Raw genomic sequence first — 240,430 nt, forward strand, 5'->3', positions numbered from 1 at the left:
GATTAAATTTCGATTTTAATAGTTTTTTTATTAATTTACGATTTTTAATATTTTATTTAATTACGATTTTTAATAATTTTTTAATTAATTTACAATTTTTAATAATTTTGTTATTAAAATTAATTAAAAAATATAAAAAGGGGTAAAGGGTAATTAGCCACCCTAAAATTGAATGAGAGAGCTTTAACTCAAAATTTTACTTTGCTTATAATATATATGATATGTCATAATTTGGAAAAAAGAAATTTGTCGTGCCATAATATAATCTGAGTGTCATAAATTACATGAAAATCCCATTTTACCCTTAATGAATTGATTTTGTGGCATATGTGATTTTATCAAAAATAAATTTTAAATAATTTTTAAATTAATATATTTAAATTAAAACAAAAATTAATTAAAAAATAAAAATTTTGTTTTTTTTTTCTTCCCAAATTCATCCCTTCGTCTTCAACCTCAAACCTGCTAAATCTCATCCTTCGCCTCTTCCTATTTTCCTCTTTCTTTGGAGATTTTTATTTGGAGATTTAGGGATTTCACAATTTAGGGATTGGATCTACAAAAATTGAGTGTTCAGTATGCAAATTAGATTGATAACCCAGTTTTATGTGACGATTAGGTCTTTGCATAGATAATTTATCGAATATAGTTAGTTGAATCGTAGTGATTTTTAGGTAGATTGAAATTAAAACCCGAGTTCATCACCAAATCTCCAGAGGAGGACAACTGGTACGAATGGTACAACTAAGAGATAAGAGGACAACTAGTACAACTGGTACAACTATGAGATAAAGGACAACTGGTACAATTAGGTATAACTAAGTTTAGTTTAAATAATTGCTGATTGAAAATTCTTTTATTGTAATTGCAAATCGAGTTATTAACCCAATTTTATATGACGATTATGTATTTGCATGAATAATTTCTTAAATATAGTCGTTGAATCGTAGTGATTCTTATTATAATTATACATGAATTCATCACCAAATATGTAGAGGACAATTGGTACAAATTGTATAATTAAGAGATAAGAGGACAACTAGTACAGGTGGTACAACTGGATACTCAATCTAATCTAGAAGATTTGATTTTTGGCCGAGAATGCTTTCCGTATGGAAATAAACAAGGTACAACTAGATACATATGTACAACTATATGCAATTCTTTCATTAGAAAATAATAATGATAAAACTATAAATATAAAAAGCAAACATTCACTTAAAAAATAAAAAAAGTCGTAAACTATAAAGAATAAAATTAAAAAGATGGATAACATGAAATTATTGTTTTCCCAATACATATTATTGGTTTCACATCCAACACTTTTTATGATACAATCAAGACTTTGATAATGTTAACTATCTTATGATAGAAAAAAACCAAAATTATGATTTTGCATAAATTGTAGTATGAAAATGTTGTAAATGGACTACAATAGTCGGAAATCATGTGGACAACTACAAAGTAATAATTTATATCAATGGACAACTGGAAAAAATGCTAAAATCGCCAAAGGACAACTGTGAAGAATTTTGGACAACTAGACAACTGGATACAACTATGTACAACATTGACGGTGCATGTGGTACTTTGACTGCGCACATGTCTCTTTTTGTCGGCGCACGTGCGTCTACAACTGACAACATAGTTGTACCTAGTTGTCCAGTTGTCCAAAATTTGTAATAGTTGTCTTTTGATCGATTTTGTAGTTTTTTCAGTTGTCCTTCCACATAAATTATTATGTTCTAGTTGTCCACAAGAATTTCAAACATTATATAGCAGCCCCAAGTGTTTTGCGTTATTATTTTTCTATTTCCTATATTTTTGCATAGACGCTTGTATAAGATGGATAATATTTCCAAAGACTTCCTTATAACATAAGGGCTATTTCAAGTGAAACCAAAAATATTTGGTTCTTTGAACAAAACAAAGTTTTATTTTCTTCCTTCTAGTATAGACGTGAAAAAATACAGTTTTTAGGGTATGAGTTGTATTAGTTTTTAAGTAAATAATTTTAGAATTTTTTAAAACACTACAATTAAAATATAGTTGTCCCAAGTTGCACCTAGTTGTCGTGAAGAAATTCATAGCGTAACTGTACCTAGTTGCACCTAATTGCCCTGGAGAAATTCATTAGTAATTGCATCGAGTTTCATCTAGTTGCCCTGGAGAAATTGAAAATAGTAATGCTAGAAATCAAAGAAATCCAAGAAATTCAAAATACAAATAACTCCAAAATAAATAGTAATACAATAAATCAAAGAAATCCAAAAAATACAAAATACAAATAACTCCAAAATAAATAATAATGCAAGAAATCAAAGAAAACCAAGAAATCCAAAATACACATGTACACTCTAGGGCTGAAATAAGTTGAATCTTTCATTCAGCTGTACCTTTTTTTTAAAATTAAGGAGTTACATATAATTGTATATACGTGTCTAACTGTACCTTGTTTATCCCCATTTGGGAAAGATTTTCTGTGCTAAAATGAATAATGTGGCTATCCAGAATGAAAATTCTTCTGCTTAAATGTAATTTCTTTAGCTAAAATAAAATCTTTTCGGATAAAATAAAACCGAAAATATACACAAATTAAGTCTCCATGCTACTTTTGCTGTGAGACCACTTATATAATTTATTATCTGTTTTTCGTCTTTCGGCGATTTTTTTGGAGAATATAAACCACTTTTTCTATTTTTTGTTTTTGTCTAATTCGGCACTAAGACAAACAATTTTTGTATATCATCAGAAATACTCCACTTAGTTTCATTTATATGTGAAATTCATTCTCTACATAAATTATCTACTCCAAAGCTGTTTAGTTTCATATATCGCAATTTTCTTATATACAATATCTTATCTACTAATACCAAATAAGTTATCTGCTCCAAATATGAAGTATTAAATGATATAAAATCTATTGAATTGCTTGTGTGGTTGATGCTCATTATCTCTTGAAAATATAATAAAAAAAATCTCAATTAACAATTATTCAAATTGTCTTAGGTATATCCATTTGTACTAGTTGTCTTCTATCTCGTAGTTGTTCTAGTTGTACCAGTTGTACTAGTTGTCCTCTTATCTCTTAGTTGTACCTTTCGTACCAGTTGTCCTCTGCAGATTTGGTGATGAACTCAGGTATAATTATAATTTACCTAAGAATCACTACGATTCAATGACTATATTTGAGAAATTATTCATGCAAAGACCTAATCGTCATATAAAACTGGATTACCAACCCGATTTGCAATTATAATAAAGGAATTATCAATCAGCAATTATTTAAGTTGTCTTGGTTATACCTATTTGTACCAGTTGTCCTCTATCTCATAGTTGCACCAGTTGTACTAGTTGTCCTCTTATCTCTTAGTTGTACCATTCGTACCAGTTGTCCTCTTCTACAGATTTGGTGATAAACTCGGATTTTCTACCTAAGAATCACTACGATTGAACAACTATATTTGATAAATTATCTATGCAAAGACCTAATCATCACATAAATTGGGTTATCAACCCGATTTAAACCCGATTTATATATGAAACAAGCAATTTTGACAAATTCAATCCCTAAATTGTAAAATTTCCAAATTTTCAAACAAAAACCTAATTAGGTTTTGAATCTTCAACAATGGTGATGGGGAGAGGAGATAAAGACAGAAACTGATTGCAGAGGATGAGTAAGCAATGGTTTGATGATGAAGATGAGATTTTGGTGGTTTTCAAAATCTGTCCATGTTTTAACGACAAAGGAAAATAAGAAAAAAAGAAATATTAAGAAAATTAAAGAAAATTAATTAAAAGAATTAAAAAAAATTTCTGGAGAAGAGAAAAAAAATTTAGGTAATTAATAAATGAAAAATAAAATGGATTATCGGTGGGTTGAATTCAGGTGGATATTACCCTGGTTTTTTTTAATATCTTGACATATGAGGAGAATGAAAAAATTTCTACGGTTAACATCATTAAAAAAATCGAAAAGAAATTAATTATTAGAGTGATGACATATTAAAAAAATCGAAAAGAAATTAATTATTAGAGTGATGACATTTTAGCTTGTTTTTTAGCGATATATGGCTTTTCAGCCGAGCGCTCGGAACAAGTGGCATGGACCTTTGTTTTGTTTGTGGAAGTGGAATGTCAAATTCCAAAGTTAAGTTACAGGTCAAAGCGATCATGACGATATGGTTTAGCTGATCAAAAATCATCAAACCGGAAGTCAATGTAATTATTCGTATTCCTGCTGGAAGTTACAGGGATATTTATTATAACAAAAAATCTTTGACCAAAGATTGGAGTTTAAACGAACTCTTCTCCTTCAAGAGAAGCCAAGCAAAGGAAACTAATTTTGTAGCCCTTCGGAGTTTAAACGAACTCTTCGCCTTCAAGATGGATAGATATCAAAGCCAAATCAAAGCAAATAAGGAAGCAACAAAGACTTGTTTATTTAGCGGCTTCAAGTGCAGAAGCTCCAGAGATAATTTCGATAAGCTCTGTTGTGATAGAAGCTTGACGAGTCCTGTTGTAAGTGAGGGTGAGACGGTCAAGCATTTCTCCTGCATTCCTGCTTGAGCTGTCCATGGCAGACATTCTTGCTCCCATCTCACTACACGCGTTCTCTAGCACCGCATTGAACATCACCTAAAAGTAGAGTTTATGAATACAACCAAAATTAATCCTTATGTTTCTTTCTATGTTTAAACACCACAAATCAAGCTTGTATGTTCTTGGTTACTTACACAAGAGAATTGGAACTCGGCCAGATTCTGCAGAATTTCTCCCTTTGTTTCACCACCTTCAATCTCGTATGAGTCAAGCTCACCGAGTTTTCCTCCAACTTCAGATTCCTTTTCAATAATCTTTCAATGCAAAAACACGAATAAAAATATATAAGCTTATAGTTGAAGCAAAATGTGAAATACTAAGCACAAATCGTGGTCCTGAGGAGACATTTGACAATTGTGACATACCTCTGGTGACAAAACAGTGGCCACAGTCGGTAAAAATGCAACAACCGAATGGAATTTGTTGTAGACAATGCGCAAAGCATCAAACTCAACGTTTTTTAGGATGTCATCAGCTAGAACTGAGACCTGATGCAGCAAGTAAACATAAGAAACATTATAGACAACAATACGTAGCTCGAGAACGACTGAATCGAGGAGAGCAAAGTAAAGCTCCTGACTATTAGCAATTACGACCTACCTGAGCATAATTGAGTGGATTCTTGTTCAGCTCTGTTACAGAAAGGGAGATGTCGTTCTTTGAGTCACGAAACATTATAGCCTTAGCTTTCTCTCCAACAATAACAAACTTAACATCCTTCTCAGGACCTGCAATGGTATAAGAATTAATATTAGGTATGGTAATTTGGTAAAACAAAACAATGACACCATTGATAGTGCTTTCAATACATACCAGAATTCAATTTGTACAGAGCCCTGCTCACTTTAACAACAGTGGAATTGATTCCACCACAAAGACCCTTGTCAGAAGAGAGAGTGACCACAACACTCTTCTTTACGTCAATGCCTGATTTTGTCATTGTGAAAACGCTACAAATCATGAATACACCAAAAGAACAATACATAGATAGCAAGAGGATGGATATCTAAGAAGAGAGTAGTAAGAGCAAATGATTGTTCGTCATCATCAATTGAATGCAGGTCATGAGATGATCAGCAAGACTAGCATGAAATGACTATAAAAAACTACTCATTATTGCCAACCATACTGGGATTATCTCCTAGAAGTGCAGTAAATGGCTGCCAAAGTCCACGGGAGTTCTCAGCTCTCCCTTGAACTGCTCTTAGCTTGGAAGCAGCAACCATCTTCATGGCCTTTGTGATCTTTTGGATGTTCTTTACACTCTTCATGCGGTTACGCACTGCACAGAGAATACACGTAAAGAAATTCACGGAGATTAGAACATTTTAGACTCTACAGAACCCTAAGTAGCCAAAAAGAGTATCCAATTATCAGCTGAGACTCACCCACTTGAGTTGAGATAGACCGAACTCCAAGAAGTCCCTCCTCCCTACAAATCAAGAGCAGGTTAATCCTCATCATCCAGTATTTCATTTAATCAGCACATAATGACACCCGAAACAAAATTAAATTGGATTTTGGCAAATCAATCGTCAAAAATGAACAGAGCGAGGTTGAATTTATCTCGCGATAGGAAAACGAGATTCAAAAGAACGAGCTTTACTCAGACATTGGAGTTTAGAGAACATCACAAAAATCTCAATTGTTAGCAGCTCCAGAGTGAAAGTAACAAATTCGATCAATTCCAGACAATTTGATATTCAACGATATGACACCTACCCAGAGTAGAAATGCTAACCCTAACGATCATACATCAAAATATGCAAAACATCAAAAGACTCAATCAAACCAAGCGATTTCGGATTCAGAAAAGTATCGAGAAAGAACTTCGAAATGTTGAGCTTATACGAAAGAATAAGAAAGAAGGAGCAAGAGATCTCACTGGTCAGAAGAGAGAGGAGATCGGATGGCAGCGATTGGGCGAGCGGCGATTGAAGGGAGGAGACGCCTCCCTTCGCGACGGAAAACAGCCATTGCCATTGATCAAAGATTGATGATAAACGAGAACCTAGCTCCGGCGATTTTCTCAGATCGGTACTCTTCTTCTCGACTCGGATGTGATAGATTCGAGAGAAATGACTGCTATGGCGATATCAAGGGCTTTGTTTGTCAGACAGAATACACTCTCCACGACGTCGTTTTTGGATGATGAATACCAAAATTTCTCCTGAATTTAATTTGGGCTCAACGGAGGCTAATACTAATACTTTGTCGAGCCGTTCTGTATGTATTATAATATAAGGCCCAACTATTTTTTTTGGTAAAAATGTTAAAATACGGCCCAACTTTTGTCTCACATCTCACCACTTTTTTTTTTGGTTTTTCTCCTTTGAAATTTGGAGTTTTGACCGCAAACAATTTAATGCGAGTTGTTAAGAAACGCAACACTCATAAATTCCAAGATAAGATTAAGTTTCACCAAACTATAAATTATTGGAGGCCCACTTATCTGTTTTTGGCATGTTATATTATTGTATTCGGAATCCAAAAATCAACTACTAGACGAGATATCAAACAAAATTGTCATTATCAAATTAATTACCGAGTGATTATTAATTAATAATGGACCCATGTTCATTATGCTACATACTGTATGTTGATTCTCTTGTTGCTAAATAATTTAGTGTGAACGTACTTATATAAATCAAACTGATTTAAAAAGTCAATGGTTAGCTGATCAGACAATTCTATGTCTAGACATAAGCTGCGTGATACGTAGACATTGGCATTTAGACCCCACAGATTTATTAATACTGACGATTTTATATTAGTTAGTTTAGATCTGAGTACAGACAGATTATCATTAACACAGTGGCGGCTTGAATAACCCCATAAATAGCAAATCTTTTAGACGTTCTTATAGTTAAAGGCTTTTCCTCATAATAATTTCAATCACAAACAATGTCGCTGTCGCGTCTGCGTTTGCGTTTTCTCTCTATACTCTTACTCTTCGCTTCAAGCTTCTTGATGATCAATGCTCTTCCTTGTCGTCCCGACCAGATCCAAGCTCTAATGCAATTCAAGAATGAGTTTGAATCCAACGGTTGCAACCGCAGTTACTATCTCGAGGGAGTCCGGTGCGATAACAAGACTGGTGCGGTCACAAAGCTACAGCTCCCAAGTGGCTGCTTCACTGGAACTCTCAAACCAAACAGTAGCCTCTTTGGATTTCATCATCTTCGTTACCTTAATCTCTCTCACAACAACTTCACATCATCTTCACTTCCTTCTGAATTCAGCAATCTCAACAGATTAGAGGTTTTGTCTCTTGCCTCTAATAGCTTCGTTGGTCAAGTTCCTTCCTCATTTAGTAACCTTATTTTACTTACACATTTAAACCTTTCACACAACGAGCTCATTGGTAGTTTCCCACCTTTAAGAAATCTCACCAAGCTCTCTTTTTTAGACCTTTCTTATAATCAATTCTCAGGAACCATACCTTCTGATTTACTACTCACTATGCCCTTCTTGTCTTTTCTTGATCTGAAAAAGAATATTCTCACTGGCACAATTCAAGTTCGCAACTCTTCTTCTTCTTCATCTAGGCTAGTGTATTTATCCCTTGGGCAAAACCAATTCGAAGGGCAAATCCTTAAGCCTATTTCAAAGCTCATCAACCTAAACCATCTTGACGTTTCTTCCCTAAACACAAGCTACCCTATTGACTTAAACATCTTCTCTCCTCTCAAATCTTTGTTGGTGCTTTATCTTTCTAAAAATAGGTTATTACCAGCCAGTCTAAATTCTTCAGACATCCCATTGAGCTTAGAAAGCCTGGTTATGGCACGATGTAACATTACTGAGTTCCCAAACATCTTAAAGACTCTTCAAAACTTGCAGCATATAGACATTTCCAGCAATAGAATCAAAGGGAAAATCCCTGAGTGGCTCTGGAAACTTCCTCGTCTTTACCTAGTGAATCTTGTTAACAATTTTTTCACCGGTTTCGAAGGTTCTTCAGAAGTTCTACTTAACTCATCAGTGCAGTTACTCGACTTTGCCTATAACTCCATGACAGGAGCATTTCCTCTTCCACCACCTAACATCATCTACTTGTCTGCTTGGAACAATAGTTTCACAGGGAACATACCTCCATCAGTTTGCAACCGAAGCTCTCTCATTGTTCTTGATCTATCCTACAATAACTTCACCGGTCCAATTCCTAAATGTTTGAGTAACTTAAAGATAGTGAATCTCAGGAAGAACAGCTTGGAAGGAAGTATCCCTGACGAGTTCTATAGCGGCGCTTTGACACAGACGCTTGACGTTGGCTACAATCAGCTAACCGGGAAGCTTCCAAGATCGCTTTTAAACTGCTCCTTTCTGAAGTTTCTAAGTGTTGATCACAACAGAATTGATGACACATTTCCTTTCTGGCTCAAGGCTCTACCCAATCTGCAAGTCTTTACTCTCCGTTCAAACAGATTCTTTGGCCATCTCTCTCCACCTGATCAAGGTCCTCTTGCGTTTCCTGAGCTGCGGATACTTGAACTGTCGAATAACAGCTTCACCGGAAGCTTGCCTCCAAGTTACTTTGTGAACTGGCAAGCATCATCATTCAAGATAGATGAAGATGGGCGTATTTATATGGGAGACTACAAGCATGCTTATTATGTCTATGAAGACACCATAGACTTGCAATACAAAGGTCTATTCATGGAGCAAGGAAAGGTCCTTACTTCTTACAGCACCATTGATTTCTCTGGTAACAAACTTCAAGGACAGATTCCTGAGTCCATTGGTCTCTTGAAGGCATTGATTGCGCTCAACTTATCGAACAACGCCTTCACAGGCCAGATTCCTCTGTCTTTGGCAAATGTTACGGAGCTCGAGTCACTAGACCTGTCAAGAAACCAACTATCAGGGAATATTCCAAGAGAACTCGGGAGTCTCTCGTTTTTGGCGTACATAAGTGTAGCTCATAACCAGCTCAAAGGAGAAATACCACAAGGACCACAGTTTAGTGGGCAAGCTGAATCATCGTTTGAAGGGAATGCAGGTCTTTGTGGTCTCCCTCTACAAGAAAGTTGCTTTGCACCACCAACACAACAGCTTAAGGAAGAAGACGAAGAAGAGGAAGGAGTGCTAAACTGGAAAGCAGTGGTTATAGGCTATGGGCCTGGACTGTTGTTTGGATTGGTTATAGCGCACGTTATTGCTGCATACAAGCCAAAGTGGTTCGTCAAGATTGTTGGTCCAGATAAGAGCAAGGAGGTAAATCCAGTTAGATTGTTTTTGTCTATGGATTCAAGATGTGACAGTTTTAATAACACGAATAACGTAGAACCAGAAAGTGATATGTAAAATTAGTATATGGATATGTTGTTTACCTGATGTAAGTAAGAAAAGGTTTTTACTTTTACTGTGACTTTTGGTTCCCTTGATGCAGATCTCTCTTTTGGCTGATGAATGTCCTGAATAATGTCTTGATAGATTGTTAAGAGCGAGACTTATAAACTGCTTTGGTTCTTATCTGATTCTTGAATTACTTTGGGCTGAAGTTTTGCACGATGTTGTCTTTCTTATTCCTGTTTAGACAAACTGGATCAAGTGAACATAAGAGAGTCAGAGACTATAAGATTATACAGGTCTCAAGAATTCAATCTAAGACCAGGTAGTCATGAGATCTTTCTTTCGAGTCCTAATGGTACCACCCAGCACTGATACAAATCAATTTTGATGTGAATAAACAAACTTGTATCATAAGAGGACTTGGCAAATATAACAATCTGCTTCATAATTTTCTCAGATAACAATAAAACAAAAATATGCACAGGTAAACTCTCTCAACTATTGTCTCTAAACTATATGTGACGTGACACTAATGCTTACAGAGTTACAGATCAAACTCCAAATTTTGTCTCATATGCGTTCTTCTCTCCTCAGTTTGTCACGTCACCACGTTTTGAAAATTTGAGTTTTGACAATGTCTTCTCCAATCCACAAACAAATTAATGCGAGTTGTCATGTATAAACGTAACTAGCTCATAAATGTGATACTGGGAAATTCCAAGATAAGATAAAATTTTCACCTTGTAGACCCGTTGATAAAAATTGTAAATTGTGTTTTAATGTGTGAACAAAAGAACTATATGTTGATTTCTCTGTGTTGCTGACTTAGTGTGAACGTACTTGTAACTTGAATTTCAATGAAAATGTCAAATGTTGGTCATAGGTGAACAGTCAATTTTTTGCCCACAGAGTCAAAGACTCAAAGAGAGACCCACGTGGAATTATTCATGAACTGTATGACTCGTAGACATTCCACGTGGCATGTAGACTCCACATATTGGTAAGCATCTACACTAGCTCAGCCATTAGAGTTTAACTATCTTGCAACTAACATATAGAAATATCTATTTTAGTAGCTTTTGGTTTAATAATTTCATCAACTTTTTACCAATAACAAACATCATGTCGCTGTCGCAACCGCGTCTGCGTTTGCGTTTTCTCTCTATACTCTTACTAAACTGTATCGTCTTCGCTTCAAACTTCTTGATAAACAATGCTCTTCCTTGTCGTCCCGACCAGATCCAAGCTCTAATGCAATTCAAGAACGAATTTGAATCCAACGGTTGCAACCGCAGCGACTTTCTCAGCGGAGTCCGGTGCGATAACGCCACTGGTGCAGTCACGAAGCTACAGCTCCCAAGTGGCTGCTTCACTGGAACTCTCAAACCAAACAGTAGCCTCTTTGGATTTCATCATCTTCGTTACCTTAATCTCTCTCACAACAACTTTACGTCTTCTTCTCTTCCTTCTGAATTCAGCAATCTCAACAGATTAGAGGTTTTGTCTCTTGCCTCTAATAGCTTCGTTGGTCAAGTTCCTTCATCATTTAGTAACCTGGTTATGCTTACCCATTTAAACCTTTCACACAACGAGCTCACTGGTAGTTTCCCACAAGTAAGAAATCTCACCAAGCTCTCCTTTTTAGACCTTTCTTATAATCAGTTCTCAGGAACCATACCTTCTGATTTACTACTCACTATGCCTTTCTTGTCTCATCTTAATTTGAAAGAGAATCATCTCACTGGTCCTATTGAGGTTCCCAACTCTTCTTCTAGGCTAGTGTATTTGTCCCTTGGGAATAACCAATTTGAAGGACAAATCCTTGAGCCAATCTCAAAGCTCATCAACCTTGAATACCTCGAGCTTTCTTCCCTAAACATAAGTTACCCAATCGACTTAAGCATCTTCTCCTCTCTCAAAGCTTTGTTGATCCTTGAAATTTCTAAAAATAGGTTATTACCAGCCAGTTTAAGTTCAGATTCAGGCATCCCATTGAGCTTAGAAGGCTTAATTATGTCTCAATGTGACATTATTGAGTTCCCAAACATCTTTAAGACCCTCCAAAACTTGCAACATGTAGTCATATCCAACAATAGAATTAAAGGGAAAGTCCCTGAGTGGTTCTGGAAGCTACCTCGTCTTAGCATAGTGGGTCTTGTCAACAATTCTTTTACCGGTTTCGAAGGTTCTTCGGAGGTTTTGCTTAATTCGTCGGTGCAGATACTAGATTTTGCCTATAACTCTATGACAGGAGCATTTCCTCTTCCACCACCTAATATTATCTACTTGTCTGCGTGGAACAATAGTTTCACAGGGAACATACCTCTCTCCATTTGTAACCGAAGCTCTCTCGTTGTTTTTGATCTATCCTACAACAACTTCACCGGTCCAATTCCTCGATGCTTGAGTAACTTAAAGATAGTGAATCTCAGGAAGAACAGTTTGGAAGGAAGTATACCTGACGAGTTCTATAGCGGCGCTTCGACACAAACGCTTGATGTTGGCTACAATCGACTAACCGGGAAGCTTCCAAGATCGCTTTTAAATTGCTCCTTTCTCAAGTTTCTAAGTGTTGACAACAACAGAATCGAAGACACGTTTCCTTTCTGGCTCAAGGCTGTACCCAATTTGCAGGTCTTTACTCTCCGTTCAAACAGATTCTTTGGCCATCTCTCTCCTCCTGATCAAGGCCCTCTGGCCTTTCCCGAGCTGCGAATACTTGAATTATCGGATAACAGCTTTACCGGAAGCTTGCCACCAAGTTACTTTGTTAACTGGCAAGCATCATCAGTCAAGATAAATGAAGATGGGCGTATATATATGGGAGACTACAAGAATGCTTATTATATCTATGAGGATACTATGGATTTGCAATACAAAGGTCTATTTATGGAGCAGGGGAAAGTGCTTACTTCCTACACTACCATTGACTTCTCTGGAAACAAACTTGAAGGTGAAATTCCTGAGTCCATTGGTCTCTTGAAGGGATTGATTGCACTCAACTTATCAAACAACGCCTTCTCAGGCCAAATTCCTCTGTCTTTAGCAAATGTCACGGAGCTGGAGTCACTAGATCTGTCAAGAAACCAACTATCAGGGAATATTCCAAGAGAACTCGGGAGCCTCTCGTTTTTGGCGTACATAAGCGTGGCTCATAACCAACTCAAAGGTAAAATACCACAAGGACCACAGATTACTGGGCAACCTAAATCATCATTTGAAGGGAATGTAGGTCTGTGTGGTCTTCCTCTACAAGGAAGTTGCTTTGCGCCACCAACGCAACAGCCTGAGGAAGAAGACGAAGAGGAAGAGGAACAAGTGTTAAACTGGAAAGCAGTGGTTATAGGGTATTTGCCAGGATTATTATTTGGGTTCGTAATAGCACACGTTATTGCTTCATACAGGCCGAAGTGGTTTGTTAAGTTAGTTGGTCCGGATAAGCAAAAGAAAGCAGATAATTCAGTTAGTTTGTTTATGTCTATGGATTCGAGATGGGAGAGTTTTAATAGTAAGAACAGTGTAGAAAGTGAGATGTAAATATAGTATGTTGATATTTTTAAACTGATGTAAGAAAAGAGGTCTTACTAGTTACTAGTTTCTGTAACCTTTGTTCTCTTAAATGGGACCTCTCTTTTGGCTGATGATGTCCAGCAATAAAAACCTTTCTTTTGGCTCTTGTCTGATTCAGCTTCCTGTTAAGACAGAGTTGGATCAAGTGAAAATAAGAGAATCAGTGCTATAAGCTTACACAGGTCTCTAGAATTCAGTCTCAGACTAGACATTCACGAGATCCCTTTTTCTAAGTATAAAACCTACTACACACCACTGATAAAAATCAGTTTAATGTGAATAAACAAAATCATATCATATGAGGACTTACCAAATATAGCAACATGCTTCACAATTTGAACTAATAATATTCTCAGATAACAATAGAATAAAGTATGGACATGAAAACTCTCTCTCAAGGAGTATTGTCTCTCGATTATGACTGAAACTAATCCTTACATATCAAACTCCGGTCTCATGGATTTTCATAAATTAGCTAAAGGGAAAATACTAAGAGAGAGATATATATTTCAGATGAAAGATTCTGAAAATTCTTATACATTCACACATTCCTTAGATATAGATTCAGATGAAAGATATAATCTGACAATTTCTTCTCCAATCCACAAATTAAATCAATGCCAGTTCTTCACTGTAACGAACTAACATCTTCAAAAGTTGACCAAGTCTTCTCCAATCCAGAAACAAATTAATGTAAATGCCAGTTATTTGTAAATCTACACATTCAATGACAAGAAATAATATCAACAAACTAAGAAAGACGAATTATTATCTTGTAATCAAAGCTTGACCAAATCGGCGTTTGAATCAAACAAAAGAAAACCAGCAAACCAGCAAACCAAAATCAGATATATAGCAAATTTACTGATGAATTCGATAACTCTTGCTTGGAAAAGGAAATCACCTGAAGCTCCTTAGATTATTTCGGAAGCCGCCACTCAACCAAAACGTCGGCGAGAGTGACGGTGACTGTAATCGCTTCGCCGTTGTCGCGTGATTAAATCTTCCTTAAGCGACTTATGTCTTAAACCAAATCTCGCAAATCTGGTTCATTAAATTGTATATAACCGGTTTCGTATAAACCGAAATGTAATTTTTGGTCTAAATTGGTTTACATAATGCTGCTGGGTGATTATTTTTTGTTTCGCATTTTTTTTTTTCCTACTGGTTCAGCCTTTTGAGTCGTCTATTAATCATATACTAGGCTGGCCAATCCACAAACAAATCAATACTACCTGATACAGTTTATATGGCATTAAAAGTTACCTACACTTGTAAAACTTGACAAAGTCTCTCCAATCCAACCACCAAAATTAATGTCATTTCATTGTAAGGCCATAAGTTCTTCAATTTAATATCTCAAGAAAATTCAAAGAGAAAATAAAGTTTCAACAAACTATTTAATTAGTTATGCCTCCTCAATTATTTATTTGAATTGATATGTATTCTTGACTTTGAAGTTACCAAATATCAATGATTGTTGGCTCTCTGATGGAGACAAAGATTTTCACTTAGAGGTTGTTCCAAGTCAAGCCAAGTTGCGTAGGGAAATATTCTTCAATGCATGGCCACGTATCTTTATATATATACCAGTCTTTTCCATTTTCTCGCTTAAAAGAAATATTATTCTTCGTAAAAGTTTTCATGACGACCACAATGTCGGGATTACATCTGCTTTTGCGGTTTCTCTCGGTACTCTTACTCTTTCTAATCTTTACTTCAAGCTTCACTTTGGTTGTTGCACTTGCCGGTTGTCGTCACGACCAGATCCAAGCTCTTCTGCAGTTCAAGAACGAGTTTGAATCCCGCGCTTGCAACCAAACTGACTACTTTTAATGGTGTCCGGTGCGACCGTGCGATAACACGACTGGTGTCGTCACGAAGCTACAGCTCCCAAGTGGCTGCCTCACTGGAATTCTCAAAGCAAACAGTAGCCTCTTTGAGCTTCACCATCGTCATTACCTTAATCTCTCTCACAACAACTTCACTTCCTCTTCACTCCCTTCTGGACTCAGCAATCTCAACAGATTACAGGTTTTGTCTCTTTCCTCTAATGGCTTCATTGGTCAAGTTCCTTCCTCATTTAGTAGCCTAACATGCTTAGCCAAGTTAGATCTCTCACATAACGAGCTCACTGGTGGTTTCCAACTTGTCCAGAATCTCACCAAGCTTTCCATTTTAGACGTTTCCTATAATCACTTCTCTGGATCCATCCCTTCTACACTACTCATGATGCCTTTCTTGTCAAGTCTTGATCTTCGTGGAAACCATCTCACCGGTCCTATTGAAGTTTCAAACTCCTCTTCATCTAGGCTCGAGCATCTGCTCCTTGGGCACAACCAATTTCAAGGGCAGATTCTAGAGACTCTCTCAAATCTCGTCACCCTCAAAGAACTCGACCTTTCTTTCCAAAACATAAGCTACCCAATCGACTTAATTAGCCTCTTCTCCTCTCTCAAATCTTTGTTGATCCTACATCTTTCCGGTAATAGTATATCACCAGCTAGTTTAAGTTCAGATTCAGACGTCCCAATGAACATAGAGAGATTGGCTTTGTCGGGGTGCAACATCAGAGAGTTTCCAAACTTCTTAAAGAGCCTTCATAGCCTGAAGTTTATAGACATTTCCAACAATAATATCATAGGAAAAGTTCCTGAGTGGTTGTGGAACCTTCCTCGTTTGAGCATAGTGTCTCTTGTTAATAACTCTTTCACAGGTTTTGAAGGTTCGGCAGAAGTCTTAGAAAATTCATCAGTGAGGATACTAGATTTGGCTTATAATCATTTTAAAGGACCATTTCCTAATCCACCACGCTCTCTCATCGTCTTATCTGCATGTAACAATAGTTTCACAGGGAGTATACCTCTTGAAATCTGCAACCAAAGCTTTCTTAGCCTTCTTGATCTCTCCTACAACAACTTCACTGGTTCGATTCCTCGATGCCTGAGTAATTTTCAAAGCTCTCTCATTGTTGTGAATCTCCGTAAGAACAACTTGGAGGGAAGTCTTCCAGACATGTGCCATGATGGTGCCTTGCTTCGCACACTTGATGTTGGTTACAACCGTATAACCGGGAAGCTCCCGAGGTCTCTTCTGAATTGCTCCTCTCTAAAGTTTCGAAGTGTTGACAACAACAGAATCGAAGACACATTTCCTTTCTGGCTCAAGGCTTTGCCTAATTTGCAAGCTCTTACCCTTCGTTCAAACAAATTCTATGGTCCCATATCTCCTTCAGATCAAGGTCCTCTTGCGTGTCCAGAGCTGCGCATACTTGAAATATCTGATAACAAATTTACAGGAAGCTTGCCCCGAAATTACTTTGTGAACTGGAAAGCAACATCACTCCAGATGAATGAAGATGGGAGTATATATATGGGAGACTACAACGACATTCCCGGCTAGCATTACAAAGGTCTATTCATGGAGCAAGAAAAGGTCCTTACTTCCTACGCAACCATTGATTTTTCAGGGAACAGACTTGAGGGACAGCTTCCTGAATCCATTGGTCTCTTGAAGAAACTGATTGCCCTCAACTAATCAAACAACGCCTTCACAGGCCCAATTCCTCTGTCTTTAGCAAATCTTACGGAGCTCGAGTCCCTAGACCTGTCAAACAACCAACTCTCAGGGACTATTCCTAAAGGACTGGAGAGACTCTTGTTTTTGGCGTACATAAGTTGGCTCATAACCAACTCAAAGGTGAAATACCCCAAGGAACACAGATCACTGGGCAACCTAAATCCTCTTTTGAAGGGAATGTAGGTCTGTGTGGTCTTCCTCTACAAGGAAGTTGCTTTGCGCCACCAACACAACAGCCTGAGGAAGAAGACGAAGAAGAAGAGGAACAAGTGTTAAACTGGAAAGCAGTGGTTATAGGGTATGGACCAGACTTATTGTTTGGATTGGTAATTGCACACGTTCTTGCTTCATACAGGCCGAAGTGGTTTGTTAAGATAGTTGGTCCGGATAAGCAAAAGAAAGCAGATGATCCAGTTAGATTGTTTATGTCTATGGATTCGAGATAGGACAGTTTTAATAATAAGAATAGTGTAGAAAGTGAGATGTAGATATAGTATGTTGATATTTTGAAACTGATGTAAAGAAAGTGGTCGTACTAGTTTTTGTAACCTTTGTTCTCGTAAATGGAACCTTTCTTTTGCTGATGATGCCCTGAAAAGGCAGTATTGTATACTGCTTTGGCTCTTCTATGATTCTTAAATTAACTCGAGCTTAAGTTTCTTAACACACGGCGTTAATTTTTAGCTTCCTGTTAAAAAAATCTGGAACAAGTGAACATAAGAGAGTCATAGACTACAAGATTATACAGGTCTCAAGAATTCACAAAATATAAGATTATACTAGGTGTGTTTACATAATGGATCAAGTGATTGACTAGTCGAAATATAACGTGGTGACTACACAATCTCTAATTTACCAAATAGAATAAACAACCGACAGTTGTTTTCAAGTCACAATGAGCCTATACTAGTTAGTGTTTTGCAGATTTTCTGGTGACATTAGTATCCATGAGTTCTACGTGCATCTTTGAGTTGTTGATCTCTGATGCTCTGCCTCCAATGCTGAAGAAGTGCTGATGCAGAATTGCAGATTTTGCGGTCTTTGTGCTTTGTGAGACATGCAAGCCTCTCCATGATCCGCCTTGTTTCAGGTGCTGTTGAGCTGATGGGGAAACCGATGAGCAAAGAGAGAGTATCTACACAGATTGATGTCTCTGCTTTAGCCGCGAGAAGTCCCTTTGCGTTGGCCACATCTGCTGATTTCTTAGCTATTTCAAATAGCTCCAACATCTCTGTTTCGTTCCTCTTCACGGCTGGACAATATTTAGGGTTTCCAGAAACTTTCAGAGGCGGCTGCTTCTTCATCGGGAGAGGCCTTGATGTTGTTGAAACAGACTTGCAAGCGTCAGGCTTCTTCAAATTTTTCTTAATCTCTTCTGCTTCATGAGCCCCAGATTTAGGGTTTTTAGAAAGTTTCACCGGTAGAGCCGATTGCTTCTTCACCTTGCGAACATCATCTGCCTTTTTCAAATTTTGTTTAGCCTCTTTGGTCTCATGATATCTCTGATCTTCTGTCTTCTGCAATTTTGAGTGAACAGAGCCAAGTTTCTTTTGCGTTACACGAACCTTGCTTTGAATCGATATGCAAGTATTGTCCCTTACGGTCTTCAAGGATGGACAAGAAGTTTCTTTCTGTGTCTGAAAAGTACTTTCTCCGGTTTCAAGAGCCTGAGATATCGATCTCTCATCTTTATTCTTCTTCAACCTCAAAAACACAGTCTTTGGTTTCTTCAGACTCAAGGGAACATCTTTGCTGCAAGTAGAAGGAGGAGGATCTCTTCCACTCCAATAAAGAGTTTTAAACCAGGACTTGAACAAGACGTCAACACCCATTCGAAGCTTAGGGTTTTCATGCTTTCTCAGACTCTCCAAAAGAATTATCTCTTTGGAGTTGCAAAGATCTTTGACAGAGAGATTCAAGCTCTTCAGGTAACGGAGAATATCGAAGCATCTCTCAACGCCATCGATGCTGTTTGCATTAGCTGCCTTAAGTGCAGCACACACAGAACGGTCAAGATCAGAGCTAGATCTCTCAGCTGCAATCGCAACATTCTTCATCATCTTGATGTTTCGTTGATTTTCGTAGAGAAAGAATTTGGAAAGAGGCAACTAGCTTAGGGTTTTACTCGGAAGTTTTGGAGAATCAGAATATGAAAAGCGAGTGAGAGAGAAAGTTTATCACAGATATTATATAGTGGATAGAGAGTATAGCCCCTAGAAAAAGGAAATTATAGGAAGTTTCCTTTTATCCCAAGGCTCATCGAACAAAGTAGTCCGAGATAGACTTGAAACGACGACGTGAGGTTCGTTGTCGAGACAGTATTTCCTTTTCTTCGCCCGAGGGTAAATAAGTCAGATCATTGTTCAAACGTAAAACGATTTTACAGATAGTATTTACTTTATCATGAGGGGTTATGCTGACTTTTTATATACTTCCAGAGGAAATTTAAAATTTATTATAAATACATGGGTATCATCCGAAAAAAAATGATTACGAAGCTTGCTTGTGTTTGTGGCATTTCGACTTCTTCCTAGATTATGAGAAAGGAAAACTCTGTGGACTTTGATGAGCTTTACTTCAATGGCCGAGTCAACACGAATTTCTTCGCTTCAATGGCGGATACTGCCACAAATTTACCGTCGTTGTGGTCTAATCACAAGCCTATACTAGTTTATCTTTTGACACTAGTATCCATGAGTTCTACGTGCATCTTTGAGTTGTTGACACTATCATCTTGTAATCAAGCTTAACCAAATCGGCGTTTGAATCAAACAAAGAAAACCAGCGAACCAAAATCAGATATATAACAAATATACTGGAGAATTGGATAACTCTTGCTTGGAAAAGGAATTTACCTGAAGCTCCTTAGATTATATCACCAGTTAGTTTAAGTTCAGATTCAGACATCCCAATGAACCTAGAGAGATTGGCTTTGTCGGGGTGCGACATGAGAGAGTTTCCAATCTTCTTAGTGACCCTTCATAGCCTAGAGTTTATAGACATTTCCAACAATAAAATCAAAGGGAAAGTTCCTGAGTGGTTCTGGAACCTTCCTCGATTGTTCAGAGTGACTTTTGTTAATAACTCTTTCACAGGTTTTGAAGGTTCTGCAAAAGTCTTAGAAAATTCATCGGTGAGGATATTAGATTTGGCTTATAACCATTTTCATGGACCAATTCCTAATCCACCACTCTCTATCAACCTCATTTCTGTATGGAACAATAGTTTGACAGGAAACATACCTCTTTCAGTTTTCAACCGGAGCTCTCTCGTTGTTCTTGATCTATCCTACAACAACTTAACCGGTCCAATTCCTCCATGTTTGAGTAACTCTGTCACTGTGGTTAATCTCCGGAAGAACAACTTGGAAGGAAGTCTTCCGGATATGTTCTACGATAGTGCATTCCTGCGGACACTTGACGTTGGCTATAATCAATTAACCGGGAAGCTTCCAAGATCTCTTCTGAATTGCTCCTCGCTAAGGTTTATAAGTCTGGATCACAACAGAATGAAAGACAAGTTTCCTTTCTGGCTCAAGGCTTTGCCTGATTTACAAGGCCTTACCCTCCGTTCAAACAAGTTTTATGGCCCTATATCTCCTCCTGATCAAGATCATCTTGCGTTTCCCAAGCTGCGCATACTTGAAATATCAGATAACAATTTCACAGGAAGTTTACCACCAAATTACTTCGTGAAATGGAAAGCATCATCACTCCAGATGATTGAAGATGGGAGAATCTATATGGGAGACTACAGCAACGCTTACTATCTCTATGAAGATACCATAGATTTGCAATACAAAGGTCTATTCATGGAGCAAGGAAAGGTCCTTACTTCCTACGCCACCATTGATTTTTCAGGGAACAGACTTGAAGGACAGATTCCTGAATCCATTGGTCTTTTGAAGGCATTGATTGCACTCAACTTATCAAATAACGCATTCACAGGCCATATTCCTTTGTCTTTGGAAAATGTTACTGAGCTCGAGTCACTTGATTTGTCAAACAACCAACTCTCAGGGACTATTCCTAAAGGACTAGGAAGCCTCTCTTTTTTGGCGTACATAAGTGTGGCTCATAACCAACTCAAAGGCGAAATACCCCAAGGAACACAGATCACTGGGCAACCTAAATCCTCCTTTGAAGGGAATGCAGGGCTTTGTGGACTTCCTCTCCAAGGAAGTTGCTTTGCGCCACCAACGCAACAGCCTCAGGAAGAAGACGAAGAAGAAGAGGAACAAGTGTTAAACTGGAAAGCTGTGGTTATAGGGTACGGACCAGGCTTATTGTTTGGATTGGTAATAGCACACTTTATCTTGCTTCATACAGGCCGAAGTGGTATGTCAAGATAGTTGGTCCGGATAAGCAAAAGAAAGCAGTAGATCCAGTTAGATTGTTTATGTCTATGGATTTGAGATGGGAGAGTTTTACTAATAAAAATAGTGTAGAAAATGAGATGTAAATATAGTATGGTTAATTATATTTTCTTACTGATGTAAGAAAGAGATCTTACTAGTTTCTGTAACCTTTGTTCTATTGTAAGGAACCTCTCTTTTGGCTGATGATGTCCTGAAAAAAGGCTTCTTGTATACTGCTTTGGCTCTTATCTGACTCTTAAGTTAACCCGAGCTGAAGTTTCTTGACACACGGCATCGTCTTTCAGCTTCCTGTTTAAAAAGAACTGAATCATGTGAACATAAGAGAGTCAGAGCTATAGGATTATACAGGTCTCAGAATTCAGTATCAGACTAGAAATTCACGAGATCTCTTTTTTTTTTTCAAGTGTAAATGCTACTAACTGGAATGTGAACAAACTAACTCATAAGAAGACTTACTAACTGTAACAATCCGGTTCACAGTTTAACCTAATATTCTTAGTTAACAGTGAAAAAAAGTATACACCCTAAAAAGTTTCTCAAGTGTTGTCTCTCAATTATAACTGGAATTGATATTTACAAATAAAACTCCAGTCTCATGGATTCTCATAAAATGGTTAATAGGGTTTAAACAAACATACCAAGAGAGATGTATTTTCAGGTTGAAAGATTGTGGAAATCCTTTTTTATTCACAACTCAAACAATCGTTACAGAGAATTTCTTTAGTAGTGGAAAAGATTAAAGTGGTGAATACTCAAGACTCTGTCAAGAATAAACAAGATCTTTAAATGTTATCGCTTTATACAAGCCACAGTGGCTCACCAAAATATTTTCTTTATTATTCTAATGGATTTGATCTTTAATGTTGTATAAGTAGTTCATGTTTTTGTAATCAAGCATTATATGAATAAAAGACATCTTCTTCACCAGCTTTTCCTTATATCAGTGTTTAAAGACTCAGATCGACATTAACAGAATACTCAAACTCAGGCAGACCTAACAGAATACTCAAACTCAGGCAGGCCTTTGGTTTTGATTGGTAATTTTGCGGAATGGCAAAATGGCAGAAAAAAATATTGCAGAATAGATTAATTTATTTATAAAATTGTTTTTTTTTATTTTGTAATTTTTTTAAGCGAAAACAGTTTAATTTTTTGTATGTATTTTTTTATTTCGTAATTTTTTTTGTTGATTGACAAAAAACTTGCGGAATTATATATGTTTAAAAACCCCTAAAACCTAAATCCAATTCAATTGATTTCTTTTCATGACTGTTTATAAACAAAATTGAGATTGAGTTGGTGTCCTTCATATTTATATTTCTTTTTAACAACAACAATTTTTTTTTTCTATGCAACCTTACTTGTCAACGTTACCGATGAGTTATCAAAACTCAATAAATCTCAAAAGCATTTAAGGGTAAAGCTGAGCAAACAATATGACTAAGGGACAACGAATACGCAAAATAACAAATATGTTAGAGATTTCAAAACATTTCGAGGCTTATAAGAAACATAATTAAACTCTCAAATATACAATACTATATCCAAATCTACAGTGTACTTTTCTTTAAAAAAAAAAAACATAAACTCCAACAAATAATGAAACAATCAGTTCAATAAAATACTATAACCTAAAATTTCATATCGTTTGCTTCCGATTGGTGCCATTTCTCCCACGGTTACGCTACTGAGCGTGAACGTGTGTTAAGTTATACGTTAGAAAATTTCACTTCTATGATCTGGTTGGCTCTTAGATTATGTGAGATTGTTCAAAACTGATGTGAATCTAACAGAAATTACACGTTAGAGACTTATTAGAGATATCAACATCAACGTGGATTTCACTTCTTTATCTGACTGGCTCTTGGTCTTCGCTGAACAAGGATATATATAGACTCATCTTCTCTTACTCTTTTTCATACAAACTAATTATTTTTTCTAAAAAAAGGTTTCATGATGACAACCATGTCATGTCTCCGTTTTCATTTTCTCTTGGTACTCTTACTTTGTTGTGTCTTTGCTTCAAGCTTCTTGATGATAAATGCTCGTGTTGCTGGACTTGCTGCTTGTCGTCCCCACCAGATCCAAGCTCTCCTGCATTTCAAGAACGAGTTTGAATCCGGCGGTTGCAACCGCAGCGAGTACTTTCACGGTGTCCAGTGTGATAACGCGACTGGTGCGGTCACAGAGCTACAGCTCCCAAGTGGCTGCTTCACTGGAACTCTCAAACCCAACAGTAGCCTCTTCGAGTTGCATCATCTTCGTCTCCTCGATCTCTCTGACAACAACTTAGGTTTTTCCTCAATTCCTTCCGAGTTTGGCAACTTCAACAAATTAGAGGTTTTGTCTCTTTCCTCTAATAGCTTCCAAGGTCAAGTTCCTTCCTCATTTAGTAACCTAACATGGTTAACCAAGTTGGATCTCTCAGATAACGAGCTCACTGGTAGTTTCCCACTTGTCCAGAATCTCACCAAGCTCTCCTTTTTAGACCTTTCTTACAATCACTTCTCTGGAACCATCCCTTCTTCTCTACTCATGATGCCTTTCTTGTCAGGAAGAGCAGATTGCTTCTTCGCTGCAGAATCAGTCTTGTTCAAACTTGATCTAACCCCGCATAATTCAGGAGCCTTAGATCTCTGGTCTTCTCTCTTATTCAGCCCCAAAATCTTAGTCTTTTTCTTAGTCTGCTGCGATATCATGAGTCGTAACAGATATCTTAACTTTTTTCATCATCTTCGTCAGGTGTTTGTTGAAGGCAAACAGCTAGGGTTTCACTCTCGTTTTTGGAAAGCAAAATATGGAAAAGCAAGAGAGAAGAGTCCCAGATATTAAATATATAGAGCGTAGAGAGTAGAGACGCAAAAGAACAAAAACAAAAAAGGAAAGAAAAGGAAGTTTCCATTTTATTTAACAAACTAACAAATGTCGACAGATTCTATTTTCCATTTTTCCTGTCAAGTTCCACGAGGGGTAAATCTGTGATCGACTATTTCAACTGATATCATAAGGGTAGTTTCGTCAATAGAATTTCAACGAAACAAGCCAACCACCCAACACAAACATTTTTTAAAAAAGACCTCTTCCAGTTCTGTTTCTCTCTCATAATCTGTTCCTCTGTTTCTTTACAAAACAGAGGATATATAACAGAGAGAAAACAGAGCCACGGATGTTTGTTTCAGTTCTCTAGTAACACAAACTAAAAGCAGAATTGGTCCTTTTCAACATAAAAATTTACATAAAACCAAATTTACTTTTACAAAAAAAAATAAATAGATTCCAAAACCTCAGTATTACAATCTGATCCAATTTACACAGAGATTCCTCCGCCACCTGTAAATTCATCAGGAGGACTGATGGTGATCCAGAGAAGCGACACAGTAATCGACACAAGCCCCGACCAAACATAAACAATCGTTGGAACTTTTCCTCTTCGACCCATCAATCCTTTAGCAAACGGATACATATGCGTCAAAACCCACAAGCTAAAGAATGTCCCTCCAAGCAACTTGCCCCACTGAGGAATCACACTGTATATAGTCCTCGAAGCTCCGATCACAATCGCTACAAGGTTCACTACAATGATTGTAAGCGGCATGATGAACAGCCCCGTCCATTTCACGATGTAAAGATCCGCAAAGATGTCATCTTCGTCTTCTCCTGCTGATTTCGACGTCAAGGTGAATGAGATCTCGATTCCGGCGATGACTTTGAGCAATCCTTGGACAACTGCTGCGAGATGAGCGCTCGTGCCTCCGATGAGCCAAAACTGTTCGTTTCTCCACCATTCTTCGAGTCCGATCCCTGACCATTTGACCTCGAGGAGGGAGATTAGGGTTAGGGTTATGGTGATGCAGAGGAGGTAAGAGAGGAAATGTACGTCGAGGCTCTGGACGATGAACTTCCCAGAGAAGAGACAGAGAGCCGGGAGGAAGCAATAAACGACCAAGAAGATGGAAGTGAAAGGGTAGATTCCAACGTTTAGGTAAGCGACTCGCTGAAGAAACTTGAGCCTTCTTGTAGCGAACATAGCGTTGTTCTTGGAGAAGAAGATCTCTACAGAGCCAGTAGCCCAACGAAGGACTTGGTGGAGACGATCAGTGAGATTGATCGGAGCTGTGCCTCGAAAAGCATCACGTTTTGTGATGCAGTAAATAGACCTCCAACCACGGTTATGCATACGGTATCCTGTAACCACGTCTTCAGTGACCGACCCGTAAATCCATCCTATTCTATCTCCCCATTCTGTATTGTCTTCATACCTGAAAAAGCCAAAAATGTTTTTAACTACATAACCGTTTTATACTACAGAGTCAGAGCATATCCTCTGTTTCGAAACCTTTACCAGCAAGAAATGACAGCGATGGCTTCAGCTACGGTTGGAGCATCAAGAGGAGGTCGTGGCAAGAGCAAAGCACCAGGTGGTCTTCCGTTTTTAACTGACATGTGATCTGCTAAAGGTCGTCCTTGGTACTCTGCAACTGGAATAGTGTCTGTGAACATGGTCGAGTTACCAAACTTTTTGGGTAGACCAAGATCTGGATCATCGGTAAGAGGCTGTGTATCGGACTCTAAATCTGATGCTTGTGATGTTTGGGACACTTGGGACTGAGTCCGTACATGCATAGCCGGAGCCTTTTCCTGACCAAAAACGCCTGAGTACTCGTTGGCTCGAGGTGGGTTGAATCCATAAAGAGCATACCTTCGGAACATACACCCTGTTCCGACATAGACCGGACCTTGTAACCCATCTAATGCTCTCATGTTACCTGTTTCAAAACCCCAAAAAAAAATTTTTTAAGCTGTGGTGGCTTGTGACACAAGCATTAAATTGAAACTCAAAATCAACAACTCACCGTCGAAGAAGACGGTATTGTGATTTGCATATCGATCAGATGGGTCAATTCCTTCGAACCTTTGTGGAAACTGAATGTAACAGATTCGATCACCACCTCGGTCCATCATGAAACACATTCCTTCTTTGATAGCTTTGGAGTTGTATATGTAGTGATCACAATCTAGATTGAGAATAAAGGCGCCATTGGATAGAATCGCTGAAGCTCTGACCATACCGTTCATAGCACCTGCTTTCTTGTTATGGTCAAAACCTGGACGTTTCTCACGTGATACGTATGCAAACATAGGTACTCTGATATCAATCCCTGTGAAATCCAGCCCGCCTTCATTTGGTCCACCCATCACCGGTTCGAGCTCAGGCACTTTGCTCATGATCTATAATTTTGGATTCAAGTTTGATAGGTTTCTTGGTTTTATTCAAATTTTATAATAAGTTGATGGCTGGTACCTGTAGGATCCCAGCATGGTCACCTTTTGAATGATCAGCTTTTGGTTCAAACCAAGTTCCTGGCCAATGTGTACCATCGGCCATCCAAGTTGCTTTTGCCACCTGAACTCCATCTGGCGGCAACACACCGCCATTTTTCTCTCGAGCAATCCGTTTTTCCTTGAGCTCTTCTCTCAAGTTGAATTGCTCAGCTCTTTTCTTGATTTGTTCTGGAAGACCATTGATCCTGACCTTGAATTCATCATACTCACGCTTGATCCAACGACGATCTTTGACAAAATCTTGCCTTTTCTTGTTTTTTGTAGGGTCTTTTTTCAGGTTAAAGTAACTGTCCGGGTTCCTCGGCTCTATGTCATGTTTTCTGCAAAATGGTACCCAATACTGCAAACAAAAATGCAAAATAGCCATATCAAATTTATGCCATCATCTATTATAGACTAGCCAAGACAAAGAGGGAGATAAAACGAAAAAATGAAACCTCAGCAAAGCGAACAGCTTCAGCCATGGCTTCAAAGGTGAGAATTGCACCACCATCGTCTGAAATGTAAGCAGAAAGCTTCTCGATTGGATAATCCACAGCGAGGATAGAGAGAATAGTATTTGCGGTGACTAATGGCGGCTCTTTATCAGGGTCAGCCGTGGAAACGAACACATCAACACCAGGAAGATCAGAGCGACCAGTAGGGTTTGATGGAGAAGGCTGCTCAAACTTGTCATGCAAGGCAGCAAGATCCGTGGCTCTGTTTATAGGGTTTAGCTTTGGAAGAATATCAAGAATCCAAGAGAAAGCAAACCAAATCTCGCACACTATCGATAGTCCCCATAGCCACATTGCATCCTCGTTAGGATTCGTAACACGCCACCAGAGGAAGAAGAAGAGTATCACAAGACGGAGCGCGATTAGTAACCTGAAACAGAGGAGGGTGATAAATTGTAAGAAACAAGAAAATTTTGAAAGAGGTTAAAAATATGAAAACAAACATATCACCTGTAGGGACTAAGAACTTTGGCTGGGACCTTAACTTTCCTGGTGAGAGGTTTCCATGGTTTGTCTAAGAAATCCGACATACTAACGCCACCATCATATGTATCTTCTTCTTCTGACCAAAACGCATTACCGATTCCGTATTTGCCTTTAGATTCAAACAACCACCTGTTATGATCGAAATCTCCCGTCTGGCTCCTCAATAACATTGATTTGTTATTTGATTTCATCACAGATAATCTCCTCTCCAGCTTATTCCCCATCTTAGGCCCGTCTCCTCCTCCACCACCACCACCACCACGGTTTGCATCGGATTTAGACTCGGAGGTGGAGCCGGAGGAGCCAGCGGGTTGGTTGTCCGGTGTAGGAGGCATGAGGACGGTGTAGTTGATGTAGTCGCTTTGGCCGGAGAAATCGCCGGAGACGTCCATGTCATCGTCGCGGGAGAGGCTAACAATGCGGCCACTGGACGTCCGGCGACCAAACTTGACGGCTTGTGGTGGTCGGCTTAAGGAAGATGATTGTGAATTTAAGGTCTTTTTGGTTGGACTTGAAGCCATTTACAATTATGGAGTTTTCTGTTTTGGGTCGTTTGGTTTCTTCAGCGAGAAACTGTACCCATTTCTTTGACAAACCTGATTTAGGAGAAAATAGAAATTTTTTAAAACAGGGGATTGTGTAAAAAGGTTAAGAGGGAAAAAAAAAGAAAACGACAATGTATAGACTTTAGAATTTTCTATGGTTGATAGATCCTTTTCTATTATAAGAAAAAACTCAATCTGAAAATCTATGAGTCCTGAAATCTCCTTTATTTGTGGGTTGCCTCTCTATTTCTATAATTCTCTTCGTTATTTGAATGAAGATGCTAATAAAGATACAAACACGAGATAAACAAAATCCACTCTCTAAGAACAATGCCAGAGTCTAGAATTAAGCGTCTAGTTTCATCACTTTTTTTTTTTTAATTTAGCCAAACAAACAACCACTAAGTTACAAATTGGAGAATTTAGCCAAACAAACAATAAAAGTTACAAACTTTATCATCAATTTTTATTTTTATTTTTATTTTTATTTCCTTTTTAGAAACTTATATCCAATCTTTGAGCAAAATGTATCAAGAACCCTAAATCTCTAACCCAGCAAACGAACGATTTCACAAAGTTCATGAAAGAAGATTCCCATAGTACGATACAAAACACACACACAAAACATGATTTTGAAATACATATTTTAGTTAAAATTTTATGACAAAATTTGTAGACTTGTTTGGGCATCCAATGTAGAAGTCAAATTTTAGTTAAATCTTTTTATTAAAGGATATATGTGAACAAAGTTTGTACTTTTTTAATAAGATATTGGTATTTATATGTTTTTTTAATAATGTGCATAGACTCTTTACAAAAAAAAGTATTAGTTAAATGTATTTTAATTATTAAAGAAAATTTTAAAATTTTTGTTGAAATGATTTTTTAAAATTAAAACTGATAATTAATTATCTGCAATCTATTATGTCATAAAAGCCATTGAACGAGTTTGTTTATCAGTTGAAAAACTCGACAATATAAAAAGAAAAATGCAAAAAATTCCATATTTTAGGTTTTTTTTTCTTTTGAATAAACTGTTTTTTTTTTGGCTAACCTGTATGGTAGAACTATGATTTGAATTTTCTTATTTTTTGGTTTTGAAAAAAAAAATGAAAAAAAAATGAAAAGAACAAAAATTTTAAAAATTGGCATATGACATCCAAAATAGATTAGACTGATATATGTATATATGTATGGCCTATACAAAACCAATTTCAAGAAGTAAAATCTAAGCAGAAACATAGCATGAGAATTTAGAAACCACAAAAGACAAAAAAAAAAAAAAAGCACAACGAACAGAGTGAAGATGTTCACGGAAATCTTGGAAGCTTCCAACCCGGGAAGAAATGTTCCAGACTTATTTGCCACAGTTGAATCCCCCGCAAACTGAGAGGACGATGATGAGAATCAAGGCAATGATGATTGCAAGAACAATGAGTTTTATCTTCATGTTCTGAAACCACATCTTTCTTCTCATCTGAGTTCCTTGTGTTCTGAAATCTTGCGCCTGTACACAGTTTCCATATTCAATTCAAAGTTCGAAACCCGAGAAAAAACAGTGAGAGAGAGAGAGAGCTGCAACTCAAAGAATGTCTGTGTGTATGGACTATGGACGTGGAACCCTTTTCGTAAAAGAGCTAACCTGTGAGCGAAGGTTTTCGGTTTTGTCCACCAAAAGTTCTATTTTCTCACCACGGTCAAGAACCTGCAAATGAATGAATACCACTATGTATTAGAGGGTTTAACAGCAGAATTTGTCTTTACAACCGCAAATTGGACATTCCCTTCTACATGTAATGATTTAGGAACCAAAAGATCCTGGTATTCAAAGTCATACTAGCTATAACTCTATTGGAAATAGGTTAGGATATTATATCGGCCAAGAAAAGGGGTCAGAAACGAACCTTCTCAATGTTTTCCATCATGACACCTTTAACTTCAGACACTTGAGCTTTCACCTTAGCAAGCTTGCTAATCTCATCAGGATGATCCATGCAATACTGCATGTGCTCTTTCAGTTTCGACCTTTAGAGCAGCCAAAAAAACAAAAAAGGGTCAATGACTATGCTCGTGACTAATAGAGAACTCTTTAATAGCAATCAAAGAAATCAAATAAGTACCCAAATTCTTTGTTCAAGCTGTTTGCTTGAGCAGTTGCAGCCTTTCCACCACCATATCTCTTGTTGAAATCCTCCTTAACTCGTTCCAAGAAGGCCATAGGAATCTGCCTCCCAGCAGAATCGACTGCAACAACACAATAGGCTGCACAACAAGAACAAAACGGTTAAAAAATTTAAGAAGATATTAGAGATATCGCACTCCGAGGTACAGAAAATATCAAGCTTGTAAGAAAGTTGACACTGTAATAAGAGTACATATCCATCAACACCACACGAAACCAATCAGGCGTAGTCAAATAGAGCTCAAGCGTTATATCCCCAACCTTCCCAAACAACTCTCACAACGATTAGAACAATACTTGATGACAAGCAGAACCAGCCAAAAAACCATGAAATTGGGAAAAAAAATAAGCCAAGCAAATCAGGCAACAAGTAAAGAAACAAGAACACAGATCCAGAACAGGTCTTGCTCTTGCATTTAAGATTCACCAAACACATCACGGATTAGATCTAACATCAATTAAAGACATACATACCAAACATAAGAACTTGATTTCAGGTAACTCATGGGGATATTCAAATGCTCAATTAGGTGAAAAATCTACGCCAAAACGAGTGATAAATCGCGCTTAGCTTACGCAAGGATAACTAGTCATAAATCGAGATCGAAAAAGCTATGCGCATCATCAATACACCAAATCAAAACAGCATAGATCGAACATATTCGTGACTTACTGAATCCATTTTCAACGAGGTAATTGAACGTATGACCGTCGCAGTTGTAGGTAAACTTGTTGTTTGACGAAGGGAGCTTTTGAAGGCACTGTGCAGCGATGGATGTGAAATTGCCTTTGAAATCGGTGAACTCGACGAGAATCACCGTGCCTCGAGCGATGAAACTGTAGATCAACGATTGTTGCGCCATTTTTTCCCTCAAAAACGACGCTGTTCGATGGATTTACCGACCGAGCAGAGACTTTATATCGGCGTGCACGAAGCTAGAGATCTAGAAGACTAACGCTGAAACGCGTAGAGAATCGAGGACTAAGTGGGAGAGAGAGAGAGAGAGAGAAGACGGTGAAAAGAAGAGCGTAGGAGAAATCTAACGTAATTGAACAAGAAAAAATCAAAAATCAAACCCTTGAATTGAAGGACTAGACTAGCGAATTCAGAAAACTAAGGTCAACTTATGAGATTATAGAGCTTGAAATGGAGGACTAAATAGCAAATTCGAAATTTTTATTCAACTTGTGCTTCATAAAAGTTGGTGATATTGGTATTGATTGATAGTTTCAACTTTCAACGTATATCCCTGCAACATTTGTATTGGATAATTAAGTTTGAACTTTGAATAATGGATAGGGTAATGGTCGTTCCGATATGTAAGAAAATATGTTTTCCAATACAAGAATATACAATAAATTTTCCTTCTATATTACCAAAATTTTACCACTGGGTTGTGTAATAAGTTTTCATAAGAAAACATGTTTTCCAATACTTTTACCAAAACAAAAATGTTTTCCAATACAAGTATTTACAATAATATTTCCTTCTATATTACCAAAAATTTACCACTGGGTTGTGTAATAAGTTTTCATAAGAAAACATGTTTTCCAATACTTTTACCAAAACAAAAATGTTTTCCAATACAAGTATTTACAATAATTTTTCCTTCTATATTACCAAAAATTTACCACTGGGATGTGTAATAAGTTTTGATATTGTAAGTTTGTGTTTTTATAGTATTTTCGAGTAATTGAAATATGATAAAAATAATAATAATAATAATTTCTTTCAAGGTTTATGAGAAGTTTAAAATGTTTTAGTCACCCCTACTAACCTACATGCACCCATGTCTCCTCCTATTTCTTGATTTTTACATATATAAAGTTCTTTATTATAAAACCGAACAAAATTAGTTATTTATTATGCTTTCGTCAACATATCTATAAGTTATTTGAATACCTAATTTTTTGGCATGCGGATCCACATCCTAGACTTCTAATTTTTGCATTTCCCGAAAAAAAAAAGAGCCATGTTGATTGCGTTGGATATAGATTGGATGGTCTGAGAATTAAACAATTCTTTTCCCTCAAAGAATTAAACAATAAAAATGAATGGGGCGAGAGAGGCTCGAACTCTCGACCTCAGGATCACTCAGTAGCTATGAGACCTACGCGCTAGCCAACTGCGCCACCGCCCCAATTGTTGTTTCATTGATGTTATTTTTATTTATTGTAACTATTAAATACCATCAAAGCCAGGTCTTAGATTTATATGAAAGTTTGACATCTCGATTGAAATCTAAAAAAGTTGCTGCCAGCTGACAATTCTAAATTTTCCAGAAACAACTGAAATTCGAGAAGAACAACATTTTAAATTTTAATACAAATAAGCTTCAAAGATTATCCCCCTTCACGTTTAAAAAATATACTAAAAAACACATGACCTGGTCAAGAAGAGCAACAAGACTCAGGCAAACATTGGTTGTGCTTTATTCAAAACTATAATAACAGGATATAAAGAAAAGGACCAGATTCTCTCCAAGGAGAACAGAGTGTGCTGAGATCATATATTTGGGAGAGTGAAAGGGTTTTGTTGGGTTGTACACAATCATCTTCTCTAACGAGCATCCTTGGACAAAAGGCCATGCGCTTCAACTTTCCTGGCGTTGCGAAGCTCATCAACTCCATCTCCTCTCTCAAATACAGCCGCTGCACCCATTCCCGTCCCTGCCAAAATTTCCCCAGTCAACAACAAAACCCTCCAAAAACATTTTCAGACACCAAATTTTCAGCTAGTAGGAGTGAGACTAAAGAGTACGAGATAGAAAGCATACCAATGCACATTGACACTACCCCAAAACGGCAGTCTTTTCCACGGCGTTTCATCTCGTGCAACAAAGTAGCAACACAACGTGCTCCTGCGAGTGATTAGTGATTTAACAAGCATTAGCTAATGTTCACTAGGAACACGAGCGAGGACATATTGATAAGCTTTAAAGAAGTTCAGCAGTTCAACTCTTAGCTATAGGTCTATTGTATCAACCCTAGGACTGCATGTAGCAGATTAGAGCAGCTGTGAGTTGGTTAGAGCGCAGTTAGTGAAAGCACACTTATAAGGATTTTGGGTGTGGATTTTCAAGGGTTTGGTTAAGAGTTTAGAGTCGCTCATTAACTAGTCTCTTTGGTTTAGTGAATTGAAATAAGAATAGTAATTTCAAAGTTCTTATACCTGTAGCGCCCAAAGGATGTCCTATGGCCATTGCGCCTCCATTGACATTGATTTTCTCTGCGTCAAGTCCCAATTTGTTACGGCAATACACAAACTGAGATGCAAATGCCTGAACACACAAGGATTCAAACCGTGGGTTATCATCAGAATGTTCGGAACAAGATAAAAGGTAAGAAGATCATGGAAATGTTTGCTATGTACCTCGTTGATCTCAAACAAGTCGATGTCATCCAGCTCTAAGCCAGCCGCCTTAACTGCAGCAGGAATGGCAACTGCTGGACCGATACCCATGATTGCTGGGTCAACACCAACTGCAGCAAATGTCCTGCAATTCGTCCAATAGTGTGCTAATTATTAATAGCCAGAAACGTCAGGAAAGACACAAAGAACCATGGGCGTTCTACAGCTTTCAGTTTTGAGACTTCTACAGTTCACCAACCTGAATACACCAAGAACGGGAAGTCCTTTTTGCATTGCAACACTTCTCTTCATGAGGAGAACAGCTCCTGCACCATCACTTACTTGGCTGGAATTTCCTGTTTGAGGCAGAACAAACGAAGCAGTGGATTCAAAATTGTGATAAAAAGAACTGTGTTCTCCGTAACCAAAAAACTAATTCGGGAAAAGTACCAGCAGTTGTGGTTCCATCCTTCTTAAACACGGGCTTCAGCTTCCCAAGGGTAGCAAGAGTTGTACTCGGTCGGATCCCATCATCAACAGAAACTGTAATGGGTGTCTCATCACCTGTCTTTGGGTCAACAAGCTGAAATAGAAAACACAAGTTATTGACTATCATAAGAGCACGAATTAAATTCAGTAACTTATTGCACCCGGAGAAGTCTTAAATGTTACCATTGTTGTATGGAGGATCTGGAAAATACCTTGGTTTTAACAGGAATAATTTCATCCTTGAATTTACCAGCAGCCGTAGCAGCAGCTGCCTTTCTGTGAGAGTCAACCTAGCAATATGACTAGATAGTTTAGCATCAGGAGATCAAAGTCATGTGTAATCTAAAGTACAACCATACTAAAAAGTTCAGTTGCCTTACAGCAGCTTGATCTTGCTCCTGCCTTGAGACACCAAAACGCTGTGCTACATTCTCTGAAGTAACACCCATAGGAAGAAGACAATTCTGGGCTTGTGCAAACTTCTTCACCTGCAGTGACATAATATGTTTTATAGTGGGCTAGAAAAACTCAACAGAGCCAGTTAAGAATCCAGGAGAGAGAAATTAGAGACAGTACCGCTGGATTGACCGACCCTTCCCATGCCATTGGATTGGTAGTCATGGACTCCAATCCAGCCCCAATACCTGCATCCGATATTATCGTCAGCTAAGTTCTTCACGAAAACAAAGACATCAATGAAATCAAAGACGGTTATTCTCTTACCAATATCATAAAATCCAGCTTTTATGGCAGCAGCTACGTCTGCAACAGCCTGAAGCCCAGATGAGCATTGTCTATTCACGGTTCTTACGGCCACGGTTTCTGCCAAAGGACATAACAGCATGAGCAAACAGCAAACAGAAACAAAAAAAAAGAATAAACAGGGATCTGTACATAGAAGAAACATACCAGGGAAACCAGCATAGAAAGCAGACATCCTGCATTCGCTGGCTCTCTGAGATCCCGGTGCCAAAACAGTACCCACAACAATGTCACCAACTTCACTTGGGTTTAGATTTGTCTTCTCTATCAATGCCTGCACCAAGAGGATTATACCATATATAACTAGAAGTAGGATGAAAAGAAAAACCAAAACCAGAATTGAAGAGACAGCGACAGACCCTCAAAACAGGTGCAAGAAGATCATCCGGATATGTATCCTTGAAGTTGCCACGTTTCGACTTGCATAGTGCAGTCCTATGTGCCCTGCAATGGATCAAAATGCGTGAGTTTATCACAAGAATCTTAGAAAGAGACAAGAAGTCTTCATAAGTTCATGAAAACATAAGAGATGGACTTACGCGACAATCACTACATCATCTCCATAAAGAGAAGTCCTCTGATATGCAGCACTGTCCCCAGCCAAGCAAGCAGACGCCTGGTGAGTTTAAATGAACGCGTTAAAGAGATGATACATAGTAGTCGAATTAAGCTTTGACTTCTAAGAGATCAATGAAAATGGTGAAAATAAGCACATCATCAGAATTCATTTGCACACTTTCTGCAGAACACTGATGACTCAGCACGATCGAACAAGAATCAAACAACCAAAACGAAGATGTCCATCTCAATCCAGTCAATCAAAGAAAACAAAAATAGAATCAAGAGCTAAACTCGATCTCAATCGAGCTGAAACCATACAAAAATTCAGCTCACAGGCATGCATACGAATCAAATTATAATTGAGTATGAACAAAATTTCAAATTCCATACAAGAAATCCAGATCGGGAACAATCCGGAACCCCGAAGCGTAGAGATCGTGATAGATCGAGAGAGAGAGGGGTAGAGAAAAAGCTTACAGATAGAGAGCCCTCAAAGCTGTGTGAGGAAGAAGAAGAAGGTCGGAGATGTTCAAGAAGAACTCGTTGTCTCTCGATCGCTTTCTCCATTTTTTCTATGCCGATTAAGATAAATTCGATCTGTTTTCTTCGAAAGGATTTGATTCTACACGAAAGTATACAGTCCTCGGGTTTGATCCATTTATAAGGAAGATAGCTCCACCGCTTTTGGCCGTAATATAATCCGAATTAAGCAAATGATATTTTGTAATTTTCTTTGCTTATTTGGACACGAGTTCTTTTATCTTACAGTACATTTTTTCAAATCAAAACAGTATTAGCCTTGACCTTCAACTTTATCCATCACTAACCTTAAACTTTTTTCACATTTATCAGAAATTTATGCATTTATGACCTTTTTGATAACAAAAATTGGTTTGGTTGGTTAATATGTCAAATAAAATAAAAACTGAGAATTGAGCCAAGAAGATAAGATTAGGCGTGACGTTTGCCCCCGCCCATTTTGGGCTTTGAAGTGCGTGCCGTGTTTCCATTTTCATCTTCTGGATCTTAACCATCTTAAATTTAAACGATGACCCCCAACTTTTTTCGCTGACTTTGTTTACGCCTCAAATTTATTATTAAGCATAAAAGAACCCTCTTGCAATACATTTTTTTTATGGTCAATAGCAATACATTTTCTTCGAATTGTAACTAACGATTAGAAAACAAGAAAAACACTTCATACATATATAGATTACTAACAGAATAATATATGACTATTTGAATTTTGGAAGCAAACTTTTATAGTTCTGTTTTTTGCACCACATGCCTTAACGTTTATGAATTATTATGGGTATAACAACTTTACTCCAACCATAAGCTGCCGCGTGTGTGTTTTGAATACTTACAAATTTACAAGTTGTTACAAAATGCACCATTCAATCTTAAACCTTTACAAAACGATTCATCCTCTTTCTATCTCATCTGACGGCTTAGGTTCGTCGCTTGACTTGCAAGGCAACGGACATTGACAGGAGCCGATAAATAATCTCTGTGAACGATGGCCGTTTCGCCAGATCAAACGACCAGCATTTTTCCATCTACATTTTCCATAGATGATCTTGGGTAAGTCACTCACTTGCAGCTTTTTTCCTCGTCGGTTGACATATGAAGACAAAAAAGTTTGCATACATATGGGAAAAGAGTAAGACATGTGTAAAATCAAATGTGTTAATAAATAACTCCAATCTTCTAGTGATTATGCCCTTTCTCTAAAATCATGTTGATCTACCCATTTATGAAAAAAGAATAAAGGTATTTGATATCATAGACCAAATGAGTATCATCATCACAAAAGCTGGTCTTTGTTCTTCATTTCTCGTTTATTATCAGTAAGCACATCTCAATGTTGAAGTTCCATGTATAAAGAAGAGACAAACTTACCCATAACAAATGAATAACTTTTTATTGATACTCTCACATCATCGCTCGGAATAGCATTTTGATTAACAATGAAGTATTTTTGATGCATTTTTCAGCTTCTTCTTTGTTAAGTCACCGTCTTAATGCTCTTCTTTATCAACTAAGCTTGGCTTTTCCGTGCATTAATTTAAAAGAAAATTTCAAGTCAGAACAACAATACATGTCATTATAGCACAAACATCAAAAACAACCATTATGGTGTATATGAGTGATGGTGACATGTTTTGATCGGTTAGGCTTTGAACACTAAGGTAAGAGCAGATGGTGTATATGAGTGATGGTGTATATACGATTCCACCTCTTCTCACATGTGTAAAATTTGATTGATATGTAGAACTAAAATATTTGATTGGTGAGAACTAAAAATGTCAAATTTGATTGACACATATGGAGAGATTCATATGTAAGAGCATTTCCTCAACTATTAGAGATACCCAAAAATTCTTATTTTGTTTTTTTACCCAAAAATGGAGAGATTCTTACTTTTTTTTTTCTCGAACGTGAAAAACTAATATGAAAGATTCTTAATGGAAATAATATTATTGATTTACCAAAAATTACTCATTGTAATAAGGAATTTTATCATTATTACGGCAAATCATATACTCATATATATCTATGGTTTTAGGAAATAAAAAGGTTCGCTCAAAATTTGACATTTTTAATAACTCCGTATATTCTTTCTGTAGATCTCTAATTTTTTCCAACTCAAATTATATTGGATTTTTTTTTTTTTTTTAAAGTCGATCATAAGAAATGCATCACATACTAGTATTGGACAGATACAACACCCATTTTTAGGGTAAACAAATACTCCCTTATCTTAATGTGACATTTAAATTGAATAATACATACAATAATCTTGTTAAAGTTAAAAAAAATGTTATATATGTCGACACGTATAAGCTTTATACACAGATTTAATACAAAAAAAATAATTAATAATAACAATCCTACGTGTAACTATAAATATAATGTAAATGTGTTATATTGCACAATATACAGTCATTATGACCATCATATTATTCATATTCCAACTTGGAAGTTTTACATTCAAGTGGAAATAAATAAATAAATAAAAACAGAAAATGCAAAATCCTACATTTATTGGTTACTTACTACTATTCACACAAAAATAATCTTATTCCATCTTGATAAGATTCTTGCTTAATCTTTTGGTAGTTAATTACCATATGTATGGTAGTAAACAGATTGCGTTTCCCATATTTCACCTAGAACGTCATATTCTTATCTTGTTACCCTATAAATAAGAAGCTTAAACGCTTCACTTTGCACAAGGTTAAACTTAAGAAAAAGAAGTAGTGAGATCGATAATGGCGGCTAGGTTTTTGATGTTGTGCGCCTCTTCTCTCCTCTTCTTCCTCGCCGCCGTCTCATCAAGTTCTCCGACGAACGAATATCATTCCGACGAAAAGAAGGTCTTCGACGTCAGAAACTACCGTGCTCGCGGCGACGGCAGATGGGACAACGCTTATGCGTTTACGCAAGCTTGGAACGAAGCTTGTCAATGGAGTGGTGGAAAATCAACGGTCTATATTCCTCTCGGAACATTCTATCTCAGTCAAGTAACGTTCTCTGGTCCTTGCAAAAGTTCTATTACTTTTATAATCAAAGGAACTTTATCGGCTCCTCGAGATCCTAACGTCATCAAACAAGAAGAGTGGATCATCTTCAAATACGTTGATTACCTCACCGTTACCGGAGGAGGATTACTTGACGGTCAAGGTTCTTACTCTTGGCCTCTCAATGATTGTAACAAAAACCCTAATTGTCGTGCACTAGCTATGAATATGGGGTTTGCGTTCGTTAGATCTTCGAGGATCAACGGTCTAAGATCGATCAACAGCAAGATGGGTCATTTCAACTTGTACTCAGTCGAGGATTTCAACATCACCGGAGTCACTGTCACTGCTCCCGGAGACAGCCCTAATACCGACGGAATCAAGATTGGTAGATCTAAGGATATGCATATTTTCAACGTTACTATCGGAACCGGTGACGATTGCATCGCAATTCTTGATGGAAATACCAATTTGGATATCTCTAATGTCAGGTAATTTTTTCCGCCTCAATTATAGCTTAAACTCTAATTTGACTAGCGGAAAACTAGCAAACCTCTTTAGAAATTCAAAATACGCAAATTTCGCTAACCATAAGATATATGATGATATTCTCGAGTTTTTTTTTACCTTAACCATATGATATGATAAAATGCTCTTTATTGAATGTATTGATGTTTTGAAATGTCTCTAACACTAGGTGCGGACCAGGGCATGGAATTAGTGTCGGGAGCCTTGGGAGATACAAAGACGAGAAGAACGTTGAGGGCTTAACCGTTAGAGACTCGGTTTTCAACGGTACAACCGATGGTTTAAGGATCAAGACATGGGCTAAGTCGATTTCACAGATCTCGGTTTCGAATTTCTTGTACGATAATATCCAGATGATCAATGTTGGAAACCCTATTGTCATTGATCAGCAGTATTGTCCTCACGGACAATGTGATAGTTCTGGAGAGTATAATTCTCATGTTCAGATCAAAGACGTGAAGTATAGTAGGATTTGGGGAAATTCGACGAGCAAAGAAGCTTTAAAGATGCAATGTAGTAAAACGTTTCCTTGTCAAGACGTTGAGCTCTCGAATATCAACTTATCTTACAGTGGACTCGACGGTTTAGCCACGGCTTTGTGTGAGAACGTTGGTGGTTCGGTTCGTGGCAAGATTGTTCCTGATGATTGCCGGATTTGATGACCTTTTAAGTAGTCATTTTTTTTTTGGTTTTTTTAGGTTTTATCGATATCTTTATAGGACTATAGTTTTAATAGGTTGTCTAAACATCCAAAAAAATTACAAATTTGGGATGTGACGGTGTTTGCGGTAGCTGCATCAGTTTAGTAAAATAAAAAATGAGCTGGTCTTATTAGGATCTTGACCGGCCTTTTTTTTCATCTAAATGTAGAATTTTTATATTTTCCGTTTGCCAGGAAAAAGTATTGTAATTTATTCACCTATCTATACTATTATTTTTTAAAAAAGATTATGACTATTGTAATTTTTTTTTTATCTTATATATTTTTCATCGATGGATTACATTACAACAACTATGCATTAAAATATATAAAAATGTATTTCTGACAATATACATTCAGATTTTCTTCCCACAATCCATTTATTCTACTGGATCAAAATAGAGGAAAGAAAATTGTATTATTTCCATTTGATTATTTACTATGATTTCCCCAAATTTTTCCTACTCAATTTCAGATATTTTTCTATTTCTTATTGATTTTCCATATTAATATATTGATTATGATATCTACACAATTTTGAATTCAAAATTTAAATGTCTGAATAGCATAAGAGTTTGAAACTATAATATCAAGAGTGGTTTATGGTGGGATTTCCCATGGTATTAAGTCTGAGTGTCTGACTAATGGAATGCTAACGAGTTAATTTTCAAATTTTATTTCGGGATTACCTATTGCATGAATGAATGCGCACGAATTATCTTGAAATCTCTCTCTTTTTTTTATTTTTGTTTTCTAACGAACAAAAATTTCTAACTTTATTTCAATCAACCAGCTTACGACGAATGATTTTACATGTATGCACTTTTCTTTCATCAGATGAATTATTTCCTCTATGGCGACTATACAAATCATATTAATCTATACAGAAACCAATTTTGCCGCCCAAAAAAAAAGGTTAGTTAAAAGACCTTTCTTTCACGGTGGCACCGGCGGAGGTAAATCGCCGCACGTGGTGGACACAATCACTTTCCCGGCGCGTTCACCGGACTCAATCAACATCAAAACTACTTCTCTCATCGTCGGTCGATCCGACGGCGAAGATTTCGTACAGAGGACCGCAACTTTCGTCACCGTGATCATGTGAGCGAGAATCACATCGTCTTCTACCTTGGTTAAATAAGGATCAAGAATTTCAGACGTCAACGAATGATCTCTGATATGGTTTCTAGTCCACGTGGCTAAATCTCCGCCTTGGTCCAGCGGCTGAACCGGAGCCTTCCCGGTTAACAATTCGAGAAGAACAACTCCGAAGCTATAGATATCGCATTTCTCCGTCACTTTCATCGTGTATGCATACTCTGTATCGAAAAAAAAAAAAAAAACCGGTAAGATTAAGAATCTTAGCTCGAGATTTAATCGGTTTATTTTTCCGAACCGTACCGGGAGCGATGTAACCGTATGATCCAGCGACGGCTGAGACGGATTTCGACTGTGGCATGTCGATGACCTTAGCCAAACCGAAATCTCCGACATGAGCTTCGAAATTCTCGTCAAGGAGGATGTTATTAGACTTGATGTCTCGATGTATGATCCTCGGTTTACAATCATGATGCAAGTAAGCAAGACCTTCCGCTGCACCGAGAGCGATCGCAAACCGGGTCGGCCAATCAAGGCTATGAGATTTACCTCCGTGTAGCAGCTCTCCTAAGCTTCCACGAGACATGTACTCGTAAAGCAACAGGTTCGAGTTCGATCCCTGGTGGTAACAGAAACTGTATAGCCTGACTATGTTCCTGTGACGGATTTTGCCTAGTGTAAGAATCTCAGCTCGGAAACTGTTGTCTGTGTTGTTGTTGTTGTTGGCTCCTTCTCTGTTGGATTCGAGCTTCTTAACCGCTATGGTTTTCCCCGACGGCATAACCGCTTTGTAAACCGTTCCGCAAGCGCCTTTACCGACGATGTAGCTTTCGTGGAAGCCTTTTGTTGCTTCCAAGATGTCTTTGACGGTGAATCTTTCTTTAGGGACAAAGTAAATGTCGGATTCTTGGAAAAACGGTTCTTTGTCGTGGAGGACGTAAGGAGGTTTTGTCTCCACGGGGTTTCTCAGGAAATGAACGACGATAGCTATGAGGAAAAGAGATATACCGCCGATGACTGAAGACACGATGATGATGATTCTCCCACGACGAGCAGAACCTGATTTTAAAGATGAGAGGTTGGACAAAGAAGACAGGTTAGAGTCACAGCTTCTCAAATGTCCGCCGCAGAGTCCTCTGTTTCCGAGAAAGCTTGTTAGCGTCATGTTTTGAAAGAGCTGTGTTTGTGGTAGTGGTCCGGTTAGGTTGTTGTAGGAAAAGTTGCAGCCGAGTAAACTTGATAAGTTCTCGAACGTGGTTGGGATCTCGCCGCTTAAATGGTTGTTGTTGAGAGAAAGGTACATTAACAGATAAAGATTCCCAAGCTCTGATGGTATCTCGCCGCTGAATTCGTTGTAGCTCAAGTTCATTGCGATTTGGAGACTCGAGAGTAAACCGAGCTGAGGCGGTATACTTCCTGAAAACAAGTTTCCTCCCATCTGTAACTCGGTTAGATGCGTGAGGTTTCCAACGGTAAACGGTATGTTGCCAGAGAATCTATTGTCCGAGAGTCGGAGTATCTCTAGCTGATGAAGACTTCCAAGCTCGCTAGGTAAAGAGCCAATGAAACTGTTCCGGCTCAGGTCAAGTCGTTGAAGCATCTTACAGTTGGCTATCTCGGAAGGGATTGGTCCGGTGAGAGAGTTTGATGAAATGTTGAAAGTTACTAGGTTGGAGAGTTTACTGATCTCTTTTGGTAGGTTTGAGGAAAACCGGTTAGCTGCAAGGTGAAGCCTTTGCAGTTTCTGACAAGCGCCTATCTCAGGAGGCAATGGTCCACTAAACCGGTTTTGATCTAGCTCTATAGCTGAAAGATTGACAAGCTTGCATAACTCGGTCGGGAACTGACCCGTGAGTCGGTTTCCAACTACACGAAGCTGTAAGAGCGATTTGCAGCTCAACACACCTGGTGGGATGTTTCCAAATATCCGGTTAGACCCGAGATTCAACAAGATGAGATTAGATTGGTTACAGATAGAAGGCGGTATTTTCCCTGAGAGTTGGTTCTCTGAGAAATCAACAACCCATAAAGGACTGTACAAGCCGAGGCCCTGAGGGATTACTCCGCTGAGTGAGTTGTGGAAGAGCTGAAGTTGACGCATTGAAGTAAGATTCTGGAAACCTGATGGAATAGGACCGGTTAAGGAATTGATGGAGAGGTCGAGTTTCGCCAGATTCTTCAACATACTGAGTTCATTCGGTATGATTCCGGTTAGCTTGTTCTGAAACAAATACAGTAGCTTCAACTCACTGATCTTGCTCAGCTCAACTGGAATCTCACCAGCCAACAAATTCTCAGAGAAATCGATTTCCATTACTCTGGAGAGATTCCCTAGCTCCCTTGGGATTGTCCCATTCAACTGGTTTTGGTACAGGTAAAGCTTCTTCAAAGACTTCATGTTGCCAATCTCTGATGGTATCTGTCCAGCAAAGGAGTTATCGTATAAAGCCAGAATCTCAAGCCTTGTTAGATTCCCAATCTCTTTAGGAATTGACCCTGAAAACTTGTTCTGCCATAGAATCACTTCCTGAAGTTTAACAAGCATCCCAATCTCCTTTGGAAGCTCTCCAGAAATGAGATTCTGCGCAAGACCAAGCAGCTTCAAGTTTAAACATCTACCGATTTCAGTAGGGAGACTCCCAGAGAACTCGTTTTGCCCCGCACGAAACGTCGTCAACTTGTTGAGATTTCCTATAGAACGAGGCAATGGACCGGTCAAGTTGTTAGTATAAGCCACAAGCTCTTCCAAATCGTATAAATCACCAATCTCTTCAGGCAAAGGACCCGAAAGCTTGTTATTGCAAATGTTTAAGCTTCTCAAATGAGACAGCTTCCCAAACTCGGTCGGAATAGAACCACCAAACTGGTTGTTGTTCAAAAACATAACCTCCAGCTTTGAACAGTTTCCAATCTCCAGAGGGATATCTCCAGTTAACCCGTTATACGCGAGGTTAAGATAAACCAAGTTAACTAAACCGCCAATGCTCGGGCTTAATACGCCAGAGAGATTCATAGAAGCCAAATCAAGAGATGTCACCATCAGGTTATTACTAGTATCGCCATTTGAGCTGCAATTCACACCTATCCAATTACAAGGTGTCTCGTCCATGTTGTTCCAGTTGTGCAAACGGTTCAACGAATCTTGAAATCCTCTTTTCTTCAGCTCCAAGAGGATCTGACCATCGCTGTTCAAACTTTCTGATGTCCAAACCAGAAGTGTCAAGAGAAACAAAACTCCACCAAACATTGATTTTGATTCTGTCTTGAACTCAGAGACCCAACTCATTGATCCTCTCAACTTCATCCTTGGCAAAAAGGAACAATTTTAAAACTTCAACACCTGCAATTACAGAGATTCACATTTCTTTCAGACCAGAGGGATTTCTTCATTTGAAATAAAAACTATTTTTTTTTTAATTTAATAGAGACGCTAAAATGCGAAACTCAGAGCTTCGAGCAGAAAGGACCAACCCTAACCTAAGATCTATGATTAGTTATGTACATAGAGAGGAGATAAATTTAGGATTTAGTACTGAGATGTTTGGATCTGAAGAAAGTGCTGAATGTTTCAGTATTCAAATTCTGAACAGCAAAACCATATTGTCAGTTATGTTGACAATACATTGATGTAATTTAAAGAACGAACACGAGGAAACATACCAATGTGAAGCCATCGACGAAGCCGCCAAGCAGGAGCCAAAACTGATAAATATTTCTCGGCAAATCAAAACTGAAAAAAAAAGGAATCTTCACGAAATGAACAAATAATTTTTTTTAAAAAAAATTAGCAAATGAAAGAAGTTTTATTAGTTTAACTTACTTATTATTCGCTTGGGGACAAACTAGAAAATCGCTCAACTTTCTCTTTCGATTCCTCAAATAGATTCAGTGATTCGAGATAAAACCCGGAGAAATCCCATTTACTGTTCTGGAATAAAAAGAGATCATAGTTTGATCTGGGAATCAAGCAGAATCAGAAACCCAAAAGGTGAAATAAAGGGACTTTAAATCCAAAAACTTTTTCAGCTCCACAATCCCAAGAATTAAAAGAGAAACTAGCAAAAAGAAAAAAAGGTGAGAGCGAGAGAGAGATAGAGATGAGAATCGATTAGTGTATATTCCAATAAGGATTATTATGGGAAGGATAAGCAAGTTTTGCTTTGGCTTGAAGCTCTAATGGCCGACAAGCATGCCTTCTCTCTCTACTGTATTTTGTAAAAACAGTTCCTTCTCTCTCCCTCTCTCTCTTATAGAGTAGTAGTAGTAGAAAGCTTGTGCCTTGTGGGCTTTTCAGCTTTTCTTTTTTTGGCCATTTTCTTCAGTGCCAAGAACATCAATTTTCTAATTGAAAAGGAAGTCGTGGAAAAAAAAAGAGTAGAAAGTGGCAAACTTTTCTAGGCCAATGAAAGTGAGAGGGAACCTTTTTTATGTTATTTCTCCGCAAAATCTTTTTCCCAGGGAAAAACTTTTTTAGATTTACCGATTAGGACAGTTTAGGTTCTGATTATTTAGACCCATATGCATTATTTTTTCAAAATTAAGGTAATCATAAATTTACTAGGAAATTTTCAGCTCATATAATTATTTAACATCTATCTCACAATGTGAGATGTACACTAGAAGATATTGAAAATTTGAAATTTCAAAGAAACACGTCAAAGTCACACATTGACTGATCTATAAAATTGTACTAGTAGTAAGGATAATTTATCTTTCATTTAATTTCCCAAGAAACGAATTGATCGTGTAATATTTCTGTCCTCTAAAATTAATTTAATAAAATTTATTAGAATGCTGATTAGTCTAATTCGATATAAATATGGTTTTTTTTTGTCGAACATTGCTTTGAGTTAAAGTAATTTAGCTATTAATGAAAATTATGAATTGACCAAATAGATTTGCTTTAAATTCTAAAAGTCTTCATGATTTATTGTACGATACGGTGCCGTTTTAAGGACACTGTGATGTGACTGGGGAATATGGGCCCCATGTAGCGATCGTGATTAAACTGTTCAAATGAAAGGCGCTGGATCGTCAGATATCACCGTCCGATGTGGAATTACCAGTGTTTTTTAAAGTGGTTTAGACAATCGTTTACGGGTCTAAGCACTAAACGTTTATAAAACTATATATTAACAATTTTTTAAGCGTTGATGCTAGACGGTTTTGTTATTAAGCATAACAAAACAGAGGCGGCTTTAAATGGATCTAACTAGCTCTAAGCGGTCTTATGAAATTGTTAATTAATTATCATTTAACTATTTTGTAATTTTTTTAATATTTCACTATATACAATTTAATCTATTAGCTTGAAGTTCATAAAAATATTACTAAATACTTACTAAAGAAGTTTATATGTTTGTTTGAAATGAATTTCATGAATGTTTGGTTTAATTCTCAATTATGGTGTAACATTCATGAAAAAGGGTGTAATATTCATGTTTTGATATGTAAAATTTATTATATATATATATATATATATATATATTTCCAACCACAGTATTTCATATGTTATGTTATATATAGCCCAGCTATACATCGATTAAGTGTTTAGCTGCTAAATGCTTCATGCTTGATTGCCACCACTTAACATCTAAGTTTCTAACACTTAAACATTGAGAATTACTGCATATATAGAACAAAAAAAAAAACACATGTACATCTTATTTGAAATTTGGTTATAAATTATAAACCCTGTAAGATTCATCACGATTATGAGAAAGAAACATAAACAAAACTTCAGATGAATTTATTTTAAGATTTTTTTATTTATTATAGCGTTAAAATGTGATAAACACTAAAAACTTTAAAAACTTGGTTATAAATAATTATAAACATTAGGATGATTTCTTTTGTTGGTAAAGACACATTGGGGGGGTTCATGTTGCTTGACACGCAACGATTAAATTATAAACACAGAAAGGGCCTTTATATTCGAACGGGGACCCCAGTAATATTTGTCGACAACATTTCTTTTTTTTTTGAAAAAAACAGAGTTTAAGAAAAATAATATTTGACACTATAATTGTTAGATTTACCCCACTGGTTAAAACAAAATTAATTAAGGCGGCAAACTGTATTGAAATAAATATGAAACATCAATAAAATTAAAAACCAAGTGGTTACTTTCTTACATGTGCATGATACTTTGGATAATTGGATGTGTCGGAAAATAGTTTAGAATTCGGATGAATCTCCCCCATTAGTATCTTTTCTTCTTCACCCCAATAAGTATCTATGTTATAGTTAATAGTTTTATATTGTACTCTAATAATCAAAGACTTCAGTACTATTCAAAGACTTTCCCTAATGGATATTGGCAAATCTAACTCATCATTGATTTGAAGTCTAAATTGAAACTTCTGGGAACAGATCATTTGCATATACATTAAAATGAAACCAGATGTATTATGGTTGTAAAATCCAATATGAAGAATGATTATCAACAACGCCAATAGCCAATTGAATTTACATTTGTGTACTTGATGGTTTGCACTTTGCATATTGAACTTTTCTTTTGTAAAACTTTTATTGGATACACGACATTTACTTTGTGAGTAGGTCTATAGCCACTATAAATACATGTATATCCAATAAAGTTTTCAAATAAAATTAGGTGATATTTGACATTATTTAAATTGTTTGGCCAAGATGCGAAGAGATATGCACTAGGAGTCTACTTGCTACATTGGTCACGCTTTTCTTAAGGAGGCTAGTTACTCTTCTCCTTCTCGGTTTCTCTTTATATATATCTAATTTTTAAAACTATTCTGTTTCTTTTGAATTGGATTGGCCACTTCAACAAGTTAGCAATGGAATATATATTGATGTAAAATCGTTTTCCTTACAAAACCTTAGTACCTAACTTTAGTATTATTATATATCAGTTGTGATATGAGATAACTATGAAAATCAATCATTTTTTTATTTATATAAATGTTTAATAAGACTCATCTATTCTACTATTCTTGTCACCATCGTTTTATAGTAAAGGAAACTCATGGCAATTGATCATACAAAATCACATCTAGTCCACCATCTTTTATACTACAACAAAAATGATCCTTATAGTTTTAAAAACTATTTGAATAAACAGATAAACGATTGAAGTTTGGTGGCTAGCATTGGAAACTCACCTCGAAACCTTTGGTCAACGTTTTGTAACTTTTTCTTCGGCTCTCAATCTAACTTTGACAAGAATCGAATCCAAAATGCTTTTAAATTACAAAAATTAATAATGTTTCTAGCAAAAGAAGAGAATACAAGAATGCATACAAGAACTAACGAATCCAGACTTTTGGAATGATAATCCTAATCTCCGTCAGACGTCTTTCCTACAAATCTACTAGATTACTATACGGGGAAAAAGGAACGATGCTTTGTTCTTGTTATGCGGTTCCAACATAAAAACAGTTTGGTTAATTATCTATTAGACTTTACTTTTAATCGATATTAAACCAAGATTACAATTGACTTAAACTAGACCAACTGCAATCCATAATTAACTCTCTTTTTTTATGTCGTAGCTCCTTTTTCTTAATCAAACCAACAATGATTTTGAATCACACAAAAAATATATTATATATAGATACTTCAAATAATTAAGCTGACGCAGATGGAGTCAAGTTCATGATCTCCTGAAAACACAAAAAGGATTACGGGTCGTAACTTCCCGAGATCGAATAATATTAGATGTATATATATAGGTGGTTAAGTCTCCTTTATACATCTAATAAATAAATTCAAGCTCTTTTATAATTAGATTGAAGTTGATTTGCATGTCTAAAATAATTTCTTAGACCCGATGACTTGTAGTTGTAATGTAGGCGCATACGTATAAGTATTAAAATAATCTCACATATGCATCAATCCCAAGATAACACTTTAAATGTTATCAAATCTCAAGCAATAAAAGTCATTAAACAAAACTTGTTTTCACTACAAGAGTCCAACGAATATAGTTGAAGATATGATAATAATAACAATATAGTTGAAATTACATTAGTTGTTGAAGAACGAGATTCGAGTTTTTCAATAATAATTTTAACCATTGTCGGTCACTGAAACGTGGTTTTAGTATGGAAATTTCACATTTTCATAGATTTTAGAGATTAATTTAGACTTCGACCTATTATTTTTTGGTTAACAAAATAATAATAATAATAACAATAGAAATCTTATTTGTTTATTCATGCATGATGTATCAACCATAACTTGTGCGTTTGGTTTATAGAGTAATATGTGCTATATATATAGCATAGTATTCAAAATTCTGCTGATAAAAACATTCAACGTTGTGTTTAACTTCAAATCCAGAACCCGTAATTGGCTCGATTCTTTATGTGCAAAACCATTCACGTTCTCATTCCCAAAAACTAATGATATCCTACACGATATACATACATGTATCTGTAATGTGTCTATATACTATACATATACATACACTTACTATTCACTAATATACACGTATACGCAATCGTACGTACGTCTCCCTGTAGGATCCACACAAGCGTGTGAACGAGAGAGATGGTGGATAATGGAAGGCCCACACATGTCCATGTCACCTCATTTCCCTTTTTTTCCACTTTGCCATTGTAAGCTTGCAACCATATAACTTGTCAAAGTCACCATCATTCAAAAATAAGTACACTATTTATCTACAGATTTTATCTTTTCCTTATGGGCACACTACAACATTAGAGTCATAAATAAAAAAAATTAGGTGATTAATTCATGAATTTGGTCTAATTATTCTCTTGCTTTCATTACGTCGATACCCATTTGTATGTTGGTTAATAATCCTAACATTATCTAAAAATCATTGAATTTAATCTTATTAGAATTGAGAACAGTGACTTTCAAACTTTTTTTTAATTGTTCTATGGATGATATACATATGTTTGTTACTTGTGACTTGAGAGAGAACAGAAATGGCAAACGTTGATAGTCGTATGACATGATGGGCTTTTTAAGCAACTGGATTTAGGCCCATACAATTTTGTAATTGTTAAGCCCATCAAGCTGATCAGTATCGAAGTAAAAACGAACGGTTAAGGTTTTTGCCACGTCACCATCATCATTATCAGAAGATTCAGAACGCATTAAGTCCTTACCAATTAGACGAAATATGCGGTACTGAGCGGCCATGGAAGTGGTGGCGTTTCCGTATCACCACCGTACGGCTCCGCCGAGTTTACAACCAAATCAGACCGGAAATTCATTAGTAAACCGGAATGGACTTACTCTACGATTCAGCAACGTTAGAATGAGAAAATTGACGTACGACGGAACGACCTTAGCGGAGAAATCAAGAGCAAGAACACTAACGACGGTAGAAGCAGTTTCCGGCGGCGGAGTTTCGCTTCCGCCCCTAGATTTGACGGAGGATAATATCCGTCTGGTCCTATCCGAAGCTCGCATCGAGGTAAGTTTTTCTTTAACCTTATCGTCTGCCTAATTCTAGATTGGTATGAAAGAGATTTACAACCGGTTCACGATACCGGAATTTTATTCAACCGAACCGGCTTTTAAGGATATTAGATTCTGTATGAATAGTAAAAAACAGAGTAATCGTTGCTTGTAGAGGAAATAATCTTATTTCGTTTTTTTGTTTATAACAGAACTAAGACTAAGATTCTTCTTCTAAAACAAGGTTTCGAATTTGTGAATTTTTGATAAGAAACAAATCATGTTTTGGTTTTGTAATACAGCTCGCACAGCTCTTCGATTTATCGGTTGGGATAACAGGACAAGTAGAGTTAGTGGAACTAGACGGACCGTTCGTTAAGATAAGTCTAAGAGGCAAGTTTTGGCACACACGTGCAATGATTCTAGCTCGAATTGGAAACTACTTGAAACAGAGAATCCCTGAGATTCTTGAAGTTGAGATCGAAGATGAGAAGCAACTCGATGATAGTCCTGCAAATTTCTAAACTTTTTTTACTTGAAATTAGTATCGATCTTTCTTGCCTAATGTGTAACAGATGTTTATAGAGTTGTTGAAGCTTGGTGACAAATCTAAATATCGATTTGTATTTGTAGCAAAGAATATCATTTCTAGAAGCCCAAAGATTACCAATAAATCTATTTATTATTACCAATAAATCTATTTATTTTTTTATAAAATCAATAATATACATGGATAATTACGACATATTGAAACATAGTTTGATTATGAATAGATACTTTCAAATAAAACTAAAACGTTTTTCCTTTGACCCAAAAAACAAGGAAAAACTAAAACGTTTCTATCTCTCTTTGAAGAAGGAAATTTAGAAACCATTATAAAACCAAGAAATTTACAACTCGTCTAGGCAAATCTCAATGTCGAACTACAGAATATGGTCGGAGCTTAACTCCGATGTTCTGAAATTGATCCTGGAACGTTTGGACATCATCAGTAACCTCAGAGCTCGATGCGTTTGCAAGAACTGGTACAGAGTTTGCAAACAAATATCTTCCGTGCAGGACACGTTTCCATGGGTGATTATTTTCCCTCCAAAAAGACCAAAGAGCAATTCTTGTCACTTGTTCAATCCCCAAGAAAATAAATTTTACAAACTGAGCAATCTCGGTAAAGACTTCTCTGCTAACCGATGTATCGCGACTTCGGGAAGCTGGCTTTTAATGTTAGACATTCGATCGAGTTTATACGTCTTGAATCTTTTCACACGCGAGACAATCGATCTTCCGCCATTAGAGTCACACCAAGGGAGGCTACGTGTTATGAGATTCGAAGACAATACATTCAGCTTCTTGATCAATCAATCGTACTCGTACATAGACGCAACAAAAGCTCTAAGCCAGACAAAAGCGGTTTTATGGGTCGATGAAAAAACCAAAGATTACATTGTCGTCTGGTCGATAGGTCTCTTCTATATAATGTTCACTAGACGTGGAAACGATTCATGGAGAGAGATACCTACAAGAGAAGGTCCTGAGAGTCTCCATGGATGTCAAGATCTTGTCTACAAGGAAAACAAGCTTTACGTTTTAACTTGTCAAAACCAGATCAGAATCTTGAATTTCTCTCAAGAACTCCCTAGAGCGATACCGGAAAACGTTCATCATGATCCGTTTAAGTATGAAAGTCAATGGCGTAGTAAGATCGGGGTTACTGTCTCTGGAGATGTTTTGCTTGTTTGGAATCGGTTGAATCAGATTTTCAAAATTCTTAAGTTGAATGTAGAAGAAGGGACATGGGATAAAGTGGATTCATTAGGGGGTGAATCTTGGATTACTGATCTTGGTGTGACTGTACCAGCAATTGAAGAGACCAAACCAAACTCGATTTATTACACTTGTAGTGGAAATAAGTTTGTTTATTGTGGCGATGTTTCGACTCAATCGTTGGAGAGGTTTCCAAATTTTAACACAAATTTTAACTTTGGTTACGCGAGGTGGTTTATTCCTTGTCTTCGTGAGCTATGATTGGTTTCAAACTTACTTGTTGTTCCGTGTTGTTTTTAGTTACACAATTCTTAGTTTGAGAAACAATCACATAATTCTCTTTTCTATTTTATCATCAGTCTTTGATTTTGGGTTTATCAAAATTTTGATTATAACATGCTTTATTTTAGCTTTTATCATCTTCTCAAAAAAATTTAGCTGATTATCCAGTGAAAGTTGTGAAGTTAATGTTATGTTGAACACTTACCTTTTACATAATCTTAACAGAGATCAAGACCATGTCTCTAACAAACCCTCATAGAAGTCTCATCTCAGACAAGTTTCCTAACTCTGCTTAGTTGTTTTATATGTGCTTTCTAGTCCTGGGCTAACAGGCCCAGCCCATTAAGTTTTTCTTCCATACAAAACCTAAACCCTAACTTTTCTTACACACTTACATCAATTGGGAATATTTTCTTACACTTGCAACAACTGAGAACGATTTGAAGAGAAGACAATGTCGAGAATTCGGTATGATTGGTCCAAGCTTTGTCCCGATCTTTTGGTATCGATCCTCGAAGGCTTAGGCACTAATGATTTTCATCGAGCGAGAACGGTTTGCTCAGACTGGTACTCCGTTTCCAGAACATGTATGCGACCTCTGTATCCATGGCTGATCCTATTCAGTAAGCATTCTACTTTGTTTCTCGATCCCGGAAAAGACGAGATTCACGAAATAGAACATCCTGGAGTCGACTTTTTAAGTAGCTATGTTATGGCTAGTTGCAGCAACTGGCTCCTGATTGCTGATTCTCGTCAAGATTTGTATCTCTTGAATGTGTTTACTCGCGAGAGGATCGATCTCCCATCGATGGATTCAGCGCTTCTTGGTCACTCTAGATTCCAACGAAAAGAAGAGTGGAAACATTTTATTAACCTAACCCCTTCAAATATATCGGCTTGTCTTTGGATGAACGAGAGAACAGGGGAATATGTAGTAGCCTGGAGTTTCAAGAAACATTACTTGTTTTCATACAAGAGAGGAGATGACTCCTGGTGTGATATTCAAGGCACATCGTGTGAATCTATGGCGTATAAGAACAAAAAGCTCTACGTGTATACATCTGATGGTTACATCAAGATTCTTGATATTTCTGGAGATTCCCCACATGAGATCTTGGAAGGTAACCCGTATCTTTGTAGTCGTTTTTGCTTTGTTTCGCAACCTGTGTGGAGGAGGAGAGTAGCAATTACGAACTCTGGAGAGGTTTTGATAGCTCTAAGCTTAAAAGGTTTAAAAGAAGAGAAAGGTTTGTTTTACATCTTCAAGATGAATGTTAGAAATGGAAAATGGGAAAGAGTAGATTCTCTTGGTGGTGAAATGTTGATATTTGGTCATGGGCTCACAATAAGAGCCCCGGTCAAAGTGATAGATGGTGAGGGAATCAAGAGTGATTCAGTCTGTTTCATGGGTGATGATCTTTGGCCAGGTCAAGATTATTTTAATACCAACAGACGAACTAAATGCGGTGTATTCGATCTTGCGAAAAGTAGCATCACATGGCCTAAAACATTAGATGATTCGTTCTTGAAGAGTTCCTGGTTTGTTCCTGGACATGCTTAGTCTTTGATCAGGAGAGTGGTTTCTCCTTAGGCCCAGTCTTAAAAGACTCAGCAGCTGAAGCAAAGCTAAGTTGTTTATTTGCTACTTGACTTTAATTTTCTGTTAACAACTTTGTTCAAGTATGATCTGATTATTGGAGGATTTTATTGTTTATCTTTATTTTTGGGGATTTAGCATATGATTTTCCAAGGTTTTGCAAGAATAAGTAACTCTCAATCCCAATATACAGACCTTACTACTGATCCTCTAAAATTCGTTTGTTAAACACTCATTCTTACACACAAAAAACAAAAATAGAAAAAAACTCCGACAATTCCAACGTCATCTACTTTCATCAAACGAAAATTCTTGTTCACATACAAGAAAGGAGATGAAATGTGGCGAAGGAATCTTCAAGCCACCAAGTGTTAAGATATGGCGTTTAAGGATAACAAGCCTTTAGCATGATTTATCCTTTGGAAATTCGTAATTTCATGGTTGATTAAGTTTATGGTTTTAAGAGAAAGTTTTGCAAGGGTTAACTTAACCCATTCCCAACATTTAGATCCTCTAAACTTGGTTTATTAAGAAAAAAGCTCACAGACCATATACTTAGAGAAATCAAGACAATACTCATAGGTTCTAAATCAAGACAAAGCTTTAAGCTAATAGGTTCTAGCTACTAAGCAAAATAATAAATTGTAAACATGTTTCATAAACAGAAATCGAAAGAAAACATATGCTTCTTATAACCCATTTTGGTGTCTATTCGAACACCAAAAAAAGAAGAGGTAACACAGCTAGCTCATAAGATGAAAGTAAGAACTTAATAGTAGTATGAACATTAATCTTTAATCCAACTATACATAAGCTTCTCCGGCTTACCCGTTATTGATAAGTAAATAGCATCATCTCGTGCGTTCCATGCGTACAATGCCCCACATGTCTTATATTTATCTGCATGATATGCTGTAAAGTTCTTATGATATTCCAGATTAGCACCTTTCCACAAGATACATCTGAATATTGTATACTGAATGAAATGATCATGAAAACTAAAATTGTATGCAACGTCTTGAAATCTCAGAAAATGGTCGCCTAGATCGTCATCTCTGGATTTGCAATGGACTTTGAGAATACTACGGCTAAGAGTAAGGTTGTTTTGAATTGCTACGGTGTTTTTATGGCACCCAGCTTCATTCGACTCAAAATGAAGAGCAATTATAAGAGACAGAAGAATAACTACAAGGTTCATTGCTTTTGATAAAATCTCTGACTTGTCTTAAAACTTGGGAGGGTCATGAAATACTTATTTGTGTATTTCTTTACATATATATAGACTTCATAGGTTTCTCTGAGCAAGTGTCAAACAATGGTTGCTTCTTTAACTCTCGTTTGATGTTTGTACTCCATTTGGCACATTTCCATAGACTTCATTGGTGTCTCGGATCTTGCGGAATCAAACTTGGGTTAAATTGTCCATAACTCAAGCTGGATCCTACTTCAAATAAATCTACCTTTTTACTCTTTTTTTTTTTCCTTTCAACAAATTAATTGGAATGTTGTTTAAGAGAAATCCAAATTTTAATGTTTTTTAAGAGAAATCTAATTAAATTTACTCATTGTATATCTGGTTCATTATTTGTAACCTAAGTTTTACCAGGTTTCTAAAAACTATATTGATTCCGGTCGTGACAGTTCATTTGTTTTAAAAATAAAATATAATCTGAAACAAAATTAATACTATGATGTAAATATTTGTGTATCTATCTTTAGGATAAGATATAGGAGGGATATTATGGGAAGGAAAATATTATGTTTCATGACGGTCATCTAGTTTTCTAATTAATCCTTTATTTCTAATTTCTATATGGAGTAGGAGCTAAGGAACACGGAAACCCTAAGAAGAGCAGAGATGACCAAGAGAGAAGAAGAGATGAAATCTACAGAGCTTCACTGGTCAGAGATCTGCACCGATGCATTGCAACTGATCTTCGAAAGCTTGAACTTTCTAGATTTCCACCGAGCGAGAACAGTTTGTTCGACCTGGTACTCTGCACTGAAATCACGCATCGCAGCATCTGGAAACAGGTATCCATGGCTGATTACTTTCCCGGAAAAATTCTCCATCTCGGAATCGTGTAGCCTCTTCGATCCTGTAGAAGACAAGACCTACGAGACGAACGATCTCGGCGACGAGCTATCAGAGAGCCGTTGCGTCGCGAGCTACGGCAATTGGCTGCTGTTGCTTAGCCCTCGTCTCGATTTCTCCGTCGTGAACGTGTTCACCGCCGAAAGATTCGACCTTCCGTCTCTCTCGCTATCGCCCAAAATCGGTGTATCGAGATTCCGAAGAAAGTACGATGGAGATCTAATCCTCGAACACTCTCGCAGGAATCGTGAAGCTATCATCAACAGGTATATCAATACGGCTGTTTTGTGGGTTGATGGAAAAACCAAAGCTTTTTCGGTTTTTTGGATTTACAACGATCTCTACTTGTTCTCTTACAAGAAAGGAGATGACTTTTGGTGGCATCTTCAAGGTATCAAGTGTTTAGCTATGGCTTACAAGGACCAAAAGCTTTTTGTTTATACCATGATCATTACATCATGGTTCTTGATTACTCTGGTGATTTACCTAATGAGATCGTTGAAGCAAACCCGTATCTGAATCATCCGTTTGAGTATGTTCCGCAACTTTGGGAATACATTTGGAAGAGGAGATTAGCGATCACGGTTTCAGGAGATGTTCTAATCATTGTGAGCTTAAAAGGATTCCCTGAGAACCAAGAGAAACGTTTGTTCTACATCTTTAAGATGAATCTTCAAGGCCACGAGTGGGAACGAGTAGATTCTCTGGGCGATGAGATGTTGGTTTTTGGTGATGGGTTGACAATAGTAGCTAAAGATGATATTGGTGGTGGAGGAATCAGCAAGAGGGATTCAATCTGTTTCGTTGCTGATGATGTTTGGCCTCCAAAGTTATGTACAGAGTTTCAAAGTTGTGCCGGTGTTTTTGATCTTGCCACAACCGAAATAAGCTGGTCTCTATCTCCTTTTGGCTGCTCCAACACTCGCTGGTTTGTTCCAGGATCTGATAAACAATGATCAACCATGCATGGTTCCTTTTTTTCGTTTTTTTTTTGTTTCATTACTCTTTGATATGACTTTTGCATAGACACTCTTCAAGAATCGTTTCTTTTTATTCACCCAAGGTTGTACATTGGATTATGTTCTTTATGGGATCACATTAAGGTTAAAAATGAATGAACTTGGTAAGAAAAGCTTTACAAAGATGGAGATGCAAGTATGGCCTCAATGATGATGGATCTTGTTTCTGTATTAACTTCAAAAACAATTGAGCAATGTCAGGGAAAATTCACTTCATCTATCTGTCGGCTGACTTGTGTTGTTGTTGGCTGAGGTTGTTCATGAACTCTAGGCTGTCTCACAATAGGAGCAATCAACTTCCATACTGTATTCAAACTCAAAATCAATAAACAAAAAAAAAATGGTATTAACTGACTAAATTAGTATAATTTTAAATTTGATTACAAAACTAACTCTCTCACTTAGAGCTTCTGTAAGATCAAGAACTGAAATACGATATTGAAACCATTTTATGTTTTAACTTACGGTATATCGCTGCGGCAAACCACTCATTCACTATCTTCACCCATGTGCTTGTCCACCCAACATCAATGCTCCATCTATGTTACATTTATATAATACAGTTTCATATTCATGACGTTAAGTTTATTGACAAAAACCTGGAGATGGAATATAGAATATTTCTTACTTCTGAGCTGAATGTTCGAGGTTCCAGCTGACGAACAACATAGCAAAGTACATTGCTCCTAAGGAAAACACAAGATGGAAGAATCCATAGCTATACGGTATATCATCCTCGTCTTTAGCTTCGTCTTTACGGAACTGGAACTGTAGATTAGATCCATTGCCTGCGTCAGGAAAAATCTTGATTTCCAAGCTGAGATTGAATGTTTAACTTACCCTGAAGGATTCTGAATCGATCCCGGTTGAGAATGTTGCCATCACAATGGCGCCTATAGCTATAAGGAAACTCTGAACAAAGGAAATATAAAAAGGACAAATATCAAAAAGTGAGATTGACATTGACTCTAAGTAAGCAAAAAAACTGAGGCTTTTAGCTCTTACCAGAATTGTAATCCAATCTGCATGACCGTTTTGAGTATGCGCATTGCATTTCGTATTAGAAGGTTCACTGGTACATAACTTGTACTTTAGTAATGTTATGAGGAACCAACCAAACAAAAGTCAGATTTTTGGGTTTTGTCTTTACCTTCTGATCGCAGACCAACATAAGAAAACAATGTAGGAAGCCATAATCCCAGATGACAAAAGTCCTCTGTTCACCTTTAATGAAAAAGCAACATAAAACCGTCAGAACTGGACATAGAGATTGATCCTTGTGTAACCACCTAGAAAAACTCAGGAAATGTACCTTTGAATGCAAGGACATAACCATCATAATGACTAGAAGAAGAACTGTCAATGAGATGAAGAATATATTGAGGGTACAAGCAGTGGAAGCTGCATAGAAGTAGTACATCACTGCAATCCCACAAACAGAACCGATGTAGAAAACTGTTGACATGACCAAACCAAAAGAGCAGCTGCAGAAAACACAGTAGAAACCAACAGGTGATCAAATCACATAGAACCTAACACTTTTGTAATGAGTAAATATTTACTTACCTTTGCTTGCTTTGGTTATTAGGCATCCAGTAGTTATTCCACCAAGTGATGAATTCGATAACACTTACAAGCTGAAGACCAAGAAATATCCTGAAACCATAGAAAATGGTATGAGAAACATGTGTTTCTTTTACATAATTGTTATATAAAGAGAGTAACTTGAGAGGTGAAGTTACCCAGCACCAACACGGGCGATTTCTCCTGTAAAGCAAAACATCATTGTCTTGAAACCAATCAATGTCAAATGGAAAAAGATTATAGATCTATAGTGAGACAGGAACATACCATAAATTTGGATGTAAAGCTGAGGTATGAAGAAAGATGCTACCATGGCTGAAACAAGCAGGAAAAACTTGAAGGTCCAATAATCCGAGTGCCAATAGTTTTGAGCTTGGTGGAGTTTCATTGTGTTCCATGTTGAGAGGAACATAACAAGGAAAAATATCTTTCATTGCTAAGGATAAACAAACTTAAAAGTACCAAAACATTAGTGATTATATCAGCAAAAGTTTCATTATCAGGATACGAAACATCCAAGACTCACTCGGAGTACTCCAAGCGTATGGAAACAATGACTTCCTTCTGGTCCACAGCTACTGACATCTGCATTGACAATCTCAACACAAAGTTTCATATCAGTGTACATCTTTAGATTCTACATTATCATTAGATACATCTCTAAAGATTATGACTTTTACATGGGAGCAAGGCCAGAGCCTTTTGTGCGTAGTCACGGATGAACCAAGCGCATAGATTTATAATCAAGAAGATTGTTCCGTAGACATAACGAGCTCTCAAAGACTTGTTTTTCTCTTTGTAGTAAAAGAGACTCTTGTGTTCTATTTCCCTTATGAGTTCATCAAGCTGAGCAGCCTCTAAATCGTCAGGAGTGATTTGGAACGATCTCACCCGTGGATCACTCATTGCCTAAACCTACAAGAAACTGAAAATATCCATAACAGACTAAACAATATACTGGATTTTAACGACTACATCCTTCTCTCGCTTAAATCAAAATCTGTTTTTTTTTTTCCCTTCAAAAATGTGAGCGATGTGAAATACAACAAACTTTAAAAGGGTCTACAGTTTAGCTGAAAATGTATATAAAAATTTAAGAGAATTTTCATCTGTCATAAGACTCAACAACAGAGCTACCCTAAAACAGTCCATATCAGTATATCACACGACCAATAAATCAGACAATTGAAAGCATCAAAACATTCGTCAATTTTTTTTTCTCTCATTTTGGCTTATTTTTAACGTTTGTATTCAAGAGTTTTATCATCATCCTTATAAAAGATGCAATTTTTCAGAAATAAATGGCAATGATATACCATAAAACAACACAATTCCGCCTGGTTATTAATCAAAGCCCTAGAATCTAAATTTTACATCTCAATTGGGAAAAAGCAGAGAATCATACATCGTAACTGAGCATTTACAAAACTCGATCAACAGTTAAGAAAAATAAAAACTTAGATTTCTTGTAAAAGAAAAATCTGACCTTTTTTGGTTTTGACAAGAATTCAGCCTTGAAGAAATAATAGACGCAGAAGCCAAAAGAATTGAGAAGAATGCAAAGGAGGAAGAAGAAGATGATGAAGACGAAGCTCGAGAGTTGAAGTGTGAGTCCAGTGTTCTCACACGACAATCTCGCAGAGAGAGTAAAGAAGACGCGGTTCGAAAGTCGATTTAAAAAAAAAAAAGCTTTGGTGTGTGATTCTATATTCCGATTTCATTGTAACCATTGATGCACCTCTGTTTATAACCGTAAGATTAATAAATGAACGATATCTTCATTTGCTTTGACCATTATCTCAGAATCTCCTTTTAATTTTGGGCGTTTCTTTTCATCCAAAAGCAATTATGGTAATTTTTTAAATTTTTTAGTTTTTATAAAAAGTGAGTTCCGAATGAATTGTATCAAACACACATGTTGAATGATTTTAATCAAATCAAATGAAACTTGTTCACTGAGAAGTGAGAACTTTGAACATTGCGAATTAAAAAAAGAAGAAACATTCCCTGAGAAAAAGTTAAAATGGACAGCCACGTTTCAGTAGAGGATAAATAAACAAATAAATAACGTGGAACTTCTGAAATTAAATCCATGATAACTTGTAGTTTAACTATAAGTTTTGGAAGTGTGTATTCAAAAGTGACATTAAATTTCCTGCCTAAACAGATTTTGTTTTCTCGTTAAGCTAATTCATCATCAAGCTCCAATTAGTCATTTTCCTCATTCATTATTCTCCTTACTTTACTACTTTAGTGGATTTTATTTATAATACCATTCTTTTTCTTTCACGAAAGTTCGAATTTCGAACACATGTGTTGTGTGGTGATAATGATGTGGAGCGTTTGACAAATTGGCCAAATCAAATCAACTCGCTTCTTTCTGTTTATATCCAAGCTGTAAATCAATCGTTTATATCAATGTAATTACAATTACGGAATCATAGACTATAGTTTACTGCTATAACTAAGGCGGGAGATTATGGTACGGACAAAGAAATGATGACAAAAAAGACTTGACCAAGACTCTAGTTGAAGTTGATGTTGGTTTTGTGCCTCAAGTTTCAATGTTCGGTTTAGTGAGAGATTGAAGATGGTCAGTTTGGTTTGTTGAAGACCTGAGACAGAGTTTAAATCAAAACGGTGTGCTTTGGCTACACCCTAAAGACTAAAGACTCTGTGCGACTTGGAGAGTTCTCTTCTGCAAATCTATATAAGGATCAAACCCTTCTATCTCTTGTTGTCGTCGCATTTTTACTCTGTCTTTCTGCTTCTTGTTTAAGGCTGTAGTGTCTTGAAAAAACAGTGTAAAACACTTTCTCTCTGGTAATATATTGCCTGGACTGATCCGGCTCCAGACGTAGACTTCATCATACCGATGAGTTGAACTGGGTTAACAAACCGTGTGTTCTTGCTTTTCTTTCTTATCTCTTTGTTTCCGTACAACACACTTAATCGGTAAACAAACGAGTAAAGCGAGTGTAGAGAGAGAGTTAAACGAAGCTTAAGGTGATTTAAGGTGGTTAAATCCACAACAAGTGGTATCAGAGCCAGGTCCTTGAAGAAAGCTCGAACCTTTTGAAGAGGAAGAAGAAAGGTGACAGCTTTTTCGAAGGAAACCTTCAAGCTTTGGAGTTTGTGAAGAAAGGTGAGACCTTTAGTGAAGATCCATCAAGTTCCGCGTTAAAGTCTCAAGCTTTTCTTCAAGTTCAGTTTTCGTAGCTCAAAGGTACCATCTTTGTGCTAAAAACCAAAACTTTAGTGCAAAGACTCGACCTTTATACCAAAAGGAGGTGTCTTGGAGCTAGATTCGTGATGGCTAAGGAGTTGTTAGCTAGTGCACGAGTGGACGTCGACAGGTTTGATGGAGAAGGAGATTTCTCACTATGGAAGACTCGGATGATGGCAAGCTTTCGTATTTTGGGCCTCAAGGACGTTGTCTTGGACCCAAACATGGAGAAAGAGGTTCCTCTCACCAGAAGTGAAGAGAAACAACCTGTAGAAGGAGATGAGACACCCTCATCGTTGCCATTGGTCAAGAAAGTTCCAGATCCAGCAAAGATTGAGAAGTCTGAAAAGGCTATGGGACTAATCATAGCGAGTGTGGGGAACCATGTTCTCAGGAAGATAGAGCATTGTGTTACAGCTGCAGAGATGTGGTCATTGCTTGACAAGCTCTACATGGAGAGCACCCTGCCGAACAGGATCCATCTACAGCTTAAGTTCTACACGTTCAAGTCAGATGAAAGAAGAAGTATAGACGAGAACGTTGATGACTTTCTGAAAATCATTGCAGAAATGAGTAGTTTGGACATCAAGGTCACAAATGAAGTTCAAGCTATTCTGTTCTGACCTCTTTGCCCCAAAACTATGATTCACTGAAGCATACTTTAAAGTATGGGAGAGAGTCGCTGACATTAGAGGAGGTTGTCTCAGCCACAAGGTCAAGAGAAAGAGAGATTACTGCAGAAGTTTCAAAGGAAAACAGAAGCCCTGCAGCAAGTTTGTACACGAAAGAAAGAGGAAGATCAGTGTCCAAAAATGCAAACTCGAGTGATAGAGGAAGGAGTAGGTCAAACTCCAAGTCGAGGGTAACCTGTTGGTTCTGTAAGAAACAAGGGCATTTAAAGAAAGATTGTTATGCCAGAAAGAAGAAGTATGGTAATGACAATCAAGGAGAAGCAGGGGTTGTTATTGAGAAGCTGGTAGTCTCAGAGTCACTAAGCATGGACGAACAAGATGCTAAAGACGTGTGGGTTTTAGATTCAGGCTGCACCTTTCACATGACATCGAGAAGAGACTGGTTCGTGGATCTGCAGGACAACGGTGGTACAACAATACTGTTGGGGGACGATCATTCAGTGCAGTCACGAGGCCAGGGAACTATCATGATAAACACTCATGGTGGATCAATTAAGATGTTAAAGAATGTCAGATATGTACCAGAACTAAGGAGAAATCTGATTTCTACAGGGACTTTAGACAAGTTGGGGTACAGACATGAAGGTGGAGAAGGTAAAGTCAGATATTTCAAGAATGATAAGACCGCATTAAGAGGGATCCTGCTAAATGGTCTATACTATCTTGATGGAAATACTGTGTTACCTGAAACCTGCAACACGGAAAAGAAGAAGGTGAATAAAACTGAGCTATGGCACAGCAGACTTGGGCATCTAAGTATCAACAGTCTCAAGATTCTAACCGGGAAAGGTCTTCTGGATAAAAAGGACATTAAGGAGTTGGAGTTTTGTGAGCACTGTGTAATGGGAAAGGCAAAGAAGCTGATTTTCAATGTAGGTCGACATGATACAGAGGATATTCTTGGGTATGTACATGCCGATCTATGGGGGTCTCCAAGTGTCACTCCCTCATTATCAGGAAAGCAATACTTCTTATCCGTCATTGACGACAAGACAAGAAAAGTGTGGCTTATGTTTCTAAGGACCAAAGATGAAACCTTTGATCGGTTCTGTGAGTGGAAGAACTTAGTTGAAAAGCAGGTAAACAAGCAAGTCAAAGTTCTTCGTACTGATAATGGAATGGAGTTTTGCAATATAAAGTTTGATGAATACTGCAACTCACATGGAATTGAGAGGCATCGGACCTGCACCTACACACCACAACAAAATGGTGTTGTAGAGAGGATGAATCGGACAATAATGGAGAAGGTGAGATGTATGTTACATGAATCAGGCCTTGGAGAAGAATTTTGGGCAGAAGCGGCTGCCACAGCATCGTACTTGATCAATAGATCACCATGTTCTGCTATTGATCACAATGTACCTGAGGAGCTATGGCTGAATAGAAAGCCTGGTTACAAGCATCTCAGAAAGTTTGGATCAGTAGTGTTCGTTCATCAAGACCAAGGGAAGTTGAAGCCTAGAGCTGTGAAAGGAATCTTCCTCGGATATCCACCAGGTACAAAAGGCTACAAGGTTTGGTTGTTAGAATCTCAGAAAAGTGTGGTGAGCAGAAATATCATATTTCAAGAAGAGAAGGTGTTCAAAGACCTGAAACCAGATGATCTACATGATTCTGATGAGACTGAAAGGAATGATGGAGCAAGTGGAAGAAGCAACATTGATTTTGTTACAGGCGTTGTAACCGAACAGCAACATCAGGACACTGTACAAGCAAGTCCAGTTTCAGGTGGAGCAGCTGACTTTCAGTCAAGTGATTCAGATGATGAGTATGTTGATGCTAGTGAGGAACAAGCTGGCATTGATTTAGCCGGGTATCAGTTAGCAAGAGACAGGTCTCGATGAACAACAGTTCAGCCAAGAAAATACCAAGATTTCACTATGGTTGCATTCACACTTATGGCAGCAGAAGAATTAGAGGTTCAAGAACCTCAATGCTATCATGAAGCCAAATTATCAAAGGAATGGGAGAGTTGGGATGCATCTATGGAAGAGGAAATGGGTTATTTGGCAAAGACAAACACCTGGGATATTGTCGACAGGCCTAAAGACAAGAGAGTTATTGGCTGCAGGTGGTTGTACAAGAAATTCCAGGCGTAGAACCAGAAAGATTCAAATCAAAGTTGGTGGCGAGGGGTTTTACACAAAAGGCAGGAATTGATTACCAAGAAATCTTTGCACCAGTCGTAAAACACGTTCCAATACGAGTTCTGATGTCTGTGGTGGTAAATGAAGACCTGGAGCTAGAACAAATGGATGTCAAAACAGCCTTCCTTCATGGAAAACTTGATCAAGAACTTTACATGGAGCAACCTGAAGGTTTTGAGGTAAACAAGGGAAAGGACCAAGTTTGTCTTCTCAAAAGGACTCTCTATGGTTTGAAACAGTCTCCAAAACTTCGGAATCAGAGGTTTCACCAGTTCATGGAAGCGCAAAAATTCACAAGAAGTGACTTCGATTCCTGTGTTTACACGAAGAAGGTTGGATCAAATTGGTTTTATCTGTTGCTTTACGTCGACGATATCCTCCTGGCAACAAAGGAGATGTCAGAGATTGTTGAAATGAAGAAGGTGTTAAGTTCAGAGTTTGAAATGAAGGATATGGGTCCAGCAAGCAGGATTTTGGGTATTGACATCAAGAGAGATCGAAAGGAGGGCATTCTATATATGTCCCAGTCGGATTATTTGCACAAGGTTGTTAAGAAGTTCAACATGGCTGAAGCTAAGATCGTCAATACGCCAATTGGAGGTCATTTCAAGCTATCAGCAGTTAAGGAGGACTCAGAATGTATTGACACAAATCGATTCCCATATGCAAATGCAGTTGGAAGCTTAATATATGCTCTTGTGGGAACAAGACCTGATATGGCGTATGCAGTGGGATTAATCAGTAGATTCATGAGCAAACCGGGGAAGATGCATTGGGAAGCTGTAAAATGGCTGCTCAGATACGTTAAGGGTTCTGCTGAGTTGAATCTAGTCTTCAAAAGGGGATCAGATCTTAAAGTTCAAGGTTACTGCGATTCTGATTTTGCTGGTGATTTGGATAAGAGGAGATCTATCAGTGGGTATGTATTCACAGTGGGAGGAAACACAGTGAGCTGGAAATCTAATCTTCAACAGGTCGTGGCATTGTCTACTACTGAGGCTGAATACGTGTCATTGACAGAGGCAGTAAAAGAGGCTTTATGGATAAAAGGTTTGTTGTCAGATATGGGTTTTGAGCAAGACAGAGCTGTAGTGTGGTGTGATTCGCAGTCTGCAATATGTTTGTCTAAAAATAACACATTTCATGAAAGGACAAAGCATATTGCAGTCAAATATCATTTCATCAGGGACATCATTGAAGCAAATGAAGTTGAAGTGATGAAGATACACACGTCTAGGAACCCAGCTGATATCCTGACCAAAACGGTTCCTGTTAACAAGTTCAGTGTAGCTTTAGATTTCCTAAAGCTCACTAACTGAAGAATGGTAGCATTCGCGCCGGAGGTAAGGTCCTAAGTTTGTGTAATATATGCCAGAGGAAACTTGATGCAAGGTGGAGTATGTTGAAGTTGATGCCGGTTTTGTGCCTCAAGTTTCAATGTTCGGTTCAGTGAGAGATTGAAGATGGTCAGTTTGGTTTGTTGAAGACCTGAGACAGAGTTTAAATCAAAACGGTGTGTTTTGGCTACACCCTAAAAACTAAAGACTCTGTGCGACTTGGAGGGTTCTCTTCTGCAAATCTATATAAGGATCAAACCCTTCTATCTCTTGTTGTCGTCGCATTTTTACTCTGTCTTTCTGCTTCTTGTTTAAGGCTATAGTGTCTTGAGATAGCAGTGTAAAACACTTTCTCTTTGGTAATATATTGCCTGGACTGATCCAGCCCCAGACATAGACTTCATCATACCGATGAGTTGAACTGGGTTAACAAACCGTGTGTTCTTGCTTTTCTTTCTTATCTCTTTGTTTCCGTACAACACACTTAATCGATAAACAAACGAATAAAGCGAGTGTAGAGAGAGAGTTAAACGAAGCTTAAGGTGATTTAAGGTGGTTAAATCCACAACAACTCTTAATCATAATCTTCTTCACCAAGCGATTTTGGACCAAATTAAGTAGATTCAAAACACTAATTTATTTATCATTTGTAAGGTGCTGCTGCTTCTTGATAAATCTTAATCGAATTTCAATTTTATATTTGTAAATAAAGTCTGTCATTTGAACAAAATACAACTAGCTAAATATCGTGTTAATAAGAGATTAGAATTTGGTGATAGTTGGCAAGAACTAGCATCTATCTCCATGCGAAAATTTCCATGAACTTTCCCTGAATTCTCTAATCTGAACATTATTGTAACTATTTGTAAGGTAACACAAACGAATTTTATTTTTCTAGATACTTTTTTTTTAATAAATCGAATGTGAACTGGAAATCCATAAATCATGGAAAAATCTGAAAGTGGCTCTCTTCCAATCATAATAGAAAACCTAGCATCTCACAACAGTTTCCAAAGTAACCTAGCTAGGGTTTATGGTTGTCCTCAGAAACCCATGCCTCCCATTCCACCGCCCATGCCTCCCATGCCACCACCGCCCATAGCCGGAGACGCTTCTTCTTTCGTTGGAATCTCAGTCACAACTGCTTCCGTCGTTGTCAACAAAGACGAGACACTAACCAATAGAATAAACCAAGAACAAATATTAGCAAAACAAACATTTCAATAGACTGCAAAATTGACGACAAATTTCCAAACTTTGTGTACCTTGCAGCATCAACCAATGCGGTTCTGATCACTTTCACAGGGTCGATAATACCAGACTTTACCATATCGACGTATTCTCCTGAAAGTAACAGAAGTTAGTTTAATTACATAGTGAAATAACAAGGTGGACCAAGAGCGATATGAAAGCAAATTTCTCTAATGCATATAAAAGTGTAACCTTTAGCAGCATCATAACCGAGGTCGGGATTATCTTGCTCCAATAGCTTGCCTACGATAACTGCACCCTCGACTCCGGCATTGGAAGCAATCGTGTGAACAGGTGTCTGCATCAAAGCAAGATTTGTGTGTGAAATTTTACAAGAGATTTTTGTTTGGATGATAGAAAATCTGATGAGAGAAAAACCTTGAGAGCGTTTTGGATGATTTGGACACCGATTTTCTGATCAAAGTTAGCTGTGGAAAGCTTCTCAAGTTCTTTTGACGCGTACAAGAGAGCAACACCACCACCTGTAAATTTACACAAAGTAATGTAATTTATTTGTCCAAGGACTTTTATAAGTCTGTCTTAGGGAATTCAGAAAGTTTTTTACCTGGAACAATACCCTCTTCTACAGCTGCTTTGGTAGCATTTAGAGCGTCGGTTACTCTATCTTTCTTTTCGCCAACTTCTGACTCACTTGCTCCTCCAATCTAGAAGCCCATATGAAAATATGAGTGCCCCAACATTAGTTATGCATCAATAAATTTTCGATCCATTGCTCCAACAGAGATGTTAAGGGAGCAGTTCATTACCTTTAGTACAGCAACACCACCAGAAAGCTTTGCTAACCTTTCTTGTAACTTCTCCTTGTCATAGTCAGACTCGCTCGCTTCAACCATGGATCGTATCTGTGTGATTTATTTGAATTTAAAAATATATTTAACATCCTTACAAATTAGAAAATGAAGTCAAGGTAGATATCCGACTCCCCTAGATGACAATCAATGAGAAGTATAAACCGACCTGTTCACATCGTTCCCCAATTGATTTCTTGTCACCAGCCCCATCAAGAAAAACAGTGTCGTCTTTGGATACAGTTATCTGTTCACAAATAAAAATCATGTGATACGAAATTATCTAAAGGTAAATGGGAAAAGGAGAATATGCCAAAGGGATTTGGCCAGCCAAACAAACCTTTTTGCAGTTTCCAAACATACTGAGGTCGACTTTCTCAAGATTCATACCTAACTCTTCTGTTATTACCTGTAAATTGAAATTATCAAATGAACATTATAGCTCATGCAATTAGTGTGAGTGTGATTGTGGCAGATAGTAAAATAGGAAATGGGCTTGCCTGGCCTCCGGTGAGGACAGCTAGATCGTGTAAATTGGCCTTTCGGTTTTCTCCAAAGCCAGGGGCCTTCACAGCACAGACCTATAATATGATGGCATTCACATCAATGCAACCAACTAGTGTAATAAGAAAAAGTTAAAAAAAAAAGGCATAAAACAAAAGGCTGAAAAAAAAACCTTGATTCCAGCACGAAGTTTGTTCAGAACAAGCACGGCAAGCGCATCGCTCTCCAAATCCTCTGCAACGATAAGAAGAGGCCTTTGCGTCTGAAAAGGGGCAGATAAATAAATCAAGATCGTCAGATACAAGGTAACATATAATATTTCAGCAGACATTACTGTTGACATTCAAGAAATCACCAAATTGTTTATACCTTGAGGGCCAATTCTAAGACTTTGACCATAGAATTTAAATTGGAAATTTTCTTCTCGTGGATTAGAATGAGAGGATCTTCTAGTTCCTGCAAACCATATCCATGCAGAAGATATCAAATGCGACGTTCCTCGAAACTGATAAAGTAACAAGGTGGGAATCCTTACACATTTTTGATTTTTCTGGTTTGTTATGAAGTATGGGGAGATATATCCCCTATCAATCTTCATACCCTCAACAATTTCCAGCTCATTAAACAAGGTCTTGCCATCCTGTATGAAGAGATGATAGCATAAGTCACCATAAGAGATAAGCAAAATAGTCTAAACATTTAGGGATCAGATTAAACTCACTTGAATTGTGATCACTCCCTCTTTGCCGACACTCTCCATGGCCTTTGCAATCAGTTCACCAATTTCTCTATCTCCATTAGCTGATATTGTTCCAACTTGGGCAATTTCTTCAGAAGTGCTAATCATGCGTGCTCGGCTCTTCAAGTTCGTCACAACAGTATCAACTGCCAACTTGATACCACGTCGTAGGTCCATTGCATTCATTCCGGCAGCAACTGATTTACAACCTTCCGTGAAGATAGCTCGAGTAAGGACTGTAGCACACGTTGTTCCTGTAAAGCATACCAATACAAAAACGGTAATTCATATAAGTAGATAGGAGACTAACAACACACAAGAAAAATACGTTCAAATACGATGAAAGGGAACCCTTACCATCACCAGCTACATCATTTGTGGCGTTAGCAACCTGTTTGACAAGACTGGCACCAACGTTCTTGACTCTGTCCTTGAACTCAATGCTCTTGGCAACAGTAACACCATCCTTTGTCACCTTTGGTGCACCCCAGCTTTGTTCGATGATGACATTACGACCCTTAAAGGATAAAGAAGTTTAGAAATGGTTTCAGACTGTTGTATCAGCCACTGTGGGGGATAATAAATAGACAATTGATGATAACTATCACTAGGGCTTCACATTTTCCTTTGGTTAATGACAGAAACTATCTGAAGCATAAGTTAATACCTTGGGTCCCATAGTGACTTTAACTGCATCAGCAAGCTCCTCGACACCTCTAAGCATTGAAGCCCTAGCCTCAACACCGAACCTTATGTCTTTTGCTGCATAATTCCTAGTAGAATTGAGCCTGCTTCCAACCTAACAGTACAAAATCTACATCTCAATACAAACCCAAAAACAGCTAAAATAGTATAACCATATTAAAAAACGAAGAAAAAATGAACCTGGCTTGTGCAGTTTCTGGCAATCCTGTTGAAAACAAAGAAGATAAATCCCATCAATAAATGACATCAACTTTGAGATACATAGAAAAGGAAGAAGCTTCTGTCATCGATGTAATTAAAGCAATGAAGAAGATTTTCTGAGGGCAGAGAAAAATTCAATTGAATGCGATTTCTGCAAACAAGTTGATCAAAAATCGGAAAATCAGAACTAAACTCAGACATATCTTTATTGATTCACATCAGTTTCTCGTAAATTTTAATCTCCGAGAAATCTATCAGAAAGAAAATCACAAAAAAACACCATTCAAATCGCATCCACACAAAAAAAAAAAAAAGATAAGCTGGATAAATCTACCTGGCTTTTGAGGCAATGTTGGTGAGAAGGCGATACATAGTGATAGATTCTCACTCGACCCGAGAAGATTAAAATTGCTTCAGAACAGATCGAACTAACGAAGCAGAAAACTTGACAATTTGTAGAGAAGTAGAGAAATGAAGCAGAGCGAAGATTCCAGAACTAGCTAAGGGTTTAGGGTTTTACGTTTTCTCCAAGGTCATTGCTTAATTGAGTTTTAGCATTCGATTTGGATCTGGCTCGAGTTTTATGGGCCCTATAAGGCCCAGTTCATATTACAGTGAACAAAGAAAAAAAATTCCTTCCAGTACACATGTTTCTGATTGTCTTGCAAGTATAAACAAGGTATGAGAAACATGTGTTTTAGGCTTTTACATTCATTTCACTTTAAGTTCATTCATATTTTGCTCATTTTTTGTAACATAATCATGCATAAGTATCTCATTTAGCTTTATGATTGCATTCTAGTGTTTTAGGGTTCAAGACTCTGATCAGAATCCTCTTCACCACGCGATTTTAAAACCAAAATAAGTAGTTCACAACAGTAATTTATTTAATGATATTTGCATTCACTTATCTGCTATCATCTTTTATATCGTTCCTTTTTTTTTGGTAGTGTCTTTTATATCGTTCCTTCACAAATGTGCTATTTTTCTTGTTTGAAAGTAGTCTGCATCTGAACAGCTAAATACCGTGTTAACAAGAGATTAGAGATTGGGGATAGTTGGCAAGAACTAGAATCTCCATGCGAAACCTGCCTTTAACATTCCTTGAATTCTAAACTGAACAAGCTATGTTTATAAGGAAACACAAACGACTTGTATGGAAAAAATTCCCCGAGTTTTGTTTCCTAAATTTTTATTTATTAAATCAATTGAGGATTGAAAATCCCGAGATCATGGAAAAATCTGAGTCTCTCTTCTTCCAATAATGATATAGAAAAAAGAAAAAAAAAAGCATCAATTAGTGCCTTGTGGATGAATTAACCATAACATAGCACAACAGTTTCCAAAGTAACCTAGCTAGGGTTTATGATTCTCATTAGAAACCCATTCCTCCCATACCGCCCATGCCGCCGTCCATGCCACCGCCCATAGCCGGAGATGCTTCCTCTTTCGCTGGAATCTCAGTCACAACTGCTTCCGTCGTTGTCAACAAAGACGAGACACTAACCAATAGAATAAACCAAGAACAAATATTAGGAAACCAAACATTGCAATAGACTACAAAATTGACGACAAATTTTAAAATCTTAGTGTACCTTGCAGCATCAACCAATGCGGTTCTGATCACTTTCAGAGGGTCGATGATACCAGCCTTTACCATATCGACGTATTCTCCTGAAAGTAAATGCCGACAGAAGTTAGTTAAGTACAAAGTGAAATAACAAGGTGGACCAAGAGCGATATGAAAGCAAATTTCTCTATTGCATAATAAAAGTGTAACCTTTAGCAGCATCATAACCGAGGTCAGGATTATCTTGCTCCAAAAGCTTGCCTACGATAACTGCACCCTCGACTCCAGCGTTGGAAGCAATCGTGTGAACAGGTGTCTGCATGAAAGAAAGATTTGTGTATAAAATTTTACACGCGGTTTTTTGTTTATACGATGAAAAATCTGATGAGAGAAAAACCTTGAGGGCGTTTTGGATGATTTGGACACCAATTTTCTGATCAAAGTTAGCAGTGGAAAGCTTCTCAAGTTCTTTTGACGCATACAAAAGAGCAACACCACCACCTGTGTGAATTTCACACAAAGTAATGTAATTTATTCGTCGCAGGAACTTATACCAAAGTCTGTCTTAGGGAATTCAGATAGTTTTTTACCTGGAACAATACCCTCTTCTACAGCTGCTTTGGTAGCATTTAGAGCATCGGTTACTCTGTCTTTCTTTTCGCCAACTTCAGCCTCACTTGATCCTCCAATCTAAAAGTCCATATGAATATCCCATCATTGGCTATGCATCAATAAATTTTCTGTCCATCAAAGTGCTCCAACAGAGATGTTCATTACCTTTAGTACAGCAACACCACCAGAAAGTTTCGCCAATCTTTCTTGTAACTTCTCCTTGTCATAGTCAGACTCGCTTGCTTCAACCATGGATCGTATCTGTGTGATTTATTTAGATTTCATAAATATTAAACAATTAACATCCTTAACGATTGGCAAAAAGAGTCAAGAAACATAATGATTGAGAGGTACAAAACCAACCTGTTCACATCGTTCCCCAATTGATTTCTTGTCACCAGCCCCATCAAGAAAAACAGTGTCGTCTTTGGATACAGTTATCTGTTCACAAAAGAAAACATGTGATATAGAATGTAACTACAGGTAAATGGGAAAATGAGAATATGCCAATAGGAATTGGTCCAGCCAAACGAACCTTTTTGCAGTTTCCAAACATACTGAGGTCGACTTTCTCAAGATTCAAACCCAACTCTTCTGTTATTACCTATAAATTGAATTCAACAAAAGAACATTATAGCTCATGCAATTAGTGTGAGTGTGATTGTCTTGGCAGCTAGTAAAATAGGAATTTGGGCTTGCCTGGGCTCCGGTGAGGATAGCTAGATCATGTAAATTGGCTTTTCGGTTTTCTCCAAAGCCAGGGGCCTTCACAGCACAGACCTATAATATGATAGCATTTACATCAATCCAAGCAAATTCCAGATCTAATAGGAATTAGTAAAAAAAAAGCATATAACAAGATGATGAAAAAAAAAACCTTGATTCCAGCACGAAGTTTGTTCAGAATTAGCACGGCAAGAGCATCGCTCTCCAAATCCTCCGCAACGATCAGCAGCGGCCTTTGCTTCTGAAAAAGGGCAGATAGAAGTCTCGATCTTCAGATACAAAGTAACTTATTAAATATCAGCAGACATTTCAAGAAATCACCAAATTGTTTGTACCTTGAGGGCCAGTTCTAAGACTTTCACCATAGCATTTAAATTGGAAATTTTCTTCTCGTGGATTAGAATGAGAGGATCATCTAGTTCCTGAAAACCATATCAATGCAGAAGATATCAAATGCGAAGTTCCTCTAAACTGATAAAGCAACAATTTGGGAATCCGTACACATTTTTGGTTTTTCTGGTTAGTTATGAAGTATGGGGAGATGTATCCCCTATCGATCTTCATACCCTCAACAACTTCTAGCTCATTATACAAGGTCTTGCCATCCTGTTTCAAGAGATGATAGCATAATTCGTCATAAGAAATAAGCAAAATAGTCTAAACATTTAGGGATCAAATTAAACTCACTTGAATTGTGATTACTCCCTCTTTGCCGACGCTTTCCATGGCCTTTGCAATCAATTCACCAATTTCTCTGTCTCCATTAGCTGATATTGTTCCAACTTGGGCAATTTCTTCAGAAGTGCTAATCATGCGTGCTCGGCTCTTCAAGTTCGTCACAACAGTATCAACTGCCAACTTGATACCACGTCTTAGGTCCATTGCATTCATTCCGGCAGCAACTGATTTACAACCTTCCGTGAAGATAGCTCGCGTGAGGACTGTAGCACACGTTGTTCCTGTAAAGCATACCAAGACAAAAACAGTTATTAATCTGAGTATATAGGATACTAATAACACATAAAAAAAAAACGTTCAAATACGATGAAAGGGAACCCTTACCATCACCAGCTACATCATTTGTGGCGTTAGCAACCTGTTTGACAAGACTGGCACCAACGTTCTTGACTCTGTCCTTGAACTCAATGCTCTTGGCAACAGTAACACCATCCTTTGTCACCTTTGGTGCACCCCAGCTTTGTTCGATGATAACATTACGACCCTTAACGGACAAGGAAATGTAGATAATGGTTTTAGACTGTTGTATCGGATAATAAAACAGACAACTGATGATAGCTATCACTAGGGCTGTTAACTAAGATTAACTTGCAATACTAATATCTTGAACAGAAACTATCTGAAACATAAGTTTATACCTTGGGTCCCATAGTGACTTTAACTGCATCAGCAAGCTCCTCGACACCTCTAAGCATTGAAGCCCTAGCCTCAACACCGAACCTTATGTCTTTTGCTGCATAATTCCTAGTAGAATTGAGCCTGCTTCCAACCTAACAATACAAAGAATACACATCAATACATACCCAAAACCAGCAAAACTAAAATAACCATATAAAGAACGAAGGAAAAATGAACCTGGCTTGTACAATTTCTGGCAATCCTGTTGAAACATAAAAAAAGGAATAAGCTTTAGTCATCGATGTAATTAAAGCAATGAAGAAGACTTTCCGAGGGCACATAAAAAAAATTCAACTTAATGCGATTTTTGTTAACAAGTTGAACAAAAATCGGAAAATAAGAACTAAACTCAGACATAACTTTACTGATTCCCATCATTTTCTCGTATATTTTTATCTCCGAGAAATCAATCAGAAAGAAAACAAAAAATCAGCAGCATTCAAATCGCATCCACACAAAAAAAAAAGCCGATAAGCCGGATAGATCTACCTGGCTTTTGAAGCAATGTTGGAGACAAGGCGATACATGGTGATAGATTCTCACTCAACAAGAGAAGATTACAATTGCTTCAGAACAGATCGAACTAAATAAGCGAACTTGACAATTCGCAGAGAAGAAGAGAAATGAAGCAGAGCGATGATTCTAGAAGCACCTAGGGTTTAGGGTTTTACGTTTTCTCCAAGCTCATTGATTTATTTAAGTTTTAGCATCGGAATTGGATCCGGCTCGAGTTTTATGGGCCTGATATCAGGCCCAGTTCATTATTACTGAGAAAGAAAAAAAAAATTCCCTTTCAGTACACATTTCTCTGATCGTCTTCCTCAGAAATCCCTAGAACACTCGATTAACGAATCAAAAACCGATTTTGGGGGATCAAACAGTAATCATCAAACAGTAATCGATCGAGGTTGAAGATGACGGAGGCGATGATAAGGAAGAAGCCAGGAATGGCGAGTGTGAAGGATATGCCATTGCTTCAGGATGGTCCACCACCGGGTGGGTTTGCACCGGTCCGATATGCTCGTCGAATCTCTAACACGGGTCCAAGCGCCATGGCCATCTTCCTTACCGTTTCGGGTGCCTTTGCTTGGGGAATGTACCAAGTTGGTCAGGGCAACAAAATCCGCAGGTAAGATATGTAAATGGCTTTTCGGTCTCATCATTTCACAATTTTCTCTATCGGAAAATGAAATTCTAGGTTGACTTGGATGTGTTCTCTGTTGTGAAATTATGCGAGTGGCTAAGGACTTGTGAGTAATCTGGGATTGAACTTTGCAATTTTTTTGATACAATTTGTGTTATTACTTATTAGTCTTGAATTGGTTATAGATAAAGCTTTTGTTTTTGTTTAACCCTATTTGATAGCTAAGTAACGATCCTTTGAGCTGTGACGAAGAAAGCAATCTGATTTCAACTTGATGATACTAGTTACTTGGATTTTGCTTTTTAGGTAGTCACTTCGTGAGTTATTAGCTTGATTAGTGTATTTTGTGTGGCTTACAACTAGTAAGACAGACCAACACAGTGTTGTCTTTCTTGGTGTATGTATACATCCTCTGCCTCTCCATTGGTTAGAAATTCCATTTTTCAATGATGACTAAAATGTCAAAATGAGCACAATGTATATACACCAAAGTTCTAATTAAGATTGCTGTGATGATAGAGCGTTGAAGGAAGAGAAATACGCTGCCCGCAGAGCAATTCTTCCCATTCTTCAAGCAGAAGAAGATGAAAGGTATAATAAAAAAATTTCTCTCTGTTCCACAAACTCATTAATATTCTCAACTACGAAATCAAAACAAAGCCTTGCGGTACAAAGTTCAGTTCATTGAATCCCATGTGTGCATTACAAATAGGTTTGTGTCAGAGTGGAAGAAGTATCTAGACTACGAGGCTGATGTTATGAAGGATGTTCCCGGATGGAAAGTTGGTGAAAACGTGTATAACTCTGGTCGTTGGATGCCTCCAGCTACAGGAGAGCTTCGTCCTGATGTCTGGTAATATCAAATGGCTCCTTCTGATGATGATGAATCTTGATGTGTCTCTTCTTTTCTCTCTCTTTCTTCTCATCGTATAATAAGATAAATGATATACATACACAGTTCATGTATCAGTCTTGAGGAACATATTTTTGTTGTTATTTTTATTCACACCTTTCTGCCTCTTTGTCAATGGCAAAAATGAATCTTGTTCATTTCTTTTATCTTAATCAAGTTATTAACTTTCTAGACCAGTTCTTTCAAACAGTAGATGCTTTTCACATAACAACTAATCAAAGACATTATCAACGAAAAGATAAGCTAAAATGTGAAAGATTACATTAAATATATTGAAAAGCCACATCTTCCTTACAACAAAAGGAACTCCAAATTGTTTTTTTTTTCAAGGGGAGTTTTCTTCCATGGAGTGGGCTTATATCTTCGATTTTCACATCAGAAAACTTTAATCAATCCTCTCTATTTTTTTCAGTTTTTACCTCAACTCGTATACGTTTATATATATTATAATAATAGCGAAAGTCAAAAGTGTGAGATACAACGACGGTGACGAGCAGCAATGGTTTTAATCTGTTGCTTAGTTTCTTCTTTCCAGCGATTAGCAATATCATGAGCCACACTCATGGCATCAAGCGACGCACCTGAGAGTCCTCTTCTCGTGAATCCCACCGCATACAATCCAGCCTCCCCTTTGCACCCTTTTGGAAACGGGCTTTTCTCTATCCCAATCTCCGCCAAGTCGTTCTCCTGCATATACGATACACCAACCGCCAAACAACATTTTAGTGTTGAACATCTTCCTATCAAATTTCCCTTATCTATCGTTCTAAAGATTTAATCTTTTGTGACAAAACCAGAAAAAGATGATGTTTTTTTTCTTGTCTACCTTAAGCCACGAAGGGACATTGCTTCGGTAACCAGTGGCAAGAACGACGGAATCGATCTCTAGAACTCGGCCATCCACGAGTTCCACCTTTCCCGGGCCAAACTTGACGATTCCCGGGAAGATTTTGATCTTTCCCGATTTGATTTTAGAAAAGGCTCCTATGTCTAAGACGGGAGTTTTACCGGCGGTATTCTTCAGCTCTAACGGTCCCATTTCCGGCCTCTTAAGCCCAAGCTTATCGGTATTCCCCAGGATCAACCTCGTGAGAAGGAGCAGAGTCTTATCCACTAGCCAAACTGGCATCCATTTCATCATTGTTACACCTATTTCGAATGTCGACTTCCCAAGAATCTCTCTCGGCAACACATGAACCTGATAGATTAAAAACAAAGCACGACTATCAGATGCTCTGTTTTTAGAATACAGGAAGTGAGTGCTCTGTTTTTTTTCTTGACCAAAAACAAGGATTCGAATGCCATGTTTCTAAAACAGAGAAACTACTGAGAATCAGATCCTAACTGTTTTTTACTTACAGAGCTACGAACGACCATTGATGGACTTGCATTGTGGTTGCAGAGATCGAGAGAGACTTCCATGCCGGAGTTTCCACATCCAACTACAAGAACTCGTTTTCCACGGTACCTCTCGCCGGATTTATAATCGCCAGCGTGAAGAACATCGCCACCAAACTCTTCTAAACCCTCAAACTCCGGCACCACTTTCTCAGCATTCTCTCCCGTCGCCACCACGAGCCACCTGCAAATATACTCGAACTCACAAGAGCCAAGCATGCCGCTTCTCGAAACAGTTTTGACACGCCACAGCCCAAACCTCTCGTCATATTTAGCTGACTGAACAGTCTCGTTGAACTTGGGATTGATACCAAAGTGGCTTGCGTAGGACTCAAGGTACTCGATGAACTGATACTTGGTTGGATACTCCGGGAAATCTTCTGGGAAGGGTAGATTGGGCAATTGGCAGAATTGTTTAGGGAGATGAAGCTTGAGACGATCATATGTTCTGTTTTGCCACAGAGAAGCTATGCAGTTAGCTCGCTCTAGGATTATAAATGGAACTTCTTGGCGTTTCAGGCAGGTGGCAACAGCTAGGCCCGATGGTCCGGCCCCGACGATGACCGGGCCGTTAACCCATATGCAACGCCGGATGAAAATGTCGTCCTCCTTGGGAATGGAGTTCTGAAGCATACTTGAGATGTTGACACAGTTTGTCTTATTCATTTGCTTTGGGAGCTTTTTAGTGTTTATATATACTTTTGTCTGGTTTGGAAGAACTTTTAGGGCAAGAAAAGATGTAATGATGAGTGATGGGGATTTGGTTTGTGTCTTGTTAGGTTGAGGAGAAAGAGCTTAAATAGAGAATAGTTTCAACCAATTTGGAATTTTGTATTTGTAAAATCATTGATCTCTAAATATTATAAATGTTCAAATGATAAGCTTTGCAGCGGCATTTATTAACTAATTTAACCTATATATATATATATATTTATATAATCACTTGATCATCGCGTATATACATGTATTAACATATACCGGAATATAAGAATGAAATTTGCATTTAAATTTGTGGTCTTCCATGTCTTGTTTCATCCTTTGAATGCCTTTCGACGTAGACTTCAACTTGTTTGATTTTCTTTTCTTTGCACTGAAATCCAATTATCGTAGTTAATTACGACATCTTGCCTTGTTCAGTTGTTCCGGGGGAGATTTCTCTAGTGTAGATATGCAACTAAAACTTTTAGAGATTAAAAATATATTTAGTTGAATGGAGATGAAAAATTTTGGTGGTTCTTGGAAATATATAATTAACAGTTTTTTTTAACAGTTAAAATATTAAAAACATTACAATAGTAAAAGATGAAATCATTTTCTTTTGTTATGAAAAAAATATTGATGCGTGAATTTATGATGTGCTTAAGAGAGAGAGAGAACACTCACAAAAAATGAGCCATTTTATTATCTTTTATATGATTTGTGACGGTTGCACAAAAAATAAGCCATGTTTTTTTTTCAACATACGTCAATAATTCGACATCAATTAAAAAACATCTTTATAACCGGTTGAGCTACCACTAAAATTTAACAAATACTTTCACTTGACAATATTTGCATCTAAGAAACTCTCTATTCAAGTCTCTGATACAAAAAAGACAACAGACACATTCTAAAGATAAAATCATCTAAAGAACAAAAAAAAAAAAAAAAAAAAGATCTTAACTAAAAGGGTCCATTTGGGTTATATGCCTGGCAACAAACCTATACCGAGCGTTTTAATCCGGTCATTAGACGCAAAGTTTTTGGTCGGAAGACGTCATAGTAACGTTATTACAATTTTTGTGTGATTAAATTATAACAATCTTACAAATTTGGAATGTCTTAAGAAATCTACATCGATCAATGCATAAATCATATCTAGGGTTAGATACGCATGAGGCTGAAAGGGAAAGATGAGAGTAATACATGTGATGGGGCGTTAAGCTTGGGTCTTCGTGTTTATTTTATATGGTCAATTCCTCTTTTAATGCTGCGATGAAATGTCAGTGCATATTGATACAATAAGTAAGTCTACATAATGATTTGAAGAAGCTTGCTTTCTATTTTTGTTTCCATCGTGGATCAATGTTTAGCACTTTCGATATCTATTTTAGATCATCCAAACAATATCCATCTTTGTTTGTAGATCAAATTTGCATTAGAATCCACCATAGAAAGCGACATTCTCCTCAAGATCAGTGAAGCTCAATAAAACTGGTTATAATGTATCTATATATGAAATTTTGCAGTAGATAACTCTATCTCACTTCACTATTCGATATTATTGTCTCGTGTTAATTAATGTGGGCTTGATCTTAGATTTAAGTGAGTGGGTTTGAAGATATTACATTGTTATCAACACCTTAGATCATGAATTGATCTTAGATTTAAGTGAGTTTGAAGATGTCATAACCAAGGTCCAAATCCTATGATATGTACGATGAAACAAATACAGTTTAAGTCATTTCTAATAATACTACATAGCTTTTGATGAAGAAAAAATGATTTCCTTCTCGATATTGGTTACTGTTAACTTTATGGTGGAAACAACCAGATTCTGATAGAATTGTTGATTTCACATATTACGATTTAGATTCAGTTCGGCTATTGTAAACTTTCTCCAATCCACATTAATATAAATGAGTTTTTGAAATCTATTATAACTGATTCACATCGATATTATGGAATCGTGTAGCGTAAGAAACTAATCATCATGATTTCGGAAAATAGATTTATTCAGGAAACCTCGATCAAGTGATAATGCATTAATGTGATATATATAGTGGAGTTGAATCGGGCAAAGATTATTCTCACGAAAATCTAGAATTCCTTTATAAATTTATGAAAAAGATGTATAGATGCATGCATATGACGTTGATAAATTATGAATTGTGCACACACACACAAAAAGTTAATGAATTATGAAATTTACATGGCTCCTGGGATAACGAGATATTTATTCTCTCGATGAGTTGTTCGACTTTTATTTTTTGAAGTAATAAAATGAAAAGAGTTTCACACATGCTGTTTATTGCACCTAGAAACCCCACTATAACATCGACTTGAAAATGCCACCAACAATCGCATACTTCTTTCTCAAAAAACAAAAATCAATCGCATACTTCATCATTATGAGATTTTCCTTATTAGAGATTTGTCATATAGGTACTATTTGACCATTCATACATAAGACGTTTTAAGGAGAAGTTAATCTCAAGTTTTGATTATTGCAATTTGCTTTGAATGTGACCAAGATAAAAGAAAATAGTAAAACTAATATAGTAGGTGCCAAAAGGACCAATTATTGCCAATAAGGAATTTCCAAAATATTTTTGTACATACCATTATTTTTAATGTTCTGACTCCGACATAATCAGATTCTGCCATAGTCAGCTTTTTCTTGATTAATCTAGCTAATTGAAAGACCCAAACCCATGTTACTAATCTTCAATTTAGCTCATTAGTAGCAACCTGATTTTATGCACCATCGGAATAAAGTTTTTCTTTCTCTACTGATTTTATGCTTTGAATATCAAATGGGTAACATGAAAATATTCTAAAACTAGCATTTCTCCTTATTTCTCTATATGTGGATGACGGCTTGTTTGACCAACATATTATTGAATGGTTTAAAATTAGTTAGCATTCGAAATCATATTCTATGGTATCCATATGTATAATTAAAAAGGCTCAGATACTCAAGATCTACCCTAATTGATCAGACAAATCCACGGAACTGGTGACCTTGCAATCAAACTAAATGGTAGTATAATTGTTACAGTTAACAGTTTCCTTAATATTGGAGCGCATTCTTATTTTTCCGTTTAGACGTTGTGGAATGATCATTAAAATAGGTGAAAGTCTATATATGGCTGCATATAAATGTAAATTGTTGAAGAGAGGAACTCAGAAGGAGCATATGATAAGATAATATAGTTTCTTTACCTGCTGTTTCATTTGTGACGTTGCCTTAATTCTTGAAAAAAAAAACAAAATTAAAAGAAAAGCACTTGGTTCACAATATTTGTTAGGAAAACAATCATTCACATAAGCTATGCATATACATTAGAGAATGGAGAGAAGGGACAGAAGAAAGAGAGGATGATAAATGCAAATTAACTCCATAACTGTAATAACTGAAAAGGTATGGCAACTCCATGTGATCAGATTCTCATGTTTGTCCGATTTTATTGAGACGCTCTCGTTCTCAGTCGTCTCAGGTGGTTTCACCGGTGGCTGGTTAATTAACCCTTTCCTATTTATTAAGGCAATGATTGATTGTGAGTTTTTTTTTTTGGGCTTTTGGTTTTTGGTTTGTGGATAGGGAAATTGCACTCAATAACAATCAAACAAACTATAATTCATAAACTAACCAAAAAAATATCTGAAAATAATATTCTTTATATATTTTATATTAATACTCTTTTACCCTTTTTTTCTTATTTTTTCTTTTTCCCTTCTTTCTCTCTCTTTTACCACATTCTCTCTTTCCCTTGTTATCTCACACAGGGCTCCACATATTCTTATGCACCTACATTATCGTCATTATCAACAAGCCAAAAAATCACAAAATAAATTTCAGTTTCCACGAAATTATATATTTCTCTCCCTTGATTCTCCTTCTCTCCTCCCAAGATATTCTCCACATGTCTCCTCTGATAATCCCTAACTCGTTCACGCCTCGTTCGTTCTCTCCTGATTCCTTCCATGACGAAGACGTTAACCCTCTTATGGAATCTTTGTTATGCAATTGGTTATACTTAAACTACAAAGTTTCAGTGAAAATTAATTGGATGTGGGTTACAATATTCAGGTTTCCGATGATGAGATTGAGATTGGATTGCCACCATTTCCACCGGTTTTTCCTGACATGTTATTTATCCCTCTCTTCTAACAGATTCTCTATCCCTCTCTTCTGAAAGAGAAAAATTTATTTGTATGAAACATCTATTTATGTAGAACATTTTATCTATATAGAACGTCTAATAGTGTAGAACATTTCTTTGTATAGAACGATTATTTTTTCAGATGCTAATTTATAAATGTATATCATAATCCACTGTGGTTTTAATGTTTATTACTCTGTTACCAGACACGCAAAAACTTAGAATATTCAGTTATATTCTGTTTTTTTTTAATTCAAAACTTGGTAGATTGAAAAAAATAGACTTGTCATGTTATTGATAAAAATATACTTGTTATGTTGTTGTGACACTATTCATATCTAAAAAATTAAGGTCACGTTAGTTTTTAAAAATTCAAATCATGTTGGATGTGAAAATTTTTTTGTAGATATACAAAATTATATCAATTAATAAAACGTACATAAAAGAATAAACAAAATCTATGGAGTAACAATGTTTATAGTAAATAGACTATCTATATTTGTGTGCTGAAAAGGGCAAAAACGTCTGAAAAGCATATCAATTGTTACTTGCTTAATTTCTATAAAACAAAGGCTATATTTTTCATAGATTATTGAAATTTGGTTATTCACTTAATTATCCTTTGTGGATACCGTTGATTTTTTTTTTCCTTTTTTAAAACGACATTTATAGACAATTTTTAGCGAAAAATCCAAATAATAGGGTAGGTAAATTTGTAAGAAAACTAGTTATCCCAACATAAGTTATAACTAAAAATTTTCAGAAGTATCACATTTTTTTAATAAGTACCGCAAAATATTTAAAAACCTTCCTAAACCAAAGTGTGTGATGTCAATTCTCCAACAACAAAAGTTTACGAAACTGTGATTTCAAAGTTTGTTGTACATAGAGTAGTTTCTTGCCTTACAAGTAAAGTATGGGCTGTCTTTAACCTAACCACCCTGAAGAGAATCAAATCAAAAGAAGAGAGAGAGAGCCCTACACCTGAGCTTAATTAAGACGCCCTCTGAAAACCCTATGCGACGAAACCTATCGAGATTAATTCTACATACCGTAAAACTGTGCTAGTGACTCTACTATACAAATTTGTTTCGTTGCCATAAATTGTCGAATCGGTTAGATGAACGGACCAAACAGGTCTCAGTCCTTTAGAAAGTGGAAGTTAGGGTTATCAGCGAGTTCGATCGCTGGCTTTACATTGGCAAAGTCTTTTTCTTGCATACAGTTGGAGATTTCGTCGGCTGCAAAGGGGATGCTGAATTTCACAAAGACAGTTTTCATGAGGTTCTGCATTGGTGACTGATGTCTGAATAATCTGGAGAAATTTACGAAGTCGCTTTTAAAAATTTTGATACCTGGAATCATTGTCTAACAAGAACGAACGGCTATCTTCGTCTTCATCAGTCATTAGAAGTTTCAAGTTGGAAATTACCTACATCGATAGAAACATAGAGAAGATAATGAAATGATATGGAGATTTGGAAAATGTATTTTGGTTTATATGAGAGGTGTTAATTTAGAGGAAACATACGTCTGGAGATACATTCTGACCCTCGTGGTCATCAGATTTGCAGAGGGTACATATTCTATACAATTGCTGAGTACTAAGAGCCTGAGAGATTAAAGAAAGAGAGCGTGCTAAGAAAAGGGTGAATATAAGAATTTTTTCTTAAAAAAAAACCTTTAAAGGAGTGTTTTAGATCAGAGAAGCAGAGAGAGTAGGTACCGGGCAGATGTTAGTTGTAAGATCATCATACGTAATAGTGGACTTGTGTTTTGTAACCTAGAAGAGGAATCCACTGATATATTCAGGAAAAAGAAAGAAGAGAGAGTGTTGTAATGTTAATGTAAGTTGTTGTAATTTGGTTCATAAAAGACAGACCAGGAGCAGCACGGCTTGTCTTGTGTGTTTGAGTTCATCCCACGAAGATCCTACAAACTGCATCCAGCAGAATTTACTTGACAAGTGAAATCGAGAGACTGAAATGTTTTGGTTACTAAGATCATTTCAGAAAAATGAACTTACCTCTTCAGTTGCCTGGCTACACCATGACTCTAGTTCATTTAACCAAGCATCCACCTTTTTGCCCACGTAGAATGTGCAGAATTCTCGTTGCAGAAGGCTGCATCAGTTATATTACGGCTTTAAGTTTTGATGGCTGATGGTGGGATATTTGATTAAATATCATACCTGTTAAAGACTTGAACATTGATGCCTTGGAATGTTTGGATGAAAATCTTCTGAGCAAGAAACACAGGAACCTGAAAGAAGTTTTTCAGAGAGGATATTGAGGACTAGACAGAATCAAACACAACCTTTTTTCCATGAATACAGAAAATTTTCTTACGTAATTTTTCTTCAATGTGCCGAGAAGCCGATTCAAAAGATCAATGATGTCTTGCCAAGTTTTCGCTGGTGAATTCACTGCAGATGGTGTTCCCTGTGGATTCTCTTCAGATAGATTTAACTGCGGAATATCTTCAGCTGGTTTTGCTGGTGAATTATCTTCAGACATCTTCTCCGGTGGGATCTCTTCAGATGGCTTTTCTGGTGAATTCGGTTCGGATGACTCAGCTGGTAAACTCTCTGCAGAGGACTCAGCTGGTAAACTCTCTGCAGAGGACTCATGTGATGAATCATCTTTCAGCCCCTGAGCCATTAGTTGAGGACTAATAAGTGAGATGAAGCTATCTTGCAGAGATCATGATCTTCAAAAATTTTGATTTATTTTGAAGGAAACCATAGATAGGTCTTACCTTAATGCAAGACGAAAGCACAGGCTCTAGTTCTCTCCTTACATTCTCTTGAACTATTCCATATATCGTTTCAACGTAGGCTGTAAGCTGCTGCTTGAAAAGTAAAGCAGGATATCGAGCATCTACTTGTTGCACTACATCACCTGAAAGGCTGGCCGAAGAGGGTGACCGGAAACCCTGAAACATATATAGCCACTCATGTTAGACGAAGTCCCACAAGATACAGAAACTCTAAGTTAAGGCTAATCCTAGAGTCAATGAATAGGATCTTGTTACCTGTGTCATCCTCCCAAAAAATGAAGTCGGCTGAGGAGGTTTCCTTGGACTTGCACTGGTTGTGCTATGCGTTTTTAAGCTTCTTTGAAGCAAGAACAGTAGCGTAGATGTGTTCGTTAGCCAATAGGTCAACTGATCATCATCTTCCGGATTCTGGAAAAAGCAGAGCATGATGTTACGATGTCAACTATTTTTTTTTTTCCCTCAATGTTACGATGTCAACTTCAGTTAAAGATTTTCATGTTTCCCATTGTTAGAATTGTATGAGAAGTATTTGTCAAGAGACACATATTGTCCATTGATTCTTTCACCTTAAGGAGTGATATGTCAAACGTCAGGTTACCTCTATAGCGGAACCAAAAAGAGGAACAATACGATCAAAGATACTGGTTTTCTCTGCTTCGAAGAGCTTCCAGTGTATGAGACATTTGTATATTGTAAATGCTGCAACAGGTTTTCCATGGCTGAAACCGACATTTTTTGAAACAAATTTGAGAAGGACGTCAACATATTCCTGCATCATAAAAACATGACTTATCTTATCAACCAATTAAAAGAAGAATCACAATACTATATGCCTGATTTTTTTTGTTAGGTACATACATGGGGTTGTCGTTCAATTCGAGATCGTCTAAAAGACATTGTCCCGAACCTTCTTGATGGTATAGGAGCAAATGGTTCCTGTAAGAAAGAGATTTCTATTAGAAACCTCTGGGTAACAAAGACCTGCAAAGATGATTAAGTGTATACAAGAACAGTTCATCTACATCTCCACTAGGACCACTTACATGATGTCCGTTCTCCATTGGCTGCAAGAGTTACGTGAAAAGGAAGGAAGAGGTCAAGGCTTTTCTTGAAAAAAATTCTATACAAGAAAATGAGAGAAATTGCATAGAGGAATTTTACCGGGGGTCCTGTAAATGACATCTGAGGAGACATTTTCCGGGAAGCTGAATTCAACAGTGCTTGCTGCCGAAGAATTTTGTCTTCTGTTTCCATGTCAGAGACCTTTTCCTCGAGCCTAAAGGAAAGAGTAAATAAGTCATGCATATGTTGCGAATGGGAAAATATAGCAAAGTAAAGATAGAAGATTGAAACTTTGGACAACGTGAGAAAAAATGCTAATAGATAACCTTTGCATTGATGTTTTTAACTCTATCAGTTTTGTCTCTGTGTCTATAACCTGCTTAAGCCTCTCTTCACAAAGTCTACTTGCTTCCTCATACTTCTTCTCTGTGTCGTCTATTTTCTTTTCCAACAAATCTACCAGATTCTGCAATTTCAATACATTTAAGAGAACCATAACCCACAAACTTGTGTTGGAGAAGCATTCATTTTCTGAAAAAACTTACATATAAATCTTTGTTTTCAGCAGCAAGCTTGTTGGTCATTTCATTATCATCAGATGCATCCTCTGTTAATCTCTCTTCTTTCAGCATGCGTGTCCCTTCCTTTTGCTCGTTTGATGAATCATTCCCATCGTTTTCATTTTTTTCTTTCTCTAACGAACTCAGCAGTGCCTGAGAAATGTCATACATTAGATCAATGATAAACAAACCTGAAAGCACTAAAAGGAGAATGAGTCGAGCTACATCCCTACAGATTTACCTTGAGACGTTCATTCTCAGCTGCAAGATTACTCACAATCTCATAATCAGATGTATCCTTCAACTGCTCTGCAATGTTTGAGCTTGTTTCGTCGTGTTTTCGGTCTAATGCATTGATTTTCTTCTCCAGTGAGCTGACCAACGCCTAAGAGATGTTGTGCTTGATGAGATATAAATTATCGAGAGGAAACATTGAAATCTCAAAAGTCTGGATTTTATTTCCAAACCAATACCAATATCAAGGAATCCTACCTTCAATTGTTGATTTTCAGCTTCGAGTTTGATTATTACATCTTGTTCAATGACGGGAACCTCCTGTTTTATCCTCTCTTCACCTACCTTACCTGTTTCTTCATATTTGGTCTCGGATTCATCAATTTTCCTTTGTAATGAGCTCACCAACTCCTTAAGGAAACATAATCAAACAGAGGAACCACAATCATATTTTTAAAATGCCAAAATTCTGTAACCTTCAACCACAATCTAAAATCTTCATGACCTTACCTTGAGATGTTCATTTTCTGCAGCAAGATCATTCGTCATCTCCAGCTCCTTAGCAAGTTCTTCGAATTCCAATTGCATGTCTTGTAAAGCAGACTGCAACTTCGAGATCTCCTCACTTTTGGTTTCTTGAGTTTCGCCGAGCTGAAGTTGCATATCATTTAAAGCTGCTTGCAACTCTTCCACTTCTTGAGATTTGGCTTCCTCAAGCTCCATCTGCATAAGTAGAGAGATCAGATGCCTCACACAGACAGAGAAACAGCAACACGATCTACTATTATGGTTTAAGAAAATAACATATTCAGCGTGAAAAGTCATGTGTGATATGTACCCTCATCTGTTTCTCAAGCTCTAAGCATGAAGTGAGGTCTTCCAATTCCTTTTCTAACTTAGTCTTCGCATCTTGGAGAGCTCCTGTTTCCTTAGCAGCCTGTAAGACAAAGAAATCTTAGGAAACCTCTGCATACATAAGATCTAGTGTCATGTTAGTAAAGAAAGAATGTCACCATTTTAAGCTTCCGCAATTCTCGGCGCGCAACTTTCACTCTCCAGCCACATTGAGTGGTGATGGCTGCTTTCTTCATTCTTGAAAACCGCCGACTACACAAGCATCTTTTGATTTGACTCTGTGGAATCAGTAACTTACATGTTATTGATACTCAACACAAATTTTATCATTTGACAGATATAAGATATGAAAAAAGGAGATCATTGTCATCGATATGAGGTAATAAACTTGCTTGAATAATGATTGCTGCTTTTCTCTTCTTCCTGTATTGAAGTTCAACTCGTGCAGCCATTGTACGCAACCCAGTCTGAACATAAATAGCTGAAATACACAGCTTTTTATAGGTTGTCTGGCATATATATGTCCGCGCATGCTTCTGAATTATCTTAGAAGCAGCTTCTCTTCTCATGGCCTCAAAATGAAGGCGTGCAACATGTCCTGCAATTAGGAGAAGGAGAAGCCTAATGTGTTATGAAACTAAATTTTGAAGCCAATATGTCCTCCAATTGCATACAACATGTATTACCTCTACAAAAGGCTTGGATTTCAGTTGAAGCGGACTGCAACAACATATATTTTTTACGAGACTGATAAGTAAGGACTTTCCTCTGTATGATCCTTGCTGAATGGCCAAGAACTTCAGCTCGGTGAGCATCCAGTTCTGCCATCTGACCTGCCCTAAGAAACACCTTTGTCTTCCCTATCTGTGATTTTAAAAAATAAACGTAATAAAACAGAATTCATCAAATTTCTCATGGCACAAATTTCTCAAAGCAAATGAACAAGAAGAAAAGCTCAGATAGGGTCTTGTGCATTGTGACCATGAAAAATATCGGAAAGTGGAAATATCATTATCCTTTATTTGTGAGATAAGAATGAAAACACACCTGAAAACCTTTTAGGTCCACTTTCGCTAGTAGCTTTTTGCAAGCATCGACTTCGTCAAAGCTTTAAACATCAAAGCGAGAGGCAATAGAGGTTTTTATATGAGTCTAAAACCTTAAAAAAATTGAAAACTCAATTGCAAAAGCTACTAGTGGTGAATCTACCTTCTTTCTGTAGCCTCCGGGCCCAAAATTCGGAACCTAGTTAAAAATTCATTGAAAGGCTTTCTAGTTGGATATCCAGCACAACTAATCCTAATGGCTTCCATGACTCCCTGAGGCAAGAAAAAGATGTTTCAAAACATCAAGTAAAGGCTGAAAAACTGTTGCAGTTGCAGAAATGAAAGCATAAGGTTTTATGAAACATTAAGCTTACCCCACACCTAAGTTGATGCAGAACGTTAACGTTCTCAAAAATTTCTGGCTTAAGAACGTTATTTGGTTTAACACAGCGTATGTAGTGCGGCTCTGTGGTGTTCAACGTCTCAAGCAAAGATTGTAGTTGTTGCTGTATTTTATTACATGGTGAGAATCACGGTAGATGTATATAAGCAGAATTTGTTGAATTTAATATTATTTTCAGACCTTGAATTGAGAGCCTATTGATGAGAACTTTGATGTTTTGGAGGATTCTTCCCGCAATTTTGGAAACAAAGATGAGACGAAGGAGCAATCTGAAGAATTCATGAGAGATTGATGTTCTCCAACAACATAATCTTTGTTCTTGTCCAAAAATTGTTCAGTCTGATAAGTGACCTGAAATTGGAAATAGCTACAGTCATCACACCAAGTTAACTTCAAGACAAACATTTCAACCACACGCTTTAATTTAATTTACGATCACTAACATCACCAGCATAATGGCAGATGGTAAAGTCTGTACGAGCCAATTTTGGTTTGGTAAAACGCTTGTGGCTATTAAATGTCTGGTATAGCTTTTGCGCAAGTGTATCATGCGTCGATCTTGGAAACATACTGCAGAGGCAAATACAAACACATGCACTTGTTACAGAAAACAAAAAATAAATAAATGAAGAAAGAAAGTAGATGATGTTTTGATACATTACCAAGCCTCATCGATAAGGGCAATAATACCACCAGGTTTCTGACATGAAATAATTTAATATTAGGTACTGGAAAAACAATTTATATGTCTGAAAATTGGATCTATTAGGATATGGATCATGCATAGGTTCCAACAGTACTCATAGCGATACTACTGACCTTTTCTATAAGATCAAGGACATCCTGATTATCAATGAACTCTATGTAACTCCAGTCAATCTCTTCCTTAGTATACTCTTCTTGCTCCATTTTGAACACATGCTGTAGAAGAAAGGAACACATGCATGAATATGGATCAACATAAAATAAGATCAACCAAGAATCAATACTCTGAGAAGAAAATCAGTCTCCAACCTGGTTGAAATGTTGTTGCAGCTTCTCGTTTGTCAGGTTTATACAAAACTGTTCAAAACTACAAAATATTTGTGCCAGAGAAAGTCAACGTTGGAACATGTAACAAATGCATTGTTACTGCAATCAATTGAACCACAGAAACGCGAGGAACAATCTATAATGGAATATTAATATTGTTCGAAACCACAAATATAGCTCTAGCTAAGTAACTAAAAGCTATGGTATATAATGAGAAAGCATATATGCAGGAAACAACATAGCTATTTTGAAATCGAATCGCAAAAGGAAACTTAACATTTGGTGAATATAAGAGCGTACCGGTTAAGCACCTGTTTGTCTTGAAACTCTCGAATCCATAGATATCCAGGACTCCAATAATGTATTTTGAACTTGGGTCTTGACCAATGGAATTATTGATCTTAGTCACAAGCCTGAGAGCAATATATGTGTAACCTTTTAACAATCAAAGTCCAGAGAATGGTATTAAGCCCTTTGGAAAGTGGAAAGAGTTTATTATCATTAACCTACCAATCAAACAATTTAGAATAGACAATCTTGGCAAGAGCATCTCTGCTTAGAGCTGCACTACCAGGATCAAGCGACTTTGTAATGCTTTCACCACGAGTCACCATCACTCTTTTGCACAAGGAGTCCTCTAGAGCTTTTTCATCACACCTACCAAGAAAGAGCAATCAGGGTTCTAACTCCACTCGACAAGAAATCTGTTATTCAAGAACATCAGAATATTGAAGCATATACATGAAAAGTTCTGCAGCCACGTTTAGATGGAACCGGGACTTATCATCCTTAGGTTCTGCAGCATCTGATTCTTCCCCCTTTGCAAACTCGATGTTTCCTAGATGAAGGATAGCAGCAACTATCCGGAAGATTGCATCCTACAAAAGCAAAATGTAAGAAGATTTGTCCTCAAAACTGATAATGTAAATGACTAACCAGAAAGTACCTGCTCTTCGGAACTAATCCCAACAACGTCCATAGCTTTTCTCGTAGCTAGGTACTCCTTGGAATCATCAAGTGCACTCAATTCATAGCAATTAGATTGATTTAGGTAATGAAATGTGCTTGGTTTCCCTAACTTATACCGCTCAATTTCCTGAAATCTCATTACAGAAGCTAGTTTTTTCAGTACAGAACTTTCATAAGTTCGACCTGATGTACCCATAGAAGGGACCATTTTTACCTGTTCTGGCGCAGCGCAGAGCATGTAAAAGCAATGATAGTTTCTTTCAGGATCAGAGACTTGGCAAACTCGTGACCTTTCAAGCAAATATGTTCTAATAGCAGCTCCTGAGATTCTCCCCATATGATTGAACTGAATCTCCACAAATTTACCAAAACGACTGCAATATGAGATATACCCATATGTCAAGTTGTGGCTTCAACAAATTACATAAACAGGGAAATGTTAAAGACGTTTCACCTTGAATTATTGTTTCTGACGGTTTTTGCATTACCAAAAGCTTCCAAAACTGGATTTGACTGCAGATCAGAAGAAAGAGTAAGAAGACATCTCCAGATAATTCTATCTTTAGTAAGAATGTAGATAGCCTATCTACCTCCAAAACTTGCTGTTCTACAGATCGTCCTTCACTCTCAGCTTTGCCACCCATGTATGCAAGATATTGCATGAGCATCTTTGTGCTCTCTGTCTTCCCAGCACCGCTTTCTCCACTCACCAAGATCGCCTGGCTTACTCCCTCGTTGATCATTTTTCTAAATTTATATTCTTGAAGATTGTGAGTCCCAGAAAAAAAATTGGTAGTAAAGTTTCATCTACGGAAACAGAGGATTACCTGTATGCAGAATCAGCAACTGCAAAAGGATGTGGACTTAAGTCGCCAAAATCTGAGCCTTTATATTGTTCCATTATCTCATTTCCATATAGGTGGGGTAATCTCTTAAAGGGATTCACAGCTATCAGTATATTCCCTGTGTATGTCTGTAAACCATTCAAGAACAAATTAGCTTGCTACAGACACTTCAGAAAGAAAACATCTGATGATATAGCTATAAGCCTAAAACTGTGCAGTATAATCTGAAGAACAAAGGAATGGTGGTGAATAAGGGTAACATGCAAAAGCTTACATATATTTCGTTTGCATTGTAACGGGATTTGAGATTGAGAAGAACCCCTGGTTCATGCAAATAAGCAAGCTTTGTCATGTCGTCCACGCCATGCTCAGGAAACTCAGGATCCTTGGGGTAGACGGCATTTACCTTTGCCACAACCTAGAAACAAAAATGCTTCACAGTTATAACCCACCTTCATTTGTCTAATAGTATGATTGATTTTCAGAGAAAAATGGCTAACCGTTTTGGTTTGGCAGTTTACTTTGACTTCTTCATCGTTAGCTTCGACTACTTCTCCATCTATCCAGGCTTCATCTGTATCTTCTACCCAGACTTGCGACCCCAAAGCTATCTTTACTGAATTAGCCTGATCAAAGTAGAGCATAATATGGTAAACAAAAACAGAAAATAAGCTGTGTCAAGCTCCATTAGAATGTGTACAAACGCTCATTAAGTAAATACTATAAACATTTCAATTAAATTAAAGTTAATGGTGGTGAAACGCAACAATAATTTTAAAAAGGCTAAGAATGAACAACATGGAGAAATGGCAATGCAGATTAGAGAAGAGAGACTCATACCATTATCACGGCGAAATCTGATCAGATTTCCCTAGAAACAATCCCGACCGAAGATTTCCAACGGGAGAAACATTACCAAAAATCCCTGGGAACCAAATAAGAAGGTATTTTCTGGGAAATTTTCCCACCATGGATCCAAACGATGAATCAGACTCAAATATTTCACCAACGTTTTCTCTCTCCAAGCTTCAATCGACGTACAAGAAAAGCGGAAGATTAAGGCTACATTCACGTTTGCGGACGCAGATATGAGAGACCTTAAAACCCCTTCAGTTATTCCCTTTCCAGTACCTAAAAACAAAGATGCCCAGGCAAAACTGTAGATTTCCCGCAAAAACTAAGAAATTTTCTCGCGTTTTCCCTCGGATTTTCTCTCCTGCTTGTTTTTTTTTTTGTTTGATGCTTCGTCTCTCTCTCCCTACGATTGCTGGAAAGAGAGAGCAGAGAATCCACGTAGGCGTGTCAGGTGAGACATTTAGCTTTGTGATTCCGAAATTACCCTTATACTAAACCGGGATTTTAACTCGAACATTCTCCTTGACCAATCCCGGTTAGTGGTATTCGATTTCAATGGAGGAGATGATGACAACGTGGCGCAAGCTAAGTGTACATACATGGAGCAGAATATTTTTCTTCACTTTGCTCTCTCCCTTCGCCAGACATTAATGGCGGATAGAGGAGCTCTTCCGCTTCTTCATCCCTTGTTGCCGCGACCCTCTATTTTCCTCAGCTTCTCAAACCTCCATGTGTGGCGATTCCGATACCCCAATTCCTCCTCCTCTGGTTCTCATCTCCTCTATTTCTCTTCCTCGCGCTCAATAATAGTAATTCCGCTGAATCGCCGGAGATTAAGCTATAGAATCGGCGCCGTCGCGGAGGAAGGCGGCAGAAATGGAAGGACGGAAAGGGGGAAAAGAGGGAGGAAGCGACGGCAGCTCTGGGAAGAACTCATGGAGGATAATGTTGAAGAAGACGATGATGATAGTGGTGGTGATGCTAGTGGTAATCTTGATCTGTGGAAGATCTTAGACGAAATTGTAGATAATGTCTGGATTTTAAAGGTATTCCCTTTTAGTTTCCATAACTTTCAATGCCTCTTAAAAATCTTAACTTTGAAATTGGCCTGACTAAAGAAACCACCTCTGTTGCGTTTAGTTGGGAATCTACTACTGTTAACTTAAAATGTGAGATGTTGTGGTATCAAAATTGGTCACTGGGAGACCATAGAAGATTAGTTAAGTTAGTAAGTTTTGAACATTTATTGTTGTACAGTGAATTGGTTTCAAATGAGACGGATGCTTGAGAATGTTCATACTTTTGGGTGGTACTGGTTACATGTAAATAAACATTAGTTAGTATCTTTCTGCTCAAAGCTAAAGAAATTTGTCATGTTGATCTGTAGATGCATATTTGCAACACCAGATTCTGCTCTCTTTTTTTGTTGATGTGGGATCTTTATTGGGTTTTGTTCACTTTGTAGGCATTCAAGTCGTACGGATATCTCCTCCCGTTCATCATCTTCTCGCTTTTTCTCAGCACCGGACCCAAAGCTTTCCTCATATCACTAGCCGTAGCCATCGTGCCATCATTGCTGTTTCTAGCGTTCCAGAAGTTGATTGGTTGGGATAAACGAAGAAGAACATCAATGGCAAATCAGTTTGTGATAGAGGAGGAAGAAGAAGAGATGGAAAGAAGGAGCAGAGTTCGATACAACCCATCATCGCAGGCTAGAAGCAATGTCAATGGCCGTGGAATTAACCGTGGTTCAGCGGAAATGGCTTCTAGGTTTGGTGGGTGGGACGAGTTAGACAGGCTCGGGACCATTTCCGAGCAGCCGAGAAACGAAACGAGTAAGAAACCGATGAAGACGAGGAAGACAATAAGAAGAGAAAAAGCAGCAGAACCATTGTTGTTGAGATTGTTGGTGTCTTTGTTTCCATTCTTGAGCTCTTACACAAACATGCTTAAGTGAACCAAAGAACATTTCCCTTAACCTAATAAACGAACCAATTCTTGATATCAATTAAACCGAACCGGATTGGTTAAAAATAGCTAAAGGAAAAAAAAAAAAAAAGAGAGAGAGAGATTAATAAGAACCAATTAAAAACGTATGTGCCTCAATTTCAGTTTTGCTGTTTCCATGACTTTCCTCTTATCAAGAACATTTCTTTCTCTCACACTCAGACCTTCTTGTTCGATTTCCATGGCGAATTTAACGACGAACGCGAAAGCTTGCCTGAGAGGCGTTGTATTCGATATGGACGGAACCCTTACGATTCCGGTCATCGATTTCGCCGCAATGTACAGGTCTGTCCTCGGTGAAGATGAGTACAAGCGAATCAAAGCGGAGAGTCCTACTGGAATCGATATTCTGCACCATATCGAGTCGTGGAGCCCCGATAAACAGCAGAAGGCGTATGAAATCATCGCCGACTATGAGAAACAAGGAATAGATCAGCTCCAAATCATGCCCGGTACTGATTTTTGAGATTTTGAGTTTGTATTTGTGCAGAAAAAATTTATAATCGACTGTGAATTATAAAAAAAAACTGAGAATGGGTGGGTAAAGACTGAGAATTTGAACTTCGTATAGTTACAATTGAGAAAGATTGCAATTTCAAGGCTGGAAAAGAAAGAGAACAAAAATTGAACATTTTGTTTCAAAGTGGATCTTGTAATGTGTTGTTACAAGACTTTCTGGTCTATGGAGGTTTGACTTTCATCGTTTTACTATTTTGTCTTTTGGTATCTTTCCTTATGAAGTAGTTTTCTGTTTTGTTTATCTTTTGTGTTTCTTTAGGTGGTTACAAGTTTAATTTTCTTCTAATATGCGACACAAATTTATGCTGCAGGTGCTGCAGAACTATGTGGCTTTCTTGATTCTAGGAAGATAAAGTCAGTTTTCAGATTTTTCTATCTATAAATTTGTGTTTCCTTATCCAGATAACCATACTCAGTGTTTAGAAAGCAATATTCAATGTTAAGAAGATAACCAACTGTTGTTACATTTTGTATAGGAGGGGGTTAATTACACGCAATGTTAAGAAGGCAATCGACATCTTCCACCAACGTTTTGAGGCAAGCATTTTAAGCTCTAAGCCAAATATCAACAAATCTACTTAACCAGCTTTCTGATCGGTTTTGCTGGGTCATTCCGGTTACTTATTCCTCAACAAATTGTTTTTTTTTCATTGTATAGGTTATTTTTACTCCAGCACTAGGCAGAGAGTTTCGTCCATATAAACCAAACCCAGACCCGCTGTTGCATATATGTTCTGCATGGGACATCCAACCTAATGAAGTCATGATGGTTGGTGACAGCTTAAAAGATGATGTGAGTGGCAGATATGATGACAAGTCTTAGGTCAAACCTCTCTGCTAGCAAAATCATTAAGCAATGCCAAAAGAGAGGAAGCTTAAAGACGGACCTTCTTATGCCATTGCTTAAAGATTTGCTAAGCGGAAGTGATGCAGACCAACTCTAAGGCTATTTATTTACATTTTGAGTGATCTTTGTTCACTTAATTCTGCAGATAGCATGTGGGAAACGGGCTGGAGCCTTCACTTGCTTGCTAGATGAAACCGGAAGGTATGGACCAGATGATTTCTCTGTCTCCGGACTGCAGCCTGATTTTAAGATTGAATCTTTGTCCGAAATTCAGAACATATTGGAGACCAACTTCCACCTGAACCCATAGTTTTTTTTTTCCAAGTTCCTCATCTTGTAAACTCAGTGGCCAGAATGGTTTCCTACTCAACAAAGGCTGTAGTTTGCAGCAGAATCACTATTGTAAGAGAGATGATGTCATTACACGGTATCTGTTCAGAATACTCATAAATATCAAACTACAGAGTTCTATTCACTGGCCATCTTATGTTGCAAACATAACTGTCTACTTAATTTAAGATTTCAATTCTTTGGTATCATCTCAAGTCTCTAAATTTGATTTTATTTTTCTTTTGAAAAAAAGACTTGTCCACCGCTTTTAGTGTGTCTACAAGTAACCAAAGAACGCATATTTATTTTTGAAAGTCCCAATTGGGTCATTTTGCTTCCCTAGCGTCTGGTTAGCACAGTTAGATAATGGTACATTTCTGTTTGATGGCTATCTAATGCCATATTCCCAGAATAATGGCAATTACGAATAAGATCAACAAGGTAAAGTTGCCTCCGGGAAGAATCCATGACCTGCAAAATCAGAAGCTTTTGGTTTCATATCATTTCTGCAAAGATAGTTCACATGAAGAATCGAAACAGAGGACTAAAGAGAATGTTGTATTGTTGGGTGAAGATACCTGAGCTTCTTTCTGGACTGTTGAATATAAGCCATAGCAGGAGGGAGGACACCAAAGAGGAAGCAGTTTGCATAAACACCTGCGAAATCCAGAGCTCTCACAAACGTTGATGGAAAGAATGTTGCAATTAGAGCTGGAACTCCAAGCACAAACAGCATTACTACTGCTTCAAATCCATCACGAGCTCTTGTTGGTTCACTGTATGAAACTCTCCCATCAGTTCTCTTATTACCCTTCTTCGATGAGAAACTTACAGACCCAATTCTTCCATTTCCATTTCCATCTGATTGCTTAGACACAAGCTTCCATGTATCGAGGAGTTGTTTCGGGAAGCTAACAGCGTATCCAATTGAACTGGTAGCTAAGGCTGAGAAAGCAAAGCCTTGAACAGCAGATAAAGCAGAAGGGTTCACAGATAGAAGAAGAGAAATCGGGTCAATGGATGAAGAATGTACAGGGACATTGATTCTTGCAAGCCCCAAAACAATGAGATTCCATGACAACACCATAGCCAATGGCACAACACCACCTACAAGAATAGCTCTCCGAGCATCTGAGACCGAGTCCCCTGCGAGATGGCATATGAAAGGAGTGATGACATGGAACCCTAGTGTCAGTACCATAACAGGAACTGCGGGTAAAACCGCTGAGACTGTCCAACACGAATGACCAAATGAGGCCAACACATTGGACCTAGCCACAGATAAACCAATGGCCACAAGTGACGTTATAGAGAAGAGCATGAGAAAGCAGAGACACCTGTTGGTGACGTCAATGGCATCGAAAGGGAAAAAACCAATCAAGATTCCTGAAACTAGAGGGAATAAAGCATTGGCCAAGAATGGATTCATGAAAGGAAACCATTGAGACACGATGGAGCCGATACCAGAGACGCAAGCAACCATCAAAGAGAAACTCAGTGAAGCATAGACAAGAGCTACAAAAACTCCAAATTTGTTCCCGAATGATTTCGTTGCAAGCCCTGTGAAGCTAACCTCTGATGCATTGTCTTCTTCCATAGCTGCAAAGCTGAGCTCAGCCACGAGAAGAATGGAAGAGATGACGTAAACCCAAGAACAAAGCAAAGCGATGGTCGATGGGATCGAACCAGATCTGATAGTTGCGGCTGGGAGACCGAGCATTCCGGGACCAACGGCGGTTCCGATGATCAAACTAACTGCAGCCCAGAAACTCTTACCCTTCTTGGTTTCGTGGGTTATCTCCAAATCCTCGACTTTCTGTAAATATTCAGTCTTTTCATCATCGGCGAGCTCAGAAGAAACAAGAGTTGACCGAGTCTCATCATGGTCTCTGCATCCGACAACTAAACGTGAGTAGCGAGAACCATTCTGACTGATGGGTTTTTGATATTCTGGGGTAAATTGCTTAGGAGGCGAACTTCGAATGTGACGACAGTTGTGAAACTTGGGAATAATCCGGCGAGAAGAAAGTGTATGAGGAAGGGCATTTTGGGGAAAAAGAATGGATTTTGAAAGTGGAGGAGATGAAGAAACGGGGATTGGGCAATGTTGGCGAAGAGGAAGAGCCATTGATGTGATGTGCGAGATTCTCCGTCAAGTGGACCTGATTTAATTTGGTTGGGAATGAAATTTTGGAATCTCAAGTCTATGTGTGAAGATACCTTTTTTTGTTTTTTTGTTAATGTAAATAAGACACCACTTTAGTCGACTCTTTCCGGCTCTGTCTAATAGACCAGACACGAGGATTTGGTCTAACCAAACGTATTGTTTCTCTCAAGTAGTAAGGTCACAGGAGTTTATTTATTTATTTTGGGGATGTGACATGTTTCTTGTGGAACAAGGCAATTCTTTTTCAGAGTAAAACTCATGGCGACAGATTCGTTCATCAAGTTAAATCCAATCTCCATTAATCGTACCCGCTACAACCTCCGAGAAATTTCCGGTGTAAACCCTAAAAGTGTCTCTTCTCTGTGCTGCATTAGCCCAAGATTGATATCTCGCAGCAACTTCAACCTAAGGACATTGATCTCCGGCCAAAATGATAACATATTGCTTCCCAAGAAAAATAAACCGGCGATAATCCGATGTCAGGTTAAGTCAGTTTAGTTATTTGAAAAATTAATCTTCCTTTGATGATCAGAGATTCAGAGTATAGTTTTCTTGAATTTATTCAGACAAGTCTTGGGATTGGAAGGAACCAAAAATGGTGGGAGAAGGAACTGAAACCGAACATGAAGTCGGTGACATCAGCAGATTTCTTTACTTAACGCCGGCGATAAACTAGTCGTCGTAGATTTCTTCTCTCCCGGTTGTGGTGGCTGCAAAGCTCTTCATGACTTCATCCCAAGGTAAACCGGTCTCGATCATCTGGAAATAATTAAACCGGAAAAAACAATTTAAACGGAAAACAAACAAAGAAAGACCTTTAAGAAAACACTTTACCGGATTAAGCAAACAAAGAAAGACCATTCGAATTAGGGAGTAATCCGAATAAACCAAATCAAAATATCAACTCAAGTTATGTAGGGATGGTGGGTTATTTAAATATAAGAAAAGTTCAGATTTGGTATATAAATTCATCAAAAATGTGACTTGGATTTATGATATATTCCAGATATGTAAAATTGCAGAGAATAATCCAGAGGTTGAGTTTCTACAAGTGAATTAGGAAGAACAAAGAAGTCTATGTCAAAGTCTTAACGTTCATGTTCTTCCCTTCTTCCGATTCTACCGTGGCTCCTCAGGCCGCGTTTGCAGCTTCAGTTGTACTGATGCTACGGTACATTCCATTTTATTCAAAACAAAATTCTTTCCATAAACAACATGGAACTTCATTGTTTTGTTTGTGTTTCCATTAATTTGCATTATATGTGTATTGTCTTTGTTCAAGTAAACGGACTTAGCATTTAAAAAAATAAATAACTTTGTTAATTGGTAAACATAAACGCTAAACGCAAATGGAACGAGGGTTCTTCATTTTACGTTTGGCTTTTCTTATGAATTTGACAAAATTTAATGAAGAAAAACGATTATTCCGAAAATAAAAAGCTCATTTAAATGATGCAAAATATAAAAACAGTGCATCTGAAACAATTAAAACAAAACTTATTACATAATCGAATTGCACATTTTTGTTTTGGCAGATAAAGAAATTCAACGAGGCATTCGAGAAGCATGGGAGGGAACAATGTAGCATTGGAAAGGCAAAGGGGCTCGAAGAGAAAAAATTAGTCGCCATGGCTTCAAACAAAGACCTATGGTTCGATCATAAACACAAAACTAAATGAAGATATACTTCTCGCAAGATCTCCAAGCTCAAAAGAAAAAGATATACTTCTCCCAAGATCTCCAAGCTCAAAAGAACAAAATGAAGTATGTTATATAATCACCCCTGTAGGAATTGTCTAGCATTTGTTTTTATTTATTTATTTCGATTGCTGTTATTTGGGGGTCATAATATTAGAATTGTTGTTTTCTATAGAACTGTTACTTTTTATTTTGTCAACATAAAGAATTGTTATTTTTATATATCCGAGAGTATTCAACTGTACCACAACGGGCCAGCAAAATAGCTCAACCTCCACATAGTCGAGCTTCACGCGGGTGAGATGGAGCAGAGGTTTGACAATCACCCGCCAACTTGCTCTTCTCGAGTATTCATGTACATGTCTATAAATAATGTAGGTCAATTTGGAATAATAAAGTGTTATAAATTTGATGTACAATTCCCTATGCTTTATACGCTCTGGAATATAATGATGTATTCTCATTATCAAAGTTTTTATCTTTAGGAGGCGTTTGAAGTGGAGCTTTGATTTTGTACAACATTGTATCATTTCCAAAGTTTGGGGGACAAAGAAAAGATCCCACAAATAAAATCAGTTGCTCAACCATTGTCATTCTAGCTTGCAAAATGTAATAGAGGGTAAAAAATCTATGGTGCAAAAAGAAAAAGAAAAAATTCATTTTGGTATCATAATTAATATTATAAAATTTTCTCAAACTTCACGAAAATATCACCAAATAACCATTGTTATATATTTTCATAATTGTAAATTATCTTCATATCGTTTAACTTTCACCTAATACCATTACAAAACTCCACAAATATATAATTTTAATTACGTATTTTATGTCATTAATTTGATAAAATAAGTCTTAGATTAAGGAAATGTATATCATTGACCAAAAAGGATATACATTTTTCTATTTAAAGTAGTAAAATTTAAAAATAATAATTAATAGGAGAGATATTTCTTTTCTTAAATATTTCTTACTACTAATTTTTTATTTAAGAAAATGTATCTTTGAAAATATATATTTTTATTTAGAGTGGGTCAAAGATACGTTTTCTTATATGAAAATATATATTTCTATGTAGAGTGGGTCAAAGATACATTTCTTTATATATGAAAAATATATGTTTCTATTTAGAGTGGGTCAAAGACACATTTCCTTATATGAAAATATATATTTCCATTTAGAGTGGATCAAAAATACATTTCTTTATATGAAAATATCTGTTTCTTTTTGTGGATCAAATATACCTTTCCTTATATGAAAAATTAGTAGTAAAAAATATTTTTAAAAAGAAATATATCGTCTCTCAATTATTATTTTTAAAATATTATTTTATATGTAAATATATATTTAAAATATTTTTACATTGACCAAAAAAACGAAATTTTTTTTTTGATAATGAAGTATGATATATATATAAATATATGTACGTTTTCATAGCAACAAAAAAATGAAAATTAAATACAAATTTATTTGAGAACAAATAAGTATTTTTGTTTAATAGAAAGTTTTTTACATGAATTTTAAAATTAGAAATTATCACTATTAAAAACTAAATGAATTCACAAATTTAAGGTTGAACACCTCATTCCCTGAAGATGGCAAACTTTCGATCTTAATAAAACTTATTTTTTATGTTCTTAAGTTTTGGATGATTTAATACTAAAGAAATGTAAAGTAGGTATTTATAGGCATGAATAGGATTTGTGGTACATTTATCTGGATTTAGATATGTGGCTCTTAGATATTTAAAATTTTGGATTTCCATCCAAAAACCAGGTGTTCTTTGCCAAAAAGGTATAACAAAAAATTTACTAAAAATGTTTCGAATAAGATTTTCTTTATATAAATTCAATTATACATTATATTTTTCTTTAAATAAATCTTATATCAAAAAAATAATTATACATATATTATATCTAGAAATAATTTAGTATGGTGTAGATCCACATATCCAGTCCTTAAATATTTAATATCTGAATGAAATTCTAGTTTAAAAATAGTGGATTTGAAATTTTACTATCTAAACTTGGTACCATCGGTTTGGATGATCCGACCATTCTAGGTGCTTAAGCTATCGACCAAAAAAAAAAAAATTACTATCTAGATTCAGATTTATCTTAAATATTTCATTTTGAGCTTATGAAACTTATTTACTATGCTTTTAATAAATTAAAATTAAAAGCAACTTATTTTAATAGATTTGAAATTTTAATATCTAGATTCAGATCTATCTAGCTGAAAACCATTAATTTACATTTTCTCTTATAGTTGAAAACCACTAACTTACACACAAAAAAAAACATCTTTACACATTTTATTGCATTTTAAACCCATTTTTATATTTTAAATCCATATTATCAAAGACATTATAAGAATATTCCTATTTTGAACAAAAAATAATAGATTTGAAATAACTATTGTATAACTCATTAGATAGATCTAAATCTATATAGTAAATTTTTAAATCTCTAATAATAAGTTATACAATAGTTTTTTCAAATCTATTAACTTTTTGTTAGTTGTTTTAGGTTCAGAATAGAGGCATTATTACAATATATTTGATAATATGGATTTAAAATACAAAAAAATGGTTTAAAATACACAAAAAAAAAGTGTAAAGATATTTTTGTAAATTAGTAGTTTTCGGCTATAAGAAAAAATGTAAATTTCTCAAAACAAATTACAGTTTTGCCCTAAATTATTTGGAAAATAAATAAATAATACAAATTAAACTAAGCGCATCCATAAAATTCTTTCCACATATCACCTACCATACTAAGATGTAATTTAGAAGATTTTAAAGCCACATAGATGTAATCTGAAAAGATAACAAATACTTCTCATGGGTATAAATACAAGAGTTTTCGGTATTAAATCATCATCTCGAATACATTAAAATCTAGTTTGATAAATATCAAAATTTGTCTTCTCTTCAAGAAATGAAGTATTCTACTGATCTTTATTTCTTAATTTATTTAATTTTAGATCATGATTTCTAGTTTTAAAGTTGACGAGAGTGTGAATTAAGATTTCTCAACTACACAAAGAACATTGTTTTTTTTTACAGACAATATAACTACAAATTATTTGATATTATGAGTTTATACAGTTAAATAAATTATCAAAAACCAGAAGAACCAAGTGTAAAATTAGTGGCGCTGTAAATTAAGATTTCTTAACTATACGAGAAAATATGAAATTTTTATTCAAATTTATAAACCATTACTTAACTAACAATCTAACAATAAATTGCATATTGGGTTAGGTTTCTCCAATATTCAAAATTGCGCTAGGCGTTAGTCGGGCGATCAAGTTCCGGCTAATGCCTAGCCCAAAAATATGATTTCTCAAATCTATTAACTTTTTGTTAGTTGTTTTAAGTTCAAAATAGAGATATTATTACAAGATTTTTGATAATATGGATTTAAAATACAAAAAATGGTTTAAAATGCAAAAAAAAAAGTGTAAAGATGTTTTTGTAAATTAGTAGTTTTCAGCTATAAGAAGAAATGTAAATTTCTCAAAACAAATTACGGTTATGCCTTAAATTATTTAGAAAATAAATAAATAATACAAATTAGACTAAGCGCATCCATACAATTCTTTCCACGTTTCACATACCATACTAAGATGTAATTTAGAAAATTTTAAAGCCACATAGATGTAATCCGAAGAGATAACAAATACTTCTCATTGGAATAAATACAAGAGCTTTCAGCATCAAATCATCATCTCGAATACATTAAAATCTAGTTTGATAAAGATCAAAATTTGTCTACTCTTCAAGAAATGAGGTATTCTACTGATCTATATTTCTTAATTTATTTAATTTTAGATCATGATTTCTAGTTTTAAAATTGATGAGAGTGTAAATTAAGGTTTCTCAACTATACGAAGAATTATTTTTTTTGAAAGAAAATATAACTACAATTTTTTTGATATAATGAGTTTATACAGTTAAACAAATTATCAAAAACCAGAAGAACCAAATTTAGTGTAAAATTGGTGGCGCTGTAATTAAGGTTTCTCAACTATACGAGAAAATATGAAATTTTTATTCAAACTTTAAACCATTGCTTAACTGACAATCTAACAATAAATTTCATATTGGGTTAGGTCTCTCGAATATTCAAAATTGCGCTAGGCGTTAGTCGGAGTTCCATCTAATGCCTAGCCCAAAAATCAGTGATTAAGAAGTGATTAATCTAATTAATATTTTTTATATTTTTATTATTAAATTTTTTATGAGTTGATTTTTAAAACAATTATGAAAAGTTCATTCTAGAAAGATATAAGAAATTAATAAATTTATATGATTAAAGATAAATAAAAATGCGTCATTTAATTGGAAAAAAAGTTGATCTGGATTTTTTTCAAATAAATCATGATTTCTCAAATCTATTAACTTTTAGTTAGTTTTTTTACATTCAAAATAGAGTCATTATTACAAAATCTTTGATAATATGGATTTAAAATACAAAAAATAGTTTAAAACGCAAAAAAAAAGTGTAAAGATGTTTTTGTAAATTAGTAGTTTTCAGCTATAAGAAGAAATGTAAATTTCTCAAAACAAATGACAGTTATGCCCTAAATTATTTGGAAAATAAATAAATAATACAAATTAGACTAAACGCATCCATACAATTCTTTCCACGTTTCACCTACCATATTAAGATGTAATTTAGAAGATTTTAAAGCCACATAAATGTAATCCAAAGAGATAACAAATACTTATTATGGGTATAAATACAAGAGTTTTCGGCATCAAATCATCATCTCGAATACATTAAAATCTAGTTTGATAAATATCAAAATTTGTCTTCTCTTCAAGAAATGAGGTATTCTACTAGTCTATATTTCTTAATTTATTTATTTTTAGATCATGATTTCTAGTTTTATAGTTGATCAGAGTCTGAATAAAGGTTTCTCAACTATACGAATAATTTTTTTTTTTTTTGAAAGAGAATATAACTACAAATTTTTTTATATTATGGGTTTATACAATTAAAAAAATTATCAAAAACCAGAATAACCAATATTAGTGTAAAATTGGTGGCGCTGTAAATTAAGGTTTCTCAACTATACGAGAAAATATGAAATTTTTATTCAAATTTTAAACCATTGCCTAACTAACAATCTAACAATAAATTGCATCTTGGGTCACGTCTTTCCAATATTCAAAATTGTGCTAGGCGTTAGTCGGAGTTTCATCTAATGCCTAGCCCAAAAATCAGTGATTAATAAGTGATTAATCTATTTAATATTTTTTTATTTTTATTATTAAATTTGTTATAAATAGATTTTTAAAACAATTATGAAAAAATTCATTCTTGAAAGATATAAGAAAATTATTAAATTTATATGATTAAAGATAAATAAAAATGCGTCATTTAATTGAAAAAAAAAAGTTGATCCCGATTTTTTTCAAATAAATCATGATTTCTCAAATCTATTAACTTTTTGTTAGTTGTTTTAAATTCAAAATAGAGCTATTATTACAGAATCTTTAATAATATAGATTTAAAATACGAAAAATGGTTTAAAACGCAAGTGTAAAGATGTTTTTGTAAATTAGTACTTTTCAGCTATAAGAAGAAATGTAAATTTCTCAAAATAAATGACAGTTATGCCCTAAATTATTTGGAAAATAAATAAATAATACAAATTAGACTAAGCGCATCCAAGCCCAGCCCATGGTATAGGCCAAGTAGGCAATGGACTAGGATCCAAATTTTTTTTAGCATAATTTTGTCATTAGAATTTTTTTTTCTTTTAATTCTTAAGAAATAGGGCACATTTTTAAAAAATAAACTATGACCTTGCATGGGCTTGGGCCGGCACTGAGCGCATCCATACAATTCTTTCCACATTTCACCTACCATATTAAGATGTAATTTAGAAGATTTTAAAACCATATAAACGTAATCCAAAGAGATAACAAATACTTCTCATGGGTATAAATACAAGAGTTTTCGGCATCAAATCATCATCTCGAATACATTAAAATCTAGTTTGATAAAGATCAAAAGTTGTCTTCTCTTCAAGAAATGAGGTATTCTACTAATCTATATTTCTTAATTTATTTATGTTTAGATCATGATTTCTAGTTTTAAAGTTGATGAGAGTGTGAATAAAGGTTTCTAAACTATACGAAATTTTTTTTTTTGAAAGAGAATATAACTACAAATTTTTTGATATTATGGGTTTATACAGTTAAACAAATTATCAAAAACCAGAATAACCAAAATTAGTGTAAAATTGGTGGCGCTGTAAATTAAGGTTTTTCAACTATAAGAGAAAATATGAAATTTTTATTCAAATTTATAAACCATTTCTTAACTGAAAATCTAACAATAAATTGTATATTGGGTTAGGTTTCTCCAATATTCAAAATTGCGCTAGGACGTTAGTCGGAACTCCGACTAACGCCTAGCCCAAAAATCAGTGATTAATAAGTGATTAATCTATTTAATATTTAATTATTTTAAATATTTAATTATTATATTTCTTATAAATAGATTTTTTAAACAATTATGAAAAATTTCATTCTAGAAAGATATGAGAAAATTATTTTAATGAAAATTAATAAATTTCTATGATTAAAGATAAATAGAAAATGCGTCATTTAGTTGCAAAAAAGTTGATCCGGATTTTTTTCAAATAAATCATGATTTCTCTTAAAATTTGGTCTATATTAGATATAAATTGTATAACTGCTTAATTTACCGCATAGTCATAAATCAGGTTGGTTAATGCCTAAGCAGTTCTTAGGTGGCTAGACAGTTTATTTTTTGAATAGGCAGCCAATTTTGTGAATATGGGTCCATCAATACAATATTTTTTTCTCACATTTTACCTACCATTTTTGTGAATTAAACATCTTTTTTTAATAGTATGCATGAATGCAAAAACTGATTCTGAGTGATGACGTAAAAACATTACTAATCCAAAACATCTATAAAAAACTTTTTTTTTTATTATTTCCCTAATTAAAAAAAATAACAATAAAAAGTTAGATATTGTTGACAAAAAAAAAGTTAGATTTTTTGCCATTAATATGTAAAAACAATGACTAAAATAAAAAGTGAGGAAAAAAAGTGGTACAGCGCTCGATTTATATAGCAAAATTAATTAACTATAGGAGTACATAACAAAAAAAAATTGTAAGCCTTTACCTTCATCTTAAATGAAAAAAAAAAACAAACCAAAAAAACAAGATTAGATCTAGATACATTCATATGATGCTTTAAAGCATTCTGCTAGATTGCCACCTAATATTTTCTTCTTTTTCTTTGTTACACTTCGTATTATTTTCACTGTTTTGAAAATGGTAATATGATTGTTGGTCATTGAGTTTATACCAAACGTATTTACAAAAATTTAAATATTGAAATATATTGAAATCGCGAATATAATTATATATTAAAAATTAGTTATATGTTTCAAATTGTCTCTGCGCAATAATAGTTTTTTAATTGTCTTTCATTTCATTGGTAATTTTGCGACTTGCGTAGTGTAGGAATATATTTTAACTTTTACACACTAACGTAGTGTAACGTTTAACCAATTTCAATTTTTTTTTTCCAACAAACAGGAACAACAACAACAACAACGACAAGTTCTCGGAGAAGCTGAAAGCATCTCGGAATCATGGAAAATCCCTGAGGACGGATCCGGGTCTTAGCCCGAATTCGTTTCGGACTCGAAGCCCAGGTGTTTCACTCTTCCCTTCGTTGGGGAGAATGACTACTCTCGTGCCGTTCCCGGACCTGAATCTCTTGCCGGAGTCCGCATCCTCCTCCGCCGCCGGAGTTTCTGGAGTTGCCGGACGGTCATCGGTTCAGAATCAAGGGTTCAAGGCAGAACCAATTGTTAATTGGGATGCCCAAAACCCAAATGGAGTTTCATCTGATTCCGATCATACCACTCCTCCGCCATCTTCACTTTCCTCCCCCGACATGACCGATGTTTCCACCGAGTTTGATCGCTTCGCTGAGCGTTTCATTTCTGGATTTGGGAGTCAGCAGCCCGAGGGATACGGCGAGTCCTCTGCAACCGGTTCGAAATCCGGCGAAAAACAGCCTTTGGTGACGCTTGCACCACCACCGGGATTTGAGGGTTATCGCGTTTCAAACCACGTTGCTTCGCCTCTTCCTCCACTGGAACTCCGGAGACCGCAAGAGCTCGCGAGGTTCACTATGGTAGGGGATGAAGATCAGAAACGCCACCGAGAAATCTTTAAACAAAACCGAATGATCTACGACTCTCTCCGGATTCATCTCGTGAAGGAGGATTCCGTTGCTGGTGAACGGCGCAAAACCAGAGGCGATATAAAGGCTTCGGCTTTGATGAAAAAACGTGGCTTGTGGCTGAATCAGGGGAAATACTTTGTGGGTTCAATCCCTGGGATTGAGATCGGCGACGTCTTCTTCTACCGTCACGAACTGTGCTCGGTGGGCTTACACAGCCAGCTACAAGCCGGAATTGACTTTTTAACGGCTCAACGTAGCTCCAAAGGTGAACCGATAGCCACCAGCATCATCGTCTCAGGCAATTATGAGGATGATGAAGACACAGGAGAGGTTCTGGTTTATACTGGTCACGGTGGTCAGGATAAGCTCCACAGGCAGATTCAAGATCAGAAGCTAGAAAGTGGGAATCTAGCAATGGACAGGAGTATGTTTCATGATGTTGAGGTACGGGTGATTAGAGGGTTTAAGTATGAGAACAAAGTTAGCTCTAAAGTGTTTTTCTACGATGGTTTATACAAGATTTCAGATTGCTGGCCTGATATGGGGAAGTCTGGTTTCGTAGTGTATAAGTTTAGGCTAGTCAGGATCAATGGGCAACCCGAGATGGGCAGTGCAAGAATGAGATTTGCGGAAACACTCAAAAGTACGCCGTGGATAGTTAGGCCTAGTGGGTACATAAGCTTTGACATTTCTTCCAATAAGGAGAATGTCCCTGTGTATCTATATAATGACATAGATGATGATCGGGAACCCTTAGACTATGAGTACATCTCGAAATCTGTCTTCCCTATGATTTACGCTCAAGAAGAGATCAACAGGGCTGGCTGCGACTGTAGTTTCTCCTGCAGTGAAGATTGTCTTTGTGCAAGGAAAAACGGTGGTGAGCTTGCTTATGACGATAAAGGGAATCTACTGAGAGGAAAGTCTGTAGTATTTGAATGTGGGGCATCTTGCAAGTGCGGTCCGAGCTGTAAGAACCGTGTGACGCAGAAGGGATTGAGGAACAGGCTGGAGGTTTTCAGGTCCAAGGAGACCGGTTGGGGTGTCAGGACACTGGATTTAATTCATGCCGGTGCTTTTATTTGTGAATATGCAGGTGTTGTTCTCAAAAGAGACCAAGCTAATGCTGTGTCGATGAATGGGGATACTTTGGTCCATCCGGGCCAGTTCAGAAAGAATTGGAGGAACTGGGGTGACTTATCTAAAGTACTCCCGAATCTTGTTCGGCCGGATTATCCATCTCTCCCTCCGTTAGATTTCGCATTGGAGGTGTCAAAGATGAGAAACGTGGCTTCTTACATTAGTCCCAGCAAGGAACCAAATGTGATGGCACAGTTTGTACTGTATGACCATAATAACTTGATGTTCCCTCGACTCATGCTTTTTGCACTGGAGAACATCACTCCGTTATCCGAGCTAAGCTTGGACTATGGGTCGGCCGATGAGCTAAACGGGAAGCTCGCCATCTATAACTGAGGAGTTTCCGTAGCTTGTTTCTGGATGCTTTAGCTTGAGGTAGTTTCTCAAATCAATGTTATTTCTACATCTCTTATCATAGGAGTCTCATTGTCTGTACCATTTGCTTGTTCACAACTTCACATGCCAAAGTCTTACCGTTTTGGAGTTTTCCTTGCGCAATTTTTTTCTATTCTCTCTCTGTTTTGTATTAATCTGTTGCAACAATGATGCAGATGGAGAATATTTTGACAAAACCTAAACCTTTCTCCGCTCGTTCGCTGTTCTGTCTTTCCTTCTCTCTGCGATATCTGCAAGGCAAGAACCTTCTCTTTTGTCGATGTGTATCTTATTAAGTTATTAGTGTACTAAAATGTGTATGTCTCTGTCGGTCATATGATATGATGGAGCTTTAGCTGATTTGAAAGAAAAAAAAAATGTAACAGCAAAGCAACAAAACATTCTGTAAAGAAATTTTTGTATAAAAGGCTTTTGAATTTGTTTCTTCCTTTATCTTTTGTCTTTAATTCTGCACGTTGATCAGTCTCATCATGATTTGTAAAGCAGCCCTTTTATCTCATCTGTCTGATCTTTTGAGAGTGTTGTCATTTTATGAGCCGGTCGGAGACGGACTAAAGAATATGATTTCAGGACCAAAGCATTCATTGGACATTGTGTCCTCACATAAGTCAACTTTAGAGAAATATTAGACTTTGATTTAAACATTGATGATTGCTTGATTCGAGTAAACCAGCCTCCAATACACACTATGGTTGATAGACTGGCTGCTTAACACTCTTATCAGAGAATTGTATAAGCTTGATAAATCTCCTTGGAAATCTCCTCCTTAGGCTAAGTCTCAGAGTCAAGCTTGCTCTGCTTTATTCTCATTTCCTCTGATTCTTGTCTTCAAAACAGAGACATTGTAACGACCATCTTAGACATCTCTCTGCGTTTATGCTCTCTCTCTTTAACGGCTCATTGGCTAAACCAGAGGCATCTCTCTGGAGGCATAGTATCACAAATCAACAATACGTATTTAGTGTAGTATTGTATGTCCTGCTTCCTCCTGCCCAAGAAGCTAATTACGCAGATAACAAGTGTAATGAGAAAGTTCTGGTGGTCAGCTATAATAGAAAAGAATAAAATTCCGTGGAGGAAGATCACAGATACAAAGCAACTAGGATGTCTGAGGAAAATGAAACACGAAAAGATGGTGAAGAGAATGTCTTGGATACATATAAGGCTTGAGTACAAATAAATAAAATTACTTGGAAGAGATCCAAAGATCAAACACAAGAACGAAACAGCAACCCTACCGGTTTCTGCCCCTATCAGGACGACCAATTATCTTGAAGAGCCACTCCGGCTTGTATAAAGCAACAATATGTCCTATTGGCAATCCAAACAACACCCCAGGCCAATACCCTATTGCTACTCCTTTCCAGTTCATCACCTCCTTTTCCTCTTGGTCATCTTCTTGCTTTTGCCGTTGTGTTGGGGGAGCACTAGTGTCAGAGCAAGTTTCATGGAGAGGAAGACCACAAAGCCCTGCATTCCCTTCAAAGGAGGATTTAGGTTGCCCACTAATCTGTGTCCCTTTTGGTATTTCACCCATGAGTTGGTTGTGAGAGACATTTATGTACGCCAAAAACGAGAGGCTCCCGAGTTCTTGTGGAATATATCCTGATAGTTTGTTACAGGACAGGTCTAGTGACTCGAGTTGGGTAACATTGGCAAAAGACATGGGAATTTGGCCGGTGAAGGAGTTGTTGGATAGGTTGAGCGCAATGAGTGTCGTCAAGAGACCAATAGATTCTGGGATCTGTCCACTAAGTCTGTTTGCAGAGAAATCAATGGCGACATAGAAAGTATTTACCTTTTCATACTCCAAAAGTAGACCTTTGTATTTCAAGTCTAAAGCATAAAAATAGCTATAGAGGGTATCTGTATAGTCTCCCATATACATCTTCCCGTCTCCATACATCTTGTTTGATGATACACTCCAATTTACAAAGTAATCTGGTGACAATCTCCCTGTAAAGTTGTTTTCTGATATGTCAAGTATCCGCAGCTCTGGAAATCCCAAAGGTCCTTGAGGAGGAGATACAGGGACCATAAAATGTGTTTGAATGGAGGGTAAGGACTTGCAAATCCGGCAAAACCTTAAGCCAAAAAGGAAACACATCCTTTATGTTGTTGTGCTCCACACTCAGAAACCTTAGAAAGGAACAGTTCACAAGAGACCTCGGAAGCTTCCCGCTTATTTGATTGTACCCAACATCAAGTGTTTGTAGCAGAGAATTGCTGTAAAACGTGTCGGGGATACTTCCCTGCAAGTTATTCCTCCGGAGATTGACTATCTTTAACTTGCTAAGGCATTGAGGAATTGAGCCGCTCAAGTTGTTGTAGGATAGATCAAGAGCTTCGAGAGAGCTTCGTTTGCAAGTTGAAAGAGGTATGTCTCCTGTGAAACTATTGCTCGATGCCAAGAAGAGTCTGATAGAGAGTGGTGGAGCATGAAGAGGTCCTGTGAAGGCGTTTAAACTAAAATCTAGCATTGTAACTGATGAGTTCCCAAGAACTTGTGCAGAACCATCAAAACCGTTGAAAGAATTGTTTGAAAGACTCACTATGCTCAATCGGGGAAGACTCCATAGCCACTCTGGAACTTTCCCTTTGATTCTATTGTTGGAAAGTTCTAAACGCTCTAGATTCTGTAAGGTCTTGAGAAACTTTGGGAACTCGCTGATGTTGCAGTTCTTCATCATTAACCGGTTCAGTTTTGGTGGAACGTCAGGATCTGAGCTTATACTTGTCGCCGATATTATATTACCGGAAAGCTCAAGGTTCAGCAAAGATTTGAGAGAGGAAAAGAGTTTTAAGTCAATGGGGTCGCTTACGTTTATGAAAGACAAGACGAGATCTTTGAGAGTTGTTAACTTTGAGATAGGCTCTAGTATTTTTCCATCGAAATGGTTATGTCCAAGGAACAAGTGCTCAAGCCTAGATGAAGAGGTATTTGAAACTTCGATAGGACCAGTGAGATGGTTTCCACGAAGATCAAGACTTGACAAGAAAGGCATCATGAGTAGTGTAGAAGGGATGGATCCTGAGAATTGGTTGTATGAAAGGTCTAAAATGGAAAGCTTGGTGAGATTCTGGACAAGTTGGAAACCACCAGTGAGCTCGTTATGTGAGAGATCCAACTTGGCTAACTTGGTTAGGATGCTAAATGAGGAAGGAACTTGACCAATGAAGCCATTAGAGGAAAGAGACAAAACCTGTAATCTGTTGAGATTGCTGAGTCCAGAAGGGAGTGAAGAGGAAGTGAAGTTGTTGTGAGAGAGATTGAGGTAACCAAGATGGTGAAATCCGAAGAGGATACTGTTTGGTTTGAGAGTTCCAGTGAAGCAGCTACTTGGGAGCTGCAGCTTCGTGACCGCACCAGTCGCGTTATCGCACCGGACACCATTGAAGTAGTCAGTTTGGTTGCAAGCGCGAGATTCAAACTCGTTCTTGAACTGCAGAAGAGCTTGGATCTGGTCGGGACGACAATCAGCATGTCCAACAACAAGAGCTTTTATCATCAAGAAGCTTGAAGCAAAGACACAACAGAGTACCAAGAGAAAACGAAAACGCAGACATGACATGGTCATGATGAGAACCCTTTTTTAGAAAAATAATTAGTTTGTATGAAAAAAAAGAGTCAGAGAAGATGAGTCTATCTATATATCCTTTGTTCAGTTCAGCAAAGACCAAGAACCAATCAGATAAGGAAGTGAAATCCATGTTGACGTTGATATCCCCAAGTCTCACATTAGTTCAACAATCTCACATATGTTCACACTCACTGGCGTAACAAATAGGGAAATGGCATTAGTCTGTTAATTGATTGGAGAAGACTTGGTCAAATTTGATTTGATTGAGTTTGATACTCTCAGACTCCCAATTAGATACAAACAAAACAGATGATAATAGGTCTACAAAAGACTCATGGGATTAAAACAAGGGCTAAAGCAAGGGTATAGACGGAAACTTGCATAAAAAATCCGATTGGAGTATTGAGTAAATCTTCTTTGGAAACGTTTGTTGACAGCTTAGTGTACTCCACTATCAGAAGTTAAACTGTTAAGGAATGTTTTAAATTGTACATACATCATGATTTTTCATCATCTATTTGTTGTTTCTTATGTTTCTGAAAACGCATTTCATGTGTCATGTGATATAGAGACAGTTTCTTGGATCAATCAGAGCGAATTCACAAACAAAACCCTTAAAACACGATATTAGATAAGCTTCAAATATTTACAGTGTTGTAAAAGAAATAAAGAGCATTCTCTTCCATAGTATATGGTGAAATCGCAACCGAAAAATAAAATAAAAGACAGGCCAAAAAAAAACCCTAAAGAAAAAAACCAGGACAAACCATTAGAAGAACCAAGAAACATACACATACTGGATAAGATCAATCTAGCTTCTGTTTCTTCCTTATGCTTGCTTCAGAAGTATCTTAGACTTGCAAAAACCCAAAAAAAAAAGAAAAACCTGTAACAACGTAGTGTCGAAAAGATAGCTAAACCGGTTGGTTTCTTTGTCTCTCGTTCGGTTCTTGATGTCTTGCAGCTGCATATATAAAAGATGTTTTAGTCCAAGATTTTTATTCCATGTTTTATCAAACAATAAGAGAAATCAAGACGAGATAATCTACATACCGAGTCCATTAGCTTCAGAGGTTTTCATCACTCGAAGCCTTTTCACCGACGTTATGAACATTCTAAGATATAATCAAATAACTTAGATCATTAGATTAAACATTCATCAGACATTCAGAGATGATCAACTCATGGGTTTTTAGATATGTTACCTCCATGGAACATCACCAACAAGCATCCAATCTCCTTCCTTGTCTTCATAAGTAAGTACAAACTCAGACGATCCATCTAAAAGCCTCAACGGTTTAGTGAACTGACCCGTTAACCCGATAGTACCCGGATTATTTCGAAAGAACATATCTTCCAGTGTCTGCGCCAAATTCTCATAGGAAGAATGAGCATTCAAGTCCACTTTCCTTCCTATCGCAACTCCATCCATGTTCACCTTAATAAACCCAACTTGCACTTTCCCATTCGCTTTCTTCGTGACATCTTTAGTCTCATCATCTTTCACTTTCTTCTTACCAGCTTCTTCTTCTTCCCTCGCCGACTTTGCAGCTTGGTTATTAACCAAACTGTTCATCCTGTGAGATCCAATAGGTGGCCATCCCACAACTTGACTGCTACACACAAAGCAAACATCACTCAGGACTTGTGAATATCAAAATGAATCAAGAGCTATAACCAAGAACAGATTCAACTTTTTGTAGACTTAATTCCAAGAAACAGAGCCTTTCTTCCTACAAAAGTTGATTGGTTATGTCTGAATAACTGAGCTAGCTCTTAAAAAAGCCAAACAATAAGAATCTTTAACTTCTAGACAAATTATTGTACACAGTGAGCTAGCTTTAGCAACGCTAAACACTTAAGAATCGTTAACTACTCCTAGACAAACTCTGTTCTCAGAATAGCAATTTCACATCACGCATAGAGAATAAACACTTAAAAGATCTTTATTTAAAATTGTTCATCCCTTGAAACCGAAAAAGCTAATAAAGTATTAAGCTTTTTTTTCTTGACTAAAAGACGAACCTTGAACGAGGAGGAGATGCACCTGCATGAGAAGCAGAATCAGCAGCTCGTTTAGAGCCAACAGAAGGGAAATCCTTTGCAGTCAAAAGCCTTCCACGCTCTCCCCACGCGCCGCTGCCGCCGACACCGCCTGATTTACCAATCTTGGACGCCGTTCCACCGCCAAGACTGAGCCCTAGACCCAGTTCTAGCTCACTCTCAGCTTTCCCCATCTCAAGCTCAGTAATCATTTAGAGAGCAAAAACAACAACAAAAACACGCACTATTAAGAAAGAGCCCTTAAGAATCCAAAACAAAACCCGAAAGAGAGAGTCTTTTTGGAAGTCAAGAGCAAAAACCTGGGAGTGCAAAATGGAAAGGAGACAAAAAAGAGGAGAGAAGGAAACAAGAAAACAAACAAACAGAAAGAGACAGAGAGAGGATTTTAAGGGTTTCTTGAAATCTGGAGAGGAGAGTTTTCAGAATTGAAGGAGAAGAAAGAAAGAAAGGATTAGGTGGTGGAGAGAGTGATGAGAATTGGGTCCCATATGTCTGGTAGTGGCCATACCAACAACAATGCCATTCTTCTTCTTTTTATTTATTTTTATTATATTTCTTTTAATTAAAAATTTTAACTTTTCTTCCCGACATTATCAAACTTGTCGTGCTCCCGTTGCGTTATTGTTTTCTCTTTTGTTTATTAATGAAAAACGGAACAAAATTTGTATACTATCTATATAAAAAAAAGTTGTTTGTGTGTTATATAATTTGTGGAATACTCTGTTTAAACATCACTCTTTCTTTTTCTATTTTTGCAAGAATTTGTATTCGTTTTGATGATCGCCATATGGAGTTTATTGTTTGTATTCATCCAATCTTACCAATTAAGTAGTTATGCTTTATCATGTTCGTAGAACACAAAACTACTAAAATATATAGCTAACCAGATGTGAAAAGTTGAATTCGGATCAATATTGCAATATATGAAGATAGTGGAGATACAACTGTTAAAATCTTAATGGAAAGACTAAATCATGTTTTTTTTTTCAAAATTGAAATCAAACTTAGAATATGTTGTCATCACTCATCAGTTATGTTATTATCGTTTGAACTTAAACATTGTTATGCTTATGCATATTAATATCTGTATCTAATGAGTTTTTTTTTTGGATTTTGATATATAGAAAAATTCCACTATAGTCAAATTTCAGCTGATATATATGATATGTTTACTTCATTAATCAAATCCGTTTCAATTTAATATCCATGTACTTTATAATAGAAATTAGTTTGTCGTTAAATAATGTATATTGCCCGCCCTTTCTTTTTTCGGGAGGATTATGCTTGATGTCAAATAAAGTGAGAAAACAAATGGGTACATAATAAGAATTATTAAATTAATAGTGGTGATGAAATTAGACATCATCATGTCTCTTGATATGCTATGATGATTCTTTGAAAACTTTTTCAATCGCTACTGATGTGTGGAAATTCCTCTTTCGATCGAAATCATGACTAATGGCATTATGAGAACATATATTTCACACTCTATTGATGGATTTGTTAGAAAAACGAACTCAGTTTTCTTTAATATTTTTACAATCTGAAAACAGAGTTAATAAATTCGATGGTATAACCATTACAGTCACAGAAAACAATTAGGAACAGCTGAACAAGTGGTTTGGAAATGAAAAAAAAATGAGTGGCAAATTTAATATTTCTTGTCGTAAGTCTTTTAATCAAAATTTATTAGAATTTTACATCGGAAGTTTAAAGAGAATAACACTTTTCACTTATCGCTAATTGGTTTTAACTGAAAGCTTAGAAAACTTAACAAAAATAAGTTTTATATATGGATATATATTGTTTGGGTAAATTTTTACCAATTCATATGTGTATACATAATTTTCTACTAAACCGTAAATTCTCATCTCACATTTTTGAATGAGCGACACTATGTCACTATCCTTTTAAACCGTTAAAACAACTTTTATCATCACTCTAGTGGCATTTTAAGCAGTAATCGGAAGCTAACTGCAATTTAGGTTTGTTGTAAACGAGAACTAGGAATCATAAAATGTTAACGTTTCAAAAATTTGACACAATTTTTACAATTACATATTTAGAAAAAGAAATTTACACATGTTGTTTTTTATTTCTTTGGAAATATAGACACCTAAACCTTTTTTTTCTTGCTAACATTTTAGGACACCTGAAGTAAACCTCTTCAAAGCGACGTACGTATTCTCTCTCCAAGAACCATCAGTTAGTCAATATCAAATATTTGATTCTATGTTTTTCAAGATATATCATTATATACGTTTCTTCTAGAATTGCGTGTAATTTTAATATCGGCGACTTTTTCTTCTTCATATTTTTTGCAATTTTATTCACTTCTCCTTGGGCTATCTGTGTCGTTCCTTTATAGGACAAAAGGCACGAACATTGCTTTAACTATAAAGTCGAAACCCAAGTGGGCTGTGGGGTTGGCTAAAAAGGTAAATTAAGAAAATAGATTGAAAGGTCGAAAAAAAAAAAAAAAAAAAAAAAAAGAAAATAGATTGAAAGAAACATTTTATTCATAAACCGCATGGGCATGATATTCTATATATTTTTTTGAGAAATTAGAAGGAAAATTGATGTCTTGGGTTATAAACTCCTAAAACTACCATACCATTAGTGATTAGTGCATCGTAATATGGATGTATCATTTGATTTGTTGAGTCCACAAAGAATAGTATGATGCATGCTAGACAATACTAGAAACGTATTAATTCAACAATAACAGCAGATTATATACTTAAAAAGCATATATATATACAACAATAACAGAAAATTATAAAAACATGTAACAAAAAAACCTGTAAAACCATCTCAAAGAGTTGAAATTGTGAAGAAAAAAAACGGTACGAAAATACTACTATAAACTTTGCACTTTGAAACCCAAACTAATCCTCTGAAATACCTTTCAACGTATTCTTTTTTCTATTTTCAAGTGTTTACCCCTTTTTTGCATAATCTACCAAAAAAAGCAGATGAATCTTTATTGGAGGATTGTAAATTTTATTTTTCGCCATATATACTACGTGTTGTAATTTTATGAAGTGCTGGTGAAAAGGAAAAAGCGTGAAGCCCTCCTCTTGATAACCCGATGAGTTTTAGTTTAGAACAATATTTTGTAAAGCTTTTACACAACATCCTAGATTTTAGAACAAGTTTTAGTTCTTGCTTTCTCTTGTAATAAGTTGCCTCGCCAACATGTACAGTGTAAATCCCGAAAATGGTAATATATTTAACATCTTACCAAAAAAAAAAAAATCTATCTAGTATTCGTGTATATTTTAACTAATCAAAGTTCTATATGCCACGAATAATAAAATCGATCTAATGTACCGTGAATTGTGATTGTATCTTGAGAGCATGCATGCAGCAACTTGAGAGTCAATATCATATGGAATCATAAGGAAAAGACAAAACGAGATTCATCATATATAATTTGTAATCAAATGTTCAGGATAAATGATGGAGATGGCTTCACGCTTGTATATATATTGGTAAAGTATAAACATTCGAATTGTAACATATATGACATTCCAGATGATATGTGTATATGTAGATTAGTAGATTTGTTTGATTTGATTGATCTTATAAACATTCGGAATACTGTAATTCCAATTGTAAGCTTGTAACCTATACTATTCTAAGAAAAACTATATCATAATTTGTCCCAAAAAACTATATGATACAGATTAGTTTGTAAAAGGATAGTAGAATACTGTAAAGTAAGATTAAGCACTAGTCATGATTTTAGAAAGTGGTAATTTGTTAACAATTTTATATGAAACCATTTGTAGAATAAAATCAATATGCAGAAAAGTTAGTGTTTTTCTTTTATCAAAAACAAAAGTTAGCGTTTTGCTTAGGATCATATAGCATCCGATGGAATATCATATGATATTGAAGAAGTTTTCAGTCACGATTCAAAGATTAAAGCATATAGTTTCTACTAAAAAGGGAATTGTGTCTGTAATATATAAGACGACCAAAATAATAATTCAGAGACATGTAAAACGAACTTAATCTGATTTAGGGTGATTTGCAAGAATAATACCTTAGACATAATCAATTAAGAGAATAGCAAAAAAAAGTGGTCAATTAGTAATATGACAGAAGTCAACTCTCCAGAGAGTGGGGAAAATACGAAACACCCCCTTTATCCCAAACACTGCTTTATTCTGACATGGAAAGGACGTTAATTTTTGGAAAAGTTTCGGACGTTACCACCTAGTTAGGAACCATAACAGTCTACTTTTTAACATCGATTAACGTGTATGCGCCTAGGTTTATTTCGTTAACTGTGTAGCGGACTAGGTTAATAAGAGGTCCCATACCTTCTTAAAAGCCCTCTCTAAACTCATCAAGCCTTATCGCCTCTTAAGAAGTTCGAAAAGGTAATAGACGACTATTCCGGAATAAATTTGTTGGCTATTTTTCTGTTTCTAAAGTAGTTATCTGTTTCTAACTTTGAAAAATCTCGTACAGATGGTTGGAAAACAAGTCGTTCTGCTAGTGAAGGGTAGATGGTTTGAAGATACACCGGGTGTTTGGACTTTCTTGACGGACAAAACCGGTCACAGCCAAGGTGCTTTCTTGACCTCGAGGATGACGTATAAGGACGTTGTGAAAGTTGTGAGGGAGAAGTTCCAGTTAAGAGAAGAAGTAGGAGTCAGTCTGACATTCCAGTGGCCGTCTTACATGCTCATGGATGATGGCAAAGATGCACCGCCAGTAGCTGTTCGTTGTGACGACGATATCTCTTTGTTCGTTTAAATGCGCTCAGAGATCGAGCAACTCAACCTATGTGTGACGGTTCACGACGACGATAACGACTGTTTCCCACAAACAAGCTTCAGTGGAATCAGGAAACTCCGGGAAAGACGACTCTGGAAACACGTATTTCTCGGGTAAGTCCATTATGCATATAATGTAGTTGACTACCAATATGAGTTTATTTTTTGGTTTTGTGTTGTCTACCAATATGTCTTTATTTCATTAAGTAGAAGACTATGCAGACCTGACTATTTTAAATGTTGACGATTCTGTGTAATTGAATATGTAGATCTGTTAAAATGCCTGTATATATAAGGGTTTTGGAGAAATAACCTACTAAAATCGTTATGGTAGTCGAGTATTCATTTATTACATAGTAGACTACGTAGATCTGATTATTGAGACGTTTATTAGGTAACATGGATGTATTAATTTTGGTGAGTGGATATGTGTATGCGATTACATGTATCGGTCTACCTCCCTAGTCATAGTTAAAGTATATGACTATAAAATATGTGAAATGCTGATATGCGTGCGTTCCTGATTTGCGTGTAGGAGGATGTGAAAAGATGGACGAATTAGCCGCAATTAGTCTTGCTGGTGAAGAGCCTGTTGGTTTGGTGGCGGGAGTGATGAGAATCTCATGCGGCTAACGACAAAGAACTGCATAACTTTGTCGTTGATGATTCTGCAGAGGGAAACAGTGCGGTGGTCAGAAAGAAGCGTAACGGAAAGGCCGTACTCGAGACAGGGGAAGAAGGCCTTACTCAGAGAGAAAAAGGTGAAAGCAGCCGGTCAGCAAGTAGGTTCAGCTGCGCGCAGGAAACGATTAATGGTGTCTTCTCTGACCCAGGAGAAATGCCGGCGATGTTTGGAAGAGATGCTCCTCCGGTTGTGGACGAAATTGATGATGATGGTAAATACTAGACAATGTTTAGACATAGATAATTGTTGTGTAAGTAGTAGACTATAATATAGTTTTCTATGTGTTAAGGTATAGACAGTGCCTTGAAAGACGTCCGCTACGAGGGTGATGGAGTTTTTGTCGGCCGAATATTCAGGAACAAGGTGGAATGCAAAATAAAGATGGCTATATATGCAATCAACAGAAAATTTCACTTTAGGACTCCTCGCTCTACACCACACTTCATGGAATTCATCTGTGTTAGCTCAAATTGCCGTTGGCGCGTGTACGCTTCGCTGATGGACCAAACCGAAAACTTCCAGATTAAAAAAGCTCAGCTGAAGCACACCTGCCCAATTGAAGACCGCAGACAATACCACAAGCAAGCAACAACACAGGTCGTAGGGGAATTAATACAAACAAGGTATTCAACTATATATAATAGACTATATCTCTGTTTACAGTTAGCAAGTAATCGCTTACTTGTAGTACCCTACCTTGTTTGTAGGTTTGTTGCAGGCCAGAGAGGACCGGGTCCTATAGAGATTCAGCGAATCATGCTACAGGAGTTCCAGGTAAACATCTCCTACTGGAAAGCATGGCGATGCCGGGAAGTTGCTGTAGAGAAGGCTTTTGGGTCTGTGTCCGGGAGTTATTCGTTACTCCCATCTTATCTTGAAAACCTGCGGTCCTCAAACCCGGGCTCTGTTTGCAAAACAGAGTTCCAGCTTGATAAAAATGGATCCAAGCGGTTCAAGTATATGTTTATCTCATTTGCTGCCTCCATAGCCGGACTGCCGTATTTAAGGCCTGTCGTTATTCTTGACGGCACACACCTCGTTGGGCGTTTTGGTGGATGTCTAATTTGTGCGAGTAGGCAAGATGGGAACTTCCAAATCTTCCCTATTGCTTATGCCGTCGTTGACAGCGAGAATGATGCAGCCTACGAATGGTTCTTCAGGTGTCTGCAGACGATCATAAAGGATGATAGAGGATTGATGTTCATCTCCGATAGACACTCGTCAATCTACTCGGGACTGAGAAAGGTAACTACTTATATGTAGTTGGCTACTTATATTTATTTATTGCTTCTCCGTTTGCATTTCGGATCTGTATTCGATATGCCGTCATTTCGGATCTGTATTCGATATAAAGTTTGACTACTTATAATTGCCTACAACATTGGTACCGTGTTTACTTAAGGTGTACCCGTCCGCTGGGCATGGTGCGTGTTTAGTACATCTAGCGAGGAACGTGACAAACCGATTTAAAGAGGGTAGATTACCTGCATTAATGGTCCTAGCAGCAAAGGCTTATACAGTGTTTGAGTTCGGACAACTATTTGACGAGCTGCGGAGCGTTAACCCGGCATGTGCCGAGTACTTAACGGAGTTGGGGCTTCCTCACTAGACGAGAGCATACTCTGTCGGACAACGGTACAATGTCATGACAACCAATGTCGCCGAGTCGCTGAACAAGGTTCTGAAAGAATGTAGGGAATTTCCCCTAATTTCCATGCTTGAAGCGATACGGATGAGCCTCATGGGCTGGTTTGTAAAGAGAAGGGCTAAACACGCTGCTGAGATCAATCCCCTAACAAGTAAAGTGCGAGACATCATGGACGAAATCTTTTTAGAATGCACCAAAATGAAGGTAATAGTCGTGAGTAGTAGTCGTCTATTGTTATATGACTACAATTAGGTAATTATAAGGCATATATTGGGCTACATATCTGCTTACTAATAGTAGACTATTTGTAATTTTCAGGTGATTGTGGTAAACCAGAATGAGTTTGAAGTTTACGACTCCAGTGGAGTTAGGTTTGAAGTGAATCTGCAATCCAAAATATGCAGCTGCAGAGAGTTCCAAATGCTACTTATACCTTGTTGCCACACAATGGCTGCCAGCTCGTACGGTCAGATTGATAACAATACCCTTGTCGGAGAAGTATACACAACAGGTTTTATGAGATCGCTGTATGAGGGGGTTTTCCATCCAGTACCAACACCTGTAAGTACTGGTGAGTCTGAACTGCTTCCTCCAATAATGAGCCGACCACCTGGACGCCCAAGAAAAACCAGGATCCCATCTCGTGGCGAATTCAAGGTTCGAAATCAGTTACCTAAGTTTGTTTATGTTAATAAATAGTTGTCTACCATATAGTCGAATAATTTTTGCCTTTTTCTTTTGTGAGTCAGAGACGTTCGAAAAAGAAAGCGGTCAGACTTTGCACAAGGTGTCTAGGTCGTGGTCACAACAGGGCATCCTGCAAACTTCCGGTGAAGGATAAATGAAAAGTTAATCACCGAGGGTGTACTTAGCTACTTAGGGAGAGTAGCTGTCTGTTAAATTCGGAAGAAATGGTCCTTATTTTGGTTAACACAGGTGGACCTTGATTGTGTTTTGTTTTTATTTTCAGACATTTGTTGTGGCGGCAGTACTTTTGGGATTGATGTTTTGATTTGGAACTACTTTAAGTCGTTTAAAAGACTCCCTTATCTATCGTGTGTTATGTGGTTTGATGGTAAAGTTTCTTAAAATTCGAAATTGAAGAAGTATAATTTGATTAGTTTAAGGTAAGGTAAAGACGTAATCTGGATATATTTGAGTAGTTGTCTATAAAATAGATATCTATATAAATGTGTGAGTCGAAGTATTTGATGAGTTGTTGTTGTCTTAGTAGATCACCTTTTGGTCATCAAATGGACCTTATTTTGGTAGTTAGCTATTGATAATCAGTTATTTGTTATGGACTTAGCATATCAGACTTCTACAAAGAAAATAATATTAATCTAAACATCTACTGATAGTCAGCTATTTGCATTACAGATGACATCAACACACATGAAAAAAAGATGACTAAAAAAAGATGACTAAAACAGTTTACCCATAACGAAACTTTGCAAGTATGTTAAGTACCATAAGCTTGTTGAAGAACTAAGGGGAGAATTGTTTTTAAAACATAAGTAATACAAGGGGCTAATACAAGGAACATCTGCCAGATGATGTTGAAGGCAGATTCAGGAATCAGTCGGCGGGGTTGATGAAATTGGTTTCTCGACTTTACATAGTAGGTCGAAAGCGTAGGTTAGAGCTGCATCACGGACCAAGTTGTCTTCAATGACAGTGTCGACCGGCATGTTCTCTGAGTGGAGCTGAAGTAGCATGAGTGTAAGTACGGCGCTGTGACCTGGTACAAATGAAACTCGTTATTAAGAATACAAACAACTTCACAAAATTAAATAGTTGTCTACATATAGTTAAGTACCTTAATTTGGTGATTGGAAAACAGGCTTAGCAATTGAAATGTTGAATGCGTCTAGGGTGTCGTTCTTCATCTCTGAGTTGTACGCTACTTTCCTGATGAAGTGTGGAAGAGATTCGGCAAGTGGTACTATCAGGGTCTTAAGCTTCATCTCCTTAATTGTTGGGTTGCAATTAAAAACAGCTATATCGTGTGCCTCCAAATCGATGCAAAGACCAATCCAAAGCCTACCATCAATCTGGAAGGGACAGTAGAGACGACCGACTACAGTGTACCAAGGAAATCTGTTTTTGACGTAGGATATGGTGCCTTTGGGCAGGGTTATCTTGCCCTTCTTCGAGTTTGATAGAAATTGGTCATGAAGCCTGACAATTTCGACGATTAATCCGAACTCAACAAAATCGTAATTGATGGGATGAGCTTCTCTCGTAGCCCACAGCTCATCACGAATTGAGGCAACTATGGCATTCATGCACTATTCAAAAAAAATGCAACTATTAGTAGACAGCTAAACTCTGAATATGTAAGAGAGTAAACATATACAGTAGTGACTTAGCTCACCAATGGGCTGACTGGCTTGTTACAAGACATGATCTGATTAAAGATGTTCGAAGGAAGGCGAATGCCATACTAGGAAGGGAAAAGGCTAACAAAAACAAAGTAAACAAATATCAACCAACTTGTTCAGATATAAACTCGCATTGGTGATAATGATTAAAGAACATCAATACTAAACACTGACCTGGTTTCTTTAATTTTGGCTTCAAAGAAGGAAACTTGTTCAGAGGTCGGTCTATGAAAGAAAGAAGACAACTCTGCAGATTTGTCGGTCTTTTTCTGCCGTTTTTGAGGGTAAACAAAGTCTGCAGATGTAGCTGCAGCTCTGGCGCGCACGCTTTTACGTGTTGGAGGAGGACATTTGGAAGAATCTCCAACATCCGTTTTTCTCTTATCCTCTTGTTCTCTTAGACGAGATTCCTCGCGGTTTTTCTCTTCCTGCGTTAGACCTAGAGAAAAAGCTGGAGGATCATCTACTATTGGCTTCAATAGTACCTAATAATATTCGTACACAATCTAGTCAGAAGTAAACTTGAATGATAAGTAGTTATAAGTAGTTGGCTACATACCGGTTCTTTATCCGCAACAAAAATGGAAACGCTTGTGTCGTCATGGTCACCGGTAACCTGAAACATCACCAACTTTGTAAATAGGCAAAGAGTTTGACAATAGATGACTACTAGTAGACGAATAGTAACCTTTGGGGGCTCCGGAATCGGATCTTGGACAGCTGCAATGTCCTCTGTCTCTTGTGAACAAAAGGAATTAGAGTATGTCAAATAATTGACTACCGACTAAAAAACTATACATAGACGCAAATCGTTTATACACAAATCGATTCTCTATGTAAATTATTGTTATAGAGTAGATAACTATTAGTAGGTGAATAGAAACCTTTGTGTTTGCAGGCTCGGAAATTGGATCTTGGACGTCTGCATTGTCCTCGGATATTGGATGTTCGACGTCTGCATTGTCCTATGGGTCCTGTAAAGCAATAGTAAGTGACAAGGGATATGTCAAATAACTGACTACCGACAATATATCTATACATAGAGGGGGTCTTTGTATACAAAAAAAATTAACGAGATATAAGGTGTTTTGATTAAGTAGATGACTAGTGGTAGACGAATAGAAACCTTTGTATTTGCGGGCTCGGATATTGGATGTTCGACGTCTGCATTGTCCTCTGTCTCTTGTAAAGCAATAGTAAGTGACAAGGGATAAGTCAAATAACTGACTACCGAGAATATATCTATAGATAGACGGGGTCTTTGTATACAAAATAAATTAAGGAGATGTAAGGTGTTTTGATAAAGTAGATGACTAGTGGTAGATGAATAGAAACCTTTGTATTTGCAGGCTCGACGAGTGGATCTTGGACGACTGCATTGTACTCTGTCTCCTGTGAAGCGATTGTAATTACAACATGTGACAAAGCTGACTACTAACTAGATATCTATTTATTCAGTTACCATTTACTCACTGCTATTGCGTACCTGTATATTTGGATCTGATACAGAAATGGAAGAAACTGGAAGATTGATACTTTCATTTACCCCCAGATCGCAGGAATTTAAATCTTGAAGTACCTCATCAATCGTATTAGTCGCCTGGGTAGCCTCATCGGTAAAAGTAAATTCCTTTTTAACTTCAACTTGAGAACCGTGAACACCATGACCAGTTTTCGGTTCATTCACTTGATTCTTCCCTTCCTGGTCATCATGGTCACCGGTAACCTGAGTCATCACCAAATTTGTAAATAAGCAAAGTTTGTAACAATAGATGACTACTAGTAGACGAATTGTAACCTTTCGGGTCTCGGGAATTGGATCTTGGACAGCTGCAATGTCCTCTGTCTCTGTTCCTTGGTTAACTTTTTGTTGTTCTTTTCTTTGAACTTTCTTTGAGGTTGAAGCAGGCAAGGTGTCAGTAGAACGATTCGTCTTTTTGAATTTAGTGAACTTGGTGCGTAAAGCAGCTAACTCAGTGACTGCCGATTTGACATCACGTCGAATCTTTCCTAAATCAGTTGAAAGTGTGTTTACCGCATTCAAAATGCTGGAATTTCCAGCAAGTAATTTCTCTAAAAATGCAGATACACCGGAATCGTCATCACCATCGGATGAGGATTTTCGTGATGTTGAGGATGATGGATGCTTTGGAAGCTTACTATGTTCGGATGCCTTTACTCCGCCAACGAAGGACTTGTTGGTGAATGCAGTTCCATCTTCAATGGCACTCAGCAACTCTTCCACCTTGGAGTCCTCCTCGTCGTCGTCCATAATCTTGTCGTCTAAGACTGAGTCCTCATCATCGAGGATGTGTTTTACAACGACCTAGTAATAGTAGTCAATTAGTACTAGTGTACTATTTTATAATACTATAATTGATATGTGCATGAATTAATTGACTATATAGTAGTTGTGTACCTTTGCGTCTTTGTCAACCATTTTGATATGATTCATCTGAAGTGTAATTGGTTTCTGGGCACCGGGGCGTATTAATGGGAGATCATCGTCGTCCTCATCATCATCAGCTAAGATTGGTTTCTTCCCCTTAACATCTTTAGACAACAAGTTGGGGACGCAAGCTAAAACCACCATTTGAAGGGCGTGTAAGAAGCCTTGAATCGCACAGGTCGGCTGACAGAGATTGGACAGAGTAGCAGTTCTCGTTTTGATGCTTTCAATGGTGATGTCAAACGATTTGCGACCCCAAGGATATGAGAGAAAGTCATCAACATCTCTAACCATCAAGATATGATCCCCATTAATTTTGGTATTCTTAGAGGTGGGGCACACTATCCCGTCAACAAGTAGTAGACAAGCAAGCTTGAATCTGGTATCTTTGTCCTTGTACGGCCTGCCCAAAAGAGTATTGGCTATCCAAAGTGGAGTTGCATTTTTCCCAGGCCCAAACAATTCTTTAGTGTAACTCTTGATCTCATCATCATCACCTTCAGATGTCGAAGGTAGAGACGAGCAATCCAAACCAACTGCAATAGCGAACTCCCTCATCGAGAAACGAATTGGCTGACCAGAGAAAAGACACCATATCTCTTTCTTCTTACTGGTAACGAGTTGCCTAGACAGCAGATAGTGGAGAAACCTAACGGAAGATGCGATCTTGTTGCCAGCTTGAAAAAGTTTCCCAAATTGGGAGTCCATAAGCTTTGCGATGTGGTCATCTTCAAGTGCGAAGGTAATAGCATCGAGGTAGTTCAGCTGGAAGTACGTGTTTACCTTCTTGTTTTGAGGTTCGTAGCCGAACTTGAAGAACCTCTCCGGGAATGGACTCATCGAGTTATGACTGCAAAACAAATTAACGACTATTAAAAGCTTTCTACATATTTTCGGAAAAAGAATAAGTAGCTAATTGTAGTTGACTACAAATAGTCTAAAAGTAGATCTGAAGTGGTCCACTATTAGTAAATGGCTATGGTATACAGATGCGTATAAGTACGCTATTACGTAACATATAGATCTGACAAATTATATAAAATTGAAGTAGATAGTCACAGACATGCAAGTCAGACAACACGAAAATTAGCATCACCTTCGAACAGGATAAAAAAAAAAATTTAAGTGCAGAGAGGACTTCGAATGGAAAATAGAGTGTGCAGACTCTTTCGAACTCGACGACAGATAAGGACTTACGCTGGTAACAGGAGAAGATGATGATGTGTTCACGGCGCAGTGTAGATGAAGTGCAGACTTGGTTCTAATTAGGTTTTGGAAATTCTGGGAGAGTAACTATTGAATTAGATGAAAGAGGAAGGGGAAATTGAATCGAAAAGAAAGACGACGAAACGGTTGTGGGTTCGTCTGCAAAAATAAAGGAGAGGAACTGTTTTGCAGACTTGAAATGATGGTTGGAATAAGTTATTGGTTTAAATTCAATTTTTAGCGGTTCCCAAAGCAAAAAGCAGTTGTCACGCTCAAAAGAAAAAACCGCTATGTTAGTGTTACTCAAAGACTCTATGGTGAACAGAAAATAGGGGTATTTTTGACTTTCGATAATAGTACTCAAGATATTTCCCTGATTCCGTCCGAATAGTTAACGAATCACAGAGGACTATTAAAACAAAAAAGTAATCGACTACAAGTAGGTACATATAATACTATCATATATGAGGTACAAATGAAATACACTAGACCAACTTCACAAACAAATGAAGTACACTCGACCAACTAGAACATATAACGTACTTACTGAGAACACATTACATAGTCAAATATTAGTAGGTGGTACAATACAAAAGTCAACTATAAAGAAGTACATATAAAGCAACAAACCATAAGGAATCAAGACTAATCTAACAACTTGGATCGAACACGAATCTGGCAGTATGGTACTGGGTGAACAAGTAGCACAACTCGCAGCAAATGAGGTGGTGTTTCCAACCGCATCTGGGAAAATCAGTCAAGACCTGAGGCAACTTGCATCGGTCATCAACTACCATTAATTTTGCTGTGTCCATCACCTCATCACCAATCTGAATCATGTGGCCCATGCGGTTTCTCCACCGATCTATACGGTCTAACATCTCTAATCCAAAATGGTAGTGACCACATGCAGTGGCACATATTGCAGCCATTAGAGTCGCCGCGTCAACACCCCCCTTAGATGCCTGATTGAAGAAAGTAAGAGAACCTAAAACATCGAAATCAACAATGACCCGGGACATACCTCGGAGATACAATGCAATAGGGTTCCCGGATTTTATAGCTGACTCGAAGAATAGAGGGTATCGATTCATTAAAGTGGGATCTTTAACGAACGAGGCGATGTTGATGACCTTCACGACAGCAGGATTTTTCAGGATTCGATTTAAGGTACGACATGAACAACCGAAAGACACAGCGTCCTTCTGAGCTTTTTTAGCTACTTGTAGCAAAAAATCGAGCAGAACATCCTGAATCTGGAGAAGAACATCATTCACGGAGGTTGTAGTTTTGTGTACTGGAATGTTGGCCATGCTGTAAAATCGGAAACCAGATATTGTTAGTTGACTATTTAAAGGTGTGGGAACACCTACACAGAACTGAATCAGAATGTAGATCTGGCCGTGAACTAGTATATGAGCTTCTAAGAATCATCAAAATGGTAGATCTAAAATTACGAAGATGAAATTTAGTGGAAAAACGACCTTACCCAGAAAAATATGGAGGATAATGAATTCCAGTACACAGATGTGGGGAAATCGATTTGGTGAGTTTTACAGTCGACGAGGCTTCGAAGGAGAAAAAAGAGAGTAAATATGGAGGGTATCGAGAGGGGTTCCCTATCGAGAGCTGTTGATTTCTTGTTTTTGAATTTGAAATTCAAATACAAGAAAGAGAAAGATGTGTATTTGTAGACGGAAATTCAGTAAATAAGAAAGAGAACATTCTGTTTAAAAAGTTTTAAGTTGTCAGAAAACAAAAGTTTGTAGTGTTAGAGGAAAGAATAGACTATTACTGTTAAAAGGAGAGGGTGGGGTCCTGAGTAATTTCTCACCCATTAAACATAATAAAATAATAGTGCCAATTTGGACACTGAAATATGATATCCCACCTAATTTCCCTCTGATTTATCCTAATAGAACTAGATATTTCATACACGGAGAAAAATAAAAACACTAAAAACGGAGAATTAAGCACAACAATTTCGAATTATTTTACATATAACCTTTTATCAATATCTTAAATGTATTCTGTAATAAAAAAATATCTAAAATGTATTATAGGAGTTGGCTTTCCAGCTGCCAATCTGACTTCAACACGTAAACAAAGTTTGATCGAAAATCAGGTGCTTAGCCGCTTAGGTTAAGTGTTAATGAGTAAGACATAAAAGAAACTTAAGAGTTTGAGTAGTAAGTAATATTAGGAAACGATGGATTGTGGAAAATAAAATACATGAAATAGGATAGTTTCAGAATCATGAAAAAAACAAAAACAATACTATTTAACTGCAAAACAGTAGAACGACAATTCTCTTTGTTATTAAACTGAAGAAGTGACAAAACAATTAACGGGTATTTTCCAAAATTTTATAATTGATTGAAGACTGTATATTCATTTTCAGTTTTCCACAGTTGTAAAATTTACCGTTGTCGTCATGAGAGAAATCCTGGATCCATAAATATGCTGACATGAGAGAAATGTTGTGGACGATTAACGGAAAGTAAAAAATATTGGCCGTGAAAGACGAAAAAGAGTGTCGTTTTAGGGAGACAAAACGACAACAGAGCGTGTATCAAACTAAAGCTTTTATTATTAAAAACGACACGTTGTTCAATGGTCTTTCGCGGACGACCCGGATGGTTTACCCGTTTCCGCAAGATACAAATTCCCTTTTTCGCGCTCTCTGCATTTTTTAGTCTCACGCGCCTCTTTCCCACGATCTCGTACGCGCGCTTTTTTTTTGAAAATTTTTGTCCGGCTGACCATTGATCATGTTGTTATAGAGCTTCATATCTCAGATGATAGTTGAATAATAAAATAGACAAATCATCAATAATGAAAATATTTTAGCTAACGCTATGAAACGCTAAAATGTTGGTTTTGATAGATTAATAATGTTTCAGTCTTTCTTATTATATTTTTGACACACTCATAGTACATAACACACTTAAGAAATAATTCAAAAATCTGATGAATTATATTCTACTTTCTTCTCATATTCTTTCGTTCAATATTTGTTGGTATTTGTATTTGGCTTTTGATATCATGTTTTAAAAAAGCATATATAAAGAAAAGAGATTATTCACAAATATTTTTCTCCTTCACAAACCCAAAAAAAAAAGAATATTGGTCGGTCTAAAAATTGTAAAAAAATATTCACAAATAACTCAAATCATCGGCGGAGCCCAAACGGGGCAGACGCTTAGACCCACCTTTCTTTTTTGACCCGTCAGGATCCGACCCGCCTCCACATACGAAAGTGCATTCCACGCCGCAGATATTACTAAAACACGAGAAAAGACCGTTTCCTCCTTCTGTGTGACGGCGATTATGCTTCTTCTTCCCGGTCACCGGAGTTTTTCGTCTCGAGCTTTTTCCTCCGCCTCCGTTTGCCGGAACAATCGCGCCGCTCCCTACATCGCTGCTTTGGTGACTTGATCCGAGATCGTATAGCGGCGGAAGCTCCGTCCGCCACCGCTCGAGTTTCGAACGGAGACCTTCGATGTTGCTATCGTCGTCGAGGCTCCACTCGCTGAGGATCGAGCTCTCGGTGTCGTTGGCTTGCGATCTCTCTTTCGCCATCTTATTCGCTACTTCCGAAGGCGACGGACCTAACTCAGATTCGGTTAAAATCGGTCGTCCTGCCAAGTTAGATCTCATCGGAGTACCAAATTGCAGAGGCGATTTCATCGGCGTTGCCATGTAATTAGATCGAATCGGAGTAGATCCGACGATGTTGGATCGTAATGGAGTCGACGCGAGGATGTTAGATCTCCTTGGAGTCGATCCAACGCCGATGGATCGCATTGGGCTAGATGCAACCATGTTAGATCTGATCGGAGTAGACGCGACGATGTTCGATCTCAACGGCGTCCCGTGCCTCGACAAGTAAGGGGAAGCGCGGCTGCTCCGGTCGTAGTCTCTCGGCGGCCTCGGTTTCTCGATCATCGGCGTCGATCTTCTCGGAGTTTTGCGTGAATGATCGTACGAACGATAAGGTGACTCATCGTATCTCTCACTTCTCGGCTGAATCACATTGTGATTATCTCTTGGCGTTTGATCTACAAAATCAGGCTCGAATGAATCGTATCTCTGCCTCGTGATATTGGGGGTTTTGTAAGGAGCCTCGTAATCGATGGACTTCGTCTCGTCGGAATCCGTCGTCGTAGTATGGTGTCCCGACGTCGTAGGGATAGATTCCGAATCGCTGCTGGCTACTGCGCTCACAGGCTTCCGATTAGCCAAACGGCTACGCTCAGCTCTGCTCAGGAGATCGGAAACTACCATCGAGCTCGTATCGCTCTTTGTACGGCGGATCATCGGTGGTCTCGAGACTACGGATTGGTACTGTTTCGAAGATGGAGATTGAGGGTTCTTCGAGCTTCCTTTGAAGCTATTAAGATGCAAACTCTCCAAATGTGGATCTTCTTCACCGAGCAAATCTCTGTATCCAACTGCAGACGAGTCCATATTCGTGTAAAGCGGCATACTTCGCATTGATCCGTCGAGGATTCCCACACCGATGTTCAAAATCCCCTGTGGACGACCAGACGGTCGGCGAACTTGAAGCGCGACGAATCGCATTCCGGGAGGCGGAGTACGGCGATACTCGTCATTACTTCGGTATCCAGGCCGGCGATTTGGAGGGATGAGGTTGCTGATGAGGACACGGATTGTGCCGACGTGAACATCACGGAACCAATGCAATGCGTAGATTTCGACCACGACGGCTGAAGTATCGGCGTAGAGGAAATCCTCGCTGACTCGGAAGACGAACTTGTCGTTCCAAGTTGGGTTTGCGCCGCCGGTGTAGTCGACGCGGGTGGTGAGTTTGCGCTCGGAGTGAACCCAAGCCACCGCGTAGGTTTTCATTTTACGTGAGACAGGAGCTAGATCCTGTGCGGAGATTATGTTGAGCTCTAGTAATTGGAAAGATGGAAACATCGACATTGTTTGTGGAGACAATATCAATGTGAGTTTTTGAAATGGAATATCAAACTCTTGATTAACCCCCTGAGGAATGGATGATTCTCCATTAGATGGGCCATTAAAGCTTTACGTTTGGTGAAGAATCTCCGAATGGTATGGATAAGGTATTGACCGTTGCTTCTTATCTTTTTTTCTTTCTTCTCAATGTTTTTAACCTTTGAAGCAGAGAGATGAGAGAGGAGAGAAGGAATCAATCGTAGGTTCCATTTTTGGGTTTTGCTGTATAGATATTGTGAGAGAGAAAGATTATAATAGGGGTCATTGGTGATATTCTTTAGTAAAAATTGTAGAAATTTGCTATATTAGGAGGAGCCATGGGTTAATTAAGATCGAGTTGTTGATTCTCAGAGATATTTTTAATACTCTTTTAATACGATAGACACCAGAGGCTAATGTTTTGTGGCAAAGTGATTTACTGAGATTTAACGGTCTCCGGGAAATAGTATATCTCTCCTTACACATGATGATCTATAAAAATTATTTTGGTGCTTATTTCTTCCTTATGAGTTTTGATTCTAGAGATGGGAAAAAATGAACCGAATTTTATGTTTTTTGTGAGAATTTTAAAATCTAAAATCGGAACAACCAAATACCCCATTGTAGTTACTTCGATCACAATTTACCCATTGTTAGGAGCTGGATTTATGCGTTTTGAGGTTATTTACGGTGAGCCTGTGTTACGAATGGGCTTTCTAATTTGTATCCCAAATCGAGCCAGTCATGGGCCAAATCCAACGTCATTTTAATGTCCTTACGTCTCATATCTGGTTAGAGTCGAGTTTAAAGTCGCTCTCTCCCTCTCTCTCACTCTCTTGTGATCGTGGTGTGAGTCTTTGTTCTGCTTTTCTTGGTGATGGCATGTTTCCTAAATTCGTAATATTCTTGTTGTACATAACATTAATTCTCATATTGAAAGTAACAAATGGACCACCCTATCTCCATCTTATGATATGCAATTAAATGCCAAGACAATTACTACAAGTCAGCAGAAGTCATCAAAACCTGTGCAGAGGCTATAGATGTTTGATCCAGAAAGGCCAATCGAGTATTCAATTTTATTATACACTTAACAATTAACTATAGGGTTTCACACGTCTCAATGAAATCGCATAATCAATTTATTGTTAAAATTTAACTCGAGACCACATGATATTACGACTATAAACAAACACACATTCATAACTCGTGAAGTCAACGTTCGCATTTCCAATATTTAAAGCACATGAATATGTTATGAAAGAAAAAGAAAAAAACTATATTGAAAACAAGATTGTAATAACGCAAATTGCTACAATAATAATACAAATTGCGGTGGAGTCCTACTCAATTACAATAAAATAAAAGAATGTTTCCTACGTCATATTATAAAGTTTCTTATCGAACGAAGTTTGAGAAAAGCACCAAACACAACTTGGCAGAAAAAACAAGTTTGACAGGAACACAAAAAGCAACTTAACAGTCTAGGAAACAAAATTATATTAAATCATTCGAAAAGAAGATGTATATAGTGTAATTTGATGAAAAAGATGAAACATGCGATGGAGAAAATGTTACAATGCTGCAATATAACGTAAAATCAACTATATTATATATTGACAGGTGATGTTAAAAAGAAATTCTAAGTTTTCTGTTTCACTTGTTTTGATCATTATTCATTTGTATTGTGCATATTATGTTTTTATGGTTGAATTGTTGTTAGGTAATTAAGGTTGATAAAAATGGTATTTATTTTCAGGAAAGATACTAAAAATGAAATACTTTCTTAATTTCTGTAAGAAAATATCATTTATAATACAATTACAATGAATAGAGAGAGTATAAGTTTAATTTATATACGAGGTTTAACCAATTCTTTTAACTAGATATATGTTCCTGATTTCCAATAGACATGCTTCGCAGAACTTAGAAAAGCTATGAAATTAAGACTTAAGCAACTTCAGATAATCAAATTCATTTACAATTTTTACTTCAGAATTTGAAAACAAATTGAAGTACTTGAGCCCCCTTTCTAACATAATTTAATGGCCCCATATCTCCGACCATCCACCACATTTGTTCACCTCTCAAATGTCAATAGCAATTTTAAGAAATCAAAAATCGGGAATTAATTGCATGCACATCGGAGTTCACATTAGCTTTTGCCTCTATTTCGGGTTTGGACTCATTTCGTTGTCTTCATCCTATTCATTTTCAATAATCTGCCAAAACAAATTAAATATTAGACTCAAATCAGTTTTGCCTTTATTCGTCTTCTCCACATGTGCATGAATATGCATGCCTATGTACATATGCTATCACTTTCACATCCACTTTTTTCTGTATAAAAAATAATGTGAGCGAATATATGGAATATCAGATAGAATCTTACAACCAAATCTTTGAAACCACTTTGCTCAAATTAGAAGTAGAATATCTCTATATTCATATATACAACTGACTAATCTTTATTTTGGCAATGAAATAGCATCAGTGACAAAATGTCATATTAATGCGTATGAGTTAGTGAGTTACGTTACGTATGCATGTGCTTATATGCGTTTATACGTGCATGTATATATTTATACATGTATATGAGAATTTAATTAAGAAGAGAAAAAATGTACCGTCATATTTCTTCTTCATCAAGTTTTTGACGAAAAGCAAGCAAATGACAAGAAATCCAACACCAGCTGTTCCTCCTACTATTATTGCCACCGTTTTGCCTGTTGTTCCTGTTTCTTTCATTAAACCATTTTTAGCAAAAAAAATATAGTATCTATACTTTAAATTCAATTCATAAAGTTTACACTCTACTTTTTTTTCTGTTCCTAGTAAGTGAAAACTTGGAAGAGTAATTGTTACGAAATGATAACAAAGTAGAATGTTGAAAAGAAAAAGGAAAAGTAATTTTTGGAATTAAAAAAAAAAAAACAAATCTCAATTGGATTGGAGCCTGAAAACGAAAGAACATATCTCACACTGAAGCCTTTGAATTAAAGTTGAAGATTTTTTTTTATCAAATAAAAAAAAATATTAAATTCGGATTGACTTTAAACAAACAAAAGATCAACACTTTTCCGAGATTTTCCAGCAAAGTTTAGAGCTTTGATTTCGAAATTCGCCGACCCATAAACCCAGATTCCGACAACCGTCGAAAAAAACCAAATGAAGAAACAGAGAGAATCGGATTTTCACCTGAAGAAGAAGAAGAACCCGAAGAGCCAGAGCTATGGTAAGAAGAAGAGCTTCTGGGAACACCATTTGGATAATAACTATAAGCGATGAAACACTTGTGAAGATAAATCTGAGCAGAAATTGAGCTTCCACATTCGACTTGAGCTTTCTCTAACGCATTTTTGATACAGCCGCTACAATCCGAATCGCCGACATCGCCTTCGCATTGTCCTAAAACGGAAACTGATTCGTATGTCGTCGCGTAGAAACCGTGGCCTGAAACGACTCCGTTTTGCATTACCCCAAACGCAGTGTCTCTCCTCTCTTCGAATCCTGTTCCGGCGATGTTGTTCTTCCCACATGTCTTGAACAACATCTCCATCCCTGAAAAATGTTTTAACCGGATGAAAATTCGTATTCAGTCTCGGTTCGGTTTAATGTGAACCAAATCAATCCTCTATTCTCTGGTTTTGTTTTAATTTCAATTTTGATTTTGAAATATTGAAAAGAGCTTACAATTTAATTTTGAGAACTCATTGTTTGAACTTTCTGGTTTAAAGTTTAGGATATTTCATTATTTTCTTAGTTTTTAAAAATGTTGAATGCTTTTCAGCTATCAAATTCAAATGAAGCCCCTTTCTAACAAAAAGATTAAACAAAACCAACTTTTTGGTTCGACCAAAACCGGCTATCCAATCTCTGGTTCAACGAAACGGAGGAGCCTAGAAAAAAAAACATTATTTTCATAGTTGAACCGGTGAAATCTGATGCTTACTCCGGTTATGAGAATCCGGTTCAACATAACCAAAATATTAAGCAAGAAGAAAAAATGGAGCTGAAACAGAAGACTGGGTATACCTGAAATTTGGGCAAAGCCAGCGACTTCATAGAGAAGATAACAGCCGGAGAGCTGAACCCTAGCGGCAATGGTTTTGCCACAGAGCTTACCAGAGAGAACAGGAAGACGACTAACACAGTTGTAACAGTCGTTGTTGCTCAAGTCTCCTCTGCATTGGAAAAGACCAGTAATGGTGGTTTGGCTAGTTGTTCCGGTTGTGGTTTTGTAGAACCTGGTTTTCGTTGATTGAGAGACCAATGAGCCAAACATTGCAGAGAGTGACTGTGAGTATAAACCAGATGGATCTGAGAATTGCTGTCTCGCACACCCTTTGTAGATTAAGTTTGTGTAGTCTGGTGATGAAGATTTTGCTAGCTCGAGATCTGAGAACAGAGCCATGGAGAGTATGATGATGATGCAAAGAGACGATAGCTTCAGTGAAAAGCCCATTTTTCTTTTTCTTTTTTTTTGTTATGTGGAAGAAGCTTTGGTCAAAATCAAATCATTTTATCTTTGTTGTATGAGTGTAGTGGGGGAAAGAGATTTTGAGGCTGTTTCTATGTTTTTATGGGAGATGAGTAATGAGAAATGAATGTGAAAGATTGAATCTTTGTGGGGTTTCTTGGATTTTCAACTCTTTTTGGTTTTTGGAATTTTGGGTTTTTTGTAAAATTCTGTGACTGGTAGTGTTGTTTGGTGGCTCAGTAAAAGCTCTTTATTTTCTTCTTCTGGGTTTCTGGTTTTGATTTTTATGGTGAAAGAGAGAGAAATTTTTAGGCTTTGGATGACCACTCTTTTCTCTCTCTAGAGATGTGGAAAACAAGATTAGGATAAAGATAGTGAAAGAGCGCAATTTGAAATCTTTATTTTTGTTTTTTTTTTGTTTTATTAAATAAACAGACAATCAATCAAGACTCTTCTCAGCCACCGGTCTAGAGACAGTAGACTGTGTTTGGTGAATTGCAGGCTTTCAGTAAATCCGAATACCATTATTGAATGGTTATCAAGTTTTCACTTAAGACTGTTAAAGAGTTAGAGTTATCCCCTAACCCCATTTTTATTACCTAATTAAAAGGAAATTCGTGCCAACTAATTTAAAACCTTTAAAAGTAAGTACTCTTTTATTTCATTTCAGTTGATATTTAGAAATGAAACTAAAGAGCAATTACTTTATTATGTTCAGACGTTATTACATTGAGAAATCTACATCAACTGAAAGTGGTAAATTAGAAACTTCAACCTCTTTTTTATGTTGTTAAATGTTAACTTAGAGATTTAAATCTCAAAATAGACGAATAAAATATATTGCATTGCTAAAATACATGAACACGAATTTTTGAACCTGGTCACAATAAATAAAGGGTATAGTTTGCAGATCTTGATATCAGAATCTTTTTATTGAAATTAACTAGTTAGGAAAATGATATTCGTGGGAGAATGTAAATGTTGTGTAATGTGTGCTTTTTGACCCAAGTACAGTCAACGGCATTCTTTTACATTTTCTTCTTTCAACGGCCTTTTAACATTTTTGATTGACATTTATATTCTCTATTCTTTTTTTTATCACATTTGGTCTCTCATTCCTTTGTCATAATTATCACACTTTCTACTAATTCGACTTTTAAGAGTCATCGTTATCATGTTTTCTAAGCGGGATGATGAGATATTACCCTAACCAAGCACATACCACTGCTGGAATAAGGGAGAATGGCAGCAAATAAGCAAACGACCTTGGTATAGAACAGAGAGCTCTAAGTAGTACCAAATCCGATCTAACCCGATCGGTTTAGACTCTACACTGAAAAACGTCTTAACTTCATCTTAGTTTCGATGAGTGGCAACGGAAAGAACAAATTTGGTACAGATTTTTAGGGTACAAAAGACAGATATTAGAAAGAGCCTATCAGATGGAGAAATAGAGTAAGAAAACTCAAGTGTGTGCGAGTGTGATCGTTTGAATTCAACGATTCACAACTACCAAATTTTCCCCATAGCTGTGAAAACTGTAAGACACAACAGAAGTTGAGATTCGAGGGAGATGTAACCGGAGATGAACATTTCTGACTAAGTTTTTTATCGGATTCTTCACGAGTCTTGTGCAGAGTCATCTTCGGCGTCGGCTTTCTCGTCCCCAGGAAGACCAAATATCCGTAGGTTACGGTCCATTGAACCAACAGCAACGTATTGTGCATCTGGACCAAACTTCACACACGTAGCTTTACCTGCGAGTTTAAGGGTTTTGGATTTAGGAACATAATCGCAAATGTGGCCATTGAAACAGTTAATGGAATGGATTTTACCAGTGCCGGAGAGATCTGGGAGTGTCTTGATAAGGTTCCATTCAGCTTTCACACTCGCCGTCTGGTATAGTCTGCAGCCGTTACAAACATTTTGTTAAGAGTATATAAACGCAATTGCAGGTTATTGAATTGCACAAGACTCTTCTGAATATTTCTTTAGCTGAGCTTGGCCTCTTCGACCAATACAATTCCAAATGCGCACTCACCTGATATCTGATGCAGCAATACCAAGATACGATCCGCTAGGATCAAACTCCACTGCACAAGAAAGAAAGTATTATCATTCAGTTATCTTATGCATGGAGATTTCTCTATCAACAAAACGACAGAACGCAAAGGCCAGGAACGGGATACAGTAGTTGCATACCAGAGTTTGCATCTGCAGATAAGAATGACTTGAAGTTCCTTAACTTGCGCAGGTCCCACAGCCTAACACCATCCTCGGCAGCAGTCTGTACATTTGTAAAGAACAGAAAAAAAAAAGGAAGCATTCATGTAAACAGCATCGTATTTGCACTTTCACTTCTTGAAGATTGTTCAAAGTACTCACCGCAAGGAAATAACCATTTTCAGAGAAAGATATTGAGGTAATTTCCCCTGTGTGTCCATCAAACTTCGCCACATTTGCCTATTATAAAAATTTAAATTAAATGAATACTAGTTGACATAACTAATGATTTGCAGAAGCAACATAATCCGGCACACCAGAGTTTTTACCTGACTTTTCACATCCCAAATTTTGACAACAGCTTGAGAAGTACCGGTTCCGAGAATGAGACCATCAGGATGAAAAGCAGCTGCCGTGTAATCTACTTTCTCTGAATCATCCGATACCTAGCATAAACAAAAGAAATATGAAATGGCTTATATTAGGAAAAGAGCTCGTAGTATCATCATATATCAACCTTAGGAAGAGGCTGATATGAAAATGCTTAAGAAGAAAGTACAATCCAAACTGAATATATAGAATAATTTCAGTGATATAGCATAATGTAGACAAAGGTAAAAAGGACGATGTGTATTAGTTGGTTCTTTGATGAAAAAGTTTAAGGACCTTTGCAAGGCATATGCCAGAGGAAAGATCGTAGAAGCACCATGTACTGTCAAGAGATGCCGACACAAAGTATTTATTTGTGGCATGTACAGTTACAGCTCGCACCTGAAAAAAAAACATCATCACATTTTATGTTGAACAAGAAGTATATGAATAAAAGAATCGAAAGCAGACTATAAGAGTTCTTCAAATTCATCCTTACCTCTGCAGAGTGATCATTCAATGTATACCCACAAGCATAGTTCCCAGCCCCAGAATCCCGCCAGATACGGACTGTCTGCAAGTATGTCACACTAATTTAGTAGTAAAAAAAGATAGCTATCAAACAAATGGTGATGTATATTCTCTGAGAAATTGAACAGAGTATCCAGCAAATCGCAGAGATTTCTGGTTTCATAACTCTACGCAGCGAACCAAAGTTTTTCTAAGATAGCATCATGACATATACAGATTAAGATTTCATAGCTAGTAGTAATCTTTTCACACTTAAAAGTAAACAAATGCATCTGCTTTTCAGAACAATGGCAATACACAACGCGGGATTACAAAATTCCTAGAAATAGTTACCACGCACTATTCATAAAAGTTTGAAACTATGGATATTTAATCTGTAAATGTATCTTGAGTTACCTTGTCAGCCGAAGCAGTCAAAACAAGATCAGTGTCTCCTACAAATTTTACACTTGTAACCTACAAAAGGGGATCAACATATATTAATCACATAGCAGCGTATAAAAGTAAAACAGAGATCTGAGGCAAAAAGTTTTAAGACCTTTTTCGAGTGGCCAGTCAGTGTAGACAAGATTTGCCCTGAAGGGCGATCAAAGATAACAGCAGTTGAATCAACCCCTCCAGTAGCAATGACATCCTGATTACCGAATTAAGAAGATATAATACTGAAGTAAGCTTTTGCATACCAGAAATAGCGTAGTGGATATCAAAAGAAATGCGAAGGATGGTCATAATACAAACTATCACACGCAGTAAGAGGCATACTAAAAATATTATGCCAAAAAGACAGAACAATAGAATAAATTGCCCAATCACCAGATAGCTATCACATGCTATGCAAAGAGTTCCAGAAACAGAAGAAACTAAGTACGAAGTGATGTAATAAGATAAACTTCCAACGAGAAACCTTAGAATGTAGAATGTCCATTGAACAGATGCCCGGTTTGTTGGTCTTGTGAAGTGGGTGGCTTGATAGCTGAGTGAACCTCTCCAAAGCATCAATTGAAGCCAATGTTTGAGAAATCTACAGAAAAAAATGTTGAAATTATCAAGAAAGCAGGAAACCACGCAAGAAGAAAATTCAAAACCAAAAACTCCAAACTACAGCTGCCAATTGACTGAAACCGGTGAAGAAACATGCAAAGAGAAGCAGGAAGAAGCAACATTTTCCTTTTAAGCTTAAAGCATATTAGGATCTAAATAGATACATTGAGTAACATAAGCCTCCACTACTACATCTGACTGTTCAAAACAAGAAAAGCTCCATAAAAATTGCAAGTAATCTGGTCTTGCCATCTAATTTTTAAATGCATGATCAAAGAAAGATGGGAACAGTATGCACTACCTGTCGCTTTTTGCGCTTCTGGGAAAGAGCAGCATTACAATCTGTCAATTCCGTGATAATTTCAGCTGAAATGCCAGGACACAATTTCTTCGCGCCAGGACCCATTTCTTCAGCACCGGCAGCTATTATACAAGAAAAGAGCTAGAAACATGTTACAAAGGAGAAAACTAATTAGCCAACATATTTTAAGTAAAAAAACATACCTCGTTTACCATTACTCATAGCAGCACTAGTTATCACAGCTTCTGGGACTGCAGGTATATGTCTTTCAACCTCTGCAAGCAATTGGCGTGCTTCATCTCTTTCTTTTTTAAGTCTAGCAATCACACGACAAGCAGAATCATGCTGCAAACAGAAGGCAAAATTTATCCCATAAATAGATCAAACACATTTAAAACTGAGGCTGTGGAAAATAAAACTAGGTACATAACAAAAATTCATTAATCATGTCACTTCATGCCACAACACACAACCGGAATTACCTGATACAAGGCATGACTTAGCTCTTGCCTAGCAGTATGTAGTTGTTGCTCCAGTGCAAAATTTGATAGCATTAAACCGTCCCATTCCTAAAAGTGCAAAAAAAGATAAACTTTGTTTCATTCAACCTAATTAATGTACAAATTCACTTGATTAGCAGTCAGAGAACGAGCAGAGATCAGCGGAATACTGTGCTAAGAGTAGATGCCAATATGCCCAATTAACCGAATCCTGACTAATTCTAATAACCAACACTGGAAACATATTCTAAGTCGATCAACAAGCTCTACATGACCAATAACGGAAACAGGGGGAATCATAGAGGTACTCGCGTTAAAACCAAAAAAAAAAAAGCACAAAGCCAAGAGAAAAGGTACGAACAAAGATACAAAACAATTAAAAGCTTACATTCTGGAACGTTCCGAGTAATCCAGGGATGCTAGCTGTATGCAATGGTTTTGGCTTTATGATCTGCACAATGGCCAAAGAAATTGAAACAAATTAAATAAATTTCTTTAACATCTTCCCACATTAGATAATTAAAGAAATTATACTACCTTCCCAGTTTTGATGGGAACAATGTCATCAATGCTAAGAGGTTCTCCAGTAACCGGGCACTTCCCATAATCCTACAGAGCAAAAGAATTTTGAAGAAATCATTACCAGGTGCAATGATAGACTAAAAGGACTCCATTGGAGATATAATATCCAGAGAACTGAAGCTATAGAATCAACGACTGAAAATTTACGGATTCTTCTAGCAAATTCTAATCTCCCTAGTCCCAAAAAGTGCAAAATCACCGAATTTCTCAGAATTTTCACACAGATACGAGAGCTATCATCCAAGGTAAACCAACCCACATCACTCAAACGACTATAAATCTTCGTTTGCAAAGAAAAAATGACGCAATATTTGCAAATTAGAGAACGCAAATAAGGTCCGAATCAGAAGGGAGAGCTCCAAAGCTTACCGATATATGCCTTTCTATTAATCGCCTCTCGAAGAGCAAACCTGACTTCGTAGAAACAACTGGCTCCTCGGGAATTTCTCCGGAAACTGTATGGAATAAAAGGAGATAGTAGGCCATCAACATTTAACCAAAAGAAAACCCTAAATCAGCTTATTGAGAAGAAAGAGAGAGAGGGACTTTACTTGTACAGTTCATCGTGTAGAGAACGACTATACGAAGCAGCAGAAGCAGTTGGTGTAAACTGGAACTCCCTGTGAGTGGCGGAGCTAGGGTTTTATCTTCTCCGGTCCGGCGCTACAAAGCAAAATCGCGGAAGCCGGGAAATTGCTGAAGAAAGAGAGGAAGATTCACTCAGTGGAAATTAGGGGTATAATTTTGCGGGAACTTGGGCCTTCAATGACCGCTAATTATATTTGGGCTTTATCTCACGTCTTTGAAGTTCCAGCGAATTCTATCCAGATAGAATCCTGAAACGAATGTATTTTTTTTTGTGCGGAATTATATATTTTTAACACTAGGTAAGTATCCGCGCGTATGCGCGGATTTATTTTATATTAATAAATAATTAAATCATTGTAAACTTAATACACATTTTTATGGAATAAGTAGAATTTGTTGAAAATAATTTCTTTGTTGGGGACTGAAGCTTTTATATATTTCAAATTAGTTTTTGATTTTGTTGGACATTTTTTAAAAGAAATGACAGTTTACAAGTCAACTACCGATATTAATATGTATATGATTCATATTTTTCCATAGATCAAAATTTTGTTTAATCTTTAATTCACATAATCTCGAATAACAAATTTTGATCGATAACATTCCAAAATTTGAAATAATTTATCAGTAAACAATAAATATAAACAGATAGCAAGTAATACATATATTTGGCAAGAAAATGCAGAGGTTCATGTTTATTCTCCAGTTATCCACTTAAACAGAATAGGAAGATATGATAAGAAGTGGTTTCTGAAAGCTTCTAATTTGAACCATTTTTCCTTGTTTCCGATGACCTTTTTTCTTTAACAGAAAACATAATTCTACAACAACATAGAAGCTGTTTTTAAAATTCTCTTACAATTTATAAAAGTATTAGGAGAAATTACCCAAACATATGAGGAAAAGAATTAGTGTGAGGATCAACAAAACCTTCGTCCAATAACTCTGTTTCTTCCTCTTTTTACTAAAACAAAAAAAAAAACTATGTTTCTTCCTCTTTTGCATTCCCCAGATTTTTCTTTACAATCTGTATCCTGCATCTTCAAAAACTCAAATACAATCACCCAATCTTAGTAAATTCTCTTCTTTAATCCAAATCCGACAAACCCATAAAAAGGATATCAAAAATCTAAAACCACAGTTCATGAGGGGAATAATATGTAAATGTATAACCAGATCATTAGAAAACGCTGACCAAATACTAATCCTTTTGAATTTACATTCTCATCTACGTAATTTAAAAACCCACCCAAAGATATGAAAATAATCATGAACATGTTTAAGAAGAAGGATCCAAACACTGACCTCAGCTTCGTTGTGTTTCTCAATGATAAAAAGTGTCACCTCACGAATCAATTCGGCATTGCTGCGTGTCTGGCTAACAGGAGGTGCGTCTTCTTAAAAACAACTATATAGCAGGTAATCAAATTGCTCCCAATTAATCGTGAAACCCTAATTAAGCATACATTTATAACAAATTCATATCAGGTCCCGAATCGAACCCAAACTTTGAAGTACAGAGGAATCTGGAGATTGATAGATTCATTGGTGCTAAACCTTCTCCGGATGCTAGAGCTTCCTCGCTGGAATCTCGTATTCGAAGGTGTAAAATTAGACGGGTCTTGCTCTATCCCCACAAGCTGCTCTCCTTCCCTGCAAATGGTGAAAGCCAAGGAGATGTCAGATATGAAGCTGGCAAATAGCTCATCACCATTGGATTACAGTGCGAGTACCCCAAAAAAAATGAAAAAAAATTAACTCATAATTCACAAATGAGACTGAGCCAAAATCAGAAACTGGGACATTTTTTAAGCATTCGAATCAGTGTCGAACTCAAACTTGGACACAAACCCCATATCAGAACACAAAACTCACACAATCGCATGTCGATAATCCGAAATTGAATGTATCCGCTACCAAATTTGTCAACAGTGAATTTGAAACAACAATATTTGATTAATTAACATAGGCATCGGGTCACTAATAGTTAACCCATGATGGAAAGATAGAAAATTTCAAACGGAAACAGAAGAAATTACACTTTCGATTGAACCAATGCAGCAGTGAGCTTGAAAATTGCAGCAAAGAGAGAGTTTGCATAAGATTAGGGTTTTTAAAGAAAGGAACCATTTTAAAGGCGATAGTTAAGCTCCGTCAGAACAAAGTCCGCCATGATGGGAAGCTTAAAAGACCTTCTAGGGGAGACTCGCAATGAATGGGAAGAGTATGGGAAGAGAACAGACGTTATAAGAATTTTCGGGAATATTTTTTTTTTTAATTAAAAGTTCAAAGAGACACGTGTCGCTCTCTCCAGTATTGACGTGTTAGTCAGCTGGAGAGAGTTCAGCATCTTTTATAGTATAGATATTGCCAGCCAATATACATATGAAGGGTCATATGGAAAATAGTTAAATTTTACTATTGAATACTTAACATTTTATTAGTTTGGGGGCACATAAAATTTAATTTGTTTCCTAGGCAAATAAAATATTCATTTTTCAAAGTTTACATTTAAATCAAAAGAATTTATCAATTTAAAAAAAAACTCAGTATAAAGCAATACTGTATTTAATTTGAAACGAAAATATTATATTTATATGATGATTAATGTCATATGGATCACTCGTATAAATTACTAGTTGCATCATTCATGAAAAAAGATACATAAAGAAGAGAGACCAAAACATACCAAAATTTTGTTGAATTACCTTTTAAAGCTTTACAAATTATAATTTTGGAATAAATATAGAAGATATACAAAAATTCATTGATAAGGAAGAAAAGCATTACCAACACATTAAGATGTGCTAGAACAGTTCCGAGTGCGGTGGAGAAATCACTATCTAGAACCAAAGTTGGAAGTTTTATTGGAAAAGAACATATGCAAAGCCTATCACAAGTATTTGAGTGACAATTGTATAATACAAAGATGTGGACCAACATATAGCCACAATTATTACCCGATATTAATGACCATAAGTTGTTTTTCAATAACTTTTTATCTTCATTTGCATGCCCAAATTTCCAATAAATCATTCATCCTAAAATGACTGTGGATTAAACATATGGCAAGAGATGTGTAATTAGCAAACAAACATTAAGACTGGGGCTTAACAAAGATTTTTCACAACCAAACCTATAGTGTGAAAAAAAACTGTGCTCATACCGTTAAAGATCATATAAGTCATATTGAGTTATATGATACATACGTTGACAAGTCTTTCTAGTTCTTAGATCAAACCAGTGTATAAAATCCACAAACTAATATAATAGATTTAGATATTTGGAATCTATAAACAGATATAACTAGAGCGTTGTGGGAATAAATCACTATTATCATTTTAGTCATAATATATCATAGAGCAGATATTAGACAGCGATACGCAGAATACTAGATAGGCTTTTATCTGCATACATTATAAATATCTAACATTTTTGTACGTACATTATAAATAGCTAACATATGCATGCGTATACATTAATTCGTTTACAGGAAGAGAGATATATATGGTCGATAATCGATTGATCGGTTGCTATATTGGTATGTAACTGTGCATTCACGTTGCAAGTGCGACCTCCATGAATTGAACAAAAAAGGTAAAGCAATATATTAGTAAAGATATACCCAACGCAAAATGAAAAGTATTAATCTAATCTTAGTGATCTAGGACGATGAGGGTACCATCTGCACGATGGGTGGGTGTCCTTTCTATTTGCATAAAAGTTATATTCTTATTAGGATCCAAAGATGAAAGCGAACTATCATACAAATACAAACACCCGTTAACACCAAAAACTGAATCGGTATCGCCGGTTAGCATCTCTACCTTTTTTCTTCTTCTTCTCTATATAGCTTTCATCTTTGATGATCTTTCTTTTACTTTGCAAAAGAAAACTGAACTTTTTCTTCTTTGTACCAAAAAAAAAAAAACTAAAACAAAAAATGAAGACGAAGTATTTGACATACTCAAACCCTGATGAAATCAAAATTATTCATTTTTTTATTATCCATAATCACATATAAACTGAAGAAACAATTATCCATATAAATTAAATAATAATGGCTCGTAAATATTTAAAGATACATCTTTCTAAAAAAAAAACTAAAGGTACATTCCACATTTTTCTTTTATTACTTTTGAGTTTTGATAGATAAATAATACGGACGTACTACGTTGGAGATGATATAGTTAACATTGAATTAGTAAACTCTAGATAAATATAGTTAATGACTGATCTTACCTACTTAATTAATCAATGATTAAACATGATTTAATTAGGAAGAAAATGTCGAATATATGATATAACTATGTGATAAAGGTATTGCGCAATGGTTAAATTTGATTCAACTTGGAAGGAAAAAACGCAATTAAATTTACATGACATAAATATGTGATAAATGTATTACATACATACATATATTGTTCACTATATTACTATTTTCTCTTCTTTGTAGGTGTTGGTTTTATAAGTGGTGGTCGCTTTCTATTTAGATAAAGCGTGTGCATATATTACATTCAAACTTCAGATCATGAAGATGGTCATATCTCCAAAGTATCAATTCGTCAAATCAGCTTTGGTCTTAAGCAGTTCTGAGCTCCCTTTTTATTTTTCACTCCATTTCTTGTTTTTTTAAACAACTGAATTATTACAATTCTCTTAATACCAAATTATTATTTGTATGCCCAGATACTCATAAAATTATCTTAATCGTTCCTATATATACATGTAGTTAGTGTAAATTGACCCTGCTCTAAAACATATACACGTCACATGTATGACGATATTGATTTGTGGAGACGACTTGAGAGTGAAATTAATTTTTATTCTTTGGAAACGTTGAGGGAGAAGATAACTATATTCGCATGGCAGTGATTTTCAAATGCTTGATAGACATTTGTGACCAAAATTAAGATACTGACAGGCGATATTGATGTCTCATGATAAGAACAAATAACAAAATGTGATTATATTTTTTTTATTCTAATAACGTTTACTTATCAGTGGAAAGCAATATATACATAGTTTAGGATAGTATCTGTTTCCTGATTACTATAATTACAAGTACAACACTTTGAAAGACATAATAAAATAATAATTTATATTAGTTGACGATAGTTTCAACTGTAAATAAACTCGTGGAGTCGTGCGACTAACAAATTTGAAGACTAGATGATTAATAAAATCTCGTAGTTTATAGTTCTGAATGATCATAACACAATTCGTACTTTAGGTCATTCTGTTCGTACCGATAATGAGACTAAAAATGTGGTCTTATCTTCACATACTTTATTTTGGCTATGACAATTAGTAGAATAATTAATAGTAAAAGTGTATGAAAGTGGAATATAAATATTGAAGGATGAAATGGCTTATATATATAGTGGTAAGATATCCCTATGCTCAAAATGTCGCACTCACAGCATTTTTGTTGAAATCATTTTCATATGAAAAAACTAAATTTCAAAGTTGGTTAAACATTGTCCTCGAATTTTATCTGATTTTTCTAAATAAATTTTCTTACGGCAAATAAATGCTTGTTCTCCAAGTACAGTTGGCACATAACTATATGATATAATAAAACCATGGTTGCGTGAAACAAAATTTTAAACTATTTTTTCCTGCATTTTCACTGACTTGGTCGAATTCTTTTCCACTCCTTTGCGCAAAATCACGAGCCAATTCAGTATAAATAGCAAATGAAATACAAGATAGAAAAATCTATTTTCTTATAAGAAAAATAGGAAACTAATTCCATGAATATAGGGCTTAAATTAGGATAAGTTTCAGTCAAAATTAAAAACGTCAAAATCCACGCAACCAGGATTGGGTCAAACTCATTGACTGGTCAAAACAATTTCCTTCTACGTGAGGACCCTTATCCCACGTCAACACCATAATACCCACGTGGCACTGACACGTCATGGGAAGAGGAGAATCGAGGCAAGCGCTTTCAACGTTAAGTGCCACGCTGGCTTATATTAGGCCTTATTACATGAAATAATATTAGTCTACGTATGATACAGACATGCATCAATGTAGATATATACAAATATATACATATACATAAACCGAAACTATATATATGTATAATGGTTACGTGAAACTCCCATAACCTCTTTTTTTTTTCAAGAAAACTGTAAGAATTCTCATTTCTTCTCTGTCCAAACAGAAGAACCTTTGTTCTGTTTTAATTTAATCATCACTTTGTTTTTCAGTTTTTTTTCGGGTTGTTTTCTCTCCAATATTTGAATTTCTTCGATGGATTTTCTTGTACATACATCACTCATTCAAACATTATTCCACAAAGCATCCGTGAAGCCCTGTTCTCTAATCTCCTTCTTATAATTCAAATTTTCTGGGGAATTTTCTCTCAATTTTCCCAGAATATCTTCGCATTAACATTGGAGACAAAGAACACAAACATGTTGCAAGACGTGATCTCGTCACACGACCAGCTTTCCATCGTAATTCTCTTCTCTTCAATTACCATTCTTTTCATTTATATTATCATGGGTTAAATATTAGTATTGTTTGGTCTTTCAATTTTGTTTCAAGCATTGAATTGAACATTTCAGTTCTCTATTTCTTTATAGATCCCATGCACATTAGAGATCATATAAAGCTCAACTTTGATCTTATTTTTTGTTTTGTAGTCTCTTATAGGGCAACCCTATAATTTTATCGAATTAGTTTTTTTTTTTTCGTGTAACGTCATTTTCTTCTCCTTATATTCCATTTTATCTATTTTCTAATTTCTTCATTCATTGAACTTTCTTTTCTTTCTTTGTTATTCTCTACACACTTCAATTTATCTTCCAAAATTATTAAGATACGGTTTTGAACATTATTATTATCATTCTTATTCGCATGCGTGCGATTGTTACTTCCAAGCCAATTGAAAATCGTCACATGATATAGAACAATGTTCTACAAACAACAGTCTATATATTCCAACTATTTATATCATATTCGGTTTATTTTTAAAAAGTAAAATGCTATTTTACTTTCTCACCTTCAAATTTATAAAGTTCGGTGAATTTCACTAGGAGTACGTATTTTGATGTATGATCATCGTTAAAGTGAAGGTTTCTTATTCTGATGTATGATCATGGTTATAATGAATGTTTCTTACATGATCTTATATCTTATGAAGTGCCATTTACTTTTTTTCTGTGGGGGAAAAATCTAAATGTTGGTTCATACTAGGCAATGTTAGATTATTTTCTCAATACTCAAAACAAATACCAGAATCAGAAAATTTCCTTTTATAGAAACTCCACCCTTCTTTTACTTTTCCTTTTGGCTATTGGAAGTTGGAACACTTCCTTAACATGTCACATGAAAGAACAGATGCATGTAATCACTCTTTACCAACATTTGTCTTGTTATAAACTGATATTGCTAACAAAACAAAACAAAAAAGGTTGGATTTGATCAAGACACAAAAATCTTGGAGTGTCTCGATGTCGAAAAATAGAATAAATACATATCTTATAGATTCTCTCTAGAAAAATTAAGCACAATAGAACAGTTTTACTCGAGTATAAATCTATCTGAAGAACTAATCTTGTAATTTCTCAAAGATCTCACAGAGTTATTGTTTTCTTGTGACTCAAGCCAAAACCTCTGTTCTCTTCTTTTGATGCTTGGCTTTAACGTAATTTCTTTCTTGATCATTTACTTTGTCTGCTCGATCTAATCTTTATATCTAATATTTGGTTGTGTTATTTCACCAGGATGATACCACGAGCCCTCTTAGTGCTCAAATCTTCGATTTCTCTGATCCACAACTGTTTCAAGAAAGCTTTAATCAATCCTCTGAAGTCACCTCTTCTTCAAACATTCTCGAAAAATCTGGAAGCTTTCAAGACAATCACAGTGGTAATTCAAACACTAACACGACCACAACCACTGATAACAGTAACACCAACCAGAACAACCAATTTCAAGATGATGAAGACGACAACAACAACGTAGACCTGTCCATAATCTTCGATTCACAAGAAGATTTCGAAAACGACATAGCCGCTTCAATAGATTTCTCATCATCTTCTTTGCAGTATCCAGTTATAGACCAGCTCCTTACAACAACGAATCAAGACCAATTTGATTTCTCATCAGGAGTCCAAATTGTTCATCGGCTTCCTAACATTCCTGACTCTGGAGACCCTCTGGCTCTACCAGCGGTTTCCTCTGTTGCTCCTCCTCCTTTACCATTAGGGGTTTTCGAAGAAGATTGCCTTTCTTCTGTCCCAAGTTACAATCTTGGCTTTAACCCTACTTCACCTTCTTCCTTACAGTTCCGTACATCCGGTTTACCGACGTATATGATGAATATGAGCACCGGCTTGCTATCTTCCGGAAGTAATTCCGGTTTATTTCCTGAAAATATTCATTTGGGATCTGAATTCAACAAACCACATGATCAATGGATGGATTTTCAAGCTGATAATGGTGGATTGTTATGTCCAAATTCCATCAAACATATCTTTAATCCAGGAGATCTCCAGGTAAATGGAGTACCAATGTTAACATTTTTTTGCAGCAAATATCTAGTTTACGCTTGGTTATCTTCACAAAATTATGGTATAGAGCTGAGATTTCTAGTTTTGTTTATAAAAAACATGTGTTTTGGTAATTCCTACCAAATGCTAACAGATTTATCAAAGGAACCGGTTTGGTGCAGCTATATTTTCAGCTTTTTAAATTAACATGACCGGTTAAGTATTGCTAACCGGATTATTGTTTTTGTTAAGAAGGCACTTAGTGGAGTCGAGAATCAGAGCCACTTGGTGTTACCTCAGACTCATCCAACATTAGGACCGGTCGAGATAAATGGTTTAGAAGATTCAACGTTAAACAAAGTTGTGAAACTCTCCCCAGAGCAAAGGAAAGAGAAGATCCATAGGTACATGAAGAAGAGGAATGAAAGGAATTTCAGCAAGAAAATAAAGGTGCGGTTTTTACTAAATCAAACCGGAATAAACCGTTGATTATTGTTATTCTAATTAGTTTCTTGTTTTTTCTTATAGTATGCGTGTAGGAAAACATTGGCAGATAGTCGTCCGAGAGTTAGAGGACGATTTGCAAAGAATGATGAGTTTGGTGAACTAACTAAACATGGTTCTTCAAGCCATCATGATGATGAAGACGAAGACGATGTAAGAAACCCGGTTTACTATAACTCGATTTATATGAGTTTGTGATTAAACAGAGTGTTTATTTTAACTAAATCTAATTAAACTGGTTCGGTTTACAGATGAGAGTGAAGGATGAGGAACAATTGGTAGATTCTAATTCAGACATTTTTGCACACATTAGTGGACCGAATTCCTTCAAGTGCAACAACCCAATTCAATCTTGGATTTGAGTTTCAAGTTCCACGCCACAAAATTAAAGACTCATGTTTATAACATGAATCTTATATAGTCTTATATAATTAATATCGCTATAGAGTTGTTACTTGTTAGTATTAGTATATTTATTTTTGCAATGCCCAGGCCCTGTCAACAAAAATAAAAATAATAGTAATAACCTAAAAAGATAATGAATAATGGTTTTAGGCAGGTTTGGTGTTTAGATAAATAAAACAGCGGTGAAGAATGTTTTATTATGTTACATAGAAAATTGAAAATTTTGTAGATGTTACATAGTATGATATTATATGATATATGGTGATGTCTTTATTTAATATGAAGTTGTATTTTTCACCTGAATACTATATGTCTATATCTAATCAATCATTTATTTTGTTTTGATCCTTTTACGTTCTACTTATGCAAACATAAAAATCAGTCAGATGTCCTACACATACGGTACTGTACGTATTTTTGCCTAAAAAGAAGAATATATGTATTTTTTCACCTACGCATGTTTTAAGATAAAAAGAAAAAAACAAAGAATAGTCCGGTCCGATTGTATCTATAAGACCCGGTAAGAAGATTTAATTAAATTACGTAGATGGTAAATATTTTTAAATAGAGATACAATTACTGGGCTTTTATTTTCTCGAAGTGTTGGATTGGGCCAACAAAGTGCTAAAGATCAATTGTTTAATTAGTGCCTCCCTTATAGCTACAATTTAATAAAGCTCAAACTAACAAGACAACGACTTTGATACATAGTCGGAAAAAAAAAACTCTGTAGTGAACCAACTTTTATATATTTTCTTGATTATTTTCATTTTTCCGTTGCTGAAATTGAAACCCCATATGCGAAAATTGACCTTTAAACGAAATTTGTTAAAACAGAATTCACCGCTTAGTCAATGATTTCGAACCAAATGTCTAAAAGGCAGAGATTAAACGAAAGTGATATTGACTTTAGGTGAATTATGATAATGACCCTTTCATGAAATCTCTATAGATTTTTATTTTGTTGTAAAAATATTCGAGAATTTAACTATGTGATTTGACCTATAAACACGATATATATATACAGGTTTCTAAACTTAGAAAAACGGGAAAGTATTTTTCTGTACGTATGAGAAAACAAAGTGGGTTCATTTCTGTTTTTATCGTTCCATAGTTTATCTTTAACCGAGGTTTTAAAGCCAACACCTAAACTCATCCTAAAATCCCAATGAAGTGTCAAAAAATCACGATGCTATTGAAAATTAATATCCGATCTGGAGCTATATATAGAAAATAGACTCACACAACTGGATCATGACACAATCTTATCAACTTCGAATCTATTTTCTAACTTATTTTCCAGGAAATCTACACGTGTAATAAAAATATATATTTTAGACCAAACAAACTAACGAACTACAAAAACTAAAAAGCCGACTAAATCACATCACATGCATGGAAAAAATATGAACTCTGGTTAATGCTGTTAGTGCAAACATATGGACCGGATTTGGTGGAGAAGAATCTTAAATTATACAATCAGAGCATCGATTTTATAATACGGTAGGTGGTTTCAATTAACACGAATATTCAATGTCATATAGATGTATATTACTAAATTATAATCTTCTAGATGAATAATTGAGCTGACATTTGCGACCTTCAAGAAGAATAAAACGCATAAATAATGGAGCTAAATTTTCACTATATTATTATTTGGAGGTTTACGTGTTTAAAATTTGAAATTTAAATAAAATGCGTTTTAAAAGGGAAATATTTTCCTTCATCCCCTCTCTTGGAATGCCGGAAGTCTCCTTGCTCTGCCTCCCATGGATGAAGAGGCATTCTGGTGGGCCTTGATGTTCTTTGTAGAGGTTTGGGTTACTCGATCGGTGATGGTTCCAAAGCTAGAGTGTGGCAGGATCCCTGGCTATCTATGGACGCTCCCCTGAAACCAATGGGGCCTCCTCCTTTGGACTGCACTGAGCTACGTGTTAAAGACCTTATCTGCCCCTCAACTTTTAGTTGGAACCTGGAGAAGATCCGACTGTTGCTCCCTGCATATGAGCCATTGATCCGGAAAATTTATCTTTGCTCTTCTCCGCTTGCAGACAGCTGGACTTGGCTCCCTGAAGTCTCTGGGATTTATACGACTAGATCAGGATACGCTCTCGCAAGAATTGCGATGGAAGAGTCTAGTGACAGTGATGACTCCTTCTCTTGGAAGAAGTGCATCTGGAACACCATGACCTCCCCAAAACTCCGAAACTTCCTGTGGAAGTCTGTTTCAGGAGCCCTCTCTGTTAGTGCAAATCTTGCAAAACGTGGTCTTATCATTTCAGGATGCAAACGTTGTGGGGAAAGCGAGGATGAGACCCACCTATTTTTGAAGTGCCCCTTCGCGGCCCAAGTTTGGGATCTGACACCTTGCGTGTTCACCCATGATCCATCCTCAGCAACATCGATGAAGCAATTCCTCCAAGGAGTTATTTCCTCCTGCAACTTACCCCCAACTGGTCTCACCATGGCTCCCTTGTTTCCCTGGATCGTGTGGAACCTGTGGAAAGCCCGTAATGGACTCCTCTTTGACGACTGGGAATTCTCAGCAAAAGATTTGGTCTCGAAAGCCATTCGTGAAGCTAAAGAGTGGTCCTCCGTTCAACAAACTAAGCCTAAGTCTTCTGAAGTGTGATTGCTCTCTGCTCCACCCGTCGTGGCTCCCAAACCATCCTGCTTCGTGGATGCTGCCTGGTGCGTGAAATCGGAAAATTGTGGTATTGGAGTTTCTTTTTCAGGTCAGGGAAGTGAAGATTTTGAGGACCTATCTACCTCGTTCTGTTTCGTCCCGTCAGCCCTTATGGCTGAAGCTCTCGCAGTCAAGAAGGCTCTATCCACAGCGTTGGAACTCGGCCTTCCTCAACTGGAAATCTCATCGGACTGCCAAACTCTTGTCACACTCCTGAGGACCAACAGCTCTTACAAGACTATCAAATCCATTCTTCATGACATTTTCCACCTCTCAAAGAGCTTTGAATCTATTTCTTTCAAGTTTATTTCCCGTCGCTTTAATGGCTTAGCTGACTCTTTGGCTAAATCAGCCCTTGTTGCTCTTTCGAACTCTATCTCCATTCATGGAATGTAACTCTATTTCCGGATGAATGATATTATGATGGTTTGAACAAAAAAAAAAAATGCGTAAAATGCAATTGAAGAAGCAACAAAATGGTCGAGACAATCATGTGCCGCAAGCTCACGGTCCGGAATGAGACAAGATAGTTTTGTCAAGTTGTTGGTTGGTCCATGGATTCTCAATTTTTTTTATGTGAAAATCTTAGTAAACAATATCAATAGGGCATATGTTCTAAAGCCTCCAAATCTCAAATAATCCAACCACGTATATTAAAAAAGGCAAAATATGTATTGTAGGGTTTGTTTTAAAATTTCACACAATATGATAGTTTAATTATTCCCATTATTCATACCAAAAAATAATACATTCTTATTATTGTACACGGCAAACTACATTGGAAGTCCATTTTCTAATATTTCACTATACAGCAACCTAATTGAAAACCTACCGTTTTGTAGCATTTATACATAGAAACTTTTAATTTCTTGATGATTTACCTGATTAGTACCTATTGTTAAAATTTAAACAATAACAAAATGACAAAACAAAGTAGAGAATTAGAAATTTTTCTGAAATCCATATACTACATGCATAATATATTATAAGTTTCCTCTTTATACGCGTAAGCTAAACGTTAGGATGATTAGTACCAGTCATATCTTTTTTTACCTCATTAATCTAGAAAATGAAATATAACTAAACTACCAAATAGATAAATCAATAAATAATTGATTAACTCGACTCAGTCTTGATGAATACCGTGGGCGTGGTCATGTAAGTCGGTCTTAATTTTTCTTAGACATTGGCTATATGAGTTTTTCCAAAAGTTTCTACTAATTTCATGAGCATATATCTCTTTGAAATTCTGCTTAAAGATAAAAAAAATATATAGTGTGCGCACAGACCTAAGTATATGGATGATCGGACCAAGCACTATCAAATTTTTGTGCCGATTTGTTATAATCCACCATTTTCCACATGATTAGCATAAACGGAAAACAAAAAAGTTCATAACTTGAACAAAAAAAGGTTAATAATTAGTTTAGCACCAAAAGAAAGTAAATAATTGTGAAAGAAAAAAAAAAGGTGGACAGAAGAAAATGGGAATTAATGTGGACACTGACTATAACTTCTATTCCCTCCTTTTTAGCCAACGAGTAGCCATCACACCACCACCTTCCTTTAGATTCTTCTCTCTCTATCTCTCTCTCTCTCGATCGTGCCCACCAGCTCACTCACTTGCTTCTCTCTAATCCCACAATCTCCACTCAATTGCTTCTAATAAAACCCCTAATTTCGAGTTTTGACGCAAACGCAAAAGAAAAAAAGAACACACAAAGAGGTGGGTCCCGAATTGTAAGAACCCCCTCTTCCTTTGTAGTGGCCATAGTCTAAGTCACCCAAAAAAGACGTTCCTTTTCTCTGTCTCCATTGGTTCTAGTCAGACATTAACGTGGCTTAGTGAAACACCCATTTTTCTCTCTCTCTCTCTAGAAACCCAGAAAGAAAAAAAAACTCTTGCTTCTAAGCTTTACCCACTTTCTTCTTCCCACTCACATTATTTGGAGAAATTGCTTCGTTTCTTCTTATATACAATTATGGAGACGCATAAGAAAGAAGATCGCAACAATCAAGAATTGACAAAGGAGATTGCTGCTGTTTTTCCTTGAATTCTCTTCGATCCCTAGTCCATCTCTTCACACAGGTACAAGGAAATTAATGAACAAGATGAAAGATTCGTTTTTTTTTTCCTTTTTTTTAAGCTGTTCCGTCTATTATTGTAGAATTAATTAGCTTCTGAGTTCTTTTTTTTGTTTGTTTGTTTCATTCCCAATTGAGCATAAGCAGTTCCATATTTCATAGTCATTGACTCTGAATTGGCTTTGATAGAGAGTGATTCAGAGAGTATTTTTAGCTTCTAGGTCAATATTGAGTAAATTTCCGCTCCTTGTACTTTTCTCCTTTGACTTGAGTAAGGTGCAAAATCCTCAAATGTTTCTCTTGAGCTTGAAAACTCCATCAAAGTTTAGTCTTTTTTCCGATTCAGTAAATGGGCACAGCTAAAAATGGAAGCTTTCCTTTGATTGTCAATTTGTGTAGGGTTCTTCGTTTTTAGCTTTTTAATTGCTTTTAGGTAAGGGATTAGGTATTATTTAAAAACCTTGACTTTCCAGCAAATTAGCTTTGTAGCCTTAGAGGGTATCGAATCCGGCTTTTGTTTGGAACAGTGGATTCGTACCACATTTTGATTCTGCATAATTTTTTGACTTTGTCAATATTACTTTATACAATGGTTTTGAAGTTGTCTTCTGTCCTTAAGAGTTGCTAACTTAGCTAAAACTTCTTTTGTTTATTCTGAGCTAAAAATTATTTTGTTTATTCTGTTCAATTTTTTGTCTTTCAGATCTTTGGAAGTGTAAAAATAGGATGAAAGATTGAATTTTGATCGGCTTTTATTTTAAGTTAGCGAGCAAACAATGGAAGGTGTAACTCCTGATGTTCAGAGGGATGATCCTGAGCTTGAAGATTCAGTGAACATTGATGAGAATCTACCGAGGGAAAATGGTTTATTGAAGTCAGGGAACTTGTTGAGCCAGAAAAGACAGCAATGCAGTTTAGTTTCAAACAGCGGAAAGTGGTTACAGATTGTTAAAAACGGTCCCAAAGGTCCATTTTCTCGTGCCACTAGTTTCTTCGATAACAAGATCCCACGGCATTTGGTGTCATTGGACGAAAAGTATCTACGTCGATGCCTCGACCTGATTAATATCAGTGCGTTTAAGTCAGCCAGTTGCAGCCTTTCTATGAATCTTGTAGGATCAACGATGAGTTTTTCGTCATATCACTTCGATGCACCTGTGATCCCCAAAGAAAATGTTGCTCGCCTTGTGTTTGATCTTCCGTTGGTAGATGATGAAGGCAATATAGTGATTAGCCCCGCAATCACAGGTTGCAAGAGGGTTACACATATGCCTTTGTTACAGAATCTCAAAGCATTGGATGGTGAAGATATGAATAGCAAGACGAGACGAGACGATAATGGTGAAAACGGGTTTGTTTCATGTGATGTTGTGAGGATGATAGAGGAAAAATACACTCCGGATCCGCAGTTTCAGAGCTATGAATCTGGAAACATGTCCAAAAAGACGGTCTCTTTATCGAGCACATACTCAATGAGTCTTTCTTCTTCGTCATCATCTGAGCAATCATCTTCCTGTTGGTCTCCGTCTTCATCAATCTCTCAAGGGACACTTCAATTCACTATGAAAGACAACAAGACGCCTCATTTTGTTTTCTCATTGGATGATCAGAAAGAGACATATGTAGCTAGCTTAAGCACTAGCTTCGACCGTAGTTCTCTAGACTATTCGTATTTGATCCATTTGAAGAAAGGCCGCGGATCTGAACCGCAGCATCTGGTTGGTAAGCTAAAGGTATCAACTTCGTTTTCTTTCTCGTCCACGAATGGAAAAATCGTAGAGAGACATTTTGTTCTGTTCAGTAGTGGTGGGAATCCGCAGTTATCAAGCCACAACGATATCAGGAAAAGCAGAGGATTGCCTAAGAAAGTCGTTGATGCGCTCAAAGCTACCACACGCGCTTCAAGGCAAAGAAGTATCTCAAGATTCAGTAGAAGTAGCTCCGTAGCAGATTTTTGTTCGTGGGAGCCATTTCAAGAACCAGACCACGATCTTGAACCCGTAAGTTTACTAGATAACGACCTTCCACCAAATCTTCAAACATCAGCTGTTGTTGTAAGAGAACACTTTCCAGAGGAAGAAAATGAGGAAGAAAAAGTTGGAGGATGGGGCATGAAGTTTCTCAAGAAAACGCCCTTGGCTCGTACCAAGCATGCTTCTGAGAATTCCAAGCACTCAACGAGCATAGATGTTGTGATTCCTTCAGGGATTCACGGAGGTCCGAGAAACAGAAACGGTGGTCCGTCGAGCTTGATTCAGAGATGGAAATCTGGAGGAAGCTGTGATTGCTCCGGATGGGACTTGGGTTGTCCCTTAACCGTCTTTAAAGGCCAAGCTCGAGAAGACCAAAACGAAAGCCAATGCAATCTTTTTGAGCTCTTCACAGAGGTAACATTCAAGATCCATTTTACCATTTCCTCAATCATACGCCATAGTTTTTTTTAAAAAAACGGGAATGTTCATGCCAGACGAATGTTCAATCGATGAAAGATACAATCTTGATCATGTTTGACCCCGAAATTTGATTGGTTTGTGTTTTTTCAGGGATCGAAGCAGGGGATTCCTGGACTGAGGGTTATGAGTATACGAGACGGTCTCTACTTCGTCCACTTTCAAGCAAAGATATCTGTTTTGCAATCTTTTTCAATCGCTTTGGGATACATTCATAGCAAGACCCAGAGACTTCGGCCATGGTCGTCAGGAAAGTGTATAGAGAAGCTACACTAGCTAAACAGAGGATTGCACAAAGTAAGATGGGCAAAACTCAGCCTTCGTAGTTTTAGCAGGTTCTTGAGTCAATATTCTTATTTTTTTCAGTTTATTGGTTTTCTACTCGATATTTTTTTTATAGAAAGCAAGTAATATCAAGGTCTTTACTGAAATCATATGTAAGTTTGGTATTGAGTTATGTGGTTTTGTTTTTAAAGGGTGGTGTGAAATGTAAATTTTGACTTTCGATTTTGAGATATCCTGGCTTTATATAGACTTTGTTTTGTCAATTAACTTCAGTTTCATGCAACAAAGTCAACTCTTTAAAACTTCAACCCCATTGTAATCAATGTAGACTGAGCTTTCTTTAACTTACATCAAAAGATGAAGCGTTTCATGTAAACCAGAAACATGAAAAAACTAACAGAATCTCTTACAAACCATGTCTAAAAGCACACAAAAGATTCTCGTCTCTCTACTTCAAAACAACCAAAACATAAAGATTCGTTTTCAAAATACGTTGAGTTTTGTTGAAGAAGATAACCAGCAAAGTGATTAGACGATGGCGTTAGCAGCACTTGCAATCCTTGGCCAGAGGTCCGCACACTCTTTCCCAATCGGTCCAGTAATCGCAGAACCTAAAGCCACAATACAAACCACATCCATGTGTCTCTCAGAAAAGAAATCTCTGTGACCCAAAACGTGTTTAAAAAGTTTTGTAAGAGATATAGTTGAACACAATACCTTTCATTTCTCCCTTAGGATTCACAATCACTCCCGCATTATCTACAATCGACAAAGCAAGCCTCGATATAAATCTCATTTACCACACAACACATCTATACAAAGCCATAAACTCATGTTAAACTCAAGGAAACTGTAATTAACATACCTTCAAAGTACATGAAAACACCGTCCTTTCGGCGCCAAGGCTTGCGCTGCCTAACAATCACAGCAGGAAGAACCTTTTTCCTAAGATCTGGTTTACCTTTCTTGACTGTGGCCATAACCATATCACCAACGCAAGCAGAAGGTAACCGATTGAGACGACCTTTGATTCCTTTAACCGAAATGATGTAAAGGTTCTTAGCTCCTGTGTTGTCTGCACAGTTCACTGTTGCTGCTACGGGAAGACCAAGTGACATCCTGAATTTGTTACCAGACGTACCTCCACGTCCTAAACCAAAAACCACAAAAACACAATATCCAATTAGAGCCAAAGCTTAGAAATATTTTAACTGTTCTGTTTCAAGAAAATGAAAATTTGTAGTATCTTCACAAGAAAATACTTTTTGATATCAAAAGTTCTTAACGAGCTGTGTAGATGAAAAAAATCATATCCCATGAGTAATGATGGAACAGAGTCATAGATTTCGTATGATCCAAAACCAGAAGTAGTAGATCGATTTCAATTATCTAACAGCCATGGAAGCTTTAATTAAAGATTGTTATAGAAATTATGGTAAAATACAACAAATGCGAAAGAGGATAGCTAGAATCGAAAGACAGACCTCGTTTCGACATTTTGGCCGGCTCTAAAGGAGAGCTCTAGGGTTTCTGATTATGTTAATTCAACTTAGCTGTGTCGAAGGAGACGAAGTGATTAGGGTTTAAACCTATGGACAAGTGAATAAAAGCCTTTTATGGCCCATAAAAGCCCAAGAGCGTTTCAGTCTGTGAACCGTTGTAAAATTGATAAACTGGAAGTTTACCATTACCGTTATGGCCAGGAACTATAATTTAAATACATGTAAATTTAACGATCCATTTTATATAGAGTAGATACAAGGAATCAGTAAATTGGAAACAACCAAGCTAGATGTCTTGTCCTACCAGGATGAAAATTCTAAGTCTTAGTTTAACAAATTTCACACAACATTTTCTTCACATATATATATTTGTTTGTCTTATTTAATCAAGAGCATAATAGTAATACAAGGATCCAAATACAGTAATACACATACTTATACAAACATAATAAGGTAAAGTGGTAAACTCATTCTTCTTAATCTTGTTTCCGAGAATTGGCCTTCGCTTTATTCTTTTTAGCACAGTATTCAAATAAACTTCCATCAAAGCAACCTCTCACAGCTTCTTTAGACAAGAACCCTTCTTCATCCTTTGCAAGAATATAGAGTAGAATCCATTCAACTTTGTTTGAAAGCCTACCATAACCAACACAACAAAAACCGGCCTGATTAGATAGGTTCAATTACCGGTTCATTACCAATAAGAGACGTATGCATATATATATATATATATATATATATATATATATTTATATAAATCAACTAAGAACCAAGAATATGTTTTGGTACTAACCATCCAAAAGGATCGATTGCCATTCGGTTTCCCTCGGTTACGTTCCAAACCTCCTTCCATGATAACTTATCCGAAACCGTAAGCGCGTATTTGCTAAATATGTTCTCGAGATTAACCGGAACGTACCTACAATCACGATTTTACAAATTCAGTATCATGAAAATTCTATTTGAAATTATTAGGTATTTTATATACATATATATATATATATATATATATGTTTGAGTAAATGTTACCTTCCTTCGGTATCATAGGTGCTTGAATCACTTCCATGCTTAGCTTTGTGTATGTTGTCGATATAAACAGGCAATAATGGTGATGGCACCCAACTCTGTTTAAAATATTCACCATTCACAACATAATAATATGTCAATCATATAAATGATATTAATATAAATGAATTTGAAGGGTCTTGATTAAGATTAGTTTCCCATACCGGAAGAGTAACGTAGCTAAACGCTAAGTTAATGAGTAAGCTCCAAAAGATAGAGGAGATTGGGTTGAAACCGAGGTCACGGAATCCTGCAAATAGTTTTTATAAAACATTTTGTAATTATAAATGGATATGTAGCAAAAGAGTTAGAATTTTCTATATTAGATTTCTTATATTTCTGAATTTTGTAAAACCATTATAATAGATAATTTACCTGCATAAGTCTCCCAAGGATAGACGATTCCGTCGCCGTTTTGGTCGAAGAAAGCAACATGTTGTTGCATAACACTCATGCCTTTGCTGTCATGACCTTCTGTTCCATTCGGATGCTCTGTATCTGGTGCTGCTAATGCTCTTGCCAAATCTGATTTTCATTTTGCAAATGAAGACTTGGTCAAAAAATTATGACATTAAACCAAAAGAAAAACAAAAATTCTTATGACAACTAGTAAATTACTTCACAGAAAAACTTTAAACATTTAAACAAATGACTTCAAACTTGTAATCTAGTGGTTTTTACTTTGTAAAATAGGGATTGTCGTCTTCATACATTCGTGTGTGAGGTGTAGATCTTTTAACATATTGTTTTTTAACATATAGCCAAAGTATTATAAAACTCTATATATATTACAACGGTTTCAAGGTACTTGACAATACATCTTTTAACATATTGCTTATTCTTATCTTTTCATCATTAAAATTTTTCTATCGAACAAAGAATTCGACAAATAAACATAAATAGATTTTATATTATTATTTAATTAACATACACTTACTATTTCGCTTGTTACACAATAAACCCTTAAAATTGGAGAAGCATACTTACAAGGTTTTGGTAATGTTTCCTCCAAATCATTTCGTACTTTTCGCTCACCGGTCACCGGAGCTAACGGCGCCGACGTGGCAAAAGCCTCTGACTCATCTGCCATTATCTCTCTGATTCTTTAGCTGTTCTCTCTCTTCTCTTGTGTAAGTGTTAATAATTGAAGATGCTCTTCGTTTCTTCTTTTGCAAAAGATGGACACTGTGATATTTTGGTTTCTTTGGTCCTTTATATGTAAAACGATATAACGAGGATGATGTGAAAAAACCTAAGAAAGAAGGGACAGGTGTCGTGACTTTGTGGTGTATCAAGTTAAGAGATAGCAAAGAACAAGCAAACATGATCACATCTAATATGGTCCATTCACGTGGCAATTCTCTGTTGGCTGAAATAAATCCACATTTTAATCACGAGTAGGTCGGTGAGAAAAAAACATCGTGTTTGTTTTATGAATTAAGGAAGACATATTGGAGGAAATATCATATTACTTCAATTATTGTACGAAAACAAATGATCTCAGACAATATTTTTATTGCCTCTAAGAGCATCATTATCCCTGAAACTTCTAATGAGTTTCTTAAGTGTTTTTTATTATTAAACATAGATTAAAAAATCTGCTTAAGAAATCTATTGTTTTTACTTGTACATTGGTAAAATCCTTAATAAATTTCTTAAGAATTGTTTTTTTCTTAATAAAGATGAAAGAAAGAAGAAAGCTAAGATGAAGAAACAGATGTGTAGAGAAGGAGCAGAAACAAAGAAAAGAAGCAGAAAGAAGGAGAAGAGCCAACGTTTAGAAGTAGAAGAAGCAGAGTAGACGAAATGGTGTGATCGGATGGTAAGAAAGAAGAGAAGAAGAAGCAGATGAGAATCAGAAAGAAGAAGAAGCAGAAACGAAGAAGAAGAAGCAGATGAGAAGCAGAAAGAAGAAGACGCAAATCAAAAGCAGAAACGAAGAAGAAGAAGAGAAACACTGGCTTTAATTAGTGTGAAAATGGGTTTGTCCAAAGAAATCTGGTTGAAGAGAAGAAAGAGAAGATTTTATTTCCTCTATTTTTTTTAACCAATGCGAACATGACACGTAACAACAAGAAACGGTTCTTCTTGATCCCAAATAAAAACCGATTTTTCTACTATTCATTATTTTTGATTTTTTTTTAATTAATTGGGTAGGAAACTACAGTAAGAAACTGCGATAATATGCTCTAATGTTTACCTGAATGATATCATCAACTGACATTAATCATATAGACTATTTGTAGCTTTATATATACTTTCGAATAATATTGGGAGAGTAGAATACTGTAATAATAAGCAAACAATTTGACCCAAAAAAAGAATAATATAATATTGTAAGATGTTCGAGAAAATAAAAATAAAACATTAACAAGATTGAAACACTCCCATCCCAACTTATTTCTTTTAGCAGAATATTCAAAATGGGCTTCCATATTTCATCAAAGCAATCTTTAATAGCTTCTTTGGAAAAAAACTATATCCTCGTCCTTCGCAAGAATTTTACATTAAGAAACACGGTTGATTGATTAATGTATAAATATGGTCCTTGTACTTGTACGTAGCTCTTACGTAACATGCATGCATTGAATCCCAACTCTTCATCGTTTTTTTATTTTTGGGAACCAAAATCAAATACGTTAACACGTCAAATCATCAAAGCACTATTATTCGTAATTTTAATTGGTGAAGTTAGGTGATTCATCTAGAAGTATACCTGTATATATAATATATGTATGCGTATCGTAGCATATGCCAATACAATAGGACCAATCTCTTATCTCTCACATGTACGTATCACGTATGTGTATATGAGCATAACTGTCCATGATTCCACATGTGTATATGTATATTAAAGAGACTTTCGAAGTTGAGAGATTACTTAGTCCAATTTTGTGTATGATTTATTCAAGGGTTTCGAAGAGAATTTGGGGAGAGATATCCACCGTTGATTGAATCGAAATCGAGCGCAGCCGTTTATTTTAATCCGGAATTTACTTATCTTCACTCTCCTTGTTATTTCCTTGCATCTCTGTTTCATCATTAATTTGCCTGTAGGTACCTTCACGCGCTCCTTTACGTATTTCCATCTTCCATCTTTTATAAATTAGAGATAAGAAAAATAAACTATCAAAAATATGTATCTAATACGAAACTCAGAAACCTAATGGAAGAGTCATAAAGAAAAGGATACCCTTTTGATGAGCTTCTTCGTCTAGGCTTGTGTTAATTAGCAGCTGCTCATATAATTAGAATTTACAAAATTATTTGTGTTTATCAAATGTCTATTAGTTATTCAAATTGTTCGTGTGCATAATATGATTTTAAATTTAAATACCTTAACCAAGCTGTCCATTCTTTTTCTCATCCTTCTCTGTATGTACCCTCTCGAACACTATTTTACCAATAAGGGTTAGAGAATTTCATTTACAAGAATGTAACTATATCTGTTTTTTTTCCTTCTGAAAAAGTCATCACTAGTTAAAAAAAAAAAAGAATAAAAAGTCATCAGTAGTACCTTAATATGGTATTTAACGTATGCGTAGAAATTTAGTAAGTTCCAAACCGTTTTGTCTAGGCTCTTTCCTTCAATGTGCCGTGAGGTAATATCTGCAATACGAAAAAGAGTGAAAGTCATGTTATAATACTAATTAAAGCGGTTGAAACTAATAAACAAAATAAAGGAAATAAAATGTACCAAAAGAGACAAAACCAGAACTGGTGGTCAAGTCTTGGACCGGTTCTCCTCTAAGTTGGAAAGGAGGAATTGGTGACCAATTACATCGAGGTGCCTTTTCCATTTCCTTTCGGTTACCCACTTCCACTAGTTCCTTTTTTCATTGGACCCAATATCCCCAACAAAAAAAAAATTGACAAAGAATAGTATATTGATAATCATTTAAATTTGGAACAATCTATTTCGTTTTAGTACAAATGCAAACCTTCTTGGATATTTGATTTAAATAGTCAAAACCAAAATTTGAATATTGGATCGTATTTGATGCGTATATGATTATGTTTCAAGTATATTATGAATTAAGTAGTCGTAAATGAGATCATTTGCTTCACATTTTAAAATCAAAACTTTCTTTATCTACTGTTAGCATATAGCCAATTGTTCGTGTCTTCATTTGCTCCATTTTTTTTTACTTTCTATTCAAAACGACTTTTTAGTCACTCTTTTTACTAACATAAGTGTGGTTGATCAAACAGTTACATTGAAAACTGTTTACAGTTTCGAGCTTTTAAAATAACATTTTAATTAATTGGTAACTCATTTCATTTATATTAGCAGTTTACATTCTAATCCCAGTGATTATCGTGTAACTACACTTTCTCGATGCTCAAACTATAGTGAACCATGTAATTGTACCTGGAAGAACGAGGTGGCAATGACCATATCCGAATTGTCTGTAAAATTCATCGGAAACACCGCCGTTAATTTCTCTGGCTGAAGAAAAAAAAAACTTCCAAGACTTATCCTTATAGTCATAACATATTGAACATCTTGATTCGATAAAAGTTAGATGTAACTCCAATAAATAAAATGCGCTAAATATAAACTACTAAACCTGTTTAAAGACGTAGAAAGGTTCACTTGGGTGATAAACAATCCTGATGGGCCTATTGTTGTTCATCGCTTGTGAATCATCTTGAAAATTCATTACTTTCAGCATCTCTTTTAATTGGCTACTTAATATTAAAGCTTGTATTTCAGAAATCCTTGTAATGACTTTAATCGCTTCTGCAGTTGAAAGATTAAATGAAGAGACCCTATACTTATGTAGCACAGGCAAAATACATTTAAGCATAAGGAGCTACATTACACAAATTAAAGTTGATATATTACGAAAATAAGGAATATATATATATATATATATAGTATAAGCTTATTACCTTTGCCACGTGGAATATTATCAAGGTGAAGCTTAAGGGTCAATTGAAACCCTAATCGTGGTGGATCAACAATATCTATCACACCAACTGCAATTTTCTTAATCACCTCATAAGTGTGACTTAAAATCTCCTTGAACGTCACTGTTCCCTGTGTCTCGAGCAGCGTCGACGTCGATACATACACAATGTTTGAATCCGAAGTCGAGCACTGCATGCATGCTCAAATATTATATTTTTATATTTTGTAATACTGGCCTAATTAAATAATCAGAAGAAAATAATTCAAAAATTAACAAGGTCCCCGATAAAAATATACCTTGATGTGATATTGAATTGAACCAAACTCGTAGAAATGTTGATCGATCTCAATAGGTTTTTCAGCACTAGCATGATTTGAGGACAATGAAACATTATATTACTTTTAGTAGGACCTTACCAGGAGACTCAAATAATATCAACTGAAGCTATAACCGGAAAAGATGGGTAGGTACGGAGATAAGTAAACCGGAAATGAAATCGAACCTGGTTACTAAGTAAAGATCTAGAGAGATAGTGGCTTACCGGTATATCTTGTGTAGTGTTTCTTTCAATGTTGGAGATGATCTTTCCAGATATGCCATTCTTGAAAGAGCTCGGAAGAAACTTGAGGGCAGAAGAATTACAATTTAAAGGCTTTTGTTTGTCACCTGTTTAATGATATATATGTGGTCATATTCTTATATGATGTATGTATGTGTGAGTCTCTAAGTGCGTTTTTGTTTGCTTGTATGTCTGTGCGTTGGTGAATTATTGGAGATTGAGTAAAATGTAAGTTCTATCTTTTAAATTTGCAATCATTTTTATCTTGTTTTTAAGCAAACATAAGCTAATACGAGTGATTTGAGAAAGCAATTAAACTAGACCCATAAAAGGGTTTATGTTGTAACTTGTAATACTATTAGTAGTGACTTATCTCTCAGCCGTTAGATTAAAGCTGTGGAATCCGATAGACAGCGATTCGCAAGGTCACATATAATAATAAAATAAAGAAGGAACCTGATGGTTTTTCTTGGGATTACTCGATTAGAAAACAGAATTCAAACAAAGAGTTCTAATCCAAAAGGTTAGATTCTATTACATTGGGTAAATAGAGTACATCTTCAGTAAGTAAACCAGCGAAAATATGGTAACTAGATTTTGATTACTTGAGCTAAATTATATGACCTCAAAAGTCAATACCCCCTACTGTTAAAGAATTAATGATTTTTTTCTTTTTTTCGGTTCCTCTGTGGACCTTACCAGTATAAAGCAATACTTGAAATGTAATCCAAGTTAATCTCCAATATAAAATAAATGATTAGATAATGTATATATGGTTAAGCGTCGGTTTCAAACTAACTTCAAGCTTTTGACTTCACACACACACAGAGTATATATACTAGTACTAGTTCCCCACTCTCCTTTGTCCTCAATATTGGTTTGCTTAATGTAAATGAACGCCATTATCAGTGACGAATCTAGAAATTTTTTTTGAGTGGAACATATAAAAGAAATTGTTTTTGAAGGGATTTGAACCATGATCCACTAGATGCAGATATATATTTTGAGCCAACTAAACTGTGAAATCTTCAATAAACTGTATATAAATAATCGTATTTGTATATTTTATTGGGGGCAGCTGCCCCCACCCTACATAACCTAGATCCACCCCTGGTCATTGTAGTCTGTACTCTGTAGAGCCATATATATATGTATATATATATATATATATTTATATATATATATCTCTTATTATTATTTTTAGTAAATAGTAAAATGTATCCACCCTCTTTATGTTGACTATTAAATTTAAAATTCATTTTGATAGTACAACTCGTATCTCGTAAGAAACCAACCCGTTGAACTTTTTGTTTTTGATAATTTAAATACAAATAGTGTTTGGCACAATAATATGATCCATATGCTAATTAGATAGTAAGACGTTACCAAATTGTTTAATTATATGTTTACAAGCTCAATGTTGAATTTGTCAGCTTTTCTGAAAAATTCAAAGCCTATTAAATTATATATATAGTTCGGCAAGTTGTAACGTATATATAAGGTAATGTCAATTAAAATATTGCAAGTTTGCTAATTAAAAATGTTTAGTCAACGGGGGCAGTATATGAACTCATAACGAGATTACCTACCGTGCGCCAAACAAAGCTTAATCCGATCTCACGTTAAATCTTGGCCATTGATTCCTTTTTAACGATTTTCTTTTCTTTCACTTTCTCCGCATCCAATCAGAACTCAGCGAAGAGAAACGCGTCTCTCAGATTCCAAACCTCCACTTTCCCTTTTGATTTTTTTTTTTTTTCTCGTTGTCGGATCATAATATCTGGGAATTCGAGGTTTCTCGATTGGTGGATTCTTGTTGGATACGATCCGGGGATTTTCTGTTTATGCTAATCGTTTGTCGAATTTTTTAATTTTCCCGAGAAAATTTGAGAGTTTTTTTCCCTTCGTCAAAGAAAACGCTGCCACTTAGCTACGTAAGTAATGCGTTTTCTTTTTCAGTTTCTGATTTCATATTCGGATCTCGATCTCCATTGTAGATCCGGGTTTTGATTTCGAGCATTGACTTTTGCTACCTTTGGAATTCGAGACTTTGGTGGTGATTATTAGGGTTTGTTAGATTCATTAGTTACCTTTTTTGTTGTACCAGGATCAAACTCAAACCCTGAAAATCAATCACTAGGATCCATAAATTATCAGTGGTCAGGGTTTTATGGTTGATCAGGTGGATTGAATTCGACATGAATTAAGATCTCTATCTTGTCCAGATTCATTTCGGATTTGGGTCTACGTTCCATTGATAAATATCTCGTTGTGTTTGAGATTTGCTTTCATCTGATTATGGATACGGCTCGTGGAGAGGTTAAGGAAGCTAATGGGAGTGAAAGTAAGGCTATTGTTAGTCTAAATAGCACTGAAATTGAAGATCGAATTTCCGAGGAAGAAGAGAGCGAGTCACAGTGTTTATTGCCTCCAAGGAAAGGAGGGATGTCGAGAAGTAACGACAAGATTAAGAGGACTGTGCAGTGGAATGACAACAAAGGAGACAATCTTGCTGAGGTTTTAGTATATGAACCAAGGTAATATCATCTTAAGGAGCATAATCTCTGAACATTGTTTTGTTTCCTTCCACCTTTTTTTCACTTAATTTTTGTGATTCTCTAGATGTTAATGATCTCAGAAATGCATGATCCATATCATAAATCTTAGGTTTTTCGTGTTGTTGGTATCAACTTGGTTGATACCATGGTTTTGGAGTGGTCTTTCTTGATCTTTGAGTGAAGACCTTTTGTTTAGGAATGGTTTCGACAGAGAAATTCTTTTGGTTGCTCATGTTTTATCAGCATTGATCCGGAACTCATTTAGATTAGTGATTGTGTTGATGAGTTTATGGGAAACACTCTGGCTTGATTTTGTAATCTACCTCACTGATTAGTTTTGCTAGCATTCAAAAGAAATAGCTGATTGAAATTTTCTATAGCGTTTGTGGTATCTGTGGCAAGTGTGGCAACTGGTTTAGGAAAGAACCAAACTTGTAGGCCTGTTTCTCACTTCTGTGTAGGGATTGTGAATCTAGGAAAGAACCCTGAAGATCAGTGTACTAACTATCACTTTTTCATTCGAACGACCTACAAAATATGACGGAAAACCATTGGGAAAGCTTGTAGAAGTTAAGATTACTGGTGACCTTTTCTTTGATGTTTTATATTGGTATTACTCTGCTATTGGTCCAATAGAATAGTTATCTTCTGTTCAAGAACTTACTCTCTCTTACATTCTTATTTGTTCCCTTGAAAATTACTATATATCTTACTTCTCTCTCCATTTTTATGCTTTCAGCGAAGTAAGCGATACAGAGGACGATGATTCAGATTCCTGCATCTGCACAATTATGTAGTCCTCAAACCCGCAATCAACGGACATTAACATGGAGTTAACAATGAGCTCGTCCTTGTATCTTGTTTCTTTACAGCAATCAGTTTTTGTTGAGTACAGAGGAACCAACTTAAGCGATTGGACATCACAGTCACGTAACTGTCTGATATTGTGCTCAGAAATTCTGACAAAAAGCCAGTCCAAACGAGGGATGTAGACTCATACGATATATAAGATGGTGACAGGAGTGAGAGAGTATATAGATTTATAGATTAATGCTGTACTGTTCAATGGAGATCTTCAAATCGAAGATCTTTGAGTGCTGTTTGATTTGACAGATTTTGATGGTAAACTATATATGTCTTGTTGCAACAATACACACTTTTTAAATTGTATATGCAGCAAATTAATCATTTTTCCTTCTTCTTGGAATAGTTGTTCTCCTTACCAAATCATAATCAGACGCAAAAACGTTGAAAGATCACAACTTTATCAAGAATTTGTTGCAGAAACAACCAGTGGGATAAATAAACCGATCCTTACACACACAAAGAATGAGAAATGCTACAAAAAACAAACAACAAAACACACTGTTTTTTTTTTTGTCTCCCCTTCTTCTTCACTATTGTGAATCACTGTGAAACCTTTTACCTGTTCTCCATGTTAGTGATATCCACAATTGGGAATCTCATCGACGAACCATTCCCATGAAAACTCATAATCAGACGCAAAAACGTTGAAAGATCACAACTTTATCAAGAATTTGTTGCAGAAACAACCAGTGGGATAAATAAACCGATCCTTACACACACAAAGAATGAGAAATGCTACAAAAAACAAACAACAAAACACACTGTTTTTTTTTTTGTCTCCCCTTCTTCTTCACTATTGTGAATCACTGTGAAACCTTTTACCTGTTCTCCATGTTAGTGATATCCACAATTGGGAATCTCATCGACGAACCATTCCCATGAAAACTCTTTGGTGAGGCCACCCAACTGGAAAGGCTAGTATTGACGATTATCTCCTTGAGTAGGGGTTTTGCTTGATCATCAGTGTCCACTTCAACATTCTCCTTCATTAGCTTTTTAACTTTCACTGGCTTTGCTTTAACCGCTTTCCACTGCACAATATTCTCCACTGGATTCAAAAGGGGAGTCACGTCCTGGTCCTCATCTTCTTCTTCATCTTCATCATCAGCATCATCTTCATAGTCGTTTTCATCATCTGTGTAATAGTCTTCGTCCTCCAAATCACTCTCTCCATAACCCAATTCATCTTCATCTTCGAAACTATCCATGCAGTTGTGGTATCTATAGTTTGAAGGATACACAGATCTACTGCTCAGATCCTCTGGTTTCTTAACGATAACTGAAGATTCTTTGCTTATTTCTCCTTTTCCCTCTTCTTCTTCACTGCAATAGTTCTCATATCTTGATGGTAGAGTTGGTTCATAGGTTTGTACATTCAAGTTAAATCTGACTCTCTTCCTCGTCTTCTTTGTCCCTTTCTTCTCCTCCTCCTCCTCTACCTTACACCTGACACAGTACCAGAAAAAAAAACAGCCATTGTTAAATGATCATATCTGCACATGTTTCTACAAGGGATTCGTAGAAGACTTCAATCCAACTCATGAACTGCTAAATCCGGATTTCGGCCTGGTTTTCATAACCAGTTATCAAATAGATAATCTCAGAGCAAAAAGTATCATTTTTTTCGATAATCTCAGCGCAAAAAGTATCATCTTTTGAGTAAATCTGTATCCCTGTAGCATAGTAAACTGAAGAAACACTGACCTGAGGTTCGAATTCGAGATCCTTTCAGGGTGATCTACAATAGTACTGAGATCTGCCGGATCTGAAGAAAGTAGAGGCTCATAGCTACAGTTTCTCTGCAAGTAAAAAATGTTGGTGATCTAAGAGAGAGAGAGACAAATAAGAAAGTGTACTCTTTGATTACTGGGGGAAAATAAGAAAAAAGCTTACTTGATCTCGAGGCAGGATTTTTCTGGTGGAATTTCTGCGTTTTTTGTTGGATGAGAGACCGAAACAGCCCATAAAACATCCCATTGCTGGTGATGTTTCTTCTGTTTCGGTTTTGATTCTTGAGAGGAAGAAGAAGACGAAGAGAAATGATTTTGTTTATATTTATGTTTTGCCTCGTTGATGTGTTTGAATAGAGAAAATAGGAACGTTGGGATTTCAAAAGAAAAAAAGGATGAAAGTGACGGTGGCCTCACGGAGTTTATGCCGTCGTTTATTTTTTTTTTTATTCTTTTTTTTAAGAAGAAGAGACAAAAATAATTATGGCAACCATTATTCATTTTTTTTTTTTGTCTTTTCTATTCAGGTTGTGCACTTGTGCTGAGATGTGTGCCAAATAAAAGGCATCTATCTGTTTTCTATGCATAGCTAAATATCATAGTGAAATTATTTACATATAGAACCAATTTTTTTTAAAAAAGCTAAAATTTTATAATTGTTTTCCGGCGATTTTGTGAAGGTTAAGTGGTTTAGAAAGACTGTAGTGCTGTGCGTATAAATCGTAAAACTTGATTTTATAGCTTTTCTGTAATCCAGATTCAATAGTTTTGTCTTGTCAAATGTGGACCTTGTGTGGCCCATTTTAAGTAATAATTTTGGAAAAAGTGATGATTATTATGCTTCAGAGTTCCGTTAAATACAAATTTTGGTATACGATTATGCCAATGCCGATGCCTCATCTTTCAACGTTCACATTCCTGACTACTATGCGCACTCTACAATAATTGTTTTTCTTTCTCTTTGTTTCTAAATTTGGCTCGACTTCGTACCAAAGCCTGAAACCAAGCATAATCTTTTGATATCCATTTCTAACTTATGACTTACGTATTTCCAAATCGATAAGCATTAATTCTATTGCAATAGGTTACCAATCACATGCCAAAGTTGTCTACGTGATGGTGTATATTGACTACATTCTCTAATAAGGCTATCGATATAAAGTGGAAGTTTGGAACATCTATATAAACTTGATATAGTGTGTATAATAAATAGACCTTTGAAACTTATTTTCTGAGTCAAAAGGTAATTTCGACAGTTAAAAGATCAGAAAATTTTAGAAAAATTTATTTAAGTGTAATATATTTTCTATTTTTTTTTAAAAAAATCTCATATATATGCATATGTAATTAAGGATTTTTTTATTCATCTTTAGATCATAACGAGCCGACCCATTAACTTAAGTATTCCTATTGTTGAGAAAATGACTCGATCCCATATGTGAAGGATGTCTTTTTAGAGGACTTGTCACTTATGGATGCCAGTAGGCGGTAGACCATGATCATTTCTTCTCACACACAAAAACAAATTGCAAAGATTTAGTTAGATCTTTAAAATAAGATAAACTTTGAAGATAGCCAATATATAATGTGGGTTTTTAGTATTGGTGATCATTGATCAATGACCTCAGAATGATACGGCATTGTTCTTCTCAAACTATGAGGTCATTTGATCAATGATCTTTTTCATTCATGTTTGAACATATCACGTGAGATTCTCGAACAGATTCGTCCGTACAGTCTGTCTATAATGTACTATGTAGTTCGAAGTTTGAACCATCTCTGCCATGAAATACTGACCATCCAGCTTTGACCATTTATATATAACTGTACACAGTCCGATATTCTTACTCAATTATCATTATTTATTTTTTTTCAATTTATTTTTGCTCAACTATCACATCACCGGAAAATTGGCCAATTCCGACACAAACAATTTACTTATGTTAAATTCAGACCCAAATTTATCATCGGTACAAAAACAAACTTCAACTTATGATTAATTTGAATTTCATACCTCAACTTCTTTTTTTGTGCTTAAACATACTTCCCACTAAACACCGTTAATGTTCCGTCAAATCAATCCAACATGTCAGACACGTAAGCACCGACGTCGATTTGAGAACCCACGAAATGAATCTTTTTATAACATAAAACGACGTCGTTTAGTGTAAGGGCTTCTTACGACGTCGTTTTTTTTCTTTTTTCTTCAACCTCTCGATTTAGGGATTTCAGCGATCAATTTAGGAATTTTAGCGATTTCAGAAGAAGAAAGTTAGAGACGATTCAAGATTGTTTGAGGTTGATGTCTTCTTCGTGTAGTTTGGATTAATGATTATAGATAAGCATTGAATTATGTGTCCGTGTGTGTCTAAATTTTGGGAAATATATGTCTTTTTCAGAATCGACTTGATTCTGTAACACTGTAATTTGCGTAGGAGACTGAAAAAGTGTGATTACAAGCTCCAAATTCGTTAACCCTTGTTTCCAAAGATTGTTTCTTTTTGCTTAGTTTTAGATTCCCTTTGTTCTCTAATCACTTCCCCTCAATCGTTTCTTTATCACTATGTTGTGATTTCCATGTTTAGTATCTGCATTTGATAGGCCCCAATGCTGCATGCAATTCCTAAGACTCTTTCAGATTGCTATAACACGATGATTTCTTCTCAGCCATTTCCTTCCAATTTAGTATCTGGTTTTTATTTTTTTTTCTACTGCATGTTTGGCGACTCGACCTGAGGAAAAAAGGGTTACTTTTGCCTTTGATTGTGGTTCGATTTGATGAATTCTTCGTGGTGTAGCCATTTATCATATTGAGAATCACTGGGTTGCTGTTGAGATTAGGGTTTCTGATTTGTTAGCTCAGGATTGTTTATTTATCTGTGTTGGATTTTTTCTTCTTTTCGTACAAAGCTTATGAATTCTCAGAGGGGTATTGTTGAAGAACCTAAATCTCAGTCCTTGAATAGGCAAGGCTCTCTCTATACTTAACACTCGATGAGGTCCAAAACCACTTGGGGAGCTTTGGTAAAGCACTTGGAAGCATGAACCTTGACGAGCTACTCAAAAGTGTCTGTTCTGTTGAAGCTAATCAGCCATCGTCCATGGCTGTCAATGGTGCTGCAGCTTCTCACGTGTTTGGTGCTTACGTGTCTGACATGTAGGATTGATTTAACGGGATATTAACGGTGTTTAGTGGGAAGTATGTTTAAGCACAAAAAAGAAATTAGAGATATAAAATTCAAATTAATCATAATTTGAAGTTTGTTTTCGCACCGATGATAAATTTGAGTCTGAATTTAACATAAATAAATTGTTTGCGTCGGAATTGGCCAATTTTCCTCGCATCACCCGAGCTTTAAATCACCAAAGTAAGTAAAACTTGGAGGATTTTTATAAGAAAAAAAATATACCGATAACCATCTTAAATATCAAAATGGGCCTCTTATTTATATGACTTAAAAAATGGGAACTCGGAACATAAAAAAAAAAAATAAGCTGGTATATTTGAAAAGTCTATTTTTTTTTTCGTTAAGTCGATCTCTTTCACTCTCTTTAACCCGATTGGCCGCTATTTACCAAGCCTGTTTTTTCTTCTTTTTCATTTTCTCTCTCTCTCTCTCCCTCTCACCCGATTTCACAAACCCAAACCCTAATTTTCTCGGGACACTGAAATTTTTACAGCTCCTTTCCTCTTCTTCACCACGAGGGGGAGATTTGTCGGTGTTGAATCTAGAGGGTTTATTTTGTGGGTATAACAAGGGTGGAGAGGGAATGGAATCAGATCAAGGAAAGCTCTTTATCGGCGGGATTTCATGGGATACCGACGAGAATCTTCTGAGAGAGTACTTCAGCAATTACGGAGAGGTTTTGCAGGTCACTGTTATGCGAGAGAAGGCTACTGGTCGTCCAAGGGGTTTCGGCTTCGTCGCATTCTCCGATCCCGCTGTTATTGATAGGGTTCTTCAGGACAAGCACCATATCGATAATAGAGATGTAAGATAATACACTCGATATTTGCTCTTGTTTCTGAAAAGGGTTTATTAGTTATCGAATCTTGAATAGAGATTGAGTTTAGTATTGGTTCTCAGTAGTGATTGCCACTCTCTCCTGATTAATTTGGATGTAAAAATGTATGCTTTTTATCGTCTTGTTTGATGGGTTTAAAACTCTGTTAACATGTGTTAGGTTGATGTGAAGAGAGCAATGTCTAGAGACGAGCAGAATCCTGCTGGGAGGCCAGGGAATTTTAATGCTTCTAGGAATTTTGATAGCGGTGCTAACGTCCGGACCAAGAAGATATTCGTGGGAGGTTTGCCTCCTGCATTAACATCAGACGATTTTCGGGCCTATTTTGAAACTTACGGTCCTGTGAGCGATGCAGTCATTATGATTGATCAGACAACACAACGCCCCCGAGGGTTTGGATTCGTTTCATTTGACTCTGAAGATTCTGTTGACCTTGTTTTGCACAAGACTTTCCACGATTTGAATGGTAAACAAGTAGAAGTTAAAAGAGCTCTTCCAAAAGACGCTAACCCTGGAGTAGCCAGCGGTGGTGGTCGTGGTAGTGGTGGCTCTGGAGGTTTTCCTGTCTATGGTGGTTCTGGTGGAAGTGGCTACGAGGGTCGTGTTGATTCCAGTAGATACATGCCGCCTCAAAACGCTGGAAGCGGTTATGCTCCTTATGGTGCTTCTGGATATGGTACTGGTTATGGTTATGGTAGCAACGGTGTAGGTTATGGGGGTTTTGGAGGGTATGGGAATCCAGCTGGTGCGCCTTATGGGAATCCTGGTGTACCTGGAGCTGGGTTTGGAAGTGGTCCAAGAAGTTCTTGGGGAGCTCAAGCACCATCGGGTTATGGTAATGTTGGATATGGAAATGCTGCTCCTTGGGGTGGTTCTGGTCCTGGTTCAGCAGTGATGGGTCAAGGAGGTGCATCTGCAGGTTATGGCAGTCAAGGTTATGGCTATGGTGGAAATGATTCCTCTTATGGGACTCCATCTGGTTATGGTGCAGTTGGTGGACGGTCTGGTAGTATACCAAACAGCCATGGTGGTGGATATGCTGATGCTTCAGATGGTTCTGGAGGGTATGGGAATCACCAAGGGAACGGGCAAGCTGGTTATGGTGGAGGTTATGGAAGTGGTAGGCAAGCTCAACAACAGTGATTGAGGAATGAAGACTAGTACGATGTGGTTTTATCACTGACCTTGGAAACCTCCTCTTTCTGGTCTAATGATGCCACTTCGGGGGCGGTTTGACCCAGGAGGTTGACCTACGCTGGATTTATCTCTTTTGTTAGTTTCTCAATAAGTTGTTTTTCAGGCACTGTGGATGCTGAGTCGTGCTTAGTATTTCCTATGAAGTTGTAGTTTTTTTTTTCAGTTTGCGTGCTTATTTATATTTGTCGCTTTTTGGAATGGTTTTCTTTCTCTATCCTAGTGTTTGTGTTTAACATTAACTCCTCCAGGCTCCAGATTATCATAATTCATCTTTTCTTTGCTGCATTCATCCTTTTGAATATTCATTTCCAGATTCTTGCTTTTGCATCTCTTCTGTTTAGGGTGAAGAGTTTTCTGCTTGGTTAAGAATAAACTTGTTTATTAGAACAAGTGCTTCTTGGTACTGGTAGCTGTAACTGTAGCTCTAAGAAACCACTTTTGAGAATACACAACTCTCTCTTCCATGTCTGCGCGTGTGTTTTTGTTACAGGCAACTCTACATATTTTTTCACACAACGTATCGAATATGACTGTTTGAACACTGTCAGAAATCGATTCCGGGATTCCATTTAAAATTTGCTGGTCGTTGACAAGAGATGCAAAATGAGTTACGAAGTTAAAAGATATTGCTAGTCTAATTGTGTGGATAATAATCTATGAGCATTGACATGTGAGCTTGATCTAAATAAAAATTGATAATCATGTGTTTGCAATATCATTTTTTAAAGATATCAGGATTAGATTAAAGAAATTGATACTTTTATTATAGTGCTGAGAAAAACTCTAAAAAAATGAAAATTTTCGTGTCGGTTAAAGAAATTTTACTCTATTGTGTTAATTCAAGACCCATTGAAGGAAATACCGGTAACAAATTTGTTTTTATTGGCCAATGGCCATACATTGAACACAATGGTTTTGTGAGAACTAATAAAGAAAAAAAAATGTAATAGCTACTTTAAAAGAAAAGAAAATTTCTAAAAAAGCCTGCGTATCACGCTGTCAACTATCCTACTACAAAAATATGGATTACAGATGAGATTTGGATGGAGAATATTTACTAGAAATAGTAGATATGCTAAATATGGTTTAATTGTGTGTATATTCCTAATTTTACTCACATCCTCTCTCATTCTTCAGCACAGAATTTTTTGCTGTAGCTTAGCTTTTTCCAACTCGTCTCCTTCCTCTTCCACCTCCTCAATTTCTCTCTTCCTCTTGTTTTTTTTTTCTTGTTTGTTTTCTCAAGTGTTTTTTTTGCCTTAAATTTAAACCAAGAAATGTCATCTCTCTCCCTCTTTCCTCTCTCATTGGACAATCTAATTTCATAAATCTCGTCCAAAACATCGTCCCCTCCACCACCCTCTCTCCTCCTCCACCATGACCCATCATCACCGGAGAGAGTCCTTCTCGGTAACTATCTCCAACATGGGAGGTGGTTCCGCGGTGGTTTGTCCTAATACCGACCTTCTTTGGCCATTTGGTAAGCTTGACGGGCTAGACCGGGATGATATCCGTGAGACGGCTTATGAGATCTTCTTCACGGCTTGTCGTTCATCACCTGGTTTTGGAGGCAGGACTGCTCTCACGTTCTACTCTACGCACAACAACAACAACAACGACCATCATGGAGAAGGAGGAGGAGGAACCGGCGGCTCACCTGGTGTTGGGTCTGGTTCTGGGTCTGGGTTTGGGTTTTCAGGGAGGAAAGAGGTGGTGACAACTCCTACAAGCCGTGTGAAACGGGCTTTAGGGTTAAAGATGCTTAAACGGTCTCCTTCTAGGAGAATGTCTACTATAGGTGCTGTTGGAGGAGCCGGTGCAACTTCACTGTCCCCTGGTGGTGGCTCAGGACATTTTAGCCCTGGAGCCGGAGCCGGATTCTTGACGGTCCAGCCTTCTCGTCCTCGAAGGCCGTTAACTTCGGCGGAGATCATGAGGCAACAAATGAGGGTTACAGAACAGAGTGATAGTCGGCTTCGGAAAACCCTATTGAGAACGCTTGTTGGTCAAGTAAGTTTATCTTTAACTTCCTTCTTCTACACGTTAATGAAAAACGTTTAAAACGGTTTTCTTTTTCTTAGACGGGTAGGCGAGCAGAGACGATAATCTTGCCGTTAGAGCTACTCCGACACTTGAAAACATCAGAGTTTGGAGATGGCAACGAGTACCAGCTCTGGCAAAGAAGACAACTCAAAGTCCTTGAAGCTGGTCTTCTTCTTCACCCATCGATTCCTCTAGACAGAACCAACAACTACGCTATGCGTTTAAGGGAGATCGTTAGACAAAGCGAGAACAAATCCATTGACACAAGCAAAAACTCAGATACAATGAGAACACTCTGCAATGTTGTCGTGTCTTTGTCTTGGCGCAGCACTAATGGGAACCCGACCGATGTTTGCCATTGGGCTGATGGTTATCCTCTCAACATTCATCTTTACGTAGCGTTGCTTCAGTCGATATTCGATGTTAGAGACGAGACATTGGTGCTTGATGAGATCGATGAGCTTCTAGAGCTAATGAAGAAGACTTGGTCAACACTAGGGATCACAAGACCGGTACATAATCTATGTTTCACTTGGGTTTTGTTTCATCAATACGTTGTGACTTCACAAATGGAACCGGACTTGCTCGGTGCGTCCCATGCTATGCTCGCTGAAGTTGCTAATGACGCTAAAAAACTTGACCGTGAGGCTCTCTATGTGAAACTATTGACCTCGACATTGGCCTCTATGCAAGGATGGACCGAGAAAAGGTATTCTATTTACATATAAGCAAGGAAAAATGATTGAAATCTGACTGTGGTTGTGGATATTTTTAGGTTGTTGAGCTACCATGATTACTTCCAAAGAGGAAATGTGGGATTGATAGAGAATCTTCTCCCATTAGCGTTATCATCTTCAAGAATCTTGGGAGAGGATGTGACAATTTCTCAAGGGAAAGGACAAGAAAAAGGCGATGTTAAATTGATTGATTATTCAGGAGATCGCGTCGATTATTACATAAGAGCGTCTATTAAGAACGCATTTTCCAAGGTTAATATTCAACAAGGAAACAAAGTTTTACTAGTTTCTTGTATTGATGTTCTTTAAAGGTTATGAAACTATTGCTTATAGGTCATAGAGAACACAAAAGCTAAGATCGCAGCTACAGAGGAAGGAGAAGAAGCGGCTGCAACACTATTGCAGCTAGCTAAAGAAACAGAGGACTTAGCGTTAAGAGAACGCGAGTGTTTCAGTCCAATACTCAAGAGATGGCATTCAGTTGCTGCTGGTGTTGCCTCGGTGTCGCTTCACCAATGCTATGGTTCGATCTTGATGCAGTATTTGGCAGGGAGATCGTTTATCTCTAGAGATACTGTTGAGGTTCTGCAAACGGCAGGGAAGCTCGAGAAGGTTTTGGTGCAAATGGTGGCTGAAGACTCGGAAGAATTCGATGACGGTGGAAAAGGGCTGGTTCGAGAGATGGTTCCTTATGAAGTTGACTCTATTATATTAAAGCTTTTGAGACAATGGATCGAAGACAAGCTGAAGAAAGTTCAAGAGTGTTTGTTTAGAGCAAAAGAAACTGAAGTAAGTTTACAGAGACTTTTTACTTGCTTTCATGTCTTTTTTGACTTACATTGGGGTGATTTGCATTCTTTTTTTGTAGACATGGAATCCAAAATCCAAATCAGAACCTTATGCACAATCTGCTGGAGAAGTAATGAAGCTAGCAAAGGATATAATCGATGAGTTTTTCGAAATCCCCATTGGTATTACAGAGGATTTAGTTCATGATCTTGCTGAAGGATTGGAACAACTTTTTCAAGAATACACTACCTTCGTTGCATCTTGCGGTAAGCTTTACATCAAAATCCATTTTTTTAAAAAAATTTCACGTAAAAAAACAATCTAATTCTTGTTTTTTTGCCAGGATCAAGACAAAGTTACATTCCTACATTACCTCCTCTTACAAGATGCAACAGAGATTCAAGATTCGTTAAACTATGGAAAAGAGCAACGGCTTGTACCGCTTCCGGAGAAGAATACAGCCACAACGCACCCGCGATTTCCGACGGCCACCATCCGCGACCGTCAACAAGCCGCGGAACGCAGCGTCTTTACATCCGTCTCAACACGTTACATTTCCTAAGCTCTCATATCCATTCACTGAACAAAACACTCTCTTTGAACCCGAGGGTTCTTCCCGCAACGCGAAAACGTTACCGCCACAGAAACAACAACTCCTCCTCTTACTTCGACTTCACCTACGCAGGAATCGAATCCGCTTGCCAACACGTCTCAGAAGTCGCGGCTTACAGACTGATCTTCCTCGACTCGAACTCTGTTTTCTACGAGAGTCTTTACGTAGGAGAAGTCGCGAACGCGAGGATCAGACCGGCTTTACGGATCATGAAACAGAACTTAACATTAATGTCAGCGATTCTCGCGGACCGTGCTCAAGCGCTAGCGATGAGGGAGGTTATGAAGTCGTCTTTCGAAGCGTTCTTGATGGTCTTGCTCGCTGGAGGCTATGCCAGAGTGTTTTACAGGTCGGATCATAGTTTGATCGAAGAAGATTTCGAGAACTTGAAGAGGGTTTTTTGCACTTGTGGAGAAGGGTTGATACCAGAGGAAATTGTGGACAGAGATGCAGAGACTGTGGAAGGAGTGATTCAGCTAATGAGTCAGCCTACGGAACAGCTTATGGAAGATTTTAGCATCGTGACGTGTGAGACAAGCCGGGAATGGGGATGGTTGGATCAGGACAGAAGCTACCGATGCCTCCGACAACGGGAAGGTGGAACCGGTCGGATCCGACACTATCTTGAGGGTTCTTTGTCATAGAAACGACCGTGTTGCTATCAGTTTCTCAAGAAATCGTTTCAATTGCCTAAACGCAGGTGAATTGGAGAATGAAAAAAAAAACAAGAATTCAACTCCAAAAAAAAAAAAAAAAACTGTTTGTATCGCTGTGTAAAGAGCTTGAAAATACGTTCTTTTCTCTCTTTTGAGTTTTCTTTTTTGTTTTCTTGCTGTTTCAGAGGTTGAAGAGAGAGTTGTTTGTAATTTCCGACGATGAATATTTGTTCATTCTTTATTAGAAGTGTTCATAAATAGAAGTCTTAATTTGTGTGATAACTTATGGGCCGTAAGCCCAATCTATGTGAGCCCATTTATTACTTTCTCAATATATTGAAGGCAAAAATTAGCATCTGCCAAAACCCTATCCATACTAAACCTCCATTGCCTTCGTCTTCTTCCTCAGTCGCCAACAATGGCCTTGCCTATGTCTGGCACGCGCCACCTCACGCGCTCCCTCCTGTCCAGTGCTACCTTAGTTGCTCCTCCTCGGACTCCTCACTCTGTCCACTGCAGTGGATTAGGTTCCGGTCACGGTGGTGTTGAAACTCGGTTAGCTTGCTCGACCCGGTTTGTCTCAAACCGATGCCGAGCTAACCGGTCAGGCTCCGCTTACTCTCCGCTTAATTCCGGCTCCAACTTCAGTGATCGGCCTCCGACGGAGATGGCGCCTTTGTTTCCTGGATGCGATTACGAGCACTGGCTCATTGTTATGGATAAACCTGGTGGCGAGAACGCCACGAAGCAGCAGATGATTGATTGTTACATCCAAACACTAGCCAAAGTCGTTGGAAGGTAAATGATTGCGTATTAACGAGTTTTGTTTCTAAAATCTGTTGTGTTATTGTGTGAAATTTGGGAAATGAATTGAAACACCTTGGCCATAATAAAGTCTGATTAAATTACAAAAGTAGATGAGATTTTAGAAAGGGAAATGTGTCTGTTCTTCGTGATTTGCTGCTTTGGTTATTAAAATCATTGGAAATGTGTTTGTTTCGTTTTGGTAGCGAGGAAGAGGCAAAGAAGCGAATCTACAATGTTTCGTGCGAGAGGTATTTAGGGTTTGGCTGTGAGATTGATGAAGAGACATCGACTAAGCTTGAAGGTCTTTACTTAGACACCTTGTCTCTTATGCTAGCTTAGTGTTAATCTGATAATAAAGAGTATTCTCAAGTGTTGCGTTGTCTACAACAGGTTTGCCCGGTGTCCTGTTTGTGCTTCCAGATTCTTATGTTGATCCTGAATACAAAGATTATGGAGGTAATTTGTTCCGCCTTTTATAGTGTTATGCTGATTTTTCTTTTATTTCTCAAAAATGAAATCTTTGCTATTGCCATTGACATTGCAACTCTCGAGCCTCAATGCTTCTCTCTTGAAACATGAAAGACGTGTTTTGATTAGTCCATCTTGGCAAAGCTAATGAGTTATTTTGTGGCTATGATTAGCTTTGCATGCAGACTGACATCAAATACTTTCTCTCACCCAATATGTAAATAGTTAGTAATATTTATAACTGAAGGGTGGTTTAGATGATAAAATATATTGCATGCAACTCTTGAGTGCTTTTCTCTTGAAACATGAAAACAACTTTTGATTATCAGTCCATCTTGGCGAAGCTAATGAGTCTTTGGGCTATGATTAGCTTTGAATGCTAATGGACTGACATCAAATTCTTTCTCTTAGCCGATTTTTGCAGATAGGTAATATTATATCTAACTGCATGGCGGTTGATATGAAACATATATATATATATATCGCAAACTTTGTTTGCTTCATGCTTCCATTAGTCCATCTTAGCGAAGTTAGTGAGTCTTTTGACTGTGATTAGTTTTGAGTACTAATGGATTGACATAAAATGTTCTCTTGACATGTCTGAAAACATAATAGTCTCTTTTTCTTACCATGAAAAATATAGCTTAAAGTTCACCTTGGCAAAGCTAACTAGTCTTTTTTTGGGCAATGATTAGCTTTGAATGCTAATGGACTGACATCAAATTCTTTCTCTTAGCCGATTTTTGCAGATAGGTAATATTATATCTAACTGCATGGCGGTTGATATGAAACATATATATATATATATATATATATATATATATATATATATATATCGCAAACTTTGTTTGCTTCATGCTTCCATTAGTCCATCTTAGCGAAGTTAGTGAGTCTTTTGACTGTGATTAGTTTTGAGTACTAATGGATTGACATAAAATGTTCTCTTGACATGTCTGAAAACATAATAGTCTCTTTTTCTTACCATGAAAAATATAGCTTAAAGTTCACCTTGGCAAAGCTAACTAGTCTTTTTTTGGGCAATGATTAGCTTTGAATGCTAATGGACTCAAATTCAGAATCTCTCTTTCTTGTTCTCTGCTCTTCATCTCTGAGAAGCATAGACTCAATCACGAGAGATACATCAACTTTTTTACATTTCTTGATTTAAATCTTAACTATCTACTCAAGAAGAAGAACATTCACAATGATCTTGTAATTACTGATTTTTATCTTCTTAATCGTTGTTGTTGACTTGCAGCTGAGCTGTTTGTTAATGGAGAGATAGTCCAACGATCACCAGAGAGGCAGAGGCGAGTTGAGCCGCAGCCACAGAGAGCCCAAGATAGACCAAGATACAATGACAGAACTCGCTACTCTCGCCGCAGAGAAAACACACGTTGAGCTGCGACTGAAGAAGTTATACATTCACCGTATCGAATCAAAGGAAAGGCTAGTATTATAGTGATGATAATGTATGTCATGATGATGATGATGATGATGATGATGCCAGGCGAAGGGTCTTTGTTCACAGTCCTTTGCAGTTAATCGACCAACTTTGGATGTTGAAATGCTAAATTTTGATTATATGTAACATTTTAATACTGTAAATTTTCAATTGTTTTAGGAAACACACTGTGTGCTTTAGTTGTTAAAGTTCGTTTTCCTTAGAGAAAATATTTGAATTCCTTCTCATTTCTGCGGTAAATGGTGGTAAATTTATTTTCATGATCTGATAATTCTGTGGAATTTTTGATTCTGGGCTAAGAAGTAAAAATATTTTTTTTTGGTCGTAAAAATAAAAAAAAATTAAACGGCCGATCTGATAATTTCTCCAATAAATAAGGGGAAAGTAAAGAAGTTGATTTTAAAATCCAGCGGACAAAATCTGCTGGCGAGGTTTTTATTTATCTCTCGCTCCAAAAAGTCGACGAAACTCTCCACCGGAGGCGCTGTTTTACGCCGTCGGCGAAGCTATTTGATTTGCTGGAGGTGCGCTTCTCCTCCGCTTCGTGTTTGTTTTTTTCTCGTCTCTCATGTCAAGATTTTCTGTGCCTTCTCTTTGGGTGTATATAGTTGGATTGGTTCGCGAAAGAATCACGATCACTTCGTCATTTCGACATCTCTAGGGTTTGTATGAGCATATCATTGCTGAGAATTTGCTAGTAATTGAATGTCTGCGGGTTTTACTTGGCGTGAAAATGGGTTTTGGAAATTTTTCTACTCTAAGCCGTCTGGTTCTTTAGGTCGAAAATTACTATACGCGATTAGATTCAATTGGATCATAGTTGTAATTCTTTTCGTTCACCTTGAAGCTTCCAGTTAGGAAATGGTGTCGGTTTTTAGAGGCAACTATAGTTTCATGTACACAAGGGAATTTGATTAAACTTGCTATCACTCGATTATCTGGTGGTTGGGAACTTGTTTAATGTGATTGAGGTTCTATGAACTAATAGAAAAATGTTGGAACAGTATTGTGGTTGCACATTTGATCGGTTGCTGTTTCGGTGTTTTATTTTTGTGCAACATGCCTAAGTAATTTTTGAAGTTCCGGTTAAAAATTGTTATCTGTGTTGCAAGAGATGAGGAAAGACATGACGATGGGATATTGTAAATTATCAAACAAATCAATGAATCTAGCTTTGCATTGGTTTATGTCTTATGTTCTTTGTCTTTTATTTTATGATCTAGGTCTGTTGATGATAGTGCTCTCTGCCTATTTCTCGAAGGAATAAAAATAATCCACCTTTTCTCCTTTAGCAATCAGGATGAACGAAGTTAGCAAGCAAAAGGATAACCCTGATGGACATGAAAAGCATGTAAATGAAGGATCTGCCGCTCGAACAAGACCTACAACCGTCGAGGAGATTATGCTGAGGAGGAAGAGGAAAGAGTCCTTGGAAAATGTGAAGGAGAAAACTGTAGGAGCAGCTCAGTTACCGGTTAAAGATCTTGTTGAGAAGGCTTCTGACTATCATGAGTCTGGAAAAAGGTATGATACATCCAAGAAAGTGAGTCGTGAAGAACGAGTTAAGAAGAGTTCAAGAAAGAAAGAAGACACTATTTTCAGTTCTAGGGAAGAAAGACTAGATAAACCGATGAAAGAGGACCCTGTGGGAGCAGTTCAGTTACCCGGTAACGATCTTGTTGAGAAGGTTCCTGATTGTCATGTGTCTGAAAAAGTCTATGATAGATCCGAGATACTAAGCCATGAAGAGCTTGTTAACGACAGTTCAAGAAAGAAAGAAGAGGTCATTTCTAGTTTTAGAGAAGAAAGACTAGATAAAACAATGAAAGAGGACCCTGTTGAAGCAGCTCAGTTACTCGGTAACGATCTTGTTGAGAATGTTTCTGACTATCATGAAAAAGGGAATGATAGGTCAACGACAATAAGGCTTGAAGAAAGTGTGAAGGACAGTTCAAGAAAGAAAGAAGATGTCGCTTCTCGTTCTAGGGAAGAAAGATTAGATGACCCAGTGAAAGAGGACCCTGTTGGAGCAGCTCAGTTACTGGGTAACGATCTTGTGAAAAAGGTTTCTGATAATCGTGCATCTAGAAAAGAGCTTGAAAGATCTAAGAAAGTGAGTCGTGAAGAACGTGTTAAGGACAGCACAAGAAAGAAAGAAGATGCCGCTTCTGGTTCTAAGGAAGAAAGAGTAGATAAACCAATGAAAGAGAACCCTCAGTTACATCGAAACGATCTTGTTGAGAAGGTTCCTAACTATCATGCGTCTGAAAAAGAGCATGATAGATCCAAGAAAGTTAGGCGTGAAGAGCGCGTTAAGGATAGCTCAAGAAAGAAAGAAGAAGCCATTTCTGGTTGTAGAGAAGAAAGATCAATGAAAGAGGTTCCTGTGGGAGCAGGTCTATTACTGGGTAACGATCTTGTTGAAAAGGTTTCTGACTATCACGAGTCTGAAAAAGGGTATGAGAGATCCGAGACATTGAGGCGCGAAGAGCGTGTTAAGGATAAGTCAAGAAAGAAGGAAGAAGCCATATCTAGTTCTAGAGAAGATAGACTAGATAAACCAACAAAAGACGAGGAGCCTGCTACAAATAGAAAACGTAAGGCTGAAGGAGAGTGCTCTACTGCTGAAACCAAATTAGCAGAAGAACATTTTAAGGATAGTCAAAGAAAGAAAGAAGAAACTAATTCTAGCTGTAGAGAGGAAAGACTAGATAAAAAGATGAAGAGGGAAGACCGTGCTACAAACAGAAAAATAAGGGTTGAAAGAGAATTCCCTACAACTGAAATAAAAATGACAGATAGAGATGGGCTTGGTGTGGATACCAAAATTAAGGCGAAAAGAGAAAGCACTGCTGCAAAGACAAGTGGAACAGGCCGCGAACAGGCAAGAAGTGCTCTTGAAAGTTTACCTGGTAGTAGGAAACGTCTTAGAAGTCTAGTGGTGGCAGAAATACCTCGAGATGAACATAGCATGAAACCTGACGATGGAAATAAGAGAGCGAATCAAAATGGAGATCATATGAAGAATAGGGAGAGCGATATGTCAAGGACGCATGATCCAGCAAAAGTGCACAGTGTTGAAGTTTCGGAGCGATGGGAGAAAAAGGAACATCCAAAATCGAATCAACGTAACATGAGAGAGAAAAGAAGGAGATCAAGAAGTCGAGATCATGGGCAGGATAGACAGAAAAGGTCATCCCCCTTACCAAGGGCTGAAAAGGCTACATCACGTCATAAAAGAGACCATGAGGAGCGCTCGGAAAATATTATTAAAGATAGGCCGGGACAGCATCATTTTAAAGATCATGAAAACAAAGTGGCAAGCACAGTAAATAACAAGTCTAGACGGTATAGCTCTTCAAAAAGTGAACTTGGTGGATATTCACCACGGAAAAGAAGGGAGGAGGCCTCTGCCAAGGCTGCTTCTCCACTTACTCTTCCTTCTGATAAACAAAGTGCTAAATGGGATCTTGCACCTACTGTACCTGCTGGCATGCTCTCGGGCTCAGTTTTTTCTGGTCTCCAAGCAGCAACTCAGACACCATATCCTATCATTAGTGAGGCTTCCTTGACACTTTTGAAGCCACTTATGGAGGCATCTTTAAGGACGCCACCAGCAAGGCAGACCACTTCAGTTGATTCTGTTCAACTGACCGAATCCACCAGGCGTTTGAGAAGACTCTATGCAGAGAATGTGCCGGATTCAGCCTCTGAGAAGTCTCTGATCGAATGCTTCAATAGCTATATGCTATCTTCAGGCTCCAATCACATAAAAGGAAGCGAACCATGTATAAGCTGTATTGTAGGTTTCTGATTTATGACCGCCTTATTCATATCACCCTTGTCGTATTTGTCTATTATATCACCTGATAATATTTTTGTCCCTTAAATGCAGATAAACAAGGAAAAAAGCCAGGCGCTATTGGAGTTCCTTACACCACAGGATGCTTCTGCTGCACTCTCCCTGGATGGCTACTCCTTTGCGGGTTCGAACCTCAAAATTCGACGCCCTAAAGACTATGTCGAGTCAACAGTAAGAAATACAATCTCTACATTCTCTTTCTCTAGAACTTTTGCTATCTGCTCCACATGTTCGAACTTTTAATAGTCATCTGGTATATTTTGCAAGATAGCTCAAATATATCTGCATAAGTTTCTTTGGTGTCATCAGTACAGTTGATAACATGCTACTGAGATCTGTGTGACTTCTTTTTAATTATTTGAGTTTGAATGCAAGTTGGCATTCAAGTAATGTGATATGTGACTGTTGTCCGGTGCAAGTTTGTGTTACATTATTCACGAATAGAGAGCATCAGTCCTCGTTTGATCCAAACAGAGATTCAAAATTGACAGACATATGGAACTTATTAAAACATCTGCACAAATAATTCCGAGCACATACGCATGGTGTAGTCAGTCCAAGTGCGCCTTTAGTGATACCTTTTACTGCTGAAGCATCTTGATTGACTATGTTTGTCTTCTATAATGAGGAACTAGGAGACTTCTTTATTATCATCGATTCATGTATGATTCATGTCATACCTGTGCCTCTGCCTGTAGGCCACTGCTTAAATCTACTCTGTTGTGACCAAAAATGCTCATGGCCCTTTCTTTGAAGGCAATCTATATGGAAGCATCATGCCACTAGTTTATAAACTATGTAGTGCTACTTGAGAGTTTAATAAAAGCAAGATAGTTGATAAATCATATCTGTCGATCTTACAACTGTATGCAGATTTGGTGGGAAACATATGGTTTGTTTAGTTCAGTAAGGGTAAATATTAGCTATTTTTCCCAAGGATTGTCCTCTGTGATTGCTTAAGGTTTCCATCAGATGATTCTCTCACTGAGTTGTGAAGTCAAAGTGATTTAGAACTTGCAAAAGGCTTTTGATTTATTTAGGTGTAATCTTATTCTTTTACTATAATGGGTTGAAAGGCTTCTCTGTTTCTTTCACGTGCTGTTGCAATACCAACAATAGGCGACACTGAGAATTACTGTAGTTTATGGATTACTGTACTTGAAATAATATGATTTAAGCTACATGTGAAATCGTGTTCTGACTGTCGTGTGTTGGAATCTCTTAAATAGGGTGTTTATGTTGGGTATGTCATAATTCACATTCAGGAGGCTGATGAAGCTGTCTGCTAAATAAGAAGACTCCCAGGTGTAGTGACTAGTTTGTTGTGTTTCAAGTTTCTTTGCATTTTTCTTCTCTTCTTTGGGCTTTTGGGAATTTAGATCATCCATATGATTCCTGCGTGAATTTTTGTTTACCGTTCTTGTTTTCTTTGTTCCTCCTCTTTAACTTTTTTGGTATCATATGATACCTACCATATCAATCTGCTTTATCCTTGTTCTTCTCCGAACTGAATGTGGTTCTTGGAATACTCACATAACTTGGACAGGCAGTTAAAGATTTGCCTATGATACTCCTTTTGTTTAATTTCTTCTGTTTGGTTTTTTCTGTGTTTCATTCCTTGGCAGGATCAAATACTTGGTGTTGAATGTAATCTCTATGCTTTTGTGATATAGATCCTACGAATTACATTCATGCCCTAAGTTTTTACCACCTTCGATTGAATGGGTCCTCACGCCTTAGAATCAACTTTCTTATAAATGATGAAACATTTGTAGAATTCGCCTTCGCCTTAAGCTATTATTAATAAGATTTGAATCCCTAACAAGGTGGAACAACACTTTGCTTGACTTTACGCGACGGAGATTTTTTCGGCTTTGTTCTTCATGTTTGATCAGTTCTTGCTGTGATTTTTGGTTGAGTAGTTGTAAGGAAAGTCTATGGAAAATGACTGATTTTCAAGGCTGTGGACTTTGTCCTTCTACTTGGCCTTGCAAACCAGTACCGTGCTTTTTGCTATGATTTCTGAGCTATGTTATGGTTACCATCCATGAAGCAGGTTTTCAGACGGTTGCTATTTTCATGCAGAGCGGTGAATTGGAGAAAAAGGAGCCAGCCACAAATGCACTTACTGACAATGTGGAGGACTCATCGAACAAGGTAGAAATTGATGCCCTAGATTTGATTCATTCGATAGTGGGTAAAACTTTTTACATTGAAAACGAGTGTAGAATAGATTTTAAATATTTCTCAACATATCTCGCTTATACAGTAATTGTATAGGTCAATGACCCATGGTTTATAATTCAGATCAAATTTTTAGTATGTGCACATACTTTTGATAACCACTGAAATTTGAAAACTCTTGCTCTAGAGACCAAAGCATTGGTGTATCTAAATTTGACTTACTCCTTTCTATTCATGATATGGGGCAAATCTTGGATTTCTACAACACGTTTTTCATGCTGACAGCTTTTAATATTCTTTCCTGTTTGATTCGTTTGTAGTGGTTTGAAACGAAGAATTATTTTTCTTAAGAGTTTAGAAGTAGGAATTAATATGCATATTCACTCTCTTGTAAGCTTGGCTGGTATTTGTAGGTGTTAATGATTGAAATCTTGTTCATATTGGTTGAACCTGGAAAGCCATATGTCAGACCACATTATTATAATCTTCAACCAAAAAACACACTAAGAATAGAAGTGCGATTCTCCATCTGCGGCAAATTTACGATAATGTTGAAACTGTTTATCTCTTTTTTTTGGATAAGTAGTTGCTTTCTATTAGTTTATATTTTCTGTCACGCTTGTTGTTGATTCTAATGTGCTTGTTGCAGATCTTTATTGGCGGATTCCCAAAAGCAATTTCATCTGAAATGGTATGTGTTACGTGTAGTTTTAGAAATATCTGATATATTGAAGATAACAATGGTATTACAAAGTAACTTGAGGAATTTGATAATGGAGCTCCTTCCACTCCCCCCCTGTGAACAAAGACTCCAATTCTTTGATAACCTCTACCTAAACCTTAGACACGCTTACATACTACTTCTTAACTTCTAACATAAAACGACTGTAGATTATTCATTACTACTTAGATAAAACGACAGTGCAGAGCCTTCATACGTATCAGTATGCTGAGCTGTAGTTCTTTGAAAACTTTGACACGTTTAGTCTCCTATTGGTCCCATCCCTCCTTTTATTATAATACTCTAACTTTTCAAATTCTAGGATTGTCTGATTCCTCTTTGCTGTTTTTTCAGCTAATGGAGATTGTCAGCGTCTTTGGACCTTTGAAAGCATACCGGTTTGTGGTCAACAGTGATCTCAATCAGCGATGCGCTTTCCTAGAGGTTAGAAGATGCTTTTATCTTGGCTTTCTGTGTGGCCAATATTTACGATTACTCTATGTTTGCCCCTAAGTTCAAATCAGATACCCATCATACTCGGCCAGCTTGATGTAGTTACTGTTATTGTTTTATCTTGATTTGTATTTTTTTCTGGTTAAGCATGGGAAAATGTTTGTTTTTCCTTGGAAGTTGTAGATAGTAACCGTGAATGTGACTGTAGTTCCACAATTTCGCATATTTATTAACTCTTCAAACAATTCTATACCTTCAGTACACTGATGGATCTGTTACCCTGAAAGCTTGTGCTGGCCTTAATGGTATGAAGTTAGGTGGCAGTGTAATAACTGCCGTTTGTGCACTTCCTGATGCATCATCCGTTGCGGTAACTCAAAGTCCCAACTTTGTTTTTAATATTTCATGATCTGTTTGTATGGGTGACAAAGAACAGAAATTCCTTTAGTTTATTTGTGAGAGTGGGTTGGTATATAATGTGTTGCAGGTGAATGAGAATCCACCATTTTATGGGATACCTGAGCATGCAAAACCACTTCTTGGCAAGCCTAAGCATATACTAAAGCTTAATAATGTGGTAAGGAGAATAGGATTATCTTTTTTCTTGAGAATGGTACCCACATAAACTTTCTGAGGATAGATTAAATCTCTGTTCTTTCTTGTTTGACAGGTTGACCCAGAAGTTCTTCCTTCGCTTTCCGAGCCAGAAGTGAAAGAAATTCTGGAGGATGTACGGTTAGAATGTGCCAGGTGAAGCTCTGAGATTATTCTTTCAATCAGTTCATTGAGCTGTAAAAAGCTAGTAGAGTAAGAATTTCTTGTTTTGATGCAGGTTTGGGGTAATTAAGTCGATAAACATCGTGGAACACGAGATCAAAGATATTAGTGGTTCCAAAACAGATGCATCGTTGAACCCAGAATCTAAAGTAATGAATGTGTCAGTGATTGAGGAGAAAGACGAGGGATCCACGAAAGCGGATGATATTGTAGACAACGTAGATCCGGGAGAGGCTGTCAGGCCAGAAAGTTGTACGGGTGAAGACAAGTTATCTGAACCATGCTCAGATACTGCCACTGAGATAAACACTCCAGCAAATGAAGACCATGCCTCCACTGAACCAGACCATTGTGAAAAAGTTGTTGGAGAAAGTGCACAGGACGAGGCAGAGAATGTACAAGAAGTAGGATCATCTCGTGCACATGATGAGACAGAGATTCCGCAAGAAGAAGTGGGATCAGGGCGTGCCGTGAAGACCAGATGGGATGCTGGGGACAAGATGGAGGAAGAAGAAGACCCCAAGGATGTGTTTGAGCCTGGCTGTATCTTCATTGAGTACAGAAGACCAGAAGCCACGCGTGATGCAGCTCATTCGTTGCACGGAAGGCTCTACGAAAACCGGATAGTGAAAGCGGAATATGTTTCTAAAGAGGTTTACCAAATCAGGTTCCCAAGTGGGTAATAATCATCCACCCTCCCACTAAAAGTGACTAGTCTCTGATTCATATTATTTTGACCACATACCGGTTCAAATCGGGTTCAGAGATACATTAGCATCAAAGATTTAGAACCCTTTAAAGAATCTCTTTGTAATCGTTGGATTTGATCAGGTTGGTTTTTCATCACCACCTGTGTCTAGTTACTTTTATGAATTCGATAATCTTACTTAATTGAAAGTTGTGGAAGCCGTACTCTTTTATTTTTGGTTTTGTTTGAACCGGTTTGTTTTGGGGAGTGAGATTGGCTGAAAAACCGGTGTGCTGTGAACCTTGAATTGAAATCCGTAGACGGTTTAGAGAGAGTAACCTTCTGGATGAGGAAGAGGGTTTTCCTTTTTCTACAAATAATTTAAAGGAACCCAATCTTCTCCTTGTTTATCCAATCCTTTCGAAGCAGTAACAAAAATGACGACAATGGCGACTCAGGGCGCTTGGCTGCGATTACGAATGACCTCATCACCGAAGTCCGTCGCAAAGTCAACGGAGCTTGGATTCCTCACTTCTCAGCTCAGTGGCGTAAGAATTTCGCATGGTCCTCCCAGTGACGTCATCAGTCGTATCTCCGTTCCTTCCTTTCCCGGTCTTCAGCCAATTGTCGCCCGTAATTTCCCCTTTTTCCCTTCACTATGTTCTCTTAGTGTTTATTCATGTCGAATTTCAAATTTCGATTTTCTGAGATTGCTTGAGTTGGATTATCTAGAATTATGTCTCTGTAAAGTGAGCAGTGTGTTTAAGTTCTCGTTGCATAATTTCTTGTATCAGACACATACTTTTGCCTTGATTTTGATGCCCCAAAGTGCAAACATGGATGATTTTGAATGCTGCAGAAATGATTTATGAGAGATATGCTTTGGACATTGAAAAGTCCTCTCAGCTTTTCTTGAATTTGCTTCTCGTTATTCTTGTTCTTCTTTATCTTCTTCCTCTTTGCTGTTTCGTGTCTCTCGTCTTTTGATAAGCTATGACCTGTTAAACCTCCTATTCCGACACATTTCCCCTTTGTTTTTGTTGTTTTCAGGTAGAATCTGCCCTTTTACTGGTAAGAAAGCAAACAGAGCTAACAAAGTTTCCTTCTCAAACCACAAGACCAAGAAGTTGCAATTCGTCAACTTACAGTACAAGAAGGTTTGGTGGGAAGCTGGCAAACGTTTTGTTAAGCTCCGTTTATCTACTAAGGCCTTGAAGACCATTGAGAAAAACGGACTCGATGCTGTTGCCAAGAAAGCCGGCATAGATCTTCGCAAGAAATAGAAAAATCCGGTAGATGAATGATGAGTTTTATTATTATTTACATTTCTTGCTGCCTCCTTTTGTACTCAATACACTCCCTTCTCGATTTGGTTAAAAGTATCAATGCAAATTTCTGAGTTGAATTTTTCTTGTGAGCCAGTTTTAGTTTGACTTCAAAGGAGAAACGAAAACAAACTCTCACATGCAGGTGCACCAAAAATAAATAATACATTTTTCATGTTTTCGTTTTTATGTATATCTCAGATAATATCGTTACAGTTATCAACTGAATTCTCTGGTTTTCCTTTGGATGATTTCTTTATCGATGCTTCTCCTCCTACTGATGATCCTTTAAGTTTCCTCGGTCGTGATGTAGCCTTCCGTGGAGGAGCTGAACCATCAGGAAGATGATTAGAAGAAACTTCCATGTCTGGCACCGAGACACCACCACGCCTTCTACGAACTGAAGGTTCTTGATCGCTCGATGAGTCCATTGACCCGTGTTTGCTTCGGTTATGTCTTGAATGCTTCGATGGTTCATCTGAAGATGCAGCGTTTCCGTTGCTTCTTCTCGGCGGAGACCCGTTCGCTGATTTCCGCCTTGTTTTCTGTTTCGGTTTCTCGTTGGTGCTCAGAGGAGGAAGTAGTTCTTTTAGCCCTGCTCCACGTTGGTTCATCGCTGTTGAGATTAAACGTCAGAGATTCCTCGAACCAATCCAAAAAACTTTCCCAATCCAAAAACAGAGAAAGAAGAATTAAACCTTGAGGGTTGTATTTGTTGGAATTTCCTCTGGACACGACTTGAGCTTTCTCATGTTCTTGAGGTTTGAAGTCATTCATCTGCGGTTTTTTTTTGCCCCCCAAAAACAAGGAATGAGCACAGATACGTATAGATATGTACAAAAATACGTATAGAAATGTGTTGTGATCGTACCCAGCTTGGCGTATTGGTGGCTGGACCATCGGAGCCAATGTGGGCAACATGTTTTACATCGGTCGGAAATCCGATCTGCATCTCCTGCTCTTTCTCTTCGTCTGCGCAAAATTAAACAATGAGATGACTTGTGACAGAAGAAAACAATTAGAGAATTTTTTCATGTTCGATGAGAGACTCACCAAAAATCTGAGTAATGTAACGAAGACCCTTAAGAAGGCCTTTCATCGTCGTCGCCATTGAAGATATGGAGGGTTGTTGGTTCCGGTTAGTGTGTACCACCCACACGCCGGAGACAACCTTTTTTGTTCAAGATTTACGATTGTTACAGCCCTGTAACTCCCGTAAATCTAACTTGCAGGAAAAGCAAACGAAGAACATATATATCAACAAAAAGTCGCATTGCACAAACAAAAAGAACAAACAAAAAAAGACAGAGAATAATAGCAGAAGACTTAAAAAAACCTTGAACGCGTGGATTTTCTCTTGACGAGGAAAAATGTTGAAATTTTCTGAAGAAGATAGAGAGAGAGAGGGAGAGAGAAGGATCGAGAGATCCCCGTTATTGGCTGAGATCAACCAAAGAGAAGAAGAGGGAGAGCACTAAGTTTTGGTTTTTGTTTTTTTTACCGGAGAGAGAGAAACTTTTCAAAGTTGTAATTTACAGGTAATAAATGTTTATATATATATATATATATAGGATGTTGATGGTAATGGAGGCAACGTAGAGTTAATTAAACCCTCCATGGGAAACAACTTGTCAAGAGGATTTTCCGGGCCGTAAGGAAGCAGACAAGACCACAACAAAACTTATATTTATTCCACAATTACTACTAATCATATGCATAATTGTTCAACAACAACAACAAAAAACATGTGCATATCAGAAATCTACGTGCCGAAATCTAAGATTGTAATGGAGACTGTAATAACCAAGTTTATCATAAAAAATAGTGTTATCTGAGCATATTGGTAAATATATATTGGAAATGATCAGATATGTTTTTTGAAACATTTCTTAGAAATAAAAAGAAAAGATTGACAAGAATTACGTAACAAACACTAGAGAGAAGAGTTGATAAGATTGATTTGTAAGTTATAAAACTTATAAAATAATTATAAAGTGAACATTCAGATAGAAACCAACAAATTATTCTGTTTCTTTGGAGGATCTAGAAGTTTTGAAGTCTGAAGGAGAAAATTAAAACGGATAAAGTTTCCGGCAAAGTAGATACGATACGAGCGGTAACCATATGATGACTCAAGAAGCTTTCATGTCGTCCATACCCACGCTAGCCTGCGGAAAAAAACAAAAACAAGAACAAGAAGAAAAGAATCAAAGCTAGTGATGAAAACTGAAGAATCCATGATGATTAAAAGTTTTTGAGAGTCTTTGTTTACCAGAAACTTATGATTATCTTGAAGAAACGGACCAAACTCAGAGCAAAACCTTTCCATGTCGGCATAAATGTCACCAGAACCAGATATGACATCCATGAACTTCTTCCTGTCTGGAGCAAGCTTTAAAGCCATCTGATAAGAGAAAAGGTTTACGGTTACTCAGGATATCAAAATGAGACCGGTTCGCAGAAGATAAAGATCGAACATAGAAAAAGGAGAATAAAGGCGAGAGCAAGTAAATACAGAGAAGCTAGAGCTGGCGAGCCATCCGTGCCATTTCTTGAGTGTTTTTTGGTACGAGTCACCACATGCTTGTGACATTGACCAGTCTTGATGTGCTACCAAGTTGCGGAACAGCTCCACTAAGAAATCCATTGCTCTGAAAGAATCAATCATAAGTGATATAGACATATTTCTGGGAAATAGCTCTCTTCAAAAGAAAAGGTATGTATCGTTAACATTCCTAAATCATTTACCTGGTTAACCAGAGAAGACCGTTGGTACAACTAGACGATCCTTTTGCTGTTTTAGACTCAATTTCGACTTGGACAAAGGTGTACAAGTACTTGAACTTGTCTGGATCAGATAAGTAGTTCTTCTCCAACCTCTACACAAGAGAAGGACCAATTAATTTTTATTTTAAGACGATGATCCAATGCACAAAGGTCATGTAGCTGGTACAAGACATTTTCATTAGCCTACTATTCTCTGCTATCAAAGGTACACATTACTATATAAAAGAGCAAGAACAAAGCCAAGAAGTGTATTTTGAGTGCTGAATGGATTTGTGCGTTTCGATTATCAAGACTGTTGAAAATAGAAGAGAAATTTACCGATATGTTTCCACCAATGTCAGACTTCACGAGAGTCATAGCAGCTCCAAACTTATCTGGAAAAACAGATACAAAAAAGTCATGAAATCGAAACAAAATATTTGTAATATTAGGGAGAAGTCTTACAAAGCACAAGGGTCAATCACAAGAAAGTGTTGAAGAACAACAAACAAATCACAAAAAAAAAAAGGAGAATCAAAAACTCCACTAAAAAATAACAGAAAAGTTTCTCCTTTTGTTACCTATAACAGGCAAGATCGTCTTGCAGAGCTCTAGAAAAGGCTTAGTAAGCATCTCGCCTTGTTCAGACTTGACATGCTTCATTCCTTCCAAACAAGGCGTAAACACAGTCCCTTCCATTTTCAACTTTGACTTAACTGAAAACGCAGAGAATAAAATAGAAAACCACGATATTACATTTCGCTGTTTAGGAACAAACATATGTCTACATTACTCAAACAACATTGGATGATCTTGATCCAGTGACCACCATATATCTCACAATTAACAACTTAACACTGAGGATAATCAACATTATACAAGCCCAATAAACCAAAACTCGTGAACAATTCAGTGGACGATCTGAAACTAATCTAAGCAAACATATAAACAAACACTGAAGAAAAACATTAATTGAAACAAGGAGAAAGAAATGTAGAGCAAAAGGTTATGAATTGATTAAAACAAATATGAAAACCACTTGTAACATAATTAGTCGAATCCATACGTAGATTCGAAACAGACCAATGATATCTATACATGCAGATATATATTGAAATGATGTAAAAACAGCTCCTTTAAACAGAAATTCAGACAGAGAATTAGACCCACATCGAAAAAGTGACGAATTTCATCAATCGAAACAAGGCAGAGATCTAATTTCAATAAAATAAACCCAATCGGATCAATCGATCGAGCATAGCATATCATACCAAGACACAAAAACAAGAAACTATTCGAGATCTATCGATGGATCTAACGATTCAATGGGAAAAAGCGGACGAGAAAGACGATATCTGATGCCGATCTACAACGGAGAAGGATTCGCACCTTGGCCTGAGAATAATAAAGTGAAATCAGATTCTCTCTAATGTAGTGTGTGATTGCTCTTCGCTCTTTGGAGTTAGAAAATTCTCCTTTTCTCATTAAACGGCTATCGTTTTAGAGAGAGGCTAAAATGCCACAGAAAAAAGTTGGTTCAAACGCCATAATTATTTCGATTTTTTTTAATAAGGAAAACTGTGAAAAGTACTTCCTTCTCCTTGTTATCTCTTATGATTACAATAAAACCAGGATCATATCTACTTTTTTTGAGACCCACCTAATAACATATTTTATTTTTTATTTATTAATTATCTAAATTTTCTTTCTCAATTTTTTTTCTTTTTTTAATTCTTTTTTTTAGTTATCCTTAATTTTTTTGTTTTTCTACTCATCTTCATCATCGTTATTTCGACTAAAAATTCCAAAAATCATCAAAATTACATCTTCATCATCCAAACTTTTCCTCTTCATCCTCTGCAATCAGTTTCTTATCTTTATCCCCTCTCCTCACCACCATTGTTAAAACTTCAAAACCCAATTAATATTTTTATTTGGAGATTTAGAGATTTCACAATTTAGGGATTAATTTACCAAAAATGTTTGTTCATTATGCAAATCGGGTTAGTAACCCAGATTTATATGACAATTAGGTTTTTTCATAGGTAATTTATCGAATATAGTTGTTGAATCGTAGTGATTCTTAGGAAGATTGGAATAAAACCCGAGTTCATCACCAAATCTGCAGAGGAGGACAACTGGTACGAATGGTACAACTAAAGAGCTATAGGACAACTGGTACAACTGGTACAACTATGAGATAGAGGACAACTAGTACAAATAGATATAACTAAGACAACTTAAATAATTGCTGATTGAAAATACTTTTATTATAATTGCAAATCGGGTTGGTAATCTAGTTTTATGTGACAATTAGGTATTTGCATGGATAATTTCTTAAATATAGTTGTTGAATCATAGTGATTCTTAGGTAAATTATAATTATACCTGAGTTCATCACCAAATCTGTAGAGAATGACAACTGATACGAATGGTACAACTAAGAGATAAGAGAACAACTAATATAACTAGTACAACTGCGAGATACGGGAAAACTAGTACAAATGGATAGTACTAAGACAGCTTGAATAATTGTTAATTGGAAAATTTTTATTATATTTTCAAGAAATGAACATCAGCCACACAAACAATTCAATAGATTTTATATCATTTAATACCTCAAATTTGGAATAGATAGCTTATTCGATATTAGTAGATAAAATACTGTATGTAAGAATATTGCGATATATGAAACTAAACAGCTTTGGAGTAGATAATTTATATGGAGAATGAATTGCACACATAAATAAAACTAAGTGGAGTATTTCTGATAATATACAAGAATTGTTTGTCTTACTGCTGAATTACACCAAAACAAAAATAAAAAAATGGGCTTTATTCTCCAAAAAACGTTGCTGAAAGACGAAAAATGGATAATAAATTAGATAAGTGGTTTCAGAGCAAAAGTAGCATGTAAACTTAATTTGTGTATGTTTTCGGGTTTGTTTTATCCGAAAAGATTTTATTTTAGCTAAAAAAATTACATTTTAGCTGAGAAATATTCATTCTGGATATCCACATTATTCATTTTAGCAGAGAAAATCTTTTCCAATAAGGATAAACAATGTACAGTTAGACACGTATATACAATTATCTGTAACTATTTAATTTAAAAACAAGGTACAGCTAAATGAACGATTCAACTTATTTTAGTCTTAGAGTGTACAAGAGTATTTTGAATTTATTTGTATTTTGGATTTCTTAGATTTCTTAGATTTCTTGCATTACTATTTATTTTGGAGTTATTTATATTTTGAATTTTTTGAATTTCTTTGATTTCTTTGATTTCTTGCATTACTATTTATTTTGGAGTTATTTGTATTTTGGAAATATTTGATTTCTTGCATTAATATTTTTAATTTCTTCAGGACAACTAGGTGCAACTTGGTGCAATTACGTAATGAATTTCTCCAGAGCAACTAAGTGCAACTAGGTACAATTACCTTATGAATTTTTCTAGGACAACTAGATGCAACTCGGGACAACTATATTTTAATTGTAGTGTTAATACATTTTTTCCAGTTGTTCCGTAATATAAATTATTTTTTTGTAGTTGTCCACATTACTTTCGACTACTGAAGTCTATTTACAATATTTTCATACTAAAATTTATGCAAAATCATAATTAAGTACAAATATAGAAGTTTCATGATCTAACTTCTATGGTACAACTAAGTACAACTATGGACAACTAAGTATAACTATTCACATCCACGAAGTTGTATAAAGTTGTCCTTACTTGTTCAGTTGTCTTTTGCTTATTCACATCCACGAAGCTAGAGAACACGTGCCCCGACAAAAATAGACATGTGCGCAGTCAAAATACCACGTGCGCCGTCAATTTTATACATAGTTGTATCCAATTGTCCGGTTGTCCAAAATGCTTCATAGTTGTCCTTTGACGATTTTAGCATTTTTCCAGTTGTCCTGAAATATAAATTATTATTTTGTAGTTGTCCACATGATTTTCGACTATTGCAGTTCATTTACAAGGTTTTCATAACACAAATTATGCAAAATCATATATTTGCATCTTTTCCATCAAATTTTTTTGGTTTCATTTGAAATAGCCCTTATATTATAAGGAAGTCTTTGACAATGTTATCCATCTTATGCAAGCGTCTATGCAAAAATATAAAAATAGAAAAATAATAACGTAAAACTCTTGGGGCTGTTATATAATGTTCGAAATTCTTGTGGACAACTAGAATATAATAATTTCTGTCGAAGGACAACTGAAAAAACTACAAAATCGATGAAAGGACAACTATTACAAATTTTGGACAACTGGACAACTAGGTACAACTATGCTGTCTGTTGTAAACGCACGTGTGAAATACAACTGGTACAACTGATATAATTATGTAATTTAAAATTATAATTAAAATCTATTAAAAATTAATAAAAATACACATGTGCGTCGACAAAAAAGAACATGTGCGCAGTCAAAGTACCACGTGTGCCGTCAATTTTGTACATAGTTGTACCTAGTTGTCCAGTTGTCCAAAATTCTTCATAGTTGTCATTTGGCGATTTTAGCATTTTTTTCAGTTGTCCCTTGATACAAATTATTATTTTGTAGTTGTCCACATAATTTTCGATTATTGTAGTCCATTTATAACATTTTCATACTACAATTTATGCAAAATCATAATTTTGGCTCTTTTCCATCATAAGATTGTTAACATTATCAAAGTCTTCTTTGTATCAGAAGGGATGTTTGATGTGAAACCAATAATATATATTAGAAAAATGATAATTTTATGTTATCCATCTTTTTAATTTTATTCCTTATACTTTACGACTTTTCTACATTTTTTAAGTGGATGTTTGCTTTTTATATTTATAGTTTTATCATTATTATTTTCTAATGAAAGAATTACATATAGTTGTATATATGTGTCCAGTTATACCTTGTTTATTTCCATCCGGAAAGTATTTTCGGCCAAAAATGAAATCCTCTAGACTAGATTAACTTTCCTAAGTGTCTAGTTATCCGTCAAGGTAACATGTGCACCTATGTGCATTGTCAATTTTTGTACATAGTTGTACATAATTGTACATAATTGTACTAGTTGTCCCTCTCTGCAGATTTGCTGATGAACTCATATATAATTATAATTTACCTAAGAACCACTATGATTCAACAACTATATTAAAAAAAATTATCCATTCTAATCGTCAGATAAAACGGGGTTACCAACCCGATTCACAATTATAATAAAAGAATTTTCAATCAACAATTATTTAAGTTGTCTTAGTTATACCTATTGTACTAGTTGTCCTCTATCTCATAGTTGTACCAGTTGTACTAATTGTCCTCTTATCTCTTAGTTGTACCATTTGTACCAGTTGTCCTTTTTCTGCAGATTTGGTGATTAACTCGGGTTCTAATTATAATCTACCTAAGAATCACTATGATTTAACAACTGAATTCGAAAAATTATCTATGCAAAGACATAATCGTCACATACCAACCCGATTTGCATCTAGAACAAACAATTTTGGCAAATCAAATCCCTAAATTTTGAAATCCCTAAATCTGTAAATAAAAACCTAACTGGATTTTAAAACTTCAACAATGGTGGTGGAGAAAGGAGATAAAATAAGAAACTGATTGCAGAAGATGAAGAAGAAAAGGAAGAGGCAAGGATTCAACGGCGAAAATGAGATTTGCTTGTTTTCAGAATCCACCGACGAAGAAGAAGAAGAGCATGAAATTTTTTTTTTATTATTAATTTTCGTTTTAAATTATTAATTTTAATAAAATCAATTATTTTTTCACCAAATTCAAAAATGCCACAAAAACTTTCATTAAGGGTAAATTAGGAATTCTATATATATTATGGCATGTAGATTTGTTTATGACACAGCAGATTTTTTTTTTCAATTTGTGGCATTACAGCCATTAAACCTTTTAGAGAGACAATAATTTTAGTTATACGCCCAAACTTTATGAAATTTTCTGATAGTAACTCTAAGATTTAGTATTGTCAATTACACCCATCTCATTGGAATGTTTGCATCAAACAATGGTACTTCTTTTTCGGACAGACATTGTTGCAAAAGAGGCTCGATATTAGTGGTACATCATAAATACTCAGTCACTACAAGATTTCAAAGTCTCAGGATATTTAGTCTCATAAATTACAAAGTATATATGTGACTGACATATCTAAAAAAAAACATCTAAAAAACTTAGGCATAGTTATAGCATTTTAGTATATAACCCTATCCCCCCAGACAAATCCAAATAATTACTTACTAATCAAGATTGGCATCTCCTTAATGGTTGTATAGTGTGACATCAAGAACATATGTTTGAGGATAAGTGGATAACGTATTATTTCCTTTCATCGCTCAAAATCTTGATTATCCTAATGTATATATATGGTTTAACTGTCAAACACCAATTAAAGAATATCAACTATGTTAAAGGTCTCCTAAATGAAATGGTGAATGACTTAAAATAACTCTTTGCGTACCTCATCTAATCGTCTTAATTATATATATGGAAGATCTTTATAACTAAGAATCTTAATGAAACTATAGAGATCTAACTAAATCATCATCTTGGTGAGTTCTTTCTTGGCTCACTATTTTTCTTTTCCCCATTAAATCTGTTGTATTCACCATCTTTAACACCCTCTAAAAGAATATCATTGTCTTCACCTTTTTTACTTGACTCACTATTAGTCATCAAGGTTGTAATAATACATGACTATTCAATTCAACTAGTATTTTTACGTATCGATCACGCTGAGTGAGTAAAGCTATGAGCAAACGAAAACTATCATTGATCCACTTTAGTCACTCCATAAAACCTTGAAATGTACGGTAACTAAGTGCAAGATTATTTTCATTTTTCGTAAATATCTTCAACCCAAATGTTACATAACTAACTAAAAACATTAATGTTACATATATAAGAAGAATCAAGAACATCCAAGATAAAACCTACTATATTCCTGAATCCTGAGAAGGGGAGAAAAAAGAAAAGAAGTCGAAATGAATTTCGTTGACGACAAATCAACATTGTATTATTTTGGACATGACGTTTACCTTCTCCTCACGCAACCGGCATTGTTGAAGTCTCCACTGTCTCTCCTTGGACCCCACCTTTATTTCCAAACTAACTCATTTGATACGGTTAATATAGTTTAACCATATCATAATGTTGTGTACAACTATTAGTATTATGTACATTTGTTCACTAATTACGAACAGACTTAATTATGTGGTGTCAATTTGTCATGGTTGTTTCATTCAATTTATTCTATTCGTTCTTCTTTATGTCCTGCACTAATCACACTTTTTTCGCGTTTCGACTGTTCTAATTCTTTTTCATTGATAGCTTAGAGTTTTGTTAGAGCAAATTTCATTATTTTGTGAGATTGTGAGGTGTGTACGGACAACTGTATGAGACAAAATACGTTAACAGAGAGGAGATCTCTTGTGGGACAACGCAATTAAAGGACGGTAATCTCCATCGTTGTAGAAGCAACTAAAAGCCCTCTTGACTTTTCCCATATTCTCCGTTGTATTACGCATTTACCCTAATTGCATCTTTTGCTTGTTTAGCTTGTTCTTCTACAACATTACCACTTTTGTTTCACCCTTCAATTTATGGCAAGTTGGCGACCATATTCGGCTTCTTTTAGCACCTGAATTAACTATATGTCTTATATAAAAGACGTTACGCGACTACATGAGCAATTTTTTTATTTGTTCTTGTAGATGCATTTGCTAATCAAATAATTACAAATAATCATACCAAAACTTAAATCGTGCCACTTCAAACTCAGTCATAGTTTAATCAGATAAAATAATCAATCAATCTAAACAAAATATATAATACAACAATATGCCATATTAGAACATTAATTATTCCGTAGTGAAAGCACATCAGATCAGTTTCTCATCTCCTTTAAATTTATTATTGTACATAGCCAACCGTTTTGGAATTTCTTTTCTTCCGTTTTACGTAAGAGTATTGATTCAATAAGACAATAACGTGTTGGTTTAAAACCCCAATATTAATGTTTGACAAAAAAAGATAAAAAAGAAAGAAAAACGCATACTTAAAGAAATATATATACGATCGTGTGTTTACAAAAACCAGGGATTATATGTAATTTATTTTATGGGGTTGGGAAAAGATAATTGGACCATCCGAGTAGAGGAATCTGCAGGGCATTTGTTACTTTCAGCGACCCCACGAAATCACATCTTTCTTTAATTTTAGATTATCGAAACTCAGTTGCATACGCATCTCTATCTACGACGATTGCTCCTAACACTTAATTATACGAAATCAAAATGCCATAATCTTCTTCGAAATGACATCATCTTCCAATAACATTGTGATAGTTAATTCTATGGATTTTCCGTTTTCTTGTCACGTTCTTACAAATTTATAGTATATTCGTGTGATATTTAGGAAGTAAAAAACCATGCAAAAGATGACAAACAGTCGAAATACCTCTAAAATATTCTAATTAACGTTAAAATCAAATACATTGTATCGAAAAATAACATATCTAATTTAGTTTTGAAAATTTCATTAGATGTCTCTCAAATGAGAGGGGGCATATACTTTACAACTTATTTGAAAGAGTTATGAAAACATAGTAAATGGTTAAAACACGGATACTCGGATAGTGTCTAGTTTTAACATTCCTCTAATAGTCAAACAAAAACTAAAGGATCCCAATAGATTACCATAATTTTGTCATTGTAGTTTTTCTAGGCTTCGTTGTATATTTTTAAAATTGATAAACGGCATTACGAGTTTAGAATTCGGATGGTATAATTCAACGACGATTAATAGACTACATGTCCCTGTCAGTATAATGTATATTAAGTTTAAAAAGACCAAAACTGTGAAATAGTAATGTTACCAAATTTATTTCCTTGCGCTCATGTTTATGCCCATCCATTGCTATAAAATAAACCCAACCTTCCCTCTCCATTTCAAGAATCTCTCTGTTTCTTTTGTTTTTTTTTTTTTTTCTCTCAGAATCTTAAAAAGATGGAAAAACATAGCTCAATTAAGAACAGAGGACTGAGATTACCACCTGGGTTCCGGTTTCACCCGACCGATGAAGAGCTAGTGGTTCAGTATTTGCGTCGAAAAGTGACCGGTTTACCCTTACCAGCTTCTGTTATACCGGAAATCGATATATGTAAAGCCGATCCATGGGATTTACCAGGTAAAGAAATAGAAATTTTTTTTTTGGGTTTCTTGTAATTCTATTCAATTCATTTCATTTTCTTTTGATGGTTTTGGCAGGTGATTGTGATTCAGAAAAGTACTTTTTTAGCACGAGGGAAGCCAAATACCCAAACGGAAACCGGTCGAACCGGTCAACGGGTTCGGGTTACTGGAAAGCGACTGGAATCGACAAGCAAATCGGAGGGAAGAAGCTTGTGGGGATGAAGAAAACTCTGGTTTTCTACAAAGGGAAACCACCGAACGGGACAAGAACCAATTGGGTTCTTCATGAATATCGCCTTGTTGATTCATATGTAAGATTCACAAATTTGATCACTTCTATATATAAATCGATTCGATAAGAAACTGGGCTCAAAGTTGTCTCTTTTTTTGTTATGTTTTGGGCAAAAAAAAAGGGAGAGAGCAAGAATTGGGTACTGTGCAGAGTGTTCTTGAAGAAGAGGAGCAATAATAGTAACAAGAGGAAAGAAGATGAGAGAGAGAGAGAAAGTGAAGACAAGAAGAGTACTTGTCCGATATTCTATGACTTTATGAGAAAAGACAGGAAGAGAAGAAGTTGCTGCGATTTGAATTTGACTCCTACGTGTTGTTCTTGTTCTTCTTCTTCTTCTTCTGCGTCTTCGTCAGTTTGCTCAAGCGCTTTAACTCAGACATCTTCTAATGACTCTGATAATCACGAAGTAATTAGTTGTCGGAAAAATAAGTTTTGTCTGTTTCTGTAAGTAAAATAAAACTTGGGAACAAGTTTCTTTTTAACTATAAATTAAGTATGATTACCAAGTGATTACGCAATCTAGACCAGTATGGTTGGGCAAAATCTCTATTAAATTTGGTTTGATCTGTTCATCGATCTGAACACTTTCGATATTCGTAATTTTACAAAGCAAAACAAAAAAACAAATACCACAAATTAATATCTGCCAAAAACGAAGCAAATTATATAAATATTGAAATTATAATAAACTACATGTCCCTAACATGCATTGATATACAGATGAAATAAAAGAACAATCGAGTTCGATCAACAGTTATCATAAATTTTTCAAAAGTAGAGGTGATCTGAATGGATCATTTGCTATATTACAATCGAGAGACCAGTTGGATTAGAAAATGACTAATGCGTGAACAATGAATTATCATATCAGTAATTAGTTTGGATCTAAGTTGATGAGCAGATGGTAAAGAGAATCCAACAAGCCGAATGGTCTTATTAGACTACTTCCCAAGAATTTTGAACGAGATGAATGGATGGGTTGAGGATAGATGAGAACCACACATTTTTATGATTCAACTGTGACTGTGATAAGTCACACATGAACTAACCAAAGGAGAAATCTCCACAATATAGTTTGCATACAAACGGAAATCTTTCCAAAAAGATTTAATGTGCAAAAGAGTTGTTAATTTTTAAAAATTTTAAAAAAGAATTTGTAAAGTTTTTTCAATATCTCTATATGGAAACAAAAAAAAATAAAGCATGAACATTTTTTAAAAAGAACTTTGGCCATAGAATGGCAACAAATCCTTGATCCAAAAAAGAAAGAAAGAATGGCAACAAATCTACCCAATATCTAAAACATCCGGTGCTAAATATATTGAGAGAGATTAATCATGTTTTTCCTTTATAAACTTTATAAAAGAGAAATCTGAAACAATTGAAAATTGTAAATTAATCACCCAAAACTATAATTTTTGTAAGGAGTAATTGTTGTATAACTCAAAGCATTAACATGTGCTGCCATCATTAATTACACTTGATGACGTAAATATGAGCGAGAATATATATAATACGAAAAGAAAGAAATTCATAAAAGGACGAAAAAAGAATCAAAAGAGACGACGAAGTCAAGGATCAAGAGGTTTCCTTTTCCTCTAAACAAACGCTTTTTCTTTCTTCTTTTCTAATTTCTTTTCCCCTGGTTTTGTTGATTTTCTCTGCCATTAATAGTCTTTTTTTCCTTACGTTCTTGAAATGGCGTAGCTGGAGAAGGAGACGAATCGATCATCTACTCGGCCGTTCTTTGGCATCGTCGTTTTCGATTTCCTTGATTCGCCGGAGTAATAGCCGTTTCCGGCCATGAAAACTTCTCTCCGACGGTTGCGAGGGGTGCTTCACAAGCATGAATCTAAAGACCGGAGAGATCCTCGAGCTCCGGTTCAGAAGGACGAGCTAGCCCAGGCTTCGCAGGTTCTAATCTCTCTCTCTCTCCAATTCGAATTTGAACTGTCTTCATTTCCTCGATGTTAGCTGTTGCTGATGAGGCGATTCTCAATCGTATTTCTCTCTTTTCTTCGTCTGGATGTTGAATTAGTTACCAATTTAAGCTTAGTGCCAACGATTTAGGAAATGGTGATGATTCCGTTGTTGGATTCACGAAAAAGTATATGTGTTACTTGTTGGTGGATCTGGAGATTCTGCGTTGTAGCTTTTCTCCGTAGCTTCACTTGATCAATCAAATGACTGGTTACAGTTTTGTTTGTGGAGGGTGCTTAAGCTCTGTTTTATGGTTGAGATTATTGAAATGTTGGTATAACTGGTCTCAAAATGTTAAGCTACTCTATGATTTTCGCAGGACGTGCAAGACATGAGAGATTGCTATGATAGCTTGCTCTCTGCTGCGGCTGCTACTGCAAATAGTGCATATGGTAAGCTATTGTTCCTTTTGTCTTTGGTCGGATAGAAAGTAACCTGCAACTTCATAACTTTGCTAATCAGAATTGACTGGGCTATGGGATAATGATGTTATTGTAGTTTGATTCATTTATAATTCTAGCTCTAATACTTGCACTGTTGCATTCTTGTTTGGCTGTTCCAAAGGTGTAGGTCTGCGTTTGAACTGTATAGTGTGCTTAAATTTAGCACCTTTTACAACTCTTTAAGTGATCCCAGTTTATGGTAATAAACAGCTTCCTGGTAATAAATATTATTATTCTTATCATTTGCAGATTTCGTTTGCTTGCAGAATTTTCTGAATCTTTGCGAGAACTAGGTACTTGTCTTCTTGAGAAAACTGCTCTAAATGATGATGAAGAAAGTGGTAAGTTCTTACTAGCAGATTCCTTAAATACATCATATTATCTTCCTTGTTAATGTTTAACCATTTGAAACCGACAGTTTGTGCATTTATGCTTCTTCCAAGTTTATGTTGCTTCGATCTATATAACGTGAATCTGAAATAGAAACATTCTGCATCTCTTGCTCTTATGCAGGTAGAGTGTTGCTTATGCTGGGAAAATTGCAGTTTGAACTGCAAAAGCTTGTTGATAAATATGTGAGTTTTTGAGTTCTGGTACAAAATGGTTCAATAGTTTTCAGCTGAGTTTTCCTTTGCTAACTACCAAAAAATCAATTTAACTTTTTTTTTTTCAAATCTGATTCAGCGGTCTCATATATTCCAAACAATCACAATCCCCTCAGAGTCACTTCTTAATGAACTACGCATAGTTGAGGTTTGTTCATTTGATCTATTTTAATTTCGGCAATGCGCAGAAATCAGTCCCTGCGTATATATGAACATCCATGTTGACATAGCAAGATTTTAAGCGTTATTGCTATACTTGCTGATTAAGCCCTTTCAAGTGACGATATTAATGTGTTTTAATGGTGATGCAGGAAATGATGCGGCTTTGTGATGAGAAAAGGTTGTTTTTTCTTTGCCTTTTTTCTTTTCATTTCTAAGCACCTAAACACCATTACTATAATTTCTGTTTTTAAAAATAATGAACGTTAAAGGTGAATGCCAATATTTGTTCAGTTCTTACTTTTTCGATTTACTTGAGTTTTGCTGGGGAATGACTCAGAAGTCTGATTGGTCTCATGACGGGAATACCATCTTAATTATGGATTATCTCTACTTATCTAGACTATCTCTCATGTTATCTTTCAGGAATGTTTATGAAGGGATGCTTGCAAGACAGAGAGAGAAAGGAAGGTCAAAGGGTGGGAAAGGAGAAACTTTCTCGACGCAGCAACTACAAGAAGCTCATGATGAGTATGATAACGAGACAACTTTATTTGTTTTCCGCTTAAAATCCTTAAAACAAGGACAGACACGTAGCCTTTTGACTCAGGCAGCAAGGCACCATGCAGCACAGGTTTTCATCTTGAGCTGTTTTTCGTCCTTTTGTTTCGAGCACCAGAGCACCTTGTCGATGTTCCTTTTTTCCTGTGTTTCTGCAGTTATGCTTCTTCAAGAAGGCTCTTAATTCCCTTGAAGAAGTAGAGCCACATGTACAGATGGTAACCGAGTCGCAGCATATTGATTACCATTTCAGCGGATTAGAAGATGATGATGGGGATGATGACATAGAAAACAATGAGGAAGATGGTTCTGAGGTGCAAGATGATGGAGAGTTGAGTTTTGAATATAGAGTGAATGACAAGGACCAAGATGCGGATTCCTCAGCTGGTGTCTCCTCAGAGGTGATTCTTTCATATGTTTACGCTTCTGATTATTTTTCCTGTTTATTTTTTGTTGCTTTTTGTTGCTTTTTGATGATCGCTAATAGAATGTTGATACTCCATGTGCCAATATTTCTTCTAGAGATGACCAATATAACAAAGAAAAATGAGGTTGATAATTTGGAAATAATTAGCGGGAATCATTTTAAATGTAACCCTTTACCAACAAAAAGGTCATAGAATCGATTAAAATTGGTTAGAAGATTATCAGTCTTGAGTAATTTGAATCCGGCGCTATCTTATTTTTCCGTAAAAAATGTTTGCCTAATGCATGCAGTTGGGTCAGTCAGACATCACATTTCCACGAATTGCAGCTCAAGATACTGCCCAGGTAACAAAGCACGTGTTTTACTTTTGATCCCATCTTCTCTGTTTCAAATGACTCAGACAAAAAATTTCAGGATGCTCATATTTCAAGAAATTTCATTTCACGTATATAAGTATATTTACCTGAAAACCACCCAAAATTATGTCAAGTTGCATAAATTTTTTTACCAATCTAAACTACATAATTTTTTTTTAAAGCAGGAAAATGAGGTAGGAAACTACAGGAAATCTTATTCTTATAGGAGAGGGAGTCTATCAGCACCGCTTTTTGCCGAGAACCGCACAACTCCTCCTTCAGAGAAACTGTTACGGATGCGATCGTCTCTGACACGGAAATTCAACACTTATGCACTGCCAACACCTGTGGAAACAACAAGAAGTCTGTCATCTACTACAATTCCAGGGAACAACAACATGGCTTCATCTAATCCTGCAAAGTCAATAACAAAAAAAGTTTGGTATTCATCCCCACTGGAAGCTCGTGGACCTGCAAAGGTTTCTTCTAGATCAATGGCAATCTTGAAAGAACAAGTCCTGAGAGAGAGTAACAAGAACACATCTTCTCGGTTGCCTCCGTCGTTATCAGAAGGAGTATTGTACTCTCGTCTCGGCACACTCAAGAGACGATCCTTTTCTGGTCCACTGACAAGTAAACCATTACCCAACAAGCATCTCTCTGCAACACCTCACTTATACTCAGGTCCAATCCCACGGAATCCAGTTTCTAAGTTACCAAAAGTGTCATCATCATCCTCAACCGCTTCCCCTACTTTTGTCTCAACCCCAAAAATAAGCGAGCTCCATGAGCTTCCTAGACCACCACCAAGCAGCTCTAATAAATCCTCTAGGGCATTTGGATATTCAGCTCCTTTGGTTTCGAGGAGCCAATTGCTTAGTAAACCTCTTATTTCAAATTCAGCTTCTCCTCTCCCAATACCACCTCCAATCACTCGTAGCTTCTCTATACCTACTAGCAACCTTAGAGCAGCAGAGTTAGATATGTCCAAGACGAGTCTGGGTACTAATAAGTTAGGCACTGCCTCGCCTCCTTTAACCCCAATGTCATTAATCCATCCACCTCCATCAGCTCTTCCCGAGCGTGCAGACCACCTAACGGTGTCCAAACAAGAGGTAAGCCATCAATTCTGATACTCATTACCGTAAGTGTAATATCCGTAATTGTTTTTGATAATCATTGTAATGGGTGAATTGCAGAGGAGGAATTAAGGTGTAAGATGTTTGTAGCTGCCTAAAAGCTTTAGGAGGAGGAAGGCATTCCCTCTAGTTGCAGATATGTACATATCCTCCTGTTTTGTTTTGGGAATGATGCGAAAAAAAAGAGAGGCAAACATTAATAAATAATTGCCTAGGAATTTTGGTTTTCTATAATCATATATAATGTTCAAATTATTGTCTGAACATCTTCTTTCTGTACTTTCTTCATATAGATTCATAGACCTTTTTGATGGTATTTACTAGGTGCTCGGATAGAGTTGGTCTTTTAAAAACATTATAGGAAGCTTTTGGTTTTGTTCATTGATGTGAAATCTGCGTTTGCTTTTATGATAAATAAGATGAGATTAATAACTTAGAAATTACTTCTACAAGGTTATGAAAAGCACTTTCAACGATACAAAGACAACAACGACCAAACCAAACAAAAAGAGGCAAAAGCCTAGGCCACATTATAAAGCTGAAGATCCTATCATTTACATTGACAAAGTAGGTGAAGTAGAAAAAAAATAAAAGGTCCTAACTTATGATCTCACATGTAAACCTAACGTGGAGAGAAAGTCAAGGATCAGCTCTTGCCTTCCTCGTTTCATATCTTCTTATGGTCTAACCATATCTGATGAAGCAATTACGTAACAGGGTTTTGGAGAGACAATCAAGTTTACAAAAGGGAAGTCGAAAGAAAAAGAACAAGGAGGATTATTACCTTGGCGTCTTCTTCTTTGCTATCCGCTCTAGATCAGCAATTCAGTATTCGTGGCTTTTGCCAATCTTGTGGTGTTATTACTAGTCATAGGAATATATTCCGTGAAATGCAAGTCACTGTAGTCCTTATAACTTTTATGTGAGTGAATAGCACTAAAGACATCTCTAATGTCTCTTTCATTTTTATCTCCAAAATGAAGAAACTGAAATGTATTTTTCCATTTTCAACTCCAAAAATAATATTTTAAGTATATTTTCCCTTTTTATTTTATTATTAATTACTAATAATGCATATTATTTATAAAAATTACAAATGAACCCGTAATATTTCTGTTAAAACTTTTATAAAATATAATATTATTTTAAATTCAACAATTATGATATAAAAATAATATTACGCACCATTTAAAATAATAAAACAAAGTACAGTTTAATTTTATGTATTTCTTATGTATTTTTAATTTTATGTTATTTCTAGTTTCAGCTAATTTTTTATATTTTTTATTTTCTATTCTCAAATTTTAAATCTATCTATCTTTCATTTTAAATTAAATATATATAATATGAAAAATTAATTTATAAATATAAAATATAATTTTAAGAATTAATGAAAAGTAAATGACTATTTTTTAAATTAAAAAGTTTACCTATAAAATGAAGTTGAAAATGAAGTTACTCCACATTTGGAAGAAAAATTAGCATTTCTCCATTTTGGAGGTGAAAATAAAATAGGGTTGGAAAAGAATTTCCTCCAAAATAACATTTGGAAGAAGAAATGGGATAAGATTGAAGATACCCTAAAAAGATTGTTGTTCTTATATGTTTCCAATCCCTTGGTGGAAGTTGAGTGGATGGAATCATCCTGCTATATTTTTTACTACGTATTAAGTGTATCACAAAGCCAAAAAAGTAGTTTGAATGATGTTATAAATACATATGGTTTAATTCCAAGATGTAGTAAATTGGTATATAGATATTACAGTCTACATATCAGCAAATCAGTCCGGTCCATTTTTGTTAAGTATAGTACACTATAAATTCTATAAATTAATATTTGATAAATTAATAAATTCGATTAATTAATAAATTTTTTAGACTTAAATTTATGTTTTGAATCAATTAATCTCTTTATGAATTAATAATTTTCTAAATTAATAAAATATGAGAATTTTAATATTATTAATTTATAGAGTTTTGTATTTGGATGTAACTATATTCTTTTGATTGGGCTTGTAAATGGTCACTGGGCAAATTCACCCGATAAAAGAGAGAGAGCAAAATGGTGGTGTATTTTGGTTTCGATAGAGAAAGAGAGGAGAGTGGAGACCCACACATATATACAGAGTCGCAGACACACTTTGACGTCTTTTCGATCTGAAACTTCTTTGTCTCTGCTCAGAGATTCCCTTCTCAGGCCCCATTGTCTCTCTTTCTGTATTTTACAACTAATAAGAAACCTTTTACACTATAACCAAAAAATAAAAAATAATAAGAAACCTTTTTACTACCAGTACGATTTATACCTATAAATATTTATATGTTAAATGCAAAATAAATATATAAAGAAATAGAACAACACTGGATTGGGCTGGTTCGTCGCTTTCCCTTTCTACACTTCCGACAGATTCCCTTGCACTTCTCTCTTTCACTATTTTCACTATTTTTGTTTTTTTATCTTCTGGTTGAACTAATTTATGGAAACATCATTTTCCTCCAGACAATACCTATATTCCCTCTATATATATATAATGTAAGGGCCACTATATATATATATATATATATATACGTCTACATAACAATTCCTTCTCTATCTTCTTTTTTGTATTTTTGTTTAATTTTTACATTAGTTATCTTGGTAAGGGCTATTTTTAAATTTTTTTTACCAGTTCAATGATAGTTATGCTAGATAAAATTATACATAATATTTTCTTTTGTAAAGGACGTTATACATAAAGTATCTTTACTAACCACACCATACAAATAGAGCATGCTTTGATGTTTGTACCTAATATCTTAAAGATCACATGGTCTTCAATAGTGATTTTTCTTTGAAAAAAGACAAGGTTTTCAATAGTTTGGGTGAGAATAATTTATCTATTGCGTTTCTTTTCTCGTCTATTTCATTCATTTGTGTAGTGTTACATAAACTTAAAAAATGAAAGTTGGAACACATGGTAATGGTCTTGACTTTTTTTTATCTTTTCTTTTTGACGTGATGTTCTTGACTTTATTATTTAAAAGATTTGTGAAATGAGACATCTAAGAAAGTTTTACACAAACTTAAAAATTCCAGCTAAAGGTCGAGAGTCTTTTATCCACACAAAACTCAAACTTTACTCTATTAGCTAAAAAAATTGTTGACATTTTGCCTTTACTTTTTCTTTCTTTTATAATTTGGTTGACTTATCTAGAATAAAAATCTTTATTCTTCAATTATTTTGCTCCACGCATCATATTGAATTATTAGGCTTGGTTATATTAAATTGGCAACTAAAGGCCACATTCATTTCACTTTTTAGGTTAATATATACTTATGCCCGTATAGTCATAGATACTGTCCAAAGAATATCATCATGTTTGCTAATGAGTTTTAATGTATGCACCAAACCTGAAAACCTTCGAATTACTGTACAATATAAAACTAACTAACTGTTTTACCAAAAATACATATATATATAACTAACTACTGAGTTTTAATGTTTGCACCAAACCTGAAAACCTTCGAATTATACAATATAAAACTAACCTTAAAACAAAAGAACACCGCAAGCCTTTGTGAATTGTTAATGATTTGTCAGTGTAAGCTTTTTTTTTTTATTGTTCCACTAATTCTACCAAAATTCACTACTAAATTTTCGTCAGATTCCATTCTCATCATTAATTTGCCTCATTTTTTTTTTCATCACAAAACAATGGAATGTATTTTAAAAAACGAAACCAAATAAACAGAATAAAGGTAAGCTCCGGCATTCTTTTCGATAGCTACGTAATTATATTTGATTTTACAGAGTTTTTCACTTCTTTCTAAACCAAAAAAAAAAAAAATTCCTCAGGTTTGCCACTTTAACCCTTCCCAAGATTTGCACTTTTTATTCTCTCCTATCAAACCGGCCACTAACCGATACAACAACACGCGCAAGCTAAAATCATCACGCGCCTAACCCGCGCGTGTGCCGAACTGGTTCATACGTTTTTCAACTAACACGGTAACACGGACGTGAGACAAAGTGCGAGAGCCTCTGTAGTCACTTTGTGTCTGACAGTTACGGGTCCACTTTTCTCTTTTACCCAAAAACTCCCCACGCGCGCGTGTGTTTTGCAACTAACCTCCTGCCGAATTCCCGAAATTACCCCTCACTCTGTTATTTTGTTTTGTTTTTATTCCTACAAGTTTTGTCTACAAAATCTTCTTGTTGTTGTTAATCTTTCTTTCTTTCTTTCTTTGTTTTCTCTGCGATTTTGAGGGAGAAAAGATGAAGGCACCAAACATGGAGACGATAACAAAGTCTCTGGAGAAATCGATGCAGAATTGTTCTCTGAGTGATCGGAGAAGAAGAGTCGGAGATGGTTTTGGGAGATCAAAGGAAGAGAGCAACGAGCATATTCCTCCGATCTCAGACAGAACATTGGAGCTCAATTCTCACTTATCTCTTCCTTGTCACTGGGAACAGTGTCTTGATCTCAAGGTAATTAATAAACAAATGAGATTCTTCCTCTTTTAACTTTTTTTTTTGGTTGTTGTTTTTGCTTTCTTAGGTTAAATTAATCACTGCAGAAACTTCGAACTCGTGTCGTTTTCGTATTTTGATTTGCATTAAATGCATTTTCTTTGTACATTGGGGGAAATTTTTATTTGTAGTTAATGCAATTTTTGTTTCTATGTGATGCATTTATTGCTTCAGACCGTATAAATATTGCTCTCTGTTCATAGGGCTTTGGTTTCAGGCTTATGTGTTAGGGGAAAAATGTTTCCCTTAAAAAGAGAAACCTTTAATGGAAAAAACTTTTGCAGAAATTTAAGATGAAGAGAAAAAAAAAAGTTAAAAGGCTTGACCACCATGAAACTTACGTTCTGGGATTTTTTTTGCTTTTGGATAAATACAAAAGAATTTTTATGAGAGCTAGCTGTTTTGATGCTTTTTCAGCCAATCTTTCATCTTCAGGATATGATTTTTTCTAAACAAACAAACAAAAGAAATGGTTTGGTTTTTCTTGTTCAATGATATGTCTGAGAAATCAATGCCCACTTCTACCAGAAACCTACATATTAAAAGTACATAGTCATTTGCTCATATATAGATCGAGGACCAAAGCTCTTTTTGTCTTAACACAACTTTGGGAGCATAAGAAAGTAGAGGAATAAAAAGAAAAAAAAAACTTTATCTTATCATTAGCCGTAATATTCAAAAAGGAGTTGAATTTCTTACTTTTTAAGTCAATTCGGAGCTGGGTTTTAATTTTAATTTTTGTAGACAGGAGAGATTTACTATATAAACTGGAAAAACGGAATGAGAGTGAAAGAGGATCCAAGGAAAGTGATGAATGCAGATAATGACAGTGGAGAATCATATGGAACCTTGTGCTCAGAAGAAGATAGCTCATATTACGACAGTGAAGAGTCTTCATCAGAGTCGTCTCCATCATCAAGAGAGAATCAGAAAGAGGAAGAAGAAGACGAGGAGGAAGAAGAAGAAGAAGATGTGCTTGTGGTTGCTGGATGCAAAGCTTGTTTCATGTACTTCATGGTTCCTAAGCTTGTCGAGGACTGTCCCAAATGTGCTGCACAGCTACTTCACTTTGATCGACCTCATTCTGCTTGAAACACGTACCCATGCACTCGTTTCTTCTTTTTATTCAGATGAGAATTTGTTTAGGTTTCCTCTTTCTTTCTTTCTTTAATCTTATATTGTTATAACTTAGTGGTCTCTCTTGTGAGTGGCATTATCAATGGCAATGTTTCAGACATAAAAATGTTCAAATGAGTCTGAAATTAGGAAGAAATGAGCAATTTATTGTGTTTGCCTTTACGAAATGAAAAGATATAAATAATGAGAGAAGGTATGTTTAGGAGCAGTTGTTGTATTAAAAGTTGGTCAATGAAATGAGCCCTGAGGAATCGCGCGCCTTTTGAATAAATAAAGACGAGTGTTAAATCGTAATGATTGCTACATGTGACTCCACATTTCATGGTTATTCTTTTCTTCATTCAGAATCCTTTTCTCAAGATTTTGATTGGAGTATTAGTTTTCTTTTTGTGGAAATTAAAAACAAATTTTGACTGGGATAGAAAAAAGAGAAGTATATATGAAAAAGAATAAAAATCTATGGAAAAAGATTATCGAATTGTTCAGGATGGATTTTCGAGATCTACTAGACTGTTGTTATTGTGGAAACTGGAAAAGGTAATATAGGTGATATGAACGACTTCTAGATGAATAAAGAGATTTACCTTTATGAAAACTCCCCGACGTTCAAATTACAAAATAATATGACTATACGATTATACGAAAATACAAAAGATTAAAAAAAAAAAAAAATGATTTGAGTTTTGAGCCAATTGAACGAATCGAATATGAGCGCTATTAACCGGTAGAGAGAAGCGAAGAGGACTTGGAAATTAAAAATCAAACCGAACCAGAGAGCACCGACCCCCAATCAGATTAAACCGGAAAACAATGCCAAGTAGCTCGTCACGCTGTCTCCAAGCCAACGCGTGGATATACCACTATTGCCAAGTGCCTTCCCCTCAACAAAACCAATGTCGGTTTGGTTCTAGATTACGACTTCAAATCATTTTTCTCATACCAATAAAAATTATACATTAGCGAACTAGAAATGTCTTGTATGCTTGTGAGGCATTCTTTGAACTTTCAATAGCCAAACGAGTTGCAAATCTATAGCTTCAAAATGTCATCTTACCATGTTTCTCATGAGTCATATCGACCACCAGGCAACCCTCAAAACTTTTTTTTTTTTAATAATTATTTACCTTAATTTATTCTTGGTAAATTTTGTTTATTTCTTGTTTATATATGTGACAACAAGCACAAATGATAAATCCCATATATGTGTACGTACATATATTTTGTATGAATTTTGCAGGCCCTTCGCCACTATACCAACCGATGATGGAGGCTCCACCGCCACCGTATCCACCAACCAGGACGAGGTTTCAAGACTCCTACGGTGGCTACGGTCAGCTTCATCCACCGCCGCTACGTCCATATAGAGATGAATACTATGGAGAAGGGGAATATGTGGGTTGCTTTCCTTTTCTAAGAAGCTGGTAAATTCCAATGATAATCTATGATAATCTTTCTTTTTTTAAGTTTTATTTTGCTTTCAAGAAGTTTCGGGTTTATAGGTCCGTAATTTTTACCAACGGGTAAATTAGTCTCATTTCGTCTTTTGGTGGTCGGATTCGAGATTTTTTTCTATAAGTTTTTCCCTTTTGAATGTGTTAGAAGAGGTTTGAGTTTCTTATGTCAAATAAAACTATGAATAATATTATGTCACGTTTTGTTGATTAATCTCTGATACTTGCTTTGGAATGATGCAGTTTAACAACGCTATGTTGTTGCTGGTTCGTGGAACGGTGTTGCTTACCAAGTCGTTACTAATTCTTGTATGAGAAAGTGACTCTATGATAATCTACGTTTGATCCGCTTTATGTGTTGTTGTAATGTGCAAATTAGAATTCTTGTTTCGTTTATGAAACATGGACTTCTGATTTGAAAACAATTTTTTATAAATATATGTTTGGAACGGGATTATATAAAATGTACTTGTTCTTGGTTGTGGGCCTAGGGAGATAGGGGTCTTGGACCATAGTACAAAAAATAAAATATAAAATGGGATCGATTAGCATTTTCAAATGCAAATATAATTATGTCATGTGAGGAAGTTCACATCGGTGTGATAAGATATTAAGAACATAAGCCACTCAATATTTTAGTTAGTTTCTACATATTGAGATGTAAATAAGGTATTTGCCGATGTTAAGAGTTAGATTAGCTTCGAAACTGAATAATTGAATCGATCCAAAAGAAGTAAGTTTTAGAATAATGTTAAAAAAAGTTGTCTTATCGTTCACATCATAAGACATCAGAAAACAAATTATTGGAAGTCTATAAACCGTAAGATAACACACAAGTGTGCATGAAAACAAATTATTGGAAGTCTATAAAACGTAAGAGCATGTTTAATTGAGAGACCTTCATAGGTCTCTTATTCTTATAATTAAAATAGATTATTTTATTAGTAAAGATCTAATTTAGAAATCTGAAAATTTAAAGGATGCAATGGAGAGACTTGTGACGGGTTTCTAAAAAAAAAATCTTGTAATAATAATTTATTTTAAAGAAGGATTTAATATCTTATAAAAACAGATTTAATACAATAACATTGCAAAAAAACATAAATTATTATACATAAATTTTAGGATATTATTTTGAACTTAGCCAAATTTTTGCAATATATGCTCAACTAAATCTTTTTTTAATTGGTGATGCATATCTCTTGATCGAACTTTTTTCTGGGTGTCCATCATATTTAGAATATTTGTAGGCGTAGTTGTGGAATACGAGTAATCCACACTAGAACTTCCGCCTCCTTCTCCTTGTTGGAATTCTTCAACATTAGAATGCATGTATCCATCTCGTTCGTCTTCGACTATCATGGAGGATGATACAAGCTCTCATAATCTTTCCAATTTTTGTTTTATCCCAAAACAAAGCAGGATTTTTGATTATAGCAAATCTTGATTGCAAGACTCCAAAAGCACGTTCGACATCTTTCCGGGTAGATTCTTGAACTTCAGCAAATTTGCGTGCTTTTTCGCCTTGTGGTAGTGGAATAGATTGGACAAAAATTGCCCATTTTGGATATATACCATCTGTCAGATAATATGCCAAATGATACTCCCTTCCATTGACAAAGAAATTCACTTTCGGAGCTTGACCTTTTATAATGTCATCAAAAACGGGTGAACGTTCAAGAACATTAATATCGTTGAGGGTACCTGGAGGTCCAAAGAATGCATGCCAAATCCAGAGATCATATGAAGCAACCGCTTCTAAAACTATTGTGGGTTTCCCAGAACCACGTGTATACTGGCCTTTCCAAGCGGTAGGACAATTCTTCCACTCCCAATGCATACAATCGGTGTTTCCTATCATCCCGGGAAAACCGCATTCCTCTCCAATATTAAGTAGACGTTGAAGATCTTCTGCTGTGGGTCTTCTGAGGTACTCGTCGCCAAAAAGATTTATAATTGCTTCCACAAAATTTTCTAGACATGAACGAGCAGTAGTTGCTCCTAGACGGAGGTACTCGTCAACGGAATCAAGCGCAGTACCATAAGCTTGAGTTTACGTATATATACAACAAAGGAGAATGAGTTTTGTGGTAATGAATCAATTACCCTACATGTGGTGTCATACATATGGACCCAAACTACACAAAAAAACAAACACACTGCTTCTTGTACTCCACTACTTTGATTTCCACTCAAAGAGGGGTCCCTACGGTTTTGCCTGGCTTGTTGTACTCCACTCCTTTGAGTAACCCGTGAATATCTATTCCATTCAGTTGTCTTTATGTCTCTTCCAATAACCCGTGAAATCTGAAGCTCCAAAGTCAAGAGAATAATATTTCATTAAACAACAAACCATTACAAAGCAGTACACAACATTAAAGAGTTTGAAAAAACTCGATCCATTAAACTTGACACAGACACAACATAAACTTAAAACACAAACAACATAACATAACATAGATTGGACATGACAGACACAACATAAACTTAAAACACAAACAACCTAATTACCCAACAATTGATTTATGAGCTTTTGCTTCAAGGCTTCTTCAGTCGCCGTGAGTGGTTCTTTTTTTGCGAATATAGAGTCCAGGAGTCCCATTGCCGTGATTTCCTTCTTCAGAACCATATCCCTCTCTTTAACAGCCCACATGGAACTAAACTCGTTCAAAGACTTCCCCTCCACCATTGATGCCTTCTTCCCTTTGGCTTTTGCGGCTTTCACTCCAGGAGGTCGGATGTTAGCCTGATCAGCTTCGGCGTCCTTGTTTCCATCAACTTCGGATGGTCCACCATTGTCAGCTTTCCTCCATTTGCAGGGTCCATCGGTTTGAGTGGTCAAAGTTTCGCACCACTTCTGATCATTCCTAAGCTCCTTCCAACAATGCTCCAGGATAAATTTCTTGTTATGGTCCTTATAGAATATAGCATGCGCCTGCTTAAGAACGTCAGTCTCATTGTGACCGCTTCCTTTTGCCCTTGTTGCTGTGTCATAAGCTCCAACGAATTTACAGACAAGATCATTGATCTTGTGCCAGCGCTTTTTACACTGACCTGGCCCTCGAACATCACCACTCGTATGAGAAGCCGCATAGTATGTAGCTATGCGATCCCAAAAGGCACCCAACTTCTGTTCGTTGCCTATAACAGGGTCTTTACTTGTATTTAACCATGCGCTTATGAGCAGAGTATCATCTGCAGGACTCCATGATCTTCTTTCTCGACGATGTGCAGGCTCCTTGGTCGGCTCATCATCGAATGCTCCTTGATCTTCAGGGGAAGTTTGGGTGCTGAATGCAGGGAGTTCTAGTGATGGGAATGGATTGGGATAGGTTGCCACAGTCTCTTGCTGGCTATGCAAGAGGTCAACAAAGTTTGAGGGTTGGTTAAAGGGATATGTAGAAGACATTTAGAAGGAGAAGAATGGAAGAAGATATCGAAGATTGAGAAGACTTGTATTTTTTAAAATTCAAGTACGAGAAGAGTGAAAGAAGATGGAAGTGTTCTCTTTAAACAAGGTTTAAATAGAAGAGGAGAATGAAGTAAAGAGCATGGAAGAGCAGATAATAAAGAAACAGTAAAAGCAACCATTCATCACTTGCATTCAAGACAAAGCATTCATCACAACCCAAACCAAATACAAGCATTCACCACAACTAGTCTGACTTGACATATATCTACATCGCCTTAAACACTAAACCATAAACTCTCTAAACTACCATAACCTAATCCTAACTTTCATTTATTAAAAAGCTGAGAGGAATGAAATATGAAGCTGACCTTTTGTGAGAAGCTGATGATGCCTTTAAACCGCTGTCCTTCTTCTCTCCTCTTGATTCCATTCCCCAATATTCTCTCCTCGTGCAAGGGAAAAAAAAAGATTACCATTAAATATAGAACCAAACCAACTTCAATACAAACACTTAACTTTCAGCTACCTCATATTAAAAACTACTCAAAACTAACTCCACAGCCATCCATTATTAAAAAGATCAAAGAAATACACCAACATTCTATGTAAGCACACGCACTATCAGTATAAAGCACACGCATTAAACCTTCAAATTTGACTAAGCAACATCAAGCAAAAACATAGTTAATCAACATCAAACCTACTCTCCAAGGAACGCAATAGCATAGTTTAAACAAGTAAAACCGATCAGGACAAGGACCAAATCGGATTGATTCTGAAGCAATTTTTCAACCAAAACAGAATCGAACTTTCATGATGCAAACAAAAATCTAAACCCAAAATCATGCATTGATCAGTAACCCTAGATCATGCATCGATCAATGATTGAGAAGAAACAGCATCAAAATAGATTGAGAAGATGAATCGCTTACCTCCAGCGATTGAGAAGACGAACCCCATCCATACTCTAAACTCCGGCGCTTCCATCACCGCCTCGGTCGGGATCAATCGGCGAAGCCCACGGTGTTGTCGAGATGCAGAGAACGAAGAAGGAATCCTCGCGTACAGAGAAAACGAAGAAGGAGAAAGAATGAGAAAATAGAGAAATGAAGGAAAAAAGAAAAAAAATTTTATTCTTCACAAACTTTTATCCAGTAAAACACTGCCACGTGCCATTTAAAGACGTTTCTTGTGTCGCCTAAATTAGAGACGTCTTTAACTTTATTAATCAGTTTTGATTTAATTTAATCATTAAAAAATTTTAGAAACCACACTAAAAACTCCGTTGATCATGCTTTAAGATAACACAAGTGTGCTGATAGTCATCAAGAAAAGGTATGGAAAGACGAGAAAAAAACTAGAAATAAGAATTATGGATTGGGTATATGTTCAGTTTCATCCAAAATGTTAGTAATATCCTCTGTTTCATCCCAAAAGTAAAACAATACATATTTCTACAAATTTTCTACAAGAACAAATTTCCAAGTATTTTCCTCTCTCGCCCTATAACCACCATTTGTGGGATATAATGTTTTGTACTTACAAAGCTCAGAAAATAAAAATGGTAAAGAGAGAATCAGAATTCTTCAGGGAGAGGACGACCACCCAAGAACGCTTTAAACAACACAAGCGATCTCTCCGGCTGCGAGAACGGTACCTCATGTGCCGCTCCTCTCACCGTAGCAAACGCCAATATCTCCCCATACACCTGTGTCCACCCACCAACCTGTTACACACCAAACCTTCTTCTTAGTCTTTAAAACCCTATCAATAGTAGACTTGAACCGATGAACCCAAAAAAACAGAAGAAAACTTGAACCAAATCCAAATGAAGCAACGTTCATAAATGTAGAGTCATAATGCTAACTAACCTGTTGTCCTGCGAACCAAACTCGATAAGGCACGGTTGTTCTCAGTCCCAACTCTTCAGCTAGCCGCTTCACCAATGTTCTACTTCCCGTTAACGGAATCACGGAATCTTGATCTCCGCTGGTTATCATAACAACCAAAGTACACATCAAGAAAAGTATCAACACAAGTTCATAACTCCACGTAGTAACATTAGTTTTACCTGTATACAAGAACTGGAACTCCAGCTTTCACAAGACTTCCTACAATATTTACCGTCGGTACTTCCACATCTAGTAGTTCGTAATCCAGCACACTGTGGTCATCACAATAAAATGTTCCATAATCTTGAACAAAGTTTATGTTCTAAGTTAAGAAAAGGAAGTGGATATTATTACTTGCTGCAAACAGCCCATTTGCGAGTTCCAACAAGCCGAGCATGGAGAGCTTTCTGCACATCTCTCCGGTTAAGATAATTAACCGTCTCATCTTCTACACACACATCCACTGTTTCTCCCACTTGCTAAACCATTCAAAGACAAAATCAGTTATGTTACCGTCACAGGCAACAAAGAATCTGAACAACATAAAGTTTTTTGAAACTTTTTAATTGGTTTCTCAACTCACTTGAGGGTTAACTACTTTGGACTGAGATAACACAGAGGGAATGCAGACGTCAAGAGTGACGTCATATTTATCGACAAATCTGCTTGTTTCTGTGCTAACTTGAGTCATCACTTTAGAGCACATACTTGAGACTTGTCCTCTATAGTACTCACTCACATATCGCGAGTAGTTACAATAGGATGTGAACATCTTGTAAGTTGAATCCGATATCAACCCGTGAGACCAAAAATACTCTGCTCGTGAATTGAAGTCAGTCGAAAACTCCATAACCGGATTGCCAATCTATCAAAACCAAGAGTTGGAGTTAAAGACAGAACATAACCGAGGATTTACGATGACAAATTGTTGAAGAAGATATGAAATGGAAACTCACTGCAATGCCTTTCAGATTAAACAGATTGTGCTTCTTGTTGTATTGAATCATAAGCTCAGCCAACTGAGGAACATAGTGGCCTATAAAATTCGCAATATTAGTTAATGTACACATTTAACAACCAAAAAACTACAACAGAGAGAGGTAAGAGTATTGTTTACCAGCGTAGCTTTCACCAGTGAGGAAGAGACTTCTGTTGAGATATTGAGGGAATCTCAGGAACCATTTTTGCAAGAACACAAGATTGTCTTTTGCTGGAAATTTTTTTAAATATGCAGAAAAGACAAAGATTAGAATGTCTGATATGTGAAAACAAACGAAAAGAAACAAAGAAGAAGAGAATATTTTCTTCAGATGTGATATGGATTCTGCTGAAAGGTTGAATCTTTTTTTTTTTTCTATTTTTGTCAGGGTGAGAAAGAACAACACAGAAAAGCTGACTCTTTTTTTTTATCTGGGAAATATAAAAGCTGAATCAAACAAGAAAAAGATAGCATGCATCCCAATATCATCATCATCACCATAATTAAACTTATATGTTACTGATCATAAAATATAAATGAAAACAATTGGAATAACTCAAATTCAGAACACTCTTCAAGAAAAAAATGCTTGAACATGTAGAAACTAAAAATGTAACAATTATCTAGACCAGGTTTATATGTGAAAATAACTTTATTCTTTTTATCTGGTGATTACAAAATCAATTGATTTTGGCATCTTTTTACTAAAAGAAGAAAAAGGGGAAAAGGCACAAAATTTAGGTTTCTTCAACAAAATCACTTAATCTTGAATTATTTTCTTTTATTTTTTTTTAGCCAGAATCTGGGGATTGAAAATAAAGAAATTAAATTGAAAATACCAGTGATCTTATCATTCACACCCTCATACAAGGAGCTCTCAGTTGCATAAGAAAATCCAACTCCAACAGGTGTCTCTAGATACAACATATTAGCCTCTGCATATAATAAAAAAATACAAATCAGTTTAATAAGTATCTATCGTTAAACAGAGATATAAATATTCGAATTATCCAAGAACACATTACCTAGATTCCAGCTATGTTGATTCCTCACTAAGTCTGATCCTTTTGGTCTAAAAGGTCCATTCTCAGAGAATGCACCAACACCCAATGATGAACACCCAGGTCCTGCCATTAACCCAAAACAAAATCAAACTCTTTTTCTTTCTAATCTTTAGGTTTCCAAACAAAGTGTAATAAAGGAGAAGAAAGATCCTAAATTTTGAGTTTGGGGTTTAGTAAAAGATTAACCTCCATTGAGCCAGAGGACGAGAGACTTAGATATGGGTTCAGTTTCTGCTTCAGCCAAGTAGTAAAACAGAGCTCTCTGTTTCTTCTCGTCAATTGAGACATAACCAGAGTATTGTTGAAATCCGACCCGGGGTTGACCGGGTAAACGGGTGATCTGGTCGGCTCTGGATTGAACAGTGGAGCTCACTGAACTTAGAGCTTGAAGCAGAAATAGTGCAGTCGCCATTGTTAGGCATTGCAGGCGAGACATCGTGGTTCTTCTCTAAGTCAACAGAGAAAGTAGAAGATATGGCTTTGCGTTTTGTTTTTTTTGTTTTTCCACTTGGTACGGCATTTATATCAAGAAATCATTTTTTCTTTTCTTTTCGTTGTTTCTGTTAATATCGAGTATTTTGTAAATATTTTCTTCTCTGCAAAAGCCGTAAGCCGCGTGATTTACAGGTAAAATTATTTTATAACTTTTTGTCACAGCTTTTATATGGTTTTGTGTGTTACATATACAGCTATGTATTGTAACTAGTAAATATGATTATAAACAGAATCGCTAATTCTTCATAGAATTATTCATTATGATCACATTTTAGATTTCTATGTGATAGACAATGATATTATAAAGTGAATACTTTCTAATTTTTCGTACATTTATTCTGCCTCATAATCTGATCATAAAAACTTACATTTTTATCATATTAATAAAACATTCAAATTAGTAAACATATTGCGATAAGGAAACAATAAATCTATTAAATAAAATTATTTTCAGCTACTAGAATTGCTATGAAAAGCTAAATTCATGTACATCATTGAGCCTTTAGTGCTTCGTTCGTTAGTTCGACTTATTCTCCAAAAGAAAGATATAATACAATTGGAATTAGTCTTACTTTTACCACACATAGTATTGGGTTTGGTTTTCGTCAATATTTTTTTCGTTTTCTTCCTTTAGTTAGTCATGAAGACAATTTTATGAAGCATTGACTAACTCGCGTCATGCTAGCTATTCAACTTAACTTTTCATAGAAATTTACAATTAACTTTTCTCAACGAAGTAACATGAATAAACAATGAAGAAAGGTGAGAAACGGTTGGTGATGTGATCAGCAAATGGAACTTGGCGTGGCTGGACTTCACTCAAACCCTGCAAAAAGTCTTATTGTCCTTTCTCATTTTTCTCTTAACTAAATTTCTTTATTGTTTTCCTTTCGTTTTTACAAAGATAGCAAAAAAAAAATGTTGGGAAAGGACATGAAAGTGGTCCTGTTTTTTTAACAAAGTTTTAGGCATGGTAGAGAAAAAAAAAAAACATTCAAGAAAATAAGACGAAAGATTTGAAAGAGAATAGATGTAGGAGTAAGAAGGAGCTTCTCGCAAGTCGCAAGGATATTTGGTGAATCCACTGCACACAATTATGCCTCTGAAGTCTGAACAATATGTACAGTTTTTCAATTACCTTCAAGAGTTGCATAGATTTCAAATGAAACATTTTGAAAATTTTGCTAAGTATTTCATATAAATTTAAGGGCTACTTTTATAAATATTTATGTTAAGACTCAAGTCATTTAGATTCCAAATAGAGTGGACATAACGTATCAGAAAAGGGAATGCAAAATACCTCTTGATTGATATAACCCTCAGACGAATGATATAAGACTCGACCAAATTTGTTTATTTGACTGCATGCATTTTCTTTCTTAATTACATTATGCATTGAATAATATATGCGTGAATGGTGGCAAAATAATGATTTGTTATGCCCCCGGGTGTGATTATTTTTATTGACCCCATATACACACTTTTTTGTAGGGAATTGAAATGGAGGTGGGAAAGGTTAAAGAGACAAATCCCATTTGGTCTGAATCTGAAAACAACTTTTGCCTTTATAGGTTGGCTAAAAGAGTGTTGATGGCCCATCTCCAACCTCTCACGTCTCGTCTAGTATCTTAGTATTTTCTTTTATATAGGTTTTGATTGGTAAACTTGCGGAACAATGGAAAAAATCTTGCGGAATAATGGAAAATATTTTGTGGAATATATTAAGCTACTTATAAATCGTTTTTTGTAGTCTGCGTTTTTGTGTATATTTTCTCATTCCACGGATTTTTGTTGATTGACAAAAATTTTGCAGAATTGTATTTAAAAATGTAATTTCACCATTCCGTCAATTACCAAACCATAATATTTTTTCAATTACTATTATTGCATTTTTGTTCTTTGATCATTATTTAAGAAGTTCCACTTTTCATTTACGAATTACAAGGAGAAACATATACATACGCACACTCAGTTCTTCTCATATTTATCGAACATGTTTTTCTTTTTCTTTTTTAACAAGGGAATTCTTTTTTTTTTTGTTCGAATATGTTGGGTGCAAAATCAATTAGTGAACATAACGACCAGACTAATCCATTTGCAAATTATACGTTTTTCTAGTTTTATGTGAACATAATACCGTTAATATTCAGTTACGCTTGTCCTTAATCGGACACCCTACTAAACAGTACTAAAATCCACACATAAAAAAAACAATCTCAAGATCCATATGTTTAAATTTGATGTGGTGTGTATTAATGCTAATTTCGGAAATTACATAAAAAGACTGTTAGGTCAAATTGAAAAGGGACTGACCTTTGGAAGAAAAGTTCATTAGCATAAATGGGAATCAATAATATAATATGTGTTTTCTTCTCCAATAGTAACAAAAGCGTGATGTTATTAGGATTTGGGAAATGGGGCAAAAGTGTATGATGTGGTGGGGAATGGGATTGTTAAATCAAAGAAACGCATGCCTATCGCACTCACTTCTTATATAGTTTCACCCAATTTTGTACCTTTTGTCTCTCCTTTTCTCCCTTTTTTTTCATTTTCCTCTTTGCTATTAATCAATTTATTAACAACATCGTAGGACTAATATATATTCATTATTGATGATAAGTTAACAAAGGTCCACTTAGAGCGATAAACCCTTACTAAATAGAACAACAACTAGATATATTGAATTTGTTAAAGCAAGACATTGATCCAAACTACAAATTGTTATTTCATATATTACTAATTTTTTAAGAATCAAGATGAAGAGAGTATCTTCATGGATGACACATCAATATATATGTAAAAATGTATTAAAACCATTAAAATTTGAAGTAATCTCCAAAATAAGTGTTTATCTATTTAAATGAGATACACCAAGCTAAAATATGGTTTAGCTATTTTGTTTTTCAGATATAAGATAAAAGTATCAAACTTAAATACAAAATAGTTTCCAAACATTTTTTTTTAAAACATACGTCTAACAATTGACAAATATCTGCGAAATGATTCTAGATCAGTTATGTACACTACTGTGTAAGGTGCCACATCAGCAAATTCATGTCGACCAAAAAACTCTCTCAATTGTCAGTTAGGGTTTTCACATCATAATTCTAAGAATCGATCAAAGGCTTGGTATGTGTTTTGCAGATAATCGTAGGACCTAACTCCTAAGAAACGATTGGTTGTGTGCTTTCGGTGGCTACTAATTGACCAGCAAAATAGTCCATTTGACTTTTGATTTGATGAAAACATCTTGATCAGAAGAGCGTGTTATGTATGTTTCTGATACAGATGTCTTCTTATACGGATCCACTAAATGATTTCTCGGCTTGTATTAGCTAAACAATATAGCTGCCGAGACAGTTCCAAAAATGACTCTTAGACACATCTTCAACTCTTCAAGAGACGCTATTATGCGCGCCAAATCGCTAAAGCTGACCGCGACCTAGAGTCTTTCTCGAAGGTCGATAATTTGCCGTCTTGCTCATGAAGCGTTTCCAAAAATGCTTCTTCTGATGTTTCTGCTGTAGTAGTAGTCAGAAAATTATCCCGACAAACTCATTAGAATATAATGAATCAATCTTCAAAAAAAGTATCCACATGTTCTATTTATTAGGATACATATCAATGTTGTCTTCTTTTAATACTTTTAATTCACGTTAACATATAAATTTTGTACGATTGTTAACATTCAGATTAACTTTATCTTAAACGTAAGATAATCTTTTATTCTACTTATCAAAATAGTGAAAATAAGATTGTGGAAAACAACCCGCTGAGTAGAGGAGAGTTATAACCTTAGTATATACTTTTAATTTAAATTTTTTATCAACTTGTTTTAGTTTTTAATCTGACCAGGCTGATATTTTTTTGGTCATCGATAAACCACTTCACTTGGTGCATGCATACACTAGACTGAGGGTTTTTTTTTCAAGGCCTTTTTTTTTTTTGTTGCGTTCTCATATATATATATATATACTCGTCATAAGAATCAGTTAATACCTCATTGATCCATTACCAGTAATAACTTATTGACCAAGTAACAGTTTGATGTGGTCTCTTTGTCTTAATGAATTCCCTTTTTCCACCACGTATAATGCTGGGGATTATTAATAAGGAAGACACGGACATTTCAATCAATGCTTTGTTTGGTCACTCAACTACGCATCTGTTGTCTGTTGCCAAGTTACTCATCACCATTTCTTCGGACAAAAGTATAAATATCAAAACATTTATCGGAGCGAACCCACGTCCGACTCCTGATGAATTCACAGTCGAGGACAAAAGTGAACATGATCCTCTCCTTGGCACATGACCCTGACCCATCATCACTTTCTTGATGAAGGGTCTCTCTGGTGTTACTTTATATCCAGAGACGGATCACTTTCCTTCACCCTCTCCCCGAAGTTAGTAGTAGACACAATTATGTTAACAGCCCCAACACTTTTGGGCATTTCAATGGATGCCTCTTTTCGGACCCAAAGAATGCATATGTACCCGATAAGGCGACAATCCCCGAGGGGGCCTGGGGGCCTAGCCTAATCACAACCCGATATGACTTATTTGGGTGTTCAGGCTTTGTCAAGTCTCAAATATGGTGGTGGGGATATTTAGTGGGGGCAGAAAATGGAATTTGGTTTATGGTTTGATGGCATAATTGCTTTCGTTTGCTCTCTGGTACAGAAAAGCTGATGCTTCCACCCTACACTCGGGCAAATATAAACTTGTTACAAACAGAAAAGCATAATTGCTTTCGTTATGTTTTTGTTTTTAATTCTTTCAAAAGTGTCTTACCAGCCAGGATGAACAACAAATTTACCCCTGGTTAGTGCCCAATTCACCTGCTTAAACAAACACACATTCAGAATATGCCGATGATGTTTCTTCCTCGGCCCAACAGATTATAAAATTTGCAGACTTTCTTACCTTGTCGGTTCCAAGAGAGTTGGTGACAACATGAGTGACATGTTCATCCACCTGAGTTGTGCAGACAGCACCAAACTGCTCAGCAGTTTGCCACAAGGGATGCAAGTGCGGTTTGGTTTCCCCCACTGGGATTATCCGACTAAATATAATCCGACAGCCAGCTAATATCTTCCGTTGCTCGGAAGCTAATATATTCCTCACATCTGCTTCGTCTACTGAAGCGTGCGAGAAGAAATTTGTATGTATTTTCTCAATAACCTGTACAGTGAAACCATGTGATGATGCTAAGATTCAAAACGAAGAGTATAAAATAACATAACAATGTGCATATAACAAAGTGCAGACCGCTAATGTAGATGCCAATGTGCCCTCCTCAGGTCGCTCATCGAAATCAACCTCAAGAAGAGAAGGACCAAGAAGCCCAAATTGCCTTCTACTGCAAGGGAAATAAGTATATCTGCAACACAAGATACACATCAGAAGACAGATATTTTACACTGTACAGTAAGCAAGCTATACCGATAGCGTGAAAGATGATACCTTTCGACAACTATTAAGTTCATTTTGTTATGAGGCCACACTCGGACAGAGTCATCTATGATCACCACAGACGATTCCATACCCATAACTCCTTCTAAATCTTTGCTCTTGGGTACTCGTTCATCTCCGTCAAGAGGATCTCCATCATCTCCTTTCGATATCACTCTCCCATTAAAGAGAACCCCTTTGGGATCAAGCAGTTTGGCCATCTCTGTAGCATACAATTTGTTCCCCATAGTGTAAAGATGTAACTCGTACAGCTTGCTAGCCTGAAATTCATAGGAAAAGTTACAGTGAGTGTCTTGCACATAAAGCCTAGCAAGAAAATGTTATTGAATGAGTTACCTTCTCCAGAAAATTCCAAATCCCTGGTCTAAGTTTAGTCCACATTCCCATGTGGGGAAACCGAAAGAGATGTCTATATGGTTTCTCACGATCTTGTTCTTCCTTCTTTCTCAAAATCGCCTCGTGAGCGGTTTCAACCTCATGAAACTGAAAACGATTAAAAGCCAACATTAGAAAGAATGTAAGAATGTTAAGCGAACTAGAAGGGAGATAAACAAACCTTGGCTGAATTGAGAAGGGTGTGGTCTAAATCCAAGACAAGAGAGAGCTTTTGAGATGAAAACATTTTCTTCTGTTCCTCTAACCTCCGAGTTCTCTCTCTTTGGATAGCTACTCTCTGCTTGTCATCATATCCTTCGAATAGATGTTCCACCTCTCCCCAACTGTTCATGGAACGAGTAGGACCTGCAGCCGTTACTGATGCTGCTGAAACTGACACACCATCCCCCTGTTCGTTGAGATGTGAAGGATTCTGTTTAACATCTTTGTCCATCTTAATCTCTACTGAATGCGGAACTGCTGGAGGATTGCCAGCTTGTTGTGATACGACAACCATATCAGCAATATTTTTCAGGTTTTTGGTGAATTGTGTTGAAATATCTGGTGTCTTTCCACTGAAAAGTTCACCCGAAATTTTCATTTTGCTGATACCATTCTGGCCGATATTTTGCCGTGGAACAAGCTGGGAAGGTGTTTCTAACTCTTCTGTCTTAACCTTCATAGCCAAGGTTCCCAGAGTGTGTGCGTCATTCATTTTGGACTGCTTTTCCACCGAAGAGTCCGTTCTTTGAAGAGTACTTCCATGCAGGATTCGGCGAGGATCACGTGGTTTCATGCTAATGCTTCCAGATTCGCCCTGAAAATTTCCAAAAAAAAAATGAGACAGAAGAGTTAGAAAAATTTGAAAGAAAACGTTCTACACTCAGCCAAGATAAAAGATACTCACGGAGGGGGCGTATTGGGAAGTATCCTGAGGCGCTCCTGGCTGTGAAAAATTTGCAGCTAGAGCATTCGATGCAGGTGGTGGCACGGAAGAGCCAGGAAGTTGTGCTGCTCTTCTTGGATCTTTGGGCTTCTGGGGAGCTTTTTCTGGTACCTTTTGCATTTCTCCCATTTTAAAGAGATTAAGTAACATTGTAGGGTTAATATCCTTAAGAATCGATGACAATGATGCAGCGTCAGTTAAAGCTGTCGTCGGTACTTTTTGGCTTACAGAAACACCACTCATGGACATAACACTTGTTGTCATAGATGTTACTCCGTTCTCAATTAGCCTGGTCTTGGAATCCAGCTTTTGGAGCCCTGATGATTCTGTATCCTCAAGGCAGCCACCAATTCCAGCTGCCTTTGGCGCATTCTTATCACTCTTTTTTCTTTTCCATGCAGGCCCATCAATAAAAAGCTCATCAGTGGCTTTTTGCTTTCTTGGGTTCACAAAGTCTGCACAAGGCTCTACTTTAGAAAGATTTCTAGACTCGTCAGCAGAGTACGGAGAAATGGTTACATTGGCACCATCGGGTTTTGCAAGCCGTAGTCTTGGATCTCGACTCTTTGCAGAAGGTTTTACTGTCTGAATAGATGCAAGAATTGTTTGAGCAGCACTTGTTTGAGTAGCACAAGTTAGTGCAGAAATACCATGGTTTAACAGATGATGTGGTGGAACAGTGTTAGAAACAGCATTTGCAACAGGCACACTTCTAGAATTAAAAGTGGACGGCAGAGGAACATCTTGCCCATAAATCAGGAGAGCCCCCGGCTTCGAGCTCTTAACAACAGAACTAGAAACTTCTCCACTAATGTCTCCATTGCCATCATTAGGCTCTCCTGATGGTGTTGGGCTTGGAAGGTCATCTGTCTTGAATGAATTAAGACCAAATTTTTGCTGGTAACTAGAAACTGCTTTAAGGGCCTCACTATCATATGGATAGACTTTGGCACCTTCAGTCGTTTGGCCCGCTTTACTAACGGGAAAACCTGGCTTAACCATCGTATGGCGACCATTTAGGGGTAAACTTGGTGTTGTTTCCCTTGTGGGCGATGGAAGGCTGTCTGCATCATGATCCTTGTGAAGGTCTAGGAGAGGCAGCCTACTCCTTACATGGAAGGCTCCTCGATGAGTACCTTCTAAAGACAGCTTCTGGAAAGAAAAGAATCACCATTACTTGTCTGAGCACTCGGTTAATATTCTCCTCACTGCTGGTTCCGGCATTAGGTGCAACAGCGGAACGGCTTAAATTCAGATTCATGGTCTCTATCTGCAAAACCAAGACAAAGACTTATGTAAGACGAGAATGCACTCTTCCAAAGGTTTCGGAAAGATTTTGACTTCTGCTTATACAGCAGGTGAGCCAAAGAATCACACCTCATTTTTCTGGTTGGATGACAAAAATCGGGAGAAATTGTCATTTACCAAAGATAGCAATCTACACAAGAAAAAAAAAAATTAAAGTGAGCAAACAAACGATTCCGGAATGTTCAGTCAAAGTTTGGCGCAGTTAAAACATCCACCTTGACATAGTCTCCTTATTAAGCTCCTTGGACATACTGTTCATCGAGCAAAACACCTGAAAGTGATAAGAGATTAGAATAATGGAATCAGAAAGTCAGACACTAACAATAGAGCATTAAGCCATACAGAGTTTATGGTTTGAAGGGAAGCAAATGACAGTTGCATTAAAGTATCCCTCTTCGGGAAATCATCATTATCTGAAACCAGCTCTCTCAAAGACTCCAAAGCCCCCAAAAGTCTAGAACAAACTCCTTCAAATGCTCTGAAACAAAAAAACAACACAATCAACCAAGCATCACTCATCAATTCCAAAACAAGGTTAAATTTTTTCATCATCATCAAGTAATTGAGACCCATCAGACTTCCACAATTCTCTGGAAACGCGACTTACGTTTGTGCTTCTACCAACGAAGTACTCTCCAA

General features: G+C 36.5%; 54 protein-coding genes, 1 long non-coding RNA gene, 1 other non-coding gene and 2 pseudogenes across 73 annotated transcripts in view; 29 read left to right on the top strand and 29 right to left on the bottom strand.

The window, feature by feature from the left end:
• Nucleotides 1-4,172: 4,172 nt before the first annotated feature.
• Nucleotides 4,173-6,723, bottom strand: LOC18027609 (ATP synthase subunit gamma, mitochondrial). The gene is made up of 8 exons (XM_006410379.2): nt 6,491-6,723; nt 5,994-6,037; nt 5,735-5,887; nt 5,419-5,532; nt 5,206-5,333; nt 4,971-5,093; nt 4,740-4,859; nt 4,173-4,641 (listed from the first exon to the last, which is right to left on the bottom strand). Exons 1-8 carry the CDS (start codon nt 6,586-6,588, stop codon nt 4,444-4,446), a joined length of 978 nt encoding a protein of 325 aa, XP_006410442.1. The 5' UTR covers nt 6,589-6,723; the 3' UTR covers nt 4,173-4,443.
• A 704-nt stretch (nt 6,724-7,427) lies between these two features.
• On the top strand, nt 7,428-9,964 carry LOC18027610 (receptor like protein 42). The gene has a single exon (XM_006410380.2). The coding sequence runs from the start codon at nt 7,510-7,512 to the stop codon at nt 9,910-9,912; it is 2,403 nt and encodes an 800-aa protein (XP_006410443.1). The 5' UTR covers nt 7,428-7,509; the 3' UTR covers nt 9,913-9,964.
• A 975-nt stretch (nt 9,965-10,939) lies between these two features.
• LOC18027611 (receptor like protein 42) lies at nt 10,940-13,473 on the top strand. The gene has a single exon (XM_006410381.2). The coding sequence runs from the start codon at nt 11,023-11,025 to the stop codon at nt 13,435-13,437; it is 2,415 nt and encodes an 804-aa protein (XP_006410444.1). The 5' UTR covers nt 10,940-11,022; the 3' UTR covers nt 13,438-13,473.
• Nucleotides 13,474-15,319: 1,846 nt separating this feature from the next.
• Nucleotides 15,320-17,608, top strand: LOC18027612 (annotated as a pseudogene).
• Nucleotides 17,609-17,987: 379 nt separating this feature from the next.
• Nucleotides 17,988-19,109, bottom strand: LOC18027613. Its single transcript, XM_024148356.1, has one exon. It carries the CDS (start codon nt 19,107-19,109, stop codon nt 17,988-17,990), a length of 1,122 nt encoding a protein of 373 aa, XP_024004124.1.
• A 1,751-nt stretch (nt 19,110-20,860) lies between these two features.
• LOC112090209 (receptor like protein 42) lies at nt 20,861-21,400 on the top strand. The gene has a single exon (XM_024160901.1). The coding sequence runs from the start codon at nt 20,861-20,863 to the stop codon at nt 21,398-21,400; it is 540 nt and encodes a 179-aa protein (XP_024016669.1).
• Nucleotides 21,401-23,374: 1,974 nt separating this feature from the next.
• Nucleotides 23,375-24,473, top strand: LOC18027615 (receptor like protein 42). Of its 3 annotated transcripts, XM_024148126.1 has the most exons (3): nt 23,375-23,870; nt 23,982-24,066; nt 24,170-24,469. In XM_024148126.1, the coding sequence occupies exons 1-3, from the start codon at nt 23,381-23,383 to the stop codon at nt 24,192-24,194; spliced, it is 600 nt and encodes a 199-aa protein (XP_024003894.1). In that variant the 5' UTR covers nt 23,375-23,380; the 3' UTR covers nt 24,195-24,469. The 3 variants fall into 3 exon arrangements, with proteins under 3 accessions (XP_024003894.1, XP_006410448.2, XP_024003893.1); XM_006410385.2 differs by having other exon boundaries at nt 23,982-24,473; XM_024148125.1 differs by having other exon boundaries at nt 23,375-24,066; nt 24,170-24,467.
• Nucleotides 24,474-24,508: 35 nt separating this feature from the next.
• Nucleotides 24,509-28,274, bottom strand: LOC18027616 (cellulose synthase-like protein D1). The gene is made up of 6 exons (XM_006410386.2): nt 27,718-28,274; nt 27,208-27,637; nt 26,730-27,110; nt 26,281-26,656; nt 25,770-26,193; nt 24,509-25,686 (listed from the first exon to the last, which is right to left on the bottom strand). The coding sequence occupies exons 1-6, from the start codon at nt 28,272-28,274 to the stop codon at nt 24,735-24,737; spliced, it is 3,120 nt and encodes a 1,039-aa protein (XP_006410449.1). The 3' UTR covers nt 24,509-24,734.
• Nucleotides 28,275-29,434: 1,160 nt separating this feature from the next.
• LOC18027617 (vesicle-associated membrane protein 722) lies at nt 29,435-31,527 on the bottom strand. Its single transcript, XM_006410387.2, has 5 exons — nt 31,154-31,527; nt 30,419-30,560; nt 30,203-30,323; nt 29,941-30,003; nt 29,435-29,805 (listed from the first exon to the last, which is right to left on the bottom strand). The coding sequence occupies exons 1-5, from the start codon at nt 31,341-31,343 to the stop codon at nt 29,656-29,658; spliced, it is 666 nt and encodes a 221-aa protein (XP_006410450.1). The 5' UTR covers nt 31,344-31,527; the 3' UTR covers nt 29,435-29,655.
• Nucleotides 31,528-32,536: 1,009 nt separating this feature from the next.
• On the bottom strand, nt 32,537-32,621 carry TRNAM-CAU. The gene is given in 2 exon segments: nt 32,537-32,572; nt 32,584-32,621. It is a non-coding gene; the product is annotated as a tRNA-Met (tRNA).
• Nucleotides 32,622-32,748: 127 nt separating this feature from the next.
• On the bottom strand, nt 32,749-36,314 carry LOC18027618 (3-ketoacyl-CoA thiolase 2, peroxisomal). The gene is made up of 14 exons (XM_006410388.2): nt 36,122-36,314; nt 35,623-35,699; nt 35,443-35,527; nt 35,231-35,357; nt 35,045-35,143; nt 34,898-34,965; nt 34,702-34,809; nt 34,534-34,611; nt 34,283-34,415; nt 34,092-34,188; nt 33,854-33,977; nt 33,653-33,761; nt 33,258-33,341; nt 32,749-33,150 (listed from the first exon to the last, which is right to left on the bottom strand). The coding sequence occupies exons 1-14, from the start codon at nt 36,209-36,211 to the stop codon at nt 33,041-33,043; spliced, it is 1,389 nt and encodes a 462-aa protein (XP_006410451.1). The 5' UTR covers nt 36,212-36,314; the 3' UTR covers nt 32,749-33,040.
• Nucleotides 36,315-38,919: 2,605 nt separating this feature from the next.
• LOC18028003 (exopolygalacturonase) lies at nt 38,920-40,355 on the top strand. Its single transcript, XM_006410389.1, has 2 exons — nt 38,920-39,659; nt 39,866-40,355. The coding sequence occupies exons 1-2, from the start codon at nt 38,920-38,922 to the stop codon at nt 40,353-40,355; spliced, it is 1,230 nt and encodes a 409-aa protein (XP_006410452.1).
• Nucleotides 40,356-41,131: 776 nt separating this feature from the next.
• LOC18028004 (probable leucine-rich repeat receptor-like protein kinase At2g33170) lies at nt 41,132-45,727 on the bottom strand. Its single transcript, XM_006410390.2, has 4 exons — nt 45,315-45,727; nt 45,155-45,224; nt 41,798-44,834; nt 41,132-41,715 (listed from the first exon to the last, which is right to left on the bottom strand). The coding sequence occupies exons 3-4, from the start codon at nt 44,796-44,798 to the stop codon at nt 41,333-41,335; spliced, it is 3,384 nt and encodes a 1,127-aa protein (XP_006410453.2). The 5' UTR covers nt 44,799-44,834; nt 45,155-45,224; nt 45,315-45,727; the 3' UTR covers nt 41,132-41,332.
• A 4,829-nt stretch (nt 45,728-50,556) lies between these two features.
• Nucleotides 50,557-51,563, top strand: LOC18028005. The gene is made up of 2 exons (XM_006410391.2): nt 50,557-50,918; nt 51,205-51,563. The coding sequence occupies exons 1-2, from the start codon at nt 50,640-50,642 to the stop codon at nt 51,424-51,426; spliced, it is 501 nt and encodes a 166-aa protein (XP_006410454.1). The 5' UTR covers nt 50,557-50,639; the 3' UTR covers nt 51,427-51,563.
• Nucleotides 51,564-51,817: 254 nt separating this feature from the next.
• LOC18028006 (probable F-box protein At4g22165) lies at nt 51,818-52,924 on the top strand. Its single transcript, XM_006410392.2, has one exon. The coding sequence runs from the start codon at nt 51,818-51,820 to the stop codon at nt 52,922-52,924; it is 1,107 nt and encodes a 368-aa protein (XP_006410455.2).
• A 475-nt stretch (nt 52,925-53,399) lies between these two features.
• On the top strand, nt 53,400-54,506 carry LOC18028007 (putative F-box protein At2g33200). Its single transcript, XM_006410393.1, has one exon. It carries the CDS (start codon nt 53,400-53,402, stop codon nt 54,504-54,506), a length of 1,107 nt encoding a protein of 368 aa, XP_006410456.1.
• A 1,894-nt stretch (nt 54,507-56,400) lies between these two features.
• On the top strand, nt 56,401-57,593 carry LOC18028009 (putative F-box protein At2g33200). The gene is given in 2 exon segments (XM_024148357.1): nt 56,401-57,079; nt 57,082-57,593. Coding segments are annotated over 2 exon segments (1,191 nt in total).
• Nucleotides 57,594-57,730: 137 nt separating this feature from the next.
• On the bottom strand, nt 57,731-60,850 carry LOC18028010 (probable serine incorporator). Its single transcript, XM_024147902.1, has 13 exons — nt 60,727-60,850; nt 59,921-60,155; nt 59,749-59,825; nt 59,508-59,667; nt 59,399-59,423; nt 59,223-59,312; nt 58,969-59,140; nt 58,807-58,880; nt 58,662-58,728; nt 58,497-58,568; nt 58,285-58,424; nt 58,122-58,195; nt 57,731-57,960 (listed from the first exon to the last, which is right to left on the bottom strand). Exons 2-13 carry the CDS (start codon nt 60,144-60,146, stop codon nt 57,854-57,856), a joined length of 1,284 nt encoding a protein of 427 aa, XP_024003670.1. The 5' UTR covers nt 60,147-60,155; nt 60,727-60,850; the 3' UTR covers nt 57,731-57,853.
• Nucleotides 60,851-67,477: 6,627 nt separating this feature from the next.
• Nucleotides 67,478-71,352, bottom strand: LOC18028011 (chaperonin CPN60-like 1, mitochondrial). The gene is made up of 17 exons (XM_006410397.2): nt 71,186-71,352; nt 70,831-70,855; nt 70,613-70,744; nt 70,303-70,462; nt 69,928-70,199; nt 69,742-69,846; nt 69,576-69,662; nt 69,379-69,468; nt 69,203-69,283; nt 69,043-69,111; nt 68,872-68,949; nt 68,661-68,756; nt 68,459-68,558; nt 68,272-68,375; nt 68,086-68,191; nt 67,908-67,986; nt 67,478-67,815 (listed from the first exon to the last, which is right to left on the bottom strand). Exons 1-17 carry the CDS (start codon nt 71,221-71,223, stop codon nt 67,686-67,688), a joined length of 1,752 nt encoding a protein of 583 aa, XP_006410460.1. The 5' UTR covers nt 71,224-71,352; the 3' UTR covers nt 67,478-67,685.
• Nucleotides 71,353-72,025: 673 nt separating this feature from the next.
• On the bottom strand, nt 72,026-75,838 carry LOC18028012 (chaperonin CPN60-like 1, mitochondrial). The gene is made up of 17 exons (XM_006410398.2): nt 75,665-75,838; nt 75,353-75,377; nt 75,136-75,267; nt 74,822-74,981; nt 74,447-74,718; nt 74,261-74,365; nt 74,095-74,181; nt 73,911-74,000; nt 73,733-73,813; nt 73,569-73,637; nt 73,397-73,474; nt 73,199-73,294; nt 73,012-73,111; nt 72,819-72,922; nt 72,632-72,737; nt 72,447-72,525; nt 72,026-72,353 (listed from the first exon to the last, which is right to left on the bottom strand). The coding sequence occupies exons 1-17, from the start codon at nt 75,700-75,702 to the stop codon at nt 72,227-72,229; spliced, it is 1,749 nt and encodes a 582-aa protein (XP_006410461.1). The 5' UTR covers nt 75,703-75,838; the 3' UTR covers nt 72,026-72,226.
• Nucleotides 75,839-75,969: 131 nt separating this feature from the next.
• On the top strand, nt 75,970-77,403 carry LOC18028013 (NADH dehydrogenase [ubiquinone] 1 alpha subcomplex subunit 13-B). Its single transcript, XM_006410399.2, has 3 exons — nt 75,970-76,304; nt 76,839-76,910; nt 77,032-77,403. The coding sequence occupies exons 1-3, from the start codon at nt 76,090-76,092 to the stop codon at nt 77,174-77,176; spliced, it is 432 nt and encodes a 143-aa protein (XP_006410462.1). The 5' UTR covers nt 75,970-76,089; the 3' UTR covers nt 77,177-77,403.
• A 291-nt stretch (nt 77,404-77,694) lies between these two features.
• Nucleotides 77,695-79,296, bottom strand: LOC18028014 (probable indole-3-pyruvate monooxygenase YUCCA7). The gene is made up of 3 exons (XM_006410400.1): nt 78,592-79,296; nt 78,059-78,430; nt 77,695-77,919 (listed from the first exon to the last, which is right to left on the bottom strand). Exons 1-3 carry the CDS (start codon nt 79,294-79,296, stop codon nt 77,695-77,697), a joined length of 1,302 nt encoding a protein of 433 aa, XP_006410463.1.
• A 5,105-nt stretch (nt 79,297-84,401) lies between these two features.
• LOC18028015 (myosin-10) lies at nt 84,402-94,503 on the bottom strand. The gene is made up of 42 exons (XM_024161013.1): nt 94,120-94,503; nt 93,780-93,905; nt 93,554-93,697; nt 93,262-93,407; nt 93,025-93,181; nt 92,889-92,947; nt 92,649-92,808; nt 92,412-92,561; nt 92,207-92,343; nt 91,976-92,122; nt 91,777-91,878; nt 91,448-91,505; nt 91,253-91,354; nt 91,096-91,133; nt 90,877-91,003; nt 90,614-90,784; nt 90,405-90,536; nt 90,194-90,303; nt 90,032-90,092; nt 89,671-89,848; nt 89,377-89,582; nt 89,143-89,262; nt 88,968-89,066; nt 88,640-88,852; nt 88,388-88,540; nt 88,137-88,280; nt 87,881-88,048; nt 87,662-87,801; nt 87,435-87,549; nt 87,317-87,337; nt 87,132-87,209; nt 86,872-87,042; nt 86,529-86,681; nt 86,253-86,429; nt 85,844-86,146; nt 85,687-85,757; nt 85,522-85,618; nt 85,378-85,434; nt 85,222-85,278; nt 85,027-85,107; nt 84,851-84,927; nt 84,402-84,750 (listed from the first exon to the last, which is right to left on the bottom strand). The coding sequence occupies exons 1-42, from the start codon at nt 94,120-94,122 to the stop codon at nt 84,636-84,638; spliced, it is 5,124 nt and encodes a 1,707-aa protein (XP_024016781.1). The 5' UTR covers nt 94,123-94,503; the 3' UTR covers nt 84,402-84,635.
• Nucleotides 94,504-94,751: 248 nt separating this feature from the next.
• LOC18028016 lies at nt 94,752-96,142 on the top strand. The gene is made up of 2 exons (XM_006410402.2): nt 94,752-95,180; nt 95,600-96,142. Exons 1-2 carry the CDS (start codon nt 94,785-94,787, stop codon nt 96,089-96,091), a joined length of 888 nt encoding a protein of 295 aa, XP_006410465.1. The 5' UTR covers nt 94,752-94,784; the 3' UTR covers nt 96,092-96,142.
• Nucleotides 96,143-96,221: 79 nt separating this feature from the next.
• On the top strand, nt 96,222-97,978 carry LOC18028017 (haloacid dehalogenase-like hydrolase domain-containing protein At2g33255). Its single transcript, XM_006410403.2, has 5 exons — nt 96,222-96,593; nt 96,972-97,014; nt 97,137-97,197; nt 97,319-97,453; nt 97,653-97,978. The coding sequence occupies exons 1-5, from the start codon at nt 96,230-96,232 to the stop codon at nt 97,815-97,817; spliced, it is 768 nt and encodes a 255-aa protein (XP_006410466.2). The 5' UTR covers nt 96,222-96,229; the 3' UTR covers nt 97,818-97,978.
• Nucleotides 97,979-98,157: 179 nt separating this feature from the next.
• Nucleotides 98,158-99,965, bottom strand: LOC18028018 (tyrosine-specific transport protein 2). The gene is made up of 2 exons (XM_006410404.2): nt 98,416-99,965; nt 98,158-98,308 (listed from the first exon to the last, which is right to left on the bottom strand). Exons 1-2 carry the CDS (start codon nt 99,963-99,965, stop codon nt 98,230-98,232), a joined length of 1,629 nt encoding a protein of 542 aa, XP_006410467.1. The 3' UTR covers nt 98,158-98,229.
• Nucleotides 99,966-100,262: 297 nt separating this feature from the next.
• Nucleotides 100,263-101,683, top strand: LOC112081586 (thioredoxin-like 1-3, chloroplastic). The gene is given in 5 exon segments (XM_024148358.1): nt 100,263-100,487; nt 100,571-100,647; nt 100,649-100,732; nt 101,007-101,175; nt 101,540-101,683. Coding segments are annotated over 5 exon segments (699 nt in total).
• A 7,617-nt stretch (nt 101,684-109,300) lies between these two features.
• On the top strand, nt 109,301-111,913 carry LOC112090221 (histone-lysine N-methyltransferase family member SUVH2). Its single transcript, XM_024160951.1, has 2 exons — nt 109,301-111,466; nt 111,643-111,913. Exon 1 carries the CDS (start codon nt 109,442-109,444, stop codon nt 111,425-111,427), a length of 1,986 nt encoding a protein of 661 aa, XP_024016719.1. The 5' UTR covers nt 109,301-109,441; the 3' UTR covers nt 111,428-111,466; nt 111,643-111,913.
• A 109-nt stretch (nt 111,914-112,022) lies between these two features.
• LOC18028019 lies at nt 112,023-115,096 on the bottom strand (annotated as a pseudogene).
• Nucleotides 115,097-115,666: 570 nt separating this feature from the next.
• LOC18028020 (auxin-responsive protein IAA13) lies at nt 115,667-117,593 on the bottom strand. 2 transcript variants are annotated; one of them, XM_024148497.1, is made up of 4 exons: nt 117,094-117,593; nt 116,274-116,684; nt 116,122-116,183; nt 115,667-116,032 (listed from the first exon to the last, which is right to left on the bottom strand). In XM_024148497.1, the coding sequence occupies exons 1-4, from the start codon at nt 117,321-117,323 to the stop codon at nt 115,983-115,985; spliced, it is 753 nt and encodes a 250-aa protein (XP_024004265.1). In that variant the 5' UTR covers nt 117,324-117,593; the 3' UTR covers nt 115,667-115,982. The 2 variants fall into 2 exon arrangements, with proteins under 2 accessions (XP_024004265.1, XP_006410469.1); XM_006410406.2 differs by having other exon boundaries at nt 116,274-116,681; nt 117,094-117,573.
• Nucleotides 117,594-122,471: 4,878 nt separating this feature from the next.
• Nucleotides 122,472-124,216, top strand: LOC112081587. Its single transcript, XM_024148359.1, has 5 exons — nt 122,472-122,517; nt 122,597-122,818; nt 122,897-123,230; nt 123,315-123,852; nt 124,010-124,216. The coding sequence occupies exons 1-5, from the start codon at nt 122,472-122,474 to the stop codon at nt 124,214-124,216; spliced, it is 1,347 nt and encodes a 448-aa protein (XP_024004127.1).
• A 36-nt stretch (nt 124,217-124,252) lies between these two features.
• LOC112081588 lies at nt 124,253-125,100 on the top strand. Its single transcript, XM_024148361.1, has 3 exons — nt 124,253-124,459; nt 124,574-124,912; nt 125,005-125,100. Exons 1-3 carry the CDS (start codon nt 124,253-124,255, stop codon nt 125,098-125,100), a joined length of 642 nt encoding a protein of 213 aa, XP_024004129.1.
• Nucleotides 125,101-126,075: 975 nt separating this feature from the next.
• Nucleotides 126,076-129,928, bottom strand: LOC112081589. The gene is made up of 7 exons (XM_024148362.1): nt 129,059-129,928; nt 128,438-128,965; nt 128,219-128,365; nt 127,199-127,255; nt 126,849-127,124; nt 126,633-126,701; nt 126,076-126,546 (listed from the first exon to the last, which is right to left on the bottom strand). Exons 1-7 carry the CDS (start codon nt 129,926-129,928, stop codon nt 126,076-126,078), a joined length of 2,418 nt encoding a protein of 805 aa, XP_024004130.1.
• Nucleotides 129,929-133,450: 3,522 nt separating this feature from the next.
• On the bottom strand, nt 133,451-135,732 carry LOC18028021. Its single transcript, XM_006410407.2, has one exon. The coding sequence runs from the start codon at nt 135,242-135,244 to the stop codon at nt 133,451-133,453; it is 1,794 nt and encodes a 597-aa protein (XP_006410470.1). The 5' UTR covers nt 135,245-135,732.
• Nucleotides 135,733-137,428: 1,696 nt separating this feature from the next.
• LOC18028022 (cysteine-rich repeat secretory protein 11) lies at nt 137,429-140,048 on the bottom strand. 3 transcript variants are annotated; one of them, XM_024148021.1, is made up of 4 exons: nt 139,295-140,048; nt 138,458-138,820; nt 137,887-138,000; nt 137,429-137,481 (listed from the first exon to the last, which is right to left on the bottom strand). In XM_024148021.1, the coding sequence occupies exons 1-4, from the start codon at nt 139,722-139,724 to the stop codon at nt 137,474-137,476; spliced, it is 915 nt and encodes a 304-aa protein (XP_024003789.1). In that variant the 5' UTR covers nt 139,725-140,048; the 3' UTR covers nt 137,429-137,473. The 3 variants fall into 3 exon arrangements, with proteins under 3 accessions (XP_024003789.1, XP_024003790.1, XP_006410471.2); XM_024148022.1 differs by having other exon boundaries at nt 137,887-137,985; nt 139,295-140,047; XM_006410408.2 differs by having other exon boundaries at nt 137,887-137,994; nt 139,295-140,041.
• A 944-nt stretch (nt 140,049-140,992) lies between these two features.
• On the bottom strand, nt 140,993-146,012 carry LOC18028023 (pre-mRNA-processing factor 19 homolog 2). The gene is made up of 18 exons (XM_006410410.2): nt 145,838-146,012; nt 145,656-145,741; nt 145,242-145,313; nt 145,093-145,155; nt 144,687-144,773; nt 144,408-144,549; nt 144,205-144,326; nt 143,767-143,883; nt 143,401-143,496; nt 143,259-143,318; nt 142,831-142,905; nt 142,629-142,733; nt 142,292-142,408; nt 142,125-142,202; nt 141,942-142,026; nt 141,781-141,832; nt 141,575-141,645; nt 140,993-141,496 (listed from the first exon to the last, which is right to left on the bottom strand). Exons 1-18 carry the CDS (start codon nt 145,848-145,850, stop codon nt 141,360-141,362), a joined length of 1,578 nt encoding a protein of 525 aa, XP_006410473.1. The 5' UTR covers nt 145,851-146,012; the 3' UTR covers nt 140,993-141,359.
• A 646-nt stretch (nt 146,013-146,658) lies between these two features.
• On the bottom strand, nt 146,659-148,094 carry LOC112081472. 2 transcript variants are annotated; one of them, XR_002896537.1, is made up of 4 exons: nt 148,002-148,094; nt 147,432-147,527; nt 147,180-147,326; nt 146,659-146,908 (listed from the first exon to the last, which is right to left on the bottom strand). It is a non-coding gene; the product is annotated as an uncharacterized LOC112081472 (long non-coding RNA). The 2 variants fall into 2 exon arrangements; XR_002896536.1 differs by having other exon boundaries at nt 146,659-146,914.
• A 3,941-nt stretch (nt 148,095-152,035) lies between these two features.
• LOC18028024 lies at nt 152,036-155,549 on the top strand. Of its 2 annotated transcripts, none has more exons than XM_024148135.1 (5): nt 152,036-152,341; nt 153,614-154,387; nt 154,637-154,831; nt 154,910-155,038; nt 155,137-155,549. In XM_024148135.1, exons 1-5 carry the CDS (start codon nt 152,300-152,302, stop codon nt 155,245-155,247), a joined length of 1,251 nt encoding a protein of 416 aa, XP_024003903.1. In that variant the 5' UTR covers nt 152,036-152,299; the 3' UTR covers nt 155,248-155,549. The 2 variants fall into 2 exon arrangements, with proteins under 2 accessions (XP_024003903.1, XP_024003904.1); XM_024148136.1 differs by lacking the exon at nt 152,036-152,341 and adding an exon at nt 153,408-153,534.
• Nucleotides 155,550-159,652: 4,103 nt separating this feature from the next.
• LOC18027572 lies at nt 159,653-163,048 on the top strand. The gene is made up of 3 exons (XM_006410412.2): nt 159,653-160,065; nt 160,765-162,448; nt 162,605-163,048. Exons 2-3 carry the CDS (start codon nt 160,838-160,840, stop codon nt 162,785-162,787), a joined length of 1,794 nt encoding a protein of 597 aa, XP_006410475.1. The 5' UTR covers nt 159,653-160,065; nt 160,765-160,837; the 3' UTR covers nt 162,788-163,048.
• A 43-nt stretch (nt 163,049-163,091) lies between these two features.
• Nucleotides 163,092-164,374, bottom strand: LOC18027573 (60S ribosomal protein L23). The gene is made up of 4 exons (XM_006410413.2): nt 164,281-164,374; nt 163,662-163,946; nt 163,514-163,555; nt 163,092-163,407 (listed from the first exon to the last, which is right to left on the bottom strand). Exons 1-4 carry the CDS (start codon nt 164,291-164,293, stop codon nt 163,325-163,327), a joined length of 423 nt encoding a protein of 140 aa, XP_006410476.1. The 5' UTR covers nt 164,294-164,374; the 3' UTR covers nt 163,092-163,324.
• Nucleotides 164,375-164,569: 195 nt separating this feature from the next.
• Nucleotides 164,570-166,640, bottom strand: LOC18027574 (probable peroxygenase 3). Its single transcript, XM_006410415.2, has 6 exons — nt 166,351-166,640; nt 165,739-165,888; nt 165,528-165,613; nt 165,328-165,422; nt 165,092-165,217; nt 164,570-164,934 (listed from the first exon to the last, which is right to left on the bottom strand). Exons 1-6 carry the CDS (start codon nt 166,451-166,453, stop codon nt 164,775-164,777), a joined length of 720 nt encoding a protein of 239 aa, XP_006410478.1. The 5' UTR covers nt 166,454-166,640; the 3' UTR covers nt 164,570-164,774.
• A 1,382-nt stretch (nt 166,641-168,022) lies between these two features.
• Nucleotides 168,023-170,951, bottom strand: LOC18027575 (actin-related protein 2/3 complex subunit 2B). 2 transcript variants are annotated; one of them, XM_024148061.1, is made up of 10 exons: nt 170,821-170,951; nt 170,576-170,642; nt 170,260-170,467; nt 169,935-170,014; nt 169,736-169,813; nt 169,061-169,193; nt 168,881-168,972; nt 168,701-168,757; nt 168,557-168,599; nt 168,023-168,459 (listed from the first exon to the last, which is right to left on the bottom strand). In XM_024148061.1, exons 1-10 carry the CDS (start codon nt 170,877-170,879, stop codon nt 168,245-168,247), a joined length of 1,032 nt encoding a protein of 343 aa, XP_024003829.1. In that variant the 5' UTR covers nt 170,880-170,951; the 3' UTR covers nt 168,023-168,244. The 2 variants fall into 2 exon arrangements, with proteins under 2 accessions (XP_024003829.1, XP_024003828.1); XM_024148060.1 differs by having other exon boundaries at nt 169,935-170,107.
• Nucleotides 170,952-172,524: 1,573 nt separating this feature from the next.
• On the top strand, nt 172,525-174,578 carry LOC18027576. The gene is made up of 3 exons (XM_006410417.2): nt 172,525-172,772; nt 172,946-173,375; nt 174,136-174,578. The coding sequence occupies exons 2-3, from the start codon at nt 173,137-173,139 to the stop codon at nt 174,191-174,193; spliced, it is 297 nt and encodes a 98-aa protein (XP_006410480.1). The 5' UTR covers nt 172,525-172,772; nt 172,946-173,136; the 3' UTR covers nt 174,194-174,578.
• Nucleotides 174,579-174,661: 83 nt separating this feature from the next.
• Nucleotides 174,662-176,330, bottom strand: LOC18027577 (glutamic acid-rich protein). Of its 2 annotated transcripts, XM_024148133.1 has the most exons (4): nt 176,157-176,330; nt 175,968-176,062; nt 175,135-175,709; nt 174,662-174,871 (listed from the first exon to the last, which is right to left on the bottom strand). In XM_024148133.1, exons 1-4 carry the CDS (start codon nt 176,238-176,240, stop codon nt 174,819-174,821), a joined length of 807 nt encoding a protein of 268 aa, XP_024003901.1. In that variant the 5' UTR covers nt 176,241-176,330; the 3' UTR covers nt 174,662-174,818. The 2 variants fall into 2 exon arrangements, with proteins under 2 accessions (XP_024003901.1, XP_006410482.1); XM_006410419.2 differs by lacking the exon at nt 174,662-174,871 and having other exon boundaries at nt 174,898-175,709.
• Nucleotides 176,331-179,569: 3,239 nt separating this feature from the next.
• LOC18027578 (heterogeneous nuclear ribonucleoprotein 1) lies at nt 179,570-181,501 on the top strand. Its single transcript, XM_006410420.2, has 2 exons — nt 179,570-179,986; nt 180,179-181,501. The coding sequence occupies exons 1-2, from the start codon at nt 179,765-179,767 to the stop codon at nt 181,160-181,162; spliced, it is 1,206 nt and encodes a 401-aa protein (XP_006410483.1). The 5' UTR covers nt 179,570-179,764; the 3' UTR covers nt 181,163-181,501.
• Nucleotides 181,502-182,588: 1,087 nt separating this feature from the next.
• Nucleotides 182,589-186,102, top strand: LOC18027579. The gene is given in 9 exon segments (XM_006410421.2): nt 182,589-183,226; nt 183,298-183,968; nt 184,035-184,248; nt 184,330-184,785; nt 184,865-185,051; nt 185,129-185,937; nt 185,940-186,012; nt 186,015-186,056; nt 186,059-186,102. Coding segments are annotated over 9 exon segments (3,129 nt in total). The 5' UTR covers nt 182,589-182,593.
• A 320-nt stretch (nt 186,103-186,422) lies between these two features.
• On the top strand, nt 186,423-189,014 carry LOC18027580 (multiple organellar RNA editing factor 2, chloroplastic). The gene is made up of 4 exons (XM_006410422.2): nt 186,423-186,852; nt 187,065-187,162; nt 187,252-187,317; nt 188,588-189,014. The coding sequence occupies exons 1-4, from the start codon at nt 186,473-186,475 to the stop codon at nt 188,728-188,730; spliced, it is 687 nt and encodes a 228-aa protein (XP_006410485.1). The 5' UTR covers nt 186,423-186,472; the 3' UTR covers nt 188,731-189,014.
• Nucleotides 189,015-189,203: 189 nt separating this feature from the next.
• Nucleotides 189,204-197,677, top strand: LOC18027582. Of its 3 annotated transcripts, none has more exons than XM_024160980.1 (10): nt 189,204-189,318; nt 190,087-192,596; nt 192,690-192,827; nt 194,742-194,813; nt 195,490-195,531; nt 195,916-196,005; nt 196,274-196,384; nt 196,502-196,591; nt 196,685-196,764; nt 196,847-197,677. In XM_024160980.1, the coding sequence occupies exons 2-10, from the start codon at nt 190,095-190,097 to the stop codon at nt 197,472-197,474; spliced, it is 3,753 nt and encodes a 1,250-aa protein (XP_024016748.1). In that variant the 5' UTR covers nt 189,204-189,318; nt 190,087-190,094; the 3' UTR covers nt 197,475-197,677. The 3 variants fall into 3 exon arrangements, with proteins under 3 accessions (XP_024016748.1, XP_006410488.2, XP_024016749.1); XM_006410425.2 differs by having other exon boundaries at nt 189,213-189,318; nt 190,018-192,596; XM_024160981.1 differs by having other exon boundaries at nt 189,213-189,318; nt 190,094-192,596.
• Nucleotides 197,678-197,888: 211 nt separating this feature from the next.
• LOC18027583 (50S ribosomal protein L28, chloroplastic) lies at nt 197,889-198,896 on the top strand. Its single transcript, XM_006410426.2, has 2 exons — nt 197,889-198,112; nt 198,530-198,896. The coding sequence occupies exons 1-2, from the start codon at nt 197,917-197,919 to the stop codon at nt 198,760-198,762; spliced, it is 429 nt and encodes a 142-aa protein (XP_006410489.1). The 5' UTR covers nt 197,889-197,916; the 3' UTR covers nt 198,763-198,896.
• Nucleotides 198,897-198,980: 84 nt separating this feature from the next.
• LOC18027584 (CRIB domain-containing protein RIC1) lies at nt 198,981-200,237 on the bottom strand. The gene is made up of 5 exons (XM_006410427.2): nt 200,141-200,237; nt 199,858-200,025; nt 199,676-199,776; nt 199,503-199,581; nt 198,981-199,420 (listed from the first exon to the last, which is right to left on the bottom strand). Exons 2-5 carry the CDS (start codon nt 199,913-199,915, stop codon nt 199,002-199,004), a joined length of 657 nt encoding a protein of 218 aa, XP_006410490.1. The 5' UTR covers nt 199,916-200,025; nt 200,141-200,237; the 3' UTR covers nt 198,981-199,001.
• Nucleotides 200,238-200,738: 501 nt separating this feature from the next.
• LOC18027585 (glycolipid transfer protein 1) lies at nt 200,739-203,108 on the bottom strand. Of its 4 annotated transcripts, none has more exons than XM_006410428.2 (7): nt 202,960-203,108; nt 202,152-202,286; nt 201,910-201,965; nt 201,553-201,683; nt 201,320-201,455; nt 201,077-201,208; nt 200,739-200,972 (listed from the first exon to the last, which is right to left on the bottom strand). In XM_006410428.2, exons 2-7 carry the CDS (start codon nt 202,267-202,269, stop codon nt 200,937-200,939), a joined length of 609 nt encoding a protein of 202 aa, XP_006410491.1. In that variant the 5' UTR covers nt 202,270-202,286; nt 202,960-203,108; the 3' UTR covers nt 200,739-200,936. The 4 variants fall into 4 exon arrangements, 3 of the variants coding, with proteins under 3 accessions (XP_006410491.1, XP_024003710.1, XP_024003712.1); XM_024147942.1 differs by having other exon boundaries at nt 202,890-203,046; XM_024147944.1 differs by having other exon boundaries at nt 202,842-203,034.
• A 7,403-nt stretch (nt 203,109-210,511) lies between these two features.
• Nucleotides 210,512-211,611, top strand: LOC18027586 (NAC domain-containing protein 41). Its single transcript, XM_006410429.2, has 3 exons — nt 210,512-210,782; nt 210,863-211,098; nt 211,201-211,611. Exons 1-3 carry the CDS (start codon nt 210,602-210,604, stop codon nt 211,525-211,527), a joined length of 744 nt encoding a protein of 247 aa, XP_006410492.1. The 5' UTR covers nt 210,512-210,601; the 3' UTR covers nt 211,528-211,611.
• A 1,016-nt stretch (nt 211,612-212,627) lies between these two features.
• Nucleotides 212,628-217,065, top strand: LOC18027587 (uncharacterized protein At2g33490). 4 transcript variants are annotated; one of them, XM_024148041.1, is made up of 11 exons: nt 212,628-212,664; nt 212,787-212,993; nt 213,379-213,451; nt 213,769-213,843; nt 214,016-214,077; nt 214,187-214,255; nt 214,419-214,447; nt 214,693-214,900; nt 214,986-215,228; nt 215,545-215,598; nt 215,796-216,743. In XM_024148041.1, the coding sequence occupies exons 2-11, from the start codon at nt 212,883-212,885 to the stop codon at nt 216,741-216,743; spliced, it is 1,872 nt and encodes a 623-aa protein (XP_024003809.1). In that variant the 5' UTR covers nt 212,628-212,664; nt 212,787-212,882. The 4 variants fall into 4 exon arrangements, with proteins under 4 accessions (XP_024003809.1, XP_024003808.1, XP_024003810.1 ...); XM_024148042.1 differs by lacking the exon at nt 212,628-212,664 and adding an exon at nt 216,810-217,065 and having other exon boundaries at nt 212,701-212,993; nt 215,796-216,725; XM_024148040.1 differs by lacking the exon at nt 212,628-212,664 and having other exon boundaries at nt 212,700-212,993.
• A 3,879-nt stretch (nt 217,066-220,944) lies between these two features.
• On the top strand, nt 220,945-222,503 carry LOC18027588 (troponin T, skeletal muscle). The gene is made up of 2 exons (XM_006410431.2): nt 220,945-221,218; nt 222,005-222,503. The coding sequence occupies exons 1-2, from the start codon at nt 221,006-221,008 to the stop codon at nt 222,350-222,352; spliced, it is 561 nt and encodes a 186-aa protein (XP_006410494.1). The 5' UTR covers nt 220,945-221,005; the 3' UTR covers nt 222,353-222,503.
• Nucleotides 222,504-223,334: 831 nt separating this feature from the next.
• Nucleotides 223,335-224,295, top strand: LOC18027589 (cysteine-rich and transmembrane domain-containing protein WIH2). The gene is made up of 3 exons (XM_024148439.1): nt 223,335-223,482; nt 223,635-223,818; nt 224,092-224,295. The coding sequence occupies exons 1-3, from the start codon at nt 223,440-223,442 to the stop codon at nt 224,150-224,152; spliced, it is 288 nt and encodes a 95-aa protein (XP_024004207.1). The 5' UTR covers nt 223,335-223,439; the 3' UTR covers nt 224,153-224,295.
• Nucleotides 224,296-226,351: 2,056 nt separating this feature from the next.
• On the bottom strand, nt 226,352-227,257 carry LOC112081590 (glutathione S-transferase T3-like). The gene has a single exon (XM_024148363.1). The coding sequence runs from the start codon at nt 227,255-227,257 to the stop codon at nt 226,352-226,354; it is 906 nt and encodes a 301-aa protein (XP_024004131.1).
• Nucleotides 227,258-228,643: 1,386 nt separating this feature from the next.
• LOC18027590 (serine carboxypeptidase-like 46) lies at nt 228,644-231,667 on the bottom strand. The gene is made up of 10 exons (XM_006410433.2): nt 231,382-231,667; nt 231,157-231,258; nt 230,971-231,066; nt 230,270-230,362; nt 230,109-230,188; nt 229,736-230,017; nt 229,507-229,631; nt 229,332-229,424; nt 229,132-229,249; nt 228,644-228,986 (listed from the first exon to the last, which is right to left on the bottom strand). Exons 1-10 carry the CDS (start codon nt 231,629-231,631, stop codon nt 228,837-228,839), a joined length of 1,389 nt encoding a protein of 462 aa, XP_006410496.1. The 5' UTR covers nt 231,632-231,667; the 3' UTR covers nt 228,644-228,836.
• Nucleotides 231,668-235,904: 4,237 nt separating this feature from the next.
• Nucleotides 235,905-240,430, bottom strand: part of LOC18027591 (RNA polymerase II C-terminal domain phosphatase-like 3) — a 5,653-nt gene continuing 1,127 nt past the window's right edge. The window contains 14 exon segments of the mRNA XM_024161048.1: nt 235,905-236,389; nt 236,482-236,528; nt 236,614-236,871; nt 236,959-237,070; nt 237,154-237,422; nt 237,499-237,645; nt 237,719-238,354; nt 238,445-239,640; nt 239,643-239,669; nt 239,672-239,753; nt 239,861-239,921; nt 240,007-240,062; nt 240,134-240,269; nt 240,399-240,430. Coding sequence (XP_024016816.1) covers nt 236,326-236,389; nt 236,482-236,528; nt 236,614-236,871; nt 236,959-237,070; nt 237,154-237,422; nt 237,499-237,645; nt 237,719-238,354; nt 238,445-239,640; nt 239,643-239,669; nt 239,672-239,753; nt 239,861-239,921; nt 240,007-240,062; nt 240,134-240,269; nt 240,399-240,430 — 3,123 coding nt within the window. The 3' untranslated portion in view covers nt 235,905-236,325.

This window comes from Eutrema salsugineum, unplaced genomic scaffold (assembly GCF_000478725.1).
Source record: "Eutrema salsugineum unplaced genomic scaffold, Eutsalg1_0 scaffold_10, whole genome shotgun sequence".
Lineage (NCBI taxonomy): Eukaryota > Viridiplantae > Streptophyta > Magnoliopsida > Brassicales > Brassicaceae > Eutrema > Eutrema salsugineum.

Coding starts and splice junctions, on each gene's coding strand:
- LOC112081590 (XM_024148363.1), bottom strand. CDS start 227,257: ATGTCTTCTACATATCCCTTTAACCAACCCTCAAACTTTGTTGACCTC.
- LOC18028023 (XM_006410410.2), bottom strand. Junction 145,156..145,241: donor TTCCCATCAAAACTGGGAAG/GTAGTATAATTT, acceptor GCCATTGTGCAG/ATCATAAAGCCAAAACCATT. Junction 144,774..145,092: donor TACTCGGAACGTTCCAGAAT/GTAAGCTTTTAA, acceptor TTGCACTTTTAG/GAATGGGACGGTTTAATGCT.
- LOC18028011 (XM_006410397.2), bottom strand. CDS start 71,223: ATGTATCGCCTTCTCACCAACATTGCCTCAAAAGCCAG. Junction 68,757..68,871: donor TTGGGGAACGATGTGAACAG/GTCGGTTTATAC, acceptor TAAATCACACAG/ATACGATCCATGGTTGAAGC. Junction 68,192..68,271: donor TCATCCAAAACGCTCTCAAG/GTTTTTCTCTCA, acceptor GCTTTGATGCAG/ACACCTGTTCACACGATTGC.
- LOC18027586 (XM_006410429.2), top strand. CDS start 210,602: ATGGAAAAACATAGCTCAATTAAGAACAGAGGACTGAGATTACCACCT. Junction 210,783..210,862: donor CGATCCATGGGATTTACCAG/GTAAAGAAATAG, acceptor TGGTTTTGGCAG/GTGATTGTGATTCAGAAAAG. Junction 211,099..211,200: donor ATCGCCTTGTTGATTCATAT/GTAAGATTCACA, acceptor GCAAAAAAAAAG/GGAGAGAGCAAGAATTGGGT.
- LOC18028015 (XM_024161013.1), bottom strand. Junction 92,562..92,648: donor TCTGCGCTGCGCCAGAACAG/GTAAAAATGGTC, acceptor ATGAGATTTCAG/GAAATTGAGCGGTATAAGTT. Junction 87,210..87,316: donor CAATGGAGAACGGACATCAT/GTAAGTGGTCCT, acceptor TCTTTCTTACAG/GAACCATTTGCTCCTATACC.
- LOC18027585 (XM_006410428.2), bottom strand. CDS start 202,269: ATGGAAGGGACTGTGTTTACGCCTTGTTTGGAAGGAATGAAGCATGTC. Junction 201,456..201,552: donor GGTCTTCTCTGGTTAACCAG/GTAAATGATTTA, acceptor TGATTCTTTCAG/AGCAATGGATTTCTTAGTGG. Junction 200,973..201,076: donor AAGATAATCATAAGTTTCTG/GTAAACAAAGAC, acceptor TTTTTTCCGCAG/GCTAGCGTGGGTATGGACGA.
- LOC18027616 (XM_006410386.2), bottom strand. CDS start 28,274: ATGGCTTCAAGTCCAACCAAAAAGACCTTAAATTCACAATCATCTTCC. Junction 26,194..26,280: donor CAATACCGTCTTCTTCGACG/GTGAGTTGTTGA, acceptor GTTTTGAAACAG/GTAACATGAGAGCATTAGAT. Junction 25,687..25,769: donor ATCGCTGTCATTTCTTGCTG/GTAAAGGTTTCG, acceptor TGGCTTTTTCAG/GTATGAAGACAATACAGAAT.
- LOC18028003 (XM_006410389.1), top strand. CDS start 38,920: ATGGCGGCTAGGTTTTTGATGTTGTGCGCCTCTTCTCTCCTCTTCTTC. Junction 39,660..39,865: donor TTGGATATCTCTAATGTCAG/GTAATTTTTTCC, acceptor CTCTAACACTAG/GTGCGGACCAGGGCATGGAA.
- LOC18027588 (XM_006410431.2), top strand. CDS start 221,006: ATGAAGGCACCAAACATGGAGACGATAACAAAGTCTCTGGAGAAATCG. Junction 221,219..222,004: donor AACAGTGTCTTGATCTCAAG/GTAATTAATAAA, acceptor TAATTTTTGTAG/ACAGGAGAGATTTACTATAT.
- LOC18027611 (XM_006410381.2), top strand. CDS start 11,023: ATGTCGCTGTCGCAACCGCGTCTGCGTTTGCGTTTTCTCTCTATACTC.
- LOC18027583 (XM_006410426.2), top strand. CDS start 197,917: ATGACGACAATGGCGACTCAGGGCGCTTGGCTGCGATTACGAATGACC. Junction 198,113..198,529: donor TCTTCAGCCAATTGTCGCCC/GTAATTTCCCCT, acceptor TGTTGTTTTCAG/GTAGAATCTGCCCTTTTACT.
- LOC112081587 (XM_024148359.1), top strand. CDS start 122,472: ATGGACGAATTAGCCGCAATTAGTCTTGCTGGTGAAGAGCCTGTTG. Junction 122,518..122,596: donor TGCTGGTGAAGAGCCTGTTG/GTTTGGTGGCGG, acceptor ATGATTCTGCAG/AGGGAAACAGTGCGGTGGTC. Junction 123,853..124,009: donor TCTACTCGGGACTGAGAAAG/GTAACTACTTAT, acceptor TGTTTACTTAAG/GTGTACCCGTCCGCTGGGCA.
- LOC18027572 (XM_006410412.2), top strand. CDS start 160,838: ATGGAAGGTGTAACTCCTGATGTTCAGAGGGATGATCCTGAGCTTGAA. Junction 162,449..162,604: donor TTTTTGAGCTCTTCACAGAG/GTAACATTCAAG, acceptor GTGTTTTTTCAG/GGATCGAAGCAGGGGATTCC.
- LOC18028024 (XM_024148135.1), top strand. CDS start 152,300: ATGTTGCAAGACGTGATCTCGTCACACGACCAGCTTTCCATC. Junction 152,342..153,613: donor CACACGACCAGCTTTCCATC/GTAATTCTCTTC, acceptor TTATTTCACCAG/GATGATACCACGAGCCCTCT. Junction 154,832..154,909: donor ATTTCAGCAAGAAAATAAAG/GTGCGGTTTTTA, acceptor TTTTTCTTATAG/TATGCGTGTAGGAAAACATT.
- LOC18028004 (XM_006410390.2), bottom strand. CDS start 44,798: ATGAAGTTGAGAGGATCAATGAGTTGGGTCTCTGAGTTCAAGACAGAA. Junction 41,716..41,797: donor ATACGGTTACATCGCTCCCG/GTACGGTTCGGA, acceptor TTTTCGATACAG/AGTATGCATACACGATGAAA.
- LOC18028022 (XM_024148021.1), bottom strand. CDS start 139,724: ATGGGCTTTTCACTGAAGCTATCGTCTCTTTGCATCATCATCATACTC. Junction 138,821..139,294: donor TGGCTTTGCCCAAATTTCAG/GTATACCCAGTC, acceptor AACATTTTTCAG/GGATGGAGATGTTGTTCAAG. Junction 138,001..138,457: donor GGGTTCTTCTTCTTCTTCAG/GTGAAAATCCGA, acceptor GTTTAATGAAAG/AAACAGGAACAACAGGCAAA.
- LOC18028006 (XM_006410392.2), top strand. CDS start 51,818: ATGTCGAACTACAGAATATGGTCGGAGCTTAACTCCGATGTTCTGAAA.
- LOC18027615 (XM_006410385.2), top strand. CDS start 23,381: ATGATGACAACCATGTCATGTCTCCGTTTTCATTTTCTCTTGGTACTC. Junction 23,871..23,981: donor CTCAGATAACGAGCTCACTG/GTAGTTTCCCAC, acceptor CTTTCTTGTCAG/GAAGAGCAGATTGCTTCTTC.
- LOC18027582 (XM_024160980.1), top strand. CDS start 190,095: ATGAACGAAGTTAGCAAGCAAAAGGATAACCCTGATGGACATGAAAAG. Junction 194,814..195,489: donor TGGAGGACTCATCGAACAAG/GTAGAAATTGAT, acceptor TGCTTGTTGCAG/ATCTTTATTGGCGGATTCCC. Junction 196,006..196,273: donor AGCGATGCGCTTTCCTAGAG/GTTAGAAGATGC, acceptor CTATACCTTCAG/TACACTGATGGATCTGTTAC.
- LOC18027577 (XM_024148133.1), bottom strand. CDS start 176,240: ATGGGATGTTTTATGGGCTGTTTCGGTCTCTCATCCAACAAAAAACGC. Junction 176,063..176,156: donor AAATCCTGCCTCGAGATCAA/GTAAGCTTTTTT, acceptor TTTTACTTGCAG/AGAAACTGTAGCTATGAGCC. Junction 174,872..175,134: donor AAAGAGTTTTCATGGGAATG/GTTCGTCGATGA, acceptor TTCATGGGAATG/GTTCGTCGATGAGATTCCCA.
- LOC18027574 (XM_006410415.2), bottom strand. CDS start 166,453: ATGGCAGATGAGTCAGAGGCTTTTGCCACGTCGGCGCCGTTAGCTCCG. Junction 165,614..165,738: donor TCCTTGGGAGACTTATGCAG/GTAAATTATCTA, acceptor AACTATTTGCAG/GATTCCGTGACCTCGGTTTC. Junction 165,423..165,527: donor TTAGCTACGTTACTCTTCCG/GTATGGGAAACT, acceptor TATTTTAAACAG/AGTTGGGTGCCATCACCATT.
- LOC18027590 (XM_006410433.2), bottom strand. CDS start 231,631: ATGTCTCGCCTGCAATGCCTAACAATGGCGACTGCACTATTTCTGCTT. Junction 231,259..231,381: donor CGTCCTCTGGCTCAATGGAG/GTTAATCTTTTA, acceptor GGTTAATGGCAG/GACCTGGGTGTTCATCATTG. Junction 229,632..229,735: donor CCAAAGTAGTTAACCCTCAA/GTGAGTTGAGAA, acceptor TGAATGGTTTAG/CAAGTGGGAGAAACAGTGGA.
- LOC18027584 (XM_006410427.2), bottom strand. CDS start 199,915: ATGGCGACGACGATGAAAGGCCTTCTTAAGGGTCTTCGTTACATTACT. Junction 199,777..199,857: donor TTACATTACTCAGATTTTTG/GTGAGTCTCTCA, acceptor AATTTTGCGCAG/ACGAAGAGAAAGAGCAGGAG. Junction 199,421..199,502: donor CAACAAATACAACCCTCAAG/GTTTAATTCTTC, acceptor TAATCTCAACAG/CGATGAACCAACGTGGAGCA.
- LOC112090209 (XM_024160901.1), top strand. CDS start 20,861: ATGGAGCAAGGAAAGGTCCTTACTTCCTACGCCACCATTGATTTTTCA.
- LOC112081589 (XM_024148362.1), bottom strand. CDS start 129,928: ATGAGTCCATTCCCGGAGAGGTTCTTCAAGTTCGGCTACGAACCTCAA. Junction 128,966..129,058: donor TGGTTGACAAAGACGCAAAG/GTACACAACTAC, acceptor TACTATTACTAG/GTCGTTGTAAAACACATCCT. Junction 127,125..127,198: donor TTGTTGCGGATAAAGAACCG/GTATGTAGCCAA, acceptor GAATATTATTAG/GTACTATTGAAGCCAATAGT.
- LOC18028013 (XM_006410399.2), top strand. CDS start 76,090: ATGACGGAGGCGATGATAAGGAAGAAGCCAGGAATGGCGAGTGTGAAG. Junction 76,305..76,838: donor CAGGGCAACAAAATCCGCAG/GTAAGATATGTA, acceptor CTGTGATGATAG/AGCGTTGAAGGAAGAGAAAT. Junction 76,911..77,031: donor CAAGCAGAAGAAGATGAAAG/GTATAATAAAAA, acceptor CATTACAAATAG/GTTTGTGTCAGAGTGGAAGA.
- LOC18027610 (XM_006410380.2), top strand. CDS start 7,510: ATGTCGCTGTCGCGTCTGCGTTTGCGTTTTCTCTCTATACTCTTACTC.
- LOC18028020 (XM_024148497.1), bottom strand. CDS start 117,323: ATGATTACTGAGCTTGAGATGGGGAAAGCTGAGAGTGAGCTAGAACTG. Junction 116,685..117,093: donor GCATCTCCTCCTCGTTCAAG/GTTCGTCTTTTA, acceptor CTTTGTGTGTAG/CAGTCAAGTTGTGGGATGGC. Junction 116,184..116,273: donor GTTGGTGATGTTCCATGGAG/GTAACATATCTA, acceptor ATTATATCTTAG/AATGTTCATAACGTCGGTGA.
- LOC18028012 (XM_006410398.2), bottom strand. CDS start 75,702: ATGTATCGCCTTGTCTCCAACATTGCTTCAAAAGCCAG. Junction 74,001..74,094: donor TCTTAGAACTGGCCCTCAAG/GTACAAACAATT, acceptor GCCCTTTTTCAG/AAGCAAAGGCCGCTGCTGAT. Junction 73,638..73,732: donor CTATCCTCACCGGAGCCCAG/GCAAGCCCAAAT, acceptor TTCAATTTATAG/GTAATAACAGAAGAGTTGGG.
- LOC18027617 (XM_006410387.2), bottom strand. CDS start 31,343: ATGGCGCAACAATCGTTGATCTACAGTTTCATCGCTCGAGGCACGGTG. Junction 30,004..30,202: donor TGATGGAAAACATTGAGAAG/GTTCGTTTCTGA, acceptor ATTCATTTGCAG/GTTCTTGACCGTGGTGAGAA. Junction 29,806..29,940: donor CCGAAAACCTTCGCTCACAG/GTTAGCTCTTTT, acceptor AACTGTGTACAG/GCGCAAGATTTCAGAACACA.
- LOC18027613 (XM_024148356.1), bottom strand. CDS start 19,109: ATGATGAAGAATGTTGCGATTGCAGCTGAGAGATCTAGCTCTGATCTT.
- LOC18027580 (XM_006410422.2), top strand. CDS start 186,473: ATGGCCTTGCCTATGTCTGGCACGCGCCACCTCACGCGCTCCCTCCTG. Junction 187,163..187,251: donor GACATCGACTAAGCTTGAAG/GTCTTTACTTAG, acceptor TGTCTACAACAG/GTTTGCCCGGTGTCCTGTTT. Junction 187,318..188,587: donor TGAATACAAAGATTATGGAG/GTAATTTGTTCC, acceptor GTTGACTTGCAG/CTGAGCTGTTTGTTAATGGA.
- LOC18027576 (XM_006410417.2), top strand. CDS start 173,137: ATGGATACGGCTCGTGGAGAGGTTAAGGAAGCTAATGGGAGTGAAAGT. Junction 173,376..174,135: donor GTTTTAGTATATGAACCAAG/GTAATATCATCT, acceptor TTATGCTTTCAG/CGAAGTAAGCGATACAGAGG.
- LOC18027575 (XM_024148060.1), bottom strand. CDS start 170,879: ATGGCATATCTGGAAAGATCATCTCCAACATTGAAAGAAACACTACAC. Junction 170,468..170,575: donor CAATTCAATATCACATCAAG/GTATATTTTTAT, acceptor GCATGCATGCAG/TGCTCGACTTCGGATTCAAA. Junction 168,460..168,556: donor CGAAGAAGCTCATCAAAAGG/GTATCCTTTTCT, acceptor AATTTATAAAAG/ATGGAAGATGGAAATACGTA.
- LOC18027587 (XM_024148041.1), top strand. CDS start 212,883: ATGAAAACTTCTCTCCGACGGTTGCGAGGGGTGCTTCACAAGCATGAA. Junction 214,256..214,418: donor ATGAACTACGCATAGTTGAG/GTTTGTTCATTT, acceptor ATGGTGATGCAG/GAAATGATGCGGCTTTGTGA. Junction 214,448..214,692: donor CGGCTTTGTGATGAGAAAAG/GTTGTTTTTTCT, acceptor GTTATCTTTCAG/GAATGTTTATGAAGGGATGC.
- LOC18028014 (XM_006410400.1), bottom strand. CDS start 79,296: ATGAATAAGACAAACTGTGTCAACATCTCAAGTATGCTTCAGAACTCC. Junction 78,431..78,591: donor CAATGGTCGTTCGTAGCTCT/GTAAGTAAAAAA, acceptor TTAATCTATCAG/GTTCATGTGTTGCCGAGAGA. Junction 77,920..78,058: donor ATGTCCCTTCGTGGCTTAAG/GTAGACAAGAAA, acceptor TCGTATATGCAG/GAGAACGACTTGGCGGAGAT.
- LOC18028017 (XM_006410403.2), top strand. CDS start 96,230: ATGTGCCTCAATTTCAGTTTTGCTGTTTCCATGACTTTCCTCTTATCA. Junction 96,594..96,971: donor TCAGCTCCAAATCATGCCCG/GTACTGATTTTT, acceptor TTTATGCTGCAG/GTGCTGCAGAACTATGTGGC. Junction 97,454..97,652: donor GTGACAGCTTAAAAGATGAT/GTGAGTGGCAGA, acceptor TTAATTCTGCAG/ATAGCATGTGGGAAACGGGC.
- LOC18028016 (XM_006410402.2), top strand. CDS start 94,785: ATGGCGGATAGAGGAGCTCTTCCGCTTCTTCATCCCTTGTTGCCGCGA. Junction 95,181..95,599: donor ATAATGTCTGGATTTTAAAG/GTATTCCCTTTT, acceptor TTCACTTTGTAG/GCATTCAAGTCGTACGGATA.
- LOC18028018 (XM_006410404.2), bottom strand. CDS start 99,965: ATGGCTCTTCCTCTTCGCCAACATTGCCCAATCCCCGTTTCTTCATCT. Junction 98,309..98,415: donor CAGTCCAGAAAGAAGCTCAG/GTATCTTCACCC, acceptor CTGATTTTGCAG/GTCATGGATTCTTCCCGGAG.
- LOC18027609 (XM_006410379.2), bottom strand. CDS start 6,588: ATGGCAATGGCTGTTTTCCGTCGCGAAGGGAGGCGTCTCCTCCCTTCA. Junction 6,038..6,490: donor TCTCCTCTCTCTTCTGACCA/GTGAGATCTCTT, acceptor CTTGATTTGTAG/GGAGGAGGGACTTCTTGGAG. Junction 4,860..4,970: donor CCACTGTTTTGTCACCAGAG/GTATGTCACAAT, acceptor TTGCATTGAAAG/ATTATTGAAAAGGAATCTGA.
- LOC18027618 (XM_006410388.2), bottom strand. CDS start 36,211: ATGGAGAAAGCGATCGAGAGACAACGAGTTCTTCTTGAACATCTCCGA. Junction 35,700..36,121: donor GCTTTGAGGGCTCTCTATCT/GTAAGCTTTTTC, acceptor TAAACTCACCAG/GCGTCTGCTTGCTTGGCTGG. Junction 35,144..35,230: donor TTTCTATGCTGGTTTCCCTG/GTATGTTTCTTC, acceptor GTCCTTTGGCAG/AAACCGTGGCCGTAAGAACC.
- LOC18027573 (XM_006410413.2), bottom strand. Junction 163,556..163,661: donor TGTTTTCATGTACTTTGAAG/GTATGTTAATTA, acceptor TGTCGATTGTAG/ATAATGCGGGAGTGATTGTG. Junction 163,408..163,513: donor TCCTAAGGGAGAAATGAAAG/GTATTGTGTTCA, acceptor TTGTGGCTTTAG/GTTCTGCGATTACTGGACCG.
- LOC18027578 (XM_006410420.2), top strand. CDS start 179,765: ATGGAATCAGATCAAGGAAAGCTCTTTATCGGCGGGATTTCATGGGAT. Junction 179,987..180,178: donor ACCATATCGATAATAGAGAT/GTAAGATAATAC, acceptor AACATGTGTTAG/GTTGATGTGAAGAGAGCAAT.
- LOC112081588 (XM_024148361.1), top strand. CDS start 124,253: ATGACAACCAATGTCGCCGAGTCGCTGAACAAGGTTCTGAAAGAATGT. Junction 124,460..124,573: donor TAGAATGCACCAAAATGAAG/GTAATAGTCGTG, acceptor TGTAATTTTCAG/GTGATTGTGGTAAACCAGAA. Junction 124,913..125,004: donor CATCTCGTGGCGAATTCAAG/GTTCGAAATCAG, acceptor TTTGTGAGTCAG/AGACGTTCGAAAAAGAAAGC.
- LOC18028007 (XM_006410393.1), top strand. CDS start 53,400: ATGTCGAGAATTCGGTATGATTGGTCCAAGCTTTGTCCCGATCTTTTG.
- LOC112090221 (XM_024160951.1), top strand. CDS start 109,442: ATGACTACTCTCGTGCCGTTCCCGGACCTGAATCTCTTGCCGGAGTCC.
- LOC18027589 (XM_024148439.1), top strand. CDS start 223,440: ATGTCATCTTACCATGTTTCTCATGAGTCATATCGACCACCAG. Junction 223,483..223,634: donor TGAGTCATATCGACCACCAG/GCAACCCTCAAA, acceptor TGAATTTTGCAG/GCCCTTCGCCACTATACCAA. Junction 223,819..224,091: donor TTTCCTTTTCTAAGAAGCTG/GTAAATTCCAAT, acceptor GGAATGATGCAG/TTTAACAACGCTATGTTGTT.
- LOC18028010 (XM_024147902.1), bottom strand. CDS start 60,146: ATGAGTGATCCACGGGTGAGATCGTTCCAAATCACTCCTGACGATTTA. Junction 59,313..59,398: donor ATCGCCCGTGTTGGTGCTGG/GTAACTTCACCT, acceptor CTATGGTTTCAG/GATATTTCTTGGTCTTCAGC. Junction 58,425..58,496: donor TCGATTCAGAATCCTTCAGG/GTAAGTTAAACA, acceptor TCTAATCTACAG/TTCCAGTTCCGTAAAGACGA.
- LOC18028021 (XM_006410407.2), bottom strand. CDS start 135,244: ATGTCGATGTTTCCATCTTTCCAATTACTAGAGCTCAACATAATCTCC.
- LOC18028005 (XM_006410391.2), top strand. CDS start 50,640: ATGGAAGTGGTGGCGTTTCCGTATCACCACCGTACGGCTCCGCCGAGT. Junction 50,919..51,204: donor TATCCGAAGCTCGCATCGAG/GTAAGTTTTTCT, acceptor TTTGTAATACAG/CTCGCACAGCTCTTCGATTT.